Source organism: Rhinopithecus roxellana, chromosome 13, assembly GCF_007565055.1.
Source record: "Rhinopithecus roxellana isolate Shanxi Qingling chromosome 13, ASM756505v1, whole genome shotgun sequence".
In the NCBI taxonomy this organism is placed as follows: Eukaryota; Metazoa; Chordata; class Mammalia; order Primates; family Cercopithecidae; genus Rhinopithecus; species Rhinopithecus roxellana.
In genome coordinates, this window is record NC_044561.1 from 47,118,533 (window position 1) to 47,406,890 (window position 288,358).

The 288,358-nt window shown below is 45.3% G+C and overlaps 1 protein-coding gene and 1 pseudogene across 1 annotated transcript; both read left to right on the plus strand.

Annotated features, from left to right (window-relative positions):
* Positions 1 to 22,956: 22,956 nt before the first annotated feature.
* Positions 22,957 to 23,474, plus strand: LOC104664620 (annotated as a pseudogene).
* A 33,825-nt stretch (positions 23,475 to 57,299) lies between these two features.
* HUNK (hormonally up-regulated Neu-associated kinase) lies at positions 57,300 to 183,535 on the plus strand. The gene is made up of 11 exons (XM_030915155.1): positions 57,300 to 57,560; positions 107,004 to 107,296; positions 123,361 to 123,416; positions 129,895 to 130,030; positions 142,065 to 142,192; positions 152,446 to 152,581; positions 158,752 to 158,914; positions 167,019 to 167,102; positions 173,563 to 173,610; positions 179,197 to 179,377; positions 182,420 to 183,535. Exons 1-11 carry the CDS (start codon positions 57,300 to 57,302, stop codon positions 183,076 to 183,078), a joined length of 2,145 nt encoding a protein of 714 aa, XP_030771015.1. The 3' UTR covers positions 183,079 to 183,535.
* Positions 183,536 to 288,358: the final 104,823 nt, after the last annotated feature.

A 288,358-nucleotide genomic window follows, 5' to 3' on the forward strand; every position in this document is an offset into this window, starting at 1 on the left:
ACCAGGCAAAGTACGGACCCTTCACAGAGCCGACAGTTTAGTAGAGAAGACACTAGGCCTCCTGAGACAAAGTTACAGTGTGCTTTGAGAATCTGACTGGGGAAAAATTACAGGGGGGTAGAGGGAAAAGAGGAAAGCTAAGTGGAAGAGTAATGCTTGGGGCTGGATCACACAGAAGCTGTCAGACCTGGGTGGGCAGTGATGGCTGGGGTAGGGAGGCGATTCTAGACAGAATGACTGGTGTTCTGCACCTGGGGAAAGAGAGTAGTCAGTTTCATGAGAGCACATAGTGTATAGAATGAGTATGATTCCTCTTATATTAAATAGAAGAGAAGAGGCAAATCTATGGAGACAGGAAGTAGATATGAGATTGCCTGGGGTTGAGGGGTAGGGAGAAATGGGAAGTAACCACCAATAAGTACAGGGCTTCTTTTTGCAGTGATAATATTTTTATAAATTCAGATCGTGGTGATGGTTGCAGTTAATATGCCAAAGCCACTGAATTGTAGACTTTTGGAGAGTGAATTGCTGTGTGAATTATATCTCAAATAGGCTGAGAAACAGGGGAAGGAGAATCTAGTCACAGCAAAATAAACGTGGAATGATACAGTCAATAGAAAATTCAGAATTTGGCAACGCCGAGCAAAAATGTCATTTAGAACTACGTGGTAGGACTCTAAAAAAATCAAGGCAATGATTATGAACATGTCAGGGGTAGGTTAGCTCGAGGAGGCAGGAGGGGAAAATGCTAAGTGAAGGAGCGGAGGGGAATGGCTAACAAACTTGACATATTTGATGATTTACTGTGAGAGATGGTTTTGCAGATGTGGTCTTTAGAACAATAATTTGTGCAACTCTTAGGAACACTCTTTTGAATGTATGACAGGTTTTAAAATAAAGAAAGAAAAAATGGGGAGGATGGTCAGAAATATATATGGAGGGGGTGTGCAGAGTTCAGAGTTTCAGGCGAGACATTCGTGTTTAACGAAGGAGACAAGGAGCCAGCGAAGATACTTGAGCAGGCAGCCGAGTGGATGAGAGCAGCAGGCTAGGAAGGGATCCAGGCTCTGTATGCAACATGCATGGGGGCAGGGAGGGACCAGTGGTGGGGAGAAGCCCTAGGAGACTGGTGACAGGATCTGGGTATCTCGTAGGGGAGCAGGGATGGGAGTGCTTTGTGGGAAGTCTGAGGACCACCAGCAGAAGGGTAAAGTTGAAGATGAAAGATCAATTATGGCACCTTGGGCAGAGATATGGGTTCAGGAGGAGAAGCTGGAATAAACAGAAGATGAATAGTTTAGTCTTGAACATGCAAGAAGTATAAGAAACTGTGGGGAGATTGTAACTATAACTCTTGGCAAATTGTAGGTTCCCGGATAATTGTAGGTTCCCGGATAACTTTATAACTTCTTTCTGTGCTTGGTTCCTTGAGAAATATGCTCTTTATTGGTAGTCCTATCTTGAGAACTCCATACCCCCTCTGATCTGCAGTCCTGGCTCCCACAGCTTTCCAGATAGAAGAACAAGATGAGTCCTGTCGTATTTCTTTCTTTCTTCTTTTCTTTTTTTTTTGAGACGGAGTCTCACTCTGTTGCCCAGGCTGGAATGCAATGGCGTGATCTCGGCTCACTGCAACCTCCACCTCCCGGGTTCAAGTGATTCTCCTGCCTTGGCCTCCTGAATAGCTGGGATTACAGGAGCCTGCCACCACGCCCAGTTCGTTTTTATATTTTTACTAGAGACAGGGTTTCACCAGGCTGGTCTCAAACTCCCGACCTCCGGTGATCCACCCGCCTCAGCCTCCCAAAGTGCTGGAATTACAGGCATGAGCCACCGTGCAGGGCCATCCTGTCACATTTCTCAGGGGCTCCGCCTGGGGCTCTGGCAGTGCAGACTTGAGAGGATGCTTTCCTGTTTCCCAACTCCAGAAATTCTCCCTGAATACTTTCTTCCTGAATGCTTTGGCTCCAGACTTCTTGTCTCCCTGGGAACCTAGCTGGGCTACTGTGTGAGAAGAATTGAGGCAAAGGCCTGTAGGGGAAAGAGACTCCTAGAGAGGACATGAAGGATGAATGGAAGATGTCATCCATTCTGGGTGGGAGGAGCAGGTGTACAGCTGCCCAAGAGAGAGACAGCATGATTGAAGAAACAAGGGAGAATCCCAAGAGGTAGGAAAAGGCCATGTCATTCAAGCAGTTTGTACTTGAACCTTCACCCTAAGTGTAACTGAGGCAATTGAAGGCTTTGAAGTCAGGTGGTGATGTAATCGGTTTCTGCTTGCATATAATGAGCATTTACTGTGTGCCAGGAGTCATTTGGTCTTTCATATACATTATCTCTCTCTTTTTTTCGTTTCTTTTCTTTTTTTTTTAGACAGAGTCTTGCTCTGTCGCCAGGCTGGAGTGTAGTGGCACAATCTCGGTTCACTGCAACCTCTGCCTCCTGGGTTCAAGCGATTCTCCTGCCTCAGCCTCCCAAATAACTGGGACTACAGGTGTGCACCACCATGCCAGGCTAATTTTTGTAGTTTTAGTAGAGACAGGGTATCACTATGTTGGCCAGGATGGTCTCGATCTCTTGGCCTTGTGATCCGCCTGCCTTGGCCTCCTAAAGTGCTGGGATTACAGGTGTGGGCCACTGCGCCCGACTCACATACATCATCTCATTTAATATTTTCAGTGGTTCCACAGGGGTAGGTGTCATCCTTCCGTCCATCCATCTGACAATTTTTAAAATTAAGGGACCAGTTTGTGCCAGTCACTATATTTATGTTCATTGGACAGATGAGGAAACTGAAGAGTTCTCACTCCCAGAGGGTCAAATCAATTCCTAAAAGGCTATAACCAGAAAGAAGGCACAGCCAAGATTCAAACCACGAAAGCAGATTCCAGGGCTTGTCCACTGGGCCTGAGGCATGGTTCAGCCAAACCCCCTCCCTGGGGTGGAGGTGCAGGTCCTGGGGGGATCTTAAAGGCAGCAAGATCAGCGAGAGCCAGGGTCCTGAAGTATGAACTGATCTCGGGTAAAAAGTGGGGGTCAGTGAGGCTACTACAGCTATCAAAAATATTCAAAGGCAGAGACCTAAACTTTTCCTCTGTGCTCATGAGGTCATTACAGGTGCTTTGCTTGTATTATTTAGTGCCTTACAGGTGACGTGAAGAGGATAAAAGGCACTTGGGAATGAAGTTGGAAAACCTGGGCATCTGCCGTTTCTCTGCGTTCTTTCTTGCTAATGGAGCTCTGATTTTCTTTTTCTTGGTGGTTGGGTTGAGGGTTTGGGAGGGTGGGTAGTCATGTGTCCAGCTCCTGTGAATGAATTGTGATTGGTTTTAAGCCAGTCACGGTTATGCTAATACCATTTGCCAGCTATGCACTTTAGCGCCCTCTCCTCTTGTAGCTAATGGGAGCCATTTGACCAAATTTCAGTCAATGAGACGAAAAGGAAGTCTGTTGAGGGCTTGTGAAAAGTATTTTTGATCCCTGCCATAGGAGGCAGAAAAGAGGAGGTCCTATGTTATCTGGCTGCCTCACTGTATGCTGACTTTGAATGCAGTCATGATTCTTGGCGCTGTGGCAGCCATCTTGTGACCGTGAAGCAATAATCACAAAGACAAAAACCCAACAAATGAAAGGTGGAAGACTGGAAAGCTCTAGACACCGAATGAGCCTGAGAAGCTGAACTAATGGCAGCAAGTTTTCCTTCCAGACTTCTTAGTGTGTGAAAAAGGTAAATTTCCAGGAGCTCATGTGCCTTCATTACTTCTAGCTGACCATGTACCAGCTGATATAATAAGCACAGTGGACATGAGGTAGGAAGGAACGGGAACCTATTTGGAGTACAGGGTGATGTGTTAGGAACATTGCTTTGTTTTCTAATTTTTTTTTTTTTTGAGACAGAGTCTTGCTGTGTTGTCCAGGCTGGAGTGCAGTGGTGTGATCTCGGCTCCCAGCAACCTCTGCCTCCCAGGTTCAAGCGATTCTCCTGCCTCAGCCTCCCTAGTAGCTGGGATTACAGGTGCCTGCCACCACACCCGGCTAATTTTTTTTTTTTAATTTTTAGTAGAAATGGGGTTTCGCCATGTTGGCCAGGCTGATCTCGAACTCCTGACTTCAGGTGATTGGCCCGCCTCAGCCTCCCAAAGTGTTGAGATTACAGGGGTGAGCCACTGGCGCCCTGCCTTCTAATTGTTTTATGTGTTGCACATCTTGAAGACAGAATAACCTTTCCTTTTCTGTTTTCCCCTTCCCACTTGTACTCTCCTCACCTCTTCTTTTCCTCCAACCCATATTAAGCCCATATGCTCAGTAACCATTTTTTTGAATAAAGAAATTTCTCCTCTTTAATTCTCATTGTACTTCTATGAAGCTATCAAAAATATTCAAAGGCAGAGACCTAAACTTTTCCACAGTGCTCATGAGGTCATTATAGATACTTTGCTTGTTTTATTTAGTGCCTTGAAAGGAAGCTGGTAATTTAGAAACTAGATGGTTCTTTGATGACAAAAATACCTAAAGGCGGAAATGTCATAAAAGCCTTTGGGGTGGAGAGGAGGGCAGGTATAAAAATAAAATGACGAAGACAATGGAAGAATGGGAAAGGGACGATGAAAAGAAGTCTTTTGTATCACTGGTATTTCAGGGTTTTACACCAGCAGTCTCTTCTATCAGTGAAGACGTATTTTTGAGGTCTCTAATTATAATGGTTTCCTATGGCAGACACTGTTAATTACCCTGCAAACAGCTATCTCCCTTCTTTTACTTGAACAGAATCCCATTTTTATCCTCTAGAGTGTGGCAATGTTACTCACATTAGGATGGGCCTTACAGAGGCCCCAGACCCGGTGTAGGGAATCTTATCCTTCCCTAGGCAGGGACTGGTTTATGAATGGTCATGTGACACAATTTTGGCCAATGAGATGACAAGGGACTCCCATAGGGGTCTTCTGGGAAATTTCCTTTGCTTTTCAAATATGACGGCAAGCTCCTTTTTCAGCTTCTGGTGTGCACAGGTGAGGAGGTGATGCCTAGAACTATGGCAGCCTTTTAGGGGCCATGAGAGAAGCCCACCCAAAAGGATAAGCCAACACACTGAAGCTAGTGAAAAAGCAAAGCAAAAATAATCTTGAACCTTAACTTTGTTTAACCTCTGTATTAATAAACTCTTGTTATATCTGTTCATACTGATGTAAATACATGATTAAATAAATAAATGAAGAATAAAAAAATCTGTGCAGAATAATCTCAAATAATTCATATAGCTACCCTGTCCTCAAGGAGATAGAATGTACCCCCGCACTCCCAAAGTGTGCACTACACAGAGTGGCTTCTTTCTAATAAGTACACTGGGTAGAGAGAAGGGTCACTGTACGGTAGAGAAGCCTGACAAACACGCCTCAGTCGGTGATCACGATTAACGTCAACGGTGATGTCGTGTCGATAGTATGTACCTCTGACATAGTGTGATGAGAACGGCACTTTATCTCTCTGGTCTTGTCTGATCTTTCCCAAACCCACAACTCTGTCTAATTCATGAGAGAAACATCAGACAACCCAAGTCGAAATATGTTCTAAACAAAATTTCTTGCCAGTATACCTCAGAACTATCAAGGAAAATTTGAGAAACTGTGACAAGAGGCACCCAAGGAGAAATGATTGCCAACTGTAATGTGGCGTCCTAGATGAAATCCTGGAGGAGAAATAGGACATAAGGTAAAAAGAAAGAAAATCTGAATAAAGTACGGACTTTAATGAACAACAATGCATCAATACTGGTTCATTAATTATGACAAATTTACCATACTCATGTAAGATGTTAATAATAGGGCAAAGTGGGCCTGGGATTTATAAGAATTTTCTGTAAATCTAAAACTGTTTTAATATTAAAAGTTTATTTTAAAAATAGAGACACTGGGCCGGGTGCGGTGGCTCAAGCCTGTAATCCCAGCACTTTGGGAGGCCGAGACGGGCGGATCACGAGGTCAGGAGATCAAGACCATCCTGGCTAACACGGTGAAACCCCGTCTCTACTAAAAAAATACAAAAACTAGCTGGGCGAGGTGGCGGGTGCCTGTAGTCCCAGCTACTCGGGAGGCTGAGGCAGGAGAATGGCATGAACCCGGGAGGCAGAGCTTGCAGTGAGCTGAGATCCGGCCACTGCACTCCAGCCTGGGCGACAGAGCGAGACTCCGTCTCAAAAAAAAAAAAAAAAAAAAAAAAAATAGAGACACTGATATCGAGAATGAAAGGTTCAATTCTCGTGATCCGCCCATCTCGGCCTCCCAAAGTGCTGGGATTACAGGCTTGAGCCACCGCGCCCGGCCAACAATTTATTTATTTATTTATTTTTGAGACAGAATCTCACTCTGTTGCCCAGACTGGAGTGCAGTAGCGTGTTTTCACTGCAACCTCCGCCTCCTGAGTTAAAGCAATTCTCCTGCCTCAGCCTCCCAAGTAGCTGGGATTACAGGCACCTGCCATCATGCCTGGTTAATTTTTGTATTTTTGTAGAGATGGAATTTCACCATGTTGGCCAGGCTGGTCTTGAACTTCTGACCTCAGGTGATCTGCCCGCCTCAGCCTCCCAAAGTGCTGGGATTACAGGTGTGAGCCACTGTGCCAGCCACAATTCTAATTTTCAAATGGGCAAAAGATTTGAACCGACAATTCACCAAAAAGATATACGGATTATGGATGAGCACATGAGAAGATGCTCCACATCTTTAGTCATTAAGGAAATGCAAATTAAAACTAGCATGAGGTGCCATTACACACTTACTACAATGGCTAAAATTAAAAAGGCCTGTCATGCCAAGTGACAATGTTGTGAAGCAGCTGAAACTCACACGCACTGCTGTGGAAATGTCAAATGGTGCAACTACTTTGGAAAACAGTTTGGTAGTTTCTTAAAAGTTAAAAGTATCTCTACCACCAGTCATTCCAGCCTTACACACTTACCCAAAAGAGATGAAAACATATGTCCATACAAAGACTTGAATATGAATATTAATGTCAGCTGTATTTGTAATAGCCCTAAACTGTAAACAACTGAAATGTCCATGAACGGATAAATGGATAAACAAATTGTGTATAGTACGTTAGAATATTGCTGCACAATAAAAAAAGGAAAGGAGTATTGAATTGATGCATGCAACAACATGGATGAATCTCTAACGATGTAAGTGATAAAAGCCAGCTGAAATAGTACATACTGCATGCTACTAATTTTTATAAAATTCTAGAAAGGCTAATCTATGCTGATAGAAGGCTGTTTAATGTATTGAGTGGGGCGGGATGGAGAGAGGAACGGAGGCACAGGGAAAATTTGGAGGTAATGAATATGTCCATTATCCGTTATTGCTTCTGGCACTATTTTCATGTACCGTTACATATGTCAACATGTCAAATTACACACTTTAAATATATACAGTGCATTGTGTCAGTACCATTCTATTATTGGGGAATAATCACAGACACCATAAAAATTTATTTGTAAGGATGGTCATGGCAGAAATATTTATACTAGCATGAAAAAAATCAGAGGCAGATCAAACATCCAGTAGTAAGAGGATATAAAGTATTCTTCTATCATAAAAATAAGTATTACACATTTAGATATTATGAGATTTGTGATGAACTTTTATGGACACAGGAGAAGGCACACAACATGTTAATGAAGAAAAGCAGGTTATAAAACCTTGAAATGGAATTCCAATTTAACCATCTTCTCCTCCTTACACCCACTTGTAGATAAAATTCTTGAAGGAAATGTACTAAATTGTCTATAGGCAGTAATATTTTGAGTGGTTTTTATATTCTTATTTGTTCTTTTATCTCCTCCTATTTTCCAAATCTTTTTTAAAAAAATCACACAAGTAACATTTTTACCCAGGAAATAACACTTTTTTTTTTATTTTTATTTTTTATTTATTTATTTATTTTTTAACACAAAGAATTACCCAGATTGGTGACAACATTGACTCAAAAACCATTAACTGGATGTTTGCTCCCGTGTATGGCTGGGTTCCCGCTTGTTCACTATGTCTGCAGTAGGTTACATTTTTGGTCACAGTGATTTGTTCCCTCTCTGTAGGTGGAGGATGTTGGCATTCTTAGTCATGTGACTTGCTTTAGCTAGCACAATGTTAGCAAACATGATGGAGGCCACATTGGAGCAAAATGCTTCAGATGCAGTTGTCCAGTTTGGCTTGGCTGCTTGTGCTCCTGCCTTCTGCAAGAGAAAGGCAAGATGTCTTCTCAGAATTGTTAACTTAAAAATTACACAATCTGACCAGGCGTGGTCGTGGTGGCTCATGCCTGTAATCCCAGCACTCTGGGAGGCTGAGGCAGGCAGATCACCTGAGGTGAGGAGTTTGAGACCAGCCTGGCCAACATGATGAAACCCCTGTCTCTATTAAAGATACAAAAAATTAGCTGAGCATGGTGGCACACCCCTGTAATCCCAGCTACTTGGGAGGCTGAGGCAGTAGGATCACTCGAACCCAGGAAGTGGAAGTTGCAGTGAGCCAAGATTGTACCACTGCACTCCAGCCTGGGCAACAGAGTCAGACTGTCTCAAAACAAACAAACAAAACAAAAAAAATTACACAATCTGTATGTTTAGAAAAATGAGAGCTTTATTTCGTATCAAGGTCGTATCCTGCAAGGTGGCTGTTCTGACAGGTTGGAGAGAGGAGTCTCCTGTTGAAACTATTAGCAGGAACTTCAAGGAAAGGAGAGGAAAGACAGGAGTTTAAGCTGAATAGGTTGGGCTTATATACATATTCAACAGGATACACGAGGAGCTATGAATATTCATGAAAGGTGGTTGTACACATGCATGACAAGCACACTTGTGTTCCAAGTGACCCATGTTCACTTTGGGGTGGAGACTCAACATTTCAATGAATGACTGTTAGGCTCTGTATGTCAAAAGGTGAAGTGGGCACTCAGTGTGTAGCCTCTGTAAACCAGCTGGAACCAGTTCATATGCAGCGGTCTTCTGTTTTTTTTTGAGACGGAGTGCCCAGGCTGGAGTGCAGTGGCACAATCTTGGCTCACTGCAAGCTCCACCTCCTGGGTTGACATCATTCTCCTGCCTCAGCCTCCTGAGTAGGTGGGACTACAGATGCTCGCCACCACGCCCGGCTAATTTTTTGTATTTTTGGTAGAGAAGAGGTTTCACTGTGTTAGCCAGGATGGTCTCATTCTCCTAACTTCGTGATCCACCTGCCTCAGCCTCCCAAAGTGCTGGGATTACAGGCGTGAGCCACCGTGCCCGGCCACGCAGTGGTCTTCTTATCAGGAGAAAGTTATTGTAATCTGTCTCTTGTCCACTCAAAGCTGTAGTTATGACTTGTGGAACAGGGGGTTATTTAGTCAGCATCTGGAGGTGGATGAGCTGTAATTGTTTCAATATTGCTTATCTTGAGGCCAGTGCTTATTTAACTGCTAGAGACAAAGAAAAACCTTGTGGTAGTTGGAACATGCTATATTCTTTAAGTGGAAGCTGTGTAACTTAACCTTGCCCGGCATGGCCTTAAGTTCTGTTTACAAATTGGCATCCCATTGCCACAAATAGTCTGTTCTTATGTCTTACCATTTACATTTTAACATTAATGCTTGTCAGTGTTGTGTCTAAACTGAAAAAGGGGCTGGGTGTGGTGGCTCACGCCTATAATCCCCTAGCACGTTGGGAGGTTGAGGCAGGAGAATTGCTTGAGCTCAGGAACTTGAGACCAGCCTAAGCAACATAGCAAGATCCCATCTCTGCAAAAACATTGAAAAATTAGCTGGGTATGGTGGTGCACACCTGTAGCCCAGTTACTTGGGAGGCTGAGAGAGGAGAATTGCTTGAGCCCAAGAGGTAGAGGCTGCAGTGAGCTATGATTGTGCCACTGCAGTCTAGCTTGGGTGGAAGAGTGAGACCCTGTTTCAAACCACAAGGACAGCGACAACAAAACTGTAAAAGGGAAAGGGCATCATGAGGCATGTCTGACCTCCCATCCCATCATGGTTAAGAACTCTGTTTTTAAGGTTTCTTGGCCAAGGGAGGGATCCCTTAAGTTGGTTGGAAGGCTTAGGATTTTAATTTTGGTTTACAGAATGAAGGGGCTGTTCCTTCACCTTGGGGCCCAAGGCGAAAATGTATACAGAGCCAACCTGAAGACATTCCGACCCCTGGCGCAAAGCCATGGCTGACCTGCCGCCTTCATGTAACCAAAACAAGAAATTGAGGTTTGATGTGGTAGCCTCTGAGATTTTAGAATTGCTTGTAATCCAGCAATACATTTTTCTATTATAGATGATAGTGTCTCATAAAGCATAGCACAGCAGTGTGTTTACTACAAAATCTTGAATCTGGGCTAAGAGCATGCCCTAGATTCCACACCGTGGGGTAGAGGTGAATGGGTGAATGGGTGAGGACTTAGGGGCGGTGTTAAAAAATTCAGGACGATGCCTCTAAAAGGCACTATTATGAGAGAAGGCAAATAGAACTTTGGAAATGGGGTGGTGGGATGAGAGAATGGGGTGAGACAGTAGAGATGGAAAAAAGTGCATGGGAAAGGCATAATGCAAGTTTGCATGCAGGCCTGGACGAGATGGAGAAAGAGAGGAAGATGCAGAGGAAGGAAGGCCCACGTAGTTCAAGAATAGTACAGAAATGCTTTTCTCAGCCACCACTGGTGTCCTTTCTCTTCTTAAAAATGATGCTGGCATTACTTCTTTCTCAAGTGCACTTCTCACCTCATTTCCTTAGCCAGTAAGTGGAAAGTACTCCAATGTGGGTTTTGGTCAAAGTGTCTGCAGCCCCAGCTGCTGCTGGGTGCACCATGCTGCCCATGTTTCTTCCTTTCCAAACAAGGGCTTCCTTTTAGGTTGTGATATGGTTTGGCTGTGTCCCCACCCAAAACTCATCTTGACTTGTAGCGCCCACAATTCCCACATGTTGTGGGAGGGACCCAGTGGGAGGTAATTAAATCATGGGGCAGGTAATTCCCATGCCGTTCTCGTGATAGTGAGTAAGTCTCTCGAGATCTGATGGTTTTATAAGGGGAAACCTCTTTCACTTGGCTCTCATCTTCTCTTGTCTGCCGCCATGTAAGATGAGCCCTTCGCCTTTCACCTTCCACCATGATTGTGAGGGCTCCCAAGTCACATGGAACTGTCAGTCCATTAAACCTCTTTTTACTTACAAGTTACTCAACCTTGGGTATGCCTTTATCAGCAGTGTGAATGCAAACTAATACAGGTTGTCTTGTGTCCATGGTTTTTTCTGGGTACTTGCCTTTGACTTTTCCTTTTTTCTTAACCTAGGGGTTTCCAAATCTTGGGTCTACTCTTTCCTCTTCTGTGTACATAATTTCTCACAGGGAACATACCAACATCTTCAGCTTTGTATACAACGCCTTTCTTCCTTTTTTGGAGAGTGAATAATTTGATGTCGTCAACCCAAGACACTTCACTGAACATGGAGATGTAGGTGGCAAGAATTTAAATTCATACCTAATAACCAGCTTGCTTTTTTTATACTTTAAAGACTTTTTTTTTCCAAAAGAAAAAACTCTAATTATGCACAAGAGCAATTCACTCAGAATTAATTCACTAGGAATTAAATTGAAAAAAAAAAAAAGGCAAGGATGTTAACAATCCTTTTAAAAATAATTCAAATTAGAAACACTAATTATAGGAACTCCTTTATATAACATGAAACACAGTTCTCTGAGGCATGGTGAAGAGGGCTGGCTGTAAAGCAAACTCTCAGAGAACAAAGTTTCTGATTTCTGGAGGAATTTGTTTGAACAAGGAATACAGTTTCCTTTGAGGAGTTACTGCTCAGATCCGTGATCACTGTCTGATTGTTTCTGGGGAGACCACAGGACGTAGCATGACCGACATTTAATTCTGGGATCAGAGTCTAAGGGGCTCACCATTTTGAACTTAGGAAGTCAGAAACGAAAGAAGTCGAATGTTTGGGTGGCCCCTCTAATCGCAGCCCTTCAGCCTTCTCACAGAACAGGAGCACGCAGCGGGCGATAATAGCAAGATTTCTATCTGGGGGTGTCTCACCCAAAGCTTTTGTTCTTTGCATTTCAGCAAGTTTTCTTGAGGACAGGCAAGGATTGGGATCTGAGGGCCATTTTTCTGACTCCTTATTAAGGTTTTATTTGGGCCTGGCTCAGTGGCTCACGCCTGTAACCCAAGCACTTTAGGAGGATCACCTGAGGTCAGGAGTTCAAGACCAGCCTGGGCAACATCTTCATTAAAAATACAAAATTAGCCGGGTATGGTGGTGCACATCTGTAATCCCAGTTACTCGGGAGGCTGAGGCACGAGAATCGCTTGAACCCGGGAGATGGAGGTGGAGGTTGCAGTGAGCTGTGATCACGCCACTGTACTCCAGCTGGGTGATAGAGTGAGACTCCATCTCAAGAAACAAAAAAGGTTATATTTGCTGATTACTAGGCCAAAGGGCACAATCAAAGTGATAACAGTGCTTTTCAAACTGTTGGGTTCTGTCCCAGTTTTTAGATTGTGAAATCAAATTAGCACAACTCAATATGTAATTCTGAAAATCAGAATAGAATAGAAAATGCCAGACTGTATTGGATACATGCATAAGAAGTGTTATGGACTGAATCATATCCCACGAATTCATATGTTGGAGTCTTAACCCCAGTAGCTCACAATGTGAAGTTATTTGGAGATAGAGTTTTTTAAAGAGATAATTAAGGTCAAATAAGGTTATTACAGTGGACTCTATTCCAATATAACTGGTATCTTTATAAGAAAGGGAGATTAAGACACAAACGCCCATCAAGGGAAGACCATGTGAGAACACAGATTGAAGATGACTGTCTACAATCCAAGGAAAGAGGCTTCAGAAGGAACCACCTTTGCTGACACCTTGATCTTGGACTTCCAGCCTCCAGAACTGTGAGACAATAACTTTCTGTTGTTTGAGCCACCCGGTCTGTGATGCTTTGTTATGGAAGCCTGAGCAAACTAATACAAGGGGTAAGTATTATTTTGTGGAATTTAAATTTGTATTTTACATACACACATACACACACTCATGCACACACACACATCCTTAAGATTTATAGCCTAAAATGACTGAAAAATACTGGGTTAGAATGAGCTCACAGTGTTTCCATACTCAGGGAGCAACCAGAGAGATGGTTTGCACTCATCCAGGTGAGGACAGTGAAGACAGGAAGTAAACTCTCACTATCAGGGCAAGCAAGAGCTGCCTGTTTCTCCCTCAGTAGAAAGAGAAGACTTGACTTAGAGGGAAATCTCCTATTCCCGTATGTGAAATTCAGTGTTTCCTGTTTCACCGGTGCCAAAAAAAAAAAAAAAAAAAAAAAATTGTGTGTTAGAACAGAGCAACAATCTATAAATGAAAATTATTCATACTGATTTTTTTAAAGGGAGCAACTTATTACACAGTGAATTCCAGTTCCATTTGGAATTCACCCAAGAGCCTAGAAGAAAGCAAGAAAGTTTACGAGTTAGCGAGCCTAAGTGTCTTCAAACCCATGCCCTGAAGTTCACCTTTATTCACAGGAAAACTCCTCTGGCCCTCATTCGATTTCTTTATTCTTATTTTAGACCCTAATAGTTTAAAAAGAAGTATTATTTTAAATTTAAAACATGTGAAAAGCTATTGTATTTGTTGGCCAAAATCCGGGGTGGAGTCTTTCCTTTAGTTCCAGCGAATTCTTGGGGATGAGATAAATGTTGTAGGATGCCTGCAGCCATAGATTCCTCAAAGAGTCATTTTGCTCTCTCTTTATTTTCGTTCAGAAATTATGATATATCTTTTAGGCCGGGCATGGTGGCTCACGCCTGTTATCCCAGCACTTTGGGAGGCCGAGACGGGCGGATCCCTTGAGGTCCGGAGTTCGAGAGCAGCCTGGCCAACATGGTGAAACCCTGTTTCTAGCAAAAATACAAAAATTAGCAGGGCATGGTGGCATGTGCCTGTAATCCCAGCTATTCAGGAGGCTGAGGAAGGAGAATTGCCTGAACCCAAGAGGCAGAAGTTGCAGTGAGCTGAGATCACGACATTGCACTCCAGTCTGGGCGGCAAGAGTGAAACTCCTCCTCAAAAAAAATACATCTTTTAGCTGTAATCACACAGATCTCTGCTCTGTTGGTGAGATCATTTATGCTCGCATGAGTCTAAGCAACACACGAGCCACCAACTTGTAAGGGAGTCTGACACTGGGATCTGCTCAGAAGGAGGGGAAAGCTGGAAATTTCAGGGTCTCTCTTAGGGCAAATGTGACTGACAGCTACAGCATCTAATCACATCTCCATGACTAGGCCTGCCCCTTTTTGGTCTTTGGGACAGATTTCTTGCGCAGGCTTTGCAAGCATCTATGTGTTGAATTTCTTGCAGTGCTGTGGAATTTCTGTCTCTGAACCAGGTACGTGCGGTTCTTATTCCTTAAATACGACATCTATCTGGGTGTTAATTTGTTCTTTTTTTTCCCCCAGAGTGAGAAGGGGGAATTATAAATGGTGAGAAGTAGCACTAGGCTTTTAAAAGGGAATTTGGCCCAGCGTCTCTCAGAATAAACAACCAGAATTCTAGCATTCTCATTCCACCGTACCAATTCGACATATTTCACACATACCCAGCAGTCTGATTCTCTAGTTCACAGCAGACTGGAACAGTAAATTGGAAAATCGAGCATGCTGACAAGAGCAAAGACAACATCTAATGGAATAATCAGAACAGTGACAACCAAAATATTACAGCTAGATTTAACAACCCGGGAAGGCATCTCCTGGGGCCATTTAGTGCAGGAAGAACCCACCTTGCATACCTCGGTAGCCACTGAGGGCACAATGGTGTTTCAGACCCAAAGACACCTTTGAGTAATCAAGAAGGAAAGCCGTGATGCCACTGAGTAATGCCAAAGACTCTCTGTTTGGCCAAACTTTAGTCAGGCTCCTCCAAGCCCTCTTTTCAACTAGGCTTCGGCCTTGGCCACTGTTCTTGCTAGGCCCGCCTTGCCCAGTTGTAGCAAGAATCCTGCTAAGTCCGTTTAGATAGAGTCCCCCAACCTTTGCTATCTGATCACCCTGGCCTGCCTTCAATAAGCATCCTGTTAAGTCAGTTCAGAGAATCCTCATACCTTTGGTGTCTCCTCGCAGTAATTTCCCTTCCACTGACCTTGTCCCCTACTCACTGGCTGTAAATCCCCAGTTGTCTTCGCTGTGTTTGGCGATGAGCCTAATCTCCTTCCTCTATTGCAGTAGTCTTGACACAAATTGCAATAATCCCAATAAAGTTTTAACAAGTGTCAGAATAATTTTTTTCTTCAGTAGTAATCAAGAACATAAACTCATTGCAGCAGCTTCAATGCAGATGTTTCAGCTATTTGCTGTCCCAGTTCCAGGAAATTTAGGCAATTGCTCCTGCCCATCTTCCTCTGGATAGCACAAACCTGAAAGAAGAGCTAAGATAATTATTATTTTACTTGGTTTTTCCAAAGGCAACGGTGTGCAAGTTGTTGACAAGAGTCCCCGGCTGAACCTAGCCCACACCTGTTTGGCTTGTGTCTTGCTCTTGTATAGAGTTGTGTCCCCAGAAGGGATCCCTTTTTTTAATCTTTGCAGAAGCACTCTCAGTTCACCAAAGTGTGCACCTGTTGGGCCCATTCCCCTGGAGGGTTGCATTTAAACACCGGTTCCAGATGTGTTTTGGAAAAATAGTCAGAACACAAGTAAAGGAATGGGTAAGACAGGGCAAAAGATTAATTTGCTCACACACATTCAGTATCAAATCAACTGTAACTAAAAGAACAATAACTATCTGCAAGTTGAGTCATCTACCTGCAGTGCAGTGCTTCTCAAATCTCAGTGTGCATCAGAATCACCTGGAGGAGCAGATTCCTAGGTTAAACCTCAGCTTTCACTGAATTCAGTTGCACTAGACTGGGGCCCCAGGACCTGTGTTTTAAATAAGTACTGATGTGATTTAGGCACTCGAGGCTCTTGGACCATACTTTGGAAATTACTGTCTGGAAAGACTGTAGGATCCACTTAGGCGGAAAAATAAAACAAAAAACCCTGCTGTTTTGGTTTATGGGAACACCTTAGTAGGCAGATTTTGGTTGTCCACCTCTGTGGCGAGAGTTTGGAAGAGGAGATGTGACCAAAGACAGTACTGCATTGTTATAGGTCATCAAGCAATAAGAATGTAGAATTGCTAGAAGCTTTTTCTTCTTCTTCCTCTTCTCCTTCTTCTTTCTTTGACAAGGTCTTGCTCTGCTACCCAGGCTGGAGGCAGTGGCATGATCATAGCTCACTGCAGCCTTGAACTCCTGGGCTCAAGTGATGCTCCTCCCCGGTCTCTCTAAGTGTTGGGATTACAGGCATGAGCCATTATGCCCAGCCTAGAAGCTTCTTAAAAGTGGAAGAGGCTCTCTCATGAGAGAGGAGGAGCCTGGTGACCTGGTAGGAGGCCAGAACCAGAGGAAAACATGGGCTGAGCAAAGTTCCCAGTGGTGGGAGTAAACAAGAAACTTTTCAGAACTGCGATGTTGCATATTTAAGTTGTTTACCATTATAAATCATAATGCCCTTCAATGGCCTTCCAATCCCCAGTAAATCTGTTATACAAACTGGTCTTGGACCAGAAGGGGGTGCGGAGGTGATGGGTCTGAGGGAAGAGTGCACAGAGAGGGAACTGAGAGCCTTAGTTGGGAGGCAGGAAGGCAGGGAAGCTGGCTGAAGCAAGCCCCAGTCAAAGCGGGGAGCAACACACCCTCTTTCTCGCCAGAGGTACTAAGTAGTGGTGTCTTACCATTTCTGCTCAGGTGCCTCTATCAGTAAAGAAAAATTTGGGGCAGGGATATTATAGTCCATTTTATGGAACTGATTGATTCTACATTAAGTCTGCTCAATGTGAGGATGATGAGGATGAAGATCTTTATGATGACTCACTTCCACTTAATGAATAGTAAATGTATTTTCTTTCTTAGATTTTCATAACATTTTCTTTCCTCTAACTTACTTTATTGTAAGAATACAGCGTTTAATACACAGAACATACGAAATTAGTATTAATCAACTGTTTATTTTATTGGTAAGGCTTTCAGTCAACATAGGCTACTGGTAGTTAAGTTTTTGGGGAGCGAAAGTTATACACAGATTTTAGTCCGCACGGCGAGGTCAGCCCTCCTAACCTCCATGTTATTCAAGGATGAACCATATAACTATATAACACATATAAGATGCATGCTACTGTACTAATATATTATTGGCATTACAAAAAATATGTAAAAATGAGGGTAAAAATAAGAAATCAGTATAAAAGTTCTAATAATGTACTTTTGTACCCCAGTCAACTGAGTTGAGTAGCCATGGCGCACACGCACTGTGTATTGAAAAGCCTGATCTTATCGTAAGTGAACTAACACAGTCACAGAAAACCAAACACTGCATGTTCTCACCTATAAGTGGGAGCTAAACATTGAGAACACGTGGACACAAAGAAGGGAACAACAGACACTGGGGCCTGTTTGAGGGTGGAAAGTGGGAGGAGAGAGAAGATAAAAAAACCTACCTACTTGGTACTATGCGTCTTACCAGGTGATGCAATAATCTGTCAACAAAACCCCAGTGATACGCAATTTACTTTTATGACAAACCTGCACCTACTAGGCACAGGTACCCCTGAACCTAAAATAAAAGTTAAAACACACACACACACACACACACACATTAGTTGATTAATTAATGAAAAAGAAAGTAGGGGAAGGACAGCCTTTACTGTTATATGAATAGGGCCTGTTTGGTTAGCAGACACTTGGATTACTCAGTCACCCAAATTGAGAAGGGTTCCATGATTAGACTCAATTTTGGGGTTAAACCATGGTGCTTTTTGTGCTTCTCAAACATTGGTCTGTAGGTCTTGTCAGAAAGAAAGCCCAGGAAAAAAATACCTCAATTATAACTAATCATGGTCATGAATGAAAAGGGAGGGAAAAACCCCAATAACTTCCTCAGGGCAGCAACCTTCAGACACTCCCTTCTTGAAGCTAAGCATTAGCTCGGAGCTCTTGATCAGGAATCCTTGGATTCTCATGAAGACAAGAGCAGAACGTCAAGAGAGGTGGCTGATATGGTTAGGCTTTGTGTTCCCAGCCAAATCTCATCTTGAACTGTGATCCCCAGGTGTTGAGAGACCTGGTGGGAAGTGAGTGGATCATGGAGGTGGTTTCCACGATGCTATTCCCGTGATAGTGAGGGAGTTCTCACGAGATCTGATGGTTTTATAAATGCCAGTTTCCCCTGGCCTCTTCTGTCTTTCCTGCCACCTTGTGAAGAAGTTACTTGCTTCTCCTTTACCTTCCGCCATGATTGTAAGTTTCCTGAGGTCTCCCCAGCCATGTGGAATTGTGAGTCAATTAAACCTCTTTTGTTTATAAATTACCCAGTTTCAGACAGTATCTTTATAGCAGTGCAAGAATGGACTAATACAGTACTCACAACGAAAGGTTGGAGGTGATACGTTTTACCAGGGCTCTGGGTCCCAGCTTTTGGGCACCTTGCTTTTGTTTGTTTGTTTATATTTATTTATTTTTATTGCAGTAAAATATATGTAACATAAAATTATCCATTTTAACCATTTTAAAGTGTCATTAAGTACCTTCACAATGTTGTGCAACTGTCACACTACCTATCTGGTTCTAAAACTTTTTCATCACCTTAAACAGAACTTCCATATCCACTAAACAGTAACTCCCCATTCCCTCTCCTGTGATCCCAATAACCTCTAATCTACTTTCTGTCTTTACGGATTTGCCTGCTCTAGGGACCTCAAGTAAATGGAGTTATATGTTATTTGTCTTTTTATGTCTGGCTTATTTCACTTAGCATAATGTTTTCAAGGTTTGATTATGTTGTAGCATGTGTCAGAACTTCATTCCTTTCTTTGGCTCAATAATATTTCATTGTATGGATAGACTATATCATGTTCATCCATTCATCTGTTGATGGGCGCAGGTTGTTTCTTCTACCTTTTGACTGTTATGAATAATGCTGCAATGACCACTGGTGTACACGTATCTGGTTGAGTCACTGTTTCCACTTCTTTTGGGTAAGGAATGGGATTGCTGTGTCATATGGTAATTCTATGTTTAGTTTTTTGAGGAACCACTAAACTGTTTTCCACAAAGCCTGCACCATTTTAAATCCCTACCAGCAACGTATGAAAGTTTCAGTTTCTTTACATGCTCTACAATATTTGTTCATTTCAGTTTTTAAAAATGGCATCCATCCTATTAAGTGTGAAGTGGTATCTCACTGTGGTTTTAGTGTACATTTCCTTAATGACTAATGACATTGAGCATCTTTTATGGGCTTATTAACTGTTTATGTAACTTCTTCGGAGAAATGTATACTCAAGTCCTTTGCACATTTTTTAATTGAGTTGTTTGTCTTTTTATTGTTGACTTATAGGGGTTCTTTATCAAAGAACTTGTGAGATAAGTAATTTGCAAATATTTTCTCCCAATCTGTAGGCTGTCTTTTCACTTTCTTGATAATGTTCTTTGATGAACAAAAGTTTCAGATTTTGATAAAGTCTAGTTTATTTATGTTTTCTTTTGTGGCTTGGGTTTTTGGTGCCATATCTAAGATGCCATTGCCAAATTCAAGGGCTCAGAAATTTACCTCTATATTTCCTTTGAGGAGTTTTATCGTTTTAGCTGTTATATTTAGGTCATTGATCTATTTTGAGTTAGCCTTTTTATATGGTGTAAGATAAGGGTCCAACTTCAATTCATTCTTTTACATGTGAAAATTCAGTTGTTCCAGCACCATCTGTTGAAGAGACTGTTATTTTCCTATTGAATGGTCTTGGCATCCTTGTCAAAAATCAATTGGCCATATATGCATAGATTTATTTTTGGACTCTTAATTCTGTTCCATTGGTCTATATGTCTATCCTTATGCCAGTACCACATTGCTTTGATTACTTTTGTTTCATAAGTAAGTTTTGAAATTGGGACTTGAGCCCCCTGATTTTGTTCTTTTTTTTTTTTTTAAGATTATTTTAGCTATTCAGAGCCCCCTTGCAATTCTATATAAATGTGAGGATCAGTTTTTCTATTTTTGCAAAACAGTTTGTTGCAGTTTTGACAGTGAGTGCTTGGAATCTGTAGATCACTTTGGGTACAGCTCTGTTTTTTTTTTTTTTTTTTTCCTGGCCTATTAGAATTATTGGGAAGGTTCCTTACCTGGTTCCAGAGGTGCTAACCTTGAGTCTCCTTAGCCAGGAGGCTTAATAACTTCTCAACACTCTATACATGGTAAGGTTGGAGCAGGCAAACCAGTCAGAATGTTCATTGCCTGTCTTCTCCCAGAGCTGGCTGAACACATCATTCAAAATACCAACACATCTCTCTTGCCTTTGTTCCAGCCTGGAGACCACACTTTAGAACCCACTGTCTTAGTGGGTTGATGAATCAGCATCCAATTGAGGAACTGAAATTGGACCAGCTGGGTGTTTACAGGCTCAATTGGAAAGCAGACATTGAACTAGCTCTTAGATTTCCAGTAAGTTTTCCCCTTTTGTGAATGTACTTTATCACTTTTGTAGTTAAATATATTTTGCAGCTCATATATATATACACACACACATATATATAGGCTAGGAATGCATTCAGTTGCATGTAACAGAAGATTTATTTTTTTCACACAAAAGAAGTCCAAAGGTAGGTGGCTCTTGGCATTAGTTCAGGCACTCAAAGATCTCAGTGCTGGCATCCTTGCAGTACTTTTTGTCTTTCTCTCACGATCTCAAGATGGCTTCACCACTCCAAATATCACATCTACATTCACAACAGGAAATGGTGGGAGAAGCACCCCAGAGCTTATATCGAGAAGATAGAAGCTTTCCAGGAAGCCCTAGAAGACTTCCCATTATCTTTTGTTAATTAGAATTGTATCCCATGGCTCTCTGTAGGTGAAAAGGAACTGGAACCTTAGGGAACAGGATTGTCACGATTGGCTTTAACCAGTCCTGATCCATTGCCTGAAGCTGAGCACATTACCTTCCTAAATAAAATTGGAATTTTGTCAGCAAGGAATAAGGAGCAGCAAGATATCAGTGTACTACTTAGGCATATACACGTATGTGGTTATTTTATTATCTATTTTCTTAAGCACTTTCTACCTCTGAGGGCCTGTTTTCATCCCTGATATTCTAAGAATATAGAATAACCAAAAATTGTCTCGTCCTGTCTATTTTCCATTTGGGCCTGGACGGTGGCTTGGTGCATACTGAAGTTAGTTGTAGAGATGGTAGGATGTGGCCTTAGGCCGTAAGTAAATATGAGGAGGCTTACAGGCACTGTGTCTTTAAGGCCCCGAGTTCACACTGTTCTTGATATGTTTCCTAATTATTTTCTTTAAATGTTGAAAGTGCTTTCTTTTCTTGCCCTTTAGGGGAAACAACCAAGTTTCAAAAAAGCGTCTCATCAATGATTCAATCAAAGAAATGTCATTAATGAGAAGACAGAAAAAAAAAAAAAATCCCCAACATTGTATTTGGGTAGATTTCAACAGTTAATTTGTATTTCAAAATGTGAATGTAAATTAAAAGGCTAAATACTTGAACGTCACAAATATTCCTTCTTTGACATTAAAGTCAGTGAATTGATCACATTTGCTGAATGTAGCTAGTAAAAAGTGCTAATTTATGGCTAAGTAATTAAACAGGGAGACAGATGGAGAATCGAATGAGTTTTCTTCACATTCAAATTTGCATACTGTTTCTGATGGTGCATACTCTTATTGCTCTGTGTGGTGCCCTCCAGTATTAGAAGAACATAAAGAGCTATTTATGTCAGCTTTGCTCAAGCAACCCCAAAGAAAGAAAAGGGGAATTATATCAAGTCCTAGACTGAGATAAAATACAGAGCTCAGTTAGATGTTCTCTTCTGTTTCTCGCTCATTCATCATTTTTGCTTCCATTTCATAGTGGGTAGAATGGGCAGCTGTCAAATAGTGGAATTTTCTCCTTTCTCCATTGTATTATGGAAAACGCCATGGTCTGGGAATCAGAAGATGGTCTAATTTTAGCTTTCTCAGTAACTAGTTGTGTGACATTGGACAATTCTGTTCTCTCCAGTCGTAGTTGCCTCATTTGACATTTGAGTTGAATGTTGCCTAGATTATTTCTAGGCAGTATGGCACAGTGGAGAAAGCAAGGACTCTAATTTTGATCTTGGATCAACCACCTACCAGCTGAGTGATCTTGGATAACTTAGTTTAGCCACTATGTGCTACAGGTTCTTATTAGCAAAATGAGGATGTTTGGTGATCATTTTATGCAAAACCCTTAGAACAGTGCCTGGAATATACGCACCCCTCGATATTAGCTGTTTTGTTTGTTATCTCTAAGATTCCTTAGTGTGCTAAGAATCCTCGAGTCTGTGTTAAAGCATGAAGGAAGGTGACCTAATGACAGCTAATCCAGCTCGCTTGCACCCTGTGTCAGACTTGTAATTTCTAGAAATTACTATCAGAGATAATTTAACTATCAGGACCTTACTTGCACTCCCTTGATGATACAGAGTCACCAGAGGGAAAGATTTCAATGCCTTCCAGGCCATGCCAGTGCTCACACTCGCCAGGGTGGTACTGGCTGGGGGAAGTGGTCCATCAGCCAATGCTGTGCTCAGAGTTGTTTTGATAGTTGCTGGTAGAACTTGTAGAAGGGAACCGTGACTCTCTCCTCCATCTCCCATGCCTTCAGTTCAACAGAGAGGACCTGGAAGTCAATATCCCTGGCACTGGCATGAAGAGATACAACTCTGGTTTTGCCACCTGCTCTCCACTTCCACCTGAGCTCTGCTCCAGCTGCACAGAGCTCGCTCCGAGCTCCAGGCTCCTGCTAAGCTAGACCACCATCAACTCCCTCCAACCGACTTCATGATTACCTACCGAGATCTCATCGGCCACAAAGAGGTATCCTCTGACTTTTACAAAGATCCTGGAGATCAGGGACAGGCTGTGTCTGGAGGTGAAGGGGAAGATGGTCAGTAGGACAGAAGGTAACATTGAAGACTTGCCCATTAGTGAGAATGCTTCCACTGAAGACCCCAAGGGTAAAGGTACAGAAAGCACAGTAATTGATGCTGTTGTTATCGTCATGAACTATCACTTGCCAGAAACCAGCTTCACAAAAGAAGCCTACAGGAAGTACATCAAAGATTACATGAGATGAGTCAAAGGCAAACTGGAGGAACAGAGACCATAAAAAGTAAAATCTTTTATGACAGACTGCAGAACAAATCAAGCACATCCTTACTAATTTCAAAAACTACCAGTTCATTATTTGTGAGGACATGAATCCAGATGGCATGCTGGCTCTACTGGACTACCATGAAGATGATGTGATCCCAAATAAGATTTTCTTTAAGGATCATTTAGAAGTGGAAAAATGTTAACAGGTTTGGCAATTGCTTTGGATCTATCACCTGTCATTGTAACTGGCTGCCACTTGTCATCCACACAACACCATTGAAGACAAATGGAACTGATGTCACCTTGAGCACTTTATTTTGACCATGATTTATTTGGAGTGGAAGCATTGTTTTTTGAGGAAAAAAAAGAAAAGCATACCATATATAGATTGTCTAAAAGTAAAATACATTTAAAGTTAAAAAAATATAACTCTGTGACCTAGACTGGAGCTGTCAGCTACCTCTCTCCCACCCACATATATACTCACATGGAGCTCTGCGAAGGAGAGAAGCAAAATTTCTCTACAATTTTTTAGAGGTTTATTTATTTATTTATTTACCTTTCACTGGATTTTAAATTTTATTTTATTTATTTATTTTTTTTGACGGAGTCTTGCTCTGTTGCCAGGCTGCAGTGCAGTGGCACGATCTGGGCTCATTGCAACCTCTGCCTCCTGGGTTCAAGTGGTTCTCCTGCCTCAGCCTCCCGAGTAGCTGGGACTACAGGCACATGCTTCCATGCCCATCTAATTTTTGTATTTTTAGTAGAGACACGGTTTCACAATGTTGGCCAAGATGGTCTTGATCTCTTGACCTCGTGATCTGCCCGCCATATTTAACCAGTCATAGATAGGGAAGACCCAATGATGAGGTGCAAATGGTTTTACAATCCATTTCATTTTCACTTTTGTGGTGTAGCCAGTTGTTTGGGATTACAACAGTACTAAAATCTTTAAAAATAAAGCTCTTCTCACACCTGTAATCCCAGCACTTTGGGAGGCAGAGGCGGGCAGATCACTTGAGGCCAGGAGTTTGAGACCAGCCTGGCCAACATGCAAAACCCTATCTCTACTAAAAATAAAAAAATTAACCAGGCATGGTGGTGCATGCCTATAATCCCTGCCACTTGGGAGGCTGAGGCACGAGAATCACTTGAACTCAGCAAGTGAAGGTTGTGGTGAGCCGAGACCATGCCACTGTGCTACAGCCTGGATGGCAGAGCGAGACTGTCTCAAGAGAAAAGAGGGCTCTAAAAGATGTCCATGATGGACATCACTGTCTGGCAATCAGGACCCCTTGTTTTTCTAAAAGTACCTTGATGTACTTCTTATTGTTTTAATGTAATGGCAGATCAAGGTGCTCTGTCCTTACCTACCCAAAAATTGTGAACTGGTTCCCAATTAGGCAACTTGGCTTCTACTCTGACTTTAAATCTCATGCAAAGTGACATAAGAATGGGTGTTGGGCATTCTTCATTTGTGTCTCTATCTCCGCTCTCCAGCTATCCACCTTACTTGGTGTCCTGCAAGGTTCATGTTTATGGATTACATCGGAAGGCTTCCTTAACCTCTGCCTTCCATTTGGGTTTGGCCAATGGAAGGCACTGGCTGAAGATGAGAAGGTAGAAGAGTGAATTGGGGATGTTGTTCACCTTCTGCCCTCTCTGCTGGGCACAGTAGGTTGGTTCTTTCCCTCTCCTAATGCTTCAGCTTCATGTGGTAACCCTAAAAATTAATAAATCCTTTTCCAGTTTAGTACTATCATAGAACAGCAGGCTTGGTTATTGCTCTTTGAAAATCAGTGTCAATGTGAGTTGAAAACTGTCTAGAAGAAAAAACCCCAAAAATAATATTTTAAAGCTTTGTATTCAGAAATCAGGTTAGGAGCTAAAACAATAAAGATTAAAAAAAATTTTAAAGGCTGGATGTGGTGGCTCACATCTGTAATCCCAGCACTTTGGGAGGCCAAGGTGGATGGATCACCTGATGTCAGGAGTTCAAGACCAGACTGGCTAACATGGTGAAACCCTGTCTCTACTAAAAATACAAAAATTAGCTGGACATGGTGGTGCATGCCTGTAATCCCAGCTACTTGGGAGGCTGAGGCAGGGAAGTTGATTGAAGCCAGGAGACGGAGGTTGCAGTGAGCCGAGATCATGCCACTGCACTCTAGCCTGGGCGACAGAGCAAGACTCTGTCTTAAAAAAAAAAAAAAAAAAAAAAAAAAATTAAGAGCTACAGTTACTTTAAAAAAAAAGAGAGAGAATTCATTTATAAGTTTACAATAAACCAATAAATTTATTAATCTCTTTTCTTGGTAGATATTTTCATTTATCTAAAAGTATCTTCTTGTGTGATTTCTTTTTTGACTCATTGGTTCCTTAGTTGTATTAATTTTCATATTTATGTAAATTTCCCAAATTGCCTTCTGTAACTGATTTTTAATCTCATTGCATTGTGGTCAGAAAATAGGCATTTCTTATTTCAGCCCTTTTAAGCATATCAAGGTCTTATTTTATGGCTTAATGTATAGTCTTTCCTGAATAAATTTCCATGTGTACTTTAGAAGAATGTGTGTTGTTCTCTCACTGGGTGCAGTGTTCTATAGATGTCTGTTAGATCTAGTTGTGTTATAATGTTGTTCAAGTCTTCTATTTCCTCATGGATTATGTATAGTTGTTCTACCTATTTTGAAGTCTCCAACTATTTTTGTTGACTTATCTATTTCTCCTTTCATATCTGTTCCTTTTGTCTGATTTTGCTTCATGTATTTTGATGTAGCTGTTGTCAGGTGCATATATGTTTATAATTGTTATGTTTTCTTTATGGATTGTTCCAAACCTTTGCCTAATTTCTAGAGTTCTGAAAAAGTTGATACTGACTATTGTTGCTAGGCTGGCTTGCTCTTTCTTTCTTTCTTTCTTTCTTTCTTTCTTTCTTTCTTTCTTTCTTTCTTTCTTTCTTTCTTCCTTCCTTCCTTCCTTCCTTCCTTCCTTCCTTCCTTCCTTCCTTCCTTTCTCTTTCCTTCTTTCCTTTTTTCTTCTTTCCCTCCCTTCCTTCCTTTCTTCTTTCCCTCTCTCCTTCCCTCCCTCCCTCCTTTGTTCCTTCTTTCCTTCTCTTCTTCCTCCCTCCCTCCCTCCCTTCCTTCCTTCCTTCTTTCCTTCCATCCTTCCTTCTTTCTTTCTTTTTTTTGTCAGTGTTCTTGTTGTTTTTGTGGAGGAGCAGCTTTTTGGAGATCCTTACTCTACCATTCCTGATGATGTCTCTCTGCAGTTTCTAATAAGAGAAAGTCTCTGAGAGTTTCAAATAGAAGTATACATTTATGTTGTGTGTTCTTGGAAAGACCTTTTTTTTTTGACTCATTTTTACATAAAATAAGAAAACAATTGGTAAACACTAGGGTAAAATAAACTTTAGCATAATTAACAACTACTAAACTGGCCATTTTTACATGAGCATATGAGGTGTGACGTGAATCTGAAAACTGATCCAACTAGTAGGCATCATTTCAACGTCACTAGAAGAGTCAATCTGATGAGTCTCTGTCAATGTTGGCCATCTTGACCATTGTTACATTTTGAGTGCTATTTATTAATCTGTGGTTCTTTGGATTCATCTCACAGAGTACAGATGTTAAGTATAGAGACTTTATCTTTCTTAAAATATGAATGGTTATGATCTTATCCCTTTCAACAGTAGAGATGTTTGATGAAGATTTGTATCTACCATGTGATATTCATATAAACATTCTGCATAAGTACAGGTTCACTGGAGGGTCACTTTGATTTTTTTCCAAGACCATTTATATACTCTAAAGATGAGTAATGAACTTATAGGGAACAATTACTGACTAAAATATTAAACAAATAAAACTGGACATGAAAAAGGAAGTCCACATGAAATCCAAGGTGTTGCCAATAAAATTAAGAAATGCTAAAAGTAATCAGCAACTTTGTAATAGCAATGTTAACTTTTCTTCCCAAATAACTAGTAGGTACTTAGATTTTCTTTTTAAGTATTGGCTAAAAAGCCCAAATTACCTGAATTTCCTTTGAACTTTTTGTCTTTTATACATGGACCTTGCCACATTTTTGGTCATATCATAATTATTTTGTTGCTTTTATTTCCCTCTTAGGTTGCATGGACTTCAGTAGTATGGCCTGTGCCAGTCATCTATTTTTCTCCAAGGACACCAAGCACAACATTTTGCACAGAATTGGTATATTAAAAAATCGGGTCTTGCATTCAGGAAATCACACACTAAAAACAAGGATTTATGGGAAAAATAGGGTTAGGAGCAGTCTACTCAAAACCTAAAGTACTTTATCACGAGAGCGCGAGTAAAGACAAACCTAGGAATGAAAAAGACATACTAAATTTGTAACAACAAAAGAAATGTTAAAGTAAATAGTTATCTCCTTTTAAAAGGTGATGGCATGAGCTTCGTTTCTTAAATACTCACTGAGCTGATAGATGAATTTTTTCTGGCCCACCAGTTAGGGAATAAAGATTTTTATCTCCCTAAAATTCATATGTTGAAATATAATCACCATTGTGATGGACTGGGAAGTGGGGCCTTTAGGAATTAATGGGTGGAACCCTCATGAGTGGGACTAGGACCCTTTTAAAAGGGATCCCAGAGAGGTAGCTTACCCTCTTCTGCCATGTGAGGCTCTGACGAGAAGGTGGTTGTCTGCGACCCAGAAGAGCGCCCTCACCAGAACCCGACCATACTGGCCCCTTGATCTCAGACCTCCAGCCTCCAGAACTGTCAGAAATACATTTCTGTTGCTTATAAACCTCTCAGTTGATGGTAATTTGTTATGGTAGCCTGAGCCGAGATATCACCCATTTCTGAGGTTGCAGCTCTTTGACAATTCAGATCCACACAGGGGTTTAGTTCCCCCCTCTTCATCTTGCCCAATGCCTCAGCAACTATTCCCGCATGAACACTGAAACCCAAGTATACCTTGGTTATTTAGAACAACAACCAGGCCCCAGCACATCTACAGTGCCAGCTTACATACCACTTTTCAGTTCTCTCCTCCATGTGACCACTAGAGTTTCTTCTTTCCTTCTTCCTTGTGAGCTAAACTATAAATTTTAAAAGGGTTTTTAAAATCCTAGTGTTTTAGGCAGCATAGCAATGAGTCTATTGAGGGAGCTTTTTGCTGTTATCTATTATCTTAGTCTGCCATCTTCCCAGCAGAGCTCCCACCTCCATTATTCTTTTCACAGAATCCTTTGCTAACAGATCACTGTTACTAGAATAATATGAACATTGGGTTCATTGTGTATAGCAGGCTACACTTACGGGAAGAGAGAGAAGGAGAAACAGAGATTTAATAAGAAGAGGAATTCGTTTTATATTGAAGGTATAATTTTGAGGCCAGGTGCAGTGGCTCATGCCTGTAATCCCACACCTTTGGGAGGCCAAGGCGGGAGGATTGCTTGAGCAAAGGAATTTGAGACCAGCCTGGGCAACAGAGTAACACTCCATATCCACAAAATATTTAAAAACCAGGTAGGTGCAGTGTCACGTGGCTGTCCTCCCAACTACTCAGGAGCCTGAAGTGGGAGGATCACTTGAGCCCAGGAGATGGAGGCTGCAGTGAGCCGTGATCATGCCGTTGCCCTCTAGCCTTGGCAACAGACTCTGTCTCAAAAAACAAAAAATAGGAAGTATAATTTTGAGCCAGTTCTCTAGAGTTTATCAGGTTTTTTTCCCAGCATTTTCTCTAACGTACACTGTCCACACAGGAGGTTGAATGATTGCTTTAGGACTAATTACTCAATGTGTGAATTATTAGACCTTTGTCTTCGTCCCTCTTCTCTATTTATTAGCATGACTGCAGTTGGCTGGACCATGGAAAAAGATGTCATAGGAAACACTTAACAAAACTATTTAATAACAATCATTAACGTCTCTTATAGAACCGTGACTGAAAGATGGAACCACTGGTTGAAATAAGATCTGAATCCTTACTGTCTCTGCTCTTGTTCTCTTCTTCTATACATATAAATTTGACAACTGCATCTGAAACAACCTATAGGGTCCGTTGCTAGAGGGAATTTTAAATTTTCTTCCATGGAACACTAGGTTTCCAGAGAGTCCTTAATGAATTCTGCAGGAAATAGTATATCTGTTTATTTATTCAGCAAATATTCACCGAGTGTTGGCCAGATATCTGACACTGGGTTGGGCCTGGTCTTTGGGGAGACAGAACTGCCAAGTTTCTGGCCCTTACTCCTTCAACCAGAGCAGCTCTGCTGGTGTCTGCTTTGTAGTTGACAATCTGTGTATGTGGGGGAGGAGGTTCTGCTGCCTAAAGAAAATTTGAAGCCTTCTGTGGCATAGGGAATGCCCTTATTTAATAGAAGTTATTATTAAGCAAAGCTATATTGGGGCTGTGGCCTAATAGTTGTAGGTTTATGCATCTGTACAATGAGGAGCACATAGTGAGTGTGCGTGTGGTTCAGGGTCGTCTATATTAAGCTGCTGTAACAAATGTCCTCTAAATCTCAGTGAGTTACAAGAGGAAAGGTTTATGTCTTGCTCATATTACACGCTCATTGTGCACTGTCTCTGTCTCCAGTTTGAGTCTGACCTGACTTTTGGACTCCAGCTAACGGAGCAGCCTCTTTCTGGAGCATCACTTGTCCATAGTGAATTAAAAACATAGTGAAGTTAAAGTTTGTTCTTACAGCTTCTGCCTGGGAGTTAGACAGGTCTTTCTTATTGACATCTCCTAGGCTAAACAAGTTAAATGGCTTCACTGGACGTCATTGGCACAGGGAAATATAATCTTTCCATAGGGAGTGACAGCAAATACTTGGTAACAATAATGCAAAGTGCTCTAGTGCTCAGTTAACATGTGCTGATTAAACAGCTATATATAATCAACAACCATGTATCAGTGCATTCTCAGCTCCCAACCCTGTAAACCTTTTCTGAGTAGAGGTCCCTGAGATGTTGTGCTTTTTTGTGTTATGGGAAGAGCTGCAGTGAGCTGAAATTAATCTCAAGATTTTTACTGTCATAACTAAGTCACAACTGGCCTTCAACACTCCCTACCGATTGAGTAAGGAAACCACAACATCCAGTCCCCAACCCCACTCTCTTTTGCCTTTTCAAAATGCATTGTAAAACATTAGAAGGAAAAAGGTCTGGAACGTCTAAGGATTAAGAAGAAATTCACATCAGCAGAAAGCAAGGCTGTAAACCCCCCAGGAGTTGAAGAGCTTAGTTCCAGAGCCAGATTGTATAAGATGGGGCTTAAAAACGAATCTGGAGCCATCTTATGTAAAACAAATTGTCTGCCAACAGGAAGCCTCAAAGCAGAGTGCAGAGTATGAAGGAATGAAATGGATTCCAGGCTGCCATGAAGATTTTCTTGATTGAAACAAGACCAACTTATGGAATCATGCTCTGTGTGAGTCCACAATTTCCCCCTTTCTGCAAAAACATGAAAGAAAGCATGTTGAATTTTTGTTGTGGCTGGATTTCATAAGGGGAAGATGCTTCTCTGTGTAAAAAGATATACAAGAGAAAGCTGTAATTGGACTCTGCAGTATAAGTGACAAAAATCTCAGGCTGGGCACAGTGGCTCACATCTGTAATCCCAGCACTTTGGGAGGCCAAGGCCGGTGGATCACCTGAGGTCAGGAGTTCAATACCAGCCTGGCCAACATGGTGAAACCCCATATCTACCAAAATAAAAAATTAACCAGGCGTGGTGGCACATGCCTGTAGTCCCAGCTACTCGGGATGCTGAGGCAGGAGAATCGCTTGAACCCAGGAGGCGGAGGTTGCAGTGAGCTGAGATTGTGCTACTGCACTCCAGCCTGGGCGACAAAACAAAACAAAAACAAAAACAAAAACAAAAAACAAACAAAAAAACTCAAAGTTGCCTTTGCAAAAGGAAATCCTCAAAGTTGAAAAATCCAGAGATAGATTTTGCCTTTAGATATGACTGGATCCAGGAGTTTATGCAATATTACCAGGACTTTCTGTCTTTTGCCTTGCTTTGGTTTGGCTCTATTCTACAGACAGGGTTGCATCTATCCAGGTTTCCCTCATCAGGGCCTTGCCCATTGCCTGCCATGCTTGCCTTCGCTGAGCTTTTAAACATCTCCAGAGCTATCTGCAACAGAACTGCGTCTTTAGCCAGCTGCTGGCCTGTGTGAGTTCTTCCTTTGCAGCTGATAGGGCCTCTTTGTGGGCTGCCACCCAGGTCCTCTGGCTCTCATCCTTGGCCATTTACTGCTGGTAATCAACCCTCAGTCTCTCATCATCTTTCTGCAGGTTGTCAGTGTGACTTAGCATTACTCAACCAACGCTGTTGTCTTTATAGGCTTTGTTCCCTCAGATTTTTCAAAGCCCACATCATTGCACCTGCCACAGGCTTCTCTGCCACTGGACATTTGGCCAGGCCACCGCTGGTAAAATCTGTCACATTAGAGCCATACCTTGTAACAGGGGTTATCCTTGCCCCACCTACCAACCCAGACCTTATGCTCTTGGCCTGCCAGGCAGTAAGTGAGGAAGCCAGAAATTCTTGTCTTTCCACCTGTATTGTCTGACCTCTAGTTACTGCTTAAGCTTCTAGGTCCTCCGAGAAACGGACATTCAAATTGGATTAGGTGTGTGAGAATTTTATTAGGGCAAATGCCTGTGAGAAAATGGGAAGGGGATACCCTTCACCCTCAGACTTTTTTTTTTTTTTTTGGAGACAGAGTCTTGCTCTGTTGCCCAGGCTGGAGTGCAGTGGTGTGATCTCAGCTCACTGCAACCTCTGCCTCCTAGGTTCAAGCAATTCTCCTGCCTCAGGCTCCCAAGTAACTGGTACTATAGGTGCGCACCACCATGCCTGGCTAATTATTGTAATTTTTTTTTTTTTTAGTAAAGATGGACTTTCACTATGTTGGCCAGGCTGGTCTTGAACTCCTGACCTTGTGATCCACTTGCCTCGGCCTCCCAAAGTGCTGGGATTACAGGTGTGAGCCACTATGCCTGGCCTCACCCTCAAACCTTGAGTGACGAAGGGAGGGAAGGGTGAGTGGAAGTTTCCTCTACTGATACGAAGTTTAAAGAAGGTTCCACAAGAATGCCATGTGGTCCTTGAGCCAACGTTGACCATCAGAAGGGTCCTGTCTCCAGGCAGGATTAGACACATAATTTGATGGTCCAGTTTAAAATTAATACGCAGGACTCTGTGTTAAAAATGTATTAAGAATTTTGGGCTGGGCGCAGTGGCTCCTGTCTGTAATCCCAGCACTTTGCAGGGCCAAGGTGGGTGGATTGCTTGAGCCTAGGAATTTGAGACCAGCCTCAGCAACATGGTGAAACCCTATCTCTTTAAAAAATACAAAAAATTAGCCAGACATGGTGACATGCACCTGTAGTCCCAGTTACTCAGGAGGCTGAGGTGGGAGGACCACCTGAGCCTAGGAAGTCAATGCTACAGTGAGCCATGATCAGGTCACTGCACTGTAGCCTGGGTGATGGAGTAAAACCTTGTCTCAAAAAAAAAAAAAAAAAGAAAAAAAGAAAAAAAAAAGGGAGACAGAGAATTTCAAGACAAAATAGCAGAGTGCTTAAGTGAGCATAGGGTCCTTCTGAGTTCAGGACCCTGAGTGACTGCATGGGTCTCACAGCCATGGAACCAAATATGGTCTATCTTAGTATATCCCCACTGTGCTTAGTAATCAGCACCCAAGCCCTTGGACAATCATGGCTCCCTGTAGTTAGAGACCTTCTAGGCATGTTCTCACGGTTCCTACAGATGAACAAATTTATTGTTTTTTTTTGTATAGTTTTTGCTTTTGGTCTCTTAAGAAAGCTGAGGATAAACATGTTATCCTCTATTTCTAGCGAATACTTTAAAAATGTTTTGGGGCTTTAATCCTGATGGAATTTATTTGTATTATTGGCACGAAGTAGGGGTTAACTTATTTTTTTTCCTCCAGTTGATAACCACATGTCGCATCATCACTTACTGAATGGCTGGTCTTTTCCCTTCTGATTTAAACGTCCACTGTTGTCAAATATTAGATTCCCATATATAAGGCATGACAAGAAGTGATAATGGAGCTGTTTTTAATCTTATTTTTACTGAATCCCCAGGAGTGCAGACACCATGTCTCACATTCCATGTGGAAGCATCTAAAGGATTGAAAAGGGGATGTCTCAAGATAGTTTTTTTGGGCTGGGTGCGGTGGCTCACACCTGTAATCCCAGCAGTTTGGGAGGCCAAGGCGGGTGGATCACCTGAGGTCAGGAGTTCAAGACTAGCCTGGTCAATATGGTGAAATCCCATCTCTACTAAAAATACAAAAAATTAGCTGGGCGTGGTGATGCCTGCCTGTAATCCCAGCTACTCAGGAGGCTGTGGCAGGAGAATTGCTTGAACCCATGAGGTGGAGGTTGCAGTGAACCAAGATTGCACCACTCCTCTCCAACTGGGGGACAGAGTGAGATTCCATCTCCAGAAAAAAAAAAAAAAAAAAGATCGACTCTTAACCTATCAATAATATAATGTGCATGAAATAATTAAGATTGAAGTTAGAGGAGGATTATCCTTAGAGTTATTGTTGAATCTTGAGTCTCTCCCACCTCTCTCCTTGCCCCTGGGTTCTCCTTGGGTTTTGCCATTGCAAGGCCCCAGCCAGAGCTGCGAGTGAACAAGGAGAGATGTGGGAGCACTGCCTGCCTGGCTGCCTCCCTGCTGGGCACTGTGTGTGGAATTGCTGCAGTTCTCTGCCTTTGGCCACAGCATGTGCTAGACTTAGACACCCCTCCTTCCTCTGCTTCTCCAAGTCCAGGGGCGAGATGTGTTCCTGGCTTTTGCTACCCTCAGAGGACCTCCCCTCCTTTGTCTGTTTCCCTCAACTCTGCCCACGCTCTTATTCAGAATCCTCGCTTCATTCCGTCATCTTCCATTTTCCCTTCCAAATGCACCATCTGTTTCCAATGGAAAGGAACGTCAGTGTGATGTCCTCTCATCTTTTAGAATATGAGATTTCTTCATTTTTCTCCTAAGTCAAGCCTTAACATAAGTGGTTTTGTCCATTTTGTGCTGCTGTAACAAAAAGCCTGAGACGGGGTACTTTATAAAGAACAGAAATGTATTTTTTCACAGTTCTGGGGGCTGGGAAGTCCAAGATCAGGGGGTCATATCTGGTGAGGGCCTTTGTGCTGTGTTATCCCATGACAGAGGAGAAATTGTGAAGAGAGGGCTAGAGGTAGAGGTAGAGATGGAGACAGATAGAGGGGGCTGAACCTGTCCTTTCATAAGGAACCTGCTCCTGTGAAAATGGCATTAATCCATTCACGAGGGTAGAGCCCTCGTGACCTAAACACCTCTTAAAGTTCCACTTCCCGACACCTCCACACTGGGGATCTAGTTTTGGAGCACACATCTGAACCACAGCAATATGATTATTGAAGGAAACTTGGGAATTGGAGGCACAGTGCAGAAAAGTTGCAGGCTGTATCCTCTGTGTTCTTCTTTTCTCTGTTCTATCCCCCATCCCTAGGTAGTCCCATCTAGGCCCAGAGTTTCAAATCCATCTATTAATATATGTTGCAGGCTGTGCGCAGTGGCTCACACCTGTAATCCCAACACTTTGGGAGGCCGAGGCGGGCAGATCACAAGGTCAGGAGACCAAGACCATCCTGGCTAACACGGTGAAACCCTGTTTCTACTAAAAATACAAAAATTAGCTGGGTGGGGTGGCAGCGCCTGTAGTCCCAGCTACTCAGGAGGCTGAGGCAGAAGAATTGCTTGAACCTGGGAGGCGGAGGTTGCGGTGGGCTGACATTGTGCCACTGCATTCCAGCCTGGTGACAGAGCGAGACTCTGTCTAAAAAATAATAATAATATGCTACAGACTCTCGAATTTGTATCTTCAGCCAGTCTTCTCTTCTAAGTTCCAGGTTTGTATGTCCAAAGCCTATTTACTCTGTCCACCTGGTGTCTAACTGAGCTCCTGATCCTTCTCCACCTCCATGACCCCAAGTCACCCTCCATCTGATACACCTTCCTCCTTCAGACTGGCCTATCTCAGTCATGGCATGTCACGCGCCCAGCTGCTGAGACTCCAACGTGGAGTTACTGACAATGATTTCCCTATTACTCTCTGCTATGGACTGTTTCTGTCTCCTCAAAATTCCCCTGTTGAAATCCTAGCCCCTAATGTGATGGTATTAGGAGGTGGGGCCTTTGGAGGATGATTGGGTCATGAATGTGGTTAGTGCCCTTATGAAGGAGGTTGATATGGTCTGACTGTGTCCTCACCCAAATCTCATCTTGAATCGTAGTTCTCATAATCCCCATGTGTTGTGGGAGGGGCCCGGTGGGAGGTAATTGAATCATGATGGCAGTTACCCCCATGCTGCTGTTCTCGTGATAGTGAGTGAGTTTTCATGAGATCCGATGGCTTTGTAAGGGGCTTTTCCCTCTTTCGCTTGGCACTTCTCTTGCCTGCCAGCATGTAAGACATGTCTTTGCTCCTCCTTCGCCTTTCACCATGATTGTGAGGCCTCCACAGCCATGTAGAACTGTGAGTCCATTAAACCTCTTTCCCTTATAAATTACCCAGTCTCGGGTATGTCTTTATTAGCAGCGTGAGAACGGAGTAATACAGAGGTCACAGAGAGCTTTTGTTCCGCCAAGTGACGATACAGTGAGAAGCCACCATCTATCAACAGGCAAGGGGGTCTCCGGGTCATAGATGGGGAGTCCTTTACCAGATACTGAGTCTGCTTGCACTTTGATCTTGGACTTTGCAGCGTCCAGAACTGTGAGAAGTAAATATTTGTTGTTTAAGCCGCCAGTCTATGGTATTTTTGTTATAGCAGCTCAGGCGAAAGCACTCCTGCCTCTGCTTTTCTTTATCTCTCACCTTGAGTCCGTCGTCAAGCACCATTAGTCCGCCTCTGCATGCTGCTGCCATGGGCCTTGCCCAAGGAATCTTTATCACTTCTCCATGCAGGAGCCTTTTTAGGGTCTTCCTCCTTCTGTCCTTTTCCAATGAGTCAGACTTGTGTCACTGGGTAAATTGAGCCACCTGTGTTTTTCCAGGGTGCATGGCCCAGGTGGCCAAGGGGTTGACATCCAACTCAATTCTGGTCTTGTGTCCTGCCATGGGGTGACCTCTGCTCTGAGGAAAGGGTGCCTGTCTCTAATTGTGCAAAGAGGTCCTGGCTGCAATGCTCTCTCTACAGACCTGGCTACTGCTGTCTTCACCATCATCCCCCATTGATTGCTCTGTATGTTAAAATAAATCTCTCTAGGTATACATACATGCATATACATGCATGCACATATGCATGCATATACATAATGCATGTACACATACATGTGTGCATATACATGCATATGGATGTATGTATACATGAATATAATGTGTGTACACATGCATGTACATTCACACATGTGTATATATGTTTATGATGTACATGCATGTATATGTCTCTCCATGTATATGTGTGTATAACTATATCTATTTTACTTATTTATCTTTATTAGTTTAATCAGAGTTCTCCAGAGAAACAAAACCAATAGGCGGTATTATATATATACATATACCAACGGGAGGTTGCAGTGCTACAAAAGCCTGGCTGCTGCTATCTCTTCAGCATCATCCCTCATCGATTGCTCCGTACGTTGTATCCAGCACTCTGGCCGTACTGACCTCCTTCCTTTTATATATATATATCCCAACAGGAGGGAGGTGTGTGTATATATATATACATAAGTATACCTTTTGTTCTGCCATGTGAAGACACAGCGAGAAGGCACCATCTATGAATGAACAAGGGGGTCTCTAGTTCATAGATGGGGGCTCCTTTACCATATCCTGAATCTGCTTGCACTTTGATCTATATACCCCCTTTGATTTATATACACAGGGGGTGTATAGATCAATTCATATATATATACACACACACAAGGGGTATATAGATATACATATATATCCCCTACATATATACAGGGGGTATACATATATACAGGGGGTATGTAGATATATATACAGGGGGTATATAGATCAATTCATATATATATAAAACACCTTGATCTATGTCCTTCCTATATATATAAAACACTTTGATCTATATACTTCCTGTATGTGTATATACACCCATTATGTGTATATATATACATACATACACACACACATAATATTTATATTGTATTATATATTATGGTATATATATACATATATGTATAAGGGGTGTGTGTGTGTGTGTGTGTGTGTGTGTATATATATCTCCTATTGGTTTTGCTTCCCTGGAGAACTCTAATTAAAACAATAGACAAGATAAATCAGTAAAATAGATTACATACTGCAGCAGTTAGTGATAAATGCAACAGACAAGTCCCCACAATCTTCATTTTCTTCATAGCACCACTTGTAGCTATCTTGCTTGTTAGTTACAGGTACAGTTATCTGACCAGTGTACAGATAGTTACAGTTATGGTTATAGGTTGGTAACTTTTTTGCTCTCTGCCCTGTCTACCGGAGTGGAGTGTTATTCACTGCGACATGCTGTTCCGGTTAATGTTCTGGTTATCTTTGCTGTGTAACAATGCATCCCAAGCTTAGTGGCACAGCTGTTAGCAGTTGTTTTATTATGTTCACACATTCTGTGAGTGTAGATTTAGAAAGGGCACCATGGGGATGGTTATTCTCTACTCCATGACGCCTTGGCCTTTGCTGGCAGGACTTTAGTCTGGGGGCTAAGAGAATGGGGGCTCTAGGAACCACCCCTAAACTGGCTTCTTTATGGATACTTCTGGTGCCTGGGCTGGGATGGATGAAAAATGGACTGAACTGTGACAGTTGAGGGAGCGTTGTGTGTGGCCTCCCATGGGACTTGGGTGTGTCACAGCAGGGTGACTGGGTTTGGAGAGGGAACTTCCCAAAGGGGACTTCAGACAGTGAGCAGCCCAAGAAAGCCAGGTGTAAGTGGTTTGACATTTTATGGTCTAGTTTCAAAAGTCACATTTCTTCACTTCTGTCACCCTCTATTGGTTCAAGCAGTCATCAGCCCAGTTTCAACAGTGGGGGACACGGATCTCTCAATTGAAAGAGTGTCCCAAAATTTCAGGCCATGTTCTAAAACCATCTTCCACACTTAGCACATAGCGTAGTTCCTAGCACATGAAAGGTATTCAACAAACGTCTGTTGATTGTATAAACAGAAAAGCCCAAGTCAAACAAAATAAATATTATACTTATTCTACCACCTAGGGATATTAGAATATGCTTCTACCTATTTTTTCAGTGCTTGGACTTAATATGCTTATATTCTTTTTACTCAAAGATTATTTCTATAAGTACTATTAACATTATAGTATTGTTCTACTTAGTATTATAACTTTCCCATGCCCATAAACACTCTTCCACACCATCGTAATTGTGGAATTGCTGTGTAGTTGGCTTTGTAGTTGCATGCTTTTTGAAGGTATCATATTTTACCTATTTAATTCCCCTAGTATTAGACAAGTGGATTTCTTTCAGTGTTTTGTAAAATATCTTAAGTAAATACAGCAATAAATATAGTTATGTGAACATCTTTGCACACTTTTCTAGGGATTCCTTTTTTTTGAGACAGGGTCTAAAAAACAGCTGGATCTGCTGGGTTTTATTTACTTACTGTGTTTTTTATTTTTATTTTATTAGAGAGAGGGTCTCATTCTGTCACTCATGCTGGAGTGCAGTTGTGCAAGCATAGCTCACTGCAGCCTCAAACTCCTGGGCTCAAGCAATCTTCCTGCCTCAGCCTCCAGCAGCTGGGACTACACGAATGTACCACCACAACCAGCTAATTTTTAAAATTTTTTGTAGAGATGGGGTCTCGCTATGTTGCTGAGGCTTGTCTCAAATTCCTGACCTGAAGTGATCCTCCTGTCTCAGACTTCCAAAGTGCTGGGATTACAGGCATGAACCACCATAACCAGCCTCTAGGAATTCTTTTAAGGATAAATTCCTTGAAGTAAACTTGCTGGGTCAAAAAGTATGTGCATTTCCAAGATCATTGATGTATATTCATACAATATAATTTTCTCATTTCAGAGGAACCAAAACTGAACATCCAACAAAATCCTTTTTGCATATTTTAAATGAGATGTATTTTCTTTTACAAACATTAAAGTTATCTAAACACACATTTTGGTCAAAAACAATAAAAATAAAAACAATACAACATAAAGGTATTCTCCTTTATTCTAAGTATTTACTTCTATGGTTTTTGCTTTGTTACAGTTGGTATTTCAATCAAATCAGTAGTGCTTCTGAAAGGAAATATCAGGAGGCTTTCTAAAAATATCACATCTTTGCCAAAATGTTCAGATTTGAAAATGAAATGTGTCCCTAGTAATTGAATTCCACTGCAAGCCTATTCATCTCAGTTCTTAGGAGCAAAGAAAATTGCACCTTGAGAGTCGTGACTATAGCGCATTACCCATGACTTGCAAACTTGCTTGAACAAAGATCTGGAACCTAGATATACAGAAAGAGAAAACTCGGGTTTTCTTGTGTGATACTGACACAGTGCTTCATCTGTTAGAACATGATAGTATTCTATGAGTTTTAATCTTGCTAGGGACCATCCTATCTCATTTTTCACAACTTTAGTTATATTAATGATGAGTGTTGTACCAACGCATACTCTAATTTTTATGGTCTCTAATTTTTATAGTAAAGAAACATGATCCTATACTATACTGTACTGTACCATAAGATAGCTGTGTTTAAAATTTATGGTCTTTGTATAATCAAGCTCTCCCTAAATTCAGGTATTAAGTTCTACTTGCTTTAAAACTATACATTCTGTGGTTGGCTTTACGGTATCTAATATTTATGTTTTTATTTTATTTTATTTTTATTTTTTGAGACAGGGTCTCGCTCTGTAACCCGAGCTGGAGTGCAGTGGTGCGTTCATGGCTCACTGCAACCTCATTGAGCCTCCTGGGTTCAAGTGATTCTCCCACTTCAGCCTCCTGAGTAGCTGGGACCACAGGCGCGTGCCACCATGCCCAACTAGTTTTTGTATTTTTTGTAGAGACAGAGTTTTGCCATGTTGCCTAGGCTCATCTTGAACTCCTGGGCTCAAGTGATCCTCCTGTCTTGACCTCCCAAAGTGCTGGCACTACAGGCATGAGACACCACACCCGGCCAACTATCTAATATGGAGTCTGGCCAGTGTGATGTCAAAGCAGTTCAACAGTATCAGGAAGATGACTTATAAAACATCTCTCTTTCTACACTTGGACACAGGAAGGGGAACATCACACATCGGGGCCTGCTGTGGGGTGGGGGGAGGGGGGAGGGATAGCATTAGGAGATATACCTAATGTAAATGATGAGTTAATGGGTGCAGCACACCAACATGGCACATGTATACATATGTAACAAACCTGCACGTTGTGCACATGTACCTTAGAACTTAAAGTATAATAAAAAATCTCTCTCTCTATATATATATCACATAAAATAGACATCTCTTATATATAAAATATATTTTACATATAAATATATATCTATATATCACATAAAAATATATATCTAAAATATATACCTCTCTATACACATAAAATATCACATCTTTGCAAAATGTTCAGTGCAAATATATATGTGTGTGTGTGTGTACATATATCTTCTTTAGAGCAAATGATAGTGGAATAAAAGAATAAAGGCTCCAAGATCTTAGACTGAAAATAAAATGATTTATAGTTGTTTTCTCTGGTAGTGTTATAGCGGCATCAGTTTGACAGCCTGTGGTGACATTATCACTATTACTGACACCAGCCTCTAATGAATCCTTGTAAGATCTCTGTTCAGCAGAGGTTTCCCACTATGTCTTTCCAACTTCCTGCTCTTTTACCATGTCTTCTTTCTGTTCAGCGAAGTGAGCACTGGCGCTATGAGGAATTTCTTGCAATAGTTGGAATCATGTTCCAGGAACAATTTCACCTGCTAGAGTATGTGACTATAGGCTCAAACTTTGCTTCTTTCTTTTCCCCTACAGCACCATACGAATGTTGGCATTTTTTGCTAGCTGTTTCACTGGGTTCTGGGAAGAATATGAAAATTTCCACATAAAGAGTTTTTTTTGTTTTTTTTTTTTTTTTTTTTTTTTGAGATGGAGTCTCACTCTGTCGCCCAGGCTGGAGTGCAGCGACGCTATCTCAGCTCACTGCAAGCTCTGCCTCCCGGGTTCCCGCCATTCTCCTGCCTCAGCCTCCTGAGTAGCTGGGACTACAGGTGCCCGCCACCATGCCCGGCTAATTTTTGCATTTTTAGTAGAGACGGGGTTTCTGCCATGTTAGCCAGGCTGGTCTTGAACTCCTGACCTCAGGTGATCTGCGTGCTTCAGCCTCCCAAAGTGCTGGGATTACAGGTGTGAGCCACCGCACCAGACTAAGGCCAAGACTTTTTTTGTTGTTGTTACACTAAGGAAATTTCTGTGATACCAATATACTGGTACTTTATATCAGCTGGGACTTTGGCAGCTTGACTTATTCAAGGATTATGCACTTGCAACATAGTGGTCCTGGCTGGGTTAGGTCAACAGCGTCCTGGGACCTGAAAGACAATACTGGCCACTTAGAAGTGTCTGTATTGTTTCCCGTCATTCTTAAAGGGTTCAGAAGTCCCTTGGGAAGGAAGTTGATCCTTGTCGATGATGAGTTATATTCATAGCTTATGATGCCACGGGATGTCATACGTCTCATCTCATCTGAGACACTGCATCTCAGTCTTTCTCCTGCCACCTGTGAAGAATTCCAGATGTTCCCATAGGCCCTACACAAAGGCTTATGGTCACATCAGAACTGTCTGATTATTCTTAGAGTTTACAGAAATTGTAAACAAATATTTCTGGGATATTTGAATTCTGAGTTAAAATTTCAGGAAGCCCAGAGGCTTACTGCATAAATAAATAGAAATAGAAATATTCTACTATTTCAATTCACAAATGGTATCTCCTTTCCACACATGGTTCCTTTTATCATACTTCCAACAAGTATTACATGTTGCTTTTACTTTCGTTCCTGGGTTTTTTCTTCCTTGTCAGTCTTCAGCACTTTCTTTGGAAGTGAATGCACACCGTTGGTCAGTCACCAAGTCACCAAAGCTTGATTTCTTTTTTTTTTTTTGAGACGCAGTCTCGCTATGTCACCCAGGCTTACTGCAACCTCTGCCTCCCAGGTTCAAGTGATTCTCCCCACGTAGCCTCCTGAATACCTGGGACTACAGGCTTGTGCTATCACTCCCGGCTAATTTTTTTTTTTTTTTTTTTTTTTGAGACAAAGTCTCACTCTGTCACCCAGGCTGGAGTGCATGATCTTGGCTCACTGCAACCTCTGCTTCCTGGGTTCAAGCGATTCTCCTGCTTCAGCCTCCTGAGTAGCTGGGACTATAGGTGCTCGCCACCATGCCTGGCTAATTTTTGTACTTTTAGTAGAGACGGGCTTTCACCATATTGGCCAGGCTAGTCTCGAACTCTGGACCTCAAGTGATCGGCCCACCTCAGCCTCCCAAAGTGCTGGGATTACAGGCGTGAGCCACTGCACCCTGCCCAAAGCTTGAATTTTACACCTGTTTTCTTTTGTGCTGTGTATTGTATTACTAAAAATCTAGAATTTTTAAATTTTTTTTTTTTTCATTTCCACAGGTTTTGGGAGGAACAGGTGGTATTTGGTTACCTGAGTAAGTTCTTCAGTGGTCATTTGTGAGATTTTGGTGCACCCATCACCCGAACACTGTACACTGAACCAAATTTGTAGTCTTGTATTCCTCACCCCCTTCCCACCCTTTCCCCCCAAGTCCCCAAAGTCCACTGTATCATTCCTTGCCTTCGCATCCTCATAGCTTAGTTCCCACTTATGAGTGAGAACATATGATGTTTGGTTTTCCATTCCTGAGTTACTTCACTTAGAATAATAGTCTCCAATCCCATCCAGGTTGCTGTGAATGCCATTAAATCATCCCTTTTTATGGCTGAGTAGTATTCCTTAATACATGTGTATACTACAGTTTCTTTATCCACTAATTGACTGATGGGCATTTGGGCTGATTCCACATTTCTGCAATTGCTAATTGTGCTGCTATAATCATGTGTGTGCAAGTATCTTTTTTGTATAATGACTTCTTTTCCTCTGGGTAGATACCCAGTAGTGGGATTGCTGAATCAAATGGTAGTTCTACTTTTAGTTCAAGAAGCTAGATTTTTTACTTTTAATTAAGGTAGACCTCATCAAAATCTTTTATTACATTTTTTGAGGACAAGTCTGGACCCTGAATTTTCTATTATGCATCTAGATTTCTGTTTGTATAAAGCTTAAATGTGTCAATTCTCTTTTGAGATCGGTTCCTATTTTGGATATTATGCTTTTGATCTAAAAAGAGCATTTGGTTTCCATACTTCTTTTACTTTTCATGTCTACGTTGACCCTGGAGCACTCATTTATCTTCACTGTTTGTCTTATTCCATTTGTGTTGCTCTAAAGGAATACCCGAGGCTGGGTAATTGACCTCGGGTAATTGATAAAGAAAAAAGATCTATTTGGCTCATGCTGGGATAATTTTTATAAATTTTAATTGCAATGAATGGGAATAGATCTATTTATGTTTACATCTTTAGTATATTTTACTGTGTGCATTTTAGGCATTGTAATTCATTTTATTACTCATTGTACAGTAATATTTATTATGTATTGACTAATACTATAGGAAAAGCATGGCAGCAGCATCTGCTTCTGGTGAGGCCTCAGGCTGCTTCCACTCAAGGTGGAAGGTGAAGGGGACCAGTGTGTGCTGAGATCGCATAGTGAGGGCGGAAGGAAAAGGGCTGGAGGAGGTGCTAGGCTCTTTGTAATCACCAGCTTTCATGGGAACTAATAGAGCAAGAACTCAATCACTTCTTCCCAGGCCAGAAAGGGCACTAATGTATTCGTGAGGGATCTGCCCCACGGCCCAAACACCTCCCGTTAACATTGTAGATCAAATTTCAACCTGAGATTTGGAAAGGTTGAACATCCAAACTACAGCACTATTGTAGTCTCATCTCCCTGTTCAGGGCAGCCCCTTCCTTTTCCTTGGAGATGATGCAGAGACCCTAATCCTACCTCCCTTCCTGACCAAGAGGCCAAAGAGCAGAGTTAAGTCACAACGTGGCACAGCTGGTGAACTGAATAAGGGAGCAATGCAACCCTATGTTGAAGAAGCAGGAGGATTTACCCAATGTGTGCTGGCAGAAGAATGGAAGAAACTGGATTCTCAGGTACTGGATCAAGGGGAATGAAACATAAAGTTGGATAAGGGAGAACTTATCAATTTGGGAGCATCCAGCTGGGATCTAGAATTTAATATGCTGACAAGACCCCTGCAAGAGACACGCTACTGGGATGGCTCTTAGGGCCTGGGCAAAGCACTGAACTATGCTGAGTGAAGCAGAAATGCCAGAACTGCCATGGCAGACAGAGATGAAGGCCTCAGAGGAGCAGGCATCTAGAACTCATAGACACACAAGTCTAGAAACCTCACCAATTGGTTATATTGCACAAAGAGGCACAGAGGGCCTTCCATTGTCCTAAGCAATAAGAAATGCACTAGCGAGAGGGGTCCTGGAAGCAGTGAGAAGCTCAGTGGTGACTCTCCCAGGGCTGTAGTAGGAGATGCCACTGCAGAATTTGGTTTATTGATATAAATTGATATGATAGGATATTGAAATAACAAAGGCCAGGTGGCAGCACTCAACCACCAGAAGCCAGGCAGGTGCAGTTATGATAAAGAGCATCAAAGACGGATGGCAGTCAAGGAGGATTCACCCACAGGGAATGGTGAAGATAGTTAAAAAGCGTGATGTCCTTAGGGGTAAGACAGATGGCAAATGAGTGAGGATATTATTTAATTTATACAACTAGAAGAAATCAAGGATAGACGCTCAGGAAACTGAGGGCAGCTGCCCAATAAACAAATCATGATCCTTTGCTCAGTTTTCAAATTTGAGCCAATTTTGTAACCTGGAGCCCACTGACTGAAGAGAAGTCTGGATCTTTGGGAGAGAGGACTTTACTATATTATAGCAAACATGCACAGCAACGATTCGGCCAATCCATCCCTAGAGGTACCTAAGGCCACTTGCTTGGGTAACCAAGCAGGAGGAAGGGGCATGGTAGCTGGCTCCCAAGATGGGGTCCGGTGAGTCTCACCTCCATGTGTGGTCCTCTGTGTGGTCCTCTTGCATGCCTCTGTGTGGTCCTCTTGCATGCTGAATGGGGCTGACCTGTAACAAATAGGACATTGTGCAAATGACGGAGTGTGACTTCTGAAGCTAAGGCATAGATACACTGCGGCTTCTGCCTTGCTCTTAAGCATCACTGCATTTGGGAGAACACTCAATTTGGGAGAACATGCCATTTCATGAGGACACTCAAACCAACCTTCAGAGAGGTTCAAGTAGCAAGGAACTAAGGCTTCCTGGAAACAGCCCCCATGAACAACAGCCATGTATCATACAACTGGATCTTCTAGTTCCAATCAAGCTTTCAGTTGACTGTAGCTCCAACCCACATCTTTTTTTTTTTGGCGGAGTCTTGCCCTATTGCCAGACTGGAGTGCGGTGGAGCGATCTCGGCTCACTGCAGCCTCCGCCTCCTGGGTTCAAGCAATTCCCCTGCCTCAGCCTCCCAAGTAGCTAGGACTGTAGTGGTGGCAAGACTCCTGGAAGAGACACACACAAAAACTAATTTTTTTGTATTTTAATAGAGACGGGGTTTCATCATGTTGGCCAGGATGGTCTCAATCTCCTGACCTTGTGATCCACCTGCCTCAGCTTCCCAAAGTGTTGGGATTATAGGCGTGAGCCACCGCGCCCGGCCTCCAACCCACATCTTGACTGCAACCTCATGAAAGACCTTATGCCATCACCTCACAGGTCAGTCACTCCCAAATTCCAGACCCACAGAAACTCTGTGAGATAATAAATGTTGATTGCTGTTTTAAGCCACTAAATTTTAGTGTAATTTGTTACACCATAATAAATATTTGATGTAGGGACCAGACACTTCAATGACTATTTAGGTCTGAATTGATACCCAGAGAATTAGAGCCTCATTGTCGACTCTCTCTTAGGGTAGGGGCCGATAGGTGCGAGATGATTAATTCAGCCTAGGCCTGGGCCAAGCCACAGTTGGGTCTACTGTCTCCATGGAGTTAGGTAGTGGTTGTTTCCACAGTTGCCAAGTGTGTAATTGGAATGGACATGCTTGGTGCCTGCCATAACCGCTGCATTATTTGGCCTGTGAGGTAAGAGATGTTGTAACAGAAGGCTGAGTGGAAGGCCCTAAAACTGAAAGACAATTGTGCATCCCAAGAGTGCTAGAGATGAGTGTCACCCTTAAGGACCTAGAGGACGGAGGTGTGATGGCCGCAGCCCATCTCTATTTAATTCACCAGCCTGGCCCCTGCAGAAACCCCTGGATTCTGGATAATGACAGTGCACTATTACAAACTCCATCAGAAGGAGCCCAGATTGCAGCTGCTGGGCTTGGTATGGTACTTTTTTTTTTGAGACAGTCTTGCTCTGTCGCCTGAGTTGGAGTGAAGTGGCATGATCTTGGCTCACTGCAACCTCTGCCTCCTGAGTTCAAGCAATTCTCTGCCTCAGGGTCCTGAGTAGCTGGGATTACAGGCACCCGCCACCATGCCTGGCTAATTTTTGTATTTTTAGTAGAGACAGGATTTCACCATCTTGGCCAGGCTGGTCTTGAACTTCTGACCTTGTGATCCACCCACCTTGGCCTCCTGAAGTGCTGGGATTTCAGACATGAGCCACCACCCCCAGCCTGGCCTGGTATGGTATTTTTTTTTTACTAAAACAGATGAATGTAGCCTTTAGGGGATGATATGTGGCCATTGTTCTGGTGAATGAGTTCTTTTCCATCACTCTTAAAAGGAAAAAAATACTGTTTGCATTCCCTTGACCAGACAATAGTATGTATTTAGTCTTCCCTCAGGTGGTGCTAACTCTCCTGCCCTCTGTCATATATGATATATAGTTTGAAGAGAACTGGACCTCCTGGACATCCTGCAGGACGGCACCCTGGTCCACTGTATCATGCCTCATGTCAATCAGATATCAGATAGATGAGCAAGACACAGCAAGTGTACTGAAGGCCTTGGAAAGACATATGGGCTTCAGATCATGAGAGAAAAACCCCAAGTTTCAGAGGCCCATCACATCAGTTGTAGAAGTCTGGTGGTCCAAGGCACACTGGGGATAAATGTAAAGGATAAATTATTGCATCTCACACCTCCCACCATGAAGAAGGAAGCACAATGCTGGTAGATCCCATAGTTTCTGGAGGTGGCATATTCTATATTTGGGAATACTCTTCCTACCCATAGACTGGATTACATGGAAGGCTACCTCCTGTAAGTAAGGCCCAGAGGAGGGCTCTGGAGCAGATCCAGGCTGCAGTGCAAACAGCCCTTCTGCTTGGGCTGAACAATCCAGCATGCCTTAGGTTCCTAGTGATCTCAGAGGTGGGGAAAGGCCACCATGTTCAGTTTACAGAAAGCTCCACGGGGGGATCATGAAGGACCCCTCGGGCTCCGGAGCAAGGCCATGCCATCTGCAGTGGAAAATTTTACACTCTTCATTAAATAGTTCCTAGTGTGCTGCTGCTGGACCACGGTAGAGATGAAGCACCTGGACATGGGACACCGAGTGACCATATGCACTTCCAGAGCTGCCCTGCAGGGGCTCATCAGGTTCTAAGGCTGGGTGGGCCCTGCAGTATCCAAGGCAAGACAGAAGTTCTGCATCCATGATCAAATATATCAGCAGGGCCTGAAGGCCCAAGCCAGCTACACTGTCAGCTAGCTCAGACTTCCAGAGCCCCCACCACTGTTGCACCAAGGGTACTCCCTCCACTCACACCTGCGGCCACATTTGGAAGGGGAAATCCTTATGACCCACTGATGTAGGAAGAAAAAGTGAGCTTGGATCTTGGATGATGAATGTGGACAAAAAATGGACAGTGACTGCACTACCGCTGTACTCAGGATGGGCTGGAAAGACAACATCAAGGAAAAACCCTGATGGGTGGAGCTTCATTGGTCCACCAGGTCATCTACTTGGTTTACACAGAGAATACGTATCTTCCCCCTTCCCTCCCTCCTTCTCTCCCTCCCTCCCTGCCTTGTTGCCTTTCCTTCCTTCCTTCCTTCCTTCCTTCCTTCCTTCCTTCCTTCCTTCCTTCCTTCCTTCCTTCCTTCCTTCCTTCCTTCCTTCCTTCCTTCCTTCCTTCCTTCCTTCCTCCCCTTCTCCTCCTCCTTCTTGTTCATCATCTACTGATGAATGTGTCTATTGATCTATTAATCACCTATCTATCTAGGTATCATCTATCTCTCTATTTCTTTATCTGTATCTATTAATTATCATCCATTGGTCATTCATTATGTATCTGTCATGTATCATCCTTCTTTCTATTGAATCTATCATCTATTTCTATCGATCATCTGTTTATCATCTATTTATTGATCTATCTCTTTACCAATTATCTATTATTGATTGGGCACAGTGACATATGCCTGTAATCCCAGCACTTTGGGAGGCTAAGGAGAGATGATGGCTTGAGCTCAGCAGTTTGAGACCAGACTGAGCAATATGGTGAAACCCCGTCTCTACAAAAAAATACAAAAAAAAAAAAAAAAAAAAAAAAATTAGCCAGGCATCATGGTGCATGCCTATAGTCCCGGCTGTTTGGGAGACTGAGATGGGAGAATCACTGGAGCCCAGGAGATTGAGGCTGCTGCAGTGAGCCATGATGGCACTACTGCACTCTAGCCTGGGCAACAGAGCAAGACCCTATCTAAAAAATCTATCTATCTATCTATCTATCTATCTATCTATCTATCTATCTATCTATGTATCTATCTATCATCATCATCTATCACTATCTTTCTACACACATGGACTCACTGGCAGTAGCACATGGCTTGGGCAGTTGATCAGGGGCCCGGAAGGAGGGAAACTGGAAGGTGAGGGTTGAGGAACAGGCCTAGGATAGTGGCATGCTCTGTATGACAGTGAGCCCAAAGCCTGCAGATGTGTGTATTGCATGCTAATGCTCAGCAGAAAGCCTCTATCACGGAATGAAAAAACCCCGGACAAACAGGTCTTTTCACCCATTCACTCTTTGCTTTATTTTAAATGTATTGCTTTCAGATTTATGTCCCAGACACTTTTTGCTCTGATTTAAGAATGCCGTGCTAAGAACAATAACCAAAATGGCTTCTATTTTCATAGCATATGCCCATAATTTGCCGCATTTTACCATGGCAGCAGTCCTGGGACTTAGGAATGACAGGGAGAAGTTCTTCCTTTCCAGATGGAGAAAGCGGATGCTCAGAGACAATAAATGCCCTGCCCAGGGCCACGGAGGGAGCCGGTGAAGGAGGCTCTGGCCTCCAGTCCTGCATTCTCTTCCCAATTTCTTGGGCCCCTCTGGGCTGCGAAGGGAAAGCCGAGCCGAGTTGACCAGCAGGGGGCGCCGGCCTCTTTTTGTCTGCATCTGTCCACCTGGCTGTGCCAGGCAGGCGTCTGCAATCAGCCCGCGTGCCCAGTCCTGTGATTGGTGAGTGGGCTCAGTTCCAGGGTGCCCTCCGCCTCATTGCATCTCCACCTGCTGGCCACACCGTAGACCATGCTCTGTTGTATGCGCTCACTTCTAAGTACCTCCAGACCCCTCGCTGCTGCAGGGTCTACTCAGTCCCTACTATGAAATGGACAGGAGTCAGCACCCAGCCAGAGGCTGTAAATAAGCCTCAGTGCTAACAATAGCCTTTCCCTCCCTGCCTTAATACAAATGTGGAGCTTGTTGTGGAGGCTCCTGTTTGAGGCATGAATATTGATCTTTTGCCATATGTCTTTATGATGTGTGCTTTCTCCAGCAGGACCCGGTTTTGTTGCGTTTCTCCTTTCTGCCTTCTCATTTATTATGGTAGTCCGCTTCTGCAACGAGAGACTCTGTGAATTACAAATTTAGTCAACCACAACGAATGTGTGTTGAGCACTCCCCACAGGCCAGGCACCATGCATAGTGGACTTAACCAAAATCCCAGCCCTCATGGAGCAGACATTCTAGGGAAGTAGCCAGACAACAAGCAAAACAAAGAGGGAAATGATGTAATTTGTCAGATGGCAATAAGTGCTATGAAGGAAAATAAAGCAGGGAAGGGGATAAGGAGGTGGGGTACAGGGGGATGGGGCGTAGCCCAGGGGAAATTGGCATCAGAGAGAAAAGGTCAGAGAAAAGACCCACAGAGAAAGTGACATTTGAGCAAAGACTGGAAGATGATGAGGAAGCCAGCTCTGTAGATATTTCTTGGGACAATATTCCAAAAAAAAAAAAAAAAAGCCCACTGAGGGAGTGGGTCCCACACGCAGGTCAGTGGGACTGGAGGGCAGTGAATAGGGGGAGGTGAGATCAGAGCCATGATGGGATGAGGGAAGAGAGATGAGCCCTGGAGGGTGGGAAGCAGATTGTGCTGGGCCTGGTAGGGCCATAGGGATGATGTTGGTGTCAATGTAAGATGGGAAGCCACTTTTGAATGAGACATGCATACAAGGGGAAATGGTCAAGATCAGTATGTGTGATGGCCTCTTCCTATAGAATATTTAAAATTCCATTCCTTCTCAATAGCCTCTATCTGGGATTTAGAGGAAGAGACCACACACCAAGATGTCCTAAAGCCCTGGGCCCATCTTAGTTGGGAGGTGGCAGGTACATTTTTCTTACTGAAATAGACATTACATTCAATTTTTGGAGACCAACGGAGGTACAACTGTGATGAGTCCTGTGAGAAGCCATCAACATCTTGTTTGAAGAATGCACCTTTTTCTTCTTGAATATCAGCTCAGTGGCTGCTGGGAAGCAGCTGCAGGAGGTTGGCCTGATGTCACCATCCGTACACCATCATGCTGCAGCGCCACAACCACACAAAGTCCAGCAACTCTTTCCTCTCCCACACGGACAGATCAAGAGTTGAGATAAAGCTCCGCATTGCCATTGCTGAACATGTACAGTATACCAGGCATGCACGGGTGTTGGGATACAAAGTCCCCCGCTTCATGGACATTAAATGAGAGAGAGAGAGAGAAAGAGAGAGAGAGAGAGAATAAACACATAAACAAGTGAATGTACATTCTTCTGTTAGCTAATCATGAATGACATGAAAAGTTGAACGTGGCGATTAGGGACCCTGGGACAGTCTGCCTGATTTCTCATTTTCTGATTGAGAGAGCAGAGCCCTGAATGAAGCGAGAAACTTCAGCGATGTTGAAGACGTGTGTTGTTGGCAGAGTGTCATGAACTGAATGTTTGTATCCCCCCAGCCCAAGTTCATTCGTTGCAGCTGTGACCTCTGATGTGACACTATTTGAAGATGAGAACTTTGGAAGGCATTTAGGCTTAATTGAGGGCATGAGAGTGGGACCCTCATGATCTGACTGGTGTCCTTATAAAAAGAAGAAGAGACCAGGGCTGTGTGTCTTTCTGCCACAAGAGCACTTGGCGAGAGCATTCGTCTGTCAGCCGGGAGGAGAGCCTTCACCAGGAACTGAATCTGCTAGCACTTTCCTTCTGGACTCCTCAGTCTCCATCATCATGTGAGTCAACTCCTGAGAGTAAATCTCTATATATGCATATCTGCTGGAACCTAAATTTTGGATTCTCCAGAACTACGAGAAAGAAATGTCTGTTGTTTAAGCCGCCCAGTCTAGGTGTTTTGTTATGGCAGTCTGAGCGCACCAAGACACAGAAAGAAAGGCTTTGAAGTGAGAAGAGCTTGGTGTCTGGCTCCCAGGAGGTGACAGTAAAGAGGGAGGCAGGGCCATATCACGATAAAGTGCTTGGGAAATCTTTTCTGCAGGGGTCTGTTGAACAGCTTTCGAGTGTAGGGAAGCGATATGATCTGATATCCTTTTTTTTTTTTTTTTTTTTTTTTTTTTGAGATGGAGTCTTGCTCTGTCACCCAGGCTAGAGTACAACGGCATGATCTTGGCTCACTGCAACCTCCGCCTCCGGGGTTCAAGCAATTTTCCCTGCCTTGGCCTCCCAAGTAGCTGGGATTACCGGTGCCCGCCACCACGCCCAACTAGTTTTTGTATTTTTAGTAGAGATGGGGTTCCGCCATGTTGGCCAGGTTGGACTTGAACTCCTGACCTCCGGTGATCTTCCCTCCTTGGCCTCTTTAAGTGCTGGGATTACTGATTCCCATTTTGAAGAACTGGTTTTGGTTTTGGCGTGGAAGATAAGGATGCCACTTAGGAAGTGAGAGAAAGGGTCACAGGTGGGTATAGGATTTGCTGGTGGGTTGGATATGAGGATTGAGAAGCAGAGGAAGCAAAGGATGACTGCTAAATTTTGGGGTGAATTTGGGTGAAGCTTTAGGAAAGAAGTACAGAGGGGTGTGTGTGTGTGAGTGTGTGTGTATGTGTGTGTGTGTATCCCAAGTTAAGTGTGAGTGAGATCCTATCAGACAGCCTGGCAGAGTTGAAGAGGGTTGACCACTGGTTTCAGGGAAGAGATCCAACCTGGAGATTATGCTTTTGGATTCATCAGTTACCAGGGCAGTTGCGTTGGTGGACCTCTGGGGCATTCTTGAGTGACTTCTCTTAGTTTATGATGATGATAGTCGTACTGATGGAAGGTGTGAAAGCCAAAATTCACCTAGTACCTATAAGGTGCCAGGCACTGATCTGAGTGCTTTGTGTGCATAATCTGATTGACTCCATACAATTCCTTAATATCCCATTTTTGCAGCTTAAGGAAACTGAAGCACCAAAATATAAGTGTCACGACTCGTTTTTAGAGAAGCGTTTCATTGTGGGGATGCCAGCAGCAGCCTACTCTGCAATAGCACACCAGGCTGCCTTTGCACATGAGTCTTTATGCCCGAGGAACCCTTTCTTCCTCAGCCGTTGCATTGTGCACATTCAACAGCTGGGTGTTGTAAAAGAATAATGCTGGACATGAACTCTGGGGACACGGGTTCAAGTCCAGTCTGTTATCTACGGGACGCTTTGTTTTGGGAACATGAACATATAGAGTTCACAGGATGTTTTCCAGGCGAAGTTGATCCATGTCTGCCGTCTTTGCTTTGCCATCCGTTCCTTCTCCAGTTACCAGCCGGCTTCTGCCAGCCTAACCCCTTCTAGCCAACTCTCATTTCCTGGCTGTGCCAGCCTGATTACTTCTAATTGTCTTTGACTGCTTCCAGCTGGGTCTTCTAGCTGGTGTTCTGTGAGAGCACAGAGGCAGTCTCCCAGCCATATGGGGCGAGGAGATGGGGAAGGAAAAGGGAAGGAAGGAAGCAGCTGGTACAAGTCAACTGAGAAAGCTTCTCGAGGCTTCACAGCCTGCTGGGATTGGTCCTGTTTCTGAAAGGGTTAACTCATCCAAGTTAGAGAATGACCCATCTTTGACAAGACAAACAATTATATTTGTTGATCCCCAAAGGCAACCAACAAAGCAACTAAAAATGCTTTTAGAAAGTCACTGGTAACTTGTCTCCCCCAGGACTAGATGGGGTCTTGCTCTCAGGAGCAGTAAAACTCCACTTCAGAATCAGTGAATGATTACTTTCATTCATTTATTCGACAAATATATACTGAACAATGACCATGTCTCAGACACTGCTAGGTGCTGTAGGGTAAATAATAATGAAATTAGACACAGCTCCTGTCCTCAATGAGTCTAAAAGAGAAGAAAGCCATAGATAATAAGTACTACAGGACATAAGGGGAATGTGAAATGACTATATGAACTAAGAGACAACAGAGGCAGATGGGCTTCTTGTAGCTTATTGGTTGGGGAGGGCTTCATGGGAAAGGGAACATCTGTGCTAGGTGGAGATGAGTTGGTGACAGCAGATTGGGGGCGGGCAAGGCACAGGCAAAGGTGTGGCAGTAGGGAGGCTTGATCCCAGCCAAAGACAGCTGAAATATAGCGCCCCCCCTTCCCCCCCCTCAGGAACTCCGCAGGAGAATAAGGCTAGAAATTTAGTTTGGGCTGATTAGCAGAGAATTTTCAATGTTGCATTACTGTCGCATTGAATAATCAGATGCTTTCTGCACACTGAATATGAGGGCAATATATTGTGTACCAATTTGTTTTACATAAAGACATTTTTGGGGTGATATCTTGTTAAACAGGCCATTTCAGAGACTAGGACTTGTAGTTCAAATATCAGTTACAAAGGGGACGCACGGGTAGGATTTGAACTTCTCTTTGGCATCCATCCCAGCTTATGGAATTAGCAGTGAACTTGAATCAAACCCAGGCAGCAGGCTTGAAAAAGATTTAATGGGCCTGGATTTTCTCTCTTCTTCACCCCTTTCCTGACCTCTACCCTGAGAGGATAATTAAAAGGAAAGAAAATCTCTATTTCATTGTGAATGTCATCCACCATTTTTATGAAATTTTTTTTTTAGACCATAAAGATACTTTGGGGAAAAGTCTCTGAAATTTGCCTTAAACCTTAATAAATAAATCTCTAAATTTTCATAAACAGTGCATGTCCTAACATTAAAAAAAAAAAAAAACTCTATTAACATAACATTGGGTGGACTCCCAAACTGTTTCTGATTAAGATTCAGAGTGTTTTTTTTTGTTTGTTCGTTTGTTTTGAGACCGAGTCTTGCTCTGTCGCCCAGGCTGGAGTGCAGTGGCAAGATTTCGGCTCACTGCAACCTCCACCTCCTGGATTCAAGCAATTCTCTGCCTCAGTCTCCCAAGTAGCTGGGATTACAGGCACCCACTACCAAACCTGGCTAATTTTTGTATTTTTAGTAGAGACAGGGTTTCACCATCTTGGCCAGGCTGGTCTTGAACTTCTGACCTCGTGATCCACCTGCCTCGGCCTCCCAAAGTGCTAGGATTACAGGCGTGAGCCACCGCACCCGGCCTCAGAGTGGTTTTGACTCCAAAGTGAGCTCCATATTCCTCATTCTTTAGACAGCTGCTGGACATCTATTCTCTTGGCACCATGCTGGTCACCATTCTCCTCCCATGCAACTGTCCTCTTAAGATTTGATTACTGAATTAGAGACATTAAAAGGATTGAATGAACCTTACTGAAATAGTCAAGGCTGGTGGGAGCAAAGAAGTCCCTTAAGCACAGCAAGAAAAACATTTTAAGCTATATCCTTAATATTGGTAAATGGGAACAATGAGAACAACAGAAAACACATGTTCCGTCATAATAACTGAGGCTGGTGACTTGGAACAAGTAGGTAGATGAATATAGTAGCGTATTTAAAATTAGATCTATTGAAAGCAGGCGTTTCTCTGGGTCCCTCTTCAGATGGGTCAGCGAGCCCCGCAGGCACTGGATTGATGACAGCTGTTGTTCCTCCCACATCCCCCCACCCCCAATCTCAAAGCAGTGCTATGGGTCGATGCCATACTTGTTTACTCAGGAATAAACAATGAAAGGAACTTTGTTAGGACCAAATCCTTCCTTTCAGCTCTGATGTTGCATGATCGGGGTGAAGGTTCCACCAAATGCGAGCACCTCAACAGGTAGCATTTTGTAAATGCCTCCTCCTACCTACCCTCCTGCTTCTCCCTCACAAGATTCTTCATTTTCGGTTTGAGAAGATGTTGGGGATCATGGAGAGGTACCAGTGTCGTCAGGGCAGTTGCAATTGTTTATGCGATAAGCACAGTCATAGCGCTTGCAGAACAAAAGCATCGAAGAAAGGCGAGCGCCGGTCCACCTCCTGCAATCACGGGCATCATTTCAACGGAAGGCAAAGAAGGTGTAAGCTACAAGCAGAGGCAGCAAACGCCCTGGTTCCTACGTTGTTGCTGCTACTATTACTGCTGTGGTTGCACCTCCTCCAACACAGCCAACCAGACTGCGTGCGAGCCGGGGCAGACGCCTGGCCACCTCCCCACCCTTTCTTCCAGCCATCCATCTATCCTTCCACCCCAGGTCCAGGGGGCCCTACTGTGTGCCGGACCCAGGGCCGGGCACACAACCCGATCCACAGTCAACGGAGTTCGAGAGCCTTCCCCCTTCCCCCGCCCCGGGTGGGTGCGGCCAGTGGGGGATTTTACGGCCGAAAGGTCCAGAAAACCCAAGCCCAGAATCCGGGCGAGAGGCGCAGCCGGAGGCGCCCCGACCTGGGCGGCCCGGGAGCGCGCGCCTCCGAGGCCGCGCAGGATCTCCCAGTCTGGCGCTCAGGTGGCTCCTGCGTCCACTCCACCGCTCCCCTCCCCGGGCCCTCCCCTCTCGAGCGAGGGTCGAGTTTGACTGTGGCGCGCGGGGAAGGAGGGGCTACTAGGGATTTGAAAGTGCACGGGCTGCGGAGTGGAGCTCGCATCTGTTCCCGCCGCCCGCGACCGGATTAAATTTCTGCAAATTCAAACTGAATGGGGCTTTCTTCTGCTGCCTTCCAGAGGGCGCCTGCAACCCGCCCCGCGCTTCTCTTCGGCGGGAGCGGCCGCCCAGCGCACGGCTAGGAGCGATCGCGGGAGCCGGACCCGAGCCCGTGCGGGGCCAGACGGCGGCGGCGAGGCGGAGGCGCCCGGGCTCCGGGACCCAGGCACCCAGGCACCCGGACCCTGGGACCCAGGCGCCGCCGGACAGGGCCCCACCCCGCGCGCCCGAGCAGGACGACTGTCATTAGCCTCCTGGACGGGACCCGGGGCGGAATCCTGGTGTCCTGAAAGGGGCCCGGGCGACCCTCCGAGGAAGAACTTTTGGGGGCGGGGTCCCCGGTTCCGCGTCCCCTGGGCGGCCGCTATTGTCTGCGCGCCAGGCTTGGCGGCGCGGGGGGCGTGATCGCAGCGGCCCCGGGCGCGGGGTGCGGAGACCCGGGCGGGGCTGGGCCCAGGGCGGCGGCGGGAGAAGCCGAAGGAGCCGGGGGAGCCGAGGAGCCTGGGGAGGAGGAGCTGCGAGCGCGGGAGCCCAGCCGGAGCCGCGCGGGCCGCGGGCGAGCGCGATGCCGGCGGCGGCGGGGGACGGGCTCCTGGGGGAGCCGGCGGCGCCTGGGGGCGGCGGCGGCGCGGAGGACGCGGCCAGGCCGGCGGCGGCCTGCGAGGGAAGTTTCCTGCCGGCCTGGGTGAGCGGCGTGCCCCGCGAGCGGCTCCGCGACTTCCAGCACCACAAGCGCGTGGGCAACTACCTCATCGGCAGTAGGAAGCTGGGCGAGGGCTCCTTCGCCAAGGTGCGCGAGGGGCTGCACGTGCTGACCGGGGAGAAGGTGAGTCGCCCGGGCGCCGTGGGGCTGGGGGACAGGGGCGGGAGTCGGCGGCCAGGACCCCGCGGGGAGCACTGCACTGGGAGTCCCAGTGCACAGTCCCGGGCCGAGCGCCTTCCCCCTCCGCCCGCTTTCCTGTTGGGTTATAAGAGGGGTCGAGCCAAACGCGCACTCAGCCCCTCGCAGCCTTTCCCGAAGGGCGGCCTGGGGTCAGCTGCCCGGGGGCTGGGGGCTGGGGAGTGGACGGCAGTGCGGGGGGAAGCGTCCCGCGCCGCAGTTCTGCAAGTGGAAGGGCGCCGCCTGGCGGACACCAGCGCGGGGGGCGGGATGGGGCCTGTCTGCCCTCCGGGCCGGCAGGGGCTGCGGATCCGTGGCGAGGCGGAAACCAAGGCTAGAGGAGTTGGGCTCTTATGTCGGGGGGGGGGGAGCGGGGGGAGTCGTAAAGCTAACAGCCATCCTCTGGGGGAGCTTAGAGTCTGATCCCCGTCCTGGGCTCTGGGAGGAGGTGGGGGAAGGCTGAGATCCTGCATTCCTCCCCACCTGTGGACTCGAGCAGCTAGGGAATTTTTCGTGCTCAGGCTAGGGTTTGTGCTTCCGCCCTCCACCTGTCCATCCCTCAACCTGTGCTCCTCTCCATCCACTCAACCTTCCCACCCCTGCCGCCCATACCACCCACCATTCTCATCCCCGCCGTTCTCATCCGCTTCTCTCCGTCTCATCCCCTTCTCTCGGTTCCCCCAGCTTCTCTGTGCCCTCCAGCCTCAGGGTGGGAACTGCAGTGAAGACCCTGCTACTGGCAGGAGCAGAACTACAGATACCTCCCCAGAGATTGGGAGATGCCTTCTTATCTTTCTAGAAGAGGGGAAGGGAAAAGGGACCTCCCCGAGACCGAAAGGGGCGCCTCGCCAGCCTTGCTGGAAGTTAGGTGATTGTGAACCCTTGCCAGGCGAGGGGCAGGTAGATGGAAGGTGTCATTTAGAGCTGTGAGAAGAAACCCAAAAGCTGGTGACTTGCTTTTGAGGCCAGGTCACCCCAGGCTGGAGCTGCCAGAGCTCAGAGCCAATCCAGGCTGGAGCTGCCCCAAGCTCCTGTCATCTCGGGCTCAAGGCTGCCCCCAGGCTGGGGGTGGCTCAGCCCTGGAGGGGGACCCGCTCCTTTATGTGGTCTGTGGGTCAGGGAGGCGTCAGCCATCAGCCATCAGCCGCAAGGAGGGAAGGCGGAGTTCACTTCCCAACCGAGCAGGTGGCGTGGGAGCCAAGTCCTCTGCCTTCTTCCTGGGGACCTCTGCCCAGCCTAGGGCTGCCCTGTGAAACCCCTGGTCACAGGGCCAACCTGCCCTTTTTGCCTGTCACCAGCCTCACCCCACCTTTAGTTCCCCTCCCCCCATTTCCCCACTTTGTCTTGGAGCCTCTTGCCTGTGAGTGCAGGTCTCTGTCACCCCTGTCATTTTCCCTGTATTCCCTACAGCCGTTCTGAGTGAGCACCCCTTTATTATGGGTACGTGGGGTTAAAGTGAGTAGTTTTTAAAAGTGCCTGCATTCCCATGTGTTCAGTATGAACTTCAGTAACTCTTCAAAAAAAAAAAAAAAAAAAAAAAAGGGAAAACCTCCAAACCTCGTTCTAGTCCGCAGGAAGCGAGGCACACTTTTACTCTTCGATTCCATCCGATTCGTTTCGTAGTGAGCTGTGTAACTTCCACATTGCGAGTCCGTTCAGGGCGCAAGGATGCTGTGAGGTCACACAGTCGGCTAATTAGAGTGAGCTCACTTCTGGCCCTGTGTAAATTCCTGTTGGCACTGGCGATGGAAGTTTATTTTCATTGGAAACATATAGGATTCAGTCTGGTCGTGCATATTTCCTCTCTAAACATAACAGAAAGAGGCGAGTCTTTATGCTGACAATGTAATGGCAAACACTGCAAGTACATTCTTCTCGCCTACCCTGCTGCAGACTTCTGGCTTCTCTCCACTTTGCTGTGTTGTGCTGTGCCTCTGGCTCTGTAGCAGCGCATTTTTGCACCATAAAACTCTTGGCTTGGGCTGAACTGCCTGGGGGTGGATTCAGAGCTCAGCCAGGGCTTAGGTTCTGGAGCTCTGTGCTGGGCCCATTGGGAAGCCGGACATGCAGGGAATTCCTGCCCAAATAGGATTCACATGAAGACACTCGCTGCTTCCCGCAGGTGCCCACTCCCCTTTCCCTCCCGTTTTATCTTTCTTAAATGATGAATCTCACTTGATTGTTGCAATGACAGGAGATGTTAATTGGATGTGAAATTGTTCCCCTGGGCCCACTGATGGACTGCGGTTAAGGATGGTGGTTCTTCGGGTGGAGAAGGAGGCAGGGGAGAGATGTCTGTGTTGGAAAAACTTGGTTTCCTGGGATGCTTCTCCCCCGCGGGGAGAATCGGTGCTTCAGGGATTGCAGGCATTGGGAGAAATCTGGATTTTAGTTCACTCAGTCGCTGGCTTTAAAGAAACAATGGTGTCATTAATAGCATTTATCTCCCAAATCCAGCACAGTTAATGCTTAACTAATAGATTCGGGTTTTAGCAGATTGTAGGGATTAAAATGGTTGTGTGTGTGTGTGTGTGTGTGTGTGTGTGTGTGTGTATGCTTGACTCTGAGAAGGATTGCTAAATTAAAATGAGTCCCCATCCCCACTCGAGTTTTGGGTATTGCCTAACTAAGGCCAATCCTAACACTTTGGGAAGCCAAGGTGGGTGGATCACTTGAGGTCAGGAGTTCTAGATCAGCCTGGCCAACATGGTGAAACCCTGTCTCTACTAAAAATACAAAAAATAGCCAGGTGTGGTGGTGCACACCTGTAATCCCAGCTACTTGGGAGGCTGTGGCAGGAGAATTGCTTGAATTTGGGAGGTGGAGGTTGCAGTGAGCCTAGATTGTGCCACTGCACTCCAGCGTGGGTGACAGAATGAGACTCCATCTCAAAAAAAAAAAAAAAGTTTAAGATTTTAAATTTCTATAAACATTAAACTTAAAATAGAAGCAACTTAGAAGCCACGTATAATGTTTCTAATACAGACATTATAAATAATGTTTGTAAGGAATCAGTAAAACAATGGTCCTTTGTCATCAGCAATATATTTAGGTAATTCCTTAGAAGTTTGATTTAGTGGCCGGACGTGGTGGCTCATGCCTGTTATCCCAGCACTTTGGGAGGCCGAGGCCGGTGGATCACTTGAGGTCAGGAGTTTGAGACCAGCCTGGCCAACATGGAGAAACCCAATCTCTACTGAAAATACAAAAATTAGCTGGGTGTGGTGACACACACCTGTAGTCCCAGCTGCTTGGATGGCTGACACACGAGAATTGCAGGGACCCTGGTGTTGGTTCATAATACCATGAACCAGGATAGGCATGGTCTCTGGCACATGACAGGTTATTACGTTTTGTAAAAAATTGATAGAAGTTGAAGAAATATAGTTGGAAAAGCTGAATCGAGAAAAGAGTAGGTGTATCTCAGATATTGTAGGCAGGCAAACTACAAAACAAGAACAGACAGTCCATGCCACGGTTACCTTCTTTTGTGATTGAGTCTCACTGAGATACAAAGTTGAGTATATAAAATGATTGGTTAAGATGTTGAAGTATCTTGTTCTAACCCTTGGTTAAAAAATAATAAGCCTGCTTGTCACTTCCATCGGAACTATTTTTAGGCTAAGAATAAGGGTTGCCTGCTTACTGACTTGCCAATGATCATGCTTAGAGCACGACAGTGCCAGATACCTGGAGTGAAGGAGTTACTAAAAATACGATTTACTATGTTTTTCAGAGCAGGAAATATGACTAATTTGAGAGGTGGCCTTTTGGCAGATCTGTTTTTAGCAAGTATTTCTGAAACAAACAGGTGCTAAATCCTGTATTTTTGAAGTGCTAGAAATTTAGGGGTAATCGCTCTGAGGAACAAGAAATGCTTAGAGAACTGGAAATTCCTATTAATCCTTGGCAGGGACTTCTTGGCAAGAAGGAGGCATTTGCAAAGCACCTGCTTGGTGTGCCCTGTGTGACAAGGCACTGCCTGTAATTTCGGAGATTGCATTCTGCAGTTGCGGGCGGATTCTTTTGAACTTCCTGCTCTGCCTCATCTTTTTGAAGTACTTGTGAATGATGGAAATTGGCACGTAGGGCCTGGTTCCTAGTGTTCATTGATACAGGTCCTATGGACTTCAAAGGGTGCTTTGAGTCAGCGCAACAGTGCAGAAACGGTGCCTACGGAGAGGAGTACAACCCTACATTTTCTCTGCAGGTGTTGAGTCACGGCTATAGCTACCCGTGCATACCAATCCGACTCAAGTCTGCGAGACTATAGAATTCTGCATGCTGCCAGCTATTGGAGGTCAGCGCGGCCATCATCGGTCCCAGGGTTTATCTGCCCAGAAGGGGTGGGGAGTGGCAGCCATGTGCCCCCGAAGAGAGGGACAGGTTGTGGTGTTCTCTGTGGGAAGGTGGCTTGGGCACAGGGTATCATTTGCCTTGGAACATATATTCCCTCTGTTGATTATTTATGGTAATGGAGAGACCTGTTGTCTTGGCTAATTGAGACCCGTAGATAATCCCCAGGCCTTATTTTAGCTGATGGGTGAAACTTCTTTCTCTACTCAGCCCAGGTCTAAGTGCTGACCTGAATTGAATTTCACACTTTCTGATAGGAGGTACCGCTGGGTGGTAAGATGACCAGCAGGAAAGAGCTAGAAACACAGGGCCTGAATAGTCCCCGAGCAGAGGGATGCCTCTGTGAATTTCAGAGAGCTGTTCCCTCTCCTCCATCATCAGCACCAGCCCAGTGCTACAGTGTTGTATGGTTTTCTTCAGGGTCCCTCTCCCGTGCACATTCTGGTTAGATGCCTGCAGCAGCCCTGGGGTGGGTAAGCTTGTGGGTGTTCTTGCCTGCATGGATGACATAGAAGGGTGCCCTGAGTAGCTCTTCTCGCTGACATTCTCTATGAGTTTGCTAGGATGGTTCTAACAAATTACCGCACACTGTGTGGCTTCAACAACAGAAATTTATTCTCTCACAGTTCTGGAGGCCAGAAATCCAAAACCAAGGTGTCAGCAGGGCCGTGCTCCTTCTGTAGCCACGGGGAGGATCCTTCCTTCCCTCTTTCTAGCTTCTGGTGGTGGCATTTTCTGGCTTATGACTGCGGCACTCCGTCTCTGTGTCTGTCTTCACACAGTCTTCCTCCCTCTGACTGTCTCTTCTGTCTCTTAATCTCTTCCTGTCTCTTTATAAGGACACCAGTCATGGGATGGAGGTGCACCCTCATCCAGAATTGCCTCATTTTAACTCGATGACATCGACAAAGTCCCTATTTCCAAAGAAGATCGTATCCACAGGCACCGAGGGGACTTGAAGGTATCTTTTGGGGGAGCATAGTTCAAGCCCCGGCGCCTTTTTAGACTGTCAGTATTGGCTTGTGTCTGATTTCCTGGCAAGCAGATCTTGGGAAGGAGATGAATGTGCTTTTAGGGATTACTCTCAGAACTGACCTCTGCAAGGAAAGGGGCAAAGCAGCACTAGGCAGAGGGAGAAGCTGGGCTCCAATACCCCTCTCAGCCAAAGCCCCCGCCCATGCTGTGGTGAGTGCTGGAGCTGAGCTGGCCCTTCAGAGCTGGCCAACTTGGGATGAGAGGACTGGGATTTATATTTCTGCATGGGCCAGTCCTTGATGGGGGCTGCCCAGGCAAGGCGTATGGCCTTGGACAGGACAGTTGCTGAGGGCGGTTCCTGGGGAGAGCTCACTCCTGGGGGAGTGAATTCTTCAGCACTGATGGGGAATCTGGGGGTACAGCCCAGCATTTGCCGTTTACTGAAACAGACAGGGCCAGAGTCCAGGGTTCTTCATCTGAGTCCATACCCTATGGACCATAGACAACGTGGGCATCTTTTCCATGCCCACTTGGATATGCGTAGTCATCATTTCCATGTGTTGGTATCAAGTCCTCTCATCTCGTTACCTTGAAATATACAAGGTATGGCCAGGCGTGGTGGCTCATGCGTGTAATCCCAGCACTTCGGGAGGCCAAGGGTGGATCACCTGAGGTCAGGAGTTTGAGACCTGGCCAACATGGTGCAACCCTGTCTCTACTAAAAATATAAAAAAATTAGCCAGGCATGGTGGTGTGTGCTTGTAATCCAAGCTACTTGGGAGGCTGAGGCAGGAGAATCACTTGAACCAGGGAGGTGGAGGTTGCAGTGAGCCGAGATTGTGCCACTGTGCTCCAGCCTGGGCAACAAGAGCAAAAACTCCATCTCAACAACAACAACAACAACAAAGAAATATACAAAGTATTGCTGGTAAGTATAGTCCCCGTAGCAAACTTTAGCAGTTAGTCCTTCTATCTGTGTATGTTTGTACCCATGAACCAGCTTCTCTTCATCCTGCCCTACCTTGCAGCTCAATTGTGGTCTCTCACCCTGAAATGAGGGAGCAGCCAGCATGGCATCTCATTAGCAGATTCCATGTGCCACACGCTGGGACATTTTCTGGCCTCACATTTCTCTTAGGTTAGAACCATCAGGGCTCTGCTGTGTTTCTTGGTACTTACAAGGTTGAAAGCTCCCTTTATATGCTCTATGGGTTTTTTTCCTGAGAACTCTGGGGCAACTGAGAGTTGGGCCAAGTTGTGGCCCAACATGCCTACTTCAGAGACAGTGGCACTTTCCTGGGAAGAGACGCTCCCTCCCCCATCACTTGTGAGTGGTAGGAAAAGTTGTGGAAGGAGTTGTGGGAATTTGGATTTTTGATGAGTAGAGTAACAGTTTGGGACATTCTCATGGACGAAAATAACTATTCAGGGTAGAGCCACCTGTTAACATCCTCTTAGCACTCTTATGGTGGCCACTCTGCCCTAGCTATGCAACTTCTAATCACTGGGTTCTTCTTGGTTTTTAATCATCTTTGTGTTTGCAAGATGCGTTTGGTTAAGTTTTGGAACTGGTAATACAGACACATGGTCTGAAATTCAAAGGTTCTGAGAGGGTTTGCAGAGAGAAGTAACTGCTTCTTATCTGGGCTCTTCAGTTCCTGGGTCTTCTTATGAGAGGTCACCTCTCCTCCTAGTCCTTGTGTTTCCCTCCAGAGATACCCTATATGCATAGAAACCCACATACATATTTGTAAATGTGTAGGTATGGGCAGATTTTTCTTCTTTTATTGATACAAAATATTTTACATATTTGTGGGGTACATGTGAGTGTTGCATGCATAGAATGTGTAATGATCTAGCCAGAGAATCGACGTGTCCATCACCTGAGTATTTATTTCCATGGGCTGGTATCATTTCAAGTCCTCTATTCTAGTTACCTTGAAATATACAAAGTATTGCTGCTAAGTATAGTCACCCTAACAAACATTAGAATTTAGTTCTTCTATCTATGTATGTTTGTAACCATGAACCAGCTTCTCTTCATCCATCCCTCCCACCCACCAGGGCAGATGTATTTTTAAACTGTACATGCTGTTCATTATCTTGCTTTTTCACTTAGCAATGTCTTGAGCATCCTTCCCCATGACTACTACAGAATTGCCTCACTCTTTATGTTAATTAATTATTGCATAGTAGTCACTGTGTAGAGGAATCGTGTTGACTTAATCATCCCTTGTTGATGGACATTTAGGTAGTACATATTTTTTTTTTTTTGTTACAAACCATAGTGCGGTAAATATCAATTTCCATTTGTCACTTTATAAATGTGACCCTTCAGTGTATCTGAGGGGTAAATTCCTAGTCTTAGGCCAAAAGGTATGTCTGTTTTAACTGTTGATAAGTATTGCCAAACTGCCTGCCATAGAGGTTGGCAATTTATAATCACATTTATAACCCTTATAATTTATAAGGGTTCCCAACTTATAATCACACCCATCTGGTATGGGAGTGTTTGCTTTTCCACATGTCAGCCAACAGGGTACTCATTTTGATCTTTGCCAATCTAGTGTATTAAACAGGGTATCTTGTTTTATTTATTGTTTCTCTTATTGACATGGGAGTTGAGTATATTTTCATACCTTCTCAACTGTTTGTACTTCATTTCTGTTCATTGTTCATGTCCATTCCCCACTTTTCTTTTGGGTGTTTGGCCTTTTTCTTATTGATTTGTAGGAGCTCTTTATCTATTAAGGAAATTAGTCCTCTTTGAGTGATGTATTTTTGCAGTGTCTACCATCTTCCCTCACTCCCCATTATTCTTTCTCTTTTTCTTTGTGGTTCTTGCCATTTGCAGAAGTTATTTCTTGGGAGTTCATGAACTAGAGAAGGATATTGATAAGTTTTAGAGGTCTACAGAGCCCTATCAATTGTGTGCATGTAAACATATTTCTGAAGAGAGGGTCCATGGGTTTCAGCATATTCTAAATGGAGTTGTTTACCTCTAAAATAGTAAGAGCCACTGCTTTGTTGCCCATCCTTGTTGGCTCTGCTGACTAAATGGAGGTCTGCAGATTACTGGGCTGAGGGTTTGGATCACCTTGGTTTGTTAACACCAGTGCCAGTTGGGCTAAAGTTGCAGATTATACACACTCAGGCTAGGTAGGTAGGTTCTGCAACCATGGCCCTGGACTAAGCACCCTTGATTCTGCCCCCACCCTTACCATGCCTGGATTGCAAGGGAGAGGCATGATACTGTGTGGGATGATCTTTGGAAATCTTTGACTCTTGCTGGTTTAAGTAGAACAACTGTGAATCCATGTCTCATCATCTCTTCATGGGAAAGGTGGTACCATTTATGGTGGATGGTTGCTATGATCAGAATGTTTGTGTCCCCCAAAATTCTTTTGTTGAAATTCAAACCTCCAGTATGATGGTATTTGGAGATGGGGCCTTTGGGAGGTGATGAGATTTACCCTCATAAATGGGATTAGTGCCCTTATAGTAGGTGCCTCACTGAGGTTGTAGTGAGGAAAAAAAAAAAAAAAAAAAAAAAGCCAGGCCTGGTGGCTCACACCTGTAATCCCAGACTTTGGGAGGCCGAGGTGGGTGGATCACTTGAGGCCCAGAGCTTGAGACCAGCCTGACCAACATGGTGAAACCCCATTTCTACTAAAAAGACAAAAATTATCCAGGCGTGGTGGTGGGCACCTGTAATCCCAGCTACTCGGGAGGCTGAGGCGGGAGAATTGCTTGAACCTGGGAGGCAGAGGTTGCAGTGAGCCAAGGTCACGACATTGCACTCTAGCCTGGGTGACAAGAGCAAAACTCTGTCTCAAAAAAAAAAAAAAAAGTAAATAAAGGGTGCCTAAAGGAGCTTGTTTGCCCTTCTACCATATGAGGACTCAGAGAAAAGGTGCCATTTCTATGAGCCAGAAAACAGGCCCTCATCAGACACTGGATCTGCTGGTGTGTTAGGCTTAGACTTCCCAGCCTCCAGAATTGTGAGAAAGGTAAGTCTGCTCTTTTTTTTTTTTTTTTTTTTGATGAGTGTCACTCTTTGTTGGCTAGGCTGGAGTACAACGGCACCATCTTGGCTCAATGCAGCCTCTACCTTCTGGGTTCAAGTGATTCTTCTGTCTCAGCCTCCCGAGTAACTGGGACTACAGGTGCGTGCCACCATGCCCTGCTAATTTTTTTATTTTTAGTAGAAATGGGGTTTCGCCATGTTGATCAGGCTGGTCTCAAACTCCTGACCTAAGGTGATCCACCCGCCTCGGTCTCCAAAGTGCTGGGATTACAGGCACGAATCTCCATGCCTGGCCAAACTGTCTGTTCTTTATAAGGCATCCAGTCTATGGTATTATGTTACACCAGCCCAAGCTGACTAAGACAGTGGTTGAGAAGAAAGAGAAAGGGGGAGTATCGAGGGAAATGAAAACCTTTCAGGGAGCAAGAGCCACTACGTAACTTGGACTTAAAATATACTAAGCCGAGTATTAATACAGTAAGGCATGTGCGTGGCAGTGTACATTGGGACTCTTTGAGGGGCTTTGTCTACTTGAGAAGCCCTCTGAGGAGTAGCCCTGGTGGGGCCGACAGGCGGGCCCTGCTGTTGGAATTCCTGTGGCCTCGGCCTGATGACCATCTCTGAATGCTTTGTCCCCTGTCACTCTCTGCTTTGTCCCTCCTCCCCACTTGGACTGGTTTGCTAGGGCTGCCATAAGAGAGCACCACAGACCTGGGGGCTGGAACAGCAAGGCCTTACTGTTTCTCATTCTGGAGGCTGGAAGTCCAAAATCAAGGTGTTGGCAGGGTGGGTCCTTCTGAGGCTGTGCAGGAAGGATCTGTTCCATGTCCCGCTCCTCAGCTTATCCATGGCTGTCTTCTTCCTGTGTCTCTTTACATTGTCTGTCCTCCACGGGTGTCTGTCTCTCTCTGTACAAATGTTCCCTTTCGTTTTCTTTTTTTTTTTTTTTTTTTTTTTTTGAGATAGAGACTTGCTCTGTTGCCCAGGCTGTTGTGTAGCGGCACAATATTGGCTCACTGCAACCTCTGCCTCCCAGGTTCAAGTGATTTTCCTGCCTCAGCCTCCTGAGTAGCTGGGATTACAGGTGCGCGCCACCACACCCGGCTAATTTTTGTATTTTTAGTAGAGACCATTTCACCATGTTGGTCAGGCTGGTCTTGAACTCCTGACCTCGTGACCCGCCCGCCTCAGCCTCCCAAAATGCTGGGATTACAGACGTGAGCCACCACACCTGGCCTATGTTCCCTTTTGATAAGGACACCAGTTCAAATTGGATCAGGGCCCACCTTAATGACCTCACTTTAACTTGATTACTTCTCTAAAGACCTCATATTCAGGGGGCTGGGCGCAGAGGCTCATGCCTATAATCTTAGCTCTTTGGGAAGCCCAGGAAGGCAGATCACCTGAGGTCAGGAGTTTGAGACCAGTCTGGCCAACAAGGTGAAACCCTGTCTCTATGAAAAATACAAAAGTTATCTGGGCGTGGTGGTGCGCACCTGTAAACCCATCTACTCGGGAAGCTGAGGCATGAGAATCACATGAACCTGATTGGGAGGCAGAAGTTGCAGTGAGCCGAGATTGTGCCATTGCACCCCAAATTGGGAGACAGAATGAGACTCTCAAAAAAAAAAAAAAAAAAAAAAAGACCTTGTATTCAAATAAAGTACTGAGGTACTGGAGTTAGGACTGCAACAGATGAATTTTGGGCAGGGGGACATAATTAAACCTTTAACATTACCTGATCCCATGGCATATATTTAGAGTTGATGTGTTTGTCTCCCCACTAGAGTGTAAGCCCCATGAGGAGAGACCACTGCTCTATCCCCAGTGCCAAGAATAGTTTCTGGTACAGAGAATATGCTCAGAAAATCCTTTTTTTTTTTTTTTTTTTTTTTTTTTTTTTTTTTTGAGACAGTTCCACTCTTGTTGCCCAGGCTGGATCTTGGCTCACTGCAACCTCTGCCTCCCAGGTTCAAGCGATTCTCCTGTTTCAGCCTCTCAAGTAGCTGAGATCACAGGTGCACACCACCATGCCCAGCTAATTTTTGTAGTTTTAGTAGAGATGGAGTCAGGCTGGTCAGGCTGGTCTCGAACTCCTGACCTCAGGTGATCCACCTGCCTCGGCCTCCCAAAGTGCTGGGATTACAGGCATGAACCACTGCGCCTGGCCAGAAAATATTTTATGAATGGATCTAAGCATGGTTTAATCTTCCTAAGACATGTGACAGCCTTCTAGGGGGTACTGTCCAAGCTGGTAGGCTCTGGTTCTGCAAGCGCTGTATGTTTCTCTCATTCCTTGCTGCTGTGGGTATGCCTGTCTGGGTGATGACTATGTTGAACGGGTTGTCTGGCTGGTGCTCTGTAGAAAACTCCTGGCCCCTGAACAGCTGTGTTTTCTGCAGGAATTTAGGTAGGCACCTAGGTATCTGAGTGACAGGTAACCAACCAGAACCAGACAATATTTTGCAGTGTCAGGGGACTGTTAACGGACCCTTGCTCTTTCCTGAGAAAATGTAGCAACACTGCAACAGATGGGAGAAGTTGCTATTTGCAAACATACATTTTATTTTGGATGTTTCCCATGGAGATATATGTAGTTTTGGAGTCTGTGTCTTTGTGATTTTTTTTTTAATAAGTTTATTAGTCTCCTAAACCACATTCCTGCCAAAACATTTTGCAATCCTGCTTGCTTCTCTTGCCCATTTTCTGAGCCATTTGATTTCATTCTGGGCTCCCTCCCTGCATCACCAATGCTGTTTTCATCCTCTATTTGAGTTCTTGTTGTCTTACGTTCGACCCCAAGGCTTTTTGGTAAGTTGTCAGGCCGTCTTTCTGCCTTTCTTCAGACGCTTTTGTACGTGAAGCTCTTCTCTTTGTCACCATTGGCTCTTTGCCGGAGCTCTGTGTGTGGCAGCTTTAAAGTGTGCAGCAGTAGTGGGTGCCCCGTGAGCACAGAGCGTGGTGCTAAGAGACAAAGGAACAGTGGATGTTGCAACCACCTTCAGGGAGCCTTGCCAGCTCGGTTTAGGGATGATAGAATGAAGTTTGGATTCTTAGTGATTCCCCTGTCTATCTGCAGCAGAACACGGATTGCATAACCTTCCAAATCAATAAAAACCTGCAGGAAAGAAATGGGTACATGGATTTTGCTTTGACCCTGAGGAGGTCATACTGATCACGAAAATAATGAACATTTGTGGATCTCGTACCATCTGCTGGGCCATGTCTTGGATGCTTTGTTACATAAGACAACTTACTCTTCATAGTGGCCTTTTGTGGTAGGTACTGTTGTCCTGATTTTGCAGAGATGACCAGGATCTTGGTTTGCCTAGGACTCTCTCAAGTTTAATGTAGGAAGTCTTGGATTTGAGGAAGCCCCTCAGATAATGCCAAAACCACATTCACCCAGGAAAACATTTCATCAGAGTGTTTGGAGTCCAAACTGCAGGTTTCCAAATAATAGTATTAATAAGTAGCCAATCAGGTCATGAATCAGTGAAGAAGTAAAGCGCAAAGCCCTGGGCATTACTGGGATGCTTTTGTGAGTAACAATAACATCCATGTGTGCCACCAGGGAGTGAGGGGTGCTTTTCTCACACATGTAGTACTGGTCTACCATCTTTATGCATTCACTGTGAGATGAGGAGCTTGAGCTATTAATAATATGTGTGTTAGGCCAGATGCAGTGGCTCACGCCTGTAATCCCAGCACTTTGGGAGGCCGAGGCAGGTGGATCACTTGAGATCGGGAGTTTGAGACCAGCCTGTCCAACATGGTGAGACCCTGTCTCTACTAAAAATACAAAATTAGCTGGGTGTGGTGGCGCATGCCTGTAATCCTAGCCACTCAGGAGGCTGAGGCAGGAGAATCGCTTGAACCCAGGAGGCGGAGGTTACGGTGAGCCGAGATTGCAGGCCATTGCACTCCAGCCTGGGCAACAAGAGTGAAGCTCACCTCAAAAAACAAACAGACAAACACACAAAAAATGGGTGTTGTATATGCACACACAAATGTATGTGTGTGTATATATATAAATGCATGCATATACACAGATGTATTTGTGTATTATATATAACATTAAATATAAATTATATAATACTATGCTAAATATAAACACACACATATACCTTTTTGTTAGCAGACTTCCTCAATGAAGGAAGCAGTGGGGACTGGTAGCTCTCTGGGTAGCTCTGGTTAGCTTCAGTCTATCTCTAGCACTTCTCTTTTGCGCTGGGGGTTGAAAAATCTGCCAGAGGGGAGAGAGGTTTTGAATCACATCGTGAAGCTGGAAGTGCATTCCTATGTCGCGCAGTGAACAGTCCCTTCCAGTCTCCTCATTAAACCATCCTCCTACGAGAATGAACACAGATTACCTATTAAAAACAAAACAAAATACCCAGCACTTTTGCCTTATTTTGCCGACGATTTGGAGCCAGACCAGCTTTCCCAAGCCATTGCTTAGTCCTCACTTGGGCTGAGAAAGGACATCAGAGGCAAACGGAATGAGGAAGTGCCCCAGGTGAAAAGCAGGCTTAGGGAAAGTTAGCTGTGGAGTCTGAGATCAGAATATTTTAACATTTTATCTGAGCCCTACCTTAGTGAAACCAAATGGATAAAGATAAGTGTTATCACTTATATAATCTGGTTTTTAGTTGGAATTACTGCTGCTCTGATGTAGCTTTCTCCGTGCATTCTTGATTCCAGGTTAAAAATTTAATTAGAAAAACTAGTCGATGACTCAGTTCTCAGTTGAACATTTACATTTAATAATACTAATAACGAAAACTTGTTTTGAAAGCACGTCTCCAGGTTTGCATAGTGTCATTCCCATAGGGTGACATTTTATTCTATTAAAAGCTAACATTTGTGAGAAGTAGTTGCAATTTCAAGGCCAATTTGACATAATAAAACTTGAATTTCTCTCTGGAGGGAAGGTGCTGGATGGCTATTGTACTCTCACCTAATTTATTACTCTGAGATGCTTTTTCCAAGATCAAGAGTGGGCTTTTTATCATAAAGGCCATTAAAGCAGCTGAGAAAGTACCTGAGAATGTGTGGGGTAACAGATAGTTTCTTTCCAGGGTTCAGACTTAGAATTATGTCCTCCAGATTTCAAAGGAACATATTACCCAACAGCGCATTTATTTTTAAAAAGTCTAATATAAATCAGTGTTTTTTCTATGATCAACTATAAATATTTTTTAAATAATATATTTTTAAGTATTTTTGATCGAGCATTAAGAATTTTAAAATTCTTTAAATCTTAACTGATTTATTATACTGTGACTTAACTATCACAGGTATATTCCAGAATATTTGAGATTTTTAACAGATCAAAAGAAATCTTGGGCTCATATTTGATAGTTGCCATCTAAATCACGGCCACTTATACATACTTTTTTATTGTCAATTTTGCCACTTGTTACTATACTAATCACATTGCATTATCCACTCTTTCTGTTTTAGATACCTTTTTTTTTTTGAGACAGAGTCTTGCTCTATTGCTCAGGCTGATATGCAATGGCGCAGTCTCAGCTCACTGCAACCTCCGTCTCCTGGGTTCAAGTGATTTTCCTGCGTCAGCCTTCCAAGTAGCTGGTATTACAGGCACCCGCCACCACGACCAGCTAATTTTTGTGTTTTTAGTAGAGACAAGATTTCACCTTGTTGCTTCGGATGGTCTTGAACTCCTGACCTCAGGTAATCCATCTGCCTCTGCCTCCCAAAGTGCTGGGATTACAGGCGTGAGCCACCACGCCCAGCCGATAAATATTCTTTAAAAGTTTGATTTCTGGTGATGCATAGCATTCCATTATTTGGAGTTGCTGTGATTTTTAAATCCAGTTCCCAATTGTTGGACATTGAGGTTGTTTCAAAATTTTCCCTGGAAACGTGATAACTGCTGTTATTATCCTTGTATGTTCATCTCTGAGTCATTCCTTAAGATAAATAGTTGGAAGGCTTTTGACACATTGCCACATTGCACTTTAGAAAGGTTATACCAAGTGACACAACAGATATGAAAGTGACTTTTTAACTGAGCATTTTGATAATTAGTAAGGCTAATCATAATTTGTGTACTTGATTGAAAATGTGTTTCTTCTTTTATGAACTGTTAATAATTTTCCCCCATCTTTCTCCTGTTTATCTTACTGGTTTATAGAAACTCTTTTCGTATTACAGATATTAGCTTTTGTTTACAAAGAAAAACGTTAGACAAATTAAATTTGACGATTTAATTGAGCCAAGAATGATTTGAGAACAGAGCACCCCCCGGCCCTGACCCCCAACCAGACAAAATGGAAATGAGGTACAGAAACAGGCTGGATGTGGTGGCCCATGCCTGTAATCCCAGGACTTTGGGAGGGCGAGGTGGGTGGATCACTTGAGGTCAGGAGTTTGAGACCAGCCTGGCCAATGTGGCAAAACCCTGTCTCTACTAAAAATACAAAAATTAGCTGGGCATGGTGACCCACCCCTGCAATCCCAGTTACTCGGGTGGCTGAGGCGTGAGAGTAGCTTGAACCCAGGAGGTGGAGGTTGCAGTGAGAGGAGATTGCGCCACTGCCCTCCAGCCTGGGAACAGAGTGAGACTTTGTCTCAAACAAACAAACCAAAAAGAAAAGAAAAGAAAAGAAAAGAAAAGAAAAGAAAAGAAAGAAACAGCTGGATTGCTTACAGCTTGGCATTTGTTTTATTTGAACCTGTGAACACACCTGTGATTGGCCCAGACTCTGTGATTGGTACAAGAGTAGGTTACATTTAATAATACTATTAAATGTATTATTACACATCTGTTTACACATTCTGTTAGGATCCTGTTTACACATGCAACTTAGGTTACAGTTCACTATGTACAGATAAACCATTAGGCTGAACTTAAAATATGTAAGAAAGCAACTTTAAACTTTATTTAACATTTTTTTATGTTGCAAATATTTTCTCCCAGGTGGTCATTTGCCTTTTGATTCACCTTATGGTGCTTTTATTTTAGGAAGGGGGCAGAGGCACATAGAAATGTTGTGTTTTGTGGAATCAATCCAATAGCCTTTTATCTTTAGTTTTCTCTCATTGCTTTGATGCATAAGTAACCTAGAGGGTTTGTTGTTGGTTTTGTCTTATACATGATCAGTGGGTCCAGTGTTTCATAGTTGTCTGCAGAAAAATCTTTGCATTGGGTAGGGGTATTTGACTATAGATTCTAACCTGTTACATAATGATTTAACCTGTTGGTGTTATGCACTAAAGCACAGGCTGTGGGGACTGACAGCTTGGGGGCCCCATCTGCTTTCTGCTACTTGGTATCTGTGTGATCTTGGGCACAGTGTTCAAAAACTCTAAACTTCAGCTTCTGTATCTGCAAAATGGTGATAACCATACCTCATGGTATTCAATGAGAAGTTGGTTTTTAAAAAATACATATATATGTGTATATATATGTGTGTATATATATGTGTATATATATGTGTATATGTGTGTATGTGTGTGTGTGTGTGTGTATATATATATATATATATATATAGTGTGTGTGTGTGTGTGTGTGTAAAGCACATAGCCTGAAAATACAGTCATTATTGTGTTAGTCAAAAAACAGTGGCCGGACGTGGTGGCTCATGCCTGTAATCCCAGCACTTTGGGAGGCCAAGGTGGGCGGGTCACCTGAGATCAGGAGTTTGAGACCAGCCTGTCCAACATGGTGAGACCCTTGTCTCTACTAAAAAGATTCCAAAAAATTAGCCAGGCATGGTGGCGCATGCCTGTAGTCCCAGCTACTTGGGAGGCTGAGGCAGGAGAACCCGGGAGGCGGAGGTTGCAGTGAGCTGAGATCACACCACTGTGCGTTAGCCTGGGTGACTGAGGCAGACTCTCTCTGAAAAAAAAAAAAAAGGAAAGAAAAAAAAAAAAGAAATGGTGGTTGGTTGTTCTCTTCATTTAGACTTTCATAGTTGTATTTACGCCTTAAAAGTATGTATTATTTAGGGTCTTTTAGGTGGTAAGAAACAGATACCCACTCAGTTTATCATAGATAACAGCGTTTTGTTTTAAGGATAAAGTGAGGTGAGGCAAAAGATGATGGGGGCGCCTCTTCCGTCAACACCTCCCTGAGGACCGGAATGCCTCTCCGGAGGTCTGCATTCCTGGGATTCCACTTCCCTCTTGCCCACCTCTGCCTTGGACCTCCTTTTCTTGACAGCTTCTGTGCTTCCTAGGGAGCATCCTGCCATTCACCCTGCCCCCTGCCTCAAGGCTTCTCACTATTCCTGGCTTCTCTGCCTCCTCCTGTGTTTCACTTTTTGCTCTTTCTGGATGTAGAGGAGGGAAAAATGTCTTCCCTCCACCTTTCTACTTCTTTGGTTGGGCTACAGATTAAACTGACATAAGACAGAGTAGAAGGAGGAAAACCACATTTAAGGCCATGGTATGCATGGGAGTCCCACAGAATATGAGACTCCAAGAAGGGCCAGGTCATGGAAGCTTCTACAGCATCCTGAGCTACAGAAAAGAATAGAGGCTTGAGGCTTTGGGGGTAGTGGCGATGCGTTATGGGAGGATGAGGGGAAGGAATGTATGGTGGTGAATAAAGATTGTCTTGTTTTGCAGATAAAAGTCTTCCAGGTAACAAAAGTTACCTGGAGCAACTCTCTTCCTGATACATAAATTTTCTTTATAGATATTATTATTATTATTTGCAAAAGAACAGCTTTTCGGAGCTACTTCTATGTTTGCAGTTTCTCAGGATAACCAGCTCAAACTATGCCAAATAATTATAATTGGAGGCCGGGCGCGGTGGCTCAAGCCTGTAATCCCAGCACTTTGGGAGGCCGAGACGGGCGGATCACGAGGTCAGGAGTTCGAGACCATCCTGGCTAACACGGTGAAACCCCGTCTCTACTAAAAAATACAAAAAAAAAAAAGCTAGCCGGGCGAGGTGGCTGGCGCCTGTAGTCCCAGCTACTTGGGAGGCTGAGGCAGGAGAATGGCGTAAACCCGGGAGGCGGAGCTTGCAGTGAGCTGAGATCCGGCCACTGCACTCCAGCCTGGGCGACAGCCAGACTCCCTCTCAAAAAAAAAAAAAAAAAAAAAAAAAAAAAAAAAAAAAAATTATAATTGGAGTGTCATGTTCTGGTCTCCTATAGTCATGTTTCGGGGTGGTTGGTGTGTCCTGAGCCCCAACATGGGTATTATTGGATCTCCTTATATTTCTGGGATTGATGACATCGTTGTAGAAGTGTGATACTGGAATCCTTACTGACCTTACCTCCTTGTCACCTTTTTGCCACTGAGTGTCCTGTAACAGCAGAGAATCATTTTGACAGTGGAAGAAAGAATACTATTGATAGATGATCCTCCACGAGTTACTAGATTAGTATGGTTTGAGAAAGTTTGTGGGACAGTTTAATTGTCACGTTTTTGATCGGGTAGGCAACTCTTGCCTCAACACTCAGGAAAACATGTTACTGCCTTTAAGGGTTACACTTTCTCCCATGTTTGTGTTTTTGGGGATAACTTGCTGCATTTTTTCACTGACTCTTTGCTAGAAGTTCTGTCATTTCCAATGTGATCTAAGGCCCCTTTAGATTCCGGGACTGCGTTGAGAATTTTGTCTTGGATTCTTATTGCCAAAATTTCTGGGTTTCCAATTCCTGTGGTTTCTCCCTTCTTCCCCAAGGCTGCGTTTTTTTGGTACCTTTTCAACTGCTTTTGGCTGCCAGTTGTCCTCTGGTGTGAGAATAGAATATTGATTGCTTCCTGTTGCCTGTGGGACAGGAATGCTTCTTGAATTAGAGCTAATTCTGGAGTTTAAAGTATTAAATGTCAAATTTGAAAGAAAGCATGTCTAAGACCTCTTTGTTGTGGAAGGGAAGGTCATCCCAGGGCCTAGGGGAAGGGAAAGGAAGAAAGAAAAGAGAAAGGAGAAAATAGCTGATGACTTCTCCTTTTTCCAGATCATTCCCTCTACACTCACGGAACGCTCTTTCCATTTTCGTAAAATCCATTTTTAGGCTCAAAATTCTGCATCTCAAGCCATTTGCCAGGTGTACTGTGATGTCAGAATACTCACTGCTGGGGAAATTGCCCCGTTGTAACTAGCTTAAAAAATAACACAAATGATACCTTTACTTGGAGATGATCGTTTGTTTTTTCATTAAAACACTTAATGATGGCCCTTTTTATGCAGAGCTGCTGATAACCTGTGTGGGCTTTTGTACACATTGGAAACGCTGTGCCTTGCCAGACCAATTAGAAAAAGACCTCCCCTCTGGGTCAACCAATTAAAAAAAAGCACATCCTCAAGTGGGCCAATTAGAAAAGGCGTCCCCTCTGGGCAGCCCAGTTGGACAAAGGCTTCCTGTTTGAATGGTTGCAGCTGCAAGGTGCATGGTTTAGCAAACAGACAGCATTTCGGGAGGAAAATATATCCTTTGCTCTAGGGCACAGAGTTGGCAAGCCAAGTGGGGTCTGGATTTTTCCCCCCAAAAGGTCCCCTCCATTGGGTGCTTTTGTCTGAGGCACCAAGTGCACTGCGAACAGGCTCAAGAATCAAATCTGCCCCAGTGGAGCCTGCCTCCTGGAGCTGGAGCTAAGCTGTGAATCACTTTTCCACTATTACAGTGGAAAAGTCCATGTTTCTTCCAACAGTGACTGATTAAGTGTCCCAGGATTTTAGCGAATCTCAGGTAAAAATCGGCAGAATCAGTCCTGGTCTCTTTCTTTGGCAAAGTCTGCTTCGTTGCTTGTTCTGTAAGAGAAAGAGCAGCAAGATGAAGAATTTGGATGATAAATACATTCAGTGTGTTTATGTCACTCAAGGCCCAGGAGACACACGACATGCTCTGGCATATGTAACAATTAGGGTCTTGGGGAAATGCCCTTCACGAGACCTGTGAACTTTGTGTCTCCTGAGTCATCATTCAACCTGCCGCAGGGGCCCAGGGCTCTCAGACTTCCTGTGTGTTAAGAGCCGAAGCAGCTGTTAAACTCGAGTCCCGGAGACTCCGGTCTGCAAATTCGAAGAGAAAATTCCCCCCAAAGTGCTGATTGCTTATCAGCCCTGTTCCTTCCTTGGATGGGGAAATGGTGTGACAATTTAATAACGGGCCTGTGACAATTACATGCAAGTGGAGAGAATGAAAAACTAGCCTTGGAACAGAGATTTTTCTGTTTTCTGGGAATGGTACGTGGTGGTTTTGGCTTTCTCTGTGTGTAGTTGGAGAGGCCCATCCATCTCTGTGTGACAGAGGAAAATTTCAGCATTAGGAAAGTAACTTCTGATTTCTCACAAACAGCTGGGTGGGCCATGCCTCACTGGTGCTCAGGCTGAAGCAACCTTTTAAATAGAGTTGCCCAGTGTGGCTTCTGCATCCGAAAGGGCCAGTGAGCTGCTGTGTGTTTCGCGGTGGTGCTGAGATCTTGTCATCCTGAGCACCCCTAGTAGAGGGTCAGTGTGAAGGAGGGCATTACCTTGAACCTGACAAGTCTTATATCTGTCAGGGTGTTTGCTGTGGACTGAATTGTGACCCTCAACCCCAAATTCATATGTTGAAGTCCTAACCCCCAGTATCTCAGAAGGTGACTGCATTTGGAGATAAGATCATAAAGGGGTGATTAAGGTGAAATGAGGTTATCTGGATGGGCCTTCATCCAATATACCTGGTGTCCCTAGAAGAAGAAGAAATTTGGACACAGACGTGCGCACATACAGAGAGAGACTGTGCGAAGGCACAGTGAGAAGGTGGCCATCTACACGCCAAGGAGAAGGGCCTCAGGAAGAAACGACCCTGCTGACACTTTGATCTCGGACTCTGGGCATCCAGACCTGTGAGAAAATACAGTTCTGTCGTTGGAGCCGCCCAGTCTATAATCCTTTGTTACGGCAGCCCTGGCCAACTAACACACTCTTCATACACCTCCATTTGCTGAGTGGCCCAGAAGCTGAGGTCAGTTTCAGGAATCACGCTGGGAAACTTCACCTGATTCACGAGACCACTTTCTAATGGGATCCTCCTTTTCAGTAACTTTTTCCTCTGGGTAGGAGCCTGGGGTTTCTCTCTCTCACTTCTTGCCTCACTAAACTCTGTTCTGTAATGAATCACATTCTGTCCAGATACCACGATACCTGGAAACAATGTCCTCCTTGAGTAAGGAAATCAATAATACTCATTGGATTCCTGACTCGTATGGTGTTGTGTGCTGTCTCATTCCATGTTGGGTCAAGAAAAACAAACAAACAAACAAGAAAATGTTTTCCCTATAGTGCTGTCTTGGTTTCCCTGGCATATTTCTACAAAACACCATCAAAAGAAGAAGGTGTTCCAAGTTCCTATTAGAATTTCTTCATGGACACATATAGATGTATGAAATTATTAGGATGGTCCATAAAGCTCTTTATATTGTTTGTTGGATATTGACACATGACTTGTGTTACTTTGCATATGATTTGTGTGAACCCAAAAGATTATTCTCTGTAGCTCTTAAAATGTTCACTCTTTAGGAACACTCTTAAAGTGATCAACTAAAAAATGCTGTTGCTAGTAGCGTGATGTCATATGCATTAGTTGCCTGGGGCTGCCGTAACAAAGTACTACAAACTGTGTGGCTTAGGGCCGGGCGCAGTGGCTCACACCTGTAATCCCAGCACTTTGGGAGGCCAAGGCAGGCAGGGGTTTGAGACAAGCCTGGGTAACATGGGGAGACCCTGTGTCTACAAAAATACGAAAATTACCCAGAAGTGGTGGCGAAGGGCTGTAGTCCCAGCTACTTTTGGGAGGCTGAAGTGGGAGGATCACTTGAGCCTAGGAGGTGGAGGCTGCGGTGAGCTGAGATCGCACCACTCACTGTAGCTGGGGTGACAGAGCAAGACCCTGTCTCAAAAAACCAAAACAAAAAAACAACAGCAACAACGACAAAAAACTGTGTGGCTTAAACAATGAAAATTTATTGTCTCATTCTGGATACCAGAAATCTAAGATCAAGGTGAGCTGGTTCCCTCCGAGGGCTGCAAGGAAAGGTTCTTTCCAGGCCTCTCTTCCAGCCTCTGATAGCCCCAGGCATTCCTGGCTTGAAGGGCATCCCCCCTGCATCTTCACATCATCTTGCCTCTGTGCATGTCTGCCTCTTGTTCACATTTTCCATTTAATAAAGACACAGTCATGTTGGATTAGGGCCCACCGTAATGACCTCATCTTAACTGGGTCATCTGCGAAGACTCTATTTCCAAATAAGGTCACATTCACGGATGCTGGGAGTTAGGACTCCAGCACCTTTTGGGGGGACAGAATTGACCCGTAACACCATGTTATTGTTTTTCTTATCCCATCTCATTAGCTGCAGAAAGGTCTTTGGACCCTGGAAGCAAAGAGCAAGAGACAGGCAAAGGCCAAGAGGACAGTGAAGGAGGTGGGGTGGTCAGGGCTAAAAGATGGACTGCCCCGGGCATTGATGTTCCATGGGCTTTGGGTGGAGAGTGCTGCCTGGACCTTCAGGTAGCTTCATTGCCTCTGTTCCACCATGTTCTATCTTTCCGAGATACTCACCTCCTCCCCTGCCCTGGGATGCTCATCATTGTTAAGTGCACTTGGGTTTATGGTTCACTGACAGTTCTCTTGGAGAGAGAAAGAGGGAGGCTACGTGGAGTAGGGATGCATTGCAGAGATGCAACAGTTATGCTGACATTCCGTTAAGGAAGACCTTAGACTCTGGAAACAGACTTGAGGTGCAAGACCCCCAGCTGGTCTGGCTTCCAGGAGAAGGCCGAGAGGTGAGCCACACAGGGCAGTATTTCTCAGTCTTATTTTTTCATCCATATGCTCTGCAGTGAAACCCCATCTGGCAAAACCATTTTATGTTTTGTGGTTATTATTAGGCTTTATACTTTGTGGGTATTTATTTATTTATTTATTTATTTTTGAGATATAGTTTCCCTCTCGTTGCCTAGGCTGAAGTGCAATGGCATGATCTCAGCTCACTGCAAGCCCCACCTCCCAGGTTCAAGTGATTCTCTTGCCTCAGCCTCCCCAGTAGCTGGGACTACAGGTGCCTGCCACCATGCCTGGCTAATTTTTTGTATTTTTAGTAGAGACAGGGTTTCACCTTGTTGGCCAGGCTGGTCTCGAACTCCTGGCGTCAAGTGATCTGCCCGCCTCAGCCTCCCAAAGTGCTGGGATTACAAGCGTGAGCCACCGCGTCTGGCTGTGGGTTTTTTATTAGGGCAAAAATAGGTGGACTGAGTATGCCTTTTGCAGCTCACTTTTCGTCTCGACTCTGGAGGCCTCTCCCGTCTCTTACCCCTATGGAGAGGCCCTGCGTTGAGCTTTGTTGTGGGGTGGGGTGGAGCAGGGCAGGAGTGGGGTCCAAGCTTCTAGCAGTGTAAGGTGAGAGGATGATGAATGTCAGGCCAAACTCTGCTTGGAACGAATTTGAGAAGTTTGAGAGAAAGGGCAGTGTCTATTGATGCTAGAAGAAAGACTGATATGAAAGCAAAGTTTTAATATCCACAAAGCATCCGATCGATATGCCTAAATCGTTTGTTAGGCTCCTCTTAAGGAATACTGTCTGTGAGCTTATTCTCTTTTATGGTTTAACGTTACAAACACTTACAATGTACGTTATCGTGGAGACTGAATGATGATGATAAGCTGCTCTTAAGTTCCCACCCTGTTCCACTGTTCTCGGTAGATTTATGAGCACAAAAGGGGAAAAGCTCATTCTGCACTTGGTGCCATGGAGGAAATGATTTAAAAAGTCGAGGTGGGCAACGACTTCCTGCTGCACTAATTTTACTTAGATCTTCCCTTTTTACGTTCCGCGTTAGTTTCCTGCGCTGCCATAACAAAGTACCATAAACTGGGCGGCGTCAAACAATAGAAATTTATTGTCTCACAGTTCTGGAGGCCAGAAGTATGAAATCAAGGCGTTGGCAGAGCCTTGCTCTCCCTGTTTGCTGTAGGGGAGGAGAATCTTCTTTTCTTCCTAGCTCTGGTGGTTGCCTGCAGTCTTTGGCCTGCTTTGGCTTGGAGATGCATCACTCCAGTGTCTGCCTGCAAATTCGCGTGACCTTTGCTCTGTGTGTGTGTCTGTGTTTCCTCTTCTTGTAAAGACACCAGCTCTATGGGATTAGGGACCTATTCTACTCCACTATGATCTTATCTTGACTAATTACATCTGCAATGACCCTGTCTTCAAATAAGGTCACATTCTGAGGTCCTGGGGATTAGGCCTTGGACATATCCTTATGGGAGACACAGTTTAACCTATAATGTGTTCTAAATCAAACTCATTGCCTTTGCCAGTGACTGCTCTGCCTCTTCTTCATTCCTGCTCAGCACCATCTTGGTTCCTCCATCTTTTCAGTTCCTTTTGGGTTATTTGTCTCCTGTAAATTACACCTCTGGCTGCTGTGTGTGTGTGTGTGTGTGTGTTTTTTTTTTTTTTTTAAGACAAAGTTTCACTCTTGTTGCCCGGGCTGGAATGCAGTGGTGTGATCTCAGCTCACTACAACCTCTGCTTCCTGGGTTTGAGCAATTCTCCTGCCTCAGCCTCCCACGTAGCTGGGATTACAGGTGCCTATCACCAGGCATGGCTAATTTTTTTTATGTAGAGACGGAGTTTCACTGTGTTGGCCAGGCTGGTCTTGAACTCTGGACGTCAAGTGATCCACCTTCCTCGGCCTCCCAAAGTGCTGGGATTACAGGCGTGAGCCACCACGACCGGCCTCTGGCTGCTTTTTGATTTTATCTCCTACTGGGTCCCTCTGACACAGTCTAGTTTAATCCTCGTTCATTCTCCCCATCCCCTGTTCCTCGCAGCGTAAGCCACCCTAATTGTCTAGAAGTGAACTCGAATGAGTCCACAGACCTGCTGAAAACATCTTGATGGGTCTTATTATAACAGAGCGAATTCCAAATTCTGTCCCGTGCATTCTGTGCTCTCTATGATTAGCCCCCCATGCTGTGTTCTGAGTTTCTGTCCCAACACTGTCGGTGTCTGCTGGACAAGGTGACCTGTCTTCCTAGGGTCTTCTGTGGGGCCTGCTGGCCGCCTTTTTCCCGGCTGGTACCTCTCTAGGCCCACCCTCCTATCTCCTTTCAGCCCTACTGAGATGCCACGTTAGTTCTTCGTGGAGCCTGCCCTCCTCCGCCCGGCTGGAGGTAGTTTCTCCCCGCTCTTTGTTCTGTCTCCATGTCATCTCTCTGACTCCATGCAACATCTTAAGCACAAGCAAGCGTGTGTTAGCTGCTTCCCAGGTTGCAGGATTATGTAGGCTAGAACCAGGTCTTAGTTATTGAAACACACACACACACACACACACACACACACAAACTCTACTGTGCTTGTCATGATTTTTCACAAATAGTGGGTACTTTGACAGACTCGGTAGAATGCAGGTCTCCGTGTGGAAGCTCTGGCTACAATTCAGAGGTTTTGTCGTGGATCAAAGGTCTCCTCTTTGAGTCTGGCTCTCAACAGCAGCACTCTGCTTGGGAGCCCTGTGTGCGCAGTGATACCTGTCCAAGTTAATCAGTACTCTGGAAGTAAGCCTTCCTCCAGAGTCAGCCTGGGGTTGATCGTGGTTTATTGTTTAACTTGCTAATGGACTGGACACGGAGCGGTTGGGAAGAATTTCCCAGGATGGTTTCAGTATGGATCAGATGCCTGTAGCCCTTGAGCACTTCATTTTCTGAGGCTGCCATGACAAAGTGTCCACAGACCTTAGAACAGTGGAAACTGATGGTCTCACAGTAAGCCAGAAGGAGCCGGAAGTCCAAAATCAAGGTGCACCCTCTGAAGGCTTTGGGGAAGGGTCTCTTCCAGGCCCCTCTCCCAGCTTTTGGCACTTGCATGGCTACTGGCAGCATGACTCCAGCCTTCCCATGGCACTCTCTGTGTGTCTCTATGTCCAAATTTCCCCTTTTTATAAGGATGCCAGTCATATTGGATTAGGGTCCACACGAATAATGTCATCTTTATTAATTACATCCGCAATGACCTAATTTGCAAACAAGGTCACCTTCTGAGCTGCTGGGGGGTTAGGATTTCAACATGAAATTTGTTGGGGGACACATAACACGTAACAGGTTCTCAGCCTGGGTTCTTCTGTAGCGTCTGGGGTGTGTCTGCTGGGCGACTTGGTTGGTCACTGAAGTTTGCAGAGGGGAGAGAGAGACACTTAGAGGTGAGGAGAAGGGGGTGACCATCTCCACCTGTACTGTCCCCCTCTAGGCCCTGGGAAGACAACTCTCGGTTTGTCCACCTGGCTTTTAATGCATTGCCAGGAGTTCTCTGATATGGAGGCCTCAGGCTGGTGGTGGGAGTGATGAGCTCGGGCTGAGCAGGCAGCCTGTGTCACCTCTGCTTGGCAGGCTGCAGAGATTGGCAGGCTGCCTCGGAGGGAGCTTTGAAGTCTCAAAGTGAAGGACCCAGGGTCAGTCACATCTGTGTTTAGCTAATGTTTAAACTTGTAACTCACCTGTTCTGTTTCCCACCTATACTGTTCCTCCCTCTGCAAACTAAGCTCTGATGCTCAGGTGTGGTAAGGCTACTCCTGTATGCTAAGACAGCATAGGTTGGCTTGTTAGGATGCCATGGTGTAGAGATTTGGGGATTATGCTTTTAAAGTGACAGATTTAGAGAGTAAGATGTTTTTGTTTTTCTTTGGTCACATTGAACTACTACCTGATTTAGGTGTTCACAATGATCAAATAACCCACTGGGTTATTTGAGGCCCAGCTGAGGCCTCTCAACCAGGTCATACCACCCGTCTAGATGGCAAGGGTCTACTTAGCTGTCAGTTGAGAGTCACATCCATGCCTGACCATGTCCCAGCTGGACAGCCTGTGGGCAAGTTTCTTTCTTTCTTTTTTTTTTTTTGAGATGGAGTTTCGCTCTTGTTGCCCAGGCTGGAGTGCAGTGGCGCGATCTCAGCTCACCGCAACCTCCACCTCCTGGATTCAAGCGATTCTCCTGCCTCAGCCTCCCGAGTAGCTGGGATTCCAGGCATGCACCACCACGCCTGGCTAATTTTGTGTATTTAGTAGAGATGGGGTTTCTCCACGTTGGTCAGGCTGGTCTCGAACTGCCATCCACAGGTGATCCACCTGCCTCAGCCTCCGAAAGTGCTGGGATTACAGGCGTGAGCCACCGTCCCCGGCTGTGGGCAGGTTTCTTAATCTGTGTGAACCAAAAGTTTCCCTCTGTAAAAAGGGGAAGTAATGGCATCTTCTTCCTCGTAGGGCTTGTGTGGGTTACGCTGAAACATGTACAGTGTTTTACAGGGTCTTGCTTGTCATGTGCTGATTCAGTGAAACTAGTCCCAGTTGGAGGTTTATGTGGCTTGATGACTGTGGTCCACACCTGTGCCTTTTGTTTTCACACCGTGTAACTGACAGAGAAATGGCGATTATCCAAATAGCTCATCAATTGCATGCTTATTGACAGCTAAACTAGTTAATTTAGACCATTAAATGGATCTCCCAGCCACTTGGAATATTTACTAAGCTTAAGTTCATCAGACAGTTGCCTACATTTATTTATTGATTTTCTAGACCAAGGAGATCCACCCTGTGTGCTGCTTAATTATAAGCTCTCACACTATTAATCTTTTCTTTATGTAATGATAATTTGTGTTTAATATAATGAGATTAACATTACTGATCCATTTTTAAAATATGATCATGATCAAAGTGTCTAATTTTATATTTTTTTTTCTTAGTGCGGGGGAGAGGTGGAATTTGCAACCCGTAAATCTTGATTCCCATGAAAGCCACATTAAACTCTTTCTAACATGATTTTGACATAACAAAGCTCCACTAATGTTGATGAAAGCAATGGATAAATTCAGAGTATGGGGCCCAGTGGGGTAGGAAATCATAAACTCAGAATAGTAACTCCAATCACAGCTACCCCTCCACCACAAATCAAAAAAGACAGCTCAGAATTTAAAATGTATTTTCATAATGATTACGTTCTTGTAAGTGGAAAACATCCCTTTGAAGTTGATGATATTCTGCTCTCTAGAAATAATTCTTTTATTGAACTTGACTATATAAATATTCATGTTGCTGCATGTGTATATTTCATATTGTTTCATTAGTTACTTTTTAGTCATTGGAATAGTAAAAAATGTTCGCTAGGTACTAAAAATACTGTGGAGTTGAAAATAATTTTCATTCTTGGCCACACATTAATTTACTCTTGCCAAAAAAAAAATTACCTTTACAGCCAGGCGGTTGACTAAATGATGAATAAGAAGTCTATATTTTAAAAGAATTTTGAAAGTTAGTGTCCTGGAGAGAATAGAAATGTTTGTGTTGCAGTCTTGGAATTGTCTGTGTGACTCTAGGCAAGTCCCCAGCCTCTATTAAATAAAATTTACCCCTCTGTTAATGGAAACAAAAGTAAAACCCCCAACTGTTCCTTCAGTGATCACAGTTTCCAAAGGACTTTGCTATTTCTGCATGTTCACAAGATGGGATCCAGAAGGTTTTGGAAAAAGTAAGAGGAATGTTTTAAGTTAGTTTTTCTAAAACATCCTTAGGTTGTATCTAATGGGATCAACAGTATTGGTTAAAAGTCATTGGTTTCCTCTTTCTGTCTTCTGATAGCTGATTTAGATGATGTTACTCTTAAGTCGTGATGCTGTTTAAGAAAACTAAACAAAATCAACTAAAATAACCCACTTGGGGGTAGCTGTGAATTTCTCATCCAATAGTTACAGTTACTGCAAGAGTTTAAGTACCTCTTTATGGAGGTATTTAGAGTTCCCCTTTTCCTGTAAGCTAAACAATTAGTCTCGGTTCTCCATCTAGTATACAAATCATGGCTATTCACCATAAAAGATTGGTCTTTTATGTTCAAATATTGAAATCCCGGGAGATTTTGACATGGATTTTGCTTCAGGAAATCTTTTTGGGTCTACTCTTTGGGCCCCTTCTGTCTCTGTTTACATTTTGCTAAACTTTAAATGGTTGAACAAATGGTAAAGAGTAGAAACTACCTTTATCTGATGTTTCCTAAACTTTTTGCCCCACTGAAAGCAGCTGACAAAATGAAAATCCAAGGTGACTAATGCAAATAAAAAGATGGTGCCCTCTTTTTGCAAAGATAAGCAAGAAGTAGAGATGTCTCCAGAGATGCCAACGATAGGCTTATTTGCAGAAAAGTTAGTAGCTTAAAATAGCATTTAGAAAGCCATAAATTGGGAAAACATGCGACAGAGAAAAGGCACTCAAAGCATCCAGTTTGCTTGGAGATGTCTTGGGATTGTTGGTGTTTCCTCGAGTCGTGTTGCTTCCTCTCTGGAGTTTCCCGGGGTCTTTGCTGTTTTAGATCTGTTTTTTTCCTTACTACTAGAATTCATGATAAATTTTACTGGTGTTATGGGCTAAATTGTGTCCCACCCCCAAATTCACGTGTTGAAGCCTTAACTCCTAGTACCATATAATGTGATTCGATTTGGAGCTAGTCTTTAAAGAGGTAGTTGAGTGGGATGTGGTGGCTCACGCCTGTAATCTCAGCACTTTGGGAGGCCAAGGTGGGCGGATCACCTGAGGTCAGGAGTTTGAGACCAGCCCGGTCAACATGGTGAAACCCTGTCTCTACTAAAAATAGCCGGCGTGGTGGTGCGTGCCTGTAATCCCAGCTACTCAGGAGGCTGAGACTGGAGAATTGCTTGAACCTGGGAGGCAGAGGTTGCAGTGAGCTGAGATTGCACCACTGCACTCCAGCCTGGGCAACAGAGTGAGACTGTGTTTCAAAAAAAAAAAAAAAAAAAAAGAAAGAAAGAAAAGAAAAAAGAAAGAAGAGGTAGTTGAGTTAAAGTGAGGTCCTGTGGGTGGGCCTTGATCCAATCTGATTGGTGTCTTTATAAGAAGAGGAAATTTGGACACAGACACGTAGGGAAGACTGTATGAAGACACAATGAGAAGATAAATGGGATGATAGGAAATAGATTATTAGTTAATTTCACCTGTTTCTTTTTAGTTTTTAAAGCCATCTATAAGCCTAGGAGAGAGGCCCCAGAAGTAACCAATCCTGCTTACACCTTGATCTCAGACTTGTATCTTTTCAAAACTGTGAGACAGTAAGCCACACAGTCTGTGATACTTTGTTGTGACAGCCCTAGCAAATGAACACAGTGGGAGATAGTAATTAAAATGATTGAAAGAGCAAAATGTATTGAAAAAGAAAAAGGAGTCAAGGCCCGCATCTTACGATCTCCATGTCGCTCTTCCCACCCTGTGCACACGTGTGAGCACACCCACGCCCACCTCCCACTGAGCTCTCTGTTATCTGCTTATGGATTCCTGGACCTTCCTGAGAGCCATTATCTGCTGTCAGTGGAAGCAGAGCATTCATTATTCCCAGCCAGTGCAGGGAGGCCAGGAGGATTTATGGAGTCATTGCAGGAACACAAATTCTGCTTTGTACAGACTGACACCATAAACGCACATGAATAAATCAGGGCAGAGCGGAAGAAAGACCTACTTTTCCCTTTCTCATGAACACAGGCATGGGGGCTGGCCCCGATGTTTAGTGTGTGATTTAGGCGGGGAGGAAGGAAGCCTTGTGTTCTCGTGGCATAGAGAAGCCATCTGCAGAGGTTTACTGAGGACCTCCTGTAAATGGGTCACCAGTGGGCCCGAGACTGGGAGGAGCTGTGATAAGGATTCCTGTGTTCAGTTTAGTGTACAACTGTTATTTTGATTTATAATTATTTTTTCCTGGAGCTGCTGTGTCTCTCCCTCCCCTGGGTTTTTGCACCCCTGCCCCTGCCATGCACTGACTTGTTTTGATATTCCCCTTAGCATCATCTGCATCTCTTAGCTATGTCTTAATTCCACGGTGTTGTCCTTATTGTTGGCTCAGTTTTAGCTGCAATTAATGGATGGTCACTATGTGCAAGCACTTTGTATGATTTACCTTGGCCACCATTATTATCCCTGGCTTACTGATGAATAATCGGAGGCTTACTGAGGTTAAGTTTCTTGCCTAGGATTTCTCAGTACTGGGACTCTGACCTCAGCTGGGTTCCCAAAGGCATGATTTAGTTCTCATTACAAATGTGGGTGACTGGTAATCTTGTATGCACTTTGCAGATGAGAAAACAGAGCATTTCTTCCTTCCTTCCTTCATTCTCCAGATTTTGTGTTTGCTGTTGTTGTTTGTTTAATGGTTTTTGAGAGAGAATCTTGCTCTGTCACCCAGGCTGGAAGGCAGTGGAATGATCTCAGCTCATTGCAACCTCTGCCTCCCGGGCTCAGGCTCCTGCCTCAGCCTCCCAAGCAGCTGGGACCACAGATGGGTGCCATCATACGCGGCTAATGTTTGTATTTTTTGTAGAGATCGGGCTTCACCATGTTGCCCAGGCTGGTCTCGAACTCCTGGGCTCAAGCGATCTGCCTACCTCAGCCTCCTAAAGTGCTGGGATTACAGGCCCAGACTTTGTGTTTTGAGTGCTGGGTTTCAGGCAGGCAGTCAGCTGGTCCCTGGGCTCAGAGGGTGAGTGGTTTGCCCAAAGCCAGGCAGCCAGAACTTCCCTGTCCCATATAGTTGCCTCTCACCACATGTAGCTGTTGAGCACTTGAAATGTGCCTGGTCTGGCCGGGCATGGTGGCTCACGCCTGTAATCCCAGCACTTTGGGAGGCCAATGTGGGTGGATCACCTGAGGTCAGGAGTTCGAGACCCGCCTGGCCAACATGGTGAAACTCTGGCCGTATGAAAAATAGAAAAATTAGCCAGGCGTGGTGGCAGGCACCTCTAATCCCAGCTGAGGCTGAGGCAGGAGAATTTCTTGAACCCGGGAGGTGGAGGTTGTAGCGAGCTGAGATCTCGCCATTGCACTACAGCGTGGGCAACAAGAATGAAATTCCATCTCAAAAAAAAAGAAAAAAAAAGAAATATGCCTTGTCCTAACTGAGATATGCTCCAATTGTAAAACACACACCAGATCTCACAGTGTCATAGTGTGAAAAAAAGAACGCAAAATATCTCCTTAAGAATTTCAAAATATTGGTCACATGCTGAGATGATAATATTTTAGATAAATAGGGCTATAGCAAATAGAGTGTTAGTTGATTTCGCCTGTGTCCTTTTACTTACTATGGCTACTAGGAAATATAAAATGACTTATGTGGCTTACAGATCTTGGTTGCACGGCACTGGACATGTGGCTGAGGCGAGGATGTCTCCTGTGGATTCTCTTGTGCCATTCTGAGGTTGCTGAGAGGTACCAGTTGTTCCCTCTGAACCAAGAGTGACAGTGTCCAGGTGGGGATTGATGGGTTGGACATGTGAGAAGCAGGGAGGCAGCACGGGGCACCTGGAAGATATAAAAAGTAGAGAGGAGTCACAACCACGTGAATATTTCACACCTCTGACCTGTGCACTTAAAAATGGTGAGGACGGGCCGGGCGTGCTGGCTCACACCTGTTAATCCCAGCACTCTGGGAGGCCGAGGCAGGATTACTAGAGGTCAGGAGTTTGAGACCAGCCTGGCCAACACAGTGAAACCTTGTCTCTACTAAAAATACAAAAATTAGCCAGGCATGGTGGCGGGCACCTGTAGTCCCAGCTACTAGGGAGGCTGAGGTGGGAGGATCACTTGAACCCGGGAGAGGGAGGTTGCAGTGAGCTGAGATCATGCCATTGCACTCCAGCCTGGGTGACAGAGCGAATCACCATCTCAAAAGAAAAAAAAAAAAATGGTGAGGACTGTAACTTTTATGTAGGCGTTTTTACCACAATAATAAAAAAAAATTTTTTTTTTAAATGAACAAAAACTTAAGGAGTCTGTGTCTCGCTATGACTATTGTGTCAAAGCATTTAAAGAATTTTATTTGACCATAGGCAATTGGGCTAAACAAAAATTGATAGAACGTAAGCTAGTCAAAATAAACTTTGTTCCAAGAAAAAAAAAAGTGGAGAGGGAGGTGTGGGTGGGAGTCGGGGTGTGCTGGCAGCAGATCACGAAGGACTTTCAATTTCTCATCGAAGAATCTGGACTTTATTTAGACGATGACCGTAACTCTCCTTAGAAAGAAGACTCTGGGGCCTCGTGCGAGAAGGGGCTGAAAGCCGGGAGGGTGGAGGAGTGCTGGGGGCCTGTCAGGAGGCTGGCCAGAGCAGGGGGGTGGCCAGGAAGGAACCTTCTGGAGGAGACTTGGCAATCCGTTGTAGGGAGGGACAAGGGGGAAGGGGGTGAACCGGTCAGGCAACAGGTGGGGAGAAGGCAGGCCTCAGCGAGGAGGAACGATTGTGAATGTGTGACTTCAGAGAGGCAGGGAGGGAGAGTGGGGTGCAGGCTGCCCACCACGGTCGGGGTGTCCAGCTGGGATTCTCAGCAAGTCCCCCATCATGGCTGGCGAGGGATGGTCATGCATAACCAGCCCATTGTTTTTTGGATGCTGTGGATCTGTTTGCTTTTAGATTATGTAATTTGAGGCTTCCTCTCTGTTGTTGCAGAATTACACTCTGGATGATTAAAAATGGGGCAGAGTTGAAAGAGACTGGGAACAGACAGGGCTACTGCGGAATGGGAGTTTCTGAGGATTTAAGACCATTGGGTGTTCAGGGTTTTTTTTTGCCAATATATTTATCAATTGTGTTTCAGGGCTCAAACAAACATTTTGGGGAATACCAACATGAATCACACACGATCTCAAAAAACTTGTAAACTGGGCCCTTTTGACTCTTTTCCAAACCAAAGAGAAATGATGCTAGCATTACCTGTTTTAACAATACTCATTTCCCCTTAAGATTTCTGAGTTTTGGTACACTGCAAGTGGGCAGCACTCTGGAGGGACTGAGGGTTAATTTTATCCTTGTGGATAATAAATGCATCTTGGACAAAGCAAGAACACATATTTTAACTAAGTTACAGGCTTCTGATAAGAATTCCAGCAATTGCACAAGCCCCACAGTTGTCTGTACAGCCCAGCCATTCTACCTTGCTATCTCAAAATTCTCCGTTTTGCATTCCTCTCTTGCAAGAACCAGTTTCTAGTTTCTCACCAGCAGGATACGTTTCCAGGGTGATTTGCTTACTGAACTGGAGCCCGGGCGCAGAGGATCCCCAGGAAAGAGGCTTCAGAATGCCCCTGGGTGGGCGTGGGAGGGTTTCCCAGATCTGCGTTGGATGCTGACATTGTTTTTTCCTTAGAGTCTTGCTTTTTGCCTTGGCCCAGCACCTGGTTCTGTTAGCATCGCCAAGATCAGTCCTAATGAGCTCTGTTGTTTAAACTGGGGAAGGAAACTTTTTTCCCTCATTTACAAAAAGGCGAATTTTAGCTCAGCAGCAGGAGGGTGGCCAGTGGGCAGCCAGGGGTCAGAGGCAGTTGAGTGCTGCTACATAAATAGCAGCAATTAATGGGCCCCTGTAAAAGACAGGGATATGTGTGTTTGCTGTCTAGCATTGTTTCTCTGCGAATCGGAGCTACACTGAAATTAATTATAAAGCCAGCAAAGGATATTTTCTGCTTTATGTTAAATAAGTATCATCCACACAGGAGCACGTTCCACTTGGATGCATTTACACACATCATTTCTTTGGAAGACGGTGTGAAACCAATTTATTTTCAAAACTCCCCACTGGGTCATGCTAATCACCACAGTTTTCAGCCCTTTTATGCGGAATTCAGGCTTGGGCTGGATCAGGGAGCTCTCAGGCCTTCGTCATTTCCTTCATTGCTTTGGGGGCTTTCCCTTTGCCTACCCTGCCCAAATCATTTCTTCCAGTGCTGTCAACCAGGTTTGAATTTTTATGATGAGATTTACAAAGCGAGCCATTTTGTTATTACTAATAACCATCATAAAGGTTTCATACAGGTTCTGCTTTGGTTTGCTGGGGCTAGTATGGTAAATAGCACAGACCTGGGGGGCCTTCAACAACAGACATTGATTTTCTCTGAGTTCTGCAGGCTGGAAGCCTGAGATCAAGGGATCAGTAGGTTTGGTTTCTCCTGAGGCCTCCTCTCCTTGGCTGACTGAAGGCTGCCTTCCCACTGTGTCTTCACACAGACATCCTCTGTGCTCTCATCCCTGGTGTCTCTCTCTGTATCAAGACACCAGTCCTGTTGGATCAGGGCATGACCCTCATGTCCTCATTTAACCTTATTTCCCTTTATAAAGGCCCTGTTTCTAAATCAGCCATCTTTCTGTATCTGCAGGGATTGGTTTCAGGATCTCCTTCTTTTTTTTTTTTTTGAGACAGAGTCTCACTCTGTCACTCAGGTTGGAGTACAGTGGCGTGATCTCTGCTCACTGCAATGTCTGCCTTTCGGGTTCAAGTGATTCTTGTGCCTCAGCCTCCCGAGTAGCTGGGATTACAGGCATGTGCCACCACACCTAATTTTTGTATTTTTAGTAGAAACAGAGTTTTGCCATGTTGGTCAGGCTGGTCTCGAACTCCCAGCCTCAGGTGATCCGCCCACCTCGGCCTCCCAAAGTGCTGGGCAGGATCTCCTTCTGATACCAGAATCCAAGGATGCTCGAGTTCCTGATAACAAATAGTGTCATATTTGCATATATCCTATACCTATCCTCTTGTATATTTTAAATCATCCCCACCTTACTTAGAATACCTAATGCAGTGCCTACACATCACTTCACTTACGTGGATTCCACTCAGCACTTGGCATGCGGCAAATTCAAGTTTTGCCTATTGGAACTTTGTGAATTATTTTTTCCCCGACATTTCTGATCTGAGGTTGGAACCCATGGAGGGTCAACTATACAGTCACACTGGGGCTAGAGCTGGAATTCTGGGGGAAGGACATGACTTAGCCCATAACAGGTTCTGAAATAGGCACCTGGATGCATTCATTCAAGAAATACTCATTGAGCGCCGCCTGTGTGTGGGGTCTGTTCTGGATGCGGTAAGCGTGTCAGTGAGGGACCCTCCCTTCTGGGGCTTCCAGGCGTCGGGCAGATTCCAGGCATCGGGCAGATTCCATGCTCACTCCGTTCTGTGGGACTTCAGAGGTGCTAAGTGCTATGGGACAAATAGCCCCGGAGCACATGGGTTGTGAGCTCCAGGTGATGTGGTTATAAATGGGTGAGTCAGGGAAGCTTCTCTGAGAGCTGACATTTCGGCAGGATCTTAGAGGTCGAGGGAGTGCTATGTGGCCAAGGCCCCCACCCCGGGAAGGAACACCTCTGTTTCTGCCGCTGAGGAACAGCGAGGAGGCGGTCAAGCCGAGGGCTGCCTGATGGGAGTGGCACAGGCCGAGGGCTGCCTGATGGGAGTGGCACAGGCCGAGGGCTGCCTGATGGGAGTGGCACAGGCCGAGGGCTGCCTGATGGGAGTGGCACAGGTGTCCTCAGGACATGGTTTCTTTCCTTTGGGAGCCACGGGGAGCCTGGGTGTGTTTTCATGGTCCTCGCTTTTGGGGAGCCTTCCTGTCCCTCTAAATTAGCTGCTTTGGAGAAGGCGACAGCTCAGACAAGTTTGGGAGAGGGATGGAGTGCCCACCAAGGGGACAGCCCAGAATTAGACATTGGCATGTCAGGAATTTTACGGGGGCACATGGGGGCTGGTAGTGAAGAATGAGAGTCCTTCTGTCATGGATTGCCTGCTGTAATGCTGCACCTTTGAGGTCTCCCCGGCACCCCTTCTCCCCATGACCTGTCCTCAACTCTTAGGCACACTTTTAGGAAGCGAGAAACCATTTTCTGCGGCAGGAAAGGCTGGACAGCAAGCAGGGACGACTGCCTACTGCCTTGGGCTCAGCATGGATCCTCAATTTCTGTCTCTGTTGGGACTTTCCACAGCGGCTCCGTCTCCTCATACCTACTTTTTAGCATTGGCACTCGGCGTCAGTTGTCCAGCTGCTGTCCACCCCAAAGTGGAATCTGGAAGGCACACCTGGGATCGGGACTGGCCATGGTCATGCATCCGTCCTTCCCCGCCGTCCCTCCCTCCCCATCTTCTTTCCAGGTCCATGCTGCCCCTGTTGTTGTCCAGGGCATGCTGCTGGAGCTCCTTCCAGGTTCCTGATGTGGTGCTGGACACTGGACACACCAGGTTCAGTCACTTTTGAAATGGCCGAGGGTTTGGTGCCCGGAAGGGGGTTCTGGAAGTGTTCTAGGAAAAGGATGGGCCTGGCCTTGAAAAATGTGAGAAGGAGCCAAAAGGGCTAATCCCAGCAGGGGTCTGGAGGTGGGAGAATTTCATGTGGTGACTAAGGAAACCCTACTGTAGCCTAGTGAGTTATGGAGAAAAATAGGGTTAGGAGATTGTGAATGCCTCGGTTGGGGGAGGAGAGGGGTAGAGTTGTAATTAGGCTGGTTGGGGAAGTCTCTCTGAGAAGGGGACATTTCTCTTTTTTTTGTTCAAGATAGCCCCTCACTCTGTCTCCCAGGCTGGAGTGCAGTGGTGTGATCACGGCTCACTGCAGCGTCAACCTCCCAGGGTCAAGCCGTTTTCCCACGTCAGCCTCTCAGGGAGCTGGGAACACAGGCCTGCACCACCATGCCTGGCTAAGTTTTTGTATTTGTTTGGTAAAGACGGGGTTTCACCGTGTGGCCCAGGCTGGTTTGGAACTCCTGGGCTCAAGCCATCTGCCTGGGGGACATTTCTCACGCAGAGGTCTGTGAACTCTGCATCATGATCGCACACTAGCTGAAACTGTGTTCACAGATAGCACCCACATTTGATTTAAATGATTTTAATGTTTGAAGGGAAGGCATTGGTCTACCTACATTGTAACTGGGAAATCTGAGGGCTTCAATGGTGGGACTTCTCAAGGCAGTAGTAGAGATGACCAAGAACTTATACTGACTTCCTGTAGTGTCCTGGTGGGATCTTCCACATGTGCATTCATTTATTCATTGATTCCCTCTTTCCCTTGCTCCCGTGAGCCCAACCCTGTGCTAGGTGCTGGGAGGTCAGACACCATTCCTGCTTTCGTGGAAAGTACGGTGGAGGGTATCATAGCAGCGAAGTGTGTGTGTGCTGGGAGTGACAGCTGGGGAGGCCCAGAGTGACCCCAGCCAGTCTGGATGGGGAAGCAAACTGTAACCTGAGGCCAGTGGCGGGTGGGAACTGGGGTTGACCTGACCAAAAGTGTGTGGGAGGGAATTCCAGGCCGGGCTGGGTGGGGGTGGGAGACAGGAGGCAGAGAGATTAGCAGGGAGGCCCAACTCTGCCAGAGGGATGACGGCTGCAGCAGGGGAGGGAGATTGTCCAAGGTGGAGGTGACAGACTCTTGGTGATGAATGAGGTGTGGGAATAGGGGCGGGATGGCTGGAGGAGGATGTTACAGTAGGGCCACCTGTGGATGGTGGTGCTGTAGGCTGAGCTGGGAGCCCCAGAGAGGAGTTGGGGGAGGGGGAGGTGACAGGCTCGGAGGCTTACAGAGTATCCAGGTGCGGATGGCCAGAGGCATGTCAGAGCTGAGGAAGAGGTGTGAGCAGGACAAGCATTAGCACTCATGGGCAGATGGACAGTCATGAGCGTGCTGGAAGTGGAGGGGTGGACGCATGCCTCTCCAGCAGAGGAAGACCTGGGACAGAACCTTAGGGAGGCTACAGGGGGAGAAGCAGGAGGTGTGGGACCTGGGAGGGCAAGGGGACTATGAGAGGTCAGCAGGGAGGGTGGCCTCTGGGTACCAGGGACCCTGGTGAGACAGTCAGAGGGAGTGGTGGGAGTGCCAATCCGGGGCAGGGGCTGTCTGGCTTCCGTGTCTACCCACTCCTCTGAACCAAACACGCAGAGCCTACTGACCACCACTTATTGAGGACTCTGATGGATGTTCTTAGAGCCAGGGTTTGCAGCTTCAGAGCCTGCGTGCCCAGCTGCTGTTGCTGTGACATCTCCAGACTGGGGAAGGCAGGAGGAGGGTGGAAGAGGAACTATAAGACCTGGCCCTAGGCTGGGTGCCGTGGCTCACGCCTGTAATCCCAGCACTTTGGGAGGCTGAGGCAGGCGGATCATCTGCGATCGGGAGTTCAAGACCAGCCTGACCAACATGGAGAAACCCCATCTTTACTAAAAATACAAAATTAGCCTGGTGTGGTGGCTCATGCCTGTAATCCCAGCACTTTGGGAGGCTGAGGCAGGCGGATCATCTGTGATCGGGAGTTCAAGACCAGCCTGACCAACATGGAGAAACCCCATCTCTACTAAAAATACAAAATTAGCCGGGTGTGGTGGCTCATGCCTGTAATCCCAGCCACTCGGGAGGCTGAGGCAGGAGAATCGCTTGAACCCAGGAGGCGGAGGTTGCAGTGAGCTGAGATCTTGCCACTGCACTCCAGCCTGGGCAACAAGAGTGAAACTCTGTCTCAAAACAAAACAAAACAAAACGACCTGGCCCTAGTCGTCAGTAAATGAACGCTAGCCCTTTGTTCTTACATTTTTACTCTTCCGCAGGGAATCCTGTAGAACTGTAGGATGCTCAGATGGTCTATTAGTCTGCTCAGGCTGCCATAACAAAATATCATGGACTAGGTGGCTTAAAACAACAGAAATTCATGTTTCACAGTCCTGGAGTCTGAAAGTCCGAGTTTAAGGTGCCAGTGGGGTTGGTTTCTCCCAAGGCTCTCGCCTTGGCTTCTAGATGACTGCCTTCTCTCTCTGTCCTCACATGGCCTTTCTGTGCAGGCTCAGAGATAGAGTTCTGGTGTCTCTTCCCCTTCTAATAAGGACATCAGTCCTATTGGATTAGAGCCCACTCTAATGACCTCATTTAATGTTAATAACCTCTTTAAAGTCTCTCTCTCTTCAGTCATGTTGGGGGTTAGTGCTTCAACATACACAATTCAGTCTATTGCAGATGGCAATCTTGAACCATTACAAAGAATCTGAATTATCCTCCCCGCCTCCACAAATATACCTAAAGATCCATGACTCTTTTGTAGTACAGGTTAATTATCCCTTCTCTGCTTGGGACCAGATGTGTTTTAGATTAGGGATATTTTTTTTTTATGTTTGCTTTGTACCCAGTGGAGCACCCTTAATTCCAAATACTCCAGTGGGCATTTTCTATAGGTGTCATGTTGATGCTTAACAAGTTTCAGATTCTGGAACATGTTGGATTTTGGGTCTTCAGGTTAGAGATTAGGGATGTTCAACCTGCACACACTTATACCTAGAAGACTGGCAGGTATATTTTAGGTGCTTAATAAATGTTTATTGAAGAAAGAAAGATTCATTTGAGTTTAGCATACAGTATTCATTAAGAAACCAAAGTGTTCTGGGAAGAAAGCTTTTTGGGGGATAATTTCCATGTGAAAAGAAAACTCAGTTGATCAGGGCTTCCCATTCCCTGTGCATTTTGATTATTTAAAACATGGTGTAAAAGTGCTTTGATTAAGGAAAGGCTATGAACTTTCTAAAACATAGCACATTGTATAATGTGTAAAACACGTGTGTATATTTCTGCGATATTAAAACGGGGTCTCTTTGATCAGTATTTTTTTCCTTCCTCTCAGTCGTACAGAAGATCCATTTTACATCTGACTTCTCATTTTGGAGATTGGATACATCAATACTTGATGTGTTTCAGAGTAATGAATTTTAAAGGCAGTGAAGGGTGATACAGGAGGAAGGGATGAATTTAAAATCCTGTTAACTCTGATCCTATGTAGACAGTCTCAGCTAAGTCAATATTTAAAGAAGATGAGAGACTCGCCTGATAGGAAGTCATTGCGTTGGGATTTAAAAGCAACTCTATTCCAGAGAGTTCAAAACACTGAGATACAGTTCAGCCTTCTTTTTTAATATGCTGAAACCACCGGTCAAGGAAATGCACATTTTTTTTCCCTTAGCTGAACTGAGCTTGAATGTTTTTTTACCCTCTCTACGGGTTGATTCATTGAAAGTAAATTGGTAGTGATAATAACAGCGTCAATTTAAGGAGCACTTCGTAAGTGCCACACACTGTACTAAGTGCTTTCTTTATGTCCATTATCTTAGAGACCTATTGGTTGATGGAAGTGTGTGTCATTACTGGGTACATTACTGGGCCTGGGTCATTTTGTGCATCCCTTATTCTAAGTAAAATTCTACATTGGTTTTTTTTCTCCTAATGCCTAACAGAGGCCGTCAAGCATGAATTCCTTGACGGTTAGCAAAGGACCCCTCTTCTGATGGACTGGGATCCACACACATGGCCTCTTCCTCCTGTCCTGTGTTGAGGAGAGCAGTGCTTCCCCTTTTGTGCAGGGCCAACTCTTCCTCCTCTTCTTCTCCTTCTTTAAGGTTTCCTCTCTCTTTCTTTTCATTTCTCTCTCTCTCTCTTTTTTTTTTTTTTTTTTTTTTTTTGAGATGGAGTCTCGCTCTGTCACCCAGGCTGGAGTGCAGTGGAGCTTTCTTGGCTCACTGCAGGCTGTGTCTCCCAGGTTCAAGTGATTCTCCTGCCTCAGCCTCCCAAGTAGCTGGGACTACAGGTGTGCATCACCAGGCCCAGCTAATTTTTGTATTTTCAGTAGAGATGGGGTTTCACCAGGGGTTTGGCCAGGCTGGTCTCGAACTCCTAACTTCAAGTGATCCGCCTGCCTCAGCCTCCCAAAGTGCTGGGGTGACGGGTGTGAGCCACCACACCTGGGTGGATTTCCTCTCTTTCTGTCTCTCCTGAATCTTGTATTTCTTTATCTCTGTAGCTGCTGCTAGTGAATTTTTGGCCTTGAGGGATTTCCATTGCTTTCTTACAAGCTTAGCTGTTTATTTAAAAGTGGTTTGCTGATTTTATCCATCATCATCAATTGGTGTTGTTTGTTTGTCAGGGAAGGAGGAGGGTGGAGTTACCATGTTGTGAGAAATGCTTTCTGTTTTTCCTTTTTCTGAGACAGGGTCTCACTGTGTCGCCTAGGCTTGAGTGCAGTGGTGAGATCATAGCTCACTGCAGCCTGGAACTCCCGGACTCAAGCGATCACACACCTCAGCCTCCTGAGCAGCTGGGACTACAGGCACGAGCCACCATGCCTGGTTAATTTTTGTGAGATGAGGTTTCTCCATGTTGCACAAGCTGCTATTTCTTAATTAATAAAAGAAGTTGATGAATAATCTCTTTCAACTGTCATATATTGGAACTGTGCTGTTTTCTTTCTACTAATTTTCCACCACTGCAGGACTTTGCTACTAATCTTGGAAATATGGGAGAAATCTTTGGAAAACTGATTCCTTTGTAAAATTTTGAAAAGCCTTGCAACTTGGATCTGTTGATGAGCCTTGGTTTTAGTGATCTTTGACAGAAAGTTGTTTTTCTTGTGCTCGTGATGACATCCAGGCTTAGATACCCTCCTGAAACTCCCATTCCCAAACGCACGCACGCACGCACGCAACCACGCACGCACGCACGCACGCACACACGCACGCACACACGCACGCACACACACACCCTGGACTGAATTGGGAGTTCTCCGGTGGCATTGGCTGGGGGGCTCATCCTTAAGTAAATCGGTGAACCTGCAGCGTTGGTAAGAGCCATTGATTGGTGTGGTGCTATCACTCCTGTTGCCTGGAACATGCTAAACCTGCTTATTTTACTGCCATTTGATAGCAGAGATTTAATTTCACTCTGTAAAACTCTCCTGACTCAAGCAGTTTATTTTGCAGCTAGAGATCCATCATTGCGTTGGGCTTTACCCAGTTAGAGTCAGTGTTAGCTTTGTTTTGCCTGCAAACCTCTGATTACTGTCAAATTGAATTAGATGTCTCCCTTTGCTGATCACTGATTGACTTTTCCTTAATTTCCCATTCATTTTTTCCCCATTTCAGTTGTTATAGATGAAGTCGATTAAATGGTTTTGTGTAATCAAGAATGGCATTCCATTTCAGTATGATCAACACGGAGCTTGTAAGTCAGGGGGTGGATGAAAACAAGCTGGTAATGAGCTGGCATTTGAAAATCGAGAGGAAGCTTAATAGGAAACCTTCTCCCAGGTGAGGTAGCTTAAGGGCTCAGGGTTTTCAGGGAGGGACCGTTGACTGGCAGAACTCGGGAATCAAGGTGTCAGATGAGGGTAGGGCACACACCAGGGATGTTAGTTTCCTGCTGCTGCTGTAACAAATGACCACAAACTTGGTGGCTTAAAACAACAGAAAGTGATTCCCTCACAGTCTGGAGGCTGGAAGTTCAAAATCAGTCTCATTGGAGATCAAGGTGTCAGTAAGGCCATGCTTCCTTCAGGGGAGACTTGGACTTGGCTTGTCCCAGCCACTGGTGGCTGCTGGCATCTCCTGGGCTTGTGACCACGTTATTCTCTTGTCTCCATCTTCACTTTGCTTTCTTCTCTGCTTGTCTGTCTATCTGATCCTCTTCATCATGTATGCAGAGTCCCATCCCCCTAAAGATGACATTTTCAGGTTCCAGGGATTAGGATGTGGGCCTATCTTTGGGAGGCCATTGTTCGACTTACCACACTGGGCCTGCTTCACAGAAGGTATTGGTACAACGCCCCATGGCCTGGGCTGGACGGAGTGGTCCGAGGACGAGGGGCTGGGTGGACGGGTACGAGGATGAGGGGCTGTGCTGAGTGGTACGAGGATGAGGGGCTGGACTGAGTGGTATGAGGACGAGGGGCTGTGCTGAGTGGTACGAGGACGAGGGGCTGGACTGAGGGGCACGAGGACGAGGGGCTGGACTGAGGGGCACGAGGACAAGGGGCTGGACTGAGGGGGATGAGGTCAAGGGGCTGGACTGAGGGGCACGAGGACGAGGGGCTGGACTGAGGGGGATGAGGACGAGGGGCTGGACTGAGGGGGATGAGGACGAGGGGCTGGACTGAGGGGGATGAGGACGAGGGGCTGGACTGAGTGGTACGAGGACGAGGGGCTGTGCTGAGTGGTACGAGGACGAGGGGCTGGATTGAGGGTGATGAGGACAAGGGGCTGGACTGAGTGGTATGAGGACGAGGGGCTGTGCTGAGTGGTACGAGGACGAGGGGCTGGACTGAGGGTGATGAGGACGAGGGGCTGGACTGAGTGGTATGAGGACGAGGGGCTGTGCTGAGTGGTACGAGGACGAGGGGCTGGACTGAGGGTGATGAGGACGAGGGGCTGGACTGAGTGGTATGAGGACGAGGGGCTGGACTGAGTGGTACGAGGACGAGGGGCTGGACTGAGGGTGATGAGGACGAGGGGCTGGACTGAGGGGGATGAGGACGAGGGGCTGTGCTGAGTGGTACGAGGACGAGGGGCTGGACTGAGGGTGATGAGGACAAGGGGCTGGGTGGGGTTTTCAGGGGGTATTTCCCCAGCACCATAGATCATCTCATTGTCTTGTCCTTTCACCTTCAGGAAAGGGAGGAGGGTGGGCTAGAGAAGGAGCAAGAAGTGAGAGAGTGGGGAGAAGTGCTTGGAAATACTGCATTTGTGCAGAAGTCGGAAGGTATGGGAAGAACTGCCCAAAGAAAAGCCTAGCGTGCACCCCTAAGCCTGGCTGTGCGGCTATGATAATGAGGCCCAGACTCATGGAAAGAGCCACCTGGGCTGTTCTTTCTGTTCAGAGGGGTCTGCAGCATAGACACTTGCTAACCAGTTACGGAGCTTCATAGGGTCCTACCTTGACATAGCCCATGGAGGTGCAAAACCCTGATATGGGCTGGTTCAGCCCTGGGAGTGGAGCCTGAGAGTGAGTTTGTGAAGATTCTGCTCTCTGTGGGTCTCATGGACGTGGGGGAGCAGAGGGGACGGTGGAGTCAACAAGGAATTGTCAGAGGCTCCTGGACTACATTGAAGGGCTATAGTGAGGAGGAGAGAGAGGCTGCTGGTGAACGCTGGGGTCATTCCCCACTGCCAAGAGGGTCTCTCCATGCCTGGAAATGCATCCCAAAGGGCAGCATCAGATAGATTCCTTTCTTACGTTTTCAGGGAAGCTATTCGTTTCTTGTGGCTGCTTTAATGAATTACCACTCTGGTGGCTTAAAGTAACAAATTGATTCTCTCACAGTTCTGGAGGCCAGAAATCTTAAAACAGTATTGGCAGAGCCGCGCTATCTCCGGAGCCTCTAGGGGAGGATCCTTCCCTGCCTCTTCCGTCTTCCAGTGGCAGCCAACATTCCTTGGCTTGTGGCCCCGTCACCCCAGTGTCTGCCTCCTTCCTCCTGTGGCTGCCCCCTCTGCTTATCTGCGTGAAAGCTCCTTCTTTCTCTATTTTATGAGGACACTTACGAGGACATTTAGGGCCTACTCAGGTAATCTAGGTTAATCTCATCTCAGAATTCTTCACTTAATCACTTCTGCAAAGATCCTTTTTCCAAATAAAGTCACATGATCCAGAGATTAGGCCATTATTCAACCTGGTACAGGCAATTAAAGAGCTAATAAGGTATCTTAACAATAATCGTATACTCTGTTAAAAAGGCAGATTGTATTACTGCTGGGCTTTTAGACTTGTTTGTTCACAGTACTTTTAAGAATTTCATTGCCAGAGGGTGTAATTTTTAAAATACTGCAACACAGAGTTGAGCAAAGACAATGCCTAATTGTACTTTTCAGCATTCCTTTTTCTCCACCTCCCCAAGAGGACGGATATGAAATATGTGTGTGTCTATGTGTTTTTGGAGACTAACAGTTTACAAAGCTGTTAGTTTAGCATCCCTTGAACTACCTGGGGCCAGGCACAGCCAGCGTGTACCTTTACCTCCTGTGGACTGAGAGCATCGGCCTGAGTTGACTTGGGGTAGTGCAGGCCCCATGCTGTGAGGTGTGGATGGCAGGGGCTCTTCTAGCCTGTCTGGTCCCCTTGGGGGCTGATTGACTCTTTGTTACTCACATATTTGGATTAAGGGCCTGAACCTCCCTATTAAAATGAGACTCTGGGCTGGACATGGTGGCTTACGCTTATAATCCCAGTACTTTGGGATGCTGAGGTGGGTGGATCACTTGAGGCCAGGAGTTCGAGACCAGCCTGGCCAACATGGCCAAACCCTGTCTCTACTAAAAATACAAAAATCAGCTGAGTGTGGTGGTGGGCGCCTGTAATCCCAGTTACTCAGGAGGCTGAGGCAGGAGAATTGCTTGAACCTGGGAGACAGAGGTTGCAGGGAGCCAAGATTGTGCCACTGCACTCCAGCCTGGGTCACAGAGCGAGACTCCATCTCAAAAAAAAAAAAAAAAGACATTGCTGTATAGAGGAGATAATAGATTATGCTGTTTACATCCATCTTTGTTTGGTGATTCCATTGTTTAGTCACTATTAGTCACTTGCTGTTTATAAAGTGCTGTGTGTGGTAGAGGGGGATCTTACCACAGAGGCTGATGTGTAAGGACATAGGGAAGGAAGGTGTAGGGGAATCTCTGGAAGGGCGGTTAGCCTCTGGAGGACCTGGGGTTGGGGGCTTGAGTGGGGAAAGGGGGTGGCTGGAGTACCTGGAGAGTGACAGAATGCAGGTCCCAGGAAGTGGCGAGACATGCCAGGAGGGAGATCTGGGAGGAGTTTGGGCTGGGTGGTGGTGGGGCTGATGGAGAAGATGCTTGGGTGCTCCCATAGGCAGCAGTGAGACGTCAAGAGCTTCTGCAAGAAATCAAAGAGTTCCAGACCCGCTGATTTGGAGGCAGAGTGTAGAGTGAATTCAAGAGGCCGGGAGGAGCCTCAGGAAGAGGTGACATCCATGCCTTAGTCCACGCTCGGGGCGGCCAGACTTTTATTGATTCGGTCACTATTTTGTTTAATTTAAAGTTTGCCTTTAGTTTGGACTTTTTCCCCTTTTTTATTTTCTTTTTGTTTTTTAAGGTTTTCTTCAGCGTTATGGAGGTTAAAGACAGATAACTGCATGTATGTCCAGTGTGCAGGGTGGGGCTTCAGTGAATAAACACGTTGTGAAATGGTTACCACGGTCAAGCTAATGGACACGTCCATTGCCCCACAGGGTTATCATTTGTGCGTGTGTGTTGAGAACATTAAAACTTTCTCTCTTAGCAGTTTTCTTTCTTTCTTTTTTTGAGATGGAGTTTTGTTCTTGTTGTCCAGGCTGGAGTGTAATGGCGCGATCTCAGCTCACTACAACCTCTACCTCCTGGGTTCAAGTGATTCTCCTGCCTCAGCCTCCTGAGTAGCTGGGATTACAGGCATCATTCACCATGCCCAGCTAATTTTTGTATTTTTGGTAGAGACAGGTTTTCAACATGTTGGCCAGGCTGGTCTCGAACTCCTGACCTCAAGTGATTCACCCACCTTGGCCTCCCGAAGTGCTGGGATTACAGGTGTGAGCCACCACGCCCGGCCCCTTAGCAGTTTTCAAGTGTGCAATACATTGTTGTTAAACCTAGTCACCACACTGTACATTAGATCTCAGACTTTTGTTTTCTTCTTTATTGTGAACTATGTCCACAAAATAATATTTGAGCCCCGCACTGAAAACATGTATTCATCTGTATTTATTTACTTATTATTTATTTCTATACTTGTACCTCTGTGTATGGCATATTATATATAATGCATATTGAGTGCATTGTGAAACAGGTACAAAATGTAATTACAAAAAAGAGAAATAACAAGAAATGGAAGGTCCACTGTCTTCATCCTGCACCCGGAGGCTCCACAGCTGTGTACGAAGGTGTTCCTGTGGTGCTCGAGTCTCAGTTCATGAGGGGAGTCTGGGCGCTGGGGGCAGTGGTTGGAATGAACCAGATGGGTGGTGTAGGGGAACAGAGAGGAAGGACAGGTGGCGAGGCAGCTGGCAGAAGACATTGACATCATGTGTTGATGTCAGTGGCTGATCACATTAGAGAGGGGAGTGAAGACCAAAGAAAGAACAGGGCAGCCGGGCGTGGTGACTCACACCTTTGACACCAGTGCTTTGGGAAGCTGACGGGGAGAATCACTGGAGGCCAGGAGTTCAAGACCAGCCTGGGCAACATGGGGCGATCTGTCTCTACAAAAAGAAAAAAATGAGCCAGCCATGTTGGTGTGTGCTTATAGTCCCAGCTCCTGGGAGGCTGAGGTGGGAGGATCACTTAAGCCCAGGAGGTTGAGGCTTCTGTGAGCCACCATTGCACCATGTACTCCAGTCTGGGCAACAGAGAGACTCTGTCAAGAAAGAAAGAAAGAGAAAAAGAGAGAATAAGAAAGAAAGGAAGGAAGGAATGAGGAAGGGGAGGGAGGGAGGAAGGGGAGGGAGAGAGGAAGGAAGGAAGAAAGGAAGGAAGGAAGGAAGGAAGGAAGGAAGGAAGGAAGGAAGGAAGGAAGGAAGGAAGGAAGGAAGGAAGGAAGGAAGGAAGGAAGGAAGGAAGGAAGGAAGGAAGGAAGGAAAAGGGTGAATACAATGGAGAGGTGACTTCCCCTAAAGGAAAGAGAACTGGGGACAGATGCGGATTTGGGTGGAAAAGACAATCTTCCCTTCCCTCTGTCCCTCCATCCTTCCTTCTGTTCTTCCCTCCCTCCCACCCTACGTCTTATGACAAGTTGGTTGTGGGGGAAGTGACGCAGGAGGAGCTTCCTGGGGGTCATAAAAATGTGCTCCTGAATAACTACAAAGGTTGGGTCCTGACAGTGTGGGTTCTCTGTGAGTTTCCCGGGGAGGTAATTCATCAAAGGAAGGAGGCTTGAGGGCCTGTGCAGGGCAGAGAGAGGGTGGAGCAAGGCTAGGGGTGCTGCATCTTTGGGCAGAGTCCCCCAACCATGCCCCAGAACTAAGATTGGGGGCTGATTTAGCTGTTTCTGAAGTGATTGGGGGTCCTCAGACCTGGAGGGAGATGATGGTGAGTCCTGAAGGGGAGTGAGACGAGCCCTTTGCTGGAAGAGACATTGTTGTTTCATCTTCCCATCCTGCAGAAAAATAAATTTGACATTAATCCTGCACTGTGCCTTCCAGACAGCCATTCAGGTTTTCTTAGGTAAATTTCATTGTCTTCCTTAATCACTGGACCTTTTGATTTTTCCTAATGTTATACATACGTGTGTGTGTGTGTATATGGTATATGCATAAGTATAAATGTGTATTATATATTTTCTGTTGATGCTGGTTTAGGTAAGTGTTTCTCCTCTGCAGAGAAATAGCTAACATTTTTCTTGGGTTCCTGTGCATAGCCAAGGAATCACTATTGTCTGTAATGTCTGTAAGAACAGGCATGTTCTTGTTTTCTCCTTAGGTGGCCATAAAAGTCATCGATAAGAAGAGAGCCAAAAAGGACACCTATGTCACCAAAAACCTGCGGCGAGAGGGTCAGATCCAGCAGATGATCCGCCATCCCAATATCACTCAGCTCCTTGATATTTTAGAGACGGAAAACAGCTACTACCTGGTCATGGAGCTGTGCCCTGGGGGCAACCTGATGCACAAGATCTATGAGAAGAAGCGGCTGGAGGAGTCCGAAGCCCGCAGATACATCCGGCAGCTCATCTCCGCTGTAGAGCACCTGCACCGGGCTGGGGTGGTCCACAGGTAAGGGCCAGGCCACGCTGATGATCACTGACTGTGAGGTCCACAGATGGCACTGGGCTTCGGCACCCTCTCAGCCTCTGAGAAAGGCTGAGCAATTGCAGCCTGTTTTACAATTTTTCTATATTTTTATTTTATTTTATTTGTTAATGTTTTTGAGACGGAGTTTTGTTCTTGTTGCTCAGGCTGGAGTACAATGGCACAGTCACGGCTCACTGCAACCTCCACCTTGTGGGTTCAAGCAATTCTCCTGCCTCAGCCTCTCCAGTACCTGGGATTACAGGCACCTGCCACCACACCTGGTTAATGTTTTTGTAGTTTTAGTAGAGACAGGGTTTCACCATGTTGGCCAGGCTGGGAATTTTTCTGTATTTTTATTCCATGGAATTGTTTTGTGAATTGGGTTAATGCCAGTGTGAGGGTTAAAAGAGTAGAATCTGAAGCCAGAGTGACTGGGCTTGCAACCTGGCTCTGCCCTGTAATAGTTATGTGACCTTGGGCAAGTTACTAACCTCTCTGAGCCTCAGTCTTTTAATCTGTAAAATGTGAATAATAGTAACACTTCTCTCTCAGTTGGAGTAAGGGTCAATGAGTTAATACATGGGAAGAGCTTAGGACAGCGTTTGGTACCTAGTAGGCATCAGGTGTTAGCTGCTTTTCTTCTTGTTTGCATAGTCCTGAGACCAGTTGTTTAGGTGCCTGAAAGAACCAGTGTTAAGATGGCATGAGATTAGTGCAAGGTATGATGGTGCTTTCATTGTCTTTGCTTTACATATGGGAGCCACTCAATAGCTGTTTTATTCAATGAAATTGAATCACCATTCGAATTTTGAACTTGCCCTTGAAATCAAGGAGTGTTTTCCACAAACCAAACCAGTCTTGCAAATAATTATGAAAATCAAGCTTGCTTTTAATAGCTTGTTGCTTCCTAGGAAGGGGCTCTACAAAGAAAGTGAATGGAAGCAGCATTCTTAGCAGTGTTGCTGTTGGTGGTGGTGGGTGCCTGCTTTTAGTATGGTATGAAAATAAGATCAAATGAATTTAAAGAAATAAAAGCTCCCTCTTTTCCTCCAAGGGAGTGTTGACGTCACCAACAAATGCATGGTTTTTCCTTTGTGAAATTATGATCAATAATTACTCTGGGTTATTGAGGACAACCAGAAATCTTTTTTTTTTTTTGGTTTTGTTTTTGAGACTGAGTCTCACTTTGTCGCCTAGGCTGGAGTGCAATGGCGCAGTCTTGGCTCACTGCAACTGCCGCTTCCCAGGTTCAAGACATTCTCCTGCCTCAGCCTCCCAAGTAGCTGGGATTATTACAAGTGCCCACCACCATGCCTGGCCAGTTTTTGTATTTTGAATACAGAGTTTCGCTATGTTGGTCAGGCTGGTCTCAAACTCCTGACCTCAGGTGATCCACCCGCCTTGGCCTCCCTCCAAAGTGCTGGGATTATTGGTGTGAGCCACCGCGCCTGGCCTAGAAATCTCTTTTTTTTTTTTTTTTTTGGAGACGGAGTTTCACTGTTGTTGCCCAGGCCAGAGTGCAATGGTGCGATCTCGGCTCACCGCAACCTCCGCCTCCCAGGTTCAAGCGATTCTCCTGCATCACCCTCCCTAGTAGCTGGGATTATAGGCATGAGCCACTACGCCCGGCTGATTTTGTGTTTTTAGTAGAGACGGGGTTTCTCCATGTTGGTCAGGCTGGTCTCGAACTCCTGACCTCAGGTGATCCGCTCTCCTCGGCCTCCCAAAGTGCTGGGATTACAGGCGTGAACCACCGCACCTGGCCTAGAAATCATTTTTAATTGGTGCTTACTTTAAAAAGCAAGATTGAAGCATGACTTATTTATGTGTGTATATATGTAAACATGCACACGTGTGTGCACGTGTATGTTAAAATATTTTTAAATTAATACATTTATGTACTATTAAAGTCACCATTTACAAGTGTATAATCTAGTGTTTTTTAGTGTATTCACAGAGTTGTGCAACCATCACCACCTTCTAATTTTAGAATATTTTTATTACCCCCCCAAAAGAAACCCTGTACCCATTAGCAGTCACTCCCCATTTGCCTCTTCCCCAGCCCTGGCAACTACTAATTTACTTTCTGTGTCTATGGATTTGCCTATTCTGGCCATTTCATATAAATGGAATTATATAATATATAGTCTTTTGTGATTGATTTCTTTCATACAGCGTTATGTTTTTCAGGTTTGTCTAAGTTATAGCATGTGTCAGTGTCTCCTTCCTTTTTATGACTGCATAATACTCCGTGTATGGATATACCACAGCTGGCTGATCCGTTTGAGTTGTTCCCACACTTTGGCTAGTAATACTGCTATGAGCGCTGTTTTACTTCTCAGAAAACTCCACTCTTAGGAGTGGAATTGCTGGGTCATATGTCAACTTTCTTTATCCTTTTGAGGAAACACATATTTTTAAAAAATTCAACATTTAATGGTAAATCTAATTTTATTATTATTATTATTATTATTATTTTTTTTTGAGACAGAGTCTCGCTCTGTCGCCCAGGCTGGAGTGCTGTGGCCGGATCTCAGCTCACTGCAAGCTCCACCTCCCGGGTTCCCGCTATTCTCCTGCCTCAGCCTCCCGAGTAGCTGGGACTACAGGCGCCCGTCACCATGCCCGGCTAGTTTTTTGTATTTTTTTTTAGTAGAGACGGGGTTTCACCGTGTTAGCCAGGATGGTCTCGATCTCCTGACCTCGTGATCCGCCCGTCTCGGCCTCCCAAAGTGCTGGGATTACAGGCTTGAGCCACCGCGCCCGGCCTCTAATTTTAATTTTAATAATGATAATCGAGTTTTATCTGTTTGAAAGCCATTTTCTTTCTTTCTGTTTTTTGTTTTTGTTTTTGTTTTTTTTTGGTTTTTCGAGATGGAGTCTTGCTCTGTCACCCAGGCTGGAGTGCAATGGCGCAATCTCGGCTCACTGCAACTTCCGCCTCCCAGGTTCAAGAGATTCTCCTGCCTCAGCCTCCCGAGTAGCTAGGATTACAGGCACATGCCACCATGCCCAGCTATTTTTGTATTTTTAGTAGAGATGGGCTTTTGCCATGTTGCCCAGGCTGGTCTCAAACTCCTGACCTCAAATGATCCACCCTCCTCGACCACACCCCAAGTGCTGGGATTACAGATGTGAGCCACTGTGCCCAGCCATGAAAGCCGTTTATTTTCTGATCAGTGACAAAAGCAGCTCCAGGCCTTTACTTAATAGAACTTAGACTTCCAAGGTGGAGAGAGCTGTTACCTTACTAATGGGATTGGTGCCGTGGGATGCTCTGCCCTCTCATGGCTAAACCCAGGGGAGGTCCATTGTCCAGGCCTTTTCTAGAGCCAGCCTTGGGTAGGCACCACTCAGGCCAATCATTTCCTCCTCACTGAGGTGAGAGCACCTCTTCACATACGTATTCTTAGTCATGCGTGTTGTCATGAGATCACACTTCATTAGAACTCTTTGGGCTTAGATTAGCAAGGAAGAGAACATTCAGGAATGGTAAGTGAATCACGCTATTTTTGGCTCTTCCCAACAATACCCTTGGGTAGCCTGAGGTGTCATAGCTCTGCCGTTATTAGGAAAATGATAGTCGTAAGTGTGCCTGGCTCCGTCTTCGTTTATTAAGATGACAAAGGCAGAAATCTCACAAGTGAATCAGCTTGGATTACCGACCCCGCAGGTCACAGTGGAAAACAGAACGAGGGACTGCGAGCGGCAGAGCTTTTTGTGGTACTCAGGGTGTTTTCTCCAAGGATTTTGTGCTGTCAAAAATACGATGAGCACTGAGCTTCTCAGGATTGTGAGAACAACAAAGAAAACCAAGTGGAAGCTGCGCCTCGCACACTGGCCTCTCCTGCAGGAAATTCTCAACAGCCCTTTTAAAGTAATTTTAACAAAATCCAATCCCTCTCCGCGCAATTACTGTCAGAATGTCAAAGCAATGAATTTAATAATGTTTTGATAGCAAAGATGGTATACTTTTTCTTTCTCTGATCTCCAGCTTTTTCTACTTTTGCCTCTCTCTCCTCAGGAATATATTTATAATCCAATAATGGCAAGGGCTCAGATCTTTTAAAGTTAGAGAAGACTGGAAATGCATGGATGATTTAGGAAGATTTTTTTCACGTTTCCCTCTAAAAATCATGTTAATGTGTGTCACCGCACATGGACATAGGTGATTAGGTGGTTGAGACCTCACATTAAAATGCTTGTTTAGAATATATTCATAGTGGCTTTAACGGAATGTCTTGACTTTCAAAGACTCTATACCACTAATTTTGGGTGTTCGTATTTCAACTGACCACTGGTATGTTCTTTACTGGAGCCCTTTCTCATAAAGAATTTTCTCTTTTATGCTGCAAAGGTGGAATGAATTTCATAAATTATTTTGAGGTTAGATTTTTCAAATGAATAAGAGACTACTATTGCATTTCAGAGAGGCCATGGAGTCCCTGGTGGGAAGATTTCTGAGTAAATATATTGGATCATGCAAAAGGATTCAGGATGAATTTTTTTGTGGCTATATGTGTACTATGATTTTAGGGGCTTTTGGGTGTGTGTGTGTGTGTGTGTGTGTGTGTGTGTGTGTTAGGGGATGCTTTAAAAATGCAGTTCCTGATTAGGCTGATATTATGTTGTTATGTCATAATCAACTTAATGCTAGCAGAGCCCTCATTTCCTGCGGCATTAAATCGAAATAATTATTTATCTTTCCAGAAGTATTTAAACATCATTTAAAAGAAACAATAAATATGACAAGTAGGTTTTTGTTTGTTTGTTTGTTTTTTCAAAGGAAGCTAAGCATGTATAAAGCAGATTCGCTTTGCTGGCAGAGAACTTCCTATTAGACTAGACTTGCCACAGCCTCTGTGTCTAGGGCTGTTGTTCATTTTTACAAAGGTAGAGTGTGGTCTAACTTCTTCATTATTCTATTTTAGAATTGTCTAAGCTTCTCTAAAATATAACAGGTTGCTTTTCCTTCCCCTAAACGTGCTCACCCAGCAGGATGCCAAAATCTGATGATTTGCCTATTGTATATAGAGCATCAACTCTTAACATGAATCACCTAGAATGCCGATTCTGCTGAGAGGCTAATTTGAGATTCATGTGTTCATTCAAAATTACAAAGTCCAATCAAACTATACAGATAAAACACAACTGGATAATACAATACCACCATCCCTAAGCAGGAAGAGAAAAGCCATGGGGCTGCAGGACCAGGAGAAAGAGACACATGATCAAAGGGAGCCGGAGCCTGAGCTCGGATGTGTGTCAACACCATGGCTCCCAGGGCCATGACCTTATCCGTTCATCAATATGGAGAAAAGGGCTCTCTGCGCCTAAGAGGAAGGAGTGGAAGACAGGAGGCCCTTCTTTGTTCTTTTTGGCCTGACAAGAAGCAGGCCCAACCTGTGCTGGTTGGGGGGTTAAGAAGTCTGTTAAGGCCGGGCGCGGTGGCTCAAGCCTGTAATCCCAGCACTTTGGGAGGCCGAGACGGGCGGATCACGAGGTCAGGAGATCGAGACCATCCTGGCCAACACGGTGAAACCCCGTCTCTACTAAAAAATACAAAAAACTAGCCGGGCGAGGTGGCGGGCACCTGTAGTCCCAGCTACACGGGAGGCTGAGGCAGGAGAATGGCATAAACCCGGGAGGCAGAGCTTGCAGTGAGCTGAGATCCGGCCACTGCACTCCAGCCTGGGTGACAGAGCGAGACTCCATCTCAAAAAAAAAAAAAAAAAAGAAGTCTGTTAACTTTCGGGTTTCTTGGAGAGGAGAGGAAGGGGACAGCAGATGAGAGGGAACGATTCCTGCTCACATCCAGGAGCTGGGTGGAATCCCAGGGCCTTCTGCTGAGAGCGAGCACATATCTGGAGGCACCAGTGACAGCAAAAGTTTTGTGTTTAATTGGGTTTTAAAAAAATCGCATTGGAAATGTGAGCTCTTGCCAAGCTCCAGTCCAACAGCTTCATAGATTGAGATGCACAGTGGTCTGCAGCGCTGACGCAAAAGCCAGACCCCCTTGTCCATGTGCTGGTTTGACCACTCCAGAGTGGTGCTGGGCAAATCACTCGAGCTTTTGTACCTCCCTTTCCGCAGCTACACAACAGGGAAAATGGATTCTCCACTTCACATGGCTGTTGTGAGGATTAGATAAGTCAGTCTGCATGAAGTGCTCAAAACCGAGACACTGTGTAAGGACTGAGTCCATGTTCTCTGTAATTACTACTGAGTCCAACCCATTCATTTTATCCACAGGAAGCTGAGGCCCACAGTTCTCTGTGCTCATGGCCCCATAGCTGTTCTCTGCTTGCACTGCCCTTGTTGTCTTTGGCTGAATTCTACTCATCCTTCAGGTCCCAGCTCCAGGCTCACCTTCTCTGGGAAGCCCTCCAGGCTTGGCCCCCTGGCCATAGACTCACAGCACCCTCTACTTTTCTTTCTGAGCACGTATCCTGTGGTTACTTCTCTCTATCTGCCTTCTGCACAGGCCACAGCTTAGCCCAGTGCTCAGCCCAGTGGGCACACAGTAAGACTTTGTTGAATGAAGGAAGGAAAATTGAATGAATACAGCTAGTGTCAGAGTTTGCACTGGGATGGAAGCTTTCTGGTAGCCAGTCCTATGTTCTGGAATAGTCCATATTCTCCCTGGAATTTCAAAGGAGTTTCTTCATTGACTTAGTGTCACTGTGTTTATTTTTTAGGTCACAGTTTGTAGAGTGGCATCTTTCTAGTGAATGGGTCTTTCAGTTTTATAAACAGAATTTGTTTCTGGAACATTACGGGAACTCAATAAAGGTTTCATTTTAAATAAATAAATCAGGTTCATGGATAACACATTATTCTTGTATTTTACCAAAATACCCATATTGTAAATAAATCAAGAATTTGCACATCATTTGCTTTTAATACAGTGCTTTTGAAGATAAGACCTAACCAAAAAAAAAAAAAAAAAAAAATCAAGTTCCCTGCAAAATGCCTGTTGCCTTGGGGAGTTATGTGCTTGGGGAGTTTGGGATGCTTTATTCTTAGTTTATTATTAAAATCCATCTTGTGACCATCCCCATAGGCAAAACTTTTTCCATCAAACTTAATCCTGTCTGAGTTGGGTCTATCCTTTCCTGGGCCCCTTCTCTCTTACCTTTCGCTGGGCTGGGGGGCATGCCCCCCAATACTGTTTGCTTATGGCCAAATTGATCACCTCTTTTAAGTATTTTCTGGAGTCTTTCCTCTTCACCTTGTCTTGGAATCTTTCGCTTTATTATCCTCACCTCCAGCCTCTCACCTCATAAATGGAGTGGCCCGCAAAGCCCTCAGGAATCCACTGTGGCATTTCCCGCTGCCAGTGGCCCCACTGGGTAACCCTTCTCATGATGGCTGGGCTCCAGGGCAGAATTAGAAGCTCCGAGAGTTTAAATGACTTGCCCGGGCCTGGTTGGCGGGTCCATTAGAGAGAACCAGACCCCAGCACCTGTCCTTACTCCCTTCCCCAGGCTCCCTTGCTTAACTCCCTGTCTTTGCTCAGCCTCCCCACTTGAGGTGTTCACTGGTTCTGCCACGTCTCATGCTCTCCTCCTCTTACCTCCTATCCTGATGCCTCAGTGTTACACCATTCAGTTCTTTGGACTCAACCCTGAGTGGCTCCCCCAGGCTCTTTCCTGAGTTCCTGCCCCTCAGCCTAGACCTCCTGGTTGGGCATGGCCTGTGGAGGCCCAGGGGAGAGACTGCCTTCTCTTTGCCTTCTCCCATCCCACAACTCTGGATGCATGTGATGCATGCATGCGCGTGCACACACACACGTGCGCCCATGACCATATACACAGGGTGCACTCTGACATATGAGAGCTCACACACGTGTGTATGCAACACATATGTGCAAACTCACATGTGTACGTTCATACACCCATGGATGTGTGCACATGCATGCACACACCCACACATGTACACTCTTGCTGTCCCCACGTGCATGCACATGCATGCACAAGGTCACATGAATGTGTGCCAACACTTGCAGTGTGCACACACAAACTCATGTGCACTTACACACAGGCGTAAACACACACACACACACACACACACACACTCCTGCTTTCCACCTCCCCAGCACTGCTCCTGTCTGCCTCTTTGCTCCACAGAGTTGGAGCAGCTGCCTTTCTGCCCCCAGGGGCGGGGGACCACCTGTAATGTCTGTCATGGCAACAGGACCCTCCCTGACTCTCCTCCCTTTACCCTCTGTCCAAGAGGGCAGTGACTCAGTTTATGGCGGCCAGTCTCAGAACCTTCTAATTGACCATCTTGAAAGAGATGCAAGGAGAGTCCAGGTGGGCGGGTGGAGGGGAGGGGAAGGGGTTGCTTGGTAGCCTGTGGGGGAACCTTGAATGGCTAGTCATGGCCTGTTTGTGTGCTTGTGCTTTTGAAAGAACTTTGAACAAAGGGTTATGATTAGGTGATACTTACAGGGTGTGGAGGAGTCTTCTCCCTGCAGGTCCTTTCCGGATCTCTGTAAAAACACCCTGTGCTTATCTCAACATCTGGTCTGTCTGCTGCGATGGGTCCCCTTTGAGCATTTCTCCCTGGAACTGCCTAATGAGCAGAGAAGGGTCCTGAAGCCTTCTGAGACCGCACCGCGTCTCTCTAGTGTCCTCTTCTCTGCTGGGCTCCCTGCTCCTGCGTCACCGTGGCTTCTGGTTGGTATATCGGTGCTGCCTGTTGTTCCCAAGACATCCCCCGCACCCCTGCGTCCTCACCCCCAGCACTGTCCTCCCAACCCATCTTCCTGTGTTGCCTTCTTTTTTTTGATACAGAGTCTCACTCTATCCTCTAGGCTGGAGTGCAGTGGTGCCATCTCAGCTCTCTGCAACCTCCACCTCCCAGGTTCAAGCGATGCTCATGCCTCAGCCTCTCGCTGAGGCTACAGGCGCCCGTCACCACACCCAGCATATTTTTGTATTTTTAGTAGAGACGGTGTTTCACCATGTTGGCCAGGCTGGCCTTTAACTCCTGACCTCAGGTGATCCACCTGCCTCAGGCTCCCAAAGTGGTGGGATTACAGGTGTGGGCCACCATGCCCCGCCCTGCGCTACCTTCTGTGCCTTGTGCCACACCCCTTTGTTGCTTCTCCTAGCTCCTCTTTGAAGGCCCATTGGCCAAGGAAAAGCAACTTCCCATCTCTCCCAGGGCCATTCTCTTCTCCTTTGTTTGTTCTCAGTTAAAAGTTAACACTGGGCAGGACGAGGTGGCTCACTCTGTAATCCCAGCACTTTGGGAAGCCAAGGTGGGCGGATCACCTGAGGTCAGGAGTTCAATACCAGCCTGGCCAACATGGGGAAACCCCATCTTTACTAAAAATACATAAATTAGCTAGGCATGGTGGCACGCACCTGTAATCCCAGCTACTCAGGAGGCTGAGGCAGGAGAATTGCTTGAACCCAGGAGGCAGGGGCTGCAGTGAGCTGAGATTGTGCCACTGCACTCCAGTCTGGACAACAGAGCAAGACTCTCTCAAAAAAAAAATAAAAATAAAAAAGTGAACCTGAATTTCCAGTTTCTATGCCACAGGGGGAACTGTTCAGATGGCAGGACTGAAGGAAGATCCTCCTGCTTCCCGACCATTCACGTGGAGTGGGCGTTCTCCTTCCCTCACCCCATCGTCATGTGCCGACCAGCCTGCCCTTCACCTTCCTTCCCATAGGGCACGCCTCACACTTCGCAGAGCCAAGTGTTTTGCTCTTGGGATGCAGCTAGAGTGAACCTCAGGCTTTTCACGTGGACCGCAGGGAGGTTTTCTGATAGAGCCAGTATTCTGGATAATAGAGGCTTGCTCGAATTTTTTTTAAAGGTCCATTATAACACACTAACACTGAAACCTTATGAAGAAATTCGCCCCTTTTAAAACTTTCAGCTTTTATTTTAGCTTCCGGGTGTACATGTGCAGGTTTGTTACTTGGGTATATTGTGTGATGCTGAGGTTTGGGGTACAGATTCCATTACCCAGGTACTGTGCATAGTACCCAACAGGTAGTTTTTCAACCCTTGTCCTCCTCTTTCCCACCCTCCTCTGGTAGTCCTCAGTATCTGTTGTTATTGGCTTTGTGTCCATATGCACCCAATGTTTGGCTCCCACTTATAAGGAAGAACATGCAGTATTTGATTTTTTGTTTCTGTGTTAATTTGCTCAGGATAATGACTTCCAGTGGCATCCATGTTGCTGCAGAGGGCATGATTTCATTCTTTTTTTTGTTTTGTTTTGTTTCGTTTTTGAGACGGAGTCTTGCTCTGTCGCCCAGGCTGGAGTGCCGTGGCGCGATCTGGGCTCACTGCAAGCTCCGCCTCCCAAAGTGGTGGGATTACAGGTGTGGGCCACCATGCCCCGCCCTGAGCTACCTTCTGTGCCTTGTGCCACACCCCTTTGTTGCTTCTCCTAGCTCCTCTTTGAAGGCCCATTGGCCAAGAAAAAGCAACTTCCCATCTATCCCAGGGCCATTCTCTTCTCCTTCACCTTTGTTCACAGTTAAAAAGTTAACACCGGGTTCACGCCATTCTCCTGTCTCAGCCTCCCGAGTAGCTGGGACTACAGGCTCGTGCCACTGTGCCCAGCTAATTTTTTTGTGTGTTTTCAGTAGAGACGGGGTTTCACCGTGTTAGCCACGATCTCCGGACCTCGTGATCCGCCTGCCTCAGCCTCTCAAAGTGTTGGGATTACAGGCATGAGCCACAGCACCCAGCCGATTTCATTCTTTTTTATGGCTGCATAGTATTCCATAGTACATATGTACCCCATTTTCTTTATCGAATCCACCTTTGAAAGCACCTAGGTTGATTCCATGTCTTTGCTATTGTGAATAGTGCTGCAGCATCTTTTGGGTAGGATTATTTATTTTGTTACCCTTCCTTTTTTATTCCAGGTGTCTCAATTTTTCTGCCTCTTTGGATCATTTTGTATCCTCTTTGATCACTGTTGAGTAGCTGAGCAGACGGTCTGGGTTGCTCACTGTTCTGAATGGACTCAGGGACATAACTTCAGGGGGCTAAGGATGTCCCACAGTGAACTGCCTGAGTGAGGCACTTGGTTGTAGTCGTACCATTCTTAGTATGGATTGCTTAGGGAAGGGAAACGTATCCAAAAGCTGCTTTTACAAAAATTTATAGACAATACTTTTTAGAGCAGTTTTAGATTTACAGAAGACTTGCATAGAAACTACAAGAGAGTTCCCGCACACCGTCCCCCCACTTGCATTTTCCCTGTTACGAATATCTTGTGTTCCCCTGGCACATTTGTTACAATGGATGAACCAGTATGGATACAGTCTTATTAACTAAGATCTGAGTTTACCTTAGGGTTCACTCTGTGATGTCCAGTTCTATAGATTTTGATAAATGCACAGTATCATGTAACACCACTACAGTATCGTAAAAATTTCAACACACTAAAACCCCTCTATATTCCCCTCTATTCATCTCTCCTTTCTTCCCTCCCACATGCCAACCCCTGGCAGCCACTGCTCTTTTTACCATCACCATAGATTCCCAGAATGTTATATAGTTGGAATCAAACAGGATGTAGCCCTTTCTGACCAGCTTCTTTCAATTAAAAGCATGCATTTGACGTTCCTCCATGTCTTTCCAAGTGAATCACACCATTTTTGGCTCAATATCTTACTTGTTTTTATCACTGAAGATAAAAAGATATTCTTTAATATCTTATATCTTTTTTCTTTTTTGAGATGGAGTCTCACTCTGTTGCCCTAAGCTGGAGTGCAGTGGCGCAATCTTGGCTCACTGCAACCTCCACCTCCTGGGTTCAAACGAGTAGCTGGGATTATAGGTGTGCTCCACTGCGCCTGGCTAATTTTTGTATTTTTAGTAGAGGCAGGGTTTCACCATTTTGGCCAGGCTGGTCTTGAACTCCTGACTTCAGGTGATCAACCCGCCTCAGCTTCCCAAAGTGCTGGGATTCCAGGTGTGAGTCACCGTGCCTGACCTTATTTCTTTTTATTGCTGAATGTGCCATTATTTGTATGTACCAAAGTTTGTTTATCCATTCTGCTACTGAAGGACATCTTGGGTGCCTCCAGTTTGGGGAAAGAATGATTGAAACTGCTATAAACATTTATGTCCATAAGTTTTCCACTCATTTGGGTAAATACCTAGGTAAAAGCTATTTTTAAAAATGAGATTTTAGTTCCTTTTTTCCTAAAGTCTGGAGGAAAGTATTCTCCCTCTTCCTTCTGGATAAGTTACAAAGGACAAAGCAGGAAGTGGAAGTAAATAAAGCCAAAGGCTATTGAATGTTCTTTTCTTTTTTATTTTTATTATTATTATTTTTTGAGACGGAGTTTTGCTCTGTCACCCAGGCTGGAGTGCAGTGGCGCAATCTTGGCTTACTGCAACCCCCGCCTCCCAGGTTCAAACGATTCTCCTGCCTCAGCCTCCCTAGTAGCTGGGATTAAAGGCATGCATCACCATGCCAGGCTAATTTTGTATTTTTTTAGTAGAGATGGGGTTTCTCCATGTTGGTCAGGCTGGTCTTGAACTCCTGACCTCAGGTGATCCGCCCGCCTCGGCCTCCCAAAGTGCTGGGATTACAGGTGTGAGCCACCGCGCCCAGCGTGAATGTTCTGTTCTTGTGCGTGGGTAAGTACACTGATCTCTTGGACAGAGACAGAAGTAGCTCACCCTCCCATTAACTAGCCATGGAACCTTTAGGCAGTTGGATTGGTTGTCACTGAAATCTTTTAGAAATCTGGGCAAATAAACCAGGTTAACCAGATGTATTCTGTGCGTTTTTCTTAGGGGATGGAGTTGGTTATAAAGGGATGCTGTGGGTGGGAAGATAGTGACTTTGAACTGATTTTATTTTTTTCTCAGGTTACCTAATAATTATTTTTAATATATCCTGCCCTAGTTTTAGGACGTTTCCTAGATTTTAAAAGCGGGTATTTTTTTTCTTTTGCATTTTTCTCTTATTTTTGGTCTTTCGTTTATATCATTCTTCTAATCACTGTGGTTGTTCTCTAGGCTTTTGTGGCCCCAGAATTACCCAACTTAGTTTTATTGTTCTTGGCAGTTGCTATCTTTTACCTCGCCTCTTTAGGATGTTTTTCCCCACACTATTCGTTCTGAAGCAAATTTCTCCTTTAATGCCTTAGCGTGGCTTCCCTTCTTCCCAGGCAAAGAAGCTTTATTTCATTTGAAACAAACTGTGGCCTTCCTTTAGATGTAGAGAGTGCTGCTGTTTATAATCAGGGTTCACGGAATAACATTTTGGGATATTGCTGGCATACTATTTTGTGTATGCATGTGTGTGTTTTGGAATTACCGTATATGCTTGAATAGAAGTCAGGCTGATATTATGTCTTCAGTATCTTCAGAAAAGAGGAAGTGCCTTACAGAGTCCTTGCAAATCTCTCATATGATAAGGACACAATTTCAATGATAGTATTTTATTTTCAATAACAAAGTACTAGTTAGAGAAGACACATAAACCTTTATTTGGCTCACTGATGACTTTGGGTGCACTAGAAATCACTCGAGGAACCCAGTAGGAAGGAAGGTAAAAGCATTTACGTGGCTTTAATAATAACTTCTAGAGATATGGCCTCTTGATTGTGAGAGTTTGAGAGGCCAGTCTCAAAACAGTTCACTGAGTGGTTAATTTATGGAGATTTTAAATGGGTGTGTATGATTTGGGATAAGATTTTCAGCAAATGCATCATATGCAAATTTAAAAAATACTTTATCTCAAATATCCAGTCACCTGAAAGATGATGTTACACTGAAACACTGCACAAGGACTCAGAAAGTCATCCTGGTTCTGCCTGTGACTAGTTTGAATAAAATTGTTTCGTGAAATGTGGCAGCGTGGAAACAGTATTTCTTAAATGAACTATGTTAACATTTTAATATATGGTCTTAAATAGGATGATGCAGCTTTAAAGATAAGTAGTATCAATAGTCATTTAATAATTCTATTGCATTCCTAAAAATTATACGTTTGCGTTTTCCAAAAACCTTTTACTGAGGGACAAAGTCTTCCTATTGGAAAAGCAAGGATGTCACCTCACATTTGGAGTCACCCTGTATTTGGACACGTGATGCCTTTACAAGGCATGCACAGTTTTGAAGTATTCTGTGCACTGTTTCATTTGAAGTGAAGGGAAAGTATACAATTCTTCTTCCCATTCGTGGGCGCATTGGATTGGGCAATGTCAGTTTTTATCCCCAGTTTGAACACGGATCTTCCTTCTCAGCCAGCACCCAGCCCTGAGGCTATCAGTAATTTTGAATCTGTTGGACACTTTTTAGAGTTCGCCTTTTTTTTTTTTTTTCTGCGTTTGGCTCCTTAATTCTTACCATCCTGTAGTCCTGCCCTTCCTGTGACAACAGCCTGGCTGACATAACCCCTGCTCACCCCCGCACCTGTCCTTTCCCAGTTTGCAGTGAATGCCAGCGTTCGCCACCAGCCTGTTGGTCTTTCCCCTGCACCAGTTCTCTGCCCTCACCTTGACAGTCTCACATCCTTTCAAGACTTCAGCATCCACCCATATTGAGGTTGAAAACCAGTAGCCTGCAGGCCATATCTTGCCTGCAAGGGTGGGGTTTATGGTTGTTTTAAATATGAGTTTGTTGCCAACATTTAAAAATTGAGATCAAATCCAGACCTCTGGCTTCTTTTGGAGAATGAGGTGAGCTGGCAGTGCTGGGACTAAGCCGTGAGCAGCTGTCCCCATTAAGTGGGGCACTGCTGTCCTGTTTGCCACAGCCAGTCCTAGCTACCGCTCCTTTTTGTTTTGGACATTGACGTAGTGTATCAGTTGCTGTTTTTGTTTTAACATGATTACACCATTCAGTTCCCTACAGTAGAGATAAGAGGAAAAAGAAACATTTCTCTTGCCTATCTCTCTATTCAAAAGTGAGAAAATAAAAGCCGGACCAAGAATGGTATGTTTAAGGACAATGGAAGAGAATGTGTGTGTGTGTGTGTGTGTGTGTGTGTAAGATTATTTTTACACAGTTAACATTCAAGGTGTGTCTGAGTTGGCAGGCTACAATTTAAGATGCCAGAGCTGATAATGACCTAGATGGTTTTGATGTCCAAATATATCCTTTTGCCCACATAAATACTTCTGCTTCTGAAATATCAAATGATCTCATTGGTAATCTGGACTCATTGGTATTTACTGAGCACCTGGAATGTGCAAAGGTACTGGGGTACAATGGGAAGCAGGGCAGACACGTTTCCTGCCTTCTGGGAGCTTACAGTCGCAGGTGCAGACACCAGACACCTCACACTCAACATGACCCTGGGCTCATTTCTCCCTTCCACCTCCTCCCGTCATCTCAGTGTCAATGCATGGCATCACCCAGTATCTGATTAGCAATCTTCATTCCATCTGGAACTTAGTTCCCTTTAGCTCTGTAAAGTTGACATATTCTCGGGCATGACACCAGGAATTAGGACACCAACATCTTTGGAGTCCATTATTGTGCCCGTGATAATATCTACCTGCTAAATAGATTAACTCATCATCATCTGCCAGTTTTTCATGACCCTTGGGCTCCAAACATGGAGGTCATTGGACTCATCAATTAAGTTGGCTTTCACATGTTTTTTTTTTTTTTTTTTAATTGCTTCCCCAAATCTGATGTTGCTCCCAGCGTCACCAACCCAGGGCCACATTCGTATGAAATATTTCCCTGGCCACTCAGGCTGAGCCATCTTGAGTAATGTGTTCCTCTCTCCCCACACCCTGGTTCTGCTTAACTTCCAGGTTCCAGTTTAGGTCTTGCTTTTTCCAGAAGCTTTTCATGATCCCTTCTGTCCTCTTTGCTCTCTGTCATCTCTGAAATTCTTCAGCTTTTATAGTCTACAGCAATTAATTATTAATATATCATGTCTTTAAAATATTTACTTGTTGATTGAGTTTTGGCAGAAAGCTTTATGGGTTGGTTAGAAGTGACTCTAAAAACAGTTCTTTGCCCGTCAGAAGCAAAATGTAATTCCATTATTTCGAATGCTTATCTGAAATGTTGTGTGGTTTTGTTTATTTCAGAGACTTGAAGATAGAGAATTTGCTACTAGATGAAGACAATAATATCAAGCTGATTGGTATGACTTTTTTTTTTTAAAAGCAAAATTATCTTTTAAGTGTCGTGTTGTCAGTTCTCAACTTTGAAAAATATCCATGGTCTATTTCTAATACCCAGACAATATTCTAGATTATCTTCTTTTACCTCCAAAATTTAATAATGGTTTTGAAAATGGATCATGTGTTTCCTTGTCTTATTCAAACTATAGCTTCTCCATAAATTCAGATGGAGCTGACCTTTTGTAGAATTTATTTTTATTTGGATTAAGCAGAAAACTTCTTAAAAATAGTGAAAGATAGTTTGGCTCAGAAATGCTTCCCATAGCTTTGTCATATCTCATTCCACTTCTCAGTGAATGCAGGGATGCCTAAAATAAGGGGGAATGCAATTGACCTTCCCTTTTTAATATAATCTTTATTCAGGCTCGTTGGTACAATGGGAGCTGTGCAAAGAAGTCCCCACAAAGGGGTAGTTAGAAGTCTGAACCAATCAGAAGGAAGCTACAAGATGGAGCATCATAATTGGTTCATAATTCAGGGTCCATAGCAAATGCACTGCACGACTCATTTTCTAGACGAATTCAGGTGGTTCTATTGTTGTTATTGTCTCCCTCTGTGGTCGCTCTGGGCAGAATTCAGGGCATCATTTTTATATCCAGATACTAGACGGTACCATCTTTTATTCCTCTCTCTCTCTTTTCTTTTTCTCCCACTGCAAGTGCAAGTAATTTCTTTCACCTCAATGACTTGAAAAGACTTTATAGGAAGGGAAAATAAGAGGATCAATAGGACTTTGTGAATTTAACTTTTATGCCCAAGAAGGAACTTTTGTTTGACAACTGCTGAAAGTCATTACAAGATTCTCCAAAACACATCATTAAAATGACTTATTCGGTATTTTGAGATTACAGTCAGCTCCCAATTCAGTACCAGGCAAGAGACTGCACAGACTCTGGATAATTAAACACCACTGATAGGTATTGATGGATACACTTATTATTAGAAAGTTAACCGTGAAGAGGAAACCAATTTTTCCCCAAAAGCATTTAGGAGAATCGATTCTTAGATAATTCAAATGATTTTCTTTTTCTTTTTCTTTTCTTTTCTTTCTTTCTTTCTTTCTTTTTTTTTTTCTGAGATGGAGTCTCCCTCTGTTGCCCAGGCTAGAGTGCAGTGGTGCAATCTCGGCTCACTGCAGCCTCTGCCTCCCGGGTTCAAGGGATTCTCCTGTCTCAGCCTCCCGAGTAGCTGGGATTACAGGCGCCCACCACCACACCTGGCTGATTTTTGTATTTTTAGTAGAGATGGGGTTTCACCATGTTGGCTAGGCTGGTCTCAAACTCCTGACTTCAGGTGATCTGCCCGCCTTGGCCTCCCAAAGTGCAGGGATTACAGGTGTGACCCACCAGTGCCTGGCTGATTTGCTTTTTGTTACATTGTTTTACTGTTGCATTTTAGTTGTCTTGAGGGCCAAGTGCAAAAGCTGGAAAACAAGGCACTCTTGTTGAAATGCTTTCAGGAAGTCTGTCTGGTTCTCATTTCCGAGATCTGGAGGGTTAAACAAAGGCGCCTCCTGGTGTGGGGTAAGGAATGGAGGAAAGGAGTTTTTTGTTTTAGGTTCCCTGTAACTGTTCTTTGGGAAATGTGGAGGTGACAATGATAAAGTTGTCCTGACAGCACCAGAGACTGTAAGAGAACAGACTTTGTAACAGCGGTATTATATGACAATAAAAGTTAGAATAGGCCAGGCGCAGTGGCTCACACCTGTAATCCCACTTTGGGAGGCCGAGGCAGGCGGATCATGAGGTCAGGAGTTCAAGACCAGTCTGACTAACATGTGAAACCCCCGTCTCTACTAAAAATGCAAAAATTAGCCAGGCGTGGTGGTGCACGCCTGTAATCCCAGCTATTCAGGAGGCTGAGGCAGGAGAATCAGTTGAATCTGGGAGGCAGAGGTTGCAATGAGCCAAGATCGTGACACTGCACTCCAGCCTATGTGACAGAGCGAGACTCCGTCTCAAAAAGACTGAGGCTGGTGAGTCGTGTAAGGTGCAGACGGAGTTTCCACATCTCAGGTGGGCATTGCCCGTCCTGTTTCTTCCCTTCCCTCTTGCCCCTCTGTCTCCTCTGTGCTTGGTGTCTCTGCTTTCTCGTTACGTGGTAGCCCTAGGTGACCACTGACAGAACTGTCTTTTGAAATAAGCGATGGTGAAATGCACAGACCTTTTTATTGGGTGGACGTTTGCTCAGGGGATTCTAGAAAAACCAGTCATTTCACTGCTGCAATCAGTGGATCCTTTTATAAGGGGCTCACAGGTTGGTTGAATAACAGAACCTCTTAGAGGAGACCTGTCTGAGTCAAGTGGGGAAATCATACGCCTAAATGAGAGCCCGCCCCTTCCCCTCTTGCTGCACGTCCTGGTCACTCTTTGGGTGCCAGGAACCGTTTTATTCAAATCCCACAGAGTCATCGCCTCTCTGCTGGCAATGTCTGGATGGGCACTACAAAGACATTTTAGGTCTTTGGAACAAAATCGGCCCCTTCAGAAAGCAGGATGTCCGCACCTGCTAGAAAGGAAGCAGTGACCATTGGATTTCCCTTTGTTAACGGTGCCCATTTAGTTGCCAGTTCTCTCCTGAGCAGTAGAAACTGAGGAACCCTACCTCTCACCTGCCCCAAGAGACCTTAGACCATCCCTGAGGACTGGTGGGAACTGCATTTTGTTAAGAAAGAACTGCATTTCCACATTTCCGGAAGGCATGGAGGGGGAGATGAAGGCCCAGTGTCTGTGAGGTTTCTTGCCCCTGGGTTGGGCAATTTGGATCAAAGGTCTTCCAACTCCTGTCTTTTTTGTAACTTGAAAGCTCTTTGAACCTTCTTTTCTTCAAAGGCATTACCTACTTGTTTTTTTTCAAAGGTGATTATAGCTATTATGATTACCTCTTAATAGTTTCTCTTTCTTTGAAAGAATTCGGTTTAAATAAATCTACTTAAGCCATGTTTCAAATTAACTAGAATTACCAGGAGTAAGATTTGATTTAATCAGGTTTTTTTTTTCCCTTTTAAAAAAAGCAGTCTGATGTTTGGTAAGTTAAATCTTAAAAGGGAAGAGGGGCAACTTAGAACTGAATTTTGTACTTCAGTATTCCAAAGCAGGTTCACTTGGGCGTTTTGTGAGATTCATCCTGTAGCTCTCAGAAAATTGAGTAGTTGTTGGCTGATATATTTACCAAACCTAATTGAGACAGACCCATGTGACATTGCTGGGAGGTGGCCTTCTCTCAAGTTCCACAATTCCAATTATAGGCAGATGTGTACAGTTTTAATAATTACAATTATGAATGTGAAGCAAACTGGTTGTTTCTCTACAAATGTATTTTATTTTATTTTATTTTTTTTCTGAGACGGAGTCTCGCTCTGTCTCCCAGGCTGAAGTGCAGTGGCCGGATCTCAGCTCACTGCAAGCTCCGCCTCCCGGGTTTACGCCATTCTCCTGCCTCAGCCTCCCGAGTAGCTGGGACTACAGGCGCCCGCCACCTCGCCCGGGTAGTTTTTTGTATTTTTAGTAGAGACGGGGTTTCACCGGGTTAGCCAGGATGGTCTTGATCTCCTGACCTCGTGATCCGCCCGTCTCGGCCTCCCAAAGTGCTGGGATTATAGGCGTGAGCCACCGCGCCCGGCCAGCAAACTGGTTGTTTCTCTACAAATATATTTTAAATCAAACCCTTTCGGCTAGATCAACATAAGTTGCTTAACATGCAGATTCTATCTCTTCCACCTCCCAAATCCCCTGCTAAGTTATCTTCTTGAAACTGTGCTCAAGATAAGGCCAGACTGTTCCCAAACTTGCCTGGGATGGTGGAGGGTGATCTGACCTCTTATCTCTCCCTCTGCCCTTTTTTGAGAACAAGTCCTTCTTTCTGGACCCCAGGTCTTGGAGAGGTGAGGAGGTGAACAAAACGAGGCAGCCCTTTGCTGTGAAGGGAACGCTGTTGAGATTAGGAACGGAGTCTTTTGCTTTGATCTCAGAAGTTTAGAGATAACAATTTCTAGGACTCTGATGAAATTGGGCCTCCTCAACTATTATTGCCTTTATTTGATGGTGCTGTCTCTTACAGTGGGTGCTCCTCACACGTTTGTGTGTTCATTAACATTCTTTTAGGTTCATTTTCAAACTGAAAGCAGTCAAACAACCCTCCAATTTAAAGCACAATATTATTTTTCTTCTCCCCCCCACTTTTCTTTTTGAGATGGAGTCTCGCTCTGTCTCCCAGGCTGGAGCACAGTGGCGCAGTCTCGGCTCACTGCAACTTTTGCCTCCCGGATTCAAGCAATTCTCCTGCCTCAGCCTCCCGAGTAGCTGGGACAACAGGTGTGCGCCTCCACACCTGGCTAATTTTGTATTTTTAGTAGAGATGGGGTTTCGCCATGTTGCCCAGGCTTGTTTCGAACTATGGCCTCAGGTGATCTGCCCACCTTGGCCTCCCAAAGTGCTGGGATTACAGGCATGGGCCACTGCCCCCGGCAGATTTTTCTTCTTATAAAAATATTCACCCCCTTTTCTTCCTGCTTCAGTGATCCTGAGGGGTGGGGTCTGAGAACAGGGTTTCTCAGGTTCTTTTTAACTGATATCTCCTCCTAGTCTCCCACACCCATGACTCCTGAAGGACTTACCTTGGATGGGGTTTTTGGGGCCTATGGATGCTGGCTGGGTCGATGGGAAAGGTGTAGGGGGAGGGTTGGGGAGGGAAGACTAAGGGAGTTAAGGAGGCGAAGGGGAGGGGGATTAAGAGAGAAAAATGGAATCATCAAAAAACAAAAGAAGAGTTCAGTGTTTGAACATGCAGCATGCCTGGTTGGTTTGTTTGCCATTCCCTCTTGTAGTTTGGGCTGAAGAGTTTGGGTGATATTTAGAGCCTTCAAGAGTTTTCTGAGCTCTGCTTAGATGGCATCCTCTTTAGAAAAGCTTAACGCAGTGACTTTTGAAACACATTTTGGCTGTGACATCTTGATCCATGGTGTGCGATTAACTGCACAGACTGGACTGTATTTCTCCTCCCCTGAGATTTCCTACAACGTTCCTAATGGTCATGTGCCTTGCAGGTGGAGACACGTTTGAGTGAGGTGAAAATACATTCGTGAAACTAGACATAAATACTGCCGATTGAGAAAGTGCGAGAGTGTTGTTCAAGGCTGGAAGCCTGTCTCTGCCTGAGCCCTGCAGCCTGAGTCTTCTGTTTGGGGGGGATGGACCATAATATTTACATTGAAGTTCAAAGGATGAGCTGTGATCTTAATTCTGAGATCAACAAAGATTAAGGAAAGATTCAGATGAGGGCATAAGAGTAACAACTCTCTAATTACCTGTCAGTTTCAGTGTCTTTAAGATCAAAAGGTAAACATGGTGCAGAAGGCATAATAGACCCAAAGTCACTCGATGCACTGGGCTTTCTCCCCCCTTTTCCTGGGTATGTTAATTATCGAGGAACAAAGCAGTGCCATGAGGTCGCTTAGTCTAGTTTGCATTGCCATCTTTCTTTCTTTTTTTTTTTTTTTGAGACAGAGTCTCGCTCTGCCGCCCAGGCTGGAGTGCAGTGGCCGGATCTCAGCTCACTGCAAGCTCTGCCGCCCGGGTTTACACCATTCTCCTGCCTCAGCCTCCCGAGTAGCTGGGACTATAGGCGCCCGCCACCGCACCCGGCTAATTTTTTTTGTATTTTTAGTAGAGACAGGGTTTCACCGTGCTAGCCAGGATGGTCTTGATCTCCTGACCTCGTGAGCCGCCCGTCTCGGCCTCCCAAAGTGCTGGGATTACAGGCTTGAGCCACCGCGCCCGGCCAACATTGCCGTCTTTCTGGTGCTACTTTTCCAGCCAACATTCAGGGTTGTCTAAACTGGTGGGTGTATTTTCCCCCTCTTCAAGTCGCTATACGTGCTGCATATCTTTGGGGAAATTTTTAAAAGACTTTCATGAAATGAAAACATTCAGCTGAAAAAGTCAACTGTAAGTGGCTGGATTGCATGTCACTGAGGGTGACACAGGCAGCCAGAGAGAATCAGTCTTCCTTCATCTTTTCCCCACTTGGCGGCTTGGAAGCTAACTCCAATCCCCTCTGCCTGGTCTTTCTTCCTGCCTTCATCCTAGAAAGCGAATTCTCTCTTTTTTTCCTGGATGACTCATTTACAAGATTGGATGGAAATAGGTTTTAGTTCAGCATACTGTTTGCTCTAACTGGCTTTAACAGCGAGGCCTGATGTAAAATGTAAAATGCTCTCAGCTAAGCCAGGGAACTGCCACTGACATTCTTTTGTCTTGAGTCTCATATCCAGACGTTATGGTTTGCAGCTGCTACGATTTTCTTTAGGACGCTAAATGATGTGTTAGTCTGAGAGAATGTTTCCTTTCCTGCTACCCTTTTTATTTTTCTTTTTTTTTCTCCCTCTTCATTTCCGCAGTTTTCTAATTCGGAGCTTGTTTTGTTCACCTCTCTTTGCAGACTTCGGTTTGAGCAACTGCGCAGGGATCCTGGGTTACTCGGATCCGTTCAGCACACAGTGTGGCAGCCCTGCCTACGCCGCACCTGAATTGCTCGCCAGGAAGAAATACGGCCCCAAAATCGATGTCTGGTCCATGTGAGTTATCAGGCTTCTGAAAGTCGATATTCCTTCTGCTGTCTCCACCGTGCCTTTCTTATGAAATCATGCTTGAGTATTGGATTGCAGGCACAGGTGACAGGCCCAGGAGTACGTTGTCAGGGATTCTTTGGGGCCTGGCTTTCCATCTCTGTTCCTTCTGTTTGGTTCTGCACAAACTGTCAGAATGGCCCTTACCAAAATTCACTGCGGTGCTGAGGAGGGAAGAAAACCACGTCCTGCCCTCACAGAGCTCACATTCTGGCTTTACGACTCATTTATGCCCCTTCCTCTGGCCCTTGGTTTCCCATCACCCTCTGTGTGAAGCTCCATCCTGCTGCCCGGCCCGTGCTCCTTGCGGGACTTGCTCGCCCATCTCTCCTGCCCCCTGCCCTGCTCACAGTTCTTCAGACACATTGGCCTCCCTTTTGTCTCTCCCACCTTTGGGCTTGTTGTTTTTTTTTGAGACAAAGTCTTGCTCTGTCGCCCAGGCTAGAGTGTAGTCGTGTGATCTCAGCTCACTGCAACCTCCCCTTCCCAGGTTCAAGTGATTCCCCTGCCTCAGGCTCCCAAGTAGCTGAGATTACAGGCATACGCCACCATGCCCAGCTAATTTTTGTATCTTTAGCGGAGACGAAGTTTCACCATGTTGGCCAGGCTGGTCTCGAACTCCTGACCTCAGGTGATCCACCTGCCTCAGCCTCCCAAAGTGCTGGGATTACAGGCATGAGCCACGTCCCCGGCCATGCACTTGTGATGCCTGGGATGCCCTTTCCCAGCTCTTTGGATGGCCTGTGCGTTCCACATCCCCGTCTCAAGCCAATGGCGCCACTGCGGAGAGAGTCCCCCAGACTCTCTCCTCACCCTTTTAATTTCCTCCTCGGCACCTCTCAAAGCCTGTCCTTTTCCTGTTTTAAATCCATTCCTCTCCTGTCTCCCCAGCCAGCAAGGACTCTGCACGAGGGGAGGGAATTGGTTGGTCTGGTTCACCGTTTTGTTCCCAGGGTCTGGTAGAGGAAGGACCACCAGGGGTAAGCACAATGAGTATTTGAAGGTGAATCTTCAGTTGCACCAAAGGTAGAGCCTGGGTCCCCCACGGTCCCAGTGAGTCACCCGTCCACCATCCCCTGTCAGTGACGGTCCAGGGTCAGTTCAGAGTCTTGGGTTCTAGGGGTAGGATTCAATCCTTTGCCATAGGGAAATGGGCTCTAGACAGAGTGAGGTTCTGATGAAGATGCAGACAAGAAAGGCTCGTTTGCATGAAGGGTGTGTTGATCCGGAGTATTTCTGGAATTCCTCTGCCTCTCTTCATATTCACTGTAACCCCCTTGTTCAGGTTGGCAGAGAAGCTAATGCTTGCTTAGTGCTTGATGTGTGCTTGACACTGTGTCACTTAGTTTCACAATGACCCGGTGCAATCGTTACTCTCTATTACCCTCTTTTATGGAAGAAGAAACCCATCATAAGAGAAATAAATAAAATCGCCCAAGGTCATAGAGCTGCTAAGTGGTGGAGTGGAATTTGAACCAGGCAGTGTCCTTTCAGGGTGTCAAGATACAGCCCCAGCTCTCCAACGTGGTGTGTGTGCGGGGGCCCTTGCTTGCTCTGTGGCCTCATTGAAGGCATGCCCCCTCCCGTTCTCTCCCCACCCATTCTCTGGCTAACCCGGCATTGTTTCCTGTTCCCTGAACACAGCCTGCGCTTGCTACATTACATGCACCATGCCTTCGGCCTGGAACCCTCTTCTTTTCCCTCTTGAGTTGTTGGGTGCCGGTTCCTCTGGGCAGCCCTCTGTGTCTCCAGCCAGCTGGCTTTGAGGCCCTCCCATGTCCGCTCCAGCCTCCGGCTCTCTGTGTTCCTGGGCCTCACCGTGAGGTCTTTGTCCACCTGCTGGAACCCTCTGGGCTGTAGCGGAGGGGCAGGGACCGCTTGGCTTGCTCCCAGAATATCCTCAGCACCTGGTGGAACCTGGAGGAAGGGAGGGAGGAAAAAAAGAAGGGGGGAAGGAGGAGAGAGGAAGGAGAAAGGAAAGAAGGAAAGGAGGAAGGGAGGGAGGAAGGAAGAGAAAAGGGAAAGAGGGACCGAGGAGGAAGGAGCAGGTGTTTCATCCAGGGAAACAGAAGCTGGCAGGTCAGGGCTGAAGCTGGCCGAGAAAGCAAACGGAATATGGGTCAGCTCCAGGCTTTAGAAGCAAGAGGAGCTCAGGATGTTCTGGTTGGAGATTGAGAAGAAACAGAGACCAGCACAAGATGTGGAGACAGAGGGAATTCCTGGAACTTTCCCAGAAGGGGCCGACTCTTCTGGAACCCTGGCTAAGAGGGCCTGCTTGTCAGCGAGGAGGTGAAACAGGTCAGGAATCAGCTTCTGCTCCTGAGCAGGCTGGGTGCCCTGGTTAGTCATCCCTGATCCTCAGGACAGTCCTGTGAGGCACATCTCTTGCCCCCAGTTTGCACAGATAGAAGAGAGTGGTGAGTGCTGCCTAGAGGCACACCTGAGCCCGAATGTAGTGGAGCCGCACGTTGCTGAAGCCTGGGCTCCCAGTTACTTCGCAGGTGTGGTCTGGTGTGCAGGCTGCATATGGGGTGTGTGTGGTGTGCTGATGACGGGCCCAGGTGGGCTGGGGTCGTGTAGAGCTAGTGGAGTGGAGCAAGGGGCAGCAGAGGATGCCTTCTCTTCTAGGGCATTGCTAGTCATAGACTTCCCTTCTGAGAAGGCCTCTGAATCCCCCTCAACACAGCCCCTCCCGGCAGGTAATACCAGTGGATCAGAGTTGTATATGGGAGGAAATGCATTATGGATTTCTTCCAACCCTTAAGAACTCTCACAGGTGTCTGGCACAGTCTTCCCTTGATAAATATGTATTTAGTGGATGAATATGAATATGTGGGTCTATAACCACTTTCTTAACAGCTAGAGAACTCATTCATGCTAAATGGGAAGCTATGAGAGGAAGAATTTGTGCACACACACACACACACACACACACACACACGCACAAAAGGCTATGGGAGCCTGAAAGACCAAGAGGTCCCCTGTCTTAGTCTGTCTTTTGTTGCTGCGAAGGAATACCTGAGGCTGGGTCATTCATAAGGAAAAGAGCTGTATTTGGCTCATGGTTCTGCAGGCTGTACAAGAAGCGTGGTGGCAGCATCTGCTTCTGGTGAGGCCTCAGGCCACTTCCACGCATAGTGGTAGGTGCAGGGGACCAGTGTGTGCAGAGATCACATGGTGGGAGAGGAAGCAAGAGAGAGGGGAGGTGCCAGACTCTTTGTAATGATCAGCATGTATTGACTCATCCTATCCGCCTAACAACCCTTCAAGGTAGTGCTGTGTTACTCCCAATTTAAAGGTGTGGAAACTGAGGCATGAAGAGCCTCAGCCACTTGCCCATATGATACACCAGCGTGTGACAGAGCCAGGATTTGACCTACGTGGTTTGCCTCTAGGCCTCTGAGTCACCACCCTCTGCTGCTTCTATTATGTTGTACTTCCCCTGGTGGGGTTTACATGCTAGAGGGACAAACAGCCGCTATTTTAAAACGCTATAAACTGAGTGTGGTAACGTCTGTGGAGGAAGTGAGAGGGATTCAGGGAAGAAGATGGAGTAGCCTCTTGAGGAGAAGACTTCAAAGCCAGATCCTAAAGATGAGAAGGAACCAGCCATGGGAAGAGGAAGGTGTCAGGGAAGAAGGCCAGGAAAGGTAGAAAGTAAACTGGTGAGAAATAAAACAGATTTTTTTGTTATGGCAGCCCTAGTACACATGGCTGCACAGCTGGGTTAAGTCAGGAAGGCATCTGTAGGCAAGTTTGATCTGTTCCTGAAAGATGAGTGGAGTTGGCCAGGTGGAGAACGGGCAGGGAAACGTTCCAGGCAGAGGGAACAGCATATGCAAAAGGCTGGTAGGTGTGACACATCTCGTTTCTCTTCCTCTTAATTTTGGCAAAAACATAAAACTTCAGTACCTTTTAAGAGATAATTTTCTATTGCTTTGAAGTGTTGTGTCTGAGATTCGGGTTAGGGTTCTGTTTGGTGCCCATGACTTTGCTGGCAGAAGTGGAGATGGAAAACCCAAAGTGAATTTAAGGTAGAAGGCTGTATAAAATGAGAGTGAAAATGGAACCGATTTTCTCACTGGGTTAGACACTGTTGCTGTAAAATGGCTTCTCTCTTTATGGCTCTGAAACAAAAACAGAATGAAGAGTTCACTTCCATAAAAGCAAACTCCCCTCCCTGGAGGCTTTGGACCTGATGGATGGCAGGGACTTTATCCACAACTTCTGAGATTGATTTAGGAAGAAAATTAGCCTGTCATTGAAAGAAACCTTGGGAAAGAAAGCACTTCCATACTAATAGGGCCCCCAGGACCCTCCTCCAGTGAAGCCATAATTAACAATGGAAATGGAAATTGTGCACTTTCTTGGGGGTTTTCCATTATTTTCAATGGTCGTTATTTTCAAGACCATAAAAAATAGCTGTAAAGTAATTCACTTCTTTCCTTTACCCCGGATTTTATATATATATATATAATATATTGATGTGTGTGTCTCCAATGAACTTTGAGGTTTCGGACACAAAAACCAAAAATATTCATTCTGGTGCATTGAACTTTTATTACTGTGAATTGACTTTTCCTCTGAGTGACATATATGCTAATTTAAAACAACTTTAATGCAGATGTACTTTTTAATTGAAAAGAATTCAAGATTAACTTTATCTTCAGAATATTACAGTTCTCATGTGCAACCTTCAGTGAATCCCTACTGGTGAGGAAAACAGAAATTGAGAGTTCTATCCTGAGAAGATTGAGAACGCAACGTTTTTGGGCCAAAGCTGTCCTTTGCTCTCATGGGGGCCGCTGGGATGGATGGGTGAAGTACTTGTGTGAGGGCCTGGTGCCTCCTGGAGAGTCACGTACAACACACTCAGTCTACCTTCTTAGCTCATTGAATCTGTTTTCACTTAGTGGAAAAAAAAATCCCTGTCTCCAGTGCTGTACCTTTGGGTAGACAACTTGGCCAAGAGGCACCATGTCTCCAAATAACTCTCCTGTCTCCAAATAGAACTGGGTGTTCAGGAGGGAGAGTGAGAGAATTTGTTCTAGGCCTCAGACTCAGTGTTTTATAAGTACTACCAGATATCATCAGCTACTGGCAGGGGTCAAATATGGAAGGATGGTATTAGTGTTTTCTCTCCCTTGAGACTCTCTCAAAATGAAGGCTAGCAGGTGGTGGTAGGAAGAGGAAAGCTATGACTCCTTTGGGGAACCTTAGGGCTTTTGACTTTTAAGAGAGGTTTCCCTTAGCTTCTGAGATTATTCAGTTATAAAGTATGAGATTTTTTTTCCTTTGTAGCTAGCGTGCATATTTAACATAGAAGAAAGGAACGAAGGGAAGGAAAGGAAAAGAAACAACCATCTTGAAATCCACAAGAAAATAATTTCTTGCTGAACATAGACCATTTAATGGAACAGTGGTGAAATTTGAGATTTTCCAAATGGATGAATTGATTCCTAGTCTACTTACAAGACCTTAAATTGGAAGTTGTATTAGTAAAAGTTGATACTGAAAGATGGAAAGATATTGCTTTCAGGTGACAAGTTATTTTTAATTTTTCCGAGGCAATTCCTTTCTTAGAAAGCCACACAGAAGTAAGGTGCATCTCCCAAAGGTCCTTTTGACTGCACTCTGTGTAAACTGGGCAGTTTCTGAGGTTCCTGTTCACATGCCCCTTAAGAACAAGTAACCAGACCCTCCCTCCACCTGCCGGGATGGCTCTGTCCATTGCTTTGTCCCCTGCATCTTGTTAAAATTGCCAGCGACTTCTCCAGGGAGCAGTGACTCCATGTCTTTCCTCTCTGGGATGGCAGGCGATACCACAGCTTTTCCTCCAGGGAATATTTTTTTGTGTATCAGACTAAATATCAGGATGGCCATTTGGCTTTTGACTTAATTCCAAAGCATCCCCGTTTGTATTTCACCAGTAAGGGCCCTTTTCCTCTTCTTTCAGCTGCCCCCACATTGTCTGCCTTCTTCCTCTTGTGAGATCAGAGTATTCCACGCTGCCTAGTATCTTTGGGTTTTCTTCCAGCCTGCGATAGCTCACCCTTATTTCATTCTGCTGGAAAACCCCCCGGTCATATTTGATTGTTGCCCTCTCTTGTCCCAGTCTCTCATCCCTCTCATTTGTTAAGACTGTCTTTGATTCTTGGGAATCCCATGTCTGCCACAGAGAATCCAGAAAGCCCCTGGGCCATATTTCAAAAGACCCACCAGGAAATTCTGAACATGTTTTGAAACTCCTACTAATTCTATGGGATTACAGAGGTTTATAAACTGCATTCCACATTTTTCCCTTGGTATCCTCACATACTTCTGAAATGTCAGAGGGACTAGGTTTCTCTTTATCCAGATATTAAACATGTATGGAAACTCTGGGGGAAAGGAATTAAGACGCTCAATCTGGTTTCCCTGTTGAAATCTCCTAGCTAGGACTGTATGACTGTTCACGTAGGTTTCCATTCTTTTTTTTTTTTTTGAGATGGAGTTTTGCTTTTGTTGCCCAGGCAATGACGCAATCTCTGCTCACCGCAACCTCCGCCTCCTGGGTTCAAGAGATTCTCCTGCCTCAGCCTTCTGAGTAGCTGGGATTACAGGCATGTGCCACTAAGCCCAACTCATTTTATATTTTTAGTAGAGATGGGGTTTCTCCATGTTGAGGCTGGTCTTGAACTCCTGACCTCCGGTGATCCGCCCGCCTCAGCCTCCCAAAGTGCTGGGATTACAGGCATGAGCCACTGCGCCTGGCCAGGTTTCCATTCTTATTTGGCAATACAGTACAAATAAAATTGTAGCTTTTTCCCTCTTATTTTAAGGAAGGTTTTTTGATGAAACAATAGATCACAATTTATCAAGCTTAATTTCTTCCAACTACAGAATTCAATTCTTTCTGTGGCTTAGTTGATGTTGATGTGACCCTCATGCAGTCTGAAGGTAGGTGCCATTATTATCCATGTCTTATGGATGAGAGACCCTAGGATGAGAGAGGTGGGTCCTCTTTAAGGATTTGTGGCAGCTTCTTCTTCTTCTTTTTTTATTTTTTATTTTCCCATCGATGATAAACTCCTCCAAGAGAAATGGAATTCTGGAATCAGTTTGTAAAGTCATCAATTAAAGTTACTATAAAAACCACTTGCTCAACCCTGGCCAGACCTGCCACCTGGATGGCTGTGGCACCATCTTGAAGACAAGCATCTGTTAATCTTATCTGTGGTCCCAGCCAGATGACGGAGAGAAGCAAAGACCAGTGTAATATGCAGTGACTTGAGGAGACTTTTGGCATCTGTTGAAGCCAGTCGGTGACAAGGAGGCAAGCATTTTGGTGGCTCAGGGTCTCCTTCAAGAAAGAAACATTCATAAAGGCTTTACAGTTGCACCTCTGGCCTCATATGCTCTCCAAACCCCTTTAGTGGGGTTCCCCTCCCGTTATCATGATGTCCTACCTCCTAGAGGCATCTACACTATACGACACCCCCACCTGGGACAGGAAGCTAGGTGCGCCCTAAAGATTAAAGGGAATAGAAAAGGTCATAGAGCAGTGTTCCGCAAACTTGAGTATTATACACTGTCTTTTTAAAGGAAGAACATTCTTCATAACTGTGTGTGTTGACGTGAGTTATTTTTCTTTAAATGTTATTTATAAGTACATGAGCCCCAAATTTAACTTCTTTTATTTATGGCCCTATACAACTGAAAAACCAAAACTCATTTACAGGTTAAATATAACCGAGAGTAAAAGAACCCCAGAATATTCAAATGAGCAACATTAATGCAATGGCTAATGTTTTGTGGGAAGGGAACGGCTGTACACAGCATGAGTGCAGTTCTCACTGCTGGGCACAGGTTCTTCGAGATTGTCAGGCCCATCTTGTGATGCCTCAACTCCCCGAAAACTTTTCATTCTTCCAGGGTCTTTCCAGTTTTTTGAGTACGCATCAGAAGCACCTGGAGGGCTTGCAAAAACACCGCAGAGTTTCTGATTCCAGAGATGTGCAGTGGCGCCCAGGAATGTGCATTTTCTTTGCTTTTTTTTTTTTTTTTTTAAGAGTCGGGGTCTCGCTCTGTCACCTAAGCTGGAGTGTAGTGGCACACTTACATCTCCCTGCAGCCCCAACCTCCTGGGCTCAAGTGATCCTCCCACCTCAGCCCCTCAAGTAGCTGGGACTTACAGGTGCGTGCCACCATGCCTGGTTAATTTTGGTATTTTTTGTAGAAATGGGATCTCACCATGTTGCCCAGGCTGATCTCAAACTCCTGAGCTCAAGAGAGCCGACCGCCTCAGCCTCCCAAATTGCTGGAAGTTACAAGTTTGAGCCATTGCGCCTGTCTGAATGTGCATTTTCAACAAGTTCTCAGGTGGTACTGATGCCACTGATCTGAGGACAAACGACACACTATTCCAGTCACCAGGAGACTTTCTTTTCCACTGATGGAAGCACAGATGCATCACTGACACTTTTAAGTCCAGCTCTGCTTCCTTCTCATTAGGCTATGATAATAAAAGTGAATTTTTTTTGTTTTTTTTGCAAAAATAGTTCATTGGTAAAGAAATACCAAAGCAGGCACTGAAATTGGGTGTGTGCGGTGGACGGTGTTCTTAGTTATACGGTGGCCATCCATTGCCCCTGGTTATGCTTTGTGAAATGTTTTAGTCTGTTGCCAAGAAGAAAATAAAAATTAGAACTGCTGCACCCCTGAGGATGTGTCTGTGTACCTCAGTTTGAGAAATACTGCATGGGTTAGGCATTATGAAGCACTTGCTGCAGAAAAAAATGATACTGTGTAGGTAGCAGGCTCTTCAGCTTTAGGTATGAATATTAGAGTGAGATTAGGCACCCAGAGGTGGTGAGCAGGGACAGAATCTTGGTTTTGTTTTTTCTTCCCCTTAACTCAGTTCACTCCAACTCTGTTGAAATATAAGGTCTTTGCTCTGTAGCATGGAAACATTAAAGCTCATTAACTGCATGAACCTGCTGGTGTGTATTCAGGGCAGAGGACTGGGTTGTTGAGGAGACTCCCAACCATGTCAAATAAAGCACAGGCAAAAGGCCTGAGGTCCCGAACTGGGGAAGACCGAGAAGGGTGGGAAGATCCTGGTTCCAGTTTTCAAAGATGTGAAGTGCTGACCATGGAAGAGAAACTGGTCTTGTTCCACAACCAATGAACAGAAGATGTAGATGTTGGCTTAGCCTTGGAAAGCTTTATTTTTGCGTAGAATTGCCCTGGATGGAACAGGCTGGCTCAGAAGCATTGGGAACAGCTTGTCTTGGAGGTTGTTCAGTGGTCCTCAGCAACAGCTTTGTGGAATGTGCCAGAAGGTTTCTATCCATAAAAGCCGTGTGTCCAAGTCCTCTTTGTGTGCAAAACTCTACAATTTTGTGACCCTTTTAGCATTCCCTCTTAACGATCTCCAATAATTTTTCAAAGCAAGAATGTTGAGCTCTACCTCAGACATACTCAAAGTGCAGCATTGCATAGTATGTTCTCAAACATATCACTAGCCCCTGATACTCCTTCTCTGCACCCCTAACCTGTCTTTCCTCCTCAGCCTCCTCAGTACCATTCTGTTACCACCATTGGTCCTGCATTCTGAGTTTGCCACCTGGCACGTGCCCTTCAAATGTCTCCACTGCGTCTTTGCTTTTCCCTTTCTGTTGCGTGCCATCATTCCCATTCTGATTTTAACAGCAACCTGCTGATTTCCTGCCACAGTTTCCTATTTTCCATTTTGAGCCCCTTTAATCCACTTATATAACATAACTGATCCCAAATTATTTGGCCATACCACTTGTATCTGCCTGACCGCTATTCCTCCCCCGGGGGACGTGTTCCACTAAACACACACAGGGAAATGCTGCTCAAATAGCTCTGTGTGTGCCTTGTTCATTCTTGTTTCCATTTCTTTGTTTATGCCGTTTTTATCTCTCCAGCCACACAACCAGCCAACCAAAGATACATGAGCTCACACACATGCAGTCACTACCTGCGCAGCGTTCCCTCTTCATGTACCTGTTTCTAAGTTCTCTTTCTCCCTTCATTGAACTCCTCTTGTGGTCAAAAGTGGTGCAATTCAGCATTTCTTATTCCTTTTGCACTGATCACGCCCTGGAAGGACTGTGCTCATTTATTTGTTCGCACGTTGCTTGCCTGTCTTCTTCCTCACTCAAACCCCAAGAGGGCGGGTCTTTCTCTGGTCCCCAGTACAGAGCACCTATAGTCTTGCCTGGGGCAGAGAGCCATCCAGCAAGTATTTGTGGAATGACTGTTGACGCATCTGTCCCCCTAACCCCACTGTGAGTGGGAACCAGGTCTTAGTATATGTCTGAAATTAGCAAATGATTTCTAGCGGGAGCTGTGGGCTCCAGCACCTGTCATTATCTGAAATGCCATAATTCAGAGGGGGTCGCCTTGGAATTGGGCCTCGAGGGTCTTAATTTCAATCAGTCTCGTTGGATTTGTTTTGACTGGAAATCTTAGTGCCTGTCTTTAAAGTATATATTCCCTTGGGCGCTTTTGAACACTTGAGACCTCTTGGTAGGCAGACATTTCAACTCTATCAGGAAATCTCATCAAAACGATGTTAGATTTGCATATCAGGAAAATAAAAATCCTCTAAGAAGATGTTTCTGTTCTCAGATTGGCTTTGGATAGGGGCAGTTAAGCTTATTCAGAAGGTATTTCAACCACATCTGAGATGTTGGGTTGGGGCCAGGTGGCAGAATCTCACAATGAACAATAAAAAAAATCAGGGCAGGAAGGAAGGGGACCTCCCCAGAAATTTCTCTAGTTACAAGCCACGGCAAAATTCAAGAGTAGAGCAAAACGCCGGGTTTTGGTATGAGGCTTCGTTTCTGAGGGCTGAGTGGTAACCTGGCTCACAGTTTGGCTGTGACTGGCACTTCCGGTGTGGGGGGCTTTTCCTGTATTTTTTGGTCAACCTTTTCCAGGTACCACCTTGTAAGCCATCCTTGGAAAACCACATAATGGCAATACTACTCTTAATTGAGGTCCCTGACGTCTCCCAGGTGTTTCTTACATTGCTTGGTCTGGGCCTCCTTGCTGTTGACTTCTTCCTGCCATAGCATTCGGAGAGAGCAGAGGGTCATGGTTCCCCTCCTCAGGAGGTGGTTCCTGACGCTCTTGAAACTCCTGTTTTTCTCTGTGGTCGCCTTCTGGGTCTTCACATTCAAGTGCTCTCACCCAAGCCTGCCTTTCTTTCTTTCTTCCTTCCTTCTTCCTTTCCTTTCCTTTCCTTTCCTTTCCTTTCCTTCCTTTTTCCTTTCCTTTCCCTTTCCTTTTCCTTTCTTTCCTTTCATTTCCTTTTTGCTTGCCCTCCTTCCTTCCTTCCTTCCTTCCTTCCTTCCTTCCTTCCTTCCTTCCTTCCTTCCTTCCTTCCTTCCTTCTTTCCTTTTCTTTTCTTTTCTTTTCTTTTCTTTTCTTGGTGGAATTTCACTCTTGACGCTCAGACTGGAGTGCGATGGTGCGATCTCGGCTCAGTGCAACCTCCGCCTCCTATGTTCAAGTGATTCTCCTGCCTCAGCCCCTCCAGTAGCTGGGATTACAGGCACCTGCCACCACGCCCGGCTAATTTTTGTGTTTTTACTAGAGATGGGTGCCAGGGTGTGCAGGGGCTTCATGCACAGTTTGCAGCACAGCAGCAAGAGGATGAGCAGGTAGTAGTCCAGGCTGATGAGGCAGGGGTTGGGGATGGAGGCGCTACACAGGCTGGTCTCGAACTCCTGACCTCAGGTGATCCACTTCCCAGAGTGCTGGGATCACAGGCATGAGCCACCTCGCCCGGCCTCACCCAACTCTTTGAACGTGACACTGAGCGTTCTACAAAGATGGCTTTGAAGAGGGCCTGTTGAGGTTGGCATGGAAGCAGCAGCTCTCATGCTTTGGTGAAGCCCATGTCTCCAGTGTCTTCCCCTCCCCAGGGGACCTCACTCCACTTTCATGTGTATGTCTCTCTTTTCAGAGGTGTGAACATGTATGCCATGTTGACCGGGACGCTGCCTTTCACGGTGGAGCCTTTCAGCCTGAGGGCTTTGTACCAGAAGATGGTGGACAAAGAAATGAACCCCCTCCCCACTCAGCTCTCCACAGGTAATGCACCTGCTGTTCTAGATCATGGTTCAGGACTTCTGTTGTGACCAGTTCGGGTCCACCTGTGAAACGGTATTTGTTTTGCAGCAATGGTGTTATGTCTATCCCATGATTGTAAATTTCTTTCTAGTGTTAAATCAAAGTGTCAAGGGGTGGTTGGGTTTCCCGTCTCTTAACGGGCACTCGTGCCTTTCTTTTTATTTATTTATTTATTTATTTATTTAATTATTTATTTATTTATTTATTTATTTATTTATTATTGAAACGGAGTCTCGCTGTTGCCCAGGCTGGAGTACAGTGGTGCGATCTCGGCTCACTGCAAGCTCCGCCTCCCGGGTTCACGCCATTCTCCTGCCTCAGCCTACCAAGTAGCTGGGACTACAGGCGCCCGCAACCTCGCCCGGCTAGCTTTTTGTATTTTTAGTAGAGACGGGGTTTCACCGTGTTAGCCAGGATGGTCTCGATCTCCTGACCTCGTGATCCGCCCGTCTCGGCCTCCCAAAGTGCTGGGATTATAGGCGTGAGCCACCATGCCTGGCCTCGTGCCTTTCACCTGTATCCTTTCCTGTTCCTTTATAATTCTGAACCCCTAACTCCTCCTTCCTCCTTCTGCACAAAACACATAGATCCAAAGGATCTGATATTCTCCATTTGAAAAATAATTGCAGGCTTGATTGTTTTAAAACTCACCATATTATGATGTTGACTTGGAAAAGAGGATTTGTGGTCACATTTCCAATATGTCTACTTTCTGCAATGATTGTCAAGAAATGTTTGTCGCATTGAAGTTGGGGCTGCGATTTGTTTTGTGAGTTGAGTTTTTGAGCCCGTTCAAAAGCTTTTAAGTATATAGAGGTTAAGTTACTTGATTGGACTGAATCATCAGGTGCGTTTGAAAAGTTCTCTCAAGCTTTAGCTGGTTCACATTTCAGTAAACAGTTTGTATTAAGGTTTGGTTTCAGATCCAGTAAATCAGTACAATTTGTTCTTTTGTTTGGTTCACAATTCAAGTTCCTGGCCTTGGCTTGGCTTTGATGAGCATTTAATTGGCTCCTTAGAATAAACTCAGCTTCACTGAGATAAGGCTTTTGACCAAAGAAGAAAGCAGTTATTTAACTGCAACTTATGATATTTATGATAGTTAAAATATAGCATTTTATTTTACTACTGTTATGCATTTTTCTTCTGAGTTTAAAAGCACGCATGAAGCTGACCCTGAATTTATCTTGCCAAGTGGAATCCAAGTGGAGACACATTCTTGTATGCAATGATCTAATTCAGCCCATACTGTCTCCTTAAGGGAGGGGAGAATCTCTGGAGGCTTGAAAGCAAAGGAGGCATTAAGTCCTTGGGAAGATGAGTTACAGCTCTGTCATTATAGAAGAAATATTTCTGCACTGAGAGGCATAACTCTCAGAGTTAGAAAATGTGCAAAATGTCAAACCTATTGTCATATTTAAGTTTTAGAGCTTTCAGAAATGTCGAAAGTGCGGCAGAGCACTCTGAGGTGTGCCCATTCATTCATTCATTCCATATTTCATACTCATTAGCTTATTCCATGAATATGTGTTGTGCACCAATTATGTGCTAGGTGTGTTCTAGATTAAGGAAGACAGAGAACAAACCAGTCTCTACCCTTATAAAGCTTATATATCAGCAGGGGAGGCTAAAAATAAATAAATGGGTAATAAATAAACATGTGTGGTATTTGGTAATGTTAAGTGCTCTAAAGAAAATAAAATAAATTGGGACAAGGGGATAGAGAGTAAAAAGGTTTTTTTTTTTTTTAACAAGTAAGATTATTTTTAAAACTTTTCATTGTGACATAATTGTAGATTCACACACAATTGCTAGAAATAATACAAAGAGATCCAAATAGCCTTCATCCAGTGTATTAGTCCGTTCTCATGCTGCGGATAAAGACATACCCGTGACTGGGTAATTTATAAAGGAAAGGGGTTTAACAGACTCACAGTTCCACGTGGCTGGGGAGGCCTCACAATCATGGTGGAAGATGAAGGAAGAGCAAAGGGACGTCTCAGATGATGGCAGGCAAGAGAGCTTGTGCAGGGGAAATCCTATTTATAAAACCATCAGATCTCGTGAGACTTATTCACTACCATGAGAACAGCATGAACTGCCCCCATGATTCAGTTATCTCCACCTGGCCCCGCCCTTGACATGTGGGGATTATTACAGTTCGAGGTGAGATTTGGGTGAGGACACAGCCAAACCGTATCACCCAGTTTCCCTCGATAGTAATATGGTATATAACTGTGGTATAATATCACCACTGGAAAATTAACATTGGTAAAATCCACTGACCTTGTTCAGATTTCACAAGTTTTACCTACACTTATATGTGTGGGTGTATATTAGTTCTATGGAGTTTTATCACATGAGTAATTTGTGTGACAGCCACCACAGTCAAGATGCAAGACAGTTCCCTCACAAGCTTCCCTTGTGCTGCTCCCCTGTAGCCACAGCCACCTCCCTTCCTCCTGCTCTCCCTAAGCCCTGTCAGCCACCACCCTGTATCATCTGTAATTTTGTCATTTCAAAAATGTTATATGTAAATCACTTTTTTTCCCACAAAGCATAATTTCCCTGAGATAATCTGAGTTGTTTCTTTTTATTGGTGAGTAGTATTCCCCGGTGTGGATATACCACTGTTTGTTTCACCGTTCACCCACTGAAGGACCGTTGTTTTATTCAAGTGACCCATAACAAAGGACAATAGGAGGATGAATGTACCCCCACAGTTGGGAAAGGCAGATAGTGCTGTCTTTGAGCCTGATGAGAGGCTGAGGAGCTGGACAACTGCTGATCTGCTGCCACTTCATTGTATGAGTCAGAATAGACCAGGTTATGCTGCAGTAACGATCAACCCCCAAGTCTTAGTGGCTCAGGACCACAAAGGTTTTTTTCTCACTCATGCTACATCTCAATTGAGAGTTGGATCAAACGTTGAAAGGTTCTGCCCAGCCAAGGGCCCAAGGCTGATGGAGCAGCCACCATTTCCAGCATTTCTGGTTCATGCAGAGGGAGAAAGGGAAAGAGAAAGAGAAGCTCTTTCACCAGCAATTAAATCTTCCACCAATCTTCCAGATGTAAGTGGAAGCTTTCTAAAACATGGCACATGGCTTCACCCAACTAAAGAGAATGGGGCAGTGCAACCCTACCATGTGCGCTGAAAGTGAAAAGCCAGAAATATTTGTTGATTAGCGTTAGCATGAGCCCCACACAGCTGTGGGAAAAGGAGCAGACAAGCACAGGTAGGTTAAGAACACAAGAAAATCAGCCTCATTGCTTCAGAACCATACCTTGTTTTTACTTTCAATAACATTATACAATCTTAGCAGGCTGAGCTCTAAGTGTTTTGTTTTGTTTTTTTTTTTTTTATTGTGAAAATTAAATTTAACCTTAAAGAAGCAAGAGTTGCAGTTCTGAAGATGTTAAAAGATAATCTAAAAGTAGTCCCAAAGAAGATATATTAAAAATGTTTCCAGCAATTTCAGCATCACTGGAATTGCCGTCCAACCTCACATAGCTCCTGCTTTGAGCGGACAGCTTTGCGTTGGCCTTAAGCTCTGTGTGTGCTTGTTAAAGATCTTCACATTCCTGCAGGACTTTGTTGTCTTGACTTGTCAAGCATGAATTGCATTTCTATATCTGATTTTCTAATTAGGGAATCTGATGCTCTCCCCATCTCCCCCTTTTTAAAATAACTATTGGGATATAGAAATATCTTTTTTCAACTAGGATTGAAATCCTTTGAGCCAGGTCCCAAGTGAAGTGTTTGCACATGATAGATGCTCAGGGAATCTAGGTTGCTGACTCTGGTGTTAACGTGCCTGTGTGACCTGGAAAGGTGGCCCGTAGATTATTTTGATGACTCAGGATTGGGAATTGTCCTGATCCAGTAGGGCCCAGAGCAGTGCACCAGCTGCTGAGGCAGCCCAGGGAGTCTTATCTGGTTTATAGAGTGAATGTCTTCAGATTTGAGTACCAGCTGCTGCCCTTCTGACAGCCTCCCATTTTTCCCATCCTTTGCACCCCACCAAGTTTATCTCCTCTCCCTTCCAACCAGCCTGGCCCTGCTTATATCCGAAAATACTAGCTTACCAGTAACATGAGTAGCTGCCATTTATTGAGTAATCCTTTGTAGGTGTTTTTCATGTGGTGTTGTTTTTATACAGTCCTGCAAGGTAAGTCCCTGTTTACCAGTGAGGAAATTGAGTCTCAGAGAGATTAAGTCTGCTTGACTGAAAACCTAGATTTTCCTACCATGCAGTGTTATTTCACTCTTCTCTCATTTTAGTTAGTATAAGATGCACCCCCCTACAAAAAGTTGGAGGTATTATCTATTGTCTGTATGTCCTTATGTTTTGAGTAATGTCAATCCAAATAGAAAATATGCCAGTTTTACTGTACCTCACTAATGCACATCTTTATTAATTGGATGACTCTGTCATTCATATTTGTTTTTGTTTTTGTCTAAGACAAGGTTTCACTGTGTTGTCCTGGCTGGAGTGCAGTGGCACAATCATGGCTCACTGCAGCCTCAACCTCCCAGACCAAGCAATCTTCCTGCCTCAGCCTCCCAAGTAGCTGGGACTGCAGGCGCATGCCACCATGCCCAGCTAATTTTTTTGTGGGGGGGTATTTTTTATAGAGAGAGGGTCTCCCTATGTTGCTCAGGCTGGTCTTGAACTCCTGGGCTCAAGCAATCCTCCTGCGTCAGACTCCCAGACTGCTGGGGAGTCTGAGGTGACTCAGGCATGAGCTACTGCACCTGGCCCTGTCACTCATACATGTAATTATCATATCTATGAATTCCACTGCTCTTTTTGAAGATTAAGTTGGAAGATTTTTTACCAAACCTGAGTTGAAAACAGCATTATTGCCCTTGTGGATCCACAGAACACGCTTCCAAAGAACTGCCCTTCATTCATCTCTGTCATGCCGTTTGCAAACTTAAGCTTCGAGGGCCTTTCTAAGTCTCTCTTGTACACACTTTCTTTTTGCTTGTTGGCACTTGTATGTCACAGAATAGCAAATGCCTTTTATGGCTGAGCAATTTTTCAGACTGCTTCCCTTTTCATCACTACACCACAACGCTGGCATTTATAATGCATTCCAAGCAGTCAGTTCAGGTTATGATGGTTTTGTGCCGTGAATTCTTCAAAGTCAAGCTGGAGGAGAAGCGTTAGCTTTCATGAGGGTTAGGCCAGTGCTAATGACGATGTCCAAGAAGGCATGATGATCAGATTATCAAACAGTTCTTTAGCTTGGGAAGTGATGAGGAGGGAGCTTTGAGCGGGGAGGAGTCTCTATTTGCATCTATCAGGCTACGCTAATGTGAAAAGTCTGATGACTTTGCCTGTCACCTGCAGCCGTTTCATTTGGTACCGTGTTTAGGTGCTCACACAAGCCAGTCCAGACTTTGGAAAGCTGATGACTCGTGAAAGAAAGTGGGATTTGCGATGGAGGAAGGTGTGCTGTGTGTTACGTTGAGCAGGGTGGTACTATTTTTCCGGGCTTGAGTGGAGAACCTCACTGTTATCTCAGAGAGGTGGAGGGCAGTGTGTGGCCTGTGGCCATGCCTGGCATGGCTTTCCAGGATGGTGAGGAATATTTTAATCTCTCTTGCTTATAAGGCATAGGGGTTTTCAGGACCCTAAAACAAACTTCAAAGAGCTCTAAGGATATTCTCAAAGTCCTTTTTGGATAGTAACGCAATGTCTATGACGTCCAAAGGAAGAAAATTCGTCAGTGGAGATTTGAACTAAAATTACTTGTGCTCATCAGCAGTTTTTGAGGATGCAGAGTGCTCGGTTATGAAAATAGAACAAAAATGCACATCCAGTTTGTCCTTAGCACTTCTGGTTCATCATACTTTGAAAAAGCCTGGACTGTTGCCCAAGTCCTTTGACGCAACCCTGGGTTGTTGCCCAAGTCCTTTGAGGGTAAGCAACAGCAATGTCTCAGAAAACATTAACTCACCAGCCCACCCACTCTGATTCATTAAGCCCTCTTCTTCTTTATCTGACCAATAGATGCCCCCAGTTAAGATCTAAGTGACTCTTCCAATGCAGGGATGTTAAGGTAAGCGAGATAGACATTCTGCAAAGCAGAGATCTGTTTGATTTTTGGGTTATTAAAGAACATGGATGAAGCTGGAGGCCATTATCCTTAGCAAACTAACACAGGAACAGAAAACCAAATACTGCACATTCTCACTTATAAGTGGGAGCTAAGTATAACCAAGAGGACACCATGGACACCAAGAGGGGAATAATAGACACTGGGGTCTACTTGAGGGTGGAGGGTGGAAGGAGAGAGAGGAACAGAAAAAATAACTATTGGGTACTAGGATTAGTACCTGGGTGATGAAATAACCTGTACAACAAACTCCCATGACACGAGTTTGCCTATATAACAAACCTGCACGTGTACCCCCGAACCTAAAATAAAAGTTAAAAACAATTTTTTTTTTTTTTTTTTTTTTTAGAGTTTTAGCTGGGTATCGAGCGATATCACTTACAGTGGTAAATGTACCTCATGGTCTCCACGCATGCATTTCTACCCACACCACTGTTATTTTTTTTTTTTTTTTAAATTTTGAGATGGAATCTCTCTGTGCTGCCCAGGCTGGAGTGCAGTGGCATGATCTCAGCTCACTGCAACCTCTGTCCCCTGGGTTCAAGCAATTCTACCACCTCAGCCTCCCAAGTAGCTGGGATTACAGGTGTGCACCACCATGCCCGGCTAATTTTTGTATTTTTAGTAGAGGTGGGGTTTCTCCATGTTGGTCAGGCTGGTCTTGAACTCCTGACCTTAGGTGATCGACTCACCTCGGCCTCCCAAAGTGCTGGGATTATAGTCGTGAGCCTCCGCTCCTGGCAATATTTCCTTTTTTCAAAATTTCAGTATGTTTTTGGGGAACAGGTGGTTTTTGGTTACATGGATAAGTTCCTTAGTGGTGATTTCTGCGATTTTGGTGCATCCATCACCTGAGGAGTGTACACTGTACCCAATGTGTAGTCTATTATCCCTCACCGCCTCCTACCCTTCCCTCCAAGTCCCCTAAGTCCATTGTGTCATTCTTATGCCTTTGCACCTTCATAGCTTAGTTCCCACTTATAAGTGAGAACATACAATGTTTGATTTTCCATTCCTGGGTTACTTCACTTAGAATAATGATCTCAGCTCCATCCAGGTTGCTGCAAATGCCATTACTTTGTTCCTTTTTATGACTGAGTAGCGTTCCTTGGTGTGTGTGTGTGTGTGTATATATGACATATATGACATAAATATAACATGTATATGACATATATATATATCATATATATAGTCACATTTTCTTTCCTTTTTTTTTTTTTTTTTTTGAGATAGAGTCTCACTGTGTCCCCCAGGCTGGAGTGCAGTGGTGCGATCTCAGCTCACTGCAATCTGCCTCCCGGGTTCATGCCGTTCTCCTGCCTTAGCCTCCCCAGCAGCTGGGACTACAGGTGCCTGCCACCACGCCCAGCTAATTTTCTGTATTTTTAGTAGAGACGGGGTTTCACCGTGTTACCCAGGATGGTCTTGATCTCCTGACCTCGTGATCCACCCGCCTCGGCCTCCCAAAGTGCTGGGATTACAGGCATGAGCCACCGTGCCTGGCCATATGTCACATTTTCTTTATCCACTTGTTAGTTGATGGACATTTGGGCTGGTTCCATATTTTTGCAGTTGTGAATTGTGCTGCTATCAACATGTGTGCAAGTGTCTTTTTCATGTAATGACCTATTTTCCTTTGGGTAGATACCCAGTAGAGACTACCCACTATTGAAAGGGAGATGACCTGGTAACCTCTTCAACAGTATGGGAACCCACCCTGGTGGTGGGTTGACCATGAAGTTGGCCTGGCTGCATGACCCAGCAAAGATTATTTCTCTTGAGTTGATTCTGGCATCACAACTGGCCCCTTTTTTGATGGTCTAATTTTTACCCTGCAGAAAATGGGTTGAAAAAAGACTCAGCATTTCCTCAAGAACAATGTTAAAATGACAATTTAAAACTTTTGAGAAAGTAAGACATTTTATGACTTCTTGCAAAGAAGATTACCTTAGAACACTGAAAAAATAACTTTGAAGAGAAGGATGGAAAAACTGGGGGAGCAAGCACATTATTATTTTCTGGGGTCTATTATTTGGTATGTTGGAAATCAAGTACAAAGCTACATAAAAGAATTCTTTATATTGCAAGAACATTCTAGCAATACTTTGTAAAATAAGGGCTATAGCATAAGAAAATATCACAGTCCCACAAGTCAAGCAAGACAAACCATCTGCATTTTGAAGTCATCCCTGACATTCTTTGCCCATATGGGGGTATGATGTATATTCTCCTGCTGAACAATTTTGTAGCCTTAGAAGAGCCTTCATGGGCTGGGTGTGGTGGCTCACATACTTAATCCCAATACTTTGGGAGGCTGAGGCAGGAGGATCGCTTGAGCTCAGGGGTTTGAGACCAGCCTGGGCAACTTGGCAAAACCCCATCTCTACCAAAAAAATAAAAAAATTATCCGGGCGTGATGGTGCATGCCTGTAGTCTCACCTACTTGGAAGGCTGAGGTGGGAAGGTCATCTGAGCCAGAGAGATCAAGGCTGCAGCAAGCCATGTTCGCACCTCTGCACTCCAGCCTGGGCGACAGTGTGAGACTGTCTCCAAAATATAAAAAAAAATGAATAAAATAAATACAAAATAAAAGGCTTCATGTGCATTATAAACGCATTTTTACCTCTCATACAGTTGTCTCCATTGTTAAATCATAAAGGATGCAAATATTCTGCTTAGAGATGAATTAGCTTATCTCCAGTGCTTGAATGCATAACAAGTGCTCTGTAAATATTTGTGAAATGAGAGGAAACCCAGGGCATTTAAAACATTGTTTTTGGCCAGGCGCGGTGGCTCACGCCTGTAATCCTAGCACTTTGGGAGCCAAGGTGGGTGGATCACGAGGTCAGGAGTTCAAGGCCAGCCTGGCCAAGATGGTGAAACCCCGTCTCTCCTAAAAATACAAAAATTAGCCCGACGTGGTGGCGGGCACCTGTAATCCCAGCTACTCGGGGGGCTGACACAGAACTGCTTGAACCCGGGAGGCAGCCTGGGTGACAGAGCGAGACTCCATCTCAAAAACACAACACCAACAACAACAACGACAACAACAAAAACATTATTTTTCCCTGGGATGGAAGGAAAAGGGGTGGTAGGGATTTTGTAGGTTTTCAACAGTTTCTCGTATCTTTTCCTTACACACTGTGCTCAGCATGACTAATGTGATACAGTGAACTTCAGGAGGCTTGAAAAAGAAAGACAAAATATATTAGCATCCTGTCCATTTAAGCAGTCCCTAAGAGTCCCCTAAGAGACAGTGCAAAAGGAGGCACCCATCAGGCAGACATGGGTTCACAGTGTGGTTTTCACTAGAACTTTTTACACAAACTAGGATTTTAAAGTCTGGGTCACTCATGCAGAGGTTTCATAACACTTTAACCAAAATGTGTGGCGCTCTGGTGTCTTGATAGCCTGATTGACTGCGCTGGGTGGGCGTGGGCTCTGTGCAGCCTGGGTGTGGCATCGTCGAGTTTGGAGAAGAGGTGGGTGGCCATATAGAATGGCTTTAAAGGAAAGGATCAGAAAGCAGGACCTCTCTGGTCTCTTGAGACTCTGAGTGTCCTGTGGTCCTCAGTTGGGAGGTCTAACTTAGGATGCCCGTACACTTCTGGCTTCTCCCTGAGTACCCAAAAACCTTCCTTGCGAGCAGGCATTTTCTGTTTATTTTCTTTCATTCCTGCAAGCCTGTCAGTAGAACATCTCTTTGGCTTACCTATAAGCAACAAGAAAAGACCACAGGTTGTCTTGGGAAACACAGGGAATGGGGAGACCCAAACTGGTTCTTGCTTTATCATGCACCAGTTGCTCCCCTTGGACAGAGAACTTAAATCTTTGGATATGTGGTGTGTCCTTTTTAAAGAGAGAGAGGGAGAAACGGGATTTTTCACATCCCTCCTGTCTGAAGGGAGGTAGGGCTGAAACCAAGCTCTATGAATCCTTGAATCAGAACCCTGCCCAGAGACCCAGAGATCACCCAGCAGTGGCTCGGGATGGGCAGGCGAGGTGGCGAGTCCCCTGTGATGGTGGCTTTCACTGATATCTGCGTTCAGCCTGTAACATGCGCGCATTCTTTCCCGAACGTCTCCCAGGTGCCATCAGTTTCCTGCGCTCTCTCCTGGAACCAGATCCTGTGAAGAGGCCAAATATTCAGCAGGCACTGGCGAATCGCTGGCTGAATGAGAATTACACGGGCAAAGTGCCCTGTAACATCACCTATCCCAACAGGTAATTTCGTGCACCCAGAGGGACTCCTCGGGAGAGATGGGGCGTGTCCTGTGAGCCCCGAGCAGTTCCGGACAGAAAGCTGTCCGCGGCTGAAGGAAAAGCCGTGTTCTCTTGGCTATCTCCCCTTCCCACTAACACCCACACCCACACATCCACAAGAGGAAGCGTAGACAGGGCCACCATGTGCTGTTGTGCCCTGTACCCTGCAGGGGCACCTGGAGGAGGGGTGAATGGAGGCTGACATCCAGGCTTTGAGGGTCTGCGTCTTCCCAGGGGGTGCCTCTTTCTAGTTCACACAAAGGGACCTTTGAGACTAGCTGTTGCCTGAGTGTGTGTGTGTGTGTGTGAGAGAGAGAGAGACAATGTCTATGTCTGCTTGGGTCTCCATGTGCATGGGTGTTGTGTCTGTGTGTATGTGTTGTGTGTTTGTGTTTCTGTGTATAAATTTTTGTGTGTCTGGGTGTGTGTGTGTATGTCTTTGTTTTGTTTTTTGATACATAGTCTGGCTCTGTCACCCAGGCTGGAGTGCGGTGGTGTAATCTCAGCTCACTGCAACCTCTGCCTCCTGGGTTCAAGTGATTCTCTTCCCCAGTCTCCTGAGTAGCTGGGATTACAGGCACGTGCCACCACACCAGGCTAATTTTGTATTTTTAGTAGAGATGGGGTTTTACCATGTTGCCCAGGCTGGTCTTGAACTCCTGACCTCAAGTCATCCGCCTGCCTCGGTCTCCCAAAGTGCTAGAATTTCATATGTGAGCCAACGTGCCCAGCCGGTCTTTGTGTGAATGTGTTTGCGTGTGTGTGATCAGCTCACGAGTCCACCTGCCAACATCAGACAGAAACACATGGGATCACCCCTCCCTTTCCAAACCACCCTTAGATGCCTTCTTCTGCCTTGTTCTTGATGTTTATTTCAGCCCTAAGACCCCTGCTTTAAAATGTGGGAGGCAGGAAGGGAAGGCATAGGAGTCACTCGTTTTAGGCCGGGTGTCCCTGTGGACTTTCCATGAAGGCTCCACTTTATCAGTTTCCATGAGGAGGGTTCTTTAAGCAAAGTTTGCAGACAGGAACCCACAGCACAGGAGCACTGACAGGTTCCCTGTGGCAGCCCATGCTTCTCTATGTTGGTGCGCTAACTACAGATTCAGAAACATTTTTCTTTTTTCTTTTCTTTTTTTTTTTTTTGAGACAGAGCCTCACTCTGTCACCTAGGCTGGAGTGTAGTGGCATAATCATAGCTCGCTACAGCCTCCACCTCTTGAGCTCAAGTGATTCTCCCACCTCAGCTTCCTGAGTAGCTGCGACCATAGGTGTGAGTCACCATGTCAGGCCATTTTTTCTATTTTTCTGCAGAGAAAGGGTTTTGCCATGTTGCCCAGGCTGGTCTCAAACTCCTGCGCTCAAGCGATCCTCCCGCCTCTCAAGGTGCTGGGATTATAGGCTTGAGCCACTGCGCCAGGCCAAAAACATTTCCTTTTATATTTTTTTCTACTCATTTGTCCTGTTTCTAACTAACCTGAGCAAGGGAATGAAGGCCCTTATTTTGGCTGTTTTCGTGCAAATAAGGAGACCACATGGGCTCAGTACCTTCCAAGACTGGGACCCACCTTCCTTCTTCCTTTAGAGCTAGAGTGTCTTGTACATTTGACCAGGCTTGGATGAAGGCAAGAGAACCACTGACCCAGAGGGGCAGATGGGAGACTGAAAGGGCAGAGAAAAGGGTGTCCTGTGTAGTCATGGTTTCAATGCCTAGAAAGGTCTAGAAACACCCGCCAAGCCTTATGAAAGCTGAAGTGCTGAGTCCTTCAAAGAAGATGGCCAGGCAGGGCTCTGCTTGGGGTGGAAGCTCTGGAAAAACTTTAAAGGGGCGTGGGAGTCTGCATCCACACTTCAGTGCCAAATTTACACTCACCGTGCTCAGAGAGGAGGTGGTTTCACTCTGTTGCCATCTAGAATTCTAGCATTTGGCCCATGGGAGGTAATTTAAACAAAGTCTAGGTGACTTAGGTTACCAAGGGAACCTGGAAATAGATTGCTGTTTTCCAATAACAGCTCGATGTGGGCCAGGATCTGAAACAGACACCAGAAATACTACTCTAAAGCGAGGCAGGGAGCAAAGCTGAAAGGACCTTGCCTCATTATCTATACTCATGATGGAGAGCAGCACACAGGTACGCTTTCTGTTAAAGGAGGGGCCTTGGTGGTGGCCACATGAGTCATTAAGCTCATGTAATCACCGCCTAAATGAGCATAATCAATCCACTCAATGTGGCAGCTGCTGGAGAAAGTGGAGCTGGTGTTAGAAAGACGGTGTTTCCCCTCCTTGTTGGCTGCATCTTCATTCACAAAGAATTAGGAGGCGACATCTCATGTTTGTGGCTTTCCCACAGTTTGCAGACAGACTTTGATAGATTAAAACATAAATTCATACTCCTATCCTGTTGTTGCCAGATTAGTGTAATGGTTTTTGCATTTGGACTTGGTCAGCAGCATAATGGCCGCACATGAAGCTGGTTCAGTGGATTGTAAAACGGGCTGAGATCTCGCGTGCTAAGGAAGACAGCACTCCGTGTCTTCTGTTTATGTGAGGCCTGTTGCTCATTTCACACTAGAGGCAAATCAGTGTTTGGTTTTTAAGTAGTGGAACCCGAATTCTTCTTTATTTTTATTTTTTGAGACAGAGTCTCGATCTATTGCCCAGGCTGGAGTGCAGTGGCACAATCTTCGGCTCACTGCAACCTCTGCCTCCTGGGATCAAGCGATTCTCCTGCGTCAGCCTCCTGAGTAGCTGGGATTATAGACATCCACCACCATACTTGGCTGATTTTTGTATTTTTAGTAGAGATGGTGTTTTACCATGTTGCCCAGGCTGGTCATAAACTCCCGGCCTCAAGTGATTCACCTGCTACATCCTCCCAAAGTCCTGGGATTACAGGCGTGAGCCACCACCGTGTCTAGCCTGGAACCAGAATTCTAAGCTGTTGGGGGAGGTACATGATATTTACAGTGTTTATTTTGAAAAACCTTTATCTTTAAGACAAAAAAATGTGTTTTTTATTTTTTTTTTCTGGTTTTACTGGCATGTAGCTAAAGGGAATGAGAACATACAAGCAGAGAAAGGGATATTTTCTTTATAAAGTATATTTTGTAGTTTCCCAACATACCTAGCCCCAGATGTATTTTAAGTGTTGTCAATATTTTCCTTTTGAGAAAGTAAGGAAAATAAAGGTCTCACATTTTACATCACTCTTCTGTAAAGCCTTCTCCTGTGAAGTCATTTCAGCCACCAAGTTGATCTCTTAAAGCAAAGAGAGAAATATCTTTGGAAGTAAATTTTTTATAAATAAGTGTTTATGCCAGTCAGTCAACAGATGTTTGCTAGGTCCCCAGCTCCCCTCCTGATTCAGGTGCAGACCTTTTTTTTCTTTTCTTTTTTTTTTTTTTGTTTGAGACAGGTCTTCCTTCGTAGCCCAGGCTGGAGTGCAGTGGCGCAGTCACAGCTCACTGTGACCTAGAACTCCTGGGCTCGAGCAATCCTCCCACCTTAACTTCCATAGTAGAGGGACTACAGGCATGTGCTACCATCCCCAGCTAAGTGTTTCTATTTTTGTTGTAGAGATGGGGGTTTTGCTGTGTTGCCCAGGCTGGTCTTTTTAAACTCCTGGTCCCAAGCAATCTCCATGCCTCAGTCTCCTAAAGTGCTGGGTTGCAGACATTTGTACAGAGCCAACCTTGCTGCCTCTTTCTGTCTCCCTGCAGGGGCCTGGACAGTCTCTCCACCCCTCCAATTAGCTTTGGAACTGGTGGGAGGGGAGGAGGTTACAGGCAATACAAGACAGAATTAGACCAAATTAGATCCATGGTATCAAAACAGATTGCATGTAAATTTGCTCAATTCAGATAATACCTAGTATTCTGGAACGTTGTACCATTCTCTATGTTATCCAAACATGCAGCCATATACAGATTCGATAAGTGATACTGGAGAGCCCCAGGTTTATGCATTGTTTATTGGAAAATGTTTGAACTATTCCTCTCAGTCCAGAGTCAGTTGACCATTTACATTATGGCAGAGCTCGTTTTTGAAGATACTGTACATAAAAGGCAGAGATGGGGTATCTGCCCCTGTGCATACCCCTCCTTTCCACACTACTGACCTTTCTTCAGAATACCCCATGCCCTCTGGGGGTGCCCTGCTCTTGGGGTTCCCAGGTATTTCCAAACCACTGTTCGCTCTGCATTGTTTTGGTAGACCTCAAGTAGTTATTTTAAAAAACAGACATGTTATTAATATACTTTTTAAACCAGTAATCATGCCCATCCCTCTCCCACCTGTTATCTGGAATGTGTAATTTTGTGGCAAACAGGAATGAGGAAGGCTGACCTCATTGTTTGTTGGGTGTGTTTTCATTTGTTTGTTTTTTGGGACGGCACTTAGGCAAATGGAGCAGAGGGAGAACTGATGTAGGTTACACTGATTGGTGGCAGGCAATGGTCAGGAGACCTCGTTCTGCTCTCGGTGCCCCTGCCAGCCGGCCGTGTGAACTGGGCAAGTTCTCTTCCTACAGGAGAACTTGCATAGTCTCTTCTTCTTTACAATTATGCGGCTACCCTGTGGGGTTTCTCTGGGCATTATAGCTCTGAGGTTCCATCCGAAATGTCTTCAGACCCCTTGACATGGAGGCTAGCAGCTCTCCAGCCAGATAAGCTTGCTTTCTGCTCCAGTTGCCCTCTTTGTATTACTTTATTTATTTATTTATTTATTTATTTATTTATTTATTTATTTATACTTTAAGTTCTAGAGCACATGTGCACAACATGCAGGTTTGCTACATATGTATACATGTGCCATGTTGGTGGGCTGCATCCATTAACTCATCATTTACATTAGGGTATATCTCCTAGTGCTATCCCTCCCCTTTCTCCCACCGCACGACAGGCCTCAGTGTGTGATGTTCCCCACCCTGTGTCCAAGTGTTCTCACTGTTCAGTTCCCACCTATGAGTGAGAAATGCAATGTTTGGTTTTCTGTCCTTGCGACGGTTTGCTCAGAATGCCATCATTCTTTGTATCACTCTTAAGGGATGTAGAATGTTCTTTTGACACAGCCCCACTGCCAACACACACACTCCCTTAGAGCCCTCCCCCTGATTTCTCAGTCTCTGTAGCCATTGGATGATGGTGATGATGATGATGATGATGATGATGATGATGATGGATGTATCTGTTTATTTGGGAAGCAGTGAGCATCTAGACATTGAACCTGGCTGCCGGTTCTTAATTCTAGGGCTGTCACTTCCTGTCTCTGTGACCCTGGACAAGGTACTGCATTGCTGTGGGCTTTGGTTTCGTTATCTGTAAAGTTGGGATAGTGATAGTACCTACTCATAGGACTATCAGGATGACTAAGTGAATTTACATTCTGTCTTCCCCACTGGGAGGGTGAACAAATGAATGGGTAGATGAATGAAGCCTGGTATTTCTTTGCCAATGTGTCCCAAGGAGTTTATCGTCATAGTACCCCTGTGGAGTAGCTTTAACTGTCTTCCTCTGAGAGCACCCCACTTTGCAGCTGAGCCCTGGACCCCCCATGTAAGAACTTATGAGCTCTTTCTGTTCCTCTAAACATGACTTAGCTAGTTTCTGAATACCTTCCTTTTCCATCCCAAAAACCAGAGTCCAGGTGGCTTCTGTCCATGGCAACAAATACATTTTAAGGAAAGAATGTGTGATCATAAGGAAATCTGGGGGACAGTTGGGAGATTTAAATATAATCGGGGTATTAGCTGATATTAAGTGATTATTAAAATTTTATTGAGTATGTTGATGGTATTGTGGTTCTGCAGGGGACATCTTTGGATTTTGAAGGTGCACACTGAAGAGTTAAGGGGTAAAATGTCATGATGTTTGTAATTTAAAATACTTCAGCAAAAAAAAAAAAAAAAAATGCAAGTATGGCAAAGTGATCACTGGTACATCCAGATGATGGTATACGTAAAGTGATTGCACTATTTCTCCACTTTTCTGAATACATGAACATTTTCAAAATAAAAACTCAAGTCAATGAACGAATGAGTGAATGAATGAAGCTGATTCTGCCCAGGGGGTCTGTGTGGGACTCTCCGTGAAGTGCAGGGGTGACTGGTCCTCTCTCTCTCTGCGCCTGGCAGGATTTCTCTGGAAGACCTGAGCCCGAGCGTCGTGCTGCACATGACCGAGAAGCTGGGTTACAAGAACAGCGACGTGATCAACACCGTGCTCTCCAACCGCGCCTGCCACATCCTGGCCATCTACTTCCTCTTAAACAAGAAACTGGAGCGCTATTTGTCAGGGGTAAGTGCGACCCTAGAGGCGATCGTCTCTGCTGTCTGTGGAAAAAAGAGCTCCTACACCCAAAGTGTTTCTCGGTTGCTGACACTTGATCCAAGCTGCTAATTTAATCTAATGTGAGGCTGAGTTTTCTGAATGTGGGATAAAGTCGTAGCTAAACCTGCTTCTCAGGGAGTGCCTTTTATCTGCAATGTTTTTCAAATACTCTCCCACCAAGTTAAGCCCTGGGCAGAATTGGGAGGGGTTCAAGCCTCTTTTCCCTTCAACAGCTTCTCTGTTGCCTTTTTGTTGCTGTTGTTCTGCTGCCTCTTAGCTCTTCGAGTTCCCCACGCTGTGGGCATTGGAGGGTTCTCTGGTCATAAAACTTAGGTAGCAGTGCCTCCCGGGCATTTGTCTCTAAACTATGGTACTATATATGAGAAAGCCACTATTGAGGTTTAACTTCTCCAGAAAATAAGGAAGTCAGGCCAGGGTTCCCTGGCCTGACTCTGACACCTTCCCTCAGTGAGAGTGTCAGAAAGTCCAAGTGTCCGGTGTCACCTGTGAGGTACATTTGGAGTTTCCACAGCGTGGAGTGGATGGTGGGACCATGACACCCTGTCCCCTTCATCATTTTTGCCACAAGCAGTTTCAGTGTGCCTGGGTAAGGGAATGTATGTGCCTTAAATCGTCTCTCTCCAAATGGACAATGGCTTAAAAAGAATTCTGCAAATTGGATCCAAGACAATATGGAGTCTGCATACAGTAGCTCATGCTTTTACTCAGAATGGTGGGTGCTGACCAGCTCTAACAGGGAGTCAGCTGAAGAAATTCAGAATTGCCAGGAAGCCCATCTGAAATTTTACTGAGTGTTCACGGGACCATCTTCACCCTGGGCCTGTTGCACCTTGACATCTGATGACGTGGAGTTGTCACTGTTAGGGAGACATTTACCTTCCAGAACGTGTGCTATTTGAAGTCACGTGATAACCCAATATGTCACTAAATTTTACTAGAAAATAGGCTTAGAAGCCTTTCTGAGGTTTCTGTATGAGAGCCAAAGATGAAAAATCTACCAGCAGTTGGGGAAATGATATTCTCGCTGGCATGGTGGAGATGGCCAAATTAATAACCAGAGGACAAGGTGGTCTGTGTGTGTCTTTTGTTAGCAAATCGATTTGAGAGCCATCTAGAAAACATTGCTGAACAGACGAAGATGCTCCATGGGAGGTTGGTTAAACATTTGGCTGAAGGTACAGATGTTTTTAAGCTGATTTAGCTCAGAATATTGGCCAGATTTTGCTTCCGCACGAAATTATCCACAGAACTACATTTTTTTTTTTTTTTTTTTGTGAACCACCAAAGGAAAGATCTACATGAGAAGAAATACTTTCAACAGTAAAAAGCCTTAACAATGTTTTATGGGGGGAAAAACGTGCTGTGTACGATAGGGTGGCACCTCTCTGATGGGGACAGAGTCACGCTTTGAGTTAGATTTCACAGATGGTGTCACGGTGGCTGCCTTCATCATAGAAGGCTGCTGGAGAGGAGATGTCAAATCCAGAAAGACAGGACTTTCAACATATAGTATATTATTTATTTTATTTTATTATATGTTGAGGAGAGATTAAGAAAATCTCTTGTATCACACAGCAGTTCTCTGTTCTCTCATCACGAGGAACATAAAAGACATGCTGGACTTGAAGGTGTTTCTCTCTCATTTCTCTTTTTTTAATTTTTTTTTCTTTTTTTTTTTGAGACAGAGTCCCACTGTGTCACCTAGGCTGGAGTGCAGTGGGACGATCTCAGCTCACTGCAACCTCTGCCTCGCAGGTTCAAGTGATTCTCCTGCCTCAGCCTCCTGAGTAGCTGGGACCTCAGGCACGTGCCACCAGGCTTGGCTAATTTTTGTATTTTTAGTAGAGATAGAGTTTTGCCATACTGGCCAGGCTGGTCTCAAACTCCTGACCTCAAGTGATCCTCCTACCTCAGCCTCCCAAAGTGCTGGGATTATAGGCGTGAGCCAAAGCACCTGGCCCTCTTTTTTTTTTTTTTCTTTTGAGATGAGGTCTCACTCTGTCACCCAGGTTAGAGTGCAGTGGCATGATCTCGGCTCACTGCAACCTCTGCTTCCTGGGTTCAAGCGATTCTCCCACCTCAGCGTCCTGAGTAGCTGGGACTACAGGCACGCACCACCATGACCAGCTAATTTTTGTATTTTTGGTAGAGACGGGGTTTTGCCATGTTGCCCAGGCTGGTCTTGAATTCCTGAGTTCAAGCAATCTGCCCACCTTGGCCTCCCAAAGTGCTGGGAATACAGGTGTGAGCCACCGTGCCCCGCCTCATTTCTCTTTTGTAAAAAGACCATATTCCCTAAACTTCTTTCTCATACTTCAAAATTTCTATTTATTATATATCTTATAGTGTACATGATATAGTCGTACAATGTTACATGCTTATAATTTATAAATGTGCATATATTGTAGGTGCCTGCTTACAAGTTTCTCACACATAAGGGATCAGGGTCATACCATTTGGACACCACCATGCTATAGAGGAGAAAAGTTAAGAATTTAAATAGTCTTCAGATAAAAGGAAGAAAAGAGGGTTAATGCACTGATTTTCTTTTTCAGGTGATGAATACTGTTCAAAACTTAGTTATTCAAATGTGTTTTCATGAAACTGACTATATCATAAAGTTCATGATTTCACTTATTAGAGAATGACATTGCTACTTTCTCAAGTAAGTTAACAGTTCCGAACACTCTCCTTTTGGTGGAACTAGTTCTTCAGGTGCTGACCAAGTAAGATGGAGGGTCTTAGGTTTTAAAAACCTTTCCTATAGTTACTTCTACATTTAGAGATACAAGCTTTTGTCATTCACGCTCTTCTTAAACAATCAACATAGCTCATGCCAAGCAAGAGAGACATTTTGTCAGAAGCTTTTTTGTCTTTTAAAAACAAAACAAAACAAAACAAAACTAAAAGAGTCTCACTCTATCGCCCAGGCTGGAGTGCAGTGGCACAATCATGGATCACTGGAGCCTCGACCTCCTGGGCTCAAGCAATCCTTTCTATAGTCCCAGCTACTCAGGAGGCTGAGGCAGGAGGATCGCTTGAGCCTGGTAAGTCGAGGCTAATTTTATTTTTTGTAGAGAGGGGTTTCGCCATGTTGTCCTGGCTGGTCTCGAACTCCTGGGCTCAAGCAGTCCGCCCGCCTAGGCCTCCCAAAGCACTGGGATTACAGGCATGAGCCACTGTGCCTGGCCTAAAGCTCTTAGGCTGTGTCCTGATGCGCCTGGATGTATTGCCAGCTGCTACATTTCTGCCTGTCTCCTTTGCCCAGTATCAGGGTTGGGAGTGTTGCAAAGCAGAGTGGGGCTTTGTCTTCTGAGAACATTCTCTGGAAACTCAGCTGGTGTCATTCTAACTGGAAAAGGTTTGGGGGTAGTTTTCAATTAAATTTATTTAATTGACAAAAAAAATTGTATGTATTTATCCTGTGCAGCATGATGCTTTGAAATATATATACATTGTGGAATGGCTAAATCAAGCTAAATAAATATGTATAATAACCACACAAATTTATCATTTATTTGTGGTGAGACCATTGAAAATCTACTCTCTTAGCAATTTACAAGAATAAATACACTGTTATTAACTATAGTCACCACATTGTTTAATAGTGTCTTGAATTTTTTTCCTCCTGTTTAACTGAAATCTTGTATCTTTTGACCAATATCTCTTCTGCCCACTTCCCCCAACCTTCTTCAGCCCCTGGTAACCATCATTCTACTCTCTACTTCTATGACCTACACTTTTTAGATTCCATGTATAAGTGAGATCATGCACGATTTGTCTTTCTGTGCCGGGCTTCTTTCACTTAGCATTATGTCCTCTAGGTTCATCTATATTGTCAAAAATGACAGAATTTCTGTCTTTTTTAAGGTTGAATAGTTTTCCATTATATATATGTACCACACACTTTCTTCATTCATTCATCTGTTGATGACACAATAGCCATTTCTTGGCTATTGTAAATAATGCTGCATTGAACATGGGGTGGGGGTGCATATGTGTCTTCAACATATTGATTTCATTTCCTTTGGATATAGACCCAGAAGTGGAATTGCTGGATTATATGGTAGTTCAACTTTTAATTTTTTGAGGAACTATACTGATTTCTATAATGGTTGTACTAATTTACATTCCCACCAACAGTGTGCAAAGGTTCTTTCTTCTCCACATCCTCTCCAACATGTGGTATCTTCCATCGTTATGATAAAAGCTATTCTTACAAGTGTGAGGCAGTATCTCATTGTGGCTTTAATTTGCATTTCCCTTATGATTGGTGATACTGAGCAATACCTATTGGCCATTTCTTTTTTTTGAAAGAGAGTCTCACTCTGTCCCCAGGCTGGAGTGCAGTGGCGTGATCTCGGATCACTGCAACCTCTAGCTCCCGGGTTCAAGCTATTCTCCTGCCTCAGTCTCCTGAGTAGCTGGGACTACAGGTGCGCGCCACCATGCCTGGCAAATTTTTGTATTTTAAGTAGAGACAGGGTTTCACTATGTTGGCCAGGCTGGTCTTGAACTCCTGACCTTGTGGCCCACCCGCCTCGGCCTCCCAAAGTGCTGGGATTATAGGCATGAGCCACCACACCGGGCCTAAGTTGTCGTCTTCTTTTTTTTTTTTTTGAGATGGAGTCTGGCTCTGTCACCAAGCTGGAGTGCAGTGGCGCGATCTCAGCTCACTGCAACCTCTGCCTCCTGGCTTTAAGCGATTCTCCTATCTCAGCCTCCTGAGTAGCTGGGATTACAGCCGCCTGCCTGCCACCATGCCCAGCTAATTTTTATATTTTTAGTAGAGATGGGGTTTCACCAAGTTGGCCAGGATGGTCTCTTGACCTCGTGATCCACCCGCCTCTGCCTCCCAAAGTGCTGGGATTACAGACGTGAGCCACCGTGCCTGGCCTGGGCCTAAGTCTTATTTTTTTTATTTTTATTTTTTTTGAGATGGAGTTTTGTTTCGTTGTCCAGGCTGGAGTGCCATGGTGAGATCTCCACTCACCTCAACCTCCGCCTCCCAGGTTCAAGCAATTCTCCTGCCTTAGCCTCCCAAGTAGCTGTGATTATAGGCATGCGCCACCATGCCCAGCTAGTTTTGTATTTTTAGTAGAGACGGGGTTTCTCCATGTTGGTCAGTCTGATCTTGAACTCCCTACCTCAGGTGATCTGCCTGCCTCGGCCTCCCAAAGTGCTGGGATTATAGGCATGAGCCACTGTGGCCCAGGCCTAAGTCTTTAACTCATTTGGAGTTGACTTTTGCAGATGGTGTGAGATGGGGTCTGCTTTTATTCTCTGTGGATGTCCAGTTTTCCAACACCATTTATTTAAGAGGATCTCCTTTCCCCATTCTGTGTTCTTGGCAGCTTTGTCAAAAAGTAATTGACCATAACTGCATGGATTCATTTTTGGACTCTCTTTTCTATTCCATTGGTCTATGTGTCTCTGTTTTTATGCCAGTATCATGCTGTTTTGGTTTCTATAGCTTTGTGATATGTTTTGAAGTCAGGTGGTGTGATGCCTCAGCTTTGATCTTATTGTTCAAAATGACTTTGGCTATTCAGGGTATTTTGTGGTTCCATACAAATGTTAGGATTTTTTTTTTTTTTTTTTTTTTTTTTCTGTTTCTGTGAAAAACATCATTGGAATTTTGACATGGATTCCATTGAATCCATAGATTGCTTAGTATACTATGGACATTTTAATCATATTAATTCTTCCAGTCTATGCAATCTTTTCATTTACTTGTGTCTTCTTCAATTTCTTTTTTTTTTTTTTTTTTTTTGAGACGGAGTCTCGCTGTGCCGCCCAGGCTGGAGTGCAGTGGCCGGATCTCAGCTCACTGCAAGCTCCGCCTCCCGGGTTCCCGCCATTCTCCCGCCTCAGCCTCCGAGTAGCTGGGACTACAGGCGCCCGCCATCACGCCCGGCTAGTTTTTTCTATTTTTAGTAGAGACGGGGTTTCACCGTGTTAGCCAGGAGGGTCTCGATCTCCTGACCTCGTGATCCGCCCGCCTCAGCCTCCCAAAGTGCTGGGATTACAGGCTTGAGCCACCGCGCCCGGCCTTCTTCAATTTCTTTCATCAATGTCTTATAGTTTTCAGTGTATAGATCTTTCCCTTCCTTGGTTACATTTGTTCCTAAGCATTTGATTTTTTTATGGCTATTTTAAGTGGCATTGCTTTCTTGATTTCATTTTTGAATAGTTTGTTGTTAGTGTATGAAAACACTATTGATTTTTGTGTATTGATTTTGCATTCTGCAACTTTCCTAAATTCATTTACTAGTTCAAACAGTTTTTTGGTAGAGTCTTTAGGGTTTTCTATATATGAGATCGTATATCAGCAAACAGGGACAATTGAACTTCCTTTCCAATTTTGATTCCTTTTATTTACTTATTTATTTATTTTAACAATTTCCGAAATATTTTTATTTGTATTTTTCCTTCTACTTTTATTTTAAGCTCCAGGATACATGTTTAGGATGTGCACGTTTGTTACATAAGTAAACATGTGCCATGGTGGTTTGCTGCACAGATCAACCTATCACCTAGGTATTAATCCCCGCTTTCCTTAGCTATTCTTCCTGAGGGTGCCTTTAATTTCTTTCTCTTGCCTAAGTGCTCTGGCCAGGACATGCAGTACTATGCTGAATAGAAGCGGTGAGAGTGGGCTTCTTTGTCTTATTCCTGAACAAGTTGTCTGGGGATTAATTCACTCTAGTTAGAAACACCTGCTTGCCTCGAGTGTGGATTCTCAGACCAGTTGTGAGTTTTATGATGTCTGTTTCACATTTAATGCTTAAATCATAGGGCATACCTAGTCTGAGAATCCATACTCTAGGCGAGTGACTGTTTTTAACTAGAGTGAATTAATCCCTACAGACAACTCAACTGCTCAGTAATTTCCGCACATGGCTAATTTAATTGTACTGTATGCACTGTCTCGGTTATTAATCTTATCAACCAATTATTTACACCCCTTGTATAATTTTGAAGCCCAATCGAATGAACTAAAAAGTAAAATGTTATCTCTTAATGGCCATTTCTTCCCTTCTCTCTTGGTTTCCTCTTTTTAAAACCACGAAGCATGTATTTTAAGATAGAGAGCCCGGAAGGGCATTTATTAACTATTTGTCGGTTGATTAATTAATTAATCCGTGTTTTTATTTCACCCATTTCCAGACAGGATTGCACCTACCTCAGCTTCAGTGCAGTTGTTTGTCTTCTTCTTTGAGCTATGTTAGGAATTGTTGTGACTTTCATTTGGGTGGTGGTAGTGGGGAGCAGTGTGTGCATGTGTGTGTGTGGTGTGTGTGTGTGCACTGTTTTTTGTTTTTTGTTTATTTTTATTTTAATTTTCTTGAGAGACAGAGTCTCACTCTGTCACCTAGGCTGGGAGTGCAGTGGCATGATGTTGGCTCACTGCAACCTCCACCTCCTGGGTTCAAGTGATTCTCCTGCCTCAGCCACCCGAGTCGCTGGGATTACAGGCGTGTGCCACCACATTCGGCTATTTTTGTATTTTTACTAGAGACAGGGTTTCGCCATGTTGGCCAGGCTGGTCTCAAACTCCTGACCTCAGGTGATCCACCCACCTTGGCCTCCCAAAGTGCTGGGATTCCATGAGCCACCGCGCCCGGCCGTGTGCTGTTTTAAAATAAAGCAAACAAGCAAGATCCATGTTCTATGTAGTGGTCCAATAAAATAAGTTATTCATTCCAGCTCATTTTCTTGGTTTCTACATACATGTTTTGGAGTAGTCTTACTGCACAGATGAAAGAACGGAGGCCCTGCAAGGGGCAGCGTTCTACTCAGGGTCACCTGGCCCTTTGCTGGCAGTGATAGTAACACAAGTAGGTGACCCGACTCTGCACCCAGGGCTCACCCCACGCTGCATCCTGCATGCAGGCCATCCTGGGGTGAGACTTTATGTTGCAATTTACTGGCCTGCCAAACATCCAGCATTCTCTCAGCCAAGCGCTGGTTTAAAAATTAATGACTGCTTCATGGACATTTCTATTTCTGAGAGTTGAGCTGTGCTTTTTCTTTTCTCCTCTGGTAGAAATCTGACATCCAGGACAGCCTCTGCTACAAGACCCGGCTCTACCAGATAGAAAAGTACAGGGCCCCCAAGGAGTCCTATGAGGTGAGTGATCCCTGAAGCCAACCTCAGGGTCTCTTAGGAAGGGTGGATTTCCATTCGCAGTAATTGGAAAAGAAACCAATTACTGTGGGACACTGAAGTAGCCAAAGACACATACTTACACTCATAACGGAGCCCTGGAGAAACGGTTTACAGCGGAACCGGCTTCGCGGTGTCTAAACCATGGTTCTCAGCTCTGGCTGCATGTTAAAGTTGCGGGGAGTGTTTAAGCATCTGGATGCCCAGGCTGCTCCTCAGACCAGTTCCATCAAATCTTGGGAGTTGAGACTCAGGTATCGGGAGTTTTTAAAGCTCCCTTGATGTTCCAGTAAGCAGCCAAAGTTGAAAACCACTGTCAGGATCTCCCACAATGAAAATGAGATGTTTCAGTGTTTCACTCATATGTGAGTGAAACTAGCAAAAATTGATCTCATAGAAGTACAGAGTAAAACTGTGGTTATTGGAGGCTTAGAACGGCAGGGGGAAGGGAGGGTAGAGAGAGGTTGCTTAACGAACATGAAATTACAGCCAGACAGAAGGAATAAGTTCTGGTGTTCTGTGGCCCTGTAGGGTGACTATAGTTAACAGTAACTTATTACATATATTCAAAAAGCTAAAAGAGGATTTTGAATGCTCCTAACACAACGAAGTGATAAATATTTGAGGTAATAAATATGCCGATCACCCTGATTTGATCATTACATATTGAATACATGGATGGAAATATCACTCTGTCCCATAAAAAAGATGTATAATGATTATGCGTCAACTAAAAATAAAAGGAAAAAAATGCAAATTCTAGAAAAAAATGAGATGCTTAAAAATAGAGCTGAGTGTAACATGTGGCATCAGAAGAAAGTGAGATGAGGACCAGGAAAGTTTGGGATCAGGCAGGCTTTCCTGGCCAGCTGTCCCTGGTGACCTGATGTAACCTGGGACGTACCTAGAGAAAAAGACCACAGCTCTTTGATTTCAGAATAAAAACTAGGCTCCTGTGGCAAATTGTCTCAAATTTGGATCCCACATCCATGTTTATTAGGAGACTGTGCCTGTGAATTCCAGATCCAGGGAGGGGGCCAGGGGTGGGGTGTGGCCTCAGGGCCCCTCATTCATTTTTTGCCAAGGGAGCTCTTTTTTCTCTCAGTGATTTTCCTTGAAACCTCCTTCCCTTTCCCCTCTGGAGCCTCTTTATGTCCCTTGAGTGTCCTTGCCACGGGAACCTCTCTCCTGGGACACCTAGGTCTATTAGTCTGTTCTCACACTGCTAATAAAGACATATCTGACACTGGGTAATTTATAAAGGAGAGAGGTTTAATGGACTCACAGTTCCACATGGCTGGGGAGGCCTCACAATTGTGGCAGAAGGTGAATGAGGAGCAAAGTCACGTCTTACATGGCGGCAGGCAAGAGAGCTTGTGCAGGGGAACTTCCCTTTATAAAACCATCAGATCTTGTGAGACTTATTCGCTACCATGAGAACAATATGGGAGAAACCGCCACCATGATTCAGTGATCTCCACCTGGCCCCGCCCTTAACACATGGGGATTTTTACAATTCAAGGGGAGATTTGGGTGCAGACAAATCATATCACCCACCCAGAAGTTCCTTCATTTGAGAAGGGATCAAAAAGGGACCCTTTGTCTATGCCCCAGTGAGGCCACTGGGCCTGGCCTCTCCTCTTCTTTTCCGACGTAAAGTTTTCATCCTGATCCCGTGAGCGGTGCCCATCGTTCTGGAAGGATTCTTCTCCTGGCTTGTCTTGCACGCAGGACTGCAGTGGAGCATGGTGGTTACTGGGGCCCACACTGGGCTCCTGGGCAGCCAGTGAAGCAGGTGTCCAGGGACACTGATGACGGGGAGTGCCCAGCTGCAGGGCCCCATGTGTGAATGTGACGGGAGCTCAGGAGAGGGAGCTACCCCAGCATCGAGGTGGGCAATGGCTCGGGTCTCCATTTCAGACAGACCCTGGGGCAGAGGGAGAGGAGAAACTGGCAAAGACGAGGGCCTGGGGGTGGCCGGGCAGGGGGTGGGGCAGCCAGAAGGCAGTGATGCCAGCGAGGGACCGGAGGGGCTGTGGGAACAGAGGAAAGGTCACACATGAAATGGTCAGCATTGTCTACTGGGCAGCTAGTTGTCCTGAGGATGTTAGAAAGAACAGCTTCGTGAAGTGCCAAAGGCAGCAGAGAGGTTGTGTGGATTTGGGGTGGGGAGGGGGAAGTGAAGTCAGTGAGCATGTACCTGTCCATCAGTGATGCTGTAGTGAAGTGAGAGAACGTGTCCTTGATAGAAGGATGCTTGGGGCAGGGGAGGAATGGTGGGCCTTGGCCTTGACCCCAGGCTGGATGCCCCTTCCTCAAGACAGGCTGTGGGGCCCGGGGAAGATGAGGATGGAGACAAGCTCTTTGGAAGGTAGGCTGTGGCTGCAGGAGCTAAGCCACAAGCCCAGGTGTGGCTTTCAGGCTTAAAGCCGGAGAACCAGGTGATGGGGACCCAGATGCCCCCAAACTCTAGACCCCTCTGGCCAGTTGATTACTAAATGTTAACCCTCTCTTGCATGAACGAAGGGGTCTTGAATCTAGCACGCTCTGAAACAGACTCTCCTCCTGCCGCCTCCGCCCCCCAGCACAGTAGCAGCCCCATCCTCCAACAGTCCAGGGAAGAGACCCAAGAGTCCCTGACTCTGACTCTCCCCTGACCCCTAGAACCACCCCATCACCAAGTTCTGCCAGTTTGACTGCTAAACCCCTCCAGCCCCTGCACTCTCTCCATCTCCGTCCCCACACCTGTTCCCAGCCGTATCACCTCTGTCCTGGGCTTCTGCTATGCCCTCCTAACTGACCCTCTCGCTTCTGGGATGGTGGCCTGCCACTCTCTCCTGCCTGGCCGTCAGAGCGAGCTTTTCACCCTCACACCTCATCATGTCACTTTCCTGCTTGAGACCTTCAGAGGCTTCTTTCACTTGCCGGGCAGACTCCGTGCGTGGTCGCCCTGTGTGGTTCAGCTCCAGCTTGCTTCTCCTACCTTGTCTCCCAGCCCCATGGCCCACACACACAGCGCTGCCTCCCGCCCTGTGCTCAGTCCACAGCCTTAGGGCTTGCTGTGCTCTCTCTGCCTGCGGGGGCTGTGCACATGCCGCTCCCTCTTTCAGAATGTTTTCCCTGCTCCTCTTTGCTAAACCTAAGTGTTTTCAGATCCCAAAGCAAGATCACCTCCCCATGGGCCCCTGCTATTCCCTGACCTCTGCCATCCAGTCTTATCCTATCTATCCTATCTGCCTACCACGTTCTACATCCTGGGGCGTGTCCTGTTTGCAGCTGTTTATTTGTTCTGGGGCTGTTTGATGAACATCTCTCCCTCTGGACTGTGAGTTCCAGAAGAGTGGGCTCTGAGTCCCTTTTGCTCCTCACGATATTCCCAGAGGCCACACGATGCCTGGCATGTAGTAGGTGCTCAATAAATATTTGCTCAATAAACAAAAGATCAAGTGAGCCCTGATCAGAGTCTCAGAAAATGGATAGAACTGGGACAAGCAACTGGAATAGGTAGGACATTCCAGGTGGGACACCTGGCTGGATTAAAGGCAGGGGGATACCTGCAGCCTAGCACATACGTGATGTTATCATCACCAAATGGCCATGCCTCACGTCAGAGAGGGACCGCTTATGGTCACCTGCACTGAGGGTGGTCACCCCAGCCAGAGTCCAGGGGATGCAGAATTCACTGTTAGACTTCCTCCCTCGTGCCTTTCATGTCACTCATGAGGACCTCAAATAGCAATGCAAACTTAGGTGCATGGAGTGTGTGCCCTAGGTGGCCCGTAAGCCACCTTGCTGATGCCCTGGTCCACGCTGACCTCACATCCGCCCCACTGCGAGTGTGTGTCAGAAGGGGCCAGAAGTCTAGTGGGAGAGGGGCCCTCCTTTCATTCTGATTCCTTTTCTCTATTATTTCCTGTGACATGAAGACACATGGTAAGCGTTTAAACATTTGTTGAAATATTTAACGGTTAGGATTTAAATAGGAACACTAATGGGCAAACAGCATTCAATTTTCTATGATCCATTTGTTTCCTCTAAACTGCAGCGATACTTCTCTAATTAAGTGACAGCTATTACCAGATAATCCAACTTGTCTCCGGCGGAACCTAGAAAGTGGAGTGAGGCTACTTCGGGAAAGGGAAGGGCCAGACCTCACAAGGAAAGTCCACTCGGAGCCTGAGGGCCTTCCAGTCGTCCTCAGCACCACGTGGCAGGGGTGGAGCTGGATGGGGAGAGGGAGTGGTGGAGAGGTTTCCGATTGTGAGCAAACCGGGGTGTGGCCCAGGGCGCGTGTCCCCTAGGGCTGTCATCAAGCCCTGTCCCCGGCACTGAGTGCATGCAGTGGCCTCTTTGTTCCTTTTGATTCCAGTTCGTTTTCTCCTAGGAGACAAAGGAGCTGAATTAAGTTGCGACAACTTCCCTCTTGGGGTTACTGTGCAGTGCTTTTACAACTTCATCATTTTCTCTACCTCTTTTTCCTGTCAAAGGCAGAGACTGTATCTATAAAAGTGGGGTGCATTTCTCATCTGAGGACACCTATCGTGTGTGCCCAACAGACTCCTTTTTCTAAAAGAGAGAACCCCCCGGGACTTTGGGGGTCGAGGTGGGGAGGTTATCATTTTTAAATTGGCTTATTAAAGCCATAGAGAACCCAGGGCCAGTTTTGTTAAAGTCTTTTGAAAAATAGTGTTCATTGATAGGAAAATGTCAAATCCAGCTAGGAGGTCTCCTCTACAATGACAAAGTAATGTTGGAGTTTTGGAAGAAAACTGATGGAGAGGGTGGCGGGGGGCTGGATTCGTCTGCTTGGCTGCCCTAACAAGCACCACAAAATGGGTAGAAATTTACCTTTTCACAGTTCTGGAGGCCAGGTTCAGGGCTTACAGATGCGTCACCACAATCTCTGCCTTCATCTACACGGCATTCTCCTGTGTGTGTATCTGTCCCAATTTTCCCGTTCTTTTCTCTCCTCCCTCCCTCATTTTTCTTTCTTTTTCCCCCTTCCTTCCTTCCTTCCTTCCTTCCTGCCTTCCTGCCTTCCCGTCTTTCTTTTTCTTTCTTCCTCTCTTCTTTCTTCCTTTTTTCCTTCCTGCCCTCCCTCCTTTCTCTCTCTCTCTCTCTTTTTCTCCCTTCTCCTTCCCCTGCTCTCCCCTCCCCTCCTTCCTTTTTCTCTGTTTCCAGGCCAAGCTGGAGTGCATGACACAATCATATTTCATTTCAGCCTTGGCCTCTCCGGCTCAGGTGATCCTCCCACCTCAGCCTCCCTAGTAGCTGGAACTATAGGCATGCACCATTAGGCCTGGCTAATTTTTTGTAGAGAGGGGTTTCACCTTGTTGCCTGGCTGGTCTTGAACTCCTGAGCTTAAGGCATCTGCTCACCTCAGACTCCCAAGGGGCTGGGATTACAGATGTGAGTCACCACGCCCAGCCCAAATTTCCACATTTTTAAAGGACACCAGTCATACTGCATTAGGGCTCACCCTAATAGCCTCATTTAAACTTGATGACCTCTGTAAAAACTCTCTCTCCAAATAAGGTCAAATTCTGAGGTCCTGGGGTTAGACTTTAACCTATGAATTTTGGGAGAATATAATTCAACCCACACACGGATGAAATATTTAAAGGCAAATATTAAAATGTTCACTTTGTGTCTTACTTCAAAATCTATACTAGTTTTAAAAATATAGTTCTGAATCAGATCCAGCGATCTGCGATCTGTGCTGTTAGAAATCAGAAATGTAGTTACTTGACTGGGCTCAGTGGCTCACGCCTGTAATCCCAGCAATTTGGGAGGCCAAGACGGGTGGATAACTTGAGGTCAAGAGTTCAAGGCCAGCCTGGCCAACATGGTGAAACCCTGTCTCTACTAAAAATGCAAAAATTAGCCGGGTGTAGTGGTGCACACTGTAATCCCGTCTACTCGGGAGGCTGAGGCAGGAGAATCGCTTGAACCTGGGAGGTGGAGTTTGCAGTGAGCCAAGGTCATGCTACTGCACTCTAGCCTGGGCGACAGAGTAAGACTCAGTCTCAAAAAAAAAAGAAGTGTGGTTACTTTGGGGGACAGAATGCCTGGGAGAGGACATGGGGATGGCAGGGAGGACCTTCCAGATGCTGGCTGTGTGTTCTGTTTCTTGATCCGAGTGACATTTCTGTGGGTGTCTTTGCTGTTTGAGAAAACATTGAGCTGCTGACTTATCATTAGAGCGTCTTAGATTTTAATGAAAAGTTTACCTAGGAAATCTATTCAGCACACGAATTAGGACATCTGCTGCCTACTTCCACGGCGATTTCAGGATTTGCTTTTTGTCTATGAAAACGGAAACGAATAATTCTCAGCCAGAGCTGCAGGGCCATGGGGGGAGCATTTGGGGAATAAATAGCAAGTGCAGATTCTTGAATTGTTGAAGGATGTTCCTTTTGACAGGCCTCTCTGGACACCTGGACAAGAGATCTTGAATTCCATGCTGTGCAGGTAAGAACTTGGGGGATTATTATGTATTAGTCAGGGTTCTCCAGAGAAACAGAACCAGCAGAGCATGGAGAGAGAGAGATTGAGACTGAGATTTATTTTAAGGAGTTGGATCACACAACTGTGGGGATTGGCAAGTCTGAAATCTGCAGGGCAGACCAGCAGGGTGCATGAGTTGATGTTGCAGCTTCAAGTCCGAAGGCCACCTAGAGGCAGAATTTCTTTTGCCGGAAGACCTCATTGTTTTTCCTTAAGGCCGTTGACTGATCAGATGAGACCCACCCACATTATGGAGGATAATCAACTTAAAGTCTAATTTAAATGTTAACCCCTTTGTTTATTTATTTATTTATTTAGTATGATTATGATTATGATTATGATTATTTTGGGTCTCTCTCTGTCGCCCAGGCTGGAGTGCAGTGGTGTGATTTCAGCTCACTGCAACCTCCACCGCCGGGTTCAAGCAATTCTCCTGCCTCAGCCTCCTTAGTAGCTGGGATTACAGGTGCCCACTGTCACGCCTGGCTAGCTTTTGTATTTTTAGTAGAGATGGGGTTTCATCATGTTGGCCAGGCTGTTCTTGAACTCTTGACCTCAAGTGATCCACCCACCTCAGCCTCCCAAAGTGCTGGGATTATAGGGTGAGCCACTGCTCCCGGCCTGTTAATCACGTCTTTAAAAACACCTTCACAGAACAATCTAGACTGGTGTTTGGCCAAACAACTGGGTACCATGGCCTAGCCAAGTTAACATATGAAATTAACCATCACTTATGATCCTAAGGGTTGGTCAGTCTCTGCCCAGGGCAGCAGGCTCTGCCAGCCCCATCCTTATCCAGAATTAAAACATGCAGAATCCTGTTGTGAGTTTATCAGAATCCCTTTAGACCACATTGGTTCTGGCTATGTGGAATTGACTGTTTTTTTAGTGTCTTGTTACAACTCTACACCTGGCTGTGCATTTCTGTTTCCACCTGTATGAGAAATGGGATTTGCAGCTATCTAGAGCTTCCTGGCTCAATGGCCTAATTTATGAACGAAACCTTTTTTTTTTTTTTTTTTTGAGATGGAGTCTCGCTGTGTCGCCCAGGCTGGAGTGCAGTGTTGTGATCTGGGCTCACTGTAACCTCTGCCTTCCGAGCTCAAGTGATTCTCCTGCCTCAACCTCTTGAGTAGCTGGAACTACAGACGCTCGCCACCACGCCCAGCTAATTTTTGCATTTTTAGTAGAGACGGGGTTTCACCATCTTGGCCAGGCTGGTCTCAAACTCCTGACCTCAAGTGATCTGCCTGCCTCGGCCTCCCAAAGTGCTGGGATGACAAGCGTGAGCCACCACGCCTGGCTCAAAGCCCTCTTTTTATCAACTCACTTGTAGGTTTTTCTGCAGCAAAATCAGATTTCCCCTTAAGTGATGGGCAGCAAGCAACCAAAACCAACCAGCTACCGACATCTGGGCCCCGGGCCATCCCAGGGGGCAGCGGTCAGCACTTGGTTCTGACACACCAAACAGCCTGGTGAGGCTTACTAATCATCAGAGGGAAGGAAAGCTCCAGAAAAGCCCACATCCAGCTGGACTTGATAAGAGTTACTCAAAGAAAACTTGTCTCCGCTCCCAGCGTTCCTCTGCCAGATGCGGAAAGAGGCAGATTTCCCAGGCAGCCATCCGTCCTCCAGCCTGGGGTGATGAGGGTGCAAAGCAAGCGTCCATCCCTGTTAAATGGATGCATTTGCTGCTCAGGCGATAAAGCAGGTGTGATGTGTGTTCATTGTTATCCTCCCAGAGCTGGGAAGGAACCACACTTTTGGTTACATGCGGGAAAACACCTCCCTCGAGAAGAAGTGAATTGCCCAAGGTCACCCAACACATTCTGGAGAGAGCAAGGAATGGACTCCAGACTTCAGACTGCCGAGCTGTGACCGTGGCTGGGATTCTCAGGTGCAGCACCTGCGGCAGCCACGCCAGGAAATAAGGGGGCAGTGTGGGTCTTTGGAACACAGAAGCCTGGGGTCATTCTTCAGTGGCCATCATACCCCTAGTTGCACAGCCATCAGGGAAGACTCCAAAGGGAACCAGCTCTCTGGAGCTCAGACTTCAGAGGCCAAGGATGGGTTTCCCCCTCCTGTAGGCATCTCCGTGTCCTCCACGGGACAATACACAACATGAAGGATCCTGGGTAAATGATTGATCATGGGGCCGTGTTTTCAAAATGTCCCTCTTTGTAAATGTCCATGCACATCTGCAGTGGGTGGAAATAGTTGATAGAGAACAAGAAGCTGTTCAGTGTATATGGCTTGCCTCTGGGGCCTCATGCGGTCTTTTCTCTGATCTGCCTGGGGGGATTTGGAACTGTGCTTGACAAGGTGCAAGAGGGCGGGCTTCGAACCGAGAGCTTGAATTCCATCACCCACCCTCAAGTCCACGTGGGTACTGGAGCGTATCGGAGGGAAGCCAGGAGTCTCTGCAGGCGGTTGCTTTGCTGTGTGAGGAACTTGCTTGTGGAAGGGGGATGTGATCGTCCCTCTGAAGATCTGTTTCTGTTATGTAAGGCAATTTAGCATCCTGCTCCCTAAGAAATTTCTTTTGGAGAAAATAGGCCATGCAAATGAAAAAGTCTGATGGGGTGATTGGTTGCATTTGGTAACATGTGCTTGGAGGGCAGGGAGATTGGCTGGTTGTAAATAAACATGCTTTCTCCAGGCTGTTGACCGGTCTGCATGGACTGACTCTGAGGTCTGTCCCCGACAGGGAGCAGGTGGGGTGCATTCTTGATTTCTCCTTAGAAACCGGTTACTGTGAAATCACTGATTCTTTTCAGCTGGAGAAGCATGTGCTAGGGGTTCTTGGAGGACATACCAGGGTGCAGGATCTTGGGATGAAGTTTTACAAGGGTGGCCTTGGCAGGGTTTCCTGGAATTTTCTGTCTGGGGGTGCATATTTCCTCTTTTCTGCCCCCATAGCAGCTTTCTGCTCATTGCCAAATAGCCCTCTTGTCAGCGACAGGAGAAATTGGGTCTTACAGGCCAACCCTGGTCTCTTTCCACAGCAAACTCCCACGCATTACACACCCCTAGGTACCGATGGACCCTGTCTGGATGGTGATACTGGTCTGCAGAAGTTTTGCATCTTGATTGCTAAGCTTTTGAGAACCCAAGGAGGGTTAGAAAGGAATGAAAAGAAACCTAGACAGCCACCCGCAGCTCTCAAGGCTGTGGATTACAGAGCAGCCTGAAAAAATGTTTGCTGATCGATTTAAAAAGCAATCCTAAAACGGAAGGAACTGCAGTGTTGTCTTTTCTACCAAATATTGTTTGGAAATGGAGACAAAGGCGCATTTGATTACTTTTTCCTGTAGAAGGTGTTAGCAGGTAGAGCTGGTGATTTTGCATGAAAGTAGAGAAAGGGAACCAACTAAAAGGAGATTCTGCCAGATTTTTCAGGATAGCGGGTAACATTGCCTTTGCTGCTGGATGGGTGTGCGTCTCTGTGTGTGTAAGCGTGTGTGCAAAAGCTTGTTCTCCTTTGCCTTGGAGAAGGTGGCCTGTTGGTGTGTCATGGACACAAAGGGAGAGGAAAGCCGTGGAAGGCGGTGATTGTCCTTTGCTGGCTTCAACCAAGGTGACCTGGAGCACACGTTCCCCATGCAAGTTCCCCTTCGGGGCATCCCAGATAATGCCCCGGAGCACATAACCTTCTCTGGAACATTCGGATCCCACTGCAGGAGCCTAGGACTGTGGCACAGTCCTGCCTCTGGACCTTTGCATCCCTGGAACTGCCTGACCCTGCCCCAGGCTCTGAGAGTGTGGTGTCAAGTCAAGGGTTGACAACATCGACTTCAGGGCTGGGAAAATCCACGTTTCCGCCGGGCTCACGGTGGATTACATAAGCACTACAGACTGTTTCTTCACATGTAAAGGAGGTAGCAGAATTTGCCTTCTGGTGGGTCATGTCCCCAGTGCAGCGTCTGGCACCCTGCGTGTTCTCAAAAAAGGCTGGTGACAGCTGTGAAGGTGCTGAGGAGGGAGTTTGAGGAAGCTCCGCCTCTCCTGTCTTCCCAAGTCACCCCTTTGTTGGGGAGCAGCCACATCAGCTACAGGCCAGGCTCCCAGGGAGCTGTGGCCCCTCACAGTGGCACTTGCCACGAGGCTCAGCGTCCCCACTTCCCATATCTCCCCCGTCTTCTTTCCCACTCACAAACTGGGCATCATGAACTCTAATCTGCAAAGACTTTGAACATCCTTATTAGAAAGGGCTGTAAAAGTGCAAAGAGATGTTTCCCTGACAAGCTTCTCAACAACGTGAATGGAAACTAGATGAGCTCTCTTGGTTTGCAAATGCTGGTTAAAGTTGAGGGCAAAAATGTGAAAAAGAAAAGTCTTTTTTCCCTCCTCACCCACGGTGAGGTCAGAGGTGGGGTTGCTTTAACAGTAAACACCAAACACAGGCTTTAGGGCCGGAAAAAGAACTTCTGCTGCTTTTTAGTGACATCACCTTTCCCAGAAGCTTGAACTGAATCAAAATTAATTCAGTTCAGTTTCTACCAGCCCTTTTAAAAAAATTTCAATAACTGTTTATTAAGCTTTCTCTAAGCATCTGGCTTTATGCCAGAGGCTGTGGACTTGAAGATATATAAAAGTCAAATGCATTCCCATCAGATGGATTATCATCTAGTACAACAAAGGCAAGATTTAAACCAAAAGAATGGCCACTGCCAAGCGTTTTGGCTCACATCTGTAATCCCAGCATTTTGGGAAGCTGAGACAGGAGGGTTGCTTGAGGCAGGAGTTCGAAACCAGCCTGGACAGCATAACGAGACCCCATCTCTACAAGAAATCTTTTTAAAATAGCTGGGCATGGTGGTGCACACCTATAGTCCCAGCTACTCAGGAGGCTGAGGTGGGAGGATCACTTGAGCCCAGGACCTCGAGGTTGCAGTGAGATATGATGACACCACTGCACCCCAGCCTGGGTGATAGCACAAGACCCTGCCTCAAGAAAAAAAAAAAAATGCTTCATACACACGAGTCCTATGCAAGTAAGTTCTCGCATGATTAGGGTAGAAAGGGCTGGAAGCCCATCAGGACCAGTCAGGGCTCCCTGGATTTGTTGTATATGTTGTGTTGGCACCTTCTTGACTTGACTGCCCCAAATAGATCCTGATGTGAAGGTGGAAGCAGTTATGTTCCCAGTTGCCTTTGCAAAGCCATTGCTGCGGGCACAATCTTTGGGCTCCACTTTAAATGCAGACAGGAGGTTTCCAGAAGTCCTTCTCTGCTTCGCCTTAGTTTGTTGGGCTTGTTCTGGAAGAATTGACCTCCTAGGAATGCCTTGCCCTTGCTGGAAGGCCTTGAAAGAGCACAGTGAAAGGGAGCTGGGGTCCATTGAAGGCCACTCGCTGCCCAGGCAGAGGGAGATGGGCTTCCTGGAGCATTGGCTGGGCCACAGCTCCTCCCTCATTCAACACACAGTTGAGAGCATAGAGTATTGAAAAGCTGGAGTTTCTCTCATCGGTTTGGATGACTTTTCAAAGAGGAATCCCACTGTATCTTCTAGCGTGTGTCTAAGTGCATATGTTTGCTTCTGATTTGCAGGATAAAAAGCCCAAAGAACAAGAAAAAAGAGGGGATTTTCTTCATCGACCATTCTCCAAGAAGTTGGACAAGAACCTGCCCTCGCACAAACAGCCCTCAGGCTCGCTCATGACACAGATTCAGAACACCAAAGCCCTCCTGAAGGACCGGAAGGCCTCCAAGTCCAGCTTCCCCGACAAAGGTGGGTGAGCTCTGGGGACTCTCTCAGGCCACTTGTGTTGGGCTGCGTGTCCACTGTGTAGCCCTCACAGCGGATGGCCGAATGGGTCCTAGAGCAGAGATGATTCCTGTGCCCACAGAAAAGCAGGATTAATGGACCTGAGGTTGCCTGAGCACAGTCCAGGACCAAGCTGTGTAGCATTAGCCACTTGCGCAGGAAGGATTTGAGAAAACAGAGATGGGGTGCAAAGTATTATGGAAACAGAAATTGGGGTGGATGATATTGTCAGAACAGAGTTTGGGAGGCACAGTATTGCAGGAGCAGAGGTCAGGGTATGCGGTACTGTAGGGGCAGAGATGAGGCTGTAAGGAATTGTGGGAGTAGAGATGGGGTGCAGAGCAGAGGTCAGGGTATGCAGTACTGTAGGGGCAGAGATGAGGCTGTAAGGAATTGTGGGAGTAGAGATGGGGTGCAGAGCAGAGGTCAGGGTATGCGGTACTGTAGGGGCAGAGATGAGGCTGTAAGGAATTGTGGGAGTAAAGATGGCTTGCAGAGCAGAGATCAGGGTATGCGGTACTGTAGGGGCAGAGATGAGGCTGTAAGGAATTGTGGGAGTAGAGATGGGGTGCAGAGCAGAGGTCAGGGTATGCAGTACTGTAGGGGCAGAGATGAGGCTGTAAGGAATTGTGGGAGTAGAGATGGGGTGCAGAGCAGAGGTCAGGGTATGCGGTACTGTAGGGGCAGAGATGAGGCTGTAAGGAATTGTGGGAGTAAAGATGGCGTGCAGAGCAGAGATCAGGGTATGTGGTACTGTAGGGGCAGAATTGAGGCTGTAGGGAACTGTGGGAGTAGAGATGGCGTGCAGAGCGGAGACTGGGTATCTCCCTGAGTTCAGATTCCAGCTCTGCTGCCTGCAGAGGTGCAAGTTCCTTTACTGCTGAGGGTCTTCACTGGATTTGTAAGGGCTCTCACCTGTCGGAGCTGTTGGCAGATGAGATGAGATGCATATATAGGCTTCCTCACCTGAGTCAGAATCCAGCCCATCACAGAGAACTGACAAATGTGGATTTCCCTCCTCTGGGACGAGTGCTAAAAGATGCAAAAAGCACACCTTACTGGGCACAGGCTTAACACATGGTAGAAACGCCGAGAAGGGACATGGGAGCCGAGGGTGTTCTGAAGCAGAGCTGTGAGGTAGAAGAGAGGTTCCTGTTACTGGGGGGATGAGACACTTCTTGGAGTTCAATCTCCTTAAATATGAAGAACTAGGTTCAGAGAGGGCCGTGGCTGTCTGAGATACACTCAAGTGTAGCGGGCAGTTAGTCCCTGAGCGGGACTTGAACCCATCTCCTGTCCTTCTGCCTCCCATGCTGCTCCCAGAGAGAGGCCACTGTCCCCACATTGCCCAAAGCAACCTGCTTTCCCTGGGGCAGAGCATGCAGTGGATCTGGGAGGGGCAGCAGTGTCTATGTGGCAGCTGGAACATTGGAGATCTTGGCCATTAATGAAGTTTTACTTCTTTCTGCTGATGCATCTCAGGCGCCTGTGCCGGCCAGTTTCATTTCAGCGCCTATGTGTTTATTTCTGCAAGGCAGGGAGGCTTCCCAGTGCCCTCAGCTGCTCCCAAAATCGATCCTAGTGGGCAGCAGCTTGCTCCTGCAGCTGGGCCTCCACAGAGCCTATAAAATGTTATGGGAGAAGAAAGAAGCTAAGACAGAGCTTATTCCACATGAACTTGGCTTTGTTTCCCTCATCTCCAAATCTGTAGAGGGTTTCCCCTTTCTTTTCTGGCCCAGTTTGCAAACCTGGATTCTAGTCTGTGCCAACCAGTGATAGAAAGCATGGGGATCTGGCACGTTGCCTTAACTGTATGGATGGATGATGTTTTACCCCCGTTCAGAATTGGATGAGGCTCCATCCAGATCAGAAGTCACGAGGGAGCCTTAAAAGGGAAGGAAATCCTGACACATGCTCCAACACAGATGAACCTGGAGGGCATTATGCTAAGTGAATTACGCCAGTCACTAAAGGCAGATAGTGTGATTCCACTTATATGAGGTCCCTAGAGTGGTTAGATTCTTAGAGACAGGCAGTAAAATGGTGGTTGCCGGGGGTTTCAGAGAGTGGGGATGTCTATAGGGTGTTAGATTTGCAACAGGAAGACAGTTCTGGAGACTGATTCTACAACAGTGTGAGTATACTTATTACAGCTGAACTGTACACTTAAAAATGGTTAAGATGATAACATTTCTGTTACGTGTTTTTTACCACGGTAAATAAATTTTTTAAAAGTCACGAGGGAAGCACGCCTTCCAGTGTGGGCTGTCCGAGGACCAGATTGGCAGGAGTTCAGTCAGGGGACCTTGGTGTGCTTCTGGGAGTTTTATGGATATGCTTTTGAGTACATGTGCCTTTTTTATTCCAAGATCCTTTGGCAAGGTCCAGATTTTTTTTCCATTTTTTTGTGAGACAGAATCTCACTCTGTCACCCAGCCTGCAGTGCAGTAGTGTCATCAAGGCTCACTGCAGCCTCCACTTCTGAGGTTCAGGCGGTCCTCCCACCTTAGCCTCCCAAGTACCACCTGCAAGACCACAGGTGCATGCCACCACATCCAGCTAATTTTTAAAAACATTTTTAGAGACAGGGTCTTGCCATATTGCCCAGGCTGGTCTTGAACTCCTGGGCTCAAGCAGTCCTCCCACCTTGGCCTCCCAAAGTGCTGGGATTACAGGTGTGAGCCACCGCTGCCTAGGGTCCAGAATTTTAAGCAATCAAAAGCAGGCACAATGTTAGGCTGGGGCCATGAGGCAAATTGGAATCCAGGAGACCTCCTGTCGCCAGCCCCTCTGTCCCTCTGTCCTAGAAAGACTGCCCGGCCTCTGTGGGGAGAGTGACACACTGCTGGTGACTTTTGCAAAGTAGCCAAGGCTGTTTGCTGGTTGGTTTCTTCTGACCTTGGCGGGGAACTGTCTCAGTCGAGCTGGAGGTCAGAGCAGGCAGGAGAAGGGCTGTGAACACTGTCCAGGCGTCCTCATGATTTGTTACGCTTTCTTGGTGTGCAGATTCCTTTGGCTGCCGCAATATTTTCCGCAAAACCTCTGATTCCAATTGTGTGGCTTCTTCTTCCATGGAGTTCATCCCTGTGCCACCACCCAGGACCCCGAGGATTGTGAAGAAACCGGAGCCCCATCAGCCAGGGCCTGGAAGCACCAGCATCCCCCACAAGGAAGACCCCCTGATGCTGGACATGGTGCGCTCCTTCGAGTCTGTGGACCGAGACGACCACATAGAAGTGCTGTCTCCCTCTCATCACTACAGGATTCTGAACTCCCCGGTCAGCTTGGCTCGCAGAAATTCCAGCGAGAGGACACTGTCCCCGGGTCTGCCGTCTGGAAGCATGTCGCCTCTCCATACTCCTTTGCATCCAACTCTGGTCTCTTTTGCTCATGAAGATAAAAACAGCCCCCCAAAAGAGGAGGGCCTGTGTTCCCCACCTCCGGTTCCCAGCAATGGCCCCATGCAGCCTCTGGGGAGCCCGAACTGTGTGAAAAGCCGAGGCCGGTTCCCCATGATGGGCATCGGACAGATGCTGAGGAAGCGCCATCAGAGTCTGCAGCCATCTGCAGATAGGCCCCTGGAGGCCAGCCTGCCCCCGCTGCAGCCCCTAGCCCCCGTGAACCTTGCCTTTGACATGGCCGATGGGGTCAAGACCCAGTGCTAACTTGAGCCAGTGGGATGTGGGGTATCTCTAGAAAATAGCAATGAAACAGAGCTCCACACATCTGTCAGGGTGTGAACATTCCAAGGCCTCGCTTGGAGCATCCTTAGTGGCCCCACTGGTTCCTGCCATGCAGTATCCCACCTGTAGCTGAATCCACAGACCCAAAGCCTGCACAACCCAACCTCACTTAGGGACCCCCAGAGATGCTGGAATCGCTAGGAGGGTTGGCTCCAGGGGCAGCCAATTTCTATCATTCAGATCTTCCTTCCTCTCAACCACTCACCAACCCCTTCCAGTTCCCACTTCCCCCAGGCTTGGAGGGAAAACGGGGCATCAGCCTTCTGGGGCCATCAGATTATGGACTGTTACCAGATCTTTCTTCACACTGTGCTACATGTGTGCCTCTTACAGCAGTTGGCCACAGTCACAGGGAGAGAACAACATCGCAGTCATTCATCCAGGCCACGTTTCCTCTGCGGAGTGTAGCAGCCCTGCCTTTCATAGCAGGGATTCCCCGAAGACCAGCAGGAGCCCGGGGCAGGCCCAGGATCCTCAGAGGAAGACAGAGAGGAGCTTCGGACCAAGATCAAAGCAAACGGTGGGGAACGCGACAGAAGAGAGAGACTGAAGGAGGCACTCATTTCCCAAGCAAGATTTTGATAGATTTTTGTTGTTGTTGAAACGTGCTAATGATTTAATTATCTTTTCCAAAGAGATTTAAAAAAAAAAAACGTGATGTCGGTAAATTGAAATAACATGCTTTTTTAAAACTTGGATGGAGAGATGAGAAGCAATTCCACCAAACTCGTGTTTTCACGGGAGGGTTCAGTGTGGAGAGCAAAAAAGCTGACTGTGGTGATGTGCGGAGTGCTATGGCCCACAGGCAGGGCAAGTCTCGGTGGTCCTGTGTTCATCCTGTTGTTTAAGGCATAGCCCTGATCCGTCTGGGAGGCATAGAACACGGTTACAGCTGGTTCTGTAGAAAGAGAGAAAAGATGATTGTGACAATTCAGAGCATAATTCAGATGGCGAGAAGGCAGCTTTACCTCTGTGTGATGCGGATTTCAAGGGGCCCACAGAACTCATGCAGCTCAGAGCCCAGCGAGTTAGCTGGGAGCTGGGAGCAGGCCTGCCTGGCACAGAACCTGTTCAGATACGGACCAGTTTCTTCTTCGAGGAAAGCCGAGCTCCTCAAACAGGGTTCAGTCCACATTGTGTTTTCACACCTTTCTCCAAGGATCGAACCAAAGATGTGTCTCCAGTATTGTGTCTGTGCCCCCCGTGTGTGTGTTTTGTGGACCCCCGTGTTGTCTGACTGTATCCAGCTGGCACTTGGCAGGGTGCACTCATGGGTGAGAAGAATCAGAAAAAGAAGACTCATCCGCACAGGTTGGATAGGGGTTAGTGTAGGAGACTGGTTACAGAATGATCTGGAGTCTTCACATTTTGACCAGTGCAGGTGTGACCAGAGACCGCCTCTGTGGCCACCTCGGATAGTCATCTCAGTCCATGGATCCCAAAACGCAAATCTAGAATTGCAAAGCCAGCCTTTATTTTCCTGGCAGGCAGCCTTGCCAGAGGGCAGAGAGGTAGTTCTGAATCATTCTGTCATTCACTAGTGGTGACATCCCTTAGTCCCTCACGTCTCTGACAGACCAGGAGAGAATGGATATTTGGCCGACCTTGGTGAGACCTGGAGTGGCCTCCTTTCTCCCCAGGGGATCACCCCAGCTCTAGGGCATTCTAGAATGAGGTCAGACCCCTTGGCGATTGGTGGTATTTTTTGTATAGCTTCAGACTGGGTTCCAGAACTTACCATTGAAAACAGAGCTTTTAGGCCAGGCGTGGTGGCTCATGCCTATAATCCCAGCACTTTGGGAGGCCGAGACGGGTGGATCACTTGAGCTCGGGAGTTTGAGAGCAGCCTGGGCAACATGGTGAAAGCCCTTCTCTACCAAAAAATACAAAAAAAAAAAAAAAAAATAGCTGGATGTGGTGGCAGGTGCCAGTAGTCCCAGCTACTTGGGGGGCTGAGGTGGGAGGATCACTTGAACCTAGGAGATCAAGGCTGCAGTGAGCCAAGATCATGCTACTGCACTCCAGCCTGGGTGGCAAAGTGAGACCCTGTCTCCAAAAAAAAAGAAAATAGAGTTTTCTAAGCAGAGAGAAGAAAAGAATCATCTAAGACCATCTCTCCATTTGACATGAAGTGTACCTTTTCTAAAGATGGTTTCCAGCTGCCATGGCTCCACTTTGCAGGCTCACGGGGTGTCCACCTGTGCATTGGGAACTTTCTGGAGCCCCTGATGCCTTTTCCTTGAGAACAGGAGCGCTTCCGGCTTGCCATTAGCTCATGGAGAACATGCTTCTCCTTCCTGGCATGCTTCAAGAACAGCTACAGATGTGCCGCTGACTGACCGTGTTGCCATTGGTGACCTGGACTCTGAACTCAGGTTTATTCTAAACCCAGTGAGAAGTGAGGGGGAGTGAGGAAAGGGGATCAACTGTATTTTTGTGCGTGTATGGGCACCTGACAAATCTATGAAACCGAGTGAAAGGAGAAATGTTAGATTCTTTATTATTTTATTATATTTATATGAAAAGCTTGACTCTCCCTTTGGTAAGTCCGAAACGTGTTGTCTGTTTGACCGTGACTGTCTTCCTCAGTCTGTGCCTGTGATTCCAGTCACCCTGTAGTTACTGACAGAAATTGACTGGGCTGTCATTGTGTGAAGTCCAGGAGGAAAAGTCCATTTTAATTGTATGATTTGGTCGTAAGTAAGGACTATATTTATGTCACCATTATTAGATATATGTACTTTTGTAATGACTGTGAAATACACTTTTCCCTCACTATGACTGCTTCTTTATTTGCTGATAAATCTTAAAACATCTAAGTACATTGCAAATAATAGTACGGGTACCATCTTTTCTGTAAAGTTCCTTTTTTTTTTTTTTTTTTTTTTGAGACAGGGTCTTGCTCTGTCACCCAGGCTGGAGTGCAGTGGCATGATCACACTTCACTGCAGCCTCAACCTCTCCAGATTCAAGCAGTCCTCCCATCTCAGCCTCCCAAGCAGCTGGGACTACAGTTGTGCACCACAGTGCCTAGCTAATTTTTTTTTTTGTATTTTGTAGAAATGGGGTTTCGCCATGTTGCTCAGGCTGATCTCAAACTCCTGGGCTCCAGCGATCTGCCCACCTTGGCCTCCCAAAGTGCTGAGATTACAGGTATGAGTCACTGCACCCAGCCTTATGTAAAGCTCTTGACCTAGAATCTGACTGGAAACAAGCAGGAATTGCACTGGGGGCATTTTCTGGGCCAGTATTGCTGCCTTATTTTACCTGCAACAGGTGTGCCTACAAGTCTTTCTGACATACATACTGCAGGTGGCGGTTCAAGAAGAATCAACCTTTTTCATTTGGGGAGATTAGGAGCTTCCTTGGAGACTCTGAAAATGGCACACAAAGAATGACAGTTCTGAACATGACTTTTAGATTTTGTCCTTGTAGGAGGCCTTGGTCATGGATAGGGGAAGAGGGATGATGGGATGGAATGGGAAGGTGGGATCTAGATGACCTCTTGAAATTGTCCCAGTTACTGCTTCCTTCATAACTGTTCACAAGACATTTTTCATATATACTACCTTGCTTTAACCCTTGTTTCCCCCTGGACAGTGAGGGGACGAAGCCTTAGAGGGTCACATAGCTAGAAAGTGGAGAAGCTCACTGTTCACTACAGGAAGCCCTCAGTAATTGGATTCTGGGGGAAAATAACAAGTATCTGGTTTTGATGACAGTGTTTTCTTATAAGAATCACAACACTTTAGAATAGAAAAGGACCTGAGATTCTCTGGCTCAGCCCCAGCCTTTCTGAAGAAGGGAAAACTAGGGCCCCAGATGGTTTAAGGACACCCCAGAGTCCCCAAATGAGCTGGCATTAGAGCTGGTCTGGAGCAGAGTTTCTCCCTCAAAGAACATAGAGAAATCAGAGAGTGGCTGCCATGGCCAGAGGGGGATGTCAACAACAGATCAAGCTGTCATTGCAACAGGTATTTTTCAAGTTCCCGCAGGGACCAGGTCTTGCATTTTTAAGTCCTTTTCAAAACTGTGCAGGCTTCCTGAGCCTTACGCTGTTTGTCCCACCCACTCTTGAAGCTGGAGAAAGACAGCTTTCTTTGGGAACTCTGTCTTTCTCAGTTGACTTCCCGAGTAAGCAGCAAACCCCTGGATAGCCTTGTTATCTACTTTAGCTATTAAGAGGCTATTGGGTTTTACTAGATTAAATCAATAAAACATTTCCTATAGAGCCGTAGCATACATTGAAGCAAATTCAGAAAGAATGCAAAACTGCTGTCTTTTAGGGGGAGTCTGGAAGTCTGATGGTTATTGTATTTATTTTCTTTGTAGGGTTTTCTGTGTGCTACAGGCACAGTAAGAATAATTCAGAGCAGGTACTGGGAGTTGGTTCAATTTCATGTCATCACTTTTCAATGAAGGGAGTGTATTTCCTGAGTAGTGAATGAGTATATTATTTGTGGCAGCTTTTCTGTCAAGGGAGCTTTCCAGACATCTGGTTGCAAAGACAAATGGGGTATATGTTTGTACTTCCTCTCTGTGGACATGATTTTGTGACACACAGTTATCTCTAGGAGTTGATGTCTGTGGGCACTAAGGGACTGGGGTTGGGGGAGAAAGCTGAGGAGGCGTTGGAAGAGAAGGTAAGGAACATTTCAGAATTTGCAGTCCCCTCCACAGGTATCCACATCTGAGCTGGTGGTGTTCTAATAATGAGGCATTTGGGGCAACCAATTCTGGAAGAATAGAATAGCTTTATGTGGAGCAAACTCGAGGATCAGTTGGAGTTGAGTGGTTTAAAACTTAAAGATGGCACGTTGAAGGAGAGGACAATGTCAGGAAGCTGTATCATTTACAGGTGAAAAAAATAAACGGGTCTGACTTCAGGGCCTCAACTCTTCGTATTTCCTACTTGGAAGATGGGCCATTAGCTATTTTGAAAGTAAAGGCTTTGGTTTACATTTAAACTCTACAGTTTTTTTTTTAAATGTGTTCTTTCTAGTCTTGTTACCATAGCCAGCTGGAAAGGGCAAATTGCAAGCCTATATTGGGAACAAGTCTTATTGCCGAAAGTAGGGCAGTGAAGTTCTTGGCAGATCTGAGATGAGAATGCCTTCCCCTGACTCCTTCATCAGTGTTCAGTGCTCACCTCCTCTGGCAACTGGTGTGCTAGACAGATTAGGCTTTGCTATGATCACAAATTAAATTCCAAATCTCTGTGACTTGCCCAATAAAGGTTTAGTTCTTACAATTTTTTTTTTTTTTTTTTTTTGAGGCGGAGTCTCGCTCTGTCGCCCGGACTGGAGTGCAGTGGCCGGATCTCAGCTCACTGCAGGCTCCGCCTCCTGGGTTTACGCCATTCTCCTGCCTCAGCCTCCCGGGTAGCTGGGACTACAGGCACCCGCCACCTCGCCCGGCTAGTTTTTGTATTTTTAGTAGAGACGGGGTTTCACCGTGTTAGCCAGGACGGTCTCGATCTCCTGACCTCGTGATCCGCCCGTCTCGGCCTCCCAAAGTGCTGGGATTACAGGCTTGAGCCACCGCACCGGCCTATTTCTTACAGTATTTTTATGAGGCTGGGCGGAGTTCAAAACGGCTGTCTTCCATATGGTGACTCGGATCCAGACTACATCCAGCTTGTGGCTCTGTCCACTCAAAATGAAACGTCTTTGTCTGCGCCGGCACAGGAAGGCACAGCTCTAGAGATTTCCACTGGCCCTTAAATGCTCTGTGAGGGGGCTCATCACTTCTCCCACAGCCCATTGGCTCGAACTGGTCATACTGCCTTGTCTATGAGCAAGAGGTTGGGAAATATGGGAGCATAGGGCTACTTAGGGTGCAGCTAATGTTTCTCCCACCTTAGGGAAGGTACAGCTACCTGCCATTTATTTGTTCTTTGTTTTTGTTTTTGTTTTTGCTTTTGTTTTGAGATAGGGTCTCCCTCTGTCACCCAGGCTGGAATGTAGTGGCACAATCTCAGTTCACTGCAACCTAAAACCTCCTGGGTTCAAGTGATTCTCGTGCCTCAGCCTCCTGAGTAGCTGAGACTACAGGCACACACCACCATGCCCAGCTAATGTTTGTATTTTTAGTAGAGACGGGGTTTCACCATGTTGGCCAGGCTGGTCTCGAACTCCTGACCTCAAGTGATACTCCCACCTTGGCCTCCCAAAATTCCAGGATTATAGGCGTGAGCCACCGCGCCCGGCCGAGATGCTCGCCATTTAAAGGTACCCTAAAACCGGACTAGCCTTTTCCCATTGTCACACAATTATAGCACCTCTTAGTAAAAAGTTACTTTTTTAAAATAAAAGAATTAGCAATGGTAAATGTTAATGTTTACGGAGAGTGTTTTGGGCTGAATTCTTTGCTCCAGAAATTCATATGTTGAAACCCTCAACCCCAGTACCTCAGAATGTGACTACTTGGAGATAGGGCATTTAAAGAGGTAAGTTAAAATGAGGCCTTTAGGGAGGAACCTAATCCAATCTGACAAGTGCCCTTATAAAAATGTGAGACCTGGGCCAGGCACAGTGGCTCACACCTGTAATCCCAGCACTTTGAGAGGCCGAGGTGGGTGGATCACGAAGTCAGGAGTTTGAGACCAGCCTGGCCAACATAGTGGAACCCCATCTCTACTAAAATACAAAAAATTAGCTGGGCGTGGTGGCGGGCGCCTGTAATCCCAGCTACTTGAGAGTCTGAGGAAGGAGAATTTCTTGAAGCAGGGAGGCGGAGGTTGAAGTGAGCCTAGATTGCGCCACTGCACTCCAGCCTGGGTGAGAGTGCAAGTCTCCATCTCAAAAAAAAATAATAATAAAAATAAAAAAATAAACAAACAAAATGAAAATGTGAGATATGGAAGCACGATGGGATACCAGACGGAGGAAAGACGAGGTAAGGACACAGAGAGAAGGCAGCCTCAGGAGTGAAACCTCAAGATGAACCAGCCCTGCCAACACCTCGATCTCAGACTTCCACCCTCCAGAACTGGGAGGAAACAAATATCTGTTGCTTAGATCCCAATCAGGTATTTCATTACAGCAACCTAAGCCGACTAACATGGGGAAGAGATCAGATAGTAAAATTTACGTCTTCTAGGAATCTCATATGTTTTGCCCCATGTGCCAAATTTCCATTTATCCTTTTCTGACTAAATCACTCCCAGAAAATTTCTCTTTTTTGGAGTGAAATTCCACCCTATCCTCTCCTCTCCTCTCCTCTCCTCTCCTCTCCTCCCCTCCCCTCCCCTCTCCTCTCCTCTCCCCTCCCCTTCTTTTCTTTTCTTTCTTTTTTGAGACAGAGTCTCCCTCTGTCACCCAGGCTGGAGTGCAGTGGCGCAATCTCGGCTCACTGCAACCTCTGCCTCCCAGGTTCAAGCAATTCTCCTGCTTCAGTCTCCCGAGTAGCTGGAACTACAGGCACCTGCTGCCACGCCCAGCTAATTTATTGTATTTTAGTAGAGACGGGGTTTCACTGTGTTGCCTAGGCTGGTCTTGAACTCCTGAACTCAGGCAATCCGCCTGCCTCGGCCTCCTGAAGTGCTAGGATTACAGGCATGAGCCACTGCGCCCGGCCTGAAATTCCACCTTTTCTAAGTGTTTCCTGTGTGTTAAGCTCAGTGTGCCAATTATTTTCAAGTTTCTTCCTTTAATCCAGAGGTCTGCAAACTTTTTCTGTTAAGAACCAGATAATAAATATTTTAGGCTTAGGAGATGACTGTTGCATATTAGTCTGTTGCATATTACTCTTTGTGTTGTTTTTAAGTTTAATTTAGTTTTTGTTTTTGTTACAACCCTTTGAAAATATGAAAACCATTCTTATCTGGTGGACCTACAAAAACAGACCATAGCAGATTTTGGCCCTCGGGTAGTTATTTTGCTAACCCCTGATTTAATCTTCACAAAAACTCTGTGAAGTGTCATATTTTCTCTATTTTATAGAATAGTTTTGTGGGTTGTTTTTGTTTTTAGTTTTTGTTTGTTTTTTTGAGACAGAGTCTCACTCTGTTACTCATGCTGGAGTACAGTGGTGCAATCATGGCTCACTGTAACCTTGACCTCCTGGGCTCAAGTGATCCTCTCACCTCAGCCTCCCAAGTAGTTGGGACTATAGGCACATGCCACCATGCTCGGGTGATTTTTAAAGTTTTTTTTTTTTGTAGAGATAGGGTCTCACTATATTGCCCAGGTTGGTTTCAAACTCCTGGGCTCAAGCAGCCCTCCTGCCTCAGCCTCCCAAATTGCTGGGAATACAGGCGTGAGCCACCACACCCAGTTGACACAATCAGGACTTCTGCAATCATACACCACAAACGTTCATGTTAGGAACTCACCACTTGACAGACAGACAGGGCACCTTTGGTAACATCTGGGCCAGTGGACTCTCAGAAGGGCCTGTGGCTGATGGTAACAAACTTGTTAGGAGTTTGGCAAAATGATTCAATCTAAGGGAACTTGGAGGTGGGCAGAGACCCTGGCTCTTTTCTTTGCCACTCCTTCCTGCATTGCTTTTGGTAGATTTCCAGGGTTGGTTGCCAGCCACAAGAGTGGCAGTGCTTCAGGAGAGCCATCCTGGTCTCGAGTCTGTCATTGCCATTTGGTCCCCACCTTTACATTCAATCCTGCCTTCATCTGTGCAGAATGGAACATGGCCCTAGTCCCCAAGCTGTTTTCCATTCAAGCTGTTTCCCTTTTCTCTTTTGTGAATAGCCTCTCAAAAATGGGCTCTTAATTGCTTATAAAAAGACAGAGCTTACTCAAAGTCTCAGGAAACAAGTCTAAATCTGGAGCAGATGTGAAGCTGGATGATGCTTGTAGACAGATCGTTACCATTACTCACAACTGGATGACGTGCGGGCCATGGGATGGACAGGTGTCCCCGCCAGTGAAAGATGAATCATGTCATCTGAGTCAGAGAATTTCAAAGAGCCATTCAGAGTCCTTACCACCCACAGCCCCTTGAATTATTTGAGCCATTCTCACGTTCAGACCATTAGGCCAGTGGTCTGAATCACAGGACAGTGGTGGTCACCCAGCCCTGGGCTTAGATCTACAGAAGTTTGAACCAAGAAATTTTGGATTTTCAGATTCTCAGTCTAAGTACAATGCAGCTTGTTGGAGCATCCTTTTTACAACTCACTGCTACTTTTTTTTTTTTTTGGACAGAGTCTCCTTCTGTCACCCAGGCTGGAGTGCAGTCGCACGATCTTGGCTCACTACAACCTCCACCTCCCAGGTTCAAGCGATTCTTGTGCCTCAGCCTCTCAAGTAGCTGGGACTACAGGTGTGCACTACCATGCCCGGCTAATTTTTGTATTTTTAGTAGAGATGGGGTTTCACCATGCTGGCCAGGCTGGTCTCGAACTCCTGACCTCAGATGATCTACCCACCTCAACCTCCCAAAGTGTTGGGATTACAGGTGTGAGCCAACCCACCAAGCCTCACTGCTACTTTTACAAAACAAAACAAAACAAAACATTTTTACCTATAACTAACGTGTTATGTATCCCAGATGCAAAATCAGTTGAATTTTGTGAGTACAATCCTTATTGTCCTCTACGCTTTGGGACATTCAGGGAATCATTTTAATAAGCAGATGATGCATTTGAGACCAGAATGGAGAAATGATGTATTGAAGAACTCACAACTTCTCAGTCTCAGCCTCTGCCTTCAAGCTCAGTTCTCCTCCCAGGAACCTGGACAGAGAACCCAGAATTAAAAGAGGATCTGGGGGTGCTTTGGGGTGTCATGATGTCTGGGGTCTACTCAGTCCCTTTTGCAAAATGTTGCACAACAGAAAGGGAGGACATGATGATGGTCATAGTAGGAAGAAGGAAATTGATTTGTGAGGAGTGTTTGAATGAAGAGGGTGTATGTGAGTGCTCTTTTCACCTTCCTAAACTTGGTTTGTCTTGCCCTCCTCTGAGTACTCCTAGCAGCAATGATTACCTGTAATAATTGTTACATTACTATTTCTCCCAGGGTTCTGGGACACTGTCTTACTCATCTTTTTAACTACAGCCAGTGATCCAACCACATGGATGAATGAGTAGACGATGGATGGATTTTTGGTGGAATAGATGGGTAGATGATGGATGGATGGATGGATGGTGAATGGATAGATACATGTATAGATGGATGGGTAAATGGTGAATAGATGAATGGTGGAATGGATAGATGATGAATGGATGGATGGGTAGGTGAATGGATAGATGGTTAGATGGATGGATGGAAGGATAGATGAGTAGATGATAGATGGTTGGTGGGATGAATGGGAAGATGATGGATGAATGGGTAGGTGAATGGATGGATGGATGGGTGGGCGAATGAATGGATGGATGGATGGATGAATTCAGTTGATAATAAATGTTAAGGGGAGTTAGATGAATTAGATTAGTGGATTTCTGGGAGGGCAGTTCAAGGAAAGGAAAATACTTCCTTAATCCACAGTGTAAACTCTCAAATACACAATAAACAAAAAAATAGAGGGCCTGGAAAACAAATAGAGCTCTAACTTTGGGTACAAACAGGCTTTACAGCATTGCCTCCTCCTACCACGGATCCACTCACCACCCTGAAAGCAAGGAATCACAAACCCCAATTGCACGGTGAAGCCATTGTCCCTGTCATCAAACGTATGTGTGTCTATTTGATGGCTTTCTTTTGGTGACCTTATAGGGATTTGGCAAGGAGATAAGGTGACTATCAAATAAGCCGGAACAGGTACCCTGCCACTCTGTCCACCCACACAGCTGTTTATGAGGCCAGTGTACTGAGGCCCAAACTGCTCTGTCAAGTCAAAGTAAATCCTGACTGAAGTACTGTGTTAGCCTCACTTTCATGCCTCGTCAGCCCCAAGCTTCCAGCTGTGTTGTGCAAAAACATCTCAAAGCCATAGTTGGTTAATTAGGCATTTTCACAGGAGATGGGTAGCTAATCAAGATGACGTTCACACAGCTATGTCTCACCCCAGCTAACCTGCTCACTTTCCCACTGCTATGGGCTGAATTATGCCCCCCAAATTCATGTGGAAGCCTGACCCCCAGTACTTCAGAATGTGTCTGCATTTGGAGCTAGGGCCTTTAAAGGGGTGATTGAGTGATTAAGGTGGGCCCTAATCCAGTATGACTGGTGTCCTTATAAGAAGGGGAAATTGGGACACACAAAAAGACACCAGGGATTCAGGCACACAGAGGAAAGACTATGTGAGGACACTGTGAGAAGGCAGCCATCTCCCAGCCAAAGAGAGAGGCCTCTGGAGAAACTGAACCTGCCAACACCTTAATCTTGGACTGCTAGTCCCCAGAACTGTGAGAAAATAAATTTCTGTTGTTTAAGCCACTCAGTCTGTGGTGTTTTGCTATGGCAACCCTGGTAAACTGATAGACCCACAAGCCCAGGTGTGGAAATAATGAAGCCCCTTAACAGAGAACAAATGGGCTATTTATTCAGAGCTTGCTGTAGCAAGGGAGTTGGCCACCATCACTTGCATTGGGCAGAGACTCAAAGGCAGGCAGAGGAGTGGAAAAGTGTCACTGGGGGAAAAGGGAAGGCTTCAGCTAGGCTCTGACTGGAGGTTGTTGGCACAGGGAAACTGGAGGTGGCCTAACTAGAAGTAGGACATTGTATTAGTTCATTCTCACACTGCTATAAAGAACTACCTGAGACTGGGTAATTTATAAAGAAAAGAGGTTTGAGTGGCTTATGGTTCCACAGGCTGTCCAGGAAGCATGATTCTGGCATCTGCTCAGCTCCTGGGGAGGCCTCAGGAAACTGACAATCATGGCAGAAGGTGAAGAAGAAGCCGGCATGTCTTTCACGACTGGAGTAGGAGGAATAGAGTAATTGGGGGAGGTGCTACACACTTTTAAACAGCCATATCTAGTGATAATTCACTCACTATCATGAGAACAGCAGCAAAGGGGAAACCCGCCCCCACGATCCAGTCACCTGCCACTGGGCCCTACTTCTAACACTGGAGCTTCTAATTTGACATGAGATTTAGGCTAGGACACAAACCAAAACCGTATCAGACATCTTATGTGATTTTGGTTTTGGGGGAATATTTGACTTTTTTTCTGACATGGAAGTGAGGGCAAAAGTAGGAAAGCTGGCGGTCACTGACCAAGTCCTGACCACTCTGGGCCCACAGCTGCAGAGGTTTGGCTTAGTGAGTTGGTTCACTGCAGAGCTGAGGGCCTGAGTTCTATTGTCGTATGTGATCTGGCCATCGTCCGTTTGTGTATTCAGTATGTTACAGGAGTGGTGGGATGTCTTCTCACTCATGTCTGCCTGGCTGCATTAGTTTCCTAGGGCTGTTATAACAAATTATCACAAACATGATGTCTTATAACAGAAATATATTCTCCCACAATTCTAGAGACAAGAAGTCTGAAATTCTCACACTGCTATAAAGAACTACCTGAGACTGGGTAATTTATAAAGAAAAGAGGTTTAAGTGGCTTATGGTTCCACAGGCCACTCTCTCTCTGAAGGCTGTAGGGGAGGACCCTTCCTTGCATCTTCCTGTTTCTGGTGGCTCCCAGCAATCCTTGGCATTCTTTGGCCATAGGAGCATTCCTCCATTCTCTGCCGCCATCTTTTTTTTTTTTTGAGACGGAGTCTCGTTCTGTCACCCAAGCTGGAGTGCACTGGCCAGATCTCAGCTCACTGCAAACTCTGCCTCCCGGGTTCACTGCCATTCTCCTGCCTCAGCCTCCCGAGTAGCTGGGACTACAGGCACCTGCCACCTCGCACGGCTAGTTTTTTGTATTTTTTAGTAGAGACAGGGTTTCACCGTGTTAGCCAGGATGGTCTCGATCTCCTGACCTTGTGATCCGCCCGCCTCGGCCTCCCAAAGTGCTGGGATTACAGGCTAGAGCCACCACGCCCGGCCTCTGCCGCCATCTTTACCTGGTGTTATTCCCTGTGTGTGTCTTCACATGTCCTCCTTATAAGGACACAAGTCACTGGTTCTAGTTAGGGATCCACCCCAATCCAGTATGACCTCGCCTTAACTAATTACACTTGCAATAACCCTATTTTCAAATAAGCTTACCTTCTGAGGTCCCAGCAGACATGAATTTTGGAGGAGACACTATTCAACCTGGTAGACTAGTTAAGGGCCCTCTTCTGCTGTCACTGGGGCTGAAAGCCTCGTGAGTCAGGACCCTGACATGGGGCCACAATGAGAGATTCAACTCTGTGATGTCTTGGGACATCCAGAGTAGAAGATGTTAGGACATGACCTTTTGGGTGGAAACTTTGGGACCCTTACGAAAGGGAGGAAAGGAATCCATATCTAATCATGTGGAGTGATTGACAGGCCCACTCCAAGGAACGCAGATCCTGGGGCCAAGTTGATGATCTGGTGACCTCCCGACATAGACTTTCACAAAGGAATCAGAGAGACAACTAGGATGACTTGGGGGCCGGGGTGGGGGCTCTTGATTGTGGGAATGCTGTGCCAAGGGTTTATGGAGTCTTGACATAACCTGGTATTCCTCAAAAGTCACATAGATTGTCAACATGTTGTTGACCCCAAAACCGTATCTCTAGACCAGAATATTCTCTGGAGCATTAGGCAGGTTTATCAAACCCCAGAGAAGATCCACATTCGATTCAGTATGTCCAGAGCCAATGAGCTCGTTCCTCAAGACCAGGTCTTCCTGTGCTCCCTCTTGTATGATGAAGGGCATCACAGACTCCACTTTGCCCAAGCCCCAACCTGAGCATCATCCTGAACCACACTCTCCCCTCATCTCCAGCATCTAGTCCATTTACAAATCTTACCACTTCTACCTCTTGTTTGCTTCTTGCTTAGTCAACTGCCCCAAAGATGAAGGGCTATCAAGGGCCACCAGGACCAACTCCAGAGGGGAGGATGAAGCCCACTCTCTCTCTACACTTGATGTTTAGCATGGTGCAGTGAAATACACATCAAATCAGGAACCATCCGCAAAACAGGGATTTGAGGTAATAAGGTGGTATTGCTTGAATGTTTGTCCCTTCTGAAACTCATACTGAAACTTAATCTCCAATGTGACAGCATTGGGGTGGGGGTCCTTTAAGAGGTGATTGGGTCATGAGGGCTCTGCCCTCGTGAATGAATTAATCTATTTCCCAGTTAATGGGTTAACGGATTAGTGATTTATCGCTGGAATGGGTTAGTTGTAGAAAAGCAGGTTGGCTGTCTCTCGTGAACCCCTTGCCATGTGATGCCCTGTGCCACCTCAGGACTCTACAGAAAGTCCCCACCAGCAGAAGACTCTCACTAGTTGCAGCCCTTTGACCTTGGACTTTCCAGCCTCCAGAACTGTAAGAAATAATTTTTTTTATAAATTACCCAGTCTCAGGTATCCAGTTACAGCAATAGAAAATGGACTAAGACATAGAATCAATGTTATGATTAAAGAGTTAATATATGCAAGACACTTAGGATAGGCTGTAGGAAGTGGTGCTACAGAAGCATTAGCTATTGCATGTTGGCTGTACTGTTGTGCTATTGGACAGAGTCAAGGGGTCTGGTTCTCAACCTTGATGTGCATTAAGCAGCTAGGACAAGTTGCCCCCCTCTCAAGGGACAGATTCCTCACTGAAAATAAAAAACAGAAATAAAACAAAACAAAATCAGAATTAATTTCAGCCCTTTGAGAGATTGAACACATGTTCTAGTGTCACTACCATTTTTCAAAATGCTTTTGCGGAATTCTATTTTGCCCATGGAATTCATGGCAATTTTGTTTTTTTCTTAACAAAAATCAACTTTTTATTTTGCAATAATTGAAGATTCACAGAAAAGTTACAAAGACAGTATAGAGAGTCCCCAAATACCCCTCATCCAGTTTCCCCCATTGTTAGCATCTTATCTAATCCATTACATTTGTCAAAATGAAGAAAGTGGCATTGGGTTATTATTATTAACTAAACTCCAGACTTTACTTGGGTGTCACTAGCTTTTCTCCTTAATGTCCTCTTTCTGTTCCAGGATCCAACTCAGGGTACTCAATTGCATTTAGTTGTTATGTTTTTACAGTCTCCTGTGGTTTGAAGCAATTGGTCAGTCTTTTCTTGTTCTTCATGACCTTGAGAGTCTTGAGGAGAACTGGCCCAGTATCCTATTGAAGGTTCCCCAGTCTGGGTTTGCCTGTTGCTTTCATCATGAATAAACTGGGGTTATGGATTTTTGTTAAGGATGCCATAGAAGTGAAGTGTCCTTTTCATCACGTCATATTAGGGAGTACATGATAGCCACATGGTATTACTCACGGTATTGACCTCGGTTAAGGTAGAGTTTCCCAGGTTTCTCTATTGCAACGCTTCTGTTTCTCCCTTTCTCTAGTCTGTGGAAGTAAGTCACTAAGTCTAGCCTACCCTTAAGGTGTGGGAGGGATTGAGTGCCACCCCCTATGGGGGGAAGATTTAATATGTATTATTTCAAATTCTTCTTTAAGGAAGATGTGTCTCGTTTCCCCTGTTATTTTACTTACTTGATAATTTATTTGTATCAGTATGGACTTATGGATATTTCTTTTATAATTTGGGTTATAATCCAATACAGCATTATTTATTTTGTTGCTCAAATTGTTGCAGCTTTGGCCATTGGGAGCTCTTTCAGGCCGGTTCCTATTTCTCTTTGACATGCTTCCTTCCCTTTGATTTGTGGGCACTTCCTCACTTCCTGGCACTACAAGATGCTCCAAGCTCATGTTGTATTTCCCTTGCTCCAGCCCTAGAATCAGCCATTTCTCAAAGGAGCCTTCGTGCATTACATTCTTTTGAATGTTACCAATAGTGGCAAATTCAATTTCTTTGTGGGTGGAATTAACAACCCAAAGTGAATTGTAATCATATCTGGTGAAATAGATTGTTAACTGAGAGCATTAAATAACATCTTTCATCAAAAACTGTGTGACGGCATACATCCACATATTTATAGCAGCACAGTTCACAATTGCAGAGATATGGAACCAACCTAAGTGCCCACCAACAAATGAGTGGATAAAGAAAATGTGGTGTATGCACACCATAGAATACTACTCAGCCATAAAAAAGAATGAAATAATATCTTCTGCAGCAACTTGGATGGAGCTGGAGGCCATTATTCTAACTAAGTGAAGTAACTTAGGAATGGAAAACCAAATATTGTATCTTCTTGGGTACAAGTGGGGGTTAAGCTATGAGGATGCAAAGACATAAGAATTATATAAGGGACTCATTTATCCCTCATTCCGCCTTCCCAACCTTCTCTCTCAGGTGAGGGATCAACGACTACTCATTTGACACAGCATACACTTCTTGGGGGACGGGTGCACCAAAATCTAAGAAATCACCACTAAAGAACTTATCCATGTAACCAAAAGCCACCTGTACCCCAAAAACTATTGAAATAAAAATAAAAATTAATTAAAAAAGAAAAAAACAAAACCCTGTGTGACAGGAAGTAAGCATTGAGCCCATAGAATTGTCAAGGCTGAGAAACAAACACAGCCAGAGTTTCTTTTAAAAAAGTCTTGGCTGGGCGCGGTGGCTCACGCCGGCTGCTCCCAGCATTTGGGAGGCCGAGGTGGGTGGATCACGAGGTCAGAAGATCGAGACTATCCTGCCTAACACGGTGAAACCCCATCTCTACTAAAAATACAAAAAAATTAGCCGGGCGTGGTGGCGGGCGCCTGTAGCCCCAGCTAGTCAGGTGGCTGAGGCAGGAGGGTCGCTTGCACCCGGGAGGCAGAGGTTGCAGTGAGCCAGGATCATACCACTGCACTCCAGCCTGGGTGACAGAGCGAGACTCCGTCTAAGAAAAAAAAAAAAAGGCTTTAACATTTTCCAGTCACTTCAGTATTTATGCCTAAAACAATCCAATCAGCTTTCTGCTTTTGTGGGATGCATTGAGCATGGACAATGTCACTGATGTTAAAGGAGCAAATGAGGATTCTCTTCACTTTTGAAATAGGTATTTTTCCTACATCTCAGGGATGTTGAGCTTTCTGCAGCAAACGCTGATGCTTTACTTCTGGATCATAATAGAAACACTATGTTCTATGAGTGGTCATTCTTTTTCTCTAAAACATGTGTGCTTTTTATTTTTTCAAACCTCCCTTGAAAGATCAGAGCAAATGCCAAGGCTTTTGAGTGTAAGTTTATCATTCAAAATTGTTGGCAAGTTTTCACAGAAATGTCCCTGCTATCCCAGTTCTCTTCCCTCTGAATGTAACACTCTGGCCAGCGTGCTCACAATTACTTGTTCAGCACACTGCCTGGTTCAGCACTTCCACAGCCCTTGTGAGTGACCAGGCTTCATGGCAGAGCCATCTCCTCCCTTCCTTAAACCTTCCATGACAACCCCTAACTCTTATCTTTGCCATCTGTGCTTGGCTCTTTCTCCAAATGTTCCTTTTTAACATGTCAAATGTCTCCCTGGCCCCACTATGTTACTTTATGCAAAATGTGACACTCTTTGTTCCTAAAACTGCTATCATGTTTACTCAGGCAGAGGCACGCGCACTTCCTTACCCTCTGGTATAAATCTGCCTGCAAGGCAGGTTGTAGCAAGTCCCCGTTAAGACTGGTCTTTGAGTTCCACCGGCCTCAAGGGACACCTCCTTGGATATACAGAAATCCATTTCATTGGCTGGACAGATATTCATGGTGTAGAGCTACAAATGTCTGTGCTGTCCTTAGAAGGACTGCATGTCACTCAGCTAGGAGACACCCCCAGAAATTCCCCGTCAAACTCTATTCCATAGAGCCCCCATCAGTGACAGTAAAGCACGCCAGTACTGCCCTAGATCAATCCCACACAGTTCCAGCGTGGATCTCTTCTCTCTTTCCCTTCTTATCCCAACTTACCCAAATTTAATGAAAATGCTGAAATCAAAACTGACTGAAATAGAAATTGCTGCTCCCATATTTAAACATTGTTCAGTGCATCTTGCTCCCCCGCATTCTGGATTCTTCTCCCACTGCCTCATTGAAATTGCTCTCTAGCTTCACCAGGAGCTCCCTTGTGGCAAAATGTAATGGACGTTTTTCATCTATTTCACTGGGCTCTCTCTCTGTCATGGTCGAAACTGTGTATCCCCTGCCACCCACCCCAATTCATGTGTTGAAGCGTTGACCTCCCATGTGACTGTATTTGGAGATAGGATCTTTCAGGAGATAATTAAAATTAAATCAGATCATAAAGGCAGGGCTCTAATCCAATAGGACTGATGTCCCTCTAAGGAGCTGGGGGTGGGAGGGGAGAGAGAGAGAGAGAGAGAGAGAGAGAGAGAGAGAGAGAGAGAGAGAGAGGCCAGGGATGCGTGCAAAGAGGAAAGGCCACATGAGGACACAGCAAGAAGGCGAACATCTGGAAGCCAAGGAGAGGCCTCGGGAGAAACCGAACCTGCCAATTCCTGGATCACAGACTTCCAGCCTCCAGAACTGTGAGAAAATCAATGCCTCGTGGAAGGCACCTAGCCTCGTATTTGCTATGGCAGCCCGATCAGACTAACACACGCTCCTTCTAGAAACACTCTATTATCCCAGCTCTGTGATTCTCCTCCCACCTTTCCAACGATTCCTGGAGATTTCCTCTTTCAAGTATTCTGACTGTTGCGGTCTCCATCTTCCATCCACAGCCTTCTTACTCATAGCTTTTCAAGCATTTCAACTCCTACTCCCAAGCCAAAGAGTCAAGAACATCTACATCCCCTGGAACTTCAGATATGAGTGTCCAATTTCTGGTTGGAAGTCTCCCAGGTATCTCATAGGAACCTCAAAGTGAACATGTGCAAAGCTGAACTTACCCATTTCCACCTGTTTGTTTGTTTTTTGAGATGGAGTTTCACTCTTATTCCTTAGGCTGGAGTGCAGTGGTGCGATCTTGGCTCACTACAACCTCCGCCTCCCGGGTTCAAGCAATTCTCCTGCCTCAACCTCCCGAGTAGCTGGGATTACAGGCCTGCACCACCACGCCTGGCTAATTTTTATATTTTTAGTAGAGATGAGGCTTCTCCGTGTTGGTCAGGCTGGTCTCAAACTCCCGACCTCAGGTGATCCGCCTGCCTCAGCCTCCCAAAGTGCTGGGATTACAGGAGTGAGCCACCGTGCCTGGCCCCGTTTCACCTGTTTTGACTCTAAATCTGCTCCCATGCCTATGGCCTCTATCTGTATCTCCCAGAGGCCCCCAAGCCAGAATCCTGGCCACTGTGCTAAGTTCACTTCTCCCTTGGTTCCCACATTCAACCAGCCTCTAGAGTTTTCTCTGTCCCATCCTCACTGAAGCTTGTCCCCCTCTTCAATAGGCATCACACAGGCCTTTGTTGCCTCTGGCCAAGCCTATCACAGCAACCATCTGATGGGCTTTCTCAAATCTATCCCTTGTCCAGCTGGCCACTGCTCTTAACCAATATTAAACTTTGACCATGTCAATCCTTAACGTTTGACATTAAACGTTAAAGCTTAACATCTTTGGTGCCTCTGGAATAACTCTCAGCTAATGTCCTCACTCCTTAGCAAGAATATGGGGCCCAGTGCAGCGTGGCCCCTGCTCACCCTCCAAGCTCAACTTTTACTATTTTTTGCCTGCAACTTTGTGCTTTAGCCATGTTTAGGGTGCACCTTCCTGTGCATCTGCTGTCTTCTCTGAGGGCCCCGCTCGCCTACTCCTGCCCGTTTTGTAAGAGTCTCTCAGGAGTTCCCACATCTAGAATCTCCTCTTTACTAGATTGATGTATTGCCTGTATTAGTTTCCTGTTGCTGCTGTGACAAGTAACCACAAACGTAATGTATTAAAACAACACAAGTTTATTCTCTTACATTTCTGGAGGCCAGAAGTCTGAAATGTGCATTATGGGGCTGAAATCGAGGTTTTGTTAGGGTGGGTTTCTTAGGAGGGTCTTATGTGAGAATCTGTCTCCTTGACTTTTCCAGCCTCTCACAGCTGCCTCTGTTCCTTGGCTTGTTGCCCCCTCAGAGTGCATGACTCTGATCTCTCATTCCTTATCACACCTCTTTTTTCTGACTCTAGTCCTGCTCCTTTCCTCCCTCTTATAAGGACCTTTGTGATTCGATTGGGCCCTCCCGGATAATCCAAGATAATCTGCCCTTGGCAAGATGCTTAATTTAATCACATTCTCAAAGTTCCTTTTGCCATGTAAGGCAAAATATTCACAGGTTCCAGGGATTGGGATGTGGATATCTTTTGGGACCATTATTCAGCCAGCTATACTGCCCGTCTCTGATTCTCCCATAACTATTTGTGTGCATCCTGATCATTTTTCTTACTACGTTATGTTAGTGTTATCTATTTCTGCATCCACCTTGCTCCTTCCACCCTCAAATATGTGCTCTATGAGCATAGGAATAATGTCTTTTTCATCTTATATTCTCAGTTCTAGCTGTGCCTGGAATATAACAGGTGCTCAGCAAGCATTTGTGGAATGATGAAATGAATGGTGATCGCCTCAGTTTTGAGATCTGATCTGTGGCCAGACTCCTGTGCTGAGATTGCTAAAGAATCTAGTCAGTTGAGAGAGGAAAGAGCAGGTTGTTAGTTTGCCCTCACCCACCTCCCAGGAAGGCCAGAGAAGCCGCAGGGTCAGGGGTGTGCCCAGGCAGGGCGTCCCTGCAGAATCCGGGCAGAGGAGGCTAAGGGTCCTTCTTCTGCCATGCAGGGGGAGTTTGACGTTTGAAGATGTTAGCATCCTAGATTTCTCATGTTGCTAAACTACACAGAGTTGGAGCTCATGATCCCACTTGGACCCACCAACCACTTCCTCTATTGTGGTGTATGGGCTGTGGATTTCCTTAATTCTGGGCCAAGCCACAGACTGCAGGGTTGGGGCCACTGTCCCTGCCTCCCAGGGTGGGAACTTAGTACCCCTATGCCCTGACTGAGAGCCATGCAAGGTCATGGAAATGACTGTTTAGAAAGGTCCCCACAGGGCCACAGAACCTTGTGCCTTTCAGCCTTCCAGTGTGGCAGGCCCCTTGGGGCCTGAAGGTCATCAGGTCCTGTGGTCCCTACTGTAAGCTATAGTGGGGTAGCTTTAGGGGATGGAGATGTTGGTGTTAGGAGCCCATTTGTTTTGGTAAGGAATGCACCAGACCTGAAAATAACAAGACAAAGGGCTGGAGGAGCACAGATGAGACATTTGTATCTTTGAGGTGCAAATGGAAAAATGACAATTTCAGATTTGGGTTTGAGAAAGAGACTTTAAACTAAGAAGGGCCGAATTCAAAGGCATGGAGCCTCCCCTTCAGCCTCCTGAAGGGGATTTTTCAGGAAGGTAGTCAGCTTGGGAGATGCAATGAAGGTGAGCTTGCCAGGATTGCAGCAACAAATTACCCCCAAGCTGGGCAGCTTAAATAACAGAAATTCATCATTGCACACCTCTGGAGGCTGGAAGTCCAAAATCAAGGTGTGGCATGGTTGGTTCCTTCTGAGGGCTACAAGGGAGAATCTGCTCTAGGCGTCTCCCCTCACTGCTCGTAGCCTCAGGTGTTCCTTGGCTTGTAGATGACCTCTCTCTGTCTTCACTTTGTCTTCTCTCTGTGCATGTCTGTCTTTGTGTCCAAACTTCTCCTTTTATCAGAACACCAGGGGGCCAGGCACGGTGGCTCACACCTGTAATCCCAGCACTTTGTGAGGCCGAGGCAGGCGGATCACCTGAGGCCGGGAGTTTGAGACCAGCCTGACCCACATGGAGAAACTCAGTCTCTACCAAAAATACAAAAGTAGCTGGGCGTGGTGGCGCATGCCTGTAATCCCAGCTACTGGGGAGGCTGAGGCAGGAGAATCGCTTGAACCTGGGAGGTGGAGGCTGTGGTGAGCCGAGATTGTACCATTGCATTCCAGCCTGGGCAATAAGAGCAAAACTCCATCTCAAAAATTAAAAAATAAAAAATAAATAAAAAAGAATACCAGTCATATTGAATTAGGGACCACACTGATGACTTCGTCTTGATTATCTCTCTCAAGACCCTGTCTTATTCTGCTTGGGCTATGATAACAAAAAACCATAGTCTGGGTGGCTTAAACAGCAGACATCTATTTCTCACAGTTCTGAAGGTTGCGAAAGTCCAAGGTCAGGGTGCTGGCATGGCTGAGTTCCAGGGAGGTTCCTCTCTCCTCTCTCCCTGTGTCCTCACTTGGCAGAGAAAGAGAGAGCTCTGATGTCTTCCTTTTCTAATAGGGGCACGAATCTCATCATGGAGCCTCCATTCTCATGACCAAATTTAGCCCTAAGGTTCTACCTCCTAATACCGTCACCTTGGGGGCTAGGGTTTCAACATATAAATTTGGGGGGACACGAACATTCGGTCTATAACAGAACCCCATCTTCCAATAAGGGCTCATTCTCACCTCAATATATCGACTTAAGAGAGATAACAGTTCAATCCAAAACAGCCAGCTAGCTGGGAGGTGAGAAATTTTGTTCCAACTTTCCCATAGTGACTCTAGAGAAAATTTTTCTGTGCAATTTGTGGGGTGGGATGGCTTGGGGGTGGGAGTGTGGAAAGGGATCGAGGATCTGATGAAAGATACCAGAACCCCAATGTTATGATGAACTTTATAGAAAAGCTTCCTGACTGCCAGTGGCGAAGGCCACTAGTCTGTTCATGGCAATGACATTCTTTCCGGCCCAGGATATAACATTGGCTGGGACTGATGCCTTTTGTTTCCTTTATTAGCCATTGGTCTGTCTGGTTTTCATCTCAGCATGACTGTAATGGGAATAGTGGTTACAATTTCTCCAACAAAAATTTATTTGCATCCATAACATGCCGGGCATTGTGAAGATCTCAAGTTGTGACTTCATTGTGGTCCTTGAATGTCAAAAAGAGAATCACATTTCTGTGTGTTACTGGAAGAGTAGCAAGAGATTCCTAAAAGTTTTTTTCACCCTAATTGTGATAGTTAACAAGCCCAGAAGAGCAGGAAAAAACAAAAAGAGTTACCACCAAATCCCATGACCTAAATTTGGTGTATCCTCTTATAATTTTTGTTCTATACATTTAGAAATGCGTGTGTTGGGGCAGAGCAAGATGGCCGAATAGGAACAGCTCCAGTCTCCAACTCCTAGCACGAGCGACACAGAAGACCGGTGATTTCTGCATTTTCAACTGAGGCACTGGGGTCATCTCACTAGGGAGTGCCGGACAATCGGTGCTGGTCAGCTGCTGCAGCCTGACCAGCGAGAGCTGAAGCAGGGCGAGGCATCGCCTCACCTGGAAGCGCAAGGGGGAAGGGAATCCGTTTTCCTAGCCAGGGGAACTGAGACACACAACACCTGGAAAATCGGGTAACTCCCACCCCAATACTGCGCTTTAAGCAAACAGGCACACCAGGAGAATATATCCCACACCTGGCCGGGAGGGTCCCACGCCCACGGAGCCTCCCTCACTGCTAACACAGCAGTCTGCAGCGATCTATCCGCAAGGCAGCAGCGAGGCTGGGGGAGGGGCGCCCGCCATTGCTGAGGCTTAAGTAGGTAAACAAAGCCGCTGGGAAGCTCAAACTGGGTGGAGCTCACAGCAGCTCAAGGAAGCCTGCCTGTCTCTGTAGACTCCACCTCTGGGGACAGCGCACAGCTGAAGACCAACAGGGGAAGCAGCCGGAGCCGGTGCAGACGCGAACGACTCTGTCTGACAGCTTTGGGGAGAGCCGTGGATCTCCCAACGCGGAGGTTGAGATCTGAGAACGGACAGACTGCCTGCTCAGGTGGGTCCCTGACCCCTGAGTAGCCTAGCTGGGAGACATCCCCCACTAGGGGCAGTCTGATACCCCACACCTCACAGGGTGGAGTACACCCCTGAGAGGAAACTTCCAAAGGAAGAATCAGACAGGTACACTCGCTGTTCAGCAATATTCTATCTTCGGCAACCTCTGCTGCTGATACCCAGGCAAACAGGGTCTGGAGTGGACCTCAAGCAATCTCCAACAGACCAACAGACAGTCCTTCTGACTGTCAGAAGGAAAACTATCAAACAGGAAGGACACCTATACCAAAACCCCATCAGTACGTCACCATCATCAAAGACCAGAGACAGATAAAACCACAAAGATGGGGAAGAAGCAGGGCAGAAAAGCTGGAAATTCAAAAAATAAGAGCGCATCTCCCCCTGCAAAGGAGCACAGCCCATCGCCAGCAACGGATCAAAGCTGGTCAGAGAATGACTTTGACAAGATGAGAGAAGAAGGCTTCAGTCCATCAAACTTCTCAGAGCTAAAGGAGGAATTACGTACCCAGCGCAAAGAAACTAAAAATCTTGAAAAAAGAGTGGAAGAATTGACAGCTAGACTAATTAATGCAGAGAAGATCATAAACGAAATGACAGAGATGAAAACCATGACACGAGAAATACGTGACAAATGCACAAGCTTCAGTAACCGACTCGATCAACTGGAAGAAAGAGTATCAGCGATTGAAGATCAAATGAATGAAATGAAGCGAGAAGAGAAACCAACAGAAAAAAGAAGAAAAAGAAATGAACAAAGCCTGCAAGAAGTATGGGATTACGTAAAAAGACCAAATCTACGTCTGATTGGGGTGCCTGAAAGTGAGGGGGAAAATGGAACCAAGTTGGAAAACACTCTTCAGAATATCATCCAGGAGAACTTCCCCAACCTAGTAGGGCAGGCCAGCATTCAAATTCAGGAAATACAGAGAACGCCACAAAGATACTCCTCCAGAAGAGCAACTCCAAGACACATAATTGCCAGATTCACCAGAGTTGAAATGAAGGAAAAAATCTTAAGGGCAGCCAGAGAGAAAGGTCGGGTTACCCACAAAGGGAAGCCCATCAGACTAACAGCAGATCTCTCGGCAGAAACTCTACAAGCCAGAAGAGAGTGGGGGCCAATATTCAACTTTCTTAAAGAAAAGAATTTTAAACCCAGAATTTCATATCCAGCCAAACTAAGTTTCATAAGTGAAGGAGAAATAAAATCCTTTACAGATAAGCAAATGCCTAGAGATTTTGTCACCACCAGGCCTGCCTTACAAGAGACCCTGAAGGAAGCCCTAAACATGGAAAGGAACAACCTGGTACCAACCATTGCAAAAACATGCCAAAATGTAAAGACCATTGAGGCTAGGAAGAAACTGCATCAACTAACGAGCAAAATAACCAGTTAATATCATAATGGCAGGATCAAGTTCACACATAACAATATTAACCTTAAATGTTAATGGACTAAATGCTCCAATTAAAAGACACAGACTGGCAAACTGGATAAAGAGTCAAGACCCATCAGTCTGCTGTATTCAGGAGACCCATCTCACATGCAGAGACATACATAGGCTCAAAATAAAGGGATGGAGGAAGATCTACCAACCAAATGGAGAACAAAAAAAAGCAGGGGTTGCAATCCCAGTCTCTGATAAAACAGACTTTAAACCATCAAAGATCAAAAGAGACAAAGAAGGCCATTACATAATGGTAAAGGGATCAATTCAACAGGAAGAGCTAACTATCCTAAATATATATGCACCCAATACAGGAGCACCCAGATTCATAAAGCAAGTCCTTAGAGACTTACAAAGAGACTTAGACTCCCATACAATAATAATGGGAGACTTCAACACTCCACTGTCAACATTAGACAGATCAACGAGACAGAAAGTTAACAAGGATATCCAGGAATTGAACTCATCTCTGCACCAAGCGGACCTAATAGACATCTATAGAACTCTCCACCCCAAATCAACAGAATATACATTCTTCTCAGCACCACATCGTACTTATTCCAAAATTGACCACATAATTGGAAGTAAAGCACTCCTCAGCAAATGTAAAAGAACAGAAATTATAACAAACTGTCTCTCAGACCACAGTGCAATCAAACTAGAACTCAGGACTAAGAAACTCAATCAAAACCGCTCAACTACATGGAAACTGAACAACCTACTCCTGAATGACTACTGGGTACATAACGAAATGAAAGCGGAAATAAAGATGTTCTTTGAAATCAATGAGAACAAAGATACAACATACCAGAATCTCTGGGACACATTTAAAGCAGTATGTAGAGGGAAATTTATAGCACTAAATGCCCACAAGAGAAAGCTGGAAAGATCTAAAATTGACACTCTAACATCACAATTAAAAGAACTAGAGAGGCAAGAGCAAACACATTCAAAAGCTAGCAGAAGGCAAGAAATAACTAAGATCAGAGCAGAACTGAAGGAGATAGAGACACAAAAAACCCTCCAAAAAATCAATGAATCCAGGAGTTGGTTTTTTGAAAAGATCAACAAAATTGACAGACCGCTAGCAAGGCTAATAAAGAAGAAAAGAGAGAGGAATCAAATAGACGCAATAAAAAATGATAAAGGGGATATCACCACTGACCCCACAGAAATACAAACAACCATCAGAGAATACTATAAACGCCTCTACGCAAATCAACTAGAAAATCTAGAAGAAATGGATAATTTCCTGGACACTTACACTCTCCCAAGGCTAAACCAGGAAGAAGTTGAATCCCTGAATAGACCAATAGCAGGCTCTGAAATTGAGGCAACAATTAATAGCCTACCCACCAAAAAAAGTCCAGGACCAGATGGATTCACAGCTGAATTCTACCAGAGGTACAAGGAGGAGCTGGTACCATTCCTTCTGAAACTATTCCAATCAATAGAAAAAGAGGGAATCCTCCCTAACTCATTTTATGAGGCCAACATCATCCTGATACCAAAGCCTGGCAGAGACACAACAAAAAAAGAGAATTTTAGACCAATATCCCTGATGAACATCGATGCAAAAATTCTCAATAAAATACTGGCAAACCGGATTCAGCAACACATCAAAAAGCTCATCCACCATGATCAAGTGGGCTTCATCCCTGGGATGCAAGGCTGGTTCAACATTCGCAAATCAATAAACGTAATCCAGCACAGAAACAGAACCAAAGACAAGAACCACGTGAATATCTCAATAGATGCAGAAAAGGCTTTTGACAAAATTCAACAGCCCCTCATGCTAAAAACGCTCAATAAATTCGGTATTGATGGAACGTACCTCAAAATAATAAGAGCTATTTATGACAAACCCACAGCTAATATCATACTGAATGGGCAAAAACTGGAAAAATTCCCTTTGAAAACTGGCACAAGACAGGGATGCCCTCTCTCACCACTCCTATTCAACATAGTGTTGGAAGTTCTGGCCAGGGCAATCAGGCAAGAGAAAGAAATCAAGGGTATCCAGTTAGGAAAAGAAGAAGTCAAATTGTCCCTGTTTGCAGATGACATGATTGTATATTTAGAAAACCCCATTGTCTCAGCCCAAAATCTCCTTAAGCTGATAAGCAACTTCAGCAAAGTCTCAGGATACAAAATTAATGTGCAAAAATCACAAGCATTCTTATACACCAGTAACAGACAAGCAGAGAGCCAAATCAGGAATGAACTTCCATTCACAATTGCTTCAAAGAGAATAAAATACCTAGGAATCCAGCTTACAAGGGATGTAAAGGACCTCTTCAAGGAGAACTACAAACCACTGCTCAGTGAAATAAAAGAGGACACAAACAAATGGAAGAACATACCATGCTCATGGATAGGAAGAATCAATATCATGAAAATGGCCATACTGCCCAAGGTTATTTATAGATTCAATGCCATCCCCATCAAGCTACCAATGAGTTTCTTCACCGAATTGGAAAAAACTGCTTTAAAGTTCATATGGAACCAAAAAAGAGCCCGCATTGCCAAGACAATCCTAAGTCAAAAGGACAAAGCTGGAGGCGTCACGCTACCTGACTTCAAACTATACTACAAGGCTACAGTAACCAAAACAGCATGGTACTGGTACCAAAACAGAGATATAGACCAATGGAACAGAACAGAGTCCTCAGAAATAATACCACACATCTACAGCCATCTGATCTTTGACAAACCTGAGAGAAACAAGAAATGGGGAAAGGATTCCCTATTTAATAAATGGTGCTGGGAAAATTGGCTAGCCATAAGTAGAAAGCTGAAACTGGATCCTTTCCTTACCCCTTATACGAAGATTAATTCAAGATGGATTAGAGACTTAAATGTTAGACCTAATACCATAAAAACCCTAGAAGAAAATCTAGGTAGTACCATTCAGGACATAGGCATGGGCAAGGACTTCATGTCTAAAATACCAAAAGCAACAGCAGCAAAAGCCAAAATTGACAAATGGGATCTAATTAAACTAAAGAGCTTTTGCACAGCAAAAGAAACTACCATCAGAGTGAACAGGCAACCTACAGAATGGGAGAAAATTTTTGCAATCTACTCATCTGACAAAGGGCTAATATCCAGAATCTACAAAGAACTCAAACAAATATACAAGAAAAAACAACAACCCCATCAAAAAGTGGGCAAAGGATATGAACAGACATTTCTCAAAAGAAGACATTCATACAGCCAACAGACACATGAAAAAATGCTCATCATCACTCGCCATCAGAGAAATGCAAATCAAAACCACAATGAGATACCATCTCACACCAGTTAGAATGGCAATCATTAAGAAGTACAGGAAACAACAGGTGTTGGAGAGGATGTGGAGAAATAGGAACACTTTTACACTGTTGGTGGGATTGTAAACTAGTTCAACCATTATGGAAAACAGTATGGCAATTCCTCAAGGATCTAGAACTAGATGTACCATATGACCCAGCCATCCCACTACTGGGTATATACCCAAAGGATTATAAATTATTCTACTACAAAGACACATGCACACGTATGTTTATTGCTGGCACTATTCACAATAGCAAAGACTTGGAATCAACCCAAATGTCCATCTGTCACAGACTGGATTAAGAAAATGTGGCACATATACACCATGGAATACTATGCAGCCATAAAAAAGGATGAGTTTGCGTCCTTTGTAGGGACATGGATGCAGCTGGAAACCATCATTCTTAGCAAACTATCACAAGAAGAGAAAACCAAACACCGCATGTTCTCACTCATAGGTGGGAACTGAACAATGAGATCACTTGGACTCGGGAAGGGGAACATCACACACTGGGGCCTATCATGGGGAGGGGGGAGGAGGGACGGATTTCATTGGGGAGTTATACATGATATAAATGATGAATTGATGGGTGCTGACGAGTTGATGGGTGCAGCACACCAGCATGGCATAAGTATACATATGTAACAAACCTGCACGTTATGCACATGTACCCTAGAACTTAAAGTATAATTAAAAAAAAAAAAAAAAAAAAAAAAGAAATGCGTGTTACCCTTTTATATGGTTTGTTCATTTTTAAAAAATTTATTTTGAAATAATTTTAGATCCATATATAAGTGGCAAAAGGAGTACAGAAAATTCCTCTGTACTCTTCCCCAGGTTCCACAGCGATAACATTTTTAAATTTTTTTATTTTTAAAACTGTGGTAAAATACAAATAACACAAAATTGACCATTTTAAAGATGTTGAAATGCACAGCTCAGTGGTGTTAAGAACATTCAGGCCAAGTGCAGTGACTCATGCCTGCAATCTCAGAACTTTGGGAGGCTAAGGCAGGTGGATCACCTGAGGTCAGGAGTTCGAGACCAACCTGGTCAACATGGCGAAACCCCGTCTCTACTGAAAATACAGAAATTAGCCAGGCGTGGTGGCAGGTGCCTGCAATCCCAGCTACTTAGGAGACTGAGGCAAGAGAATAGCTTGAACCCGGGAGGCAGAGGTTGTAGTGAGCTGAGATTGAGTCACTACACCCCAGTCTGGGAGATAGAGTGAGGCTCCATCTCAAATAAAATAAAATAAAATAAAATAAAATAAAATAAAATAAAATAAAATAAAATAAAATAAAAACAACAACAAAAAAACCATTCACAGTGTTATGCTGCCATCACCAGCATCCATCTCCAGACCTTTTTTCTATCTTCCAAAATGGAGACTCTGTGCCAATTACACAACTCTGCATTCCCTCTCCCCACAGGCCTTAGCGACTCCCGTTCTACTTTCTGTCTCTGTGAATTTGACAACTCTAGGGACTCAAGGGGCCCTGGCTTCCCTGCTGTGAGTGAACTTGAAGGAGCAGGGAGGAGTTTCCAAGACACCCAGTTTCCCTCTCCCTGGAGCGAGTCCGGCAGGTCACTGGGTTTCCTGTGTTCTGGGTGACTTCTCAAGCCTAGTGACCTGGAACAGAGGTGCACAGTGGGAGGACAGAGGCTCCCTGATGTGTGTTTGGCATTGCCAATCTCCTTATTAGCTTATTGGTGCAATAAGCCACCAGACCTGGAAATCTCACCACAGGAGGCTGGCTGACAGGGAACACTGATTTCTAGCGTGTGTTCTTGAGGTTCAAAAGGGAAAACAGTCATTTGGGGTTTGCTTAGAGAATGAGGTTTCAGCTAACCTTGGCTGATTGCAGAGTTGCTCTAGTAGTGACTGTGTTTGACCTCGACCCCCAGCAGCTGCCCCTGCTGTGTCTGTTCAGTGAAACAATCAGTTACAACCACGCCTCCAAGTCCATCATCACAGATCCCTCCTGCCTGAGTTTTCAGTGGCTGCTGTAATAAAGTACCATTAGCAGGGTGGCCTAGAACAACGCATTTTATTCTCCCACAGTTCTGGTGGCCAGAAGTTCCAAATCAAGGTGTCCAAACCAAAGCTCTTTAATGTTGGGCAAGTTACTTAATGTCCCTGTACCTCACTTTGCTCATCTGTCCAATGGGAGGGTAAGAGCATCCCAGGACACTCCTGGTGCTCTGCCCAGACCTTCAGGGATCCCTTTTACACATTTTGTGTGTGCATCCCCCAGCTTCTGTGTGCTTTCCTTCTACCTCCTCTTATCTGCGATCTTCTTCAGACACCTGCTAATAGAGCTGCTTCGCCTGCAAGGGACATAGAGTTGGAAGTGCCCGGCACTGTGTGGTGCTCCCTGGAGCCAATGCACAGCATGCTGGTCTTCCCAGAGTGAAATATGGGCTTGCAGGGTTCCCACCTGAGGCTTTATAGGGAGATACAGGGCATGGGGTCTCCTAGGCAGGGTGATAACCGCATCCCAGTTTGCCCAGGCCTTTCCCAGTTTTAGCGCTGAAGTCCCCATGAAGGTGGGTCATAGACACACTATCAAGTCACAGGAGCCTAGAAGGAGCCTTTCTGAGTGATCATCCTGCCCTTGGCATCAGGTTCATGCCTCTGTGCTCACATAGATGATGTGGGACCCTCGCCTTGGCTGCAACAGATGAGACCGGCACTGTTGTGGATAAGCTTAGGGGGTTTCCAGGGCCTCTCATGCTGTTCTGCTGCCTGACCTCTCCCTTTGGCATCTGATGACAGCAAGCCTGCGCCAGGAGTGAGAATGATGGGGGCATCCTGGGCATTACCCCCCTTCATTGTGACTGCTGGGGATATTCCGGGAGGAATTCACTTTGGCACCGCTCAGGGAAGCTGTGAATGAAAGGCAGCTGCACGGACATCATAATCTTCATCCGGGAACAGGCAGGCCGCTTTGGCACCCGGCCCGCCCTGTCCATGTGGTGCCAACAGCTCCTGGGCAGACACAACCGGGAATTTTAAGGCAAGGCCTGTATTTGCAGTCCTCCCTGCTGGCCACAAACCGCGGCTTGTTAGTTTCAAAGGCTTGAGGCCAAATGTATCACTATAACAAGTTAGACCAGTTTATAAAAGAAGACCAAGGTAGGAGGTTTTGCCAGTATTTCTGTTTCACATCGTCTTGCTCTTTGATTTAAATGTTTTGGTGAACTGCCCTGATGGTCATGATGCTGGTGGCCAATGAAATCCTACCAAACCTTCCTGCACTAATTCTGCCCCGAACACGGTTGGAGAATCCTTAATGATCACAATGCAGTAATCTTCCACTTTTCACCATTCAGAACTACTGCAAAACTTTCCAAGCAATCGGCCTGATTCCCTGGCGGTGGGGGCAGGGTGCTGGCCTTCCCTCATCCTGGAACCCTGATATTTTATAGAACTGCCACTTTGGAAGGTAGGATGTGGATAGACCAAAACACACGAACAATGCCTTATGGCATTTCTGCAACGCAAAAGCTTCATTTCTTAACCACTTCCTCTTTTTTTGTGGAATCAGAGGAAGTTGAGAAAAAAGGGGAACAGGAAATTCATTCCAGCATACAGAATAAAATCTGTCCTTCAACAAATGAAGGCTGAAAGGGACATGTGAACATTTCATCTTGCATATTCCTGTTCTTAGACAATGCTAAGCTGTCATTTCAGAGGATATCCAGCCTCTTCGCTGTACCTCCAAATCCCAATTTTCTGTGAACAGGGACAGAGGAAGAGCTGCTAACAAGGAAGGTACCTAGGTTTTGACAGCTTATTAGTTCTATTGTTCTGACTCAGGCTCAGGGCTGCACGGACCAGTAGAGTGCGGGAGAGTCTGAGCAACACAGGGACTGGATAATTTTCTCCTATAAAATTCAATGCTGTTGTCAGCTTTGATTTCACCAAATGAAATCTCCAAATGACCAATGAGAGAAAGCACTGTCGTCTCACAAAACTGCCTTGAGTTATGATTTCAATAGATTCCAGCTACCATGCTTTTATTAAACTCCCAAATACCTGCAACTTTTGTTGGTATAATATTATTTCACTATCATTAAAAAAAAACCCCAAATCAGAATCATTTACATCTTGAGGCATAGCCAATGAGTTACAGGCTTAAAGTTACCTTATTTGGTAGGAGTGAAAACCATATCCTTCCATTGTTTTTCCCAAGGAATCATATTGTTTTTCATTCCTATTTCTGGAGTTACTTTGTGAGGTTGAACATCTTTTTTTTTTTTTTGAGACGAAGTCTCACTTCTTGTCCCCTAGGCTGGAGTGCAATGACACGATCTTGACTCACTGCAACCTCCGCCTTCCAGTTTCAAGCAATTTTCCTGCCTCAGCCTCCCAAGTAGCTGGGATTACAGGTGTCTGCCACCATACCCAGCTAAATTTTGTATTTTAACTAGAGACAGGGTTTCACCATGTTGGCCAGGCTGGTCTCAAACTCCTGACCTTAGGTGACCCACTGGCCTCGGTCTTTCAAAGTGTTGGGATTACAGGAGTGAGCCACTGTGCCTGGCAAGGTTGAACACCTTATGTTTTTTAGCCATTTGCAATTCTTCCAGAGCCTTCGACCCACATCTGTTTTCTTAACTCTCTCCTAGAATCATTTTAGAATTATGGAGAATTATTAAGGGAAAGAGGAGAAGTGCATAGTAGGGGATGAAGGGGAAGAGATGAAGCTAGGTGGGGAGCACTGTTCTCAAGTCCTGCCCCTACCCCTCTCACTTTTCTTTCCCCAGGGCTAGATTCCCTCCACCCCACTCCTATTTTTCCTCGAAGGCCATGTCAAGTCTCTTAGGATAAGTACGTCTTCTCCTCTAATAACTTACTACTCTTGATCTTAGCCAAAACGCTGAGAAGCAATTCCTATAATAATTTGTTTTGCTTATAACTTGATCTTTCCATCCTTTTCCATCCTTTTCTATCTAGAATTGCTCTTGCTACTCCATTCTTTTTAAAAACTCACACATCTCTTACATGTCACTAACTTATTATCTGTACTTGACATCTTTTATGGCTTCTGCTCGTCTTACAAGCTACTTGCTTACTCATTCTCTGTACTTCACCTTTTCAGTTTTATACAACCCATTTGTTTTCCTGTCTCCTATTGCAGAATTGAATATCCTCAATTAATATGACAAATTCATGTCGTAACTTTAGTGAAGGTGACAAATTTACAAAAAAAAAAAAGTGAATTAGAGTTGGCTTATACTTAAGGTACCTAGACATCACCTGCACGGAAGGTTTTGACAGAGCTGCACACATTGCAGTTCGCATCAGTCTCTGCCCACATCACTGGTGGGTGCCAAAGACCCAGGGCTTACCTAGATTAGGGTTTGGAGGTAGGATCTGATCTAAAAAATACAAATAGGCTGAGGAATTGAGTATGTCCAGATGAGTGAGGCTCAGTGAAGAGAACTGAATGAGACTTTCCTGAAGGGAGAGAGAAATCTCACCTTCTGTGTAATAAAACTTTGAACCTTGCTCAAAGAGAGATCTGGCCTTTGCTATTGGCTCCTGGGAGATGATCTCTAAGCCCTTGAGATTTCATGTCATGGTGTGTCTTTGTTTGCCTGGAAGTTTTGAGCAACACCAAAAATGTGATACAGGGTGGGAGTTAGGGCCATGTGGTATTTGTTGATTTCTGGAGGGGCTGGAGACTGAGATCAGCCACGTGGGTAACCAACCAAGTTTAAGTGATGGAGTCCTATTCAAGACTCTAGACATCAAGGCTCAGGAGACCCTCCGTGGTTGGCAACAGTCTGTGCATATTGTCACACGCCCATGCTGGGAGAGTGACACTGTCAGCTCCATGGGAGAGGTTAATGGAAGCTCCACACTGGGAACTCTCTTGGGTTTCACCCTATGCTCCTCTTCTCTTGGCTGACTCTGTATCCTTTTCTTGGAATAAATCATAACCATGAGGATAACAGCTTTCAGTGAACTCTGTGAGATCTTCTAGTGAATTATCGAGCCTCAGGATAGGTACTGTCTTCCCTTGAACTTTGCAGTTGGTGTCAGAAGTGAGAGTCCTGTGGATGGATAGCTCACACACTGCATCTTTCCAAGCAAGAGACAGACAGGAAGGGGATGAAAAAGAATAAAGCTTAGTGTTTCCCTTGTGACTAATTTTGGGACTTCTCCTTCTCCATCATCCCCTTCCCTTCCTCCTATTTGTCTTGCATGGGTCCCCACTGGGGCCAGATTTCCAGTTGTCAATGAAGAAGTGAAAATGTTTGGCAGAGCACTTACTGTCTTGGATTTCAGAGCATTTTGCACGTGCATCCAGTTAAGGCTTTCCTACGTTAGAAGGTGAATTAGGAAACCAGGTTCATACTGACACCTTTTGTCTGCTCTCAGGCACAGAATAGGTTTGTGGTTTGGCCCCAGTGAAGAGTAGGCATCTCAAAGCCTCTAATGACAGAGGTCATTGCTTCTGGGAGGGAGAGTTTCCCTGCCCTGCCTGAGCTGGGACCAGCTCATCTTCAGATATATCTCGTTCAGTGTTGCAAATCAGAGCCACCTGGGCTTTGTTTGGCTTCAGGTGCTTTTTACTTAAACAACCGAACACAGAAATGAATTAAAGAGAAGCAAAGCCAACCCGTCAAGGGCAGTATCAAGAGCAACCATACAAAATTGCCATTTTTGTAGGCCAATTTTATACAGTCCAACTTCATACATACAAGTTCACCGACAGCTAAAGCAGTGGTTCGCAGTTTGACTACACATAAGATACACGGGGGAGCTTTCAAAACAAAACAAAACAAAAACCATGCCCAGGCCATACCCCAGACCAATTAAATTGGAATCTCTAGGGTTGGAATTCAAGCAACAAGAATTTTAACACTCCCCAGGAGGTTTCAAGAGGCAGTCAAAGCTGAGAATTTCTAAAACACATTAAAATATGTGGGTGTTACTAAATCATCAGTCATCCCTCCTCATGGGCCACAGTCATTTAACAGACTCTTGCCAGGGGCTGACCACGAGCCAGGCACTGATGAGATCCTGGGACAGCAGGGAGCCCCGCTCCCTTAACTTGTAGCCACTCTGTTTCCTTTCCATCCATGCCCATCGCTCTGCACTTTCCATCCATGCCCATCGCTCTGCACAGCTGTACCTGGGATTATGTCTCCAAGTGACAGTGCCCATCTTCAGGTGCCCTTAGGGCTGGGTGGTTTTCCCAGGTGGGCTCACATGCAGACCCCTCTTAGCTCTTTGCAACTACCTGGAGGAGAGTACTTCTTCTGGGGTCCCCACCTGGAAAAACAGTTTTCTCTGTCCTCGAGGGCCACGTTTCTCGAGATATGGTCCAGGGACCACCTGCTTCTAAACAACACAGGGATGTTTGTTTCAATGCAGGTCCTGGGCCCACCCTAGACCAGTTCAGACTGTTTGCAGGTGGATCATGGGAGTCAACATTTTAAATAAGACCCTCTCCCTAAAGTGTCTGCTATGCACCCAGAGTTTGAGAACCAGCCAAGGGACTCAACCTGGCTGCCTGGCCACAGGGTCAGTGACCTCCCCTTTCTCACATCTCTCAGCCCAGGCTGGCCACCCCCATAACTGACCAGGGGCCACATGGAGCAGCCTGGTCTCCCTGGCAGCACTGGCCCCATCCCTTTGGATTTCCATGTCTCAGGTTTGCTCTGACTCTCACATTTTGTGAGACGTTGGAGCTCTGAAATACCTCAAACCTCCCCTCAGCCTAAGGGACAGGTCTGATTACATGCACAGTTGACCCTTGAATGACATGATTTGAATTGTGCAGGTCCACTTCTGCATGCATTTCCTTCTGCCTCTACCACCCCCGAGACAGCAACACCAACCCCTTCTCTTCCTCCTCCTTCTCAGCCCACATAACCTGAAGACAATTACGATGAAGACCTTTATGATGTCCCACTTTCACTTAATCAATAGTAAATATATTTTCTCTTTCTCATGATTCTATTAATAACATTTTCTTTTCAATAGTTTATGTATCGTAAGAATACAGGATATAATACATAAAACATACAACTGTTATGTACGTGTTAATCAACTGCTTGGTTATTAGCAGGGCTTCCGGTCAACAGTAGGCTATTAGAAGTTAAGTTTTGGGGGAGTCAAAATCTATACTGGGGTTTTCCACTACATGAGGGTCAGCATTCCTAACCTCTGCATTATCCAAGGGCCAACTATATCATCTATCTATCCATTCATCAACCCGTCTGTTTCTCTCCTCCTCCTCCTGCCCCTCCTCCTCTCTCTCTCTCCCCTGCCCTCTCTCTCTCTCATACACACCACACAGCACACACAAACACACACACACACCCCACACCCCACACCCACTATGCACCAGGTACTGTACTAAGCACTTGAGACATAGAAATGAACAACACAAACATCTTTGCCCTTAGGAGCCTCCACCCCAGTGAGGACAGAAAGACAATGTTTTCTGGGGAAGTGGTAACTTCAAGGACACAGAATTGTTAGGAAGATACTCTCAAAGGAGTGAAATGTAATATTTTAATGGACTTTGCCATTCTCTCTTTAACATCTTTCCCCTTCCTCTACAACTAGAGAATAAGGGGCGGAAGATTCCTGCTTCACGTGGAAGAAGTCTGAGTTCTACCTCTGCCTGTTAAAATGATACACACTGGGGCAGTTTCTGAAATGGGTGTGGCTTGTTAATTCTTGAGGCAAAACCAGAATGAATGAGAGGAGGTCTTGTTGGCTAGCTCAGTATCAGGAAATGAGCTAGAAAGTTATCACATGCTATTTTTCACAGTGATGGTTCACATCAGGCTCCGTAGACCCAGCTGGAATCCCGGAAGCTCATTTCCTCCATCCAGGTCTATTCCACCCAGGTCTATTCCACCCAGGTCTATTCCATCCAGGTCCACTCCATCCAGATCCACTCCATCCAGGTCCACTCCATCCAGGTCCACTAAATTCAGATCCACTCCATCCAGGTCCACTCCATCCAGGTCCACTCCATCCAGGTCCACTCCATCCAGATCCACTCCATCCAGATCCACTCCATCCAGGTCCACTCCATCCAGATCCACTCCATCCAGGTCCACTCCATCCAGATCCACTCCATCCAGGTCCACTCCATCCAGGTCCACTCCATTCAGATCCACTCCATCCAGGTCCACTCCATCCAGATCCACTCCATCCAGGTCCACTCCATCCGGGTCCACTCCATCCGGGTCCACTCCATCCACGTGCACTCCATCCAGGTCCACTCCATCCAGATCCACTCTATCCAGGCCCATTCCATCCAGATCCACTCCATCCAGGGTCCACTCCATCCAAACCCACTCCATCCAGGTCCACTCCATCCAGATCCACTCCATCCAGGTCCACTCCATCCGGGTCCACTCCATCCGGGTCCACTCCATCCACGTGCACTCCATCCAGGTCCACTCCATCCATATCCACTCTATCCACGTCCACTCCATCCAGGTCCACTCCATCCGGGTCCACTCCATCCAGATCCACTCTATCCAGGCCCATTCCATCCAGATCCACTCCATCCAGGTCCACTCCATCCAGGTCCACTCCATCCAAACCCACTCCATCCAGGTCCACTCCATCCAGGTGCACTCCATCCAGATTCACTCCATCTGGTCCACTCCATCCAGGTCCACTCCATCCAGGTGAACTCCATCCAGGCCTACTCCATCCAGGTCCACTCCATACGGTCCACTCCATCTGGGTCTACACCATACAGGTCCACTCCATCCAGATCCACTCCATCCAGGTTCGCTCCATCTAGATCCACTCCATCCAAATCCACTCAATCTGAGTTCACTCCATCCAGGTGCACTCTATCCAGGTCCACTCCATCTGGGCCCACTCCATACAGATCCACTCCATCCAGGTGCACTCCATCCAGGTGCACTCCATCAAGATTCACTGCATCTGGTCCACTCTATCCGGGCCCACTCCATCCAGATCCACTCCATCCAGGTCCACTCCCTCCAGATCCACTTCATCCAGATCCACTCCATCCAGGTCCACTCTATCCAGGTCCACTCCATCCAGATCTACTTCATCCACATCCACTGTATCCAGGTCCACTCCATCTGGGTCCACTCCATCCGAGTGCACTCCGTCCAGATCCACTCCATCCAGATCCATTCCATCCAGATCCACTGTATCCAGGTCCTCTCCATCCAGGTGCACTCCATCCAGGTGCACTCCATCCAGGTGCACTCTAACCGGATTCACTCCATCCGGATTCACTCCATCTGGTCCACTCCATCTGAGCCCACCTCATCCAGGTCCACTCCATCCAGGTCCACTCCATCCAGATCCACTCCATCCAGTTGCACTCCATCCAGGTGCACTCCATCCAGGTGCACTCCATCCGGATTCACTCCATCCAGTCCACTCCATCCAGGTCCACTCCATCCAGATGCACCCCAATTCAGATCCACTCCATTTAGGTCCAATCCATCCAAGTGTGCTCCATCCAGGTGCACTCTATCCAGATTCACTTCATCTGGATTCACTCCATCCGGTCCACTCCATCTGAGTCCACTCCATCCAGGTCCACTTCATCCAGGTGAACTCCATCCAGGCCCACTCCATCCAGGTCCACTCCATCTGGGTCCACTCCATCCAGGTCTGCTCCATCCAGATCCACTGTATCCAGGTCCACTCCATCCGGGTCCACTCCATCCAGGTCTGCTCCATCCAGATCCACTGTATCCAGGTCCACTCCATCCAGGTGAACTCCATTCAGATCCACTTTATCCAGATCCACTCCATCTGGGTTCACTCCATCTGAGTCCACTCCATCCAGGTCCACTTCACCCAGATCCACTCTATCTGGGTCCACTCTATCCAGGTCCACTCCATCCAGGTCCACTCTATCTGGGCCCACTCTATCCAGGTCCACTCTATCTGGGCCCACTCTATCCAGGTCCACTCTATCTGGGCCCACTCTATCCAGGTCCACTCTATCTGGGTCCCAGCATGGGCATAGTCAAACTGAGGGATGTTTACAAAAAACAAACAAACAAAAAACAATGTGTTGACAAATATGTGGACTGGTTTAGAGAAACCACAAAAGACAGTGCAGAAGCCCAGGGGCCAGCAAGAGCAGAGTGCTGTTACCACCCTGATACTGTTTGGATGTTTGTTCCCTCCAAATCTCACCTGAAATGTGATCCCCAATGTTGGAGGTGGAGTCTACTGGGAGGTATTTGGGTCATGGGGGTGATCCCTCATGAGTAACTTGGCGCTGTCTTTACAGTGGTAAAGTGAGTTCTCACTCTATGAGTTCACAAGATATCTGGTTGTTTAAAACAGTGTGGCACCTCCTCTCCCTCTCTCTTGCTCCCTCTCTCGCCATGAGACAGACTGGCTCCCCTTCACCTTCCACCATGATTGCAGTCTTCCTGAGCCCCTTGCCAGAAGCAGATGCCAGCACTGTTTCCTCTACAACCTGCAGAACCATGAGCCAAATAAACCTCTTTTCTTTATAAATGACCCAGCCTCAGGTATTTCTTTGTAGCAGGGCGAATGGACTAGTACACATCCCTTTCTTGGAGGGGCAAAGACAGGAAGTGGTTACTCCCAATCAAAGAAGGCAGCAGAACAGCAAGGGCTATCTGAAAAGGGCTGTGTCATCTGCTGGCTTGACACAGCCAACTTTAAGTAACTCAAAGAAAAGGAGCTGGGAAAATAAATATCTGGAGCTCTCTCCCTTATCCCTCCTCTGCTCCCTCTCACTGTGCTGGTGCCTACCACTGGAAGCCAGAGCGGAGGGAGGTTGTGATGCAGCTTAGGTGGGTCAGGTCCACCTTGCAGGGCTTAGTGCCGAAAGCAGGAGGATAGATGGAAATCACCGGCATGACCATTTATCATAGCATATCCAGAGGACCATATTCCCAGGGAAAGGGTTTTGAAAGCCCAGGCCTTCATGAGCCCAAACACCCTCCCCTCCATCAGCTATACAACTAAGCCCCTTGTAGCTACAGAGAACTTGCCCCTTCTTATCCCTTCTGTGGGTGATCCAGAGTAATATCTGGAGAGAGAAAGCTGCTAAATTGCACGAGGTTCTTCCGAGTCACTCATTCAGATTATCCCTTTCTTCCCATTCTGCTGTGTTGCCTGTAGTGCTAGCCACCTGGGGGGTGTGCACTCATGCATGTGTATCTTTGGTCTATAGTGCTTGGATGATAGCCACAGAGGTTTCACTAACTGGATCTTCTGGACATGATGGGCTCCAGCATGGGGTCAAAGCCGCTGCTGGTGCTGGTGGCCACTGGGCCCCAGGGAATGAAGAGGTTTCTCCCTCATGCACTTTCCTTCTCACAGGGGTAAGCACTGCTCAGTAGCACGTGCAGCTGCAGCGGAATTGTTGGAAAGATACTCCTAACAATTGTTTCCTTGCTCCCCCCACCCCCCCGCCCCCAGACGTACCAGGAAGGCCTCAGCCTGTCTGACACTACAGATGTTGGAGTTCCCAATTTTGTGTGTGGGAGGTTAGGGTGGGTGAAGGGAAGCTGGGGGTTTGATGAACAGAGAACCCAGAGAATGGAATAATTAGGGAACATTTCCCAAGACCCAGAACAAAACTGTTTCCACTATCATGGCAGAGTCTAGGATAGCATTTTTAGAGGCCTCTTGCTGCTTTTTAAATCCCTGAAAAGGTAGCATGACGTCATTGGTGCCTCAGTTTGCAGGCATTTATTAGGTCCCCTGTGTCTCAGACAGGAGCAGTGCCTGTAGCATGGAAGCAATGGGCCCCAGACCTGGGAGGAGACAGGGAGAGGTGAAGGCTGTTAAGATGGACCTCGGCTATTCCAGACTCTTACCCAAGCCCAGCATCTGTTTCTAAAATCCTAAATGGAAACTCACCAGACAGCCCAGGAGCCCCTGGGGCCTTCTCTAGAGGGAGTGTGAGTTTTCCTGTCCGCTCGGGCAGGGTAAGAAACCCTGCACCCACTTCGTCCTTCATCTCATCTTCATCCCGGGAGGTCCCAGACTTAGTGAGGAAAATGGCAATCCAGAGACAATCTTTGTTGGCCAAAGTGCTCCTGGAACTAAAAGTGAGGATTCAACACGTGTGAGAAGAGACAGCCCCACCATGCTCATGATGTGTGCAAGTACCCTGCTTGTGAGCTAGACTTGCACTGGCCAACCGGTGGGAGAGGAGAGAGGCAACGCACAGAAACCATGCTACCAGAAGGAATTCTGCTTGTATTGTTACAGGCCAGGGTTGCATTTTCCAGAAGGACCAGGTAGAGGCTCACTAATGACCCAAGACTGTGAAATCAGGCAGAAGGAACAGCAAAGGTTGCTTTTCTGGGGGTGAAAAGAAAACAAACTGCCATACAAGGTGAGTGGGGTGAGAGCCTGGGAGGGGCAGGCGATCAGACCTGTCATCCTCAGGCCCCAGGGAGGACTCTGTCCACTGGTGGGGGGCTGGGCCTCCATCCTGTTCAGCATGACCAGACTAGCCATCTTCTGATCTTCTTTAAGCAGCCTCCAAGTCACTGTCCAACCCTGTGGGAGGCCCTGCCACATAGCCTGTGCCAGAGACAGTCACCCCAATGTGTTCTTCTGGGCCCTCCCTGCCTCAAAGGCCACACGAGGCGTGTTCCTCACAGGCTGCACTTTGTTGGTTAGAAGGTCATTCTTCTGAGTAATGAAGGGAAAGATTTTAGTTCCCACTGTCCCTCTAAGTAGACATCCCCCTTACGTGGCCCAGAAGTGTGGCTACCATGACTCACTGCACCTGTAAGCTATAGAACATGAACCTGAGGTTAGGAGGACCCAGCTGTACCCACTTCTTTATTGAAGAACCACCTTGGAGCTTCTTGCCATGAGATGCTGCTGGTGTGTTGAGGAAGCATAGACTAACTACACAGAGTTTTCCCTACTGACAGAGAACAGTTCACGTATATTTGTTAATCAGTTAAGATGACCCTGGGTCTAGTGTCTTACAATTCTACCCTTAAAAAATTTCAAACATTTATTTCAGCCTTACCAAAAAGAATCTATAGAATGCATTCCTATTTGGTTGTCTGGAGCAGGAATTTTCAACGTTGGCATATTGACATTCTGGATTTGATCATTCTTTGCAGTGGAGCTGTTGTGTGCCTTGTAAGATGTTGAACTGCATCCCTGGCCTCTACCTACTAGACACCAGTAGCACCCACTACACCCAAACACTCATGACAACCAAAAATGTCTCCAGACATTGTCAAATGTCCCCAGGGGTGGTGGAGGTGGGGAACCACCCATGGCTGAGAACCATTGCTATTAGAGCAATTTTGTTCAAACAACAAATATGTATCAAATACCTGTGTGATAATTCAATATTTAAACATCTTACCTGAACCAGGAACTGGAGTGGTAAAAGTGTGACTAAGACATTATCCCTGTTCTTTGTGAGCTTGCAATATGGGACTGGGAATGTCCCACAAGTGATGGGATAGAAGACAGAAAGTAGGTGCCTAAAAGGGGTCCTTACTGAGCCTCACTCTTGACTGGGAATGAAGTATCATTCCCAGAAAGTCCCCAGCAGACTCATCCTATTTCTCATTGGCCAGCAAGGTGCCATGTGCTCACTTCCAGACCAATCACTAACTAAAGGGAAAGTGATTGCAAGATAGGCTTGGCCAATCATGACTCATTCTCTAGGGTGCAGTGTTTTCATATGCTCACCCACTTACCCGCAAAGTCCATTTTTTAGTTTTTATTTTTGCAGGAAATTAAATGGAATGACCACTGATGATTCAGCTAATGGTGTCTGCCACACCATGTCCCAAGCTTAGGTCTTCCTGACCCTCTTTCATCCATTGCGTACCACCCATAAAACATACTCTGCTCTTTGCAGTCACAGAAATTGCCTTTTTTGGAGGTGGGGAGTTGCTTTCTATGAGAAAGCCAAGTTAAGGCTGCTTTTGATAATGTCATAGTAAAGTACATTGTGTCAAGAACAGACTGATAAAGGGATGAGTGGGTTCTGCCTCAGCATGTGAGCAGTTCATTATGCTTGCCCAGTCGATTCATGCTTTGACCAAAAGCATTTGCCAAAGCCCAGAGGCCAACATCAGCATTATTAATAAACTGGCTGTTATTAATAACAGCCAGGCCACACAAAGAAACTACTGGTTATGCTTCAAGTGCTTGGATTAAGCACTGTGGACGCTTGCATTGATATAGAGCTGTTGAGTGATGGTCCCTTGTCTGGTCGGTTGTGTGTTAGGTTGTTCTGCCTGTGGCTGGTGTGTGTGTAGGCTGATATAATGGTAGCCACCATTTATTGTGTCTATACTATTTGTCCCCTTATGTGCATTACTTCATTTAACACTCACAACAGTCCCAGGAAGCAGGTATTGCCTTCACTGACAGACACACGAGGAAGTTGACTCAGACAGAGAAAGTACGTTCCTAATGTCACCAAGCTAGTACTGGGCAAAGCCAACAGCCAGGTTACCCCATGCCTGTCTGTGCAGTGTGGCAATCCCCCCACCAGGTTACTTAAGGTGTATGTCCACTGCCTGAACCCCTGAAGGCCAAGTGATGAACTAAAGCCATGATGCCCAGCCAACAAGCAGACGTCCCTGATAACCCAAACATCCTGTAGTGTATCTCAGAATCCATCAAGGAAAACAGTCCCATTATACACACAGTGGGCAAAAATCCAGAAAATTAGCTTAAGGATGAGAGGCAGTGCAGATCTCTAAAGCTATTCTGCTGCCATCCAGGAGAGCCTCACATGTAAGCTGGACGTGTCTGAGTCATTCTGTGGTCTCTTGGCTCCCTCCTAGTTTGGGGAAGGTTTTTCTATATGATTCTGGGTTTTTCTTATTACAATCTGCACATCAGATGCTAAATGGGCTTGGGAAGATAAAGGAGGGGCCCTCTGTTAGGTTAAGGAATAGAGAAAAGAAAGTGAGCACAGATGTAAGATGCTGAAGGCTGTTACAGCCACCTTGGAGGATGGGGGACCAGCATTCTCTCTCATCTTCTCCAGGGTCCACATGACACACAAGAATTGCTGGACCCCTTTCGGCCACCCATGCCTGCCCTTTTGCAGATGTCCCCTTAACATCACCTGATGATGCTTTTCTTTTCCACCCTCCTTCCCCAAACAATTGACCCGCGCATCTTGCACCTTCACAATGGAACATCCATCAGCATGGGTCCTTACTTCACAGGCTGGTTCTATCTGCAGTGTTCTCCATCACACCTTCACCTGAGCATGATCTCACCTTTTTTCAGAGGTCAGCTCAAGTGCCACCACCTCCATGAAGTCCACCTGGGTCATCTGTATACTTCTAGTAATTTCGAGGGGTGCCCTTTTTTTGCTTAATCTGTCTTGCATTAGAGCTTGCTATGGAGCATCTGACTCTCAACCCTAGTTATGAGTCCTTCAAGGGCAGGGACTTCAGCATCCCTCCCTAGTACCTAACAGGGTATCTTGCAAGCTACATAAGTTTATTTAATTGGATTAAAGTGGATAATTCAAAATTGATTGCTTGCCATGATCGAGCTTCAGCAATAGCCTTCATAAAGAAGCTAAATGTGTCCCGCTCACATTTTGAGAGTCTGCACTTTACTCTGGGCTTTTGACTGGATCTGTCCTGCAAATTTAGTCTCAGCTCAGAGAGGCTGAATGCATACTGAAATAACTCAACAAAATGTCCCTGACCCTCTGACACGTGATGCTTCATCACTGAATGAATACTTATTCCTGGTCAAATCACATCTTATCCAAGACCATTTCTCGTGTGCCTTCCCATTCTCCCCCTACACATACACCCCAAAGACACAGGAGAGTTTAAATCTTATTTTATAAAGAAAGCTTCAGAAAAGATTCTCTGTGGCAGAAGATATGAGTGGCTTGAGAACAATTCCTGTCTAGCTGGAATGGGAGTGATTGAAGTGCTTTTGCGCATGCAGTAGATTTATGTGACATAAAATGTCTTCTGAGAATTCAGCGATACCTAGTGGGCCGCAGGGGCTAGAGTTGGCGTCTATGGCAATGAATCTCAGAGCTTTAAGATGGACTATAGTTTGGAATATAAGGAAGTGCGTGAATATGAGGACAATTTCCTTCTCTTCACATTTGCCTGGACGCCAATGCAATTCTGAGATCCATTCATCTTTCATGTCTTTGCTTACTGAGAGCCTGGCCTGAGTTAGGAGCTGGGGTTTCCAAAGTGATGTGGCATCACAGCCCTAAGTTTCTCCTGGTCTAGGGGTGGTGGGTAGCAGAGCACACAATAACAGCACCAAGGGCAGCTTGGGAAGGGGCTTAGCACCTGTCTTCACCCTTCCCCCAGCTTTCTTTGATATGAACCACCAACATTTTCTCCATCATAGTGAATCAATGGCTTCAAGGCCTGATTCCAATGAGATGTTGCCCCCAAGACTTTCCTCTATACAAATTCTGGGCCTGTCACTGGGCAACAGGAGTGGGAAAGTGACCAGACCTCCCTGGTGTCTGGTTGGAGTTTGTAGGCCCACAGGGCAAGGACTCTGGAGTATAGGAGATGCATCCAGTTGGGTTTAGAGGAAAGGCTTTGCTCTCCTAGTGACTAGGGCAGCTGGAAGACAGAGTGTCGGGAGGTAGGTTGGAGAGGGTGGTCATAGCCTTCTTTGGAAAGAAACAGGAAACTTACCAAATTGATGGAGAGAACAAACCACGTGACAGAGCACAAACTGCATCTGGGGCTCATGGTTAGGACATCCTGGAGCAGAGAGGAGCAGGGGCAAAAGGGAAAATCCCCCAGCCCGTGCAGGTGCACAAGTTCACGACCAATGTCCTTAAGCGGAACCATGCTCATTTTAATGCTAAAACACACACCCCTGGGTAGAGATTTAAGATGCTAATGAGACATGGGATGTATGTGCTAGTGTGCACAGCAATAGTGCATGGGCATCCAGGAGACCTCCCACAGCATGCTTAACAACAATGCCCATTCCCACCCCTTCATGAATAATCGTGTAAGACTCCCGTAAAGGGAGCTTCCCTGGTGTCAGTGGGCGCTGTCTCGTTATCTTGAGCAGCCCACTCTGACCCAGCTATCAGAGGGTGCTTTTCACTTTGCAATAAACTACTTACTTTCACTTTTGACTCGCGCTCAAAATCTCTTAAGCAGCGAAGTCAAGAACCTGAACCCGCCCAATGACAACAGCAGGAGAAAGGGTTGATTTCCCGGGGAGGCTGGGAACCGAGATGTAGCAGTCCACACCTGAGCATGAGGGGCTGTGTGCCAGGGAAAATGAATAGCAGGGCTCGGGCGAGAGGGCATCCTTGTCTTGTGCCAGTTTTCAAAGGTAAAGGGACGAATGCAACAACAAGAGCTATCTTAAATATATATGTACCCAATACAGGAGCACCCAGATTCATAAAACAAGTTCTTAGAGACATACAAAAAGACTTACACTCCCACACAATAATAGTGGGAGACGTTAACACCCCACTGTCAATATTAGACAGATCAATGAGACAGAAAATTAACAAGGATATTCTGGACTTGAACTTAGCTCGGGACCAAGCTGACCTAATAGACATCTGCAGAATTCTCCACCCCAAATCAACAGAATATACATTCTTCTCAGCGCCACATAGCATGTATTCTAAAATCAACCACATAATTGGAAGTAAAACACTTCTCAGCAAATGCAAAAGAACGGAAATCGTAACAGTCTCTCAGACCACAATGCAATCAAATTATAACTCAGGATTAAGAAACTCACTCAAAATTGCACAACTGCATGGAAATTAAACAACCTGCTCCTGAATGACTACTGGGTAAATAATGAAATTAGGGAAAAAATAAAGAAGTTCTTTGAAATCAACGAGAACAAAGAGACAACATATTAGAATCTCTGGAACACAGTGTTAAGAGGGAAATTCATAGCACTAAATGCCCACATGAGAAAGTGGGAAAGATCCAGAATCGACACCCTAACATCACAATTAAAAGAACTAGAGAAGCAAGAGCGAACAAATTCAAAAGCTAGCAGAATACAAGAAATAACTAAGATCAGAGAAGAACAGAAGGAGGTAGAGACACGAAAAACGCTTTAAAAAATCAATGAATCCAGGAGCTGTTTTTTGAAAAGATTAGCAAAATAGATGGACCACTAGTTAGACTAATAAGGAAGAAAAGAGGGAAGAATCAAATAGACACAATAAAAAATGATAAAGGGGATATCACCACTGATCCCATAGAAATACAAACTAACATCAGAGAATACTATAAACACCTCTACGCAAATAAACGAGAAAATCTAGAAGAAATGGATAAATTCCTGACACATACACCCTCCCAAGACTAATCCAGGAAGAAACTGAGGGAGTAATTAATAGCCTACCAACCAAAAAAGCCCAGGACCAGACAGATTCACCACCAAATTCTGCCAGAGGTACAAAGAGGAGCTGGTACCATTCCTTCTGGAACTATTCCAAACAACCAGAAAAAGAGGGACTCCTCCCTAACTCATTTTATGAGGCCAGCATCATCCTGATATCAAAACCTGGCAGAGACACAACAAACAAAGAAAATTTCAGGCCAATATCCCTGATGAACATCGATGCCACAATCATCAATAAAATACTGGCAAACTGAATCCAGCAGCACATCAAAAAACTTATCCACCACGATCAAGTCGGCTTTACCCCTGGGCTCCAAGGCTGGTTCAACGTATGCAAATCAATAAATGTAATCCACCACGTAAACAAAACCAATGACAGAAACCACATGATTATCTCGAGAGACGCAGAAAAGCCTTCTATAAAATTCAACATCCCTTCATGCCAAATATTCTCAATAAGAAGTATTGATGGAACATATCTCAATAAGAGCTATTTATGACAAACCCATAGCCAGTATCATACTGAATGGGCATCTGTGCTTCTTTTATTGATGTTTTGCTCCTCCACTCAACCCAACTGAAACATCGACTCTATGGGAGCAGAGCCCTCTCTGCTTTGTACATTACATTGCTGTATTCTCAGCTCCCAGAGCAGAGCTGGCTCCTAGGAGTGCTGGGTGAGTGTTTATTTACTGAATGAGAGAAAGAATGAAAGAGCAACAAATGGTTTAATTCGTCCTCTGCGATCTCCCAAACAACAACGAGCCACAGCTGAGACACTGGGACAGGCAGGAAAAGCGTTGGGAAGTCTGGGATCCCAGGAACATGGGCTTCGAGGGAAAAAAGGCTGATTGCCTTGGTGACAGTGGCCAAGAGACCTGCAAGAGGACCAGGGCAGGCAGCAGGGGGTGGGTGGGGCGACTGTTTGAGGGCTGCCCGGGGAAATCTTTTCACACTGGCTTACACTAGACTGGCAGTCCCCTCAGCCCTTGGCGCCCGGCTAGGCAGCGCTGGTACTGAAGCCCAGTCCAGCCAGCAGATGGTATTCTGTAGCCCACCTGAAAGCCGGCCTCTCGGTGGCTTCGAGAAAATTAGAGTGGTCTTGCTGAGGGGGTCTCCCCTGACTTACACTCTGGATTGGCCTGGCTTCTATGTCCTGCCAGGGCAGAGGGAGAGGTTTGACTTGAAGGGCTTTGTTCAAGACAATCAATGACCTCTTTAGGTGGGGCTGTGTCTCCAGCGGGGAAGCGAGGTGTGTGTGTGTGAGTGAAATGCGTGTGAGCATGAGAGTGTGCACATATGTGACAGTGTGTGTGTTTGAGCATGTATGCGCATGTGAAAGTGTGTGTGAGCATGACAGTGCGCATGTGTTTGTGTGTCCATGAATGTGTGTATAAGTATACATGCGTATCTACATATGTATGAAAATGTGCAAGAGTATAAGTGTGGGTAAGTTCTAAGCATGTTGAGTGAATTCACACGTGTATGAGTGTACTTGTGTGAGCATATACAGGTGTGAGCATGCACATAAGTGTGTGAGCAGACACGTGTGTGTACATGAGTGTACATGTGTGTTTGAGTGTACATGTGTGAGCATATACTTGTGTGAGCATGCACATAAGTGTGTGAGTATACACTTGTGTGTACACATGAGTGTACACGTGTGTGAGCATACATATGTAAGTATACACAAATGTGCTGACTGTACACATGTGTGTACATATGAGTGTGTGAGCATGGACACATGTGAGTGTAAGCATACAAATATGAGTGTGTGACTACATGTGAGCATGTTAGTGTACATGTATGTGAGGGTACACATGTAAGTGTGTGAGCTTACACATGTGTACATGTGTGTACACATGTATGTGTACACATGTGAGTGTTAGCACACAAATGTGACTGTGTATAGGTGTACACGTGTGTGATGTACACATGTGAGTGTGAGCATACATGTGTGAGAGTAAATGTGTGAGCATACACGTGAATGTGTTAGTGTATGCATGTGTGTACACGTGTGTGAACGTGCACATGTGTGAGTGTACAGGTGTGCGAGAGCACACACAAGTGTGAATGTATGTGTGAACATACACATGTGTGTACATCAGTGTGAACGTGTGAATGTACACGTGAGTGTGTACATGTGCACATATGAGAGTGTGTACATGTGTGTGTATGCATGTGTGTCTGTGCACATGTGTGTAACTGTATGTGTGTGAATGTACACATGTGAGTGTGTGAGCATGTACACATAAGTGTGTGCACGTGGAGCAGTGCAGTAGGAGCAGGCAGGGGCCTGGATCCCCTCCCCTTAACAAACTTGTCTTGATTTCATTCCTTGCAGGACTCTCCGGAGGGTGGAGGCCCTTGTCACTGGGCACCTGAAAGGACATCCTGCCACTGTTCACAGGACTCAACTACAGTCGGCCCTTCCAGATCTTGAAATAAGTACCCCCTGGCCTGGCCCTGGAGCCTGCCAGGCCCCGCACAGGATGATGGGTGGACACAGACAGCCCAAGGTTTCCCTTCCATGCGGTGGGGAGCCGAGGAGTGAGAAAGGCGGAACTCCGCTGTGCAGGGGGTGCTGACAGATGCACCCTGGGCGGACGCCGGCCAACTTAATGGGGTCACTCCAAGGCCAGAGACTCTCCCCATCTTTCATGGTGTGACCTAGACCCCCACACATGTGGTGTCAATCAAAACATTGCTCTAGCCCAGGGTGTTACTCCCTTCCTGGCCCCTGAGCTTTGCCTGCTTGGGCCGCATGCTCTGCCTGCCCCTGCTCCGTGATGTGTGAGACATGAAGACATGAACTTGCTTGATACCTGCTCCCCCTGACGCGCAGCTGGAGCACGTAGCCTCCCCACGTGTCCAGAGACTGCCGACAGCCATCCCCACGGCCACATTGACCCTTGCCCTGATGCAGGCGGCACCATCAACCTTCTCTCCATGGCCACCAGTCTCCCCGAGGAAGGACACTTGAGAAGCATGTGTGCACACACATGTTTAGTTTGGATGAAACCTGCTGCTGAAACCCAAAGCACCACATAATTCAAGGCGTTTATTTGTGGGGCCCAAGGATAGACAGAACGGCTGTGGAGTGCCTTGGCTCAGGTTTCCAGTAAAAAAAAAAAAAAAAAAAAAAAAAAAAGGCTGAGAACTTGTTCACATAAAGGAGAATATTTATAGATGCTGAGGGAACCTCTTATTTTTCTGATTTAGAATTTCCTGACATGATTTGGTGTATGTGGGAAAATTCCCACTTTAAAACCACAGAAATCTGGTAGTCATAAAGCCATGTGCAGAAGATCAGAGCTCTACACCCAGGCACCTCATGCTTAAACTACAGAAAATTAAAGACACAGAGAAAATCCTGAAGCAAGCCAGATGGGAAGGGAAGCACCTTACCTACAGAAGAACAAAGATAAAAATTACATCAGACGCCTTTTCAGAAACCATATAAGCAAGAAGAGAGTTATTTAAAGAGTTGAAAGAAGAAAGAAAAAAGAATCACCAACTTAGGCATCTGTACCCAGTAAAATTATCCTTCAAAAGTGAAGGAGGAAGAAAGACTTTCCCAGACAAAGACTGAGGAAATTTGTTTCAAGTAGACTTGCCTTGCAAGAATTGTACCTCTTAAGAGAGAATGAAAATGATACATGTCAGAAATTCAGCACTGCATACATAAAGAACAACTTCAGAAGGAGATGCCTGGTGGTTTGAATGAAAACACTTCTTTCTGGAGACACTGTTTCCGAAGACACTGGTCTTCAGTGAAGTCCAGAACTTCTTGGGTAAGAAACTGTAGCATGGAAGCAACGAATTTGAGATAAAAAGGAACAAATGCTGAAACCCTTGAACACACAAATGAAACCTACTGTGAATGATAAAATGAGCCCGTTGGAATCTTTGGCTGAACCATGCTGAAGACCACCCATCTGGGAGTCAGAAGTTAATCTGAAGAGTCACGTTGATGATTTGATTTAAATGTGTCCTTTGAAAGGCCTCAAGGAAAAGAACAAGAACTATACATAAAATAGCGCGAGGAAAATAAAAATGAATGAAGAGCTTGCAGGACAAATAAAAGGGTCCCAAACGGAAGCATTTGGGCAGTATGAAAATTCACAGCTTGCAAATGAGATATAGAAGCTTTAGCTGAATCTTCACATACTGCCTAAATTACATCCAGAACATGTAATGCAACGGCAGAGAAAATGACTGAGGAGGAAATACACTGCTTGGAAATGAAGAAGAAACTTCCCAGCGTGTGTAGAAATGTGAATTACACACATCCAATTCACAACCTCTACAAGAAGATGGCCCAAGACATGGACAAAGAAGGAGAAAGAACCACTTTCTTCTATCAAAAGGAGATTCTCTTCTATGAGGAAACAGTACAAGAAAATTGGATGGCAGTTCTGTTGACTGAGAGAAAACTCAACTTGCTAAGAAAAAAAAAAAAAAAATGATCGCAGCAGGAAAGTCCTGGCTAATGTCAAGTTCAAGTCTCACCTTTCCCACGTGGCCTTTTTGTTCCTGCTATTCAAGCACAACCCACAGAGGCCCAGAACTACTAGGGGGTCCTCTGAACCATCAGGTTCTCCAGGAAGGAGGAGGACGGTGCTATGAGGCTGAGGGATCTGCGTCACCTGCAGATTCCACTCAGCTCTCACAGCAGGGGGGCCCTGAACACTCACAACCACAGCAGGACATCCGCCTGTGCTGTCTCTTTAAAGTGATTTTGATGTATCTCTTTTTAGTTCAGCTGCTCTTATTCAATGGATGCTACCATTGCTCTTATTCAAGTAGACATAGCATTATAATTTTAAGACAGGTTTTTTTTTTTTTTTTTTTTTTTTTGACGGAGTTTCGCTCCTGTTGCTCAGGCTGGAGTGCAGTGGCATGATCTTGGCTCACAGCAACCTCCGCCTCCCGGGTTCAAGTGATTCTCCTGCCTCAGACTCCCGAGTAGCTGGGATTACAGGCATGTGCCTCCATGCCCCGCTAATTTTTTGTATTTTTAGTAGAGACAGGGTTTCTCCATGTTGGTCAGGCTGGTCTTGAACTCCTCACCTCATGTGATCCACCCAACTCTGCCTCCCAAAGTGCTGGGATTACAGGCGCGAGCCACTATGCCTGGCCTTTAAGATAGTATTTTTCAAATAAAGGTTTATTTCATATAACACTTACGAATACATTATTTTTCATGTTGTTGAACTCTCTACAATTAGTCCATAGATATCTTGTTTTGTTTTGTTTTGTTTTTGAGACAGTCTCTCTCTGTTGCCTAGGTTGGAGGGCAGGGGCACAATCTCGGCTCACTGCAGCCTCCACTTCCTGGGTTCCAGAGATTCTCGAGCCCCAACCTCCTGAGTAACTGGGACTACAGGTGTGTACCACTATGCCCAGATTATTTTTGTATGTTTAGTAGAGATGGGGATTTGCCATGTTGCCCATGCTGGTATCAAACTCCTGACCTCAAGCAATCCACCCATGTTGGCCACCCAAAGTGCTGGGATTACCGGCATGAGCCACCATGCCCAGCAAAATATTGTATTTTAATTTAAATGGAAGGTCCACTATTACTTAAACTACCAGTGAATAAAGATGTTTAGAACAACAAAGACCATTTCTGTATGCTGGCAACTGCTATTAGATATTTGTTCAAGTAATTTCATATTTACCAGAATACATTTTGATGGGTTTTAAAAAGTTGAGGGGAAAAACCCCTTAACAACAATTCTCCACTCAAACATCATAATGTTGTTATTAGATTAGCCCTCAATTCATAGATTGATTTAGGGGAGTCGATATTTTGCAACCACTTTTTTTCTTATTTTGTAATTTTTAAAGACTTTGTTGTTTTGTTTAAGATACTGTTTGTTGTTTAAACATTTCTAAATTTTATACAGTCAAAAGTTTTCTCTTGTATGTGGGGCTTAAAACCTAGATGATGGGTTGATGGGTGCAGCAAACCACCATGGCACATGTATACCTGTGTAACAAACCTGCACGCTCTACACATGTATCCCAGAACTTAAAGTAAAATTTAAAAAAAAGTTTTTCCTTAATGTCATGTGCACCTGTACACACACACACACACACACACACAGAGACACACACAGACACACACACCCCACAATGCAGATATCAGATATTTTCAATTGTTAGGTCAGTACTTGAAGAAAATGTAAAAATAAAAAGAGCCACTATTTTAAAAACATTTTTAAAGTAAATAAATAAGTGAAGAAAGAAAAAATTGAGCATATACCAAATTTGTATATACAGAAAAGAGATCCAAATCATAAACACACAAAAGGAGGGTTGCTAATGTATCAAACAGGATTTGAACAAGAAGTAGTTCATCCCAAACCGTGCAGATGAAGAGACGTTGATGAAAGCGGTTTCCTGAGCCATGGGTGGGGATAAGGAACTGACAGGGGATGGTGAGGCTCTCAGACGCCAGCCAGCCATAGGGGGATGACTGCCCTCCCCGACCTGGGCCCCAAGGAAGGAGGGAAGAAGGGGTGTCATCTGAGCCCAGCGAACAGCTTTTAAGGGATGGGTAAAACTGGTCCCCACCCTCTCTGCTCTTGTCTTCCCGTTGACTGCTGGTGCACAGGCAGCCACCAGCCACAGGGCCTGAGCAGTGCAGGCCAGAGGAATTGGCCTCCTAGGCACAGAGCAGGCCCACAAAGGCTGCAAAGCAAATTTAGAGAATGACCAGTTCACCTGACTCTATTCAATTGAAAGAGCGCATGTTATTGCATTCATTCATTCCCATGTGTATATCTAATAAGGGACCTTGGCTATGGTCTCCACAGGGACTGGCCCACGACAGAACTTTGCTGGGAAGCAGCTTCGAAGCCCAGCATGTAGCCAGGTGGCTCTGATAACAAGGCTTCTTTCCTCAACAGAGGCTTCTCTTTTTCCTGCCATCACTGGAGTCCCAGCCTGATGCAGAGAGGCTGAGTTCATGCTGTGTTCATGCTGGCTGGCAGCAAAGGTCAGAATGGGAGCATCACGCCTTCTTCACCATAGGAAGTCTTCTGTCTTTCTTGCTGTATGTGATCACTCCCCTGTCTTGCAAGTGCCTCACTGTGCTGAACTACTCAGCCTCCTTATTGCCCGATTCAGCATAGCACAAGGGTTTTGAGTGTGAATTCTGGTACTACACATACTAGCTGTGTGCCCTTGACCAAGTTTCTTACCTTCTCTGTGCCTCAGTTTCTTATCTGTAAAATAGGAATGCTAATATGTGGTACATGTCGTATACGTTTGTCGCGGGGTCATGTGATCACACAGGTAACGTGCTTACAATAGTGCCTGGCTCACAGCAGAATCTAGGTACGTTTGCTAACAGCAGTTTTCCTCTTGACCACATGGAGCTCTGGGGTAAAGAGACATGCCTAGAGCCAGGCATGGTGGCTCATGCCTGTAATCCCAGCACTTTGGGAGGCTGAGGCAGGAGAATCACTTGAGGTCAAGAGTTCAAGACCAGCCTGGCCAACATGGTGAAACCCCATCTCTACTAAAAATACAACATGTATCCAGGCATGGTGGTACAAGGCTATAATCCCAGCTACTCAAGAGGCTGAGGCAGGCGAATTGCTTGAACCTGGGAGGCAGAGGTTGCAGTGATCTGAGATCGTGCCACAGCAGTCCAGCCTGGGCAACAGAGTGTGAGACCCCATCTCAAAAAAAAAAAAAAATGTAAGCCATGCCTAGAAATCAAAGAGGTAAGGCAGATGCATGGCGATCCAGCCCAGCTGATGGGCATGCAGGAGGCGCAGCCAGGCTGGCACAGGCAGGCCAAGCAGAGTGTAATGACAGGCAGAAGGTAGATGGGACACTCAGTGGGCTCAGCAGGTCTCCAGGAGGTAATGACAGCTACTGGGAAACTGGTGTGGACTGGAGACTGGGATCCAGGTTCCCAGGCTTCTATTATTCTCTGAACCACTGGACCCCCTTGACTAGCCCTTCCTCTGGTGCTCAAGAGTGGGGAAGGGCTGAGCTGCAGGTTCAAAGCTCCTCCTCTGGGGCTGAGCTGAGCTGGGTGTCATGCGGGTCACCTGTAGAGGTAGGCACCACCAGCTCAGGTGGGATCGTCAGTAAAGCCAATTCTCTAATGACCTTCGCAGATGGGCCCAGGAGGAGTGAGACGGAAACATTCCAGATTGGGCAGTCACTTGGCAATACCAGGAAACCGGCTGATCCTATCTTCTAGGCTCTTGGATATTCCTTTTCCATTGTCCTCACGTGCCTGGAGCTACCATGCCACCTGTCAGCTGGCCAGAGGCCAGCTGAGCCTGAATTGATCATCCATCTGAGCCTGAATTCTCCCTCCTGGGCTTATTTAAAAATAGTACTTTCCCCTGCTCCTTCCACTCACGAGGCCCTATTCCTGGATTCTTATCAGCTGAGCCTTGGATGAAGCTAAACTGATGGATTCGTACTTTACTGAGTGGCTGACAGCCCTCAGGAACACGTGCTGGGAGGGTAGCACACCCCAGCTCCGCTGGGACAGAAGCAGCTGTGCTTGGGATCTTTCCAGATCTCGCCTTATGTATCCTTCATCTGTCTGTTTATATATTTTAAAATATCCTTTGTAATACACTGGGAAAGGTAAGTGTTTCCCTGAGTTCTGTAAGCAGTTCTAGCAAATTAATCAAACCCAAGGAGGGGGCCATGGAACTCCAAGTTATAGCCGGTGGATCAAAAAGCACAGGCAAAATAACCTGGGGCTTGTGATTGCCCCAGAAGCAGTGGGCGGCCTTGTGGGACTGAGCCCTCACCCTGTGGGATCTGATGCTAGCTCTAGGTAGATGGCATCGGAACTGAACCGGAGGACACCCAGCTGGTGTCTGCTGCAGAATGGATTGCTTCCTTGGTGTGTGGGGGAAAGCCCACACACATTTGATTAAAGAAGTCTTCTGTGTTGGTTGTTGTGGTATGAGAGAAGAGGAAAACCAGACTGAGTTTCCCCTCCTCAATGTCTAACCTCAATTCCCCCTCAGTTAGGCATAGTGACCCAACACACATTTCTATAAACAAGTAGATACAGAGGCACAGTGACCCAACGCACACATTTCAATAAATAGGTAGATGTTGGGAATAGTGAAGCAACATACACATTTCTTATGCACTTTATACACATATTTATCATGTCCCAGCCTGCTTGGGCTGCTATAACAAAATACCCAGATGGTTGGAGTGACTTATTGATATGGTTTGGCTCTGTGTCCCCACCCAAATCTCATCTTGAATTATAATCCCCATGTGTCAAGGGAGGGACCAGGTGGGAGGTGATTGGATCATGGGAACAGTTTCTCCCATGCTGTTCTTGTGATGGTGAGTGAGTTCCCACAAGATCTGATGGTTTTGTAAGTATTTGGCAGTTCCTTCTTTGCTCTTTTCCTGCTGCCTTGTGAAGAAGGTACTTGCTTCTCCTTCACCTTCCACTATGATTGTAAGTTTCCTGAGGCCTTCCCAGCTGTGCAGAACTATGAGTTAATTAAACCTCATTTCTTTATAAATTACCCAGTCTCAGGTATTCTTTATAGCAGTGTGAAAATAGACTAATACATTTACAAATAACAGAATTTATTTCTCATGGTTTTGGAGACTGAAAAGTCCAAGATCAAGGTACCAGCAGATTCTGTGTCTGGTGAGGGCCTGCTTCCTTGCTCATAGATGGTGCTTTCTAGTTGTGTCCTCACATGGTGGAAGGGGAAAACTCTGTTCTCTTTAGTCCTTTATAAGGACAGTAATCCCATTGATGAGGGCCCCACCCTCATGACCTAGTTACCTCCCAAAGGTTATACTTGTTAATTCCATCACACTGGGGATTAGGCTTAGGCTTTACCATATGAATTTTGGGGGCAACAAACATTCAGAACAAAGCATATCATAACTGTACAATTTAATGAATTGCCATAAAATCAATACACTCATGTAACCACAACCCAGGTGAAAAAATGGAATCTTATCATTATCTTCAGCCTTCCTCCCCACCTCCACTCTGTGATCTCTACCCCTTCCTTCTCCCATGACTTCTAACACCACAGATTAGTGTCTGAACATAAGGTATTTGTCTTGTTTTGAGTCTGGCATCCTTCCCCCTATGTCACGTTTTGGCTTAGAGTAGTGATTCATTCATTCACTTAAGTATTCCATATATGAATATATCACAATTTGTTTATTCATTCACTTGCTAATGGATATTTGGGTTGTTTCATCTTTGAGCCTTCACTTACAATGCAGCTATGAACATTCTTGCTCATGTCTTTTGGTAAACCTATATACAGGTGTGATTTTAGTAGATGCTACCAGTTTTCCAAAGGGGTATATAGTTTTTCCCTTCTAGTAGCATATGAGAGTTCCAGTTGCTCCATAACCTTCAATAAATGATATTGTCAGTCTTTTGAAATGTAGCTTTTCTGATGGGTAAGGATGGTTTTTCTTATGGTTTTAATTTGCATTTGTCTGCTGAATAGTGAGGCTCAACACCTTCTTGTTTGCCATTATGTTTATTAGGGTAGCCTCTTTTATGAAGTGCCTGATCCATTTTCTTACCCATCATTTTCCTTTGGATTGTCTTTTTGCTTTTGTTTAATTAGAAGGGTTCTTTATACAAGTCCTTCCTTACGTCTTATCCCATGCTGTGGCTTTCCACTCTCTTTTGTTGAGACAGGGTCTCACTATGTTTCCCAGGCTGGTTTTGAACTCCTGAGCTCAAGCAATCCTCCCACCTCAGCCTCTTTTCCACTCTCTTAATAGTGTTTATTGATGAATATAACTTTTTGTGAAATCCAGTAAATCAGTATTTTCCACTGTAGTTATTGTTTTAAGTGTCTTGTTTAAGAAAATTTTGCTTATTCCTAGCTCAGGAAGACATTTCCCTGTTGTATTTCTAGGATTGTTATTGCTTTGGTGTTCACATTTAGGTCTACAATTGACATGGAATTGATTTCTGTGTATGATGTGAGGTAGCTGGCAAGAGAAATATTTTTCCTTAGGAATAACCAGTTGACTTGGAATCATTCGTGGGAAATCTCCCATTTCTCCTCTGTTCTGAGGTGTGGATTTTTTTTTTTTTTAAGATGGATTTTCTCTCTTGTTGCCCAGGCTTGAGTGCAATGGCACAGTCTCGGCTCACTGCAACCTCTGCCTTGCGGGTTCAAGCAGTTCTGCCTTGGCCTCCCGAGTAGCTGGGATTATAAGTGCCTGCCACCACGCCTAGCTAATTTTTGTATTTTTAGTAGAGATGTGGTTTCACCATGTTGACTGGGCTGGTCTTGAACTCCTGACCTCAGGTGATCTGCCCACCTTGTCCTCCCAAAGTGTTGGGATTACAGGCTTGAGCCACTGCACCCGGCCGGATCTTTTTTTATAAATAAAAAACAAGTGTTTATATATATGTGATTCTGTTCCTGGATGTTCCATCATTCGATTTGTCTCTGTGCCAGTAACGTGCTACCTTAATTACTGTAGGTTAATAAGAAGTCTTGATCGACAGTAGGGCGAGTCCCCAGGGTAAGTCTTCATTCTTGTTCTTCAAGGTTGTCTTGACTATTCTTAAACTTTTGAACTTCTGTGCACATTTTAGAATCAGCTTATCAATTTTCACAAATACCTACCTAGATTTTGATTTGGGGTTGCATTTAATCTACACCTTAATTGAATTAATTCATTGGGGGAGAATGGATATCTTTACACGATTGAGTCTTCCAGTCTACAACATAACATATACCTTCATTGATTTAGACCTTCTTAATAATATTTTGTTTTTCTATGTGGAGGTCTTATATATCTTTCGTTATATTTATTCCCATGTGTTTAATATATTTGATCCTGTCATCAATGGTATAGTTTAAAATATTTATTTTCTAATTATTTGTCACTAGTGTATAAGTCCTATTGATTACTGATTTTTAAAAATAATGGTCTGCTATTGAGTAAAATCTAAATTTACTTCCCAAAATATTCTGGGCATCTGGATTTGTTTCCTAGGCTGCTACAACAAAGTATCACAAACTTGGTGGCTTAAAACAACACGAATTTATTCTCTCACAGTGGTAGAGGCCAGAAGCCCCCAAACCAGGTGTTGGCAGAGCCACACTCCCTCTGAGGGCTCTGGGGGAACATCCTTCCTTGCCTCTTCCAGCCTCTGGTCGCTCCAGGAGTTCCTTGGCTTGTGGCAGCCTCACTCCTATCTCTTCTTCTGTTTTCACATGGCTGCTTCTACGCACCTGTGTCTCAAACCTCCTTCTCCTTTCTCTTATAAGGATACTCATCAGTGGGTTTAGGCCCATCCTACATCCAGGCTGATCTCATTTTGAGATCCACAACTTGCTTCCCTCAGCGAAGATACTATTTCCAAAGAAGGCCACATTCACAGGTACTGGGGATTAGGACTTGGACGTATCTTTTTGAGAGATACAATTCAACACACAATAGCATCCAAGCAAATATATATATTTGCTCCATTCTTCACCCAAGTGGTCACTGTTCCATACCTTGCTTTTATTCACTTAGCAGTGTGCCTCCAAGATTGTTCTGTAGCACCCCTTCGAGAGTTCTGCATTCTCTCAAAGGCTGCACAGCATAGCATGGGGGTGAGGGGTGGACTACCACATTTTACGGGACCCATCCTCTATTGCTGGAAATTTGGGAGAGAGCAGAGCCTTAGAGCTCATCCAGCCATATTCAGGCCAGTGGCCTTTCCTGGACAGGTGCTTCAGTGTCTGACCCCAGGCTCCTCCTCTGTAAAGCGGATGGCTGGGGAGATGATCACAGCCTACTTTCCGGCTGCCAGGCATTCGGGTCTACTTCTCCCAAATGATTCTTCCTGTGTGTTTTAAATGGGGGTCGAGGGGATGGGAGAGGGTGGCCCTGACCTCCTCTGCTCCCTGACAGGGTCACAGATTGATGGTGGTTTGTGTGTGTGGGAGGGAACTGTGGGAAGAGGCAGAGCGTCTTGATTCATTTGATGAAAGCCAGAGAAGAGGGCTGAGGAAGCTTTCTGAATGAGGTCCAGATGGCTGAACACTCAGGTACCAACCACCGTGTCCAAACCAAGGGCTTGGGGTGTTGGATGGAGCAAGTGTCCAGATGTCTGCTGCCTGCAGCATTGCCTCCTCTGAGAAGCAAAGCAGGACTGTTTTCAGCCTTCAGAAGGTCTGGCTTGCTTTTCAACTTCTTGCCTTTGTTTTTATAATCCTCTCAGCGACCTCCATGACTTACTAAGGTTTCTGAAATAAAAACCAGATGCATGACGTCTTAGGCCTATGAAAGCTTTTCTAAAACTCCTTCTGAGCTGCTGAAGTCTCAGGCTGCTAGTGACTCGGAAGTGCTCAACCACTCTGCTACAAAAAGCAAGTGTCATAATATTATTCTCTAGCCTGGGTTAATTATAGTGATTTTTCTCTATTCAAGGCAGCTAGAAAATCCTCTGAGACATGCAAGGATCTAGGTTGCTGGGATCTGGGTGGATCTTGCATTTACTGTCGGAATTCCCACTAGCTTTGGTTTTCTCAGCCTCCAGGGAGAGGCCACTGTCTTTCTGCCTTTAGGTTACCTCAGGCTAGGTTTGTACAGACGCTTATCCATCTCACTGTAAGCCACTCTGACCTCACCCACTGGCAGAGCTAGCAAATTCCAGAGCTTTAATAGGGGACTCATAAGCATAGGATGCAGCAACATCTGTCCAAAGTGTCTTCCCCAACTGGTCCTTCTCACCTGGAAATGGTTCCTTTTTATTTGTAAGAGCAGAGTTTTCAGACACGTAAACCATTAGCCAAGGCCTGTGGGGTACACATGGCAGAAAGTCTGGGGTCAGGAGACTTACTTACCATCTAGCCTGGGCTCAGCATGAAAGTTCTTGATCTTAGGCTTCACCAATAGAGACATTGACTTTCTGAGCCTCAGTTTACCCATATAATTATTCAACCACATGCTGAGGCTCCAGAGGGGAATCAGGAACAGCCCAAGCTCTCAAAAGCCTTGCAGTTTAGGACGGGAGACAAACACTCACGCAAGGGTTCAAAGGCATTTTAGGTGCTTTGACAGAAATACATAGGGGTGACCATGAAAACACAGTGGGGGAAAACTCAGTTCTCCCTGTCTGGGGAGACACACAAGACATGGGTACAATGATGTTGAAAGGTGAGGGCGGGCATGGTGGCTCACACCTGTAATCCCAGCACTTTGGGAGGCTGAGGCAGGTGGATCATGAGGTCAGGAGTTCGAGACCAGTCTGGCCAATATGGTGAAAGCCCCGTCTCTACTGAAAATATAAAAAATTAGCTGGGTGTAGTGGTGCACACCTGTAATCCCAGCTACTTGGGAGTTTGAGGCAGAAGAATCGCTTGAACCTGGAAAGTGGAGGTTGCAGTGAGCTGAGGTCACTCCACTTCACTACAGCCTGGGTGACAAGAAAGAGACTCCATCTCAAAAAAAAAAAAAAAAAAAAAAAAGAAAGGTAAGAGGGCATTTACCCAGTGACAGGATGCAGAGGGCATTCCTGGAAGGGACTGATGAGCAAAAACACAGAACTGTGAAGAGCCTGGCAGTCTCGCTTAGCACGGCTGGAGCAAGGGGCACAACAGGCAATGTGGGGAGGGAGGCAGAGCCAGGGGAGGGGGCTTGGACTCCACTCTTAAGGCAGAGGCTGTCACCCAGGGATGATTTTGCTGTGCTTGAAGGCATCTTTGACTATCGCTCCCAGGGAGCTGGGGATGCTACTGGCATCTAATAGGTGAAGGTCAGGTCAGGGATTCTGCTAAGCATTCTAAACGCACAGAACAGCGCCTACAACAAAGAATCATTCAGCCCCATATATCAATAGTGCCAAGGTTGAGAACTTTACTGTATTAGTCTGTTCTCATGCTGCTAATAAAGACCTACCTGAGACTGGGTAATTTATAAAGAAAAGAGACTTAATGGACTCACAGTTCCACATGGCTGGGGAGGCCTCACGATCATGGCAGAAGATGAAGGAACAGCAAAGGGACTTCTTACATGGCGGTGGGCAGGAAAGCTTGTGCAGGGGAACTCTCATTTATAAAACCATCAGATCTTGTGAAACTTATTCACTGCTTCAATAACAGTATGGGGGAAACCGCCCCCATGATTCAATTATCTTTACCTGGTCCCGCCCTTGACACATGGGATTATTAAAATTTAAGGTGGGATTTGGGTGGGGACACAGCCAAACCATATCACTTCCTCTCAGGGTAATGGGGACTGCTGGGGGGTTTGAAGCTGGGGCGTGGCGCTCCCAGCTTTTTTCTTAGGAAGATGACTGTAGCAGCACCACAGCGCATGATCAGAGGGGAAAACCCCGGCAGAAGGAAGATCATTTCAAGCAGGAGTTGTTATGCTTTAAAGTAGGAGTTGCCCAACTGCAACCTGTGGTCCAAATCTGGCCTGTCATCTGTTTCTGTAGGTCTACAAACTAAGAGTGCCTTTTACATATTTTAGTGGGTTGAACAAAATCAAAAGAAGAATAATGTGTCATGTTATATAAAAATTACATAAAATTCAACTTTCAGTATTCATACATAGTTTTATTGGAACTCAGCCACTCTTATTTATTTACACATTATTTAGAGCTGTTTTGCACTAAAATGATAGAACTGAGTAGTTGCAACAGAGACCATATGGCCTGTAAAGCCTAAAATATTTACTATTTGGCCCTTTATACAGAAAGTTGGTCAGCCCCTGACTTAAACCAAGGCAACAGTGGTGAAGATGACAGAAAGATACAGGCCCAGGAGTGACGTAAGAGGAGTAGCATTAATGGACGTGGCCATTGATTGATTATGGGGTGAGGAAAGGAGATCATCTTCTAGCTTGGGAGCTTCGGTAAGAGAGGAAAAAAGAGCAAGGGTTTAGGGTTTAAAGACAGGTTGGCCAGGTGAAGTGGCTCACGCCTGTAGTCCCAGCAGTTTGGGAGGCTGAGGCAGGTAGATTGCTTGAGCCCAGGAGTTCTAGACCTGCCTGGGCAACATGGAGAGACCCAGTCTTTACAAAAAATACAAAATTTATCTGGGTATGGTGGCATGTGCTTGTAGTTCCAGCTACTCAGGATGCTGAGGCAGGAAGATCACTTGAGCCCAGGAGGCTGAGGCTGCAGTGAGTTGTGATCATGCCATTGTCCTTCTGCCCAGGTGGCAGAGCAAGACCTTGTCTCAAAAAATACAATAAAGACTTAGGTTTTGGACATGTTGGGTTTGAAGTAACTGTGAGATGACTAGGCCAACCTATAAAAGGAAAACCAAAGCTAGTGGGAAGACAATAAATGCAAGATGCACCCAGATCCCAGCAACCTGGATTGTTGCATACCATAGAGGATTTTCTAGCTGCCTTGAATAGAGAAAAATCACTATAATTAACCCAGGGTAGAGAATAATATTATGACACTTGCTTTTCGCAGCAGAGTTTTTGAGCACCTCTGAGTCACCAGCAGCCTAGGACTTCAGTGGCTCAGAAGGAGTTTTAGAAAAGTATTCACAGGCCTAACCCACACAGAGGACTGGGGTGTAGGAAAGACGCACAGATTGGAAATGACTATTAACAAATCTTCAGCCTGTGGGGTTGAGATGAAGCCAGGACAGCAGGTGACATGGCCTAAGACAATGGGTTGTCCTTGTGTAGGTTAACAGCACCCCTGGAGGAATCTTTTGAAAGCTTTGGCTTTCTCCTCAGAACAATAACACACTCAAAAATCTTCATATGGCTTCTGGTTCTCAAATCATGGGTTTCATGAAGTCCTGGACTCAAGAGTAAGAACTTTTGGCCTAGAATGAATTTATAAGTCAAAGGAAGGCCAAGCACAGGCAGATGGGCACACCCACATGCAAGGCATGGGCAGAGGGATGGAGCCCATGTAGGAGACTGAGAGGGGCTGGATGGAAAGAGAGGAAGAGAACAGAGGTGCTGTAAAAACCAAGCAAAAAAAAGCATGTGCCAAGAATGGATGGAAGGATCAATGGTGTTCTAGCTTCAGGGAAGTTAAGCAACATGGGCTGATGAGAGTCTACTGGGGATTTAAGGGTGGTGGTCATGGGTAAGCTTTGCCTGAACCTCTCTGGGGAAGGGGGAGGTGGAGACAGGGTAGGCTAACAACTGAGTAGGAAGTGAGGTGGAAGAGACATGAGTGCAGGTTCTTCTTTCAGGAGTTTGGGTATGAGGAAAGAGGAAAACTCCAGCAGGAGTAGTGGAAGGCATGCAAAGAACTTAGGGATGGACAGTTAGAGTGCACAGCTCAAATTGTCTTAATCCCAGAAAGACTTGAGTTGTATAATATTTTGTCAATTACCAGCTGTATTAGTCTGTTTCCATACCGCTGATAAAGACATACCTGAGACTGGGCAATTTATAAAAGAAAAGGTTTAATTGGACTCACAGTTCCACGTGGCTGCGGAGGCCTCACAATCATGGCAGAAGGCAAGGAGGAGCAAGTCACATCTTACATGGATGGCGGCAGGCAAAAAGAGAGAGAGCTTGTGCATGGCAACTCCCAGTTTTTAAAAGGTCACATCTCATGAGGCTCATTCACTATTATGAAAGCAGTGCAGGAAAGACCCACCCCCATAATTAAATCATCTCCCACCAGGTTCCTCCCATGACACTTGGGAATTGTGGGAGTTACAATTCAAGATGAGATTTGGGTGGGGACACAGCCAAACCTTATCACCAGCAGACAGGGAGAGGCAGAAAAGAGAGAAGACAGCAGAGAGAACCGAGGAACACAATTTTGGTCCTAAGAAAGATGGTGCAGGTAGGTGCTGTGGTGGGGGGAGTGGGGAGGTCAAGAGGTTTCACTGCTGTCCCTGAACCCCAATTCCCACATTTCCCTTTCCCTATTGGGCAATACCCCCCCTGCCCTCTATAGCCAGAGTGACTTCAGCTGAATGTCTGTGGGTTACTCTGGTCATTCCTGCCAATTTGGGATAGACACTGATCTGGCTGGAAATGGTTTTTGAACTTGCATCCAAAATACATAGACTAATTTGAATCTCACCAGAGAAGTCTGGCTCTGAAGCAATATTTGAACTCAAATTTATTGCTGCTATTAGCTCTTTCTAAGGGAATCATGAGTAGATGTTGATATTTTAATGACAGTTATGTCACTGACTGGCATATATAAAAGTAGTCTTTTTAAGATGTTTCAACAGATCAGTCATGCACCCTGTCAAACGAGAGGTGCAAATTAGCAGTAAAATATATAACAAACTGTCCTTTTATAGGTATTGCTGAATTTGAGAAATCCAATAGAGGGAATATAAATTACTGTGATTTATATTATATATATATTATACCAATATAAAATACATTGGTAGTCCATCAGTCTGCATATCCAGAGAATCTAACATATTCCCGTAAATGCTGAGTGTGGGAGAATGCTCTTCCGGTGAGTCCCAGTGAATTGCACCTCCCAGTACTCACTGCCTTTAAATTTGGCCTTGCCTGGGTCTGCTTTAATGAGTCAAGTATGTGGCAAAAGTGTTCCTGGGCCAATTCTAGATCTACATCTTTTTTTTTGCTTTTTCATTTTTAGAGTCAACATCTTACGCTGTTGTTCAGGCTGGAGTGCAGTGGCCTGATGAGAGCTCACTGCAGCCTCCCCAGCCTGGGCTCAAGTGATCCTCCCACCTCAGCCCATTGAGTAATTGGGACTATAGGCTCATGTCACCCCACTCAGCTAACTTTTGTATTTTCTGTAGAGATGGGATTTCACCATGTTGCCCAGGCTGGTCTTAAACACCTGGGCTCAAGTGATCCTCCCCTGACAGCCTTCCAAAGTGCAAGGATTATAAATGTGAGCCACTGTGCCCAGCCCAACGTCTTTCAAAGGCCCAACAGCATCTGCTTTTGTCCTCTGGGGGAAGCCAGCTGCCATATAAGAAGTTCAGCTACCCTGAGATATCATGCCAGGAGGAAAGCCCACACTCACCATGTGAAGATGCCATAGCAGGAGAATCAAGGAACTACCCACTTCCCACTGGACAACAGTGTCAGCCGAGGCCCCAGCTGATTACCCAGATTGAGCCATTCCAGCCAGCTCTAGCTGGTCAATCTACCCAAGTTGATACCTTGTGGAGCAAGACAAGCTCTCCCCATTGAACTCTTCCCAGATTGCAACATCTGGAGCGAATAATAAAATGATAACTGTCTTAAGCCACTAAATTTTGAGTATATTGGTATACTGTTTTGTAGCAATGAGTATATTTTTTGAGTATGAGTATGGGTATTATGAGTATTAGGTATGAGTATTATGTTTGAGTAGGTTGTTTTGCAGCGATAGGTAACGGAAACATGGTGCTTTCTGGCACATTTTGCTCGTTTGTTTGTGGAGATGGGGTCTCACTATGTTGCTCAGGCTGGTCTTGAACTCCTGGTCTCAAGCAATCCTCCTGCCTCAGCTTCCTGAGTAGCTAAAACTATAGCTATGAGCCACTGTGCCCAGCATTTGGCACATTTGAAATATGCAGAATGGGAGAGAGTCATGTACATGAAATGTTTGGAAAGGATTAGTCCATGGAGCTGGATCAGTTGGTTAGCCTTGTGTGGGGAGGGGAGGGATAAAGTTAGATCTTTCACTTCAATCTAGATGAAAATTAATTCCAAACAATATTTGTACAACACTTCTGAGAAATGCTGTAAGACATGTCAGTAAGACTGTATTTTCATCAGCTTTTAGTTTACTTCTGGGGATTTGGCAGTGGAAAGGGAGTGGGGGCATAAATAATGTATGTTCATTGCATAAAAATTCAAAAGTCCAGATGAGCAGAAAAGGAGAAAAATAAAAATTATCCACAATCTTGTCACATAGAAGTAACCACTGTTAGCATTTTTGTTTATATTTTTTCATGGTTTTTCCATATATTAATAATCATAAAAGATAAGCTCATATTGTATAATTGTTGTAACCTATTTTGTTTTACTTGACACCCTATCATGAACATCTTTGCATGTCCATCAATAATGCATGTGTTATGAATGCATAATATTACATCAAATAGATGTTCCATAATTTGTTCAGCAAATTCCTTACTGCTGGACATTGAGGCTGGTTCCAATAATTCAACTCCACAGTGAATGCTTCAGTGAACATCCTTGTAGCTACATCTTCATGTACATACAGAATTATTTCCTTAGAATAAATTCCAAAAAGTGGAATTGCTTGGTAAATAAATTTGCATATAGTGAAGGCTTTTCAATATAAAATTTCAAATTACTCAAAAGTGATCAGCCTCCTTGGTAATATAAGAGAATTACATTCTCCCCATTGCATGGTCTTACATGTAGGTAATATTACTTTTTTTTTTTTATTGGTTTTCAAAGAAGGCACTACTGTTTGACAACTGTTATGAGTGTTTGGCTAAGGTACAGGTGTTTCAACTCCAAATAACCAAATGCCAAGTTAGAGTGGTTGTGGGGGCAGGTTGTGCATCTAGTAAACATTTTAGGTTTTGAGATCCAAGAGGCACCATTGAGAATATTATGTAGGTATTTACATAAGAATTTCTGCACAGCAAAAGAAACTACCATCAGAGTGAACAGGCAACCTACAGAATGGGAGAAAATTTTTGCAATCTACTCATCTGACAAAGGGCTAATATCCAGAATCTACAAAGAACTCAAACAAATATACAAGAAAAAAACAAACAACCCCATCAAAAAGTGGGCAAAGGATATGAACAGACATTTCTCAAAAGAAGACATTCATACAGCCAACAGACACATGAAAAAATGCTCATCATCACTCGCCATCAGAGAAATGCAAATCAAAACCACAATGAGATACCATCTCACACCAGTTAGAATGGCAATCATTAAAAAGTCAGGAAACAACAGTTGTTGGAGAGGATGTGGAGAAATAGGAACACTTTTACACTGTTGGTGGGACTGTAAACTAGTTCAACCATTATGGAAAACAGTATGGCAATTCCTCAAGGATCTAGAACTAGATGTACCATATGACCCAGCCATCCCACTACTGGGTATATACCCAAAGGATTATAAATTATTCTACTACAAAGACACATGCACACGTATGTTTATTATGCAGCACTATTCACAATAGCAAAGACTTGGAATCAACCCAAATGTCCATCTGTGACAGACTGGATTAAGAAAATGTGGCACATATACACCATGGAATACTATGCAGCCATAAAAAAGGATGAGTTTGCGTCCTTTGTAGGGACATGGATGCAGCTGGAAACCATCATTCTTAGCAAACTATCACAAGAAGAGAAAACCAAACACCGCATGTTCTCACTTATAGGTGGGAACTGAACAATGAGATCACTTGGACTTGGGAAGGGGAACATCACACACTGGGGCCTATCATGGGGAGGGGGGAGGGGGGAGGGATTGCATTGGGGAGTTATACATGATATAAATGATGAATTGATGGGTGCTGACGAGTTGATGGGTGCAGCACACCAACATGGCACAAATATACATATGTAACAAACCTGCACGTTATGCACATGTACCCTAGAACTTAAAAGTATAATAAAAAAAAGAAAAAAAAAAAGAATGCAAAAATGTAAAACACCTAGATGCCACACAGTTACTTCAAACCCAACATGCCCAAAACGCAAGTCTTTATTTTATTAACTCATAACTTCTTAACTCCGAACTGTACAAAAACTGGTGGTGAGTCCCTTTGCCCACAAGTCATAGCTTGCTCACTGCTGCTCTAAGCAGTTGCTCTTCCTGCTTAAGACATTTCACTGGATAATTTTTAGAAGTCAGGGGTTAGTGAGTCCATGTTGGGTAACACTTAGGGTACATCTTTCCGCAAAAGTCCCCTATGGAGAAATTTACTAGAATCCTAGGTTGCCATCATTTGGTGAACTTTATTTTGTATGACCTATTAAAGAATATCCCAGCCATGACACGGGTATATGGGTGGGTGGTGTGCGGGAAGAGTATGCAGAGATTCACAGCTACGCAGCATCCAACCCACAGATACACTGTGCTTGTCACCTTGCTGTTAGGAAATGGGGGCTCATGTAAGATTTTGTGTGTTTTACATTATAAAAATTGTTTTTTTTTCTTATTAAAAAAGTACTACCTACTTGTAAAAAGTACAAAGAGTGTTAATACACTCACTCTGCTAACAGAATCTCTACTAATATTTTGGTTAATTTCCTTGTAAGTGCCTGTGTGATAGAAAGAGAGAGATAGAGATAGAGACAGACAGAAAGAGAGAGACTCCAAAACAGACATCATATTTGTATATAGTGTGGCATAAGTTTATTCACTTAGCATTAGTTATGAATGTCATTAGCTAATTCATATCCCATCACAAGGAAGCAGCTTTTTCAAGTGAATTCCCAGCTGATGGGCATTTGGGCCTTTACTAGTCTTCCAATGTTATAAATAATGCTACAGGAAATATCTTTAAATGCAAGTCTTCGTTCATGTCTTTATATCTTTTATTATTTCCTTTGAACTGGTTCCAAAAGTGGGGTTTACAGTTCACAGAGTAGGAGTGTACCTGAGATCTGTTATACATATTTCTACTTTACTTTGATTTTCCAGAAAGGCTGCCCTAATTTACAGCAGTGTACTAGTGTGATCATTATCACATCCTTAGGATAATATCATTTTCAAAATATTTGCTAATTCTGACAGGTTGAATGATGTTTTATTGTTGGTTTAAATAATATTGATTTAATTTCTAGCTTTTAAAAAACTATTTTCTTCTGTGTTTTATTTGTATTTCTTTTGTGAAATATGTATTCAGATTCTTTTCTGCATTTTGTTGCTTCCCCCCATTTTCTTATTGTTTTGTAAGAATTCTGTAAATACTAGTAACATCAGCCATATTGCATATGTACCTACTGTATATGGTATAAACAGTGTTGCAAATATTTTGTGATTTGCCTTTTAATTTTGCTTTGGATGGCTTTCTGGCATGGAGAAGTTTTGTATTTTTATGTTCCCAAATCTAGCAAGCTTTTTCTTTTTGACTCCTTTTCTTGCTTTCATGTTTGGGAAGTTCATCTGTGGGATCATCCCCCAACCCATAGCACCTTTGAAGTTTCGTTTTTAATGGCTTCATGTTTTACATTTAATTCTTGAAGCCATCTGGAATTAATTTTGGTCTAGGTTGAAGTGAAGGATCTAACTTTATCCCCCAGCCCCCCAAAGTTAACCATCTGATCTGGCTCTATTGACTAATCCTTTCCAAACTCCTAATGTGCATGACTTTCTCCCACTCTGCGGTATTGGACTGGGGGAGGGGGAGGGAGAAAAAGAGAGGAGGAGGAGGAGGAGGAGGAAGGGGAGAGATTCTTCAGCCACACACCAAAGTTGCACAGCTGTAGGTGCTGCAGAGACTTTTGTCCCTAACTGTGTGATCACTACATGTGATTCCTAATGATGCACTGAAAAATCTCATGGTCGCTGCTGACCCCAGAACTTCGATGCCTAGTGGAGTAACAAACAGTTGACCAAGGCCATTTCTGACCCCAACTCCAAGTCCTCTGACACAACTCAGATTTAAGCTGAATTATCAACCTAGGTTGGAGGGAGGCGGCAAGTATCCTGGTCTCTCCGGCACTCACATAAGTTCCAGAGTGCTTTGTTGAAGAATGGCGCTGGACCTTCTAGGAGAAGATGCTCCTTTCAGCCACCTCCCCCCACTATGTGTGGAAACAGATCCTGTTACCCAGACATTTTCAGAGACGTGTCTTATCATCTGTCTTCCAGAGACCAGAGCCTTGGCCACTGCTCTGGCTGGCTATGAGCTCCCTGTGCTGGTTTCCACTCTGCCATGTTATTCATTTAAATATTTACTGTGTGGACAATGTGAGCTCTCAACCGTGACACACAGCCCCTCCCTTCCCTCCAGGAATTCACAGTCTAAAATTGCTTGTGGCTAATAGACGTTTTACTCATACCCTATGCTAGCGGATGAACAGCAGGGGCTGTCTCCTTGGGACTGCAACCCTGGACCCACCTGCTAAACCTAAATATAGACTAAACCAGCATTTCCTAGGTACCTATGATGTACCTGGGCATGAGGGATTGGGGGAAAATGAGTGCATACACTTTATGCATATGTTTATTTATAAATATTATTACCAATATACTTGTTCTTATTTTGTATATAGATAAACAGAATCGTGTATAAAATCTTTCTGGGCTAGGTTTCTAAGGCATCACCAAGTTAAGTAGGCACCTGCTCAAAATCACGCTGGGGAATGGCAGCCCTGGAGGTCAACCCTGAAGTAATCTGCTCTCCCAGGCTCAGTGCATCTGATCCATCATCATTCCCCCTTTCATCCCATCCTCTAACATATCCATTGCCACGTACCAGGCGTCAGCTTTTGCTTGTCCTAACTCTAAAGACCTCATTCAGATGTCTTCTCTTTCCTTTCAGTTATTTTGCTCTTTCCTCACATCCACCAGCATGCCTGCCCATCCCCAAAGAGCTCCTTCTCCCTATACATTTATATTTGCCTTTGCACAATGATGATATTTGCATAAGATGCTTTGTGCCCTCAGCCAAAAAGGGTGCAGCCACATTACACATATAATCGGGTGTGGTGGTTCTTTACCTCAAGCCTTGATGGGTGTACGTTGATAGCACACCAGGGCAGAGAGGTCACGTGTGCAAAGATTTGCACATTAGAAGTAATATAAGCCTTGAGGAACGTTGCTTTTATTTCATCCCTATACACCCCCAGCTTAATTATTATTAACATTCAGAGTGAAGTATTATTATTATTTCCCAAAGAAAGGCTCTTGTCTTTGGCAGACTTCCTGGAAGAATACTCAAGGAAAATCTGGCTGTTTCTATTGCCTGGAGGTGTGAAACATGAAAGGTGGTTTGCAGTGTGTTCCTGACATCTCTAAAGTGTGGGCAGAGGGAAACAGACATAAGGTATTTTTTAAAGCAGATTCTTTTCTGTGGGCCCAGATCCCATGGGTTCAAGGGTGCCAATTTGCCTGCCTCTCTGCTTTTCTTCCTCCCCTGGCATGGCCATGTGAGCTCAACCTTGAGAACCCAAGCAAAAGGAATTATAACAGCAACAATGACACTGTGACAGCAGTGTTGTTCTGTTTCCTTCCTAGGTGCTGGGCACTATGCTTGATTTGTATAAATTATCTCCTTTACTTTCACAACAGCTGAGGCGGAAGCTCCTTTTTTCATACCCATTTTACAGACGGGCAATTGAGGATCAGAGAAATTAAGAAACAGGCCTAAAATCACATAGCTAGCGAGTGGCAGAGCTGGGGTTTGAACCAGACTTTTTGGCTCCAGAGTCCTCACTCCTAACTGTTAGAGCTATTCTGCTTCTGACACTGAAGCTTAGTTTATGGAGTTGGTATAGAGGGTCTAGCAGTATGTCTGACAACTACTAAGTGCCTCCAAATTTAACGGTGGTAGTTGCCATTGCTGGAATTTGTGAATTGTTTGTAAACCAGCTCCCCTTGGCCAGGAGTGGTGGCTCACGCCTGTAATCCCAGCACTGTGGGAGGCTGAGGTGGGTGGATCACCTGAGGTCAGGAGTTTGAGATCAGCCTGGCCAACATGTCAAAAGCCTGTCTCTACTAAAAATACAGAAATTAGCTGGGCATGGTGGTGGGTGCCTGTAATTCCAGCTACTTGGGAGGCTGAGGCATGAGAATTGCTTGAACCCAGTAGGCAGAGGTTGTAGTCAGCCAAGATCGTGCCCCTGCACTCCGGCCTGGGTGATGAAGTAAGACTCTGTCTCAAAAAATAAAATAAAATAAAGTAAAATAAAATAAAATAAAATATAACAAAACAAAAAATAAAAATAAAAAATAAAAAACAAAACAAACTGGAAAAACACAAAACAACCCCAGCTGTCTCGGGGCTATGTCCTAATGGGGTCCTGACCCCTGTGTTGCCTCCTTCTAGCAGTTGCAGTCACTTGATGTCCACCCGAGGGGCAGCCCCATTTTCACGAGCAATGCTGAGCTGAGGGTGGGGGACAATTAAGTCCCTCCAGATGGATTGTGACCCTGATTCCTTCTCACAAGGACCCTCTCCTCCTTCTTCCTGTCTTCTTGCCTCTGTTCTTCCAGTTGGGGCCCGCCTTTGTCCTAGTTCTTAACCTTCTACCTTTCCCAGACGTGGGGCCACACTCTTGCCCGCCGGGAACCAGTGCTGCTCCCTGTGGACCTGGCTGCCTGCTTTGGGCTCTTCTGCAGATCATCTTTCTGTCGGGGCCTGGCTCTGGTCAGCTTGTGGTGTTGGGAAGCATTACCGTCCTACAGGCTGCTAAACCAGAGCCGAGAGGCCAACAAGCTTCTGGGACAGTTTGGAATCTAAATGCTCCCTGGAGCCACTGTAATTTAGGCAGAGAGGGGAAAACCTCAGGAAAAAGCTGAAGGGAGAGAAATCAGGATCAGGGAGGGGAGCTGGGGTGCAGAGGGAGAGAGGAGGCACCTGGAGGCACCTGTTCCTGCAGCAGGAGGGCGGGTGGGATCTGCACCTGCATGTGGCTGTGTATCCTGGCTGGGATGCTCCACCCATCACTTCTGTTGCCACTATGTTGCCAGGAAACATTTGTATTGCATCCTACCATTGAAGAAGCTCCGCCAAGAGGGCCAGGCAGGGCCAGGGCATGGCTCTCTCCTGCTCACAGTTGGCCGTGCCCAGCTGGTTCTCCAGAGGGCACCAGCACCAGGGATCAGGAGCTCACTGGGTATTTCTTTGCATGGCAAGTGGTAACTTACAAAGCAGGGCCCTGCACTGTGAATTGGCAAGTTCAGTTTCGTTAGGTCTTGACACAGTGTGGTGAAATAACACCTGTAGATGGAATCACCAGGGGAGGTTGTTAAAATACAAAATCCTGGGACTACCCCTATGTACCCCCAAACCTAATCAAAACTCCCACTCTGTGCCAACTACTGCTCAACTCACTTTATATGTGTTAACTCAGAGTTAACACCTGTAAGGTAGGTGCTACTATCATTGTTCCCATTTTACAGATGAAGAAACTGGTGCAGAGAGGGCTGGGAACGCACCCTGGTCACATAGCTAATAAGCACTGGGATCTGAACCCAGGCTGAGTGGCTGCAGAGCCCTCTGCCAGGCCAGCTTGGGAGCCTCCTGTCTCAGACAGAGAAGCCTGTCCACCCTCAGGAATGGCTTTTCAACCTACCAGGCTAATTAGTGCTCACTTGGAAGTCATCAGCTTAAAGCAAATATTGTTAATCTATAACATTCCTAATGCCGTGGGTCAGCCACCTTGCTGCCCTGCAAATGATAGGGTATTATGTTCCCAAACTCAATAAGGTTTTCAACCTATTTGGGAGTCAGTGACTTCCTTGGCAATCCAATGAAAAGTGTGGATTCTGCCCACATAACAAAAGACACCTACTCACATTTAATATGTAATAGCAAGAATGCACAGGAAATCTGTGGATGCCATGTTGAGAACCCCGACCTACATGAATACATGAATCTTCCCTAAACTGAGGTTCCCCCACCCCTAATCTCCTTGTCTCTTAAAATTCTCAGTAAGAAGGAAGGCACACGTAGGAAAATTATTTGATTGGAGTCAAAGTAATTAAGGCACAACTTCCCTTTGGTACTTATAAACATCCATCTTAATTAAAGTGTTCATTATGAGGCCAGTGCTCAGGGCTGCCAAGAGACTGGATAAGACAGAAAACCTCTTGGGATTATGAGAGGTCACTGTTATTGAACCTGGGATTCTCATTACTGCAGTGACCCTCTGCCTTGGGTAGCTTAAGGGAGATTTTCTCTGGTAGCAGACATGGGTTTTTGCATTTTCTTTGAAGCCAGTTTTTACCATGAACTGTAGAGTTACCTTACTGTGTGTTATTCAACAAATGTTCTTTCCCTATAGTTCTACTCTGGGTAAGTAGGTTAACCAATTAAGAAATGTCCTGTGACAGTTTTATGTGTCAATCTGGTAAGACTCTAGTACCCAGTTATTTCATCAAACACGGATCTAGATGTTGCTGTGAACGTATTTTGTAAATGTGGTTAACATCTACAATCAGGAGACTTTAAGTACAGGAGCTCATTCTCAAGACTGTGAATGGACAGCTTCCAATCAGTTGGAAGAGGCCTCATGAGTAAAGACTGACATTTCCCAGACAAGAAATTTTGCCTCGAGACTAGAAGATCACACTCTTGCCTGAGTTTCTAGCCTGCTGGCCTAACCTACAGATTTTGGACTTGATGGTCTCCATAATTGCAGAAGCCCAGTCCTTAAAATAAATATCTTTAGATAGATGATAGACAGACAGACAGAGAGAAGGATAGATCTGTATCTATTTCTACCTACCTACCTACCTATCAATCTATATCTACCTAACATCTATCTGTACATATGTATCTCCCATTTGTTCTGTTTCTCTGGAGAGCCTTAACTAATATGCATCCCAAAGAGCCCAGTCATCTATGTGGATGACAATTGCTTTGTAATAAATAAAAGAGCTGTATGTTATCAAATGTCACTTGATTACTCACATCCCCTGCTCCTGGCCCCTGAAGGAAGCGATGTGAAGTCAGAACGGTGAGCTGGGAGCAGGCAGTCAACTTGGTACTTCTCAGCTTGACTATGTGTCAGTGTCACTGGAGGGGATGTGGGAGGTATGGGGTAGGAAGAGTTTGTTAAAAATACAGCCTCTCAGAGTTCTGTCCACCAAAGTTCTGACTCTACAGGTCCAGGCCCTGAAGTCTGCATCTTAACAATCCCCCAGAGTGAGTCTACTTCAGGCGGCCCTTTGGGAAATATAGCTTACAGGACGGCCCCCAAGCCTCCAGACCAGGCCCAAGTCCATTCTCCATGCCCAGGGTTTTCCCATTAGGTCCCTCAAGTCCTCAAGCTAACAGCAGGGGGCCAGTTTTTACCTCCTGGTTAGTGCCCTGGCCTGGCTGTGCCTCTTGAAATCCAAACACTTAATGCCAGGAAAGGTACATGCAAGGACTTCTAGCTCCCATGGTGTAGTGGCTAAGCTGATGGACTCTTTAACCAGACTGTGTAGTGTTCAAATCCCAGCTTGGTCTTTTAATGACTGTTCTCATAACTACATGTCACACTATTTCTTTCCTTCTGCAATTGTGGTATCATCTTCCGACATGACATATGGTGGACTTGCTCTACTTGCCAATCCAATAGCAGATTTGATTTTGCCTCTTCCCACAATTGCAGGTTTAAACAGCAAAATATGAATGTGTTGGTCTGAATACCCTGGTGGCTTCACAGTTTGATACTGATCTGTAGCCTCCTTTTATAGTACAAACCTCATCGAGTCAGTAGGATGGGATGAAACTCAAGACACACTCCAGGCACTGGTCCTCCAACAACCCCCAGCTTTGAGGCTTTCCTTCCCTCCCGAAAAGCTTCTCTGGGTACACATAGAGTAGCTTTGTTCCTCCTCCAACAAAGAAAGCTGGCCCATCCCTGCCCAACATCAAGGTACATTCCCTGATGTGAACCTTGTTTGCCTGTGTTTGAGAATGAAGAAGAATGGGGTCGACCTAACATGTGATTGGATCTTTACCAGGAAAAGAGCTATCAGGATACTATGAAAGTTATGGGGGCAGAGCAAGGAGGAGAGCGGGGGTGGCAGCGCTCATAAAACTTAAAGATAAGGAAGCAGAGGCCTCTTGCTGTGTTTGCTCAGGGGATCATCCACCTTCCATGGCCTTCCAGTAACTGATCTCCCCTACCTTTCAGCACTTGCTGACCTGCCCTCGCCTTCTGCCTCTGGCCTCTTCTAGACATGGACCTGCAAAACATCTGCAAAAACAGTGCTGGGCTGCCCTGGCTGGTAACAGAGCCCTGGCAGAGCCTGTTTAGTTTTCGAGTTCTGATTTTATCTTGTTTATAAAATCCATATGGAGAGAGAAGGAAAAAGAGAGTTGGGGGGAACAAATCACTTCAGGCTGCTACAAGGGTAGGTTGGCTTCTGGCAGATGTGGTGTCTCTTCTGGGCCCAGGGTTTGGCTTTGCTGATTCCATTGCTCACAGCTTCTCCTCCAGTCAGTACAGCTGCTTATTTGAGCATTTTGCAGAAGAGGAAGTTTAAACTCAGAGCTGAACTCCAGGATTGAGGTTGCTATTAACCTTGTCATCTGAGCTTGTCCTCTCTCATCTATGGAAGAGAAGTTGGCTGTATCTAATCTGGACTAGGGCTCTGAAGACTCGATCCGGGTCTCTGGTACCTGCTGGCTGTGTGACTGTATTAGTATGTTTTCACACTACTGATAAACATATACCCAAGACTGGGTAACTTACAAAGGAAAAGAGGTCTCATGGACTCACAGTCCCACGTGACTGAGGAGGCCTCACAATCATGGTTTAAGGCGAAAGGCATGTCTTACATGGCAGCAGGCAAGAGAGAAGTTTGTGCAGGGGAAACTCCCATTTATAAAACCATCAGATCTTGTGAGACTTATTCACTACCACAAGAACAGCCTGGGAAAGACCCACCCTCATGATTCCATTTCCTCCCACTGGTCCATCCCATGACACATGGGAATTATGGGAACTACAATTCAAGATGACATGTGGGTGGAAACACAGCAAAACCATATCATTGACCTTGGGTGAGTCCAAGGCCAAGCTCTCTAAGTCTTGGTTTTTCATCTGGAAAATAGAGGTAATACCTCAAGGAATGTTTGTGAAGATCTGACACATAATGAGAGCTCAAAAGATGTTAGCTATTTGGTCTTACTCTTTGTCCCTTGTAATGACTTCATCTTGTAAGTGCCACACGTCCTTCCCTGGCATCACCCTCCCTAACTTATATGGCTGTTGGAGAATTAATTGCAACAAGGGTCATGAACACATCTTGTAAATGTGATTCAAACTCCACGCTAATGCCCAGATCATCATAATTACCTCCCTAACCTGCATCTTGCTTTAGTTCATCTTTGCCTCCATATCTGGAATACCCTCCATTCCTCCCCCCTTTTCTGCTTAAAAAATTCCTACTGAAGATCCAATCAAGTATCTCTCCCTCTAAGAAGCCTCTCCAGCCTCCCCAGGCCTCTGGTTGTTTCCTTTACTGAATGCATAAAGTTATATTTATAGTTTTCCATCCTGATTCCATCATTTGAATTAAAGTTCTTCTAAGGTCAGAAGCTAGACCATGTTCTTTCACAAATCCTAGGGTCTAGCAAAATACTTTACACAGAGTAAGGATCCCATAAATAAATGGAAGGGTAGATGAATGGATGGGTGAATGGATGAAAAGATAATGAATGAATAGATGGGTTTTGGAAGGATGGGTGGATGGATGGATGGAAGGATGGATGGTTGGTTAAGTGGTTGAATGGATAGCAGAATTTTGCAGACATGTCTCAAGAACCATCAACAGTTGATATCCAGTCTCTCAATGTCTCCACTGTGCTAAAATGATTCCCTTGTCTTCAGCTGACATTTATCATAGGAGGACTGATGGACTTCCAGCAAAAGGTTAATTCACTCAACTTCACACCTAAAATATGATCTTAGGAGATTTTGACTTGCAGTTGGTCTTCTGTAGGGGAGTCTGCCTGTGGCAGGTTGGATGCTCATCCCAGTTGGAATCACGGTGTCTGTCCAACTCTTCCAACTCCTATAGAAGAACTGCCATGGCAAACCCAATCAAATATGTCACAGCCTTCGTGATCAGGAAGGGTTTCTCAGCATCCTTTACAAATCTCTCAAGCTATGGAAGAAAATAACTATCTCTTGTTAAGATGCAGCATGGTATTTAACAAAGATCGCTGGGTTGGAAACCAGGACATTTATGCTCTTGGCCTGGTTCTGCCACTAATTTGCTCTGGGATTTGGGGCCAGCCACTTCACCTCCCTAGACCTTAGCCTCTTTGTGAGAGAAATGGGGACTGTATGATTTCAAAGCCCTGTTCGGCTCTGCAAGGCATGATTTTATGTTCTGCACGGCTGCAGGCTCTAAGACCCCAACTTAGCCTTGCATGACGGACTTCAGAGGCCCTTCCCTGCAATCCTCCTGCTTGGCCCTGCTGTCTGCTCACAGACTTCCCACGGAGAGGAGAACACAGCCCACGGTGGTTGCCAGCACGGAGCTTGGCTCTGTCACCTACTAGCTCTGTGGCCTTCGGCAAGTTCCTTAACCTCTCTGTGCCTCAGTTTCCTGATGCGTAAGATGAGATAACGAAGGGACCCACCTGCTAAGGCAGTTAGAGGATGAAACGACAAAATGCACAGAAAGTGCTTATCATGGTGCCAAATGCAGAGGAAGTGCTGGAGAGACGGGAATTATGATGGTGGTGTTTAAGAGACTGATGGCAGAAGTCACAGTTTCTGGCCTCTCATCCTTCGAGACCACCCTGAGAGCCGCCTCAATACCAGGACTCTTAGATCTGCAGGTCCTGGTTCTTAAAGGCAAGTTCAGCCTCCACACTCCTGGTGTGTGCCCTGGCCCCAGTAGCTTGAATTAAACCATTGTCTGGATAAAGGGGGAGCCCACACGGAGTAGGGGCCGTTCCTAGCTCTCTGGGCTGCCTGAACACCCCTTTCTCTATTTTCTCTCCTTGTTCTTGTGTCCCTGTGGCTGCTTTTATCTGAGTAGAGGGGATCTGACCCCTGACGGGGAAAATGGCCGCCCTCCTTCCGCATGGTAATTACTCTGAACTGCATCAGAGCCAGAGCTCTGGGCCCAGGAGGGCGGCTTTAGCACAGGGTGGGCTTGAGGAGGCGGCTGTTCCTCATCGGAACATTTTGAAAGTGGTTTTGTCTCCAGCCAGCAACCCTTTGGCTGCCGGACTCCTGCGCACCTTGGAACAACAAGGCCGCAAAGTGGTTGATCCACCCACAGAGGGAGAAAATGCGGCCGTCCCGCTGACGCTGAGAAAAGGAGCGCTCAGCTGGCCTGTAGGTCTGCGGGGGCTGCCGTGAGAAAACACCACAGGCTGGGGGCTTGCACGGCAGAAATGGGTCATCTAAGTTCAGGAGGGTGGAAGTCTAAGATCAAGGTGTCGGCAGAGCTCGTTCCTCCCGAGGCTGCGAGGGGGAATCTGTCCCAGGCCTCTCACCTACCCTCCGGGGGTTTCCAGCAACCTTTGGCCTTCCTTGATTTATAAATACATCACCATTGCCTCTGGCTACATCTTCACATGGATTTTCCTCCTGTGGGCCTGTCTGTGCCCAAATCTTCACCTTTTACGAGGATAATATTTAGAAATATTACATATTTTAATTTTTTGCCTGATACTACCACTGTACAATGTATTTTTCTTTTTCTTTCTTTTTTCTTTTTCTTTTTTCTTTTTCTTTGAGATGGAGTCTTGCTCTGTCGCCCAGGCTGGAGTGCAGTGGTGCGATCTCGGGTCACTGCAACCTCGGCTTCCTGGGTTCAAGCGATTCTCCTGCCTCAGCCTCCCGAGTAGCTGGGATTAGAGGTGGACATCACCACACCTGGGTAATTTTTGTATGTTTAGTAGAGATGGGGTTTCACCATGTTGGTGAGGCTGATTTTGAACTCCTGACCTCAAGTGATCGCCCACCTCAGTCTCCCAAAGTGCTAGATTGCACCCGTGAGCCACTGTGCCCTGCCTCGAGGAGGGGCGATATTGAGTCCACCTGTGTTCTGTGTCTCTACGCTCATGAGAGGCAGTCAGCAGGCGTTTCCTAGGCCTCTGGGCAGAAAGGAGCCTGGAAGGTCAAGGTGATCCATCCTTCACTGGCTGGCTGCATCTCTGGCCCCCGGCTGGGGATTCTCCATGTGGAGTTTGCATATCTCTAGCAAGAGCAAACTGACTACTTCCCTTCTCCTTGGGCAGCTCTTTAATGGAGAATGGCCTTCTATGTAACACTTTTTTCTTTTTTTTGTTCTTTTTTTTTTTCCTTTTTTTGAGACAGAGTTTTGCTCTGACACCCAGGCTGGAGTGCAGTGGTGCCATCTCGGCTCACTGCAACCTCCACCTTCCGGGTTCAAGCAATTGTCCTGTCTCAGCCTCCCGAGTAGCTTGTATTACAGGCATGTGCCACCACACCCAGCTAATTTTTATATTTTTAGTAGAGACAAGGTTTCGCCATGTTGGCCAGGGTGGTCCTGATTTCAGGTGATCTGCCGACCTTGGCCTCCCAAAGTGCTGGGATTACAGGTGTGAGCCACCCCTCCCGGCCACACTTTTGTTTCTCACTTGAGCTCTCTGCAGTGAGACAGAGTTGAGGGGAAAAGAAAAAGGTGCCGTCAAAGTAGCTGAGAGATAAGCCAAGCAGCAAAAGAGTCAATATTAGCTTTGCAGTCATCTTATTACACTAAATGTGTTTTAAACTAAGATATTAGTTTACAAATTCTCCCCAGAAATGACAGACTATTTATTCTTCCATGCGAGGCAAGCCGTTTGAAAGGTTTTTTAAAAAGCAAGGATAAAAGAACAATCTACTGTGCCAGAATACAAGGCTAAAACGATTTTTTTTCTAGAAAAAACAAAAGATCCCAATCTATTTATAGAGTATAGCTAATGGATATAAGAAAATCATTTCAGGAAAATTAATGACAATGTGAAGAGTCATTCCTTCGTTTGAAAACTGGGTTAGCTTCCTGAAGGGAGGGAGAGAGGCTGTCACACTTTTAGTTCACTAAGAGCCAAGCTGGCTGGGACCACCAAAGCCGTCCCACCAACCCTTCTGAAGAAGAGACTGTGGTCTCAGCGGCAACTACCATTTATTGAGAGTCTCCTACCTTCCAGGTCTTTGCTCATTTAGTTCAACAGCTCTGCACAGAGGCTTTAGTGCCCCTACTTTGGGAGGGGTGTGGGGCGTGAGGATGTCTCCCTTTAGAAGCTGAGATTCTAAGAACAACTCAGGTACAGCAGACTCCCTGGACCTTGCTCTGTGTATCCAGCCTTGCGCGCATCACAGCCAGGACCTGAAGTGACTTCTCTCCCATCACGGGCTCCATGTTCCAGGCTGCTTGAGCTAAGCCCACTTCCATTCTGGAAAGCTTTGGGCTAGGAGCTGATGGCAGGGGGCAAAGAAGGGCAGACGCGTGGGCTGCTCACACTGTGATCACAGGCCACCAGGAGAGGGACCCGGGGACAGTCCTTGTGAAACCTCCCTGTGAGGCCGGTGAGGCCTCAGGGGTGCATTGGGCTCCATGGTCCACAGGAGGTGTGAGGGTCCCGTTGGGTCTCCAGCTCCCCAGCTCTGGTGTCTGTAGGCTGCTCCCTTCCAACGCTCCAGTGTCACCCTGTCTGGGAAACTCTCAGCTCCCCAAGGTCCCCGGTGCCTCCCAATGGGCCACATTCGGCCCTCTGTGACCTCCTTTGGAGACAGCATCATGACCTGTTTGTCTTTTCTCCCTGCCACAGGATGGTGGGTTCCTGCGGGCTTTGGTGCGTTCTCCATGATGCTGAGGGCCTGAGCCTGCTCCACAGCCGTGAATGTTTAAGGCATCCCCGCCTCTGTCCCCCATGTGGCGATAAAGCAGTAAAGAAGGAGAGGGAAGGTCTGGAGCCCCACGGCCAAAGGAGGCACCTGTGCAGAGCACACAGCACCAGCTGGCACCTGACTCTTCTGTGGCAGCCCTGAGGCCCGCACTGTGCGGGAAGCAGCAGCCCAAGGGCCCGGATTTGAGACCAGCATGGACTCAGGAGCTAGTGACCTTGGGCCAGTCGCTCCACCTCTCTGAGATTCTGCTCTCTTCTCTTTGACAATGTGTGGTGTTCCCTAGGCACCTTCAGGGCAGGAGGGAAAGCCAAGATGACAGATGCTAAAGAATGACAGGAGGCACAGAATCGATGACTTTCTAACACACACAACACACACACACACACACACACACACACACACACACACACACACACACACGGCACTGCCTGCAGCACCTCATTATTCCCAGATAGATAGGATCGGGGGAGGGAGCCAACTGCTCTATTTTTCTTTTAATTAAATAATTTGGACTCTGCCTTGTTCTAGAAATTATTAAAACCAGGCAGCCAAAAATTTCCAGTAACATCTTTTCTTCATCACCAAAGCAATTCACTTTCAATGTAGAAAACTTAGAAAATACAGATAATTTTTTTAAAAAACCAACCCACTCATCATCTCCCCAATTCTCCTGCACAGTGAAATATTGGATGCTTCTGCTGTTTATTCTTCTGAGCTTCTTTCCTGTGCCTCAATACACTTTAAGATATTTACTTAACAAACATGGGATCTTACCTGGTTATTGTTTTCCAACTTTATGCTTTACCTAATTGCGTGGCAAATATCTTACAGTATCAATCAATATAACCATAAGTGCAAATTTGCAATTACAATTTTGCGTAGCTCCTAGTATTATATTCTAAGACCATGCCATACATTAATCATTTGTTTTTCATGTATTGGGTTTTTCTAATTTTTCACTACTGAAAGTATTAACATTAGATTGCACATCCTTAAACAGAGTGTCAACAGACCTGAAGATAACAGTGAAAATATCGTGGTTTCTTAGTCACTTCATTCCCTTGTCTCATTCAGAGGGAAAAAGAAAAACAATAGCAAGCCATGAAGAAAGTTCAACAAAATTCTAGTTTGTCTATGATGCCTACTCCAATCCGTTTTTGAAATGTTGAAAATATAATTCTTTTAAAAAATTGATTCTCTTGTTTCGCAGATATCTAAATATGCTTATCTCTTTGTGCTTTTAACAAACAAAACAACATTGCTGGGTCAAAGGATGTGCATATTCGTATGACTTTGGAGATACAGTGTCAAACATATTCATATGACTTTGGAGATATAGTGCCAAACTGTCTTCCAGAAACCACCCATCAGTTTATATTTATTTGGGGTGAACTGACTTCTCCATACTCTCTTTGCCAACCCATTAGGCAAAAAGTCTCCTCTTTATTTCATGTGCATTCTATTCACTAATGAGTTTCAATACTTTTTTTCATCCATTAATTGGCTATTTGTACTTACTGGAAGAATAGTTGGTTCTTATTCTGTCCCATTTATTTATTTATTTATTTACTTAGAGATGGAGTTTCACTCCTGTTGCCCAGGTGGGAGTGCAGTGGCACAATCTTGGCTCACTGCAGCCTCTACCTCCCAAGTTCAAGCGATTCTCCTGCCTCAGCCTCCTGAGTAGCTGGGATCACAGGTGCCTACCATCATGCCTGGCTAATTTTTTTATTTTTAGTAGAGATGGGGTTTTGTCATGTTGGCCAGGCTGGTCTCTAACTCTTGACCTCAAATGATCTGCCCGCCTCAACCTCCCAAAGTGCTGGGATTACAGGCGTGAGCCACCGTGCCCGGCCTCCCATTTATTTTTTTATAGGGCTGTCTTTTTCTCATTGTCTGTCAGAGTTTTCTGTATTTTAAGGATATTGAACCCTGTCTTTGTAATCTGTCACAGCTATTTTCCCAGATGTAATTTACCTTTTGTGTTTTTATTCATGCTTTTAAAAATTTTTGGGGTAAAATATTTTTTATAATCCTATTTCCCAATATGTTATTTATTGATTTTTCCTTTGGTGTTATGCTTTAAAAGTTTTCTTACTACAAGTTTACATAAAATTTTACTTCTTTTTCCTCTCAGTACTCTTATATTTTTTAAAAATATGTAAACCATTTGCAAATTATTACCACTTATGTTATGAAAAGGGAATCTCACTTTATTTTTTTCCAGATAGCTAGTTATTCCAAATCCATTTATCAAATGGTTCATTCTTCCTCACTTAATTGGAACAGCATCTTTAGCTCGTCCTCATTACTTATACACGATCAGGGATGTAGCTGTGCTTTTTATACCTATCTATTTGTTTTTAAAATAGTATCATTCTATTTATATTTTCTTTTAAAATATGTTTTACTATCTGGAAAAACAAATACCCCTGTTTATTCATTTTCTTTTTAAAAAATGGACCAGTATCACACATTCTGCCAAATTAACTTTAAAATCATTATCAAGTTCCAGAAATAGTTTTGTTGGGATAGAGACTGTAAGTGTAATGAATATATATAGTTAATTTGGGTTGAATAAACATGTTTACAATGTTAAACTTTCCCAACGCGATTGTGTCTACTTTATGAAGTGGATTTAAAGAAAAATATTATTCAATAAAGTTTGTAGATCTCTGGTTCTAGATTCTGCACACTTTTTTTTTTTTTAACCCCTCAATACTTTATATTTTTGTGAGCAGAATCTTTTCATTCTACTTTCTTAACAGCCACACAAATGTTGCTAGTCTCTTATATTTCTCTGCCATGAGGTCAGGTCTATAGGCCATTTAAGATCATCTTTTTCCTCATTAATGTCAAAACTAAGAGTTCTGATAGAAGGTTTTTTGTAGACTCAAATTTGTCCGAAGTTTCTGGGAATTTGGAGAACACCCTCTCAGAATCTCTCAATACCCCTAGATGTGACAGCAAAACACAGCTGTCCTGAACATCCTTCACTCATTACCCGGTGCCGACAGTTGGCGCTCGCTTCTTTTTGATTTTTCCTTAAAGGAAGACCCAGATATCCCGTCCCCACTCTAGGATGTTCAGACGGAAAGCTCCCAGATGGTCTGTTTTACACTTCTGAGCATGCATCATGGCTGTCGAGGATTTTGTAACAGTGGTCACACAATTAGGACTCCATAAAATAAATAGCTGATTTGGACCACCAGGAAACCACACTCATTCGGCAGTTCTCAACCCTGACTGAATATTAGAATCGCCTTTGGAAATTTTAAATGCTACCAATGTCTAGGCCCTCCCCTTGGAGATGCCGTCAATCTGTCTGGAATTGGGCATCAGTACATTTCTACCCTTCTGCCCCCTCCACTCCCTTGGAATTTGGTTCTGACGTGCGGCCAGGGCTAAGCCACACTTCTTTAAATGGTGCCCAATTGATTCACCAAATGCTTATTTATATGCAACAGAAACAAATTATGGATGATTTAAGCAATAATCTATTAAATGATATTTAAATAAATACCTTTGGCCTTTGGGAGATCTGAAGGACCAGCCTTGAAGTCCACGTTCCAGTCCCAGTTCCGCACATCACACCATAGAACCGACACAGTGATGACACTACTGCCTGTTGCTGGGCATACGCACCCAGAGACACAGTCAGGTTTTAGGAGCCACTCTAACGAAAAAATACAAAATTATAAACAGAAAATTAGGCACCAAAGTAAATATTCATAATGCGAAAAATATCCCAATTTAATATCATTAAAGTTAAATATTTAGACCTCATCTAAACCAAATTACCTCCCAAATGCCCCATATAAGCATCACGAAATTTAGAAGTATTACATATTTTAATTTTTTGCCTGATACTACCACTGTACAATGTATTTTTCTTTTTCTTTCTTTTTTCTTTTTCTTTGAGATGGAGTCTTGCTCTGTCGCCCAGGCTGGAGTGCAGTGGTGCGATCTCGGGTCACTGCAACCTCGGCTTCCTGGGTTCAAGCGATTCTCCTGCCTCAGCCTCCCGAGTAGCTGGGCCTACCGGCGCCCGCCACCACGCCCGGCTAATTTTTGTATTTTTAGTAGAGACGGGGTTTCACCGTAATGGTCAGGCTGGTCTCAAACTCCTGACCTCAGGTGATCCACCTGCCCCAGCCTCCCAAAGTACTGGGATTACAGGAGTGAGCCACTGTCCAGACCTCAATGTATTTTTCTTTTTCTTTTTTATTTTTTTTGAGATGGAGTCTTGCTTTGTCACCCAGGCTGGAGTGCAGCAGCACTATCTGGGCTCACTGCAAGCTCCGCCTTCCGGGATCCCCGCCATTCTCCTGCCTCGGCCTCCCGAGTAGCTGGGACTAGGGGCACCCACCACCGCACCTGGCTAATTTTTTTTGTATTTTTAGTAGAGATGGGGTTTCACCGTGTTAGCCAGGATGGTCTCCATCTTCTGACCTTGTGATCCGCCCGCCTCGGCCTCCCAAAGTGCTGGGATTACAGGCATGAGCCCCCGCGCCTGGCCTTCAATGTATTTTTCAATTTCGCTTTTGGCTGTGTCTTACTTAGTCAGCTTGGGCTGCTATAACAAAATGTCATAGACCAGGTGGATAAAACAACAAACATTTATTTATCCCAATTCTGGAGGCTGAGAGTTGAAATTAGGGTATCAGTTTGGTCAAGCTTTGCCCCTCATGACTTCGTCTACACCAAGTTACTTCTCGAATGCCCACTTACAAATACAGTCACGACAGGGGGTTAGGGCTTCCACATATAAATTTTGGGAGGAGAAACATTCAGTCAATAATAGGCTATGTAAGAATATGGTTGTAAAATGTGATTTCATATTTTCTGTAGAAAGAATAGACAATTTGGTCTTTCTTTTAGCATGGTTGATCCAAACTTCTTTTTCAAGTAATTTTTTTAATATAGAATAGTTTTATATTTACAGAAAGTTGTGAAGATAGTACAAAGAGTTCCTTTATATTTCTTACCCAGTTTCCTCTATTGTATATTTGTTACAATGAATGAACCAATATCCATAAATTATTATTAACTAAATTCCATATTTTATTTACATTTCCTTAGATGTTTTCTCATCTCTTTTTCTGTACCAGGATCTCATTCAACATAACATACTACATTTAATCATCCTGTCTCCTTAGCCTCCTCCAGACTGTGACAGTTTCTCAGACTTTCTGTGTTTTTGATGACCTTGACCTTTTTGAGGAGGGCTGGTCAGGTATTTTGTAGAACGTCCCTCCGTTTGGGTTTGTTTGATATTTTTCTCATGGTTAGACTGGGGCTATGGGCCTGTGGGAGGAAGGCCACAGAGGCGAAGTGCCATTTTCATCCCATCATATCCTATGCTGTCACTGATAATGTCGATCTTGATCATCTGTCTGAGATCCAAATTTGTTTCACATTATTTATGATTTAGAAAAGTTGCTTTCAACTTCATACCCACTATTGGCATTGTCATGTAAAGTTATAGAATTGTCGTTATATTTGGAACAACCTCTATCAAGTTTCATCTGCGATCTGAGGGTCTAGAAGGGTTTCCCACAGACTGGCTTCTAGCTCCATGCATTTTGGATCTTGTTTCCCCTCCACTCTCCATGTAATTCCACAGCCTGGTACTCAGGACATGTTTATATTGCAATGCAATTTCTGTCCCGGAACCTTCATATCATGAAGTTTGTTAATTTGGCACAGTGGACAGTAGAAATTTCCTGGCAGCCATTCTGACCCCGGGGAGGCCAGCAAAGACTGCAGAAGTAATTAGGAACCACATAAAAATGATGCCACACTGAACTCAAACAAAATGTAACCTAATGCCTCTTCCCCTTAGTTTGTCCCCCCAAAATGCCAGAGCCACTCCAACACCACATGGCATGAAAGGAAGTGTGAAAAACGGTACGTTGGAGTGGATGGAGACAATGATCAGCCTTAACAAATTATAGTTCAAATATCCTGCTTTTGCAGCTTTTATAGAAACATGTGAACACATTTCTGGAACATCCTCCTAGGCCTTGGAAGAGGCTTGTTAGAGTAAGGCACCTCCAAATTTAAGTCATTAGATTAACCATTAATCTGGCTCTGCAAATGCCTTAGTGTAGGCTGCAGGCTCCCTTGACCCTGAACCCAAGACGCTGCAGCTTGAAACACTAGCGCTGCTGTCTCTGGAAATCAGATATGGCTGCTGCTGCCCTAGAGAAGAATCTTCACTATGTCTGCTTCGGTTTATCACCACCTTTCAATTCAAAGTCTGGGGAGGGTGTTTTGCATTGGCTGAGCCTAAATCTTATGCCTTCGCCCTAGCTGCGGGGGAGGTTGGGAATGTATCTGTTAATTTGAGCTTATAGAGTGAAGACAAGCTCTGCCTTCTAGTGTGGCAGCCCTCAAATCAAAGCAGAAAGTTTATTGTTTGTAGTTGTATTACAAACAAAAAAAAAGAAAAAAAAAGCATGAAACGATATAAAAGGAACTGATGAAAGTAGTTACCTGTGGGGGTGGGTAGTAGGAGGAGATTAGGAGCCAGACTTCTTAATGTGAACATTTTCCTATCATTTTGAGTCTTAAAACATGAGCATATATTATCTAGTCAAAAATTAAAAATTTTAAGGGTAATATAATCATATTAACAAATGTCACAAATCGAAGTAACTTCTCTCTTTAATCAACATTCTGAGCAAGGATTAAAAACATTATACTACTAAGTGCGCTGCTATGCTTCCATCTGTGTTATTTAATGCCACCAATTCCATCAGGCCAATTTGTTTTCCTCTTTTTTTTGCCTACTTTGGCATCCTCCCAAATGGCTCATTTTCACAACAGCCCCATGAATTGGCAGTGATCAGCCTTACTGGTAGGGGGAGAAATGGTATGGATTTCCCATACAATGCAATATAACGTGACTCAGTTTCTTGTCGGGAGATTTCAGAACAGTTTCTCACACACAAAGGAGCCTTTTCAGAACCAAACACTGCATCAGGTGCTGAGGGAAAGTGAAGCCAGTGAAGATTTGCTCATTGTCCAGAAATGAATCCTTAGGGTTGGTGAAGTTCTGGGGGAGGAGGCAGGGGGAGATCACCATTTAAGGAGTGGAGTGGAAGATTTCATCAAGTGCTTCTGGAGCAATCCTTGTCTATCAGAAAGACCAAGGATTCCTCTTTGAGAAGAGAAGGCCCTTGATGGAGAAGATAAAGAAAGGACCCAGCTAGAAGTGATGTCAAAATATTTAACTGCTTGTATGGGATGGACCTGACCAATCAGAACCCAACAAGTTTCAAAGCTTCAGAGAAGTCTAGAATCCCTGGTGATCAAGAGAAAGTGATCAGGAACAGGGCTGAGAAAGCTGGAAACACACCTGATACGAAAGTCATGGTTGGAGTCTGTTCTGATTAGGAGGTGGAGAGACAACTGGATCCTAACTACTAATTCGCTGTTTATTACAGAGGCTATGCTGGCTACAGTCTCTGCTGAAGTCTCTTTCTCTCTCTCTCTTTACTTCCTTCCTTCCTTTCTTTCCTTTCTTTTCTTTCTTTCTTTCACAGGGTCTCCCAGGCTGAAGTACAGTGGTGCAGTCTTGGCCACTGCAACCTCCACCTCCCAGGTTCAAGTGATTCTCTTGCTTCAGCCTCCTAAGTAGCTGGGATTACAGGCTTGAGCCACCACACCCAGCCCCGAACTCTTTCTAGAAGGATTCTCCACCTTATTTTTGTCCTAGAGACACTCAATACTCAGTAGTCTTATCCTGATCCAATATGGCCTACCCTGAGGAATGGAGGAAGTGCTTGGTTCTCGATTGGACTCTTCTGGGAAGGCAGGCATGAGAGCAGACTTTGCTATTCACAAGCTTATGAAAAATCTTGAGGAACCTTGAGCTCACCTGTGGTCACTCCTTCTCCCCACCCCAAGGAGAAGAGAAGGTTGTCCTCTTGGATGCCATTGGGAACCTATAGCCTACTCCCACACCCAGGTCTCTGTGACTGTCCAAAGTTCAGGTGTCCCAAGACCATCCTCACTTGGGGAGGGCATCAGCACATTAGGAGTGTCAGTCATTCTGGATATAACTATCTTCTCTATGACCAGGTCAAGCTATATATAGCTTAGAAATTTTCAGGTGCTCGACTAGCAATCACAACCAATGTGATTCAAGCATCTGTCTGCTTGGATTTTTTAAAGTGTTTTCAGTCATACCATCCCAGCGTACGATCCCGGTCCTGGATATTTTAAGCAGCAAGACCCATCCAAGTATCATAGAATAAACACCCAAATCAGAACAAACTCCTGGTGTCTCAGCCCTAGGTGCAGCTCCTTTCTCATTACTGCCCATCTTCCCTGACCAGACTTTGAGGTTTTATCTGCTGTTACAGTCCTGAGATTGCCCCTTGGATACAAGGACAGTTTCACTTCGGTCTGATCTTCTGCCACAGATTTGATCCTCTGATCTGCCCTGTGCAGTAAAGAATTCACCTTGTCCAAAAGAGGTTTGACTTTTGCCCTCAGTACATGGGAGGTAACTTCTAGCCCTTGAAATGTTTCTGAGGCAGGAGAATGGCATGAATCCAGGAGGTGGATCTTGCAGTGAGCTGAGATCGCACCACTGCACTCCAGCCTGGGCGACAAAGCGAGACTCCATCTCAAAAAGAAAAAAAAAAAAATGCCTTCATTTACATGGGGGGCTTGGACTATGCCAAAGGGTCTATGTTATCAATGTGATTTATGGTGGGGGCTTTGAACCACACAGTATCAACCTGACCTCTGGAAAGGCTGGTGACCAAGGTCAGCCAAGCAGATGGTCAATCATGTCTACATGAACAAGCTCCAATAAACACTGTGCACACCAAGACTCTGGTGAGCTTTTCCTGGTTAATAATACTCTGTGCATGATGTCAAATATTATATTTGACAGGTGCTCTCTGCACAAATCATGTTTAGTGACTTCTAAAATCTGACCTATATGCCTCTTCCCATGGAGGATTTTAATCTGTATCGTTTCGTGGTAATAAACCGTAATCATGAATATTATGACTTTTCTGAGTTCTGTGCATCTTGTTAGCAAATTATTGAATCTGAGATGGTCCTGGGGGCCTTCAACTTGTTGTTGGTGTCGGAAGTGAGGAGCATCTTGTAGACACCTGAACTTTGCAACCTTCAAAGTAGAACCCCAGCACCGACTCACTTGGCCAGAACTCCCATGAAAAGCGATTAGCACTCTTCATCCTACAACATGGGGGCATTCTGTTTTTCCTCCTTTTCTGGTCAACCGGTCTCTTCTCAGCCACTGCACACTTAGAACAGTCTGACCTCCTAGTTTCCCTTTGGAGCCTTTCCTACCTCATTCCCAAACCAGATTAAACCCTCCCACTTTCTGTTTATCCTCTTCTAGAGATATCTCCCTTTTCTGTGTCATTACCTTCTCTTATCAGGCACATACCTCAGGCTCATACCTGCCCAAATGAGGTCCTCTTTCTGTCAATCAATTCCTGAATTATCAAAGCTCACCACATCTTCTGAGCTGGCATTTCTATATCTTATCAGTCTGCTGAAAATAAGTTCCAATATACAGACACAAGGAGATCCAGTTAAAAGAGCCTAGGAAATTCACTGTTTATTACAGAATGACAAGTAGAAGTCTTGATATAAATGCAGAAAAGCAGGAGGCCCTGGAATTCCACAGAAAGAAATAACATGAGAATTGGGAAGGACAGTTCTGCAGCTTTCATAAGACAAATCCATCAAACACAAGAGAGAAAATTAGATTTCCTATTCTGCTTTTTCAATAGTGATCCAATTAGTACTTGAGCTAAATACCATCTACAATAGTATCATGTTGCTTTAAATCCCAGATTAAATGTTGGGGAAGTACAATAAAAACACAGTAATTTGGATCAATTGGTAAAGAACTCAATATGAGTTAATGAAAGTTAGAATTGCAGAATATGGTGGAAGAAACACAATAAAATTACTTCCAAATATTTACATAGATTTTTAAAAAACAGGTAACCAAGTAGAAGTCTTATGGGTCGATTGTAATAAGTAGACAGTTTTTGTGTGCCAGTTCACATTATTTTAATCCAATCAGTGCTACTCAAGTGCTTTAATAATGTGAAAAATAGTTCCCATTCTTAATCAGATCAAATATTTTCCTTCCAAGGCATCTGAGATTGTGTTTAGCAAATTTGTATAAATAGTAATTCTCATCTCTCATGAAGGCAAATTTGAGTGAGGAGGAGGGATGGGAGGAAGACCTATGTTAATAAATAATTACTTGATTAGAATGAGTTGGCATATTGTAGATCTAGAAAATAGAGAGGGGTTGTTTTTCATGGATAAAAGTAGATTCATACTAACAAATGTGTGGTCCAAGAAAGTACTATTAATACTTCGTTTCATTTATTTATGTATTCATTCACACATTCATGTGTTCAGCAAACATTTCTTTAAGACTTATTTCAGGCCCCATGTTTGGTTTTGGTGATCAAAGATATGCAAAACACTATTTCTGCCCTCAAGACATTTGCAGTCCACTAGGACTCTTCAAATGACAATGATTCCGTGTGGCAAATAGTCTCCTGGTAGCACAGAGTGAAGGACACTCCCCTTCTTCCTGAGTGTAGAGTTCAATATTTCCCAGCCTCCTCTGAGGTCACAAGTGGCCACATGACTCATTTCTCCCAATGGCATGTTGAGAGAAGTCATGTCTACCTCTGCTGGGTGTAGGCTTAGGAGATGGGCATATCTCCTGCCTGTTTTCCCCTTGTAACTGGGGCAGAATAGTCCAACGTTGACCATAGGTGAGGACAATGCCATTGGGTCTAGGGGATGATGGAGCAAAGACTTGACAACCTGGAAGAAATTGAGTCCCTGCCCACAAACCTGGCACCCTTGAATGGGCAGATGGAATAGAATTGCTCACGAACCTGGCCCACTCACTTTAGAACTGTTACTTGAGGGGGAGGAGAAATAGCTACAATTTTAAAACCACTTTATGATGGGGTCTTTTTATTCATTTTTACTATGAAAATGTTCACACGTATAGAAAAGCTAAAAGAATTGTACAATAGACATTTATATATCCACAGCTTAAATGATACCATTAAAATTTTACTGTACTTTCCTTTTTAAAATTATACACCTATTTTTCCACCCATCTATTCACTCATCAGTCCTTCTTAATTTTTGAACAAAATTCAAAGTATATTGCAGACATCTCTACATTTCAACCTAAATACTTTGGCATGCAAATTATTAACTAGACTTTTTCTTCTGATGAAAAAACTAACAATGAAATGCATAAATCTTCAGTGTGTAGTTGTTGAACTTTGACAAATATGAACCCCATATAACCCAAACCACTATCAAGATCAAAATCATTCAATTTCCCCAGAAGTTCCATTAGGATATTTCTGTCACAGCAGCTTAGCTTTACCTTAAATTGTATACAGAGCCATAATTTTAATAATTGTTAGAAGAGCTGAACATCTTTTATGCATCAGGGATTACATAATGCATATTTTACTTAATTTTCACAATAAAGTCATGCTGTAGGTATGATTAGCTCTGTCATATTGATAAGAAAAATGAGGTTTAAGAAATTTTCCAGGTTCACTCAACTAGTAAGTGGCAGAGATGAGCTCTGTGTCTAGATCCCACTGATTGTAACACTTTGCATCTTTCCACTACTGTCTTTGACTGACCCTGCTTGAGGGCTTTGGAGGGGAGCTTAGCTGCACAAAGGAAGAATATTTAAGCTACATCTTGAGCCTCATCCCTGGAGGACTGAGCTGAATTCACTTATCAGAAGGACAAAGCAGGGAAGGGCCTTCCATGGAGAAGAAACATCGCATCCAAAGCAAAGAAGGATGAGATTATAGCATTTGGACAATTGCTGATGTCTCCGTCTGCTCAGAGCTTAGGGTAATAATGTAGGGGCAGCAGAAGATGAGAGTTAAAAACTGACCAAGATACTAATGCTTTGCTAAGTGGATTGGATTTGATCCTACAGGCAGTGAAGAGCCATCAAAAGGATTTAAGCAGGGAAGTGACATAATTAGATTTGCATTTTACAATGCAACTTAGAATGCTGTTGATGCAGAAAATGGTATCAGAAAGAGACAGGGGCTAAGGAAACCCATGATGAAATAGGTGAAGTAGTCCTTCGGCCTGAGGATCCAAATAGAACAGTTACTATGGAGACCATGAGCACGAGCCGGAAGACAGGTCAGCTGGTGATTCCCGCTTCCAGGACAAGCTTCCATTTTTTCTGTATGTGCTCTAATTAAGAAATCTTTAAAGGCCGGGCGCGGTGGCTCACGCCTGTAATCCCAGCACTTTGGGAGGCCAAGGCGGGCAGATCATGAGGTCAGGAGATCGAGACCAGCCTGGTCAATATGGTGAAACCCTGCCTCTACTAAAAATACAAAAATTAGCCTGGCATGGTGGTATGCACCTATAGTCCCAGCTACTCAGGAGGCTGAGGCAGGAGAATCACCTGAACCTGGGAGACAGAGGTTGCAGTGAGCCGAGACTATGCCACAGAACTCCAGCCTGGGTGACAGAGTAAGATTCTGTCTCAAAAAAAAAAGAAAAGAAAAGAAAAGAAAAGAAATCTTTTCCATTTATTGTGTGGTGGGGACTGCTATTGCCTCCCACAATATCTTTCACTCCCTTCTATAGTAATAAAAGTTTCATCTTGATCAATCCAGTCAAAAACTAAGTTATCCAGCCTCTCTTGAGGCTAAATATGACTAACTGTATGGCCAGGTTCAAGCCTAGTGGGATGTGAACAGAAACTGTGTGTGCAACTTCTAGGATGTTCTTATAAAAGGAAAGGGGCATGTGCTCCATTCCTTCCTCTTCCCTCTCTCCTGGGTTGGAATGTGGAGGTGGTGGAGAGCCACCTTTGATCATTTGTTCAAGGAGAAGCCTGTACAGATGGTAAAGCAACCAGATGATAAGAGCCTGGGTCCACACAGAGTTCACCTGTGACCCTGGGCCACCTGCTAGGACTTTTTCAAAGGGAAGAAACCTTTATCTCATTTAAGCCATTGTATTATGGAAAAAATTTGTTATAGAAGTCCAATATGTAGCAACAAAATTCTTCAGAGTAGTAAAGGAGATGGAATCTCTCATGCAGGTTCTGACCTGGATGGCTCCCTAAGTTTAAGACATGGTAGGAGACTTTGTGGCAAGAATAGCTATCCTGGGAGTTAGATCGGGATTTGAACACCAGCATGCCATTGGCTAAATGGCCTCGAGCATATTATTTTACCTTTCTGGACCTGGGAGATTTTTCTTGTTGCTGTTTTTGTTTCCTTCTATAGAATGGGGAAAATGGTGGTGCTACTATAAAGAGTTGAGATGGTATTTGTAAAAGTCTGCACCTTAGTCCCTGGCACATGGTGGGCCTCCCCAGTGGCAGGCATTGTCATTATGAATAACTCTGGGTGAAGCTGGCAGGGGCAGATAGCTCACCAGGGAGGGGCATCCCAGGAACTTGAGCATACAAATGCACTTCTCTCTCAATCCGCACCATATTTGCTTTTTTTTTTTTTTTTTTCAGATAGAGTCTCACTCTGTCACCAGGCTAGAGCGCAGTGGCGCGATCACTGCAACCTCCGCCTCCCAGGTTCAAGCAATTCTCCTGCCTCAGCCCCCCCGAGTAGCTGGGACTACAGGTGCGTGCCACCATGCCTAGCTTATTTTTGTATTTTTAGTAAATATGGGGTTTTATGATGTTGGCCAGGATGGTCTCGATCTCTTGACCTCGTGGTCCACCTGCCTTGGCCTCCCAAAGCACTGGGATTACAGGTGTGAGCCACCGCACCCGGCCTCAATGCTTTTACTTCTTTTCGCCATCTCCATAAGAGAGTAGGATTTGTACTCCTCTCTTATGAGTCTCACCTTTTAATTGCAGTCTTGTTGCTAGCAAGATAGGCAATCTTGGACAAGATCGATTAGGTTTGTAATCGTCTGAACATTCAGGAGTTCTGCGAGACCAATAGCCCTGGTTTGGAGTTGAGTTTACAGGGTAACCTCAGTTTCCAAGACTTAGCTGCTTCCTCAGTCAGGTTTATTGCACATGTCGAGAAGCAACTGACTCCATACCAGCTTCTTTTCACCCTTATAAGGGCCATGGTTCAAACTGATGGGACTGTCCTCATCAGTCCTGCAACCCTGACTAATCGGGGGAAACTTCTTGACTCATAAGCTACAAGGAAGAAAAAGGGAAACAAAGTTTTCCAGGAGGCCAATGGGTGAATGTCTTTTCCTTCTGGGAAGTGTTTGCTCTGAATTCCTGCTCTAGAAAGAATCATCTTGTTAAGTAAGAGTTCTTCCTCTCTTTAACTTTCTGTATACAGACCTTAGACCAGTGAATCTCATGCTCACAGTAGATCAGAGTCACCTGGAAAGCTTTTAGAAAACTCAGATCCCTGCACTCTATTGGCCAAGAAATTGAGACTTGATTGATCTGTGGAGGTGCTCAGGAAATGGTATTTTGAGAGAAGGACTCAAGCCCGTTTTAATAGAGAGTATTTTAGATAGAGTGCCTGGGCTTGATCCTTGGTTAACACTTTTTATGGTGATTGGCACTCAAACAACATTTCTGATGGAGAGAATGGGACTCCCATGTCTTGCCCTGGCATCTAGAAAGCTCGGAGCTCCTGCTCCTTGAGTGCTGCTGCTGCACCTCCACCTGCACCCCCACCTGCACCCCCACTTCACTTGTGTGGTGGATTTTCAACCTATTTTAGAAGCAGAGGCTTAGTAATGTGAAGGCCACTGAATAGCCTTGAAGTCAGAGTTTCCATCCAGATGAACGTCTAAATGTTTTCAATCTGAGATTATTTTCCTGACTACAAGAAGAAGGAAGACATAATTTTCATGGTTGACTTGAGAGAGGCAGACTGCCTGCCCCACCCTCTCCTCTCCTTCCAAACTGATCTTTCTTTTTGGTGTCATTTGGCTCTTGGTGGGAGGAGCAGGAAGGAAACTCTTTCCCAGGCAAGAATATAAGCATCCCATCTCTTGCAAGGAACAAGTGCATTTTGGAAGAAGAGCCCTCTCTCCCCTCCAGGGAAGACTGTGGGAATGTGAGCCCCTATTTCTTTTTTTAATTCCTGTGGTCTTTGATTTATTCTCCAATTCTTGTAGACAACCAAGGACTCTGGAATTGGCCACAAAAGCAACTGTAGGAGAGGAGATGAGAGCTTTTGTGTAGTGAGGTAGAAGTGGAAGAGGCCAGAAGGAAAGGAGTTGAAGAGATTCCAACCACATGGCCACTCCAAAGCTGCAAGGGCACCGTCCTAGTATCCACTAGCCACTCTGCAGCAAGGAGCATGGTCAGCTGACTGCTCCAGCTACATGGGATGCAAACGGTCCATCACCTGCCCATGTCCTCGCTCTGGGCCCACACTCTTCTGTCACCTCCCTGCAAGTGGGTTCTTCACTGAGCACCCTTCTTGTGGCTACCTAACCCCCAAGAGGGGAGGGGATGCCTGACCAGGATCTCCCAGCTCCATGATGGGGTCACCTTCTTCAAAGCCCCTAGCTCTCATTCCAAGAAAACTGTAAAATTGAAGACAGTCAGAATACCTGGTATCCGGGTGCCCTAGGGCTGCCGTGGCAAAGGTACCACAACCTGGGGGGCTTAGACCAACAGAAGTCTACTGCCTCCTGATTCTGGAGGCTAAAAGGCCAAAATCAAGTTGTCAGGAGGGCCATGGGCTCTCTGAAACCTGTAGGGGAAGCATCCTTCCCTGCCTCTTCCAGCTTTTGGTAGCTCCAGACATTGTTTGGCTTGAGGCAGCCTCACCCTAATCTCTGTCTCCACCTCACATGGCTTTCTCCCTGCACTTCTGTGTCTTTTAAAAAGAAAAACAGTCATATTGGATGAGGAGCCCACTCTACTCCAGGATGATCTCACCTTAACTTATTACATTTGCAGTGACCCAATTTCCAAATAAGGTCACATTCTAAGATATTGAGGGTTAGGCTTCAAATACCATTTTTTGGCAGGGAGGATGTAGTAGTCTGTTTTCAAGCTGCTGATAAAGATGTACTTGAGACTGGGCAATTTACAAACGAAAGAGGTTTAATGGACTTATGGTTCCACATGACTGGGGAAGCCTCACAATCATGGTGGAAGGCAAGGAGGAGCAAGCAATGTCTTACATGGATGGCAGCAGGCAAAGAGAGAGAGCTTGTGCAGGGAAACTACCCCCTTATAAAGCCATCAGATTTCATGAGACTTATTCGCTATCACAAGAACAGCATGGGAAAGATCTGCCCCATGATTCAATTACCTCCCACCAGGTCCCTCCCACAACACGTGAGAATTCAAGACAAGATTTGGGTGGGGACACAGCCAAACCATGTCAGAGGGAGGCACAATTTAACCCAGAACACTTGGGATGATGAGGACTATGAACTGGAAATGCCTGAGCCCCCTAAACTGGACTAAAGAGACAATCCCTCCCTCTCTCCTACCCTTCCTCCTCTCCCTCCCTGCTTTCCCTCCCTCTCTTCCTCTGCTCCCTCCCTCCCTTTCTTCCTGCCTTCCCTCCCTCCCTTCCTTCCTTCCCTTAACCCTTCCTCTTATCCTTTCCCTTCTTTCTTTCCCTCCCTTTCCCCGTCCCCTCTCTTTCTTCTTTCTATTACTCCTGCCCCCATGTCCTCTTCCCCTCCATCTGTCCATCTCCTTAGGAGGCCCCCAGTGAGGTGAACAGATGAGGAATATCAGGCTGCCCAGGATGGCACCAGCCAGCTGGCTGCTTGCAAGTGGCTCCACGGGCCCTAGGGAAGGGAGGAGGCCAACCTCCTCCATCTGAATGCCCTTCTGCTTTACGAGCCTTGTCTATGCTGCCATTTTTAGCAGCAGCTTAACTTGCAGGGACACTGCCCTGGTCCTCAGCTGCCATCCCAGACCTGCAGGCAATGACTTGGCACTCCTTCCCTGCTGTCACCGGACACTTACCACCCGCTGATAGCCAGCCTGCTTTTTTGACATTGTGAGGCATCTACCTGGACAGCTGAGGACAATGCTGCAGTTTCCGTGGAAACCTGAGTGCCTGTAAGGACTCTAATGGGGACTCTACCCCACCATTGGGCAGGCTCTGGGAGAGCTGTCAAGAGGCTAGGAATGGTGGTCAACCACCTGAGTGAGGTCTCTCTGATCTGTGACCCAAGGGATGTCACTCACTCTGCAGCAAGGGACCCTCTCTGGGCCTCAGCTTGCTTCTCCAGTGAGAAATTGCCAAGCCTGGCCACCTGCCTGAAATGAGGGTAAGAGGAGACAGAAACAGCACAAACACAAACGAACATTTAAAGGGATTATCTTGTCAGTTGCATGGGACTCTCTTTTGCTATCCATGGAGATAGCTATAGGAAGAGGGATGGAAAGACGGAGGAGGGGGTGGGACCTGGTTCCTTGATGTAGAGAGAGATACAAGAAGAAGCAGAAGGCTTGGTTTTGATAAGAAGCATTTTAGATTTGGCCATCCCAGGGGCTCAGATGATGCAGTAGTGGAGGGAGCCAATCTCGGACTCCCTCTTCTCCTCAATTCTTCCCTGGGTCATGGTGCAGCTTGGGACCTCTGAAGGCTTTGGCTACTCTCTGTGGAAGACTTTGGGACCAGTCAGCACATGGCCTATGGGCAGATTCACAAAGGGCATCTCCCATCTCGCTCTGTACGAATCAATGGTTATGAAGCAAGCCTTCACAGGTACCACAGAGAGGCCCCAGGGCTGAAGACCATGCACATACTCTTTTAGCTTTGAAAAACATTCACAAAGGCAGTTATTAGTTATAGCAACTTGTTTAGGGACTTTATAAGACACAATTTTTGTTTATCAATTTGTAGGAACATAGATCATTTACTGTTGCTGACTGTGGTTCTCCTGTGAGAACCTCTCTCTCTCATGCTTCCTTCTTCCTGGTAGTTATAGAACCACTCAGACTACATTTCCCAGCTCCCCCAGCACCTAGCCATGGTCATGTGACTACATTCTAGCAAATGGGATGCTATGGAAGTAATGTCTGTATAGCTGCCAGGGAAGCTGCTTGCCCTCCACATCTTTCACCAAAGCTGGAAGGTGAACTTGGGGTAATGAACCAGTCCTAATGAGTCTGTAACCAAAGGGAACAGTGGAACAGTGAAATGAAAGGAAGTTGGATCCCTGTATGATCTGCCAGATCAGAGCAGCTGCCCTCCATCCTCTCTCCCGAAATTGCCCTGTTCAGCTCAAACTTTAAAGGAGAGAAAAATGAACACCCCATCTTATTTAAGTCACTCTTATTTTTATCTCTGCTAAAGCAACTGAACCAACATATGCAAACTGGATCAATAAGTAATTTGCGCTGTGACTTTGCTTATTATCATGCACGTATATTGGTCTCCAAAAAACATGAGTGTTAAATCTTGTCAAAAGTTTGCTCACATGTTACCTGCTTTTTCCTGCCAACCAACACCACACACCACTTTCTCATAAAGGGCTTCTTAGATCCAGGAAGCTAACCCAGAACCCTTTAAAAATGATCATATTCCCAAACAGCTAATAGAAAGGTCAATTCAGAGTGATTTACCTTCAGAGAGGGACCCTCAGAGAGAACCTTGTATTGGAGAGTTGTAAGAAGTCCTGTGGGCTCTATGTCCTCGTATCTCAGATTTTTAGGACAATTCTAATTTAAACTATTCTGGCCCAGTTCCCACAAACATATTTGTAAGTGTGCTTGCTATGGTTTTTGTGGAGAAATGTGGTCGCAGTCCCTACAGGCCCCTCAGCTGATTGTCATCCCTTCTGGTCTTCCTCTGGTCTTCCTCCTGCTAACTCAGGAAGGTCTAAACTCAGGGGACAGAGGACCGCTGCCTTTGAGCTGCTCCCTCCGAGCTGTTCCCTCCGAGCTGCTCCCTCTGGCCCCCTCTCTGACGGACTTTTTCTATTCTAGGACTGAACTGTACTGCACTCATTTGTAGAGAAGCTTTTTTTTTTTTTTTTTCCTTTTTGGAGAAGTTAAGCTTCTTTAGAGATTAAAGTTGGTTTCCTCTAGCTTCCTCACAAACTCACAGTGTTAAAACTGGGTCATAGAGACATAGTTATTCCATTTTCTAACCAGACAATAGCTTCAGGCAGTGCCAGAGTTCTCTTCCTCTCTGCCCGCTTTCTGGAGCCCCAGGAAGCCGCTGAGCAAATTCCTCCTGCTGGGAGTGGACAGACCTCCTTTGCACCTGCCCTCCTCCCTGGGCCAAGGGCACTTGCCCTTGTCATCAGCTTAAACTGTCCCCTTTTCCTTTGTCTCTAATTTATGCTACTGGCCTCCAGGGGGCTCCCCTCTGCTCCTGCTTCCCTCTCCTTCCCTCCTCCCTCTAGGATGCATTCTAATCAAGGGCAAGGACATTTTTGGGGGTCATGGTGCTAGGGGTGGAATTTTTGTTGGTCCACAAGGGCTTAATGCGTTGAGACTGTCATAGATGGTATCATCATTCAAAAATATTTCCTGGTCTTTCCTGAAGGAGAGGATAGTTCCCTATCCCCCACCCCCCACTGACATCAGATTTGACACTGTGACTTGCTCTTGCCAAGAAATGCAAGCAAAAGTGATGTGACATGTGTCACTTCCAGGCAAAAGCTTTAAGAGCCAGTGTGTGGCTTGCTGTGTGTCTTTTCTGCCTTCCACAAGATGGACAATGGTTCAAAAACGGGCTGCTTCATCAGCCTGGATCCCAAAGAAGATAACATGAAGCAGGGACATACTTGACCCATGACAGATGGGCAGCTTGAGCAAGAAATATACCTCTCTGACTGTAAGTCATTGCAGGTTGGGTATGTTGTTATTGTAGCATAATCTAACCTGTCCTGACTATTTTAGAACATACATAGAAATGATCTCAGACTCTTTTTCTATGAAGCTCTGGTGAGTTGGGCTTGGGGTAGGCACGCAAGGAGACTGCTGCATCTTGAGAATATAGTGTGGATAGATTAGTCCACCTCTGCTCTAGGCCTTAGAAAGAACCCCACCACTCCCCACCCCCTACGCCACTCTCGTTTCTGGTCCTGGAATGACCTTAATGTTATCCGTTTCCATATATGCCTGTGTATTAGTCTGTTTTCACACTGCTGATAAAGACATACCTGAGACTGGGTAATTTATAAGGAAAAAGAGGTTTAATGGACTCACAGTTCCATGTGGTTGGGGAGGTCTCACAATCATGGCAAAAGGGATCTGGCCTTTGTGTCCTCCTCTTTCTCTTCCCTCCTACATGCCACACTGCCACCCCTACCACAAGCACACATATCTCTAGCTCTTAACCATCCTACCTTGGAGACATTACTTGCAGAGAATAGCCTCTAACCTACTGTGAAGTTCCCTCCTGGGGGAAAAGAGGTCATCTTGAGAACTTATATCCTACAGCCCCCAGCCTCCCATGCTGGGAACTTCTCGCCTCTTCTGTCCTGACAAGCAGCCAAGCGTGGCTCAGAGGCTGAGCAGAGGGAAAGATGTTGGCCCTTTGCTCCTCAGCATCAGTGGGCTTAAGTCTGGTCCACAATCTAGACCTAGAGTGTTTGCATTTGAAGGCTTATTTCTACTCGAATGAAACTCTGGTTCAAGGCCTTCCAAGCCAATGAAAACTTCCAGCCAACTGAGACCAAGCAAATGTGGCTGTATCCACATATTCAGAGCCAGGCCTTGGGCAGGGCAGGTGACAAGGAGCATGTCATTTGGGGGAACCTAGCACTGAGTGAAATCATCACAGTTAATTCTTTACTAGCTGTGTCACAATTTTGGCTCATTTTAATCTTGGTATTCAATGAAGACCCTGAGGTCTTCCTCCTGGGTCCCCTGCATTCTGATGAAATTGCCTTTAGTGTCCCAGGAGGCCATGTGTTTCAGAGCATGGGTGTGGAGTTGAGAGATGTCCATTCCACTCCAGGTTTCACCCTAAAAAGCAGTGTGAGGTGGAACAAGTTATTCTGAGGCTCAATTTTTTCATCTATAAAATGATCATTACTATCATCATCATCATCATCATCATCATCGTTATCATCATTATCAATCACCCTGCCCCCTGCCTCACAGCCTTATTAAGGTCCAACAGGATCAAGTTTGTAAAGTGTTTGGCCCAGGGCCTGGGACCTGTTGTTCCTGCTCCTGCTGTTGTTATTGTTACTATTATTGTCTCAGGTCCCCTGGCCCTCCAGGGCCTCTTTGTAACTCATACAAAATGATGTCTGACATTCTGAGCCTGTTTTTATTTGGAATCTTAGGGAAAAAAAGTATTTGTGACGTCTAGGATTTAATCTTGTTTGTCCTCGGGGCATGTGGCTATTAACGAGGGTTGTTTACAGAGGGCCTGCCCATCCTGCTGAGCTTATGTGCAGTGCCTTGCGTGATCCTCACAGTGGCCCTGTGAGGTCAGCATTATTATTTCCATTTCATGAATGAAGAAGAGGCCCGGGGAGGTTGAGGCACTTGCTCAAGTTCACATATCCAGAAAAGAGCAGGATTGGAGTAGGAACCTGAGTCTGATTCATTTTGCAAACACTTTTCTAGCACTTTCTATGCTCCTAGCACTGTTTCAAGTACTTTTTAAATAAGCATTAATTGATGTCATCCTCTTAACAACCCTATGAGGTAGGTACCATGACTGCCCCCCTTGTGTAGATGAGGAAACTAAGGCACAAAGAGGTTAAGCCACTTGCCCAAATTCACACAGGTTTGCATGGCAGTGACAAATTCACTTTGGCAGCTTGACCCCAGCTGCCTCTCAAGGGTGTTCTTTCCAATACACGTCATTGTCTCTCACAGGGGTCCTGCTTTTTCAGTGGGTACATAGGCTGCCTTCCTGGTACAGACATAGCCCCCTTCCCTGGGGCTTCAGGCCTTAAGTCCCCTTCGGGCCTCTTAAAAGGGAAGCCACTGCTCTGTATTC

What these genes read in the sequence shown, in the direction of transcription:
- HUNK (XM_030915155.1), top strand. Translation starts at nt 57,300, where the DNA reads ATGCCGGCGGCGGCGGGGGACGGGCTCCTGGGGGAGCCGGCGGCGCCT. An exon ending in ACGTGCTGACCGGGGAGAAG is followed by an intron (nt 57,561 to 107,003) that starts GTGAGTCGCCCG and finishes TTTTCTCCTTAG; the next exon opens with GTGGCCATAAAAGTCATCGA. An exon ending in CCCCACTCAGCTCTCCACAG is followed by an intron (nt 142,193 to 152,445) that starts GTAATGCACCTG and finishes AACGTCTCCCAG; the next exon opens with GTGCCATCAGTTTCCTGCGC.